General features: G+C 43.5%; 2 protein-coding genes, 1 long non-coding RNA gene and 1 other non-coding gene across 7 annotated transcripts; 2 read left to right on the forward strand and 2 right to left on the reverse strand.

Annotated features, from left to right (window-relative positions):
* Window positions 1–345: 345 nt before the first annotated feature.
* On the reverse strand, window positions 346–31411 carry LOC119858496 (eukaryotic translation initiation factor 4E-binding protein 2). Of its 2 annotated transcripts, XR_006282517.1 has the most exons (5): window positions 31273–31411; window positions 16672–16848; window positions 15203–15805; window positions 5864–5942; window positions 346–1867 (listed from the first exon to the last, which is right to left on the reverse strand). XR_006282517.1 is itself a non-coding variant. In XM_038409211.2 (3 exons), the coding sequence occupies exons 1-3, from the start codon at window positions 31409–31411 to the stop codon at window positions 15774–15776; spliced, it is 348 nt and encodes a 115-aa protein (XP_038265139.1). In that variant the 3' UTR covers window positions 6944–15773. The 2 variants fall into 2 exon arrangements, 1 of the variants encoding a protein (XP_038265139.1); XM_038409211.2 differs by lacking the exons at window positions 346–1867; window positions 5864–5942 and having other exon boundaries at window positions 6944–15805.
* LRRC20 (leucine rich repeat containing 20) lies at window positions 31052–181989 on the forward strand. Of its 3 annotated transcripts, none has more exons than XM_038409204.2 (5): window positions 31052–31206; window positions 55258–55387; window positions 74450–74599; window positions 124872–125039; window positions 135187–136072. In XM_038409204.2, the coding sequence occupies exons 1-5, from the start codon at window positions 31144–31146 to the stop codon at window positions 135372–135374; spliced, it is 699 nt and encodes a 232-aa protein (XP_038265132.1). In that variant the 5' UTR covers window positions 31052–31143; the 3' UTR covers window positions 135375–136072. The 3 variants fall into 3 exon arrangements, with proteins under 3 accessions (XP_038265132.1, XP_038265138.1, XP_038265133.1); XM_038409205.2 differs by lacking the exon at window positions 135187–136072 and adding an exon at window positions 179986–181989 and having other exon boundaries at window positions 31072–31206; XM_038409210.2 differs by lacking the exons at window positions 74450–74599; window positions 135187–136072 and adding an exon at window positions 179986–181989.
* LOC119859574 lies at window positions 123705–123868 on the forward strand. Its single transcript, XR_005294245.1, has one exon. It is a non-coding gene; the product is annotated as a U1 spliceosomal RNA (small nuclear RNA).
* Window positions 181990–251326: 69337 nt separating the features above from the next.
* LOC122460928 lies at window positions 251327–258653 on the reverse strand. Its single transcript, XR_006282558.1, has 3 exons — window positions 258105–258653; window positions 257783–257894; window positions 251327–253567 (listed from the first exon to the last, which is right to left on the reverse strand). It is a non-coding gene; the product is annotated as an uncharacterized LOC122460928 (long non-coding RNA).
* Between the last annotated feature and the right edge of the window lie 1264 nt (window positions 258654–259917).

Genomic DNA, 259917 nt, shown 5'->3' on the forward strand with positions numbered 1-259917 from the left:
CGTTTTCTTTCCCTTCACATTCTGTGATGTCCATCTCACCTATATTGTTGGCTCCCACTCCAATGTAATATCCTAGCATTCACTGTGTTGGTGATTTTACAGCCACCATGGTACTTCAAATGTGGCATTTTGCATTTTTCTAAGTTCTTATTATTTTAGCACTCCAGGGGAGGATGATAAATAATAATGTGCAGAATTCCTTTTTAGGCTGACTAAATGGGTATTCAGCAGCAATTGATGAAATGGACGGAATTTTCATATTTTATTTGCAGTTCACCTTTAACATTCTGAAACATTTTTACAGGCTACATTAATTTATATTTTTGGTGGGGATACATTTAAAAAAAAAAAAAACAACTATTCTGTGAGCTTTGTAGTAACAACTGGATGGACTGTTCAAGTGTATACGAGTATCCTGCCCTCTAATGGTTGCAGTCCACACTGAACGTAAACTCTGATACCACTATGAAAGTGTGAAAGACTGGCAATTATCCTGTTGTGCAAATAAATTGCAAGCAAGAAAACTATTTTCAGGTTCTTGAGAGCATATTACAAATAATGAAGAAAGGAAAAATGAATATTAGTTTAAAACATCAGCTACATGACAATGTCCTGACTTAAATACACAGGAACTTTCTTATACAGTTAGATCTGAAAAGTCAGGCACTATGCAGGTTAAGAGTAAAGCTGGGTGGGAAATCAAATTTTAATTCCACAAAGGTCAGGTTTTGGAAATATTTTTCAGTATTTTGTCACGTTAACAGAGTCTGGTCAGTTTTATCATTGCTATTCAGTGGTAGGCAGTAGTAAAACTGACAGGATTTATGTCAGATTCAGCCTGCAGATGCCAGGGCTTCCAGGATCCCCAGGTCCAAGGCAGTCAGCCTGGTGGGATGCTGGGAACCCAAGGGACCCAAAGACTGTGGAAGACCAGGAAATTCTGGGTTCTCAATAGCACTCATGGCAGGATGAATTGGAGCTGGAAGGTTGGAAGCCTTGGGAGTTCTGACTATCTATGAGCTGTCAAGGAGCCAGGTGGGAGAGCGGGCAGGAAATCAGGCAGGATTTTGTCAGAATCAACCAGTTCAGAGAATTGGCAAATTCCAATAAAAAAAAATAGGTTCAGAATTTTTCTGACCAACTCTAGTTAACAGCTGATCTATTTCAGCCCATGTGCCAACTGCAGCTCTTGGATATATCCCAATTGAAGAAAATTAAATACAGCTTTTTAGCAAAAATAATGAATGCTGTGGTACATTATTAAATATAATTACTTACAACATGATTTTATTGATTTCAAAGTTTTTTCATTGCATTTTCAGTATTCATACATCCTTTTCTATTCAAAATGATATTGGTTATTCCTGGAATAGATATTTGACTGAACCTATTTGTATTACCTTGTTTACAAATAGTACCCAGTCTTTCAGTATTTGTGTTCAGTCTAATAGTGCTTCAGGAAAAAGCATGAACAACAAGTAGTGACATGGCAATTAATCTGATAATTCATGATTACTGCATTGTTTGTTAGGGAACATAAAAGTGATAATTGAATAGTAAGCATTCAAATGCTATATTTGGAAAAGCCTTCATGATTAATTTTTGTGGGAAGGATGGGTGTGAAAACACACTGCAGTTTGTTCTAGGAAGCTTTAGGACATGCAAATATAATTTTTCAAACAGTATATTTTGCAAAAAAAAATAATGTAGTTAAAATCTACAAAAGTTTAACACGGAGGCAGTGTTGACTAGTAGATAGAGAAAACTGGGACTCTGGAAAATTGGATTCTATTTTTCCTGTCTGCGACAGACTTGCTTTGTGATGCTTGACAGGTCAGTTCATTGCTGTATGCCTCAGATTCCCCATCTGTAAAATGAAAATACATTTGTAAAGTTCTTTGAGATCTTTAAATGAAAGCTGCTTTGTAAGTGCAAAATGTTATCACAGATATCATGAAGTGCAATTCTAGCGTGAACCAATTGCAATTCTAGTTGCAATCAAACATCTCAGAGCCTACCTACTCCCATCCTCTTTATGGCTTGTAAATCCAAGTGAAGAGGTTTTGGACCCATTATTGATCAGCATTGTTTGTTTCCATAGACAGAAAGAAAAGGAGTATCTGTGGCACTTCAGAGACTAACAAATTTATTTGAGCATAAGCTTCCGTGAGCTACAGCTCACTTCATCAGATGCATTCAGTGGAAAATACAGTGGGGAGATTTATATACACAGAGAACATGAAACAATGGGTGTTACCATACACACTGTAAGGAGAGTGATCACTTAAGATGAGCTATTACCAGCAGGAGAGCAGGGGGGTGGGGGCGAGGGGAAGAAAACCTTTTGTAGTGATAATCACAAAGCTCACGAAAGTTTATGCTCAAATAAATTTGTTAGTCTCTAAGGTGCCACAAGTACTTCTTTTCTTTTTGCGAATACAGACTAACACGGCTGCTACTCTGAAACCCGTCATTATGCAATTCCTTAGACAGGTCAAACTGCCAGCTATGTTTTTAAACAAGTAGTAGTTATATCCTGACTCAAGCACTAATATTTGGGCATGAACAAATTTGGAGATTATCCTTCTGCCTGAAGCCTTCCATTTTAGAGAATGATACTGAGAATGTGGTGAAGGTCCTACTCATAGCTATACTCTGATTCCACAGATTTCTCATCTCTTTCAGTCTGCTGTCTGTCCTGGAGCACAGCAAGAGACTGTACTGATAGTGATGCTTGAACTACTTCTAACCATGAACGTAGGCAAGGTGTCCATGAGGACTTTATTACACCTCTTACCAGCTTGATACTATTGGCAATAAATAACGTTGACTTGATTGTGAGGTCTGGTAGTGGTGGACTTAGTAGCACTTCTGCAGCTTTGTTCCTTTCTCTCAGAGAGCCTGTCAAATGACACTATTATCTGTTGCTTTGGCACCTTAGTGGCTGAATTTCAAGTTCTCCAAAAATTAGTCAGTCATTCTGCTGCCCACCCCTTGGATAACTGCTCACCCCTCTTCCCCCCTCCCACTACCTGGCCCCCCTTTTCTTATTACTTGATACCAAGCAGCTGGAGTCAGGGTGCTTTGTTCCTTTTCTTCTCCCCAAAAGGAAAAAAAATCCCCAAACACCACCACCTTTCATATGACATTTGGCTCCTTTTTTCTCTCCAGAGTTTGCTGAAATATTATCAGCCTGATCATGTCCATGCCTCCTGCTTCAGTCCACTGAGAATGAGTCCACTTAGCATGCTTTATTATGAAGAGGGATGGGTTACAGTAGGCCACCATGAGGACATGATTGTAGAAGAGTGTGGCTGCCACTGAGGAAACTGTAGAGCTCTGTGCAGGCTTCAGTTCTAGAGGTAGGGGCTGGAGCCCCCTTTGAATATTTGCAAAGTTAAGGACACAAGGGCTGTCTTGTTTGCGGTAGTCTACTGTAGCCCTCTGAAAAGTTACACAGCATTTTTGACAAGGGAAAAAGGAAATTCCCTACTAGTACGTGGAAAAGATGACAAGCTGTGCCAAACCCTAGTACTCCTTTCAGTTACCAAAACAACTCAAATCAAAGTACATACAAATATATCGTTACCTCTTGGTGTATCACCACAGCTATTGAAATCAGGTAGCTGAAATGCAAATTGCTGTGCCATCTGTGACTAGCTGTCTTGAGTTCAGGATGAATTACACTGGAAATGAACTGGTAAAACAAATGTTTGTCATACGGCTGCACAGGCAACTTGAGTGCGTTTCTTGTGCAGGAATATAATTGCAAATCTATCCAGTAAAGCTCTCTCTGGTCTTCAAATAAAGATGAGAAAAATGATGTTTAATCCTGCTTATTCTGAGCTCAGAGTCCAGGCTAGCAGTGAATTTTAGCACCTCAGTAGTAAGTACCTCACACCGAGTGACGTAACTTTTGATCTATGAGAGAGTTCTCAAACTCTTCTAAAGCATGGACCATGTCTTAAGTAAGATCATCTCAGGACACCACTCCTCCCACTTGTGCTCTCGCTGACCCATCTCATGCTTATCATCCCTGTACCTGGGTTGCTGGAGCTGGGGCACGACAGCCCCCCTTTCAAAGTAATAGCAATTGAGTGCTTTATGATTTTGTTCGGTGGCTTTCAGCACCCCTGCTATAAAAACTGCCCTCGTGCCCCCATCTCTATGGCAACCACTGCAATTGTTTAAAGGGGAAATAAGAGGAGAGTATTATATATTTTTCTCTTTAGTGCAAGGTATTCTTTTTTGAAAAATCATTTTCTTCTTCCCTTTCCATCTCTACTGTTTCTCTCTCACATTGCTCATGCATTTCTGCTACCTGATCCCTCCTCTCCTACAACATGATTCCGTTGCCTTGTCAGCCTGGGGGTCAGCATCCTGAGTGGGCAGAGCAGCACAGAGGCAGAGCTATGGGTCAGGCTCAGAAACATGGGAAATGCAGTGCCAATCATGCAGCCACCTGGGCTTCATACTACTTAGCCACTCTCAGAAAGTTAAGGATCCAGAAGATTGATTGTTTACACAGGGAAAGCAGCTCATTCAACCTTAGCAATTCCCCTCCTCTCATACGATGGGGAACGGATCCTATCCCAAAGACGTTGCAAAGAACAAAAAGGGGCAGCAGCACAAAAGACCCTTCCCTTCATCTTCTGCAGCTGACAACGACCAGAGAAGTGATTATTTATTATTCATTCCAAAGTATAAAAACAGTATTTCAAGTCACGTGTCTGGGTAGAGCCCCAAACCACTAGCAACCCTAGCTCAATACTTTACAATGGTGGTTCTCAACCAGAAGTCATGAACAGGTATCACAGGGTTGCAATCACTCTGCAATTTCCATAGAGCTAAATGGGAGGGAAATCCCAGGGCAGTCCTGGTATTGTAAAGTTCAAGAACTCTTATAAAACAGTCATACACTTTATTTTCTACCCTTATTCTACACAGAACTGTTTTGTTCTTCCTGGTGTATACATATTGTTCATATACGAGTTAAACAATGGCTTCATGGCTTAACTGGTACTTGGACTAGTAGGCACTGTTTTATAAATAGGAGACATCCTTGAAAACCAATAAAGAAATCATAAGTATTGTACATAAAATCAAATGTGCCTATTCATGCCATTTTCTTTGTTTGGATAAAATGTAGGCAAAGATTATTCAGAGAGTGAACAGGCAGAAAGTGAATTGTATTTACATAGTTGCCAGATTGTTTGTTTACCAAAGGTCATTAAGCCCTAGTTTTAAGAACTGAAGTCCTCTTTCAGAAGCTGTTCTGAGTTAGAGGGATGGCAAGTTTCTCCCACCAACACCTGCAGACCTCTAACCATTTCTGAGTTCATGATTAAGGTTAAGATTGTGTCATGGATATTTTTATCCAAATTCACGGGCAGGTCATGGGCAAAAAAGAAAAATTCACAGAAGCTGTGACCTGTCTGTGACTTACTAAAAATATACCTGACAAAATAGGGATCTGCGAATCCCCACACTGCCTGAAGTGAGGCAGCTGCACTGGGGGTACGAGCTGCCTGCAGCAGCTGGGGGGTACCTCTGCTGCTGGGGGAATTCCCCTGCCAGGGGCTGGGGGGTTCCCCGCTGCAGGCTGGGGCTCGGGGGTTCCTCCACCACCCATGGCAGCTGGGAACTGTGTGGTACCCACAGCCACCCACAGTCTCTTGGAGCTCCAGGGGCTGCCAGAGGCACTCCATTAGAGGCAGGCGACCCTCCAGCTACCAACCACCGCAGGCTGAAGTCACGGAGGTCACGGATTTTGTTACTTCCGCAACTAAATTGTAGCTTTATTCATGATCCCCCTCAAATACTTTTACTAGCTCACAGTATATCTCTGTCCCATCAAACTTACCTTGATCACTTGTCATGTCAGATCAGTATGGGAGTCATCTTTTCACCTGAGGTCCCTCAGCACCCAAGTTCTATGTGGACTGTGGGAATAAAAGTTAAAGGTCCAAACCAATTCTTTAAGAGTATGGATTTGTCCCAAGTCACTGGTCAAAATTTCCTTCACCCCAGAGGTGGCTGTTCATCAGGGGATTATGCATGTAAGTGTGAGGAGTTTGGGCCTGAAGAGGAACTATCATAAATGTACTACGCAACATTGTGTCACTGTACTTACTACAGAATGTAGTGGCGTGGATCATTGCTGCATTGACAACAGTGCAAATAAAAAAAGCATTAGTGGGCAGAGATGCCAGAAAGCTGCTAGTCTCCCTTCCAATCATTTACTGTGATATTAAAGGGAGGGAACTAGAACATATCCAATAGACTCGGGGGTACAATACCAAACCCAAGGAACAAATGAGTCTTTTCATCCAGAGGATGCATTAAGTGTGAACTATGAATACAAGGAAAGCCTCACTAAACTGCAACAAACTATACAAGTGCGCTTTTTAGGATTAATGCTGCAAGTCAGGAAATAAGATCCATCCAATGCTATAACTCTAACCTTCTGCAGGCTAAAGCCCAGAGTTATTTTGAGCACTTGGCTCTGCACCATTTACTGTGGGGTGTGAGTGACATGAATGATTGATTTATCATCAACTGCTTTTGTGATACGCAATGAAAAATCAGTGAGCCAGGGATGAAAAACCATAGCAAGTTAAATTGCTTCTTATGTTGTGAGCATCTAAGTTAAGTGTTGCCCAACAGCAGCAGCAGCATCCTACTGATTAGGGAGTCCCATCCAATAATCTTCAGCTAGAAACATGAGATCCATGAGGAAGAGCGGAAAATGGATAGGAAAATCTGGCCCCAAAATGCCCTTCACCTTTCATCTGGACTTTTAAAATGTTAACCACAAAATATTGGAAGAATCTTTAAAGAGAGCCATATGTAACTGCAAGCAAGGGGTCAATTTTTTAAAGACCCTGACTTCCTGTCACCGACTAGAAACTCATCATAAAGAAAATAAAACCCAACAACATAGTTTAATATAATCAAGATCTTTATTGATCTCATAAGAGCAACCATCGGTGAGAGTTTTTTTTTTTTTTTCCCCAAACACCTGTTTGTTTCAAGGACAGTAAAAACTGAATTGTACAGAAGTTGCCCAATGACTTTTCAGGCAGTCTCTGCTTTTCAGCCAAAAATCACATTTAAAATTGAAAGGGGATGGGGTAGGAAAGGGAGAAAAGAAGAAAGTGGCAATGGGACTTTTTAAAATTTATAAAGTCTTTAAGAACAGTGAGTTTATAAACATGTCAGACACCCATGAATTGTCATAAGATTGATACTGTCCTCTATGCTCTCAAGAGCCTTCACAACTCAGCTAAGCTGTTTCACAATGATGCAAACAGTTTTCCTATCTGAGGTGAAGAAAGGCACTGGGTCACCATCTTGCAGTGATGCAGATATGGACACGGGAAGCAGGATGGGGAAATCATTGTTTTATCCCAGTGTCAATAGGGACCAAGGTGCTCACTGCCCTTTTTTTCACTCCTGGTGTGATTAACAAACAGTTAAAGCACACTCTGCTGTATGTTCCTCTTGGCTCCTATTTTAGGTTAGTTAAATCCTTGGATGTTGGTTTTAGAGCAGTTTTGTAGGAAAAAATCACTCTGCTATAACTGAGGCTTCACACATCCACTGTTTGCCCTTCATACTTAGCAAAGTTAGTCTTCCCTGTGCTGCTCCATCTTTCAAAGAATCCAACACCACATCCTGCGATTTTAAGTAAAATATATTTAATTTTATATATTTGTGTGTGGATTATGAACATCCACCCACCCACACATTTATATTTGCATACATTCTGCTCCTGTCCCCCAGTGAAGATTTCTCACTTAATGAATAGCCAACCAATTTTGCCAGATAACTATCAAAGCATACTTCTCAACCTGCCAAACGTTCTGTGTGGGATTAAGTCACAATGATGGAGGCAAAGGACATGCATCTTAAAATAATGTTGTGTAATAAGTATTTCTTTCTATAATCTCAATTTAATTATTCAGAATTTCTTAGATTAATTTATAAGACAAAAGAAAACATATCCCCATGCTCTGTGGAATGAGGGGTGAATTTAGTTTGAAGGGCAATTTGAGAGGTGTGCTATCGAGCTTTACAGGAGTCCTCACATATACTACATCATTCCCTCCCTACCAAAAGGCATTACAAAAACCTCCAGCATGAGTTCAGAGGAAGGGGCTGTTTTCCCTAGATGGACAACTAGGGGAAAGAATAAATAGAAGGTGGTCACTGAAAACTAGATGCTGCAAAAATCTGAGTGAAACATTCATATAAAAATTCAGTTATCAAAAAAGAGGCAAGTCCTGCATCTTTGATGCCAATGAGTGCCACTACAAAACTATATTGAGTTTAGATCATGGGGAAAATACTGATTTTGTCATAAAGTGTATTTTTCAAATGTAGGTGGGGCAGTATTATTAACAAGAACAGGCACTAGGAATTGTGGAAGAGCAAGATTAGCTCTAAAAGGGAAGGTGCAATGGGAGGAGAATGGTGTGAACAGCAACCCCCAGACAAGACACCCCCAGGCTGATTTATATCAACAAGACCATCAAATTTTTGGGTGGGGAAGGGAAAGTTATCAGTTTAAAATTTACAAGGTAAATAGTTCGGCAATACAAGTGAAAATGAAATTAAAAACACACAGAATGACACTGTCCCTGCAAAAATGCAGTACTCCTTTCTTTAGCTAAGAACAGGGGTTAACTCTTTCCCAACCAGATGTTTGGATTTTGTTGTGTCTCTCAGTGACTGGATTCTAGATGTCAACAAACAGCCCATGTGTTCTGGGGTCATGTAGAGGTTTCCTAGATATGAATATAGAGACGGGGAAAAATTAAACAAGACAAAGACAATTATGAGGAATGTGTTTTCCTTAAGGACAGAGTCAATTCCAAGTGCAAGATGATAGCAGCCTAGGGAGGATCACAGTGCCCCTTGATGGCAAAACTGGTGACCTTAAAGTATTATACCACAAGGAACCCACATGCAAGAATTACATTTGTCTTTTCAACAGCATGGAAAGAAGCCCAGTGCTGCTGACTCTAAATGATGGACCCTGAATGCAAATGGTCAAGGTACCAAAAATTTGGGATTTTTTCAGTTGATAGACTGCTAGGAAGGGGAGAAGAAAAGATGAGCTATGCTCCATGCCACCTGGCACATTTTCTGTTCATGGTGGAAATGAGGATATGTTTAACAGCAAATAGACATGAGAGAGACAGAAGGCTGAGTGCAGGAAAGTAATGTGCAAGCTTCCTACACATCTGTTAATACACCTGATTTATAATAAGAATAGCACATACTGCCAGTCATATAGAGTGTAGAAGCCCAAAACAACCACCAGGCATGGGGTTGATACCAACAACTCATTTCATTTGAAAACTAAACCACATTTGACTCCTAATATCTAGAGATGAAAGGAGAATGCTCATTGCAAAATGGAAACCCACTAGGCAGGGTGTAACTGGAAGCTATTTTATCCTTCCCTCCTCTCCACAAGGTCAGTTTCAGAGGACTGGCACACAGGTCCAGAGGAGAATTACTATATACACAGACTGAACAATTAGATGATTAAGCAGAGTTAATTCAAAATGGAAGCATGCATTAGGACTGTCACAAAGGTGCTCAGTTGCCAATACCAAAGCTTAAAAAGGAAACCACCACTTTTTTAAAGCTTTGTACACCCTGGACACTTGTGACAAAGGCTTATTGGTAATTGTCTTGTAGATCTTGGCACTGTAAGTCAGCTGGCAAGTATTTTCAGAAGTGGACCTTTACTCAGACGCAGAGGGGAATGCTGCTTTCAGCGTAGTCAATTCAGCACACGAACCAGCATCAAAAGTAGCTGACATGGTACTATTTGCAAGAAGATTTAACAGATTGTTTTGGATTTAATGTCACTCCTTAACCTACCTCTAGAAAACAAAACCCCCATAGAGAAACCCTTCCCCATCCCATGCTGTAGATGGGCCCTCTTCTGCAATCAGTTCTGTTAACACAGACTCCAGCACCTGTGCAGAGCCCAACTGACTTCAGTGGAGTTTCACACCAGCACAGTGATCGGTGCTGTGCAGGATTAGAGCCTGGGCTTTCATTAACAGCATAAAACTCAAAAATCAGGAAAAATTGACAAAAATTGATGGAAAATCAAGGTGAGATGATGGTCATTGTCAGATGTGAAGGTTCACTGCAGGTTTCTTTCTATATAACATAAGTCACTATTATTCTACATCAATCAATAGAGGTAGTCTTACATAAGCTGTGATTCTTCTTTCAAAGCTCTGCACGCCTTCCTCAGAGTAAAGATGCAGGAGGGAGAAGCGGGGGGGAGGGAATTAATTTAAACCATATCAAGTCTAAACAAGCAACACTGCATCTTTGAGTTCCCTGTGTTATTGTTCAGTTTAATTCATTTTAAAAAGAAACCACAGTATTTAAACCCCTTCAAAATGAAAATCAGCATGGAGAAGGACCAAAGCAAAGCTAATGGGAAAATTGGTCATGCCAGCCAGGACAGTGGGTCATTTGAGAGGCAAGAGGGTTTGGTTTGGTTTGAAATGTGTGATTTTTCTCAAGGCAAGGAGTGTTTAGGGGCAGGGCTGGCTCTGGGCCTGGTGCTGCTGAGGAACAATGCCACAATGGAAAAGGCTAAGGCTAATGAAACCAAGGCAGGCAGACATCTTATAGCATTTTCTATCACCATCCACGTGTGCCAACAGCAGTACTGGAGGGAAGGATGTAGTAACAGTACATCCATCTCCATCTTGGTTTTAAAAAAGTCAGAATTTGATACTCATGGAAGGGAGACAAAGAGCCCTAGCTAGAGCCAGGCACAGAGTGAGACTGTTAGTTTGCCTTCAAGCAGCTCTGCTGATATCCCCCCCTTGGTAGTTTCATCCTGTCTCTTTCCTGAGCAGCAGCCGCCCATCATCCCAGTCTGGTCTGATCTATGCTGGGCAAGTTTTCCCAAAAAGCTTAACTGCTTTTAAAACTAGTTCAGCTAACTGATTTTGAAGCCAGTTGGAGCCACAAGGTAGACCAGGCCCCAGACAGTTTGAACTGTTTGTTCACTGAACTGGTTTAAAAAAAAAAAAAAAAGTGTTCTGCAGGTTGTGAAATGAATTCAGTAAAAATGGTTCAGGGCACCTGGAGCCTAGTCTACATGACAGCTCCAGCCAAACTGACAAGTGGTTGGAATTCCCTTGGTATAAACCAAGCTACTGGGTTGCGGTTTTATGAAGTGGAGTAGTAGGAATTAGGATGAATCTGCTAGATTCATTTTTACTTATGCTCAGAAACAGAATCCAAACCCAGGTCCCTGAAGGTGAATAGGTTCCTGCACTAACCCAGTGCATCATCCAGGCCCTGTGTTTTAATGGTTAAAAATAAGGATTAAAGCTGATCATATTAGGTAAGGGGTAGCTGTTCCCCAATCTCTGAGCCAGTCCCAAAGCACAAATTAGAGCAGTCTAAGGGATACTTTAACTTGTTTTAGCTATCAAGGGGCCCAATACAGGAACCAAGGGTTGCCTTAACTTCATCCCCTGTGCTGAATGCAAGGTGTGGGCGGAGTGTAGGAACTGCTATGATGGCTCTGCACTACCCAAGGACATCACTATGCATGGAGAATCCTGAAGCAGCCTAAAAATGGTTAAAAAGGGTACTGATGGAGTGATACAAAGCTGCCCTAATGCAGGGAAAGATCTGACCTGTAATTTCTGGGACACAAAAATTTAAGTGCAAAATTTAGGTTTAATAAAATAAAGAATTTACAAAACTGAACATTTTCATCATCACCTTACCTTCAGTTTGAACAAGCAGAGCATTTAGATTGGATTTAAAGTGTTACCCTGCAGTTGTGGTTGTGGTGCTTAAGAACCATAAAGTAACTGAATATTTTCATTGACCACTTTCACTGGAGAAAGTAAATACGGAAGTGTTATTTAATCCTTCTCATAACACAAGAACTAGGGGGTCACCAAATGAAATTAATAGGTTTAAAACAAACAGAAGTATTTCTTCATACAATGGACAGTCAGCCTGTGGAACTGCTTGCCAGAGGATATTGTGAAGGCCAAAACTATAACGGGGTTCAAAAAAGAACTAGATAAGTTCATGGAGGATAGGTCTATAAATGGCTATTAGCCAGGATGGCCAGCGATGGTATCCCTAGCCTTTGTTTGCCAGAAACTGGGAATGAGCAACAGGGGATGGATCACTTGATGATTATCTGTTCTGTTCATTCCCTCTGGGGCACCTGGCATTGGCCACTGTCGGAAGACAGGATATTTGAGCTAGATGGACCTTTGGTCTGGCCTAGAATGGCCGTTCTTATGTTCCAAAGCTAAGTGTAGTGAAAATAGTAAACAAGAATAATTAATGGATACAAATAAATTAATTATATTTTGTATTGGTTTTATTAACAAACAAGACTTGACATGTTTAAAATAAATTGTTTTTAACCTGATGGTGCCATTTTAAATGGCAAACAACTGAATTCAGATTTTGATTGTTCAACTAGGATGACACCAAGGTGGAAGGTACATTAGGTTCCACCCCACACTGCTGGAGTCACAGATGCAACTGATGGTCAAAGAGAGCAATCAGCAGCAAGAGGCACAGAAATGCAGATTTTAATCAAAATCTAAATTCAAACAAAGTGAGAGTGTGGGAGTGTGACTGTGTGGAATTGCTTCTTACAGGGCATTAAGGTTACAGGATACTGCACTGACCAAAATAGGTGAGAACTCTATTCAAACTGGACTAGCAAAGTGAGCAAGTTTGTTGAGTGCACTATTTTTATTCAGTCACCATTTTTCATGGCACCATGGCATGTCCAGGGGAGCTGGGTGGGGGGGAGAAGAGGTAAAGCACAAGACAATAGAGACCTGTCACTGCACAAATGCTGGTGCTTTTAACACGATCTCCACTTTCATGATATTCTCTTGTGCTTTTTTAAAAACATATATTTTATGCTTTCCTATAATCCCTATTTGCATTGTATCTGACAGTCTCTCAAATACTAATGAATTTATCCTTACAACACCCTTGTGACATGGGGAAGTGCCGTTATCCCTATTTTATAGATGGGAAACTAAAGCACAGAGAGACTAAGTAATTTGCCCAAGGTCACACAGGAATACCGTGGCAGTGCCAGAAACAAATCACAGATTTTCCTAATCCTACTCCAATGCCTCAACCACCAGACCATCTTTCCTCTCTGGATGCTTGTTTCTTACCTTGATTATTTAAAAAAATTTTTAAAAAATACATCTCAAGTTGACAGCAGTCAAAATGATTTCTCTGGCTGACAGCTAAGAGGATTGTTGCGTAACGGAAGCTCTTGCTGCACTGTACACTTAAGGATAAATTTTCAGTTTTGCAAGAGGATTTTAGCTGCACAATTCTTGTTATAAAAGTCAAATAGCTGAACCCCTGGGTAGTGCTTTGAAAAGCTGAGAAGTTACGAACAAAACAAAATGTATCACTATGATGAGAAAAGTGACTAACAATACCTTGTCACTGCCCATTTCTTCTTCCTGTTTCTCTCAAATCAACTCTGCTTAGTTCACTGACAAACCCAAGTTTTTACTATCATCAGCCCTACAGAGCAAATCTGGATTCTGTTCTGCCCCATCAACAAAACTGCCTGCTAAATTCCAGAAACTATTGTTAGTGATGATGCATGAAGCAGAATGGGGGGGGGGGGGGAGGTCAAACAGTGTTTCTTACATGAGGAGGAACTCGCAGTGCACTTTAGAAATATCTGAACTGAACAAACTGGATCTGGGACAGAAAGTAAAACTGAGCTTTCTATAGCGTCCTTCATACTAAACAGAGGTGGAATAATGTCAGAGAATAAACACAGGACATAGAGATGTAGTTTTAGTCTCTTCTCTGGCCATCATCAAGCTTTAAGGAAACCCTGCATTTCCCATATTCAGGAATAGACTCTTTAGTGTGAGATCAAACATTACAAAGGATTTTTGTTCCTGTGTTATTTACATGTTGAAGGGAAGAGGGAAAAATGAGAGTTTTTCAGGAAACCTTCCTTCCCCAAGAAGTATTTTACCAGAAAAGTGCCTCTTTTGCATACCAAAAGAGAAAACAGGATCTTTTCCAATTTATAACTGAACTGTGTAAATTTCTGACTCACATGTCAGATACACAGTCTCCTAGCTAGTGGGGCAATGGGAAACAAGTCCAGCTACAATTTGAACGATGCCCTCAGCAACTAAATCAAACCTGTCAAGAACTTTCAAGTGGCAAGGCCAGACAGGAACTGGCCAGAAGCACCACACTCGTGTCAAAATCCACACTAGTCCAGCTAAGCCCTTTGACAAGATATGGACAGGAGCAGCCCTGGACAGCGTGGAACCAAAAATGACTCACACAGGCGAATGTTCACTTTTACAAGTTAGCCAATATACACCCCAGCAGTGAACATAAAAGTTGCCAACAACTTGGAGGAAAAGTAATGGAGTCAATGAATGACAGGAGCACAGTGAACTATGAATGGAAGGATGGTGTAAGATGAAAAGCATTGACATTTGCTTTTTCCCTTCAGATGGGAGGTCTTAAAATTGAAACTATAAACATTTAATAAGTGTATTCATTAAAACTGTTAGTAGGGAAAAACACTCCTCCTAATGCAAGAGAGATGGGAGATGCTGGAAATTAATCATTACTGCAGTACCTTCAATACAACAGTCTATAGGGTGAACCAGCAAAGAAATCAGGAGATACTAACAAGGGCAAAAATGGAGGAAGTCCTGCGGATAATATAAAGATACCCCTCCCCTATATCCCAGAAAAAAAAAAAAGTTTTGATTTTGCATTGATGGACTCACTCAAAGTACTCAGGAAATAAAGGGTTAAGTTTCCGAAAGTGAGAAGTTCTGGGTGGCATTCCTTTGGGATAGAAAGAAAGGAATAGGAGGAATCAGCAATATAATGAACTGATAGCTTCCTCTAAATACACACAACATTAAGTAGTAGTATCAAAAAGAAGTTTGGCAGCGGGATAGAAACCAAGAAGGTACAGGAGCAAATGAATTAAGGTTATGCTTCTCCAGAAGAGAGAACGTTACATTGCAGGGCACACAGAGTCCTGAAGACAGGTCACAAGTGGGACTAGTACCCAAGTTCCCCCAGAGTTACTCAAGTGAGTACTCCGCCCACTGAGGAAGAGGAACTCAGACTGAGCAGAGACTCTTACCCGTCTCCCACTATTCCTTGCAGTTTCTAAAATGCGAGTGATCAAAAGTATCTGAGACACCATATTACAACTGGTTATTTGCTGTGCACACTTAAGCCCTTTGTGAGCTGGGATCAGGCTGAAGGGAGGGGAACAGGGAATATGCAATCTCCACTGAGCATAAATCCACCAGTCCCTGGCCCCTTTGCTGTTTGCAATAAATATCCAATTGGTGATGGAGGTACGTTCTCGCTTGTGTATGGTTTGACAGGGTGCCTCTAAAGTGCGAGATGCCAAGGTTCCACTAGGAGTGTTCCTCAGCTCTGTATAATTTTACAAGGGCATCCATTCAGTCACAGAGCAGAGAGATGGGAGTTAAAAAAAAAAAAAAAAAAAAAAAAAGGTGGGGGGAGAGCAGGGTTAGGGAGCTAGTCTTCTTATCCTTTGGCACTTGGAAGATGAGGTGGGGAGTCTGATGGAGACTGCTGCTACTGCTGCCTCTTCCACCTTTCAGTTACTGATCCTATTAGCAGAATCGAGTATGCACAGGTATCAGGAATTGCTGCCTCTCCATGGTTACGCTCTGGGGTAATCAGATGTCCATCTCAAACTGAGCATCATCCCCTGGCAACAGAAAAAGGAGAGCAGCATTAGAGGGAGATCTCAGAAAGCCCTCAAGAGAGTAAAGATAATCCCTACATACCTCCTAATCCTATTTCCTAATATAACTTCTGGTAAATATTATAATGGAAGATTTCATTCCCATAATTAACCTTGCACAGCTGATAGAGCAAATCAGATAATCCATTATGGAAGAACATGCTCTTCCTGGTAGATGCTGCAATCACTTACAGTGTGCATTAAGGACAGAGTGGACAGCGCTGTCTCAGTAATCATTAGTTTAAGTTGGCAGCCTCCCCCCAAAAAATCACCAAAATGTCACAAATTTTTGTCAATTTATTTTATGTTCTTTATTTGTAAAAGGCCCTATGAAGATCAGTAACAGCCTTGACTTCAATACAAATGTCCTAGTTATTGCTAAATATTAATTAATGCATGTACAGTCCTATGAACACGTAAAGAGCTATATTACTGCAAAAGACACTTTGTCCCCTTGAAGTTACAAGCATTGACTCTTGCTACCCACATCTCATTTAAAAAAAAAAAAAAAGATAGTTTGAAAGCCACCCAGTGGCCCATTGTCTATGGGGAGATATGATACAGCAAGAAACAGTTACCTGTTTAAATCACATAATCTTTTTTGCTGTCCCTGAGACTTAAACAATTACTGAACTACTACGGGGAAAAAAAAAAATCATTCTGAAAAAGGAAACCTAATGTACATATTAAATTTCAGGCTGCAGATATTTATATATAAATGAGCCCATCACTGTGATATCTGAACACATGATCTTCTAAAGTCACAAATAAGGGAGCTATAAAGAAGTTAACCAGAGTATCAACCACTACCATCACCCAGTCTCCCTTACCCATTGCAGTCTTCCTGTCATGATTGTTCAGATTGTTTATTTCCACTTTGGAATCCTCGACCATGGTACCAGGACTGGTAACTCCTGGAATATTTGGGAGATGGCATGGTGGGGTCTGAGCCATGGGGGAATTGCGGCGATCCAACAGAAACTTACGGTCGTAGATGATTCGGGTACCTAGCACACAGTCAGACAAAAGAAGAATAATCAGCATGTAAGAATACATACAGAATGTGAGTTGATAATGATGTGTCAACGTGAGCAGGCTTTAGACCAGGGGTGGGCAAACTTTTTGGCCTGAGGGCCACATCTGGGTATGGAAATTGTATGGTGTGCCATGAATGCTCACAAAATTGGGGGTTGGGGTGTGGGAGGGGGTGCAGGCTCTGGGGTGGGGCAAGAAATGATGAGTTCAGGGTGCAGGAGGATGCTCCGAGCTGGGACTGAGGGGTTCAGAGGGCAGGTGGGGGATCAGGGGTGCAGGGTCCGGGTGGCACTTACATCAAGAGGCTCCTGGAAGGTGTGGCATGTCCCCCACTCCGGCTCCTATGTAGAGGCATCGCCAGGCAGCTCTGTGCGCTGCCGTCTGCAGATGCCACCCCTGCAGTTCCCATTGGCCATGGTTCCTGGCCAATGGGAGCTGCAGGGGCAGTGTGAGGAGCCTCCTGGCTGCCCCTATACGTAGAAGCCGGAAAGAGACATGCCGCTGCCTCCGGGAGCCACGCTGAGTGGGGCAAGCCCAACCCCATTCCCCGGCTGGAGCGCTGGAGTGGGCCAAGCCCCTGACCCTGCTCCCCAGTAGGAGCTCGAGGGCTGGATTAAAACATCTGGAGGGCCGGATGCAGCCCCTGGGCTGTAGTTTGCCCACCCCTGGTTTAGACGAAAAAGCCACTTGAAGTCCCATTCCCCTAGGCTGGGGCAATGAAAAGAAATGAAAAGCAGCATTTGGGCTTGGGAGAGGATATGTCAACTCCAATCACTTCCTGCTGCTCTATTTACAGAATGGCACTGCCTTTTAACTCCATTCAAAGGCCAGTTTTCCCCCCACTCCTGCAATCCTAAAGAGGCACCGATTAAATGCATGTTACCAGACCATACAGGTAAGAAAGCCCCAACACCCTACACGCAGGTGCTCTCAAGTCAGAGCTATGTCCAGCACTGGAGAATCCACCCGTGAGCCAACTCATGGTGCCCTCAAAATGAGAGAATACAAAAAAGTCTTAGCTTGAAACCAGTCCTATTTAACAACAAATCTCTCTCCCCCACTCCACATTTCAGTCTTTTTCTGTTACCTAAGGAAGTAATAAAGGGGAGGAACTGCTGGGCAACTTCATTTCAAACTGTTCAGTGTTCTCTCAAACTGTACAACAAATATCAACATTCCCTATTTCCCCAAGCACCTTATAAACACCAAATAAACGTAAGTAGACTTGCTTCAGTTTAACATTATAGACGCAATAAAGTCCAAACCAGACTTATTGACCATCCTTAACTTTTACAACTTTTTTTGTTATTAATGCAGTGTTTGTGAAAGGAAACTGACAGCTCTGGACATTGAAGTCTTCTATTTATCCATAGTATAAGATGACATGGACAGGATAATGCAAGTATCCTCTCCAAAGTGCTTCCAGTGTATACTGGTGGGACTTCTAGGGGATGAGGGGAAAGGACAGTTGTATCAAGTTGTACAATGAGATACTAGTTGTCACCCTTGCTGGCCTCTGTATCCATGAGCGCTAATCACGGTGACAGTTTTGTGATGTGGACTGCTTCCCACTGGTACAATTACCTGTACTGAGCCCATTTAAAAAGGATCCAGTGAGCGAAAGGGAATGGGGATTAGCATTCTATGTCAAAAATAGATTTACCCGTTTCCAAGTCTCATTCACTCTCTCTTTCTCACACACACCCATGGTGCTTCAATAAGGCTAATTTCACAAAGCTGAAAATAATTATGAGCCAAATCAGCTGAGAGGAGTAATTTAATCAGAAAAATGTGAATGTAATTGGGAATCATTTAACACCACCTTACTTACTGCCCAATAAGCTACAATCCCACAACTGAGGAAGAATGCTGTGCTGGTTTAAAAACAACCTAGTTTAGAGATGAAGCATAGGTAGCTGTAAAAAATAATAACAAATGGAAAAAAGCGGAAGCTGATGGTAATTAATATAAATCAGAAGTTAGGAATTGTAGAAAATTGATAAGGGAAGCCACAGGACACAGAGAAATCTATGGCCAACAGATTTAAGGACAATAATGAGTTTAATACATACATTAGGAACAAAAAGAAGACTGACAATGTTACTGGCCCATTTCTAGATGGAAATGATATAAATATCAATAATAATGCAAAAAAGGCAGAAGTGTTGAAGAAATATTTCTCAAAATATGGTGATAACACTCATTCCATTCTACTAGTATCTCTGGATAATGTTAAGCAGAAGCTAAACAGTTTTAAGTCAGCAGGTCCAGATAACCTGTGTCCAAGAGTTTTGAAAGAGCTGGCTGAGGAGCTCGCTGAACTGTTAATGTTGATTTTCAAGAAGTCTTGGAGCAATGGACAAGTTCCAGTAGACTGGAAGAAAGTTAATGTAGTGCCAATTTTTAATAAGGTTAAATGGGATGATCCAGGTAATTATAGAACTGTCAACATGACATTGGTCCCGGCCAAGATATGGAACCTGATTAATAAAGAACTAAAAGGAGGTAATGTAATTAATAACCCTCGGCATGGGTTTATGGAAAAGAGATCCTGTAAAACTAGCTTGATATCTTTTTTTGATGAGATTGTAAGTCTGGTTGATAATGGTGGTAGTACTCATGTCATATACTTGGGACTTTTGTAAGCATCACTTGGGACATTTGTAAGTATACTTGGGACTTTTGACCCATCATTCTCACACATCTTGGGAAACAGGCCAGTCCTTGCTTACAGACAGCCCCCCAATCTGAAGCAAATACTCACCAGCAACCACACACCACACAACAGAACCACTAACCCAGGAACCTATCCTTGCAACAAAGCCCGTTGCCAACTCTGTCCACATATCTATTCAGGGGACACCATCATAGGGCCTAATCACATCAGCCACACTACCAGAGGCTCGTTCACCTGCGCATCTACCAATGTGATATATGCCATCATGTGCCAGCAATGCCCCTCTGCCATGTACATTGGTCAAACTGGACAGTCTCTACATAAAAGAATAAATGGACACAAATGAGACGTCAAGAATTATAACATTCAAAAACCAGTCGGAGAACACTTCAATCTCTCCGGTCACTCGATTACAGACCTGAGAGTGGCTATTCTTCAACAAAAAAAAACTTCAAAAACAGACTCCAACGAGAGACTGCTGAATTGGAATTAATTTGCAAGCTGGATACAATTAACTTAGGCTTGAATAGAGACTGGGAGTGGATGGGTCATTACACAAAGTAAAACTATTTCCCCATGTTATTTCTCCCCCCCGCCTTCCCCCCCACCGTTCCTCAGACGTTGCGGGAAATGGCCCACCTTGATCATCACCACAAAAGGTTTTCCTCCTTCCCCTCCCCGCCCTCCTGCTGGTAATAGCTCATATTAAGTGATCACTCTCCTTATGTGTGTATGATAAAACCCATTGTTTCATGTTCTGTGTGTGTGTGTGTGTGTGTGTGTGTGTAAATCTCCCCACTGTATTTTCCACTGAATGCATCCGATGAAGTGAGCTGTAGCTCAAGAAAGCTTATGCTCAAATAAATTTGTTAGTCTCTAAGGTGCCACAAGTACTCCTTTTCTTTTGACATATTACTGTGGCTCTTTGGCAATGTACGTTGGTATATTCCGGCTCCTCCTTAGGCTCAGGTTGGCCACCCCTGCTATACAACATCTTTATCAATGACCTGGAAGAAAACATGAAGTTACCACTGATAAAGTTGGCAGATGACACAAAAATTGGGGCGGGGGTGGTAAATAATGAAGAGAACAGGTTACTGATTGAGCGATCCAATTCACTCAGTGAACTGGACACAAGCAAACAATATGCATTTAATATGGCTAAATGAAAGTATCTTCATCTGGGAAAAAAGGAGAAGGCCATACTTACAGGACTGGGGAGACTATCCTGGGAAGCAGTGACTGAAAAAGATTTGGAGGTCGAGGTGGATAATCAACTGAACCAGTGTGATGCTGTGGTCAAAAGAGCTAATGCAGTTCTGGGATGCATAAACACAGGAATCTCAAGTAGGAGTAGAAATGGTCGTTTTACCCCTGTATTTGGTATTGGTGCGACCACTGCTGGAATACTGTTTCCACTTCTGGTGCCCATAATTCAAGAAGGATGCTGATAAATTGGAAAGGGTTCAGAGAAGAACCCTGAGAATAAATAAAGGATTAGAAAAACATGCCTTATAGTGATAGATTCAAGCTCAATCTATTTAGTTTACAAAGAGAAGGTTAAGGAATGACTTGACAGTCTATAAGTATCTACATGGGGAAAAATATTTAATAATGGGCTCTTCAATCTATCAGAGGAAGGTAGAACATTATCCAAAGGCTGAAGCTAGACAAATTATGAAGGAAAAGACGACAAATTTTTAACAGTGAGAGTAACTAACCACTGGAACAATGTACCAAGGTTTGTGGTTGATTCTCCATCAATGACAATTTTTAAAATCAAGATTGGATGTTTTTTTAAAATATCTGCTCTAGGAGTTATTTTGGGGAAGTTCTATGGCCTGTGCTACATAGTAAATCAGACCAGGTGATCAGAATGGTCCCTTCTGGCCTTAGAAACTATGCATAAGATTACCAAGGCATAGTAAAGGTCAGAGCTGTAGGGAAAGGAAGAAAACAATAGGTTTTGGAAATAGTGCATCCTTGTACGTTAGGATAAATGGGGATGTGTGTCAAGGATGACAACAAGTTTGGAAGCCAGGAAAACAGGCAGTGTGGAGTTAGGCTTGGTTTTTGTAAGAGTGTTGTACACAAAGGTAGATGAAAAGGAGAATGAGAGACTGAATAAGAATGAGCAAGAGTGGAGAGATGATTGAGGGGGATAAGGTCAAGGGGTTAGAAGTGAGGAGTCTGAAGGCCACACTATTACAGTTCATTGCATGTGATATCACCTAGCAGCCCAAGTCATAGACAGGATCCCATAATGCTAGGTGCTGTACAAATACAGAACAAAAAAATAATCCCTGCCTCTAAGAGCTCAGTGCTGGATCCCAGGATTAAGGGTAAGAGTGGAGGGGATGGAACAAGAATTCATGGCAGATGGTGTCAATTTTTCTTTTTGAAAACAATTGTTAAAAACTTGGCTGAAAAGCAGGTACAATAGGTGAGTGGGTTTGAAGAGAGTCAAGGGTGAAGCAGTCATGAGAGCTGTGGGTACAGGAGTCCATCAGGAAAGAAGAAAAGCTGTTTGGCATATTAAGTCATAGAGCTAATGGCAAGGAGGATCTAACTCATCTCTGGATTTTCTCCAGAGGCACTCAGCAGCATGGGGACAGGAACAGAGGAAGTGGGGGAGGTACAATGCTGGAAACTGATGAGTTGGACGGAGCGTCCAGGAAAGGGAACAAAGACCCTGGTGTAAAGAAGAGAGAGGCCTTGAAAATGGAGACCCTGGAGTTAAAGGAAAGTAGTATCTGTCAAGGAGAGGGGACAGCAGAGAAATGGAAGGAGATAGGAATAGCCGTGATGGACTGGGATGAGAGAAGTAAAAGGAAGAGAGGAGATGGTCAGAGATAACAGACTAAACATCTTTGATTGCTTTTCTATGAAAAATGAACATATTATAGTTCAAACACCTACTGAGCTGCTGATGGTTCAAGGAAAGAAAGCAACACTGCCCGAAAGTTCAATAATTAACTGGAACCTAGGTACATAGAAGCATCAGCACTGGGGAAAGCTGTTTAAATATCCCACACCAGGATATACTGGCATTTCCTGGGGCCCAAGGAAGAGTCCAACCCTCCTCCATGCCTCTCCAAGATTTCTCTCGCCTTTCTACCCCAAGTATCAAACATATTACTCACATACTTCAGGACTTGTTGTCTAAACAGACTTCCTGCTCTAGAAAGATCCTAGAACCAATAGCAGGGCCTCACTTAGAGGTAAGAGTTTCAGACAGTTACAGGTTGTATCCTGTGGATGCCTATTTCATAAAATATCAGGGTTGGAAGGGACCTCTGGAGGTCATCTAGTCCAACCCCCTACGCAAACCAGGACCAATCCCAAACTAAATCATCCCAGCCAGGACTTTGTCAAGCCTGACCTTAAAAACCTCAAAGGAAGGAGATTCCACCACTTCCCTCAGTAATGCATTCCAGTGCTTCACCACCCTCCTAGTGAAAAAGTTTTTCCTAATATCCAACCTAAACCTCCCCCGCTGCAACTTGAGACCATTACTCCTTGTTCTGTCATCTGCTACCACTGGGAACAGTCTAGATCCATCCTCCTTGGAACCACCCTTTCAGGTAGCTGAAAGCAGCTATCAAATCCCCCCTCATTCTTCTCTTCCACAGACTAAACAAAAAGAAAAGGAGTACTTGTGGCACCTTAGAAACTAACAAATTTATTTGAGCATAAGCTTTCGTGAGCTACAGCTCACTTCATCGGATGCATTCCACTGAGTGCATCCGATGAAGTGAGCTGTAGCTCACGAAAGCTTATGCTCAAATAAATTTGTGAGTCGCTAAAGTGCCACAAGTACTCCTTTTCTTTTTGCGAATACAGACTAACACGGCTGCTACTCTGAAACAGACTAAACAATCCCAGTTCCCTCAGCCTCTCCTCATAAGTAATGTGTTCCAGTCCCCTAATCATTTTTGTTGCCCTCCGCTGGATGCTTTCCAATTTTTTCACATCCTTCTTGTAGCATGGGGCCCAAAACTGAACACAGTACTCCAGATAAGGCCTCACCAATGTCGAATAGAAGGGAACGATCACATCCCTGGATCTGCTGGTAATGCCCTACTTATACAGCCCAAAATGCCATTGGCCTTCTTGGCAACAAGGGCACACTGTTGACTCATATCCAGCTTCTTGTCCATTATAACCCCTAGGTCCTTTTCTGCAGAACTGGTGCCTAGCCATTCGGTCCCTAGTCTGTAGCGATGCATGGGATTCTTCCATCCTAAGCGCAGGACTCTGCACTTGTCCTTGTTGAATCTCATCAGAGTTCTTTTGGCTCAATACTCTAATTTGTCTAGGTCCTATCCCTGTATCCTATCCCTGCCCTCCAGCGTATCTACCTCTCCTCCCAGTTTAGCGTCATCTGCAAACTTGCTGAGGGTGCAGTCCACACCATCCTCCAGATCACTAATGAAGATATTGAACAAAACTGGCCACAGGACCGACCCTTGGGGCACTCCGCTTGGTACCGGCTGCCAACTAGACACGGGGCCATTGATCATTACCCGTTAAGCCCAACGATCTAGCCAGCTTTCTATCCACCTTATAGTCCATTCATCCAGCCCATACTTCTTTAACTTGCTGGCAAGAATACTGTGGGAGACCGTGGCAAAAGCTTTGCTAGAGTCAAGGAATAACACGTCCACTGCTTTCCCTTCATCCACAGAGCCAGTTATCTCGTCATAGAAGGCAATTAGATTCATCAGGCATGACTTGCCCTCGGTGAATCCATGCTGACTGTTCCTGATCACTTTCCTCTCCTCTAAGTGCTTCAGAATTGATTCCTTGAGGACCTGCTCCGTGATTTTTCCAGGGACTGAGGTGAGGCTGACTGGCTTGTAGTTCCCCGGATCCTCCTCCTTCCCTTTTTTAAGGATGGGCACTACATTAGCCTTTTTCCAGTCATCCGGGACCTCCCGCGATCGCCACGAGTTTTCAAAGATAATGGCCAATGGCTCTGCAATCACATCCGCCAACTCCTTTAGCACCCTCGGATGCAGCGCATCCGGCCCCATGGACTTGTGCTCGTCCAGCTTTTCTAAATAGTCCCAAACCACTTCTTTCTCCACCGAGGGCTGGTCACCTCCTCCCCATGCTGTGCTGCCCAGTGCAGTAGTCTGGGAGTTGACCTTATATAAGGAGGCAGAACACTCATTTAAGAGCAGAAACTACATTGTCAGGATTCGCAAAAAGAAAAGGAGTACTTGTGGCACCTTAGAGACTAACAAATTTATTTAAGCATAAGCGATGAAGTGAGCTGTAGCTCACGAAAGCTTATGCTCTAATAAATTTGTTAGTCTCTAAGGTGCCACAAGTACTCCTTTTCTTTTTGCGAATACAGACTAACACGGCTGCTACTCTGAAAATTGTCAGGATTGAAGATGTAAAATGCAAGGATTTCACTCCAAGATTAGAACTGCAGAAAGACAGAGAACACTATTTTTAATCTGAAGTGAAGCTACGTTCAGAAAAGTCATCGTCATGTCCCACTTTTAGTCTTTATCAGTTGCTTCTATGATCAGATCTTTTCAGTTTCAAGTCAAAACAAGATTTTTCCAACTGCCAGTGGTGCAAGATCATCCTGATGTACAAAAAACCCAAGCTGTGGTCCCATATCATCCCTCACAACAGGTTCTGGAGAGAACTAGACAGCCTGTTGGTGGAGGGAAAGGAAGAAAATAAGGCACTTCTCTTCTGCAGTGCCACAACTGTATTCCAGAGTTGACAGGAATAAACTCGGTTTTGACAGTACACGGAGATGACTAAAAGACACATGAGGAGCATGAACACAACAGAACCATTTTGTAGTCTCTTTTCTGACTACTAAACAGTACAGAACAGACACAAAAGTAAACTAAGAAAAGACATTTAAAATTACATGCATGAAGCTGTGAATCAGAGCAACAACTTGCAGCTCTGAATGAATCAAGTCTGTTCCTTAGAAAAGTAAATGTTTAAATGGATCAAACAACCTGTGCGTTGCTAGTTTAAAGCTAATCAGAGTTGTATGTTTGAGAGTTGCACTCAGAATTTTTCTAGGCAATGCGCCTCTCAGTCATTCCACAGCTCAGGGGGGCATCAGACATCTTACTCAGGGGCAGCTGTTTTGCAACAAGATATTTTGTATCCTGTCCAAAGCTCTTTGTGTTTGAATTGCAGAGCAACACCTGAAGTCTTATTTTATTCCTCCCCCGTGCCCCTTGCACAGCAACTAGAAGGAACAAGGGTCCTGATCCTGATTAGGGCTTCTGGGAGATATTATTTAATATTTCATGTAGTACTAATAGGGTACCAGCTGAAATATTCTTCAGAAATTTTGCTACTTAGATTCAGGGGGTATCAGGAGTCCACAAAATATTTTCCTACCTCCATTCAAGAGGGGAAAGAAAAAAGAAGAAAAACAACCACCCAGGGCCTTAGTAGTTCTCAAACTGTGGATGTTGCGAGATTACTCCAGTGATAAGATGAAATAAAAAGCACACTTAGCAGGAAAGGAGCCTCCTGAGAAACATGAAATAGTAATTGCCACTAACAGAATGATGAAAAGATAGTCAAGGGCACCCTCCCAGAAACAGGATGGTTCGCAGGAACCGCCAGTCCTGTTTTCTGAACTGGTAATTTTTAAGGGGACCCTTCACCAGGAGGACTGCACATGTAAAGGCACCTCTGAAGGTAAGAATTAAACACTGGATCAATTCAAAACATTCCCAGAAACCGTCTACAGAAGGAAGTTATTAAAGGCAGGACCCCCTCTTTCTTATAATAATTTATGTCAACGTGGGAAAACAGCCAATGTCCATGACAGGTGATAAGGTATAGTTGGTGGCTTTCAAATTAAAGCACTACCATGAACTCAAAAGGACAGGCAACTGTTTTCAGAAAACAGAATGGACTCTGTACAAATGGGACAATCTATCCTAGCTATAGCCTCTGCATCGTCATTCAGAATTCCGTGTTGCCTGTCCTTAGCTTCTACCGGCTCTTGCTCTCCCTAAGCACTGAACTAGGATTCTCTTTTTGTACATTCCCTGTCCCCTACAGTTGTCCTCAGCCACACTCACAAATGCTAGTCTTCAATACTCTGTTCTCGAGGGCTCTGCACTAGCTCTTAATTTTCTGATAACTGGGATAAACTCTTACCTGTGTCATTTATGAAAAGGATACCATTATATGAAGTTAACTTAAAAAAATACAAATTTAACAGCTACCAATATTAGGCATTTTACAATCACGTTTTTCTTTTAATATAAAAAAAATATGGGTCTTGCACAACAGTGAGGAAAGAGCAACGGGGAAACAGTTAAATAGACTGGAGAGAAAGTGCTGTCAGAATGTACAAAGTAAATAAACTAAAAATATAGATTTCCTTCAACCGCTAATCTCTGTTATAGTGATTTTAGGCATTACTTACAACAACAATCAATAAAAAATTCAGACAAACATAGACCCTTTATTTTGGGAGCATCTTTCTAGAAGGCAACAATTCTAAGGAGCAGGAAACTGGAAGTTGTTGGTTCTATACCTGACTCTGCCACTTATCTCTTTTAAACTGGGCAAGTCACTTAGCCTCATAAGAAAACTGAGGCCCAATCTGTAAAATAGAGATAAATAATACAGTACTATTTCCCATCTTTGTAATGTACTTTGAGATCCTTGGATGAAAGGTGTTTTAAGTGCAGAGTGATGGCACCAGTGATATTTTTGACATTACAATTTGGTACTTGAGTAGACGCTGCCAACTGTAAGACCTAGAAGAGAGATATCAGAGACAAAGCAGATCTGGATTAACTGGCAGTGTGTGGGAGGAAGAAGTTTGCAGACTGTATGCTTGTAGTGCAATGGGCTCAAGCTAGTGCCATATGTCCTTCATTTCCATGTGTGATACATTTAAAAGCACCCAGATATAGCTACCAATGATTTATTCATAACCTTTATATTCAAATACTGCATTAAAATAAACCCATCAAGAACACGCTGAATGGAGGGAAAGAAAATCTGAACTGTATGAAAAATAACTTAGCTTCAGTTCTGTCCAGTGTCCATGGATTTGACCCTGTAACCTTTTAATGAAGTCCTCAATATTAACTCTTACTATAAAAGAATATTCAGCAAATGAACTCACACTTAACATTATTTCTTCTTTTAGCTTCCCAGTTTGGATCAACAACTCATTCAGAAACACTTACTAAACTGTCACACCTACGACTGAACCAAGGGCAGCATTCCATGTGGCTTGTTGCAGAAACCATATGAGGTGGAAGGATTTTTCTATTCCTTTTTTAATTCAAATGTTTTAGGGTAGGGGAGTTCATTTTTGAGGTCTATCTTTGTTTCCCCCTCATTCCCACTTTGATTTAATTAAAAATTTCTCTCTTCCCACCCTTTATATTCATCATTCCCTTTCACATTTCTCACGAAAGCTTATGCTCAAATAAATTTGTTAGTCTCTAAGATGCCACAGGTACTCCTTTTCTTTTTGCGAATACAGACTAACACGGCTGCTACTCTGAAACATTTTTCTGTGCATCTCTCCTCATATTTATTTAACTATGCGTCTTCCTTGTTGTGGGATTCTGGGATCGCCCAAAGACAACATTCTAAATGTTACTTCTTCCCTGAATATGCCAGGCTGAGAAGATGGAACTTAGATCCCTCTATAATCCCATCAAGGCACAAGCAATGACAGCAAAGTGAAATTAACAATTCCAGTCAACTGCACTCTGCTGATCCTGCTGGGAAAGTGCAGTGCTGGTAGGAGAAGGGATGTGTGCAGGGAAGACAATGCAAACTCGCTCAGCTCTCCTCTGCACCCCAAATTCTACAGTATCCAACACCCTTTGTACCTCTCTTACTCCTGTTTATAATTCTGCAGCAGGAGCAGCAAACAGATTCTGGTCAGTTTCATTCTGGTGCTTCTGGGCAGCAGCAGTATAGATGTGAAGCTCTCATGGGGTATTCTCGCCCCAGAATAATTTCTAAAATGTAGGCTAATTAAGGAAAAATAGGAACAGAAAGTCCTGCAACCCTATTCTTAACACACAGAACCCCATTGTAGACTAATATAAACCTGTGAGGTCAGGTACTCCAGTCATTTACCTTCTCAAAAATTGTATCATTTTGTGAAATTTTTAAAATCATCATCATCTGTGAATATTTTAAAGATTTGACACCACCAGCATGATACATTCTACAACGTCACACCAATTAGGGATTTCACAACCCATAGTAGATTCAGAACAAGTATTTGGGTAACATGCATTTATTAATATTTTGTCCCTTTTATCCAGCTTCTTTATCACATTCTGCATATACTTCTAATGATCTAGTTATTTTTTCTTTCATTTACAGATGACCTTCAATGGCAATCCACCTCCTGCCAACACAAAATACCATAACAAAAGCAAGACTCCACTTAATACCTTAATAGACAGAAAAAGTTTTAAAATACTTAATATGGAGGAAGAAAAAGTACAATGATGGAAGTCCATTACACAGGAGGATGCAGCAATATTACAGATGGCCTGTAAAATACACACATCACTAGAACTGTATTTGCTGCTTTCTGGAAGCCACACAAAAGTCACACTAGTGTTTACATTTTTATAGCTATCTGCAAAGCGAGCAAGTGAAGTAGTCAGAAGACAGTGGAGGATAAGCCTGCTTCTCTAGCAAATATCAACATACACATATACAAACCTGCTCCTGCCCAGCAGAGAAAAGTTAGGGACACAAGAAAAATAGGACAGAGCAATGATGTGGAATTCACATGTTCACATAATCTGCATAATTTGTAACAATGAAAGGGCAAACAACATCCACTTTAAGAGGAATAGAAGCAATCTTGAGCCTTAAATGAAGTGGAAATAAGAGGCTTGGGCTTTGGGAAAACTATACTGCAAAAAAACTGCAGGTTCTCAACCCTGAATATTTTTGTTTTATAGTTCTGTTTGACCATAATGAAAATTACAATAGAGTTCCACTAATAATTTCTTTCCACATATTTTACCACTGATCTAAGCCAGGAACCAGGGCACTATTTTTAAAGTGACTCTGAAAACTATTGTGAAATGACCGTTTGGCTATTTAATAACAAAACAGCTTTGCCGACTGAAATATCTGTGAGTGCTTCCCCAAGAGGTCCCCCTCAGGGGAACAGAGTCAATATTTAGCTCAGGAATCCTGTCTGCATGTACTCTACCATCCACACAATGTTTAGGCTAGATAACACATCATGGGATTTACTGTTAATTGATGTTTATTTGGGGTGGTGGGGAGGAATGATTTCATGAGTCAGCCTTGTCTTGGAGGAGATGACAAGGTTGAGCTTTAGTTTTTAAATACAAATAGGATTTTAAAACTCTGGTGCTCCTATGCCTTGACTGCTATTTAGCTCTTTTACTAATAGAATCAACAAGAGCAGCAGGGATATCAATAGGTTTATAAAAAGAAAAGGAGTACTTGTGGCACCTGAGAGACTAACAAATTTATTAGAGCATAAGCTTTTGAGAGCTACAGCTCACTTCACGAAAGCTTATGCTCTAATAAATTTGTTAGTCTCTAAGGTGCCACCAGTACTCCTTTTCTTTTTGCGAATACAGACTAACACGGCTGCTACTCTGAAACCTGTCAATAGGTTTATACAGGCCTTGTTGTCCATGAACAGGCCTAAACGGAGGTTGCTGCACAGTCTACATCCGTGTTAGTCTGTAGTGCAGAGTTAGCACTTCCTTAAACTGAGCCCTCCACTGGCTGATGCATTTCTTTAGTCAGAGCTTAAAAGAATCCCAAGCCCCCTTGATAACGGCCAGAGGCTGGTTCCACTCTGAGGGGCGTCCCATGTTCTCGGTGGAGTTCATGTTTCTCTCCCTCCTGCAGCTGCTGGAGAATTTCCCCCCTACTTCTCCTCTCCTATTATGCAACAGACACGGGCTTGTCCTAGACTTCTAGGCCTTGTTTACAAATATCTAACAGCTAGCCGCACACCAAGAAGGGAGAAGGAGCTTGGAGCCCAGTGCAACTAGGCTCCAGATCCAGCACAATCTCCTTCCCTCCCCTCCATCCTTCCTTCCGAATAAAACCCCAAACATTACAAATACATACGGGGGGGGGGGGGAAAGAGGACCCTTTTAGTGCTAGAGGCTCTCCCCCCCCCCCCGGCTTTGTACAGCGATCTCTGGTGCACCTATTTCTCTTTGCTCCCCACCAAAGCCTCCGGTCCTTTGCAACACTATCCTATACCCCTTTGCTTTGGGATCCCGGGGAAGACGACAGAAAAGAGGTAACCCTATAGACGAGGTCCCCACCGCACAAGGAGTAATAAACCTCAGTGCTTCAGAGAAAGTGGAGGTCGCGCCTCGTCCGTTTATCACTATCTGCACTTCCCCGCACGTTCTCCCCTTCAATTGCACCCGCTGTAGCATTAATTGCACGTCCTTCTCTGCGAACCCCCCTCCCCCATTTAATTGCATGCGCTTTCCACGCTCCCCCGCCCTCCATTAAAACTGTCAGCTGGGTAACGCTAATTGCATGCACTTTGCTGCTTCTCTATTCGCTCCCTCCCGTTAATTGCATGCACATTGCCCCGCAGCTGGCTGCGCGGAGCACCGCGGGGTTGCCTGCGGCCAGGAGACTGGTGCGTGCACTGATGGAGGCCTGGGCCTGGGCCTGGCCAGCAGGGGTAACCGGGGGTGCTCTTTACCTCCAGGAGTGGTAGAAAACAGGGTCCCCCCGGGCGTGGTGCAATAGTCGTGAGGTAGCTGCGCGGTGTCGCTGATGGGCACCGTCCTGGTGGGGATGGCCCGGCTCTGGCTGTGCTGGTGGCCGCCGGAGGAAGACATCTCCCTGCTCCGTTGTCCCGGCTGCTGGGGGAGGTAGGTGGCGGGGAGGGGGGAGCAGAGACGCGGAAGGAGGAGGCAGCGGCGCTGGACTCACGGCGGGGGCGGGGGCAGCGGCCGCCTCTCCTCTCCGGTGCCTTGGCGCTTTGTCTCCGTCCACCGCCTCCGCCGCCACCTTCTCCCTCGGCCTCCGCCAGGAGCACGCAACCCGACGGCCGAGAAGGGCAGGGCGGGGCGGGGCGGAGCGGGCGGGGGGGGGAACGGCCTGCGGCGGCTGCCGCTACGCGGGGCTGGTGCGCCCCTCCCGCAGCGCTTTGTGCCACCCGCTCCTCGGGCCCAGCCGGGCGCCGCTCGCCCCCTTGGCCACAGGCCGCGCCAACGGGGACTCCGGCCCGGCTCGCGAGCTGCTCGGGCCTCCTGGGCCGAGCCCGCCGCGGAGCCGCCCGGAGGGCTGGCAACGCGCTTGGGACACACGTGCGCGCTCAGCTCGCCATGAGCCTGCTGGGTGCGCCGCTCTGCGCGCAGGGTCGGGTTGCTGTGCCCCCGCCTGAGGTGCAGCAATGCCTCGCAGAGCTGGCTTGTATTTCATTTATACCGCTTACTAACGGTGCCTAATGAGGCACTTCACAGACACAGTCCCTGCGCTGGGGGGTTTACCATCTAGATTTGGGGCGCTGCGAGGAGGGAGCGTGATGGGGGGAGGACCAGGGATGCAAACAATAAGGCCAAGGACATCTAATAAGTAGTAAAAAGAAAAGGAGTACTTGTGGCACCTTAGAGACTAACAAATTTATTAGCATAAGCTTTTTGCATCCGATGAAGTGAGCTGTAGCTCACGAAAGCTTATGCTCTAATAAATTTGTTAGTCTCTAAGGTGCCACAAGTACTCCTTTTCTATGAAGTGAGCTGTAGCTCACGAAAGCTTATGCTCTAATAAATTTGTTAGTCTCGAAGGTGCCACAAGTCCTCCTTTTCTTTTTGCGAATACAGACTAACACGGCTGCTACTCTGAAACCTAATAAGTAGTGTACCATACATAGCAATAGCGCGCTGTGCCTATTTTTTTGTAATATGGGATTAAATAATAAGGAACTGGAGCTCCTCTAAAGAAAATGCGTGTTGCTCCTAAGCAGTGGTTGCTCTTAGGAGGTGTTGCTGTGAACGACCATCTACTTCCTGTGGGGAGGTTAGATAATGGCACCCACGTACATAACTTAAACACAGCAGCCTGGAGATACCTGTAGAGCATAAATGACCAATATTTGGATTTTTTTTTTTTTTTTAGTTTAAAGTTTCTATCAAATCATGCTGTTGTCTCTAAAAGCAACTTGGATTTTTTGTCCTTGCTTTATCTTTTCTCTCTGAAATCTCAATTCCTTTTCTGGTTGTTTTTTGGACTTTCATTTTAAGTATTGTCTCTTCCTCTTTCTTACATTTTCATCCACAAAATGACATTGATTGTGCTAGTGCTATTTTGTAACCTAAAGTACCATGAAACCAACTTTCTTGCAATATTTTGCTGTAGTGCTATTATTTTTTATTAACTGTGTCAGGGTAATTAGGGCAACTTTATTATCATTACCATACTTGTATGCTGATTTGTTCAGTGAAATGCCTGAGGACAAGTTAATTGCTATCAAACTACACTGTGTATTTTGTAATTCTTGCAATCTATATCCGGTTTAATTCAGAACAACCAAGCTCTGGTGTTGGATGCCTCAGGAGATAAGAAGTTAAAACTTTCATCTCCTGCCCAGTGATTGAAGTAATGATGAAAGTAATGAATAGCAATTTGATGACCTGTGTGAAATGAGCAGGTGGTCTCAATCTATTTTCTAATGGACAGGTGTCCCCATCATAAAGGAATACATAGCTGTATCACTCATTGGAACCCTTAGTGGTGGTGGTAGGAGAGAAGCTAATGATTAACCAGGCATGGAAACTGAACTACCTTCACCTTAAAGGCCCAGTTACAATATGAAAATTTTGCCATGTCTTAACATAGCTGTCAACAGTAACGTTAGCTGAATCAGAGCTGAACACAGTTCAGTGGTTAGCCAGCAGGTCACTGAACACAATTTTTAGTATATTGATTCCCAAACTCTGTTCAGCCCTCATTCAGCTAACATGGCTACTGCCAACAGTGTTCAGAAACGGTACAATTTCAAAGTAAAGGAGTACTTGTGGCACCTTAGAAACTAACAAATTTATCTGAGCATAAGCTTTCGTGAGCTACAGCTCACTTCATTGGATGCAGATGAAGTGAGCTGTAGCTCACGAAAGCTTATGCTCAGATAAATTTGTTAGTTTCTAAGGTGCCACAAGTACTCCTTTTTCCTTTTGCGAATAGAGACTAACACGGCTGCTACTCTGAAACCTGTCAATTTCAAAGTGTAGACAAGGCTGTAGAGATGCAGGTGATCGTTAAAACACATTTATGGAGCAAGATTAAGAAGCTTGTACTGTCAGTGCCTATGCTGAATTTTCCTGGGGAAAATCGGTCTATCTTTCATGAGCAGTAACTTTACTTTATATTTAAAAAAAGGGGGGGGGCGGGAAGAAAAGACGACATAGTCCATTAGCTTGAACATTTTACCATTGTGTGTGCTACAAAGTATATTTTACCTTGCGGCTAGACATCCTGCCTCTGGTGTATTCCCATTTACTGCTAGCCAGAGACTGACAGACAGGACCTGGGAGATAAATTTGGATTTTCTGCATGGCACTCTTGTGTTGCTTCCTGGGGATACTCAGGGTTGTGAGGCACCTGGCTACACCCTGCTCTTAGTGTGAGGAAGCCATATCTGTGCATACTGTGGGTCAGTTCCTCAACACCACCAGCCTCTGGAAACACAAGTGCTGCCTTCCAGGCCGCTGCAGGCCTACTTTCTCTTTACAGGTTAATGAGAGGCACGCTCAACCCCCCGAGTCCTCTGAGCATCTCCCTGGAATGTCCAGCATCTGATTCCCAGGACAGTCATAGAACTCATATCTTCTGTGCCCAAGGGAATGGTACACCACAGCTTACCAGTTGCACCATAGAACACAGCTCTGCTTAACACGCACAAACTTATTTGTTTTCTCTATAAATAAATCTAACCAAGAACAGCAATTTCAAATGACAGCAAGTAAAAATATTAGAAACAAAGGGTTAAATATAAAATAAAATCATAATGCTCATACTAGAGCCTAAACTTAATGAACAAGACTTTGTCAGGTCCTACAGAGCAAAAGCTCACCCAAAATCTTTCCATCGCATTACAGCCAGGCTTACCTGTGATCTTCCTATCATGAAGCAAACTGTTGTTAGCTTACTTCCTAGGTGAAAGATGTAGGTACAGAGACTCAGCTTGCAGTTATAATCCCAAACATCCATTGTCTCCACTTGCAAACAGGCTAACCCCCACTTCTTGTTTTTTTCCTGTGTATAATCTCCCCCCCCCCCCCCGAGACTTAACAATCACTTGATTAGCGCTGTGCTCAGACTGCAAGTAAGCGTTCGTTGTGAAGTGTATAATATTCAATTTACATGTAGACAAACAAAAAATCCCTTTCTTAGTTGAGTCTAACCTTTTGGTGAGCAGCTCCAAGTCAAAGCCCTTAACATAATTTTCAGTTTATGTGCATAACTCCTGACATATTATGCATGCATACATTTTGCAATGATTATGAAGTCCAGTGTAACACAGGCTTGCCACAGAGACCTTACATGGCATTCTTTGGCAAACTAGGATGTAGATACATGCGCATTTAGATTAGATTGGCTTCATTTGTGGTGATGCAATGAATTGATATTTTTCTCTGGTAGCTGCATCTTGTTCCAAAAGAAGACAGCATGAAGCAGTAGCACTAAGTGAGGTAGAAACTGTCTTCATTGCCAATGAGTGTTGACTCTGAAGCCCCATGACCATTAAAATATTCTCATTTAAAAATATTTTGCTCATGCTCAAAGCATACAAAACAAGCAATGGATAACCATATTATGAAGATAGCACAATCTTCTCCGAAGTACTTTATTTTGGTATAATGAGTGGGTACATCTTGGGTTGTAGATAGACACTGAGAGAGTATCACCATTTTTTAAAACCAGTCTTATTTGTTTCAGAGTAGCAGCCGTGTTAGTCTGTATTCGCAAAAAGAAAAGGAGTACTGGTGGCACCTTAGAGACTAACACATTTATTAGAGCATAAGCTTTCGTGAGCTACAGCTCACTTCATCGGATGCATCCGATGAAGTGAGCTGTAGCTCACGAAAGCTTATGCTCTAATAAATTTGTTAGTCTCTAAGGTGCCACAAGTCTTATTTGTGATAGTGATAGGTAAAGAATGAATGATAAAAGTCAGTGTTGGAGTGCATTCTTGGTATTAGGACACAACCCACAAATTTTCCTGTATTTTATCACAATAGCATTCTTGATTTGTTGGATGTGGAGGTACAATATACACTTTATTATTGACTTTTAATAAGCAAATTATAGTAAAGAATTTAAAATATTGTGTGAATGAAGTGATGGGGAAATGTGGCCGTCTATTTTAGTTTCTCAGGAGACGTGGAGCCTCCAAGGTGAACTAATTACAGAAACATGAATGACCTCCCCTTCAGGGGAGAGGAGGGGACCACCAGGAATCAGAAGTCAATTAAAAAGGGGGGACAGATGAAAGGTGCGGAGATGGGATTAAGAGCAGACAGATAGTAATAGGACACTAAGTAGAGACATGTGGCAGGCTGACAGACTTGGAAGCTGATTTGCTGTTTTTAGCCCACAGAAGGGGTACTGCCCGAGCATTGTCAGAATAAGTTTTGCTCAGACTGTTCTGTCATAGTGTTTCACCTCCCTTGTTGCCAAGAGAAAAAAGGGGAGAGACCTCATGGTTAATCGCAAACCAGTCTCTCTCACTAAACAATCAAACTGATGGCAAGAAACATAAACCCCAATTACAGGACAGTCTCCCTAACCAGGCAGGCAAATAGAGGCAGAGATCTGTGAACCCCAATTACAGGGCAGTCTCGCCAGCTAACCTGTCAAAGGAATGAGTTTCACCGCGCCTCTGTGGGTCACAACTCGGAATACAAAATTCAGGACAAACTGCAGAGAAATAGAGCAGACACCCCCAAAACTGGTGGCTAGTCTCCCATATGATCTACCAAACCAGCAACAAAAGTAAACTTCTGTTTCACCACACTGTGAACAAGTCAGAAAAGCAGTCGCCTTAGGCATTCCAGTCCTTGTATCGCCACCAAAAACACTAGACTTGTTCTTTAAAACTAGTTTCATCAAAGAAAAGGGTTCTTCTGATCCCAAAGGGCCATCCATATACCTAGGTCAATATATAACTCAGATCTTACCCAATAATCATGCTGCTGCCAATCCTTTAGTATCTAAAATCTAAAGGTTTATTTATAGACAGAAAGGTGAGTTAAAATTGGTTAAAGGAATCAAATACATACAACAATTGCAAAGTTCTTGGATCAGGCTTGTAGCAGTAATGGAATGAACTGCTGGCTTGTTAAGTCTCTGGTTGCTTCCAAATCACTGGAAGATCCTCAGTCCTTTGATTAGAATGCTCCTGTTAGTATAAGTTCATAGTCCAGAGGGTTGAGTAGGAAAGAGGAAAATTGGAGATGTTTCCAGGGCCTTTTATACCTTCTACCAATTGATGGGAAACCCATTGTTCTCACTGTGGAAAATTACAGGTAACAAGATTGTGTTTGGAGTCGCATGGGCAAGTCACACGTCCATGCATGATTTCGCGTAGTCCTAGCAGAAACCATGAAGTGTAGATAGGCATCTCCCATGGTCCATTGTGATTTAAGTTTTTCTTGATGAGCCATTTAACTTGAATAGTCACTCCAAGATCTGGAGGCTAAATACCATGTGGGTGTTACCACAGGAGCAAACATTTGAAATACAGGTATATAGTTAATTTTCATAACATCAGATACAAAAATAATACATGCATGCAAATCACATAATATTCAGCAAATCTTAACCTTTCCGTGGACAACTTACTTCACATACTTTGTACAAGACTTGTTGCAATTATATAAACAATGGTAGCAACAATGATCTACATGGTCATATTTTAATCGGATAACATAACAGAGAGATCCCACAATATCACTGCTGCAGAGACGGTTAAACCCCAGTTACATGGTGATCTCCCTAATAAGGCAGGCAAATACAGGCAGAGATCTGTGAAAAAACTGTTACTCACCTATTGTGACTGTTGCTCTTCGAGATGTGTTGCTCAAATCCATTCCAATTAGCTGTGGCACGCTGCACGCACAGTCGTTGGAAAGCTTTTTCCCCTAGCAGCACTCGTCGGGTTGGTTGTGGAGCCCCCTGGAGTGGTGCCTTCATGGTGCTCAATATATGACCTTGCTGACCTGGCACCGCCTTAGTTCCTTTTTGCTGGCTATTCTGACGGAGGGGAAAGCGGGTGGGTTTGGAATGGACATGAGCAACACATCTCAAAGAACAAGTTACGATAGGTAAGAAACCATTTTTTCTTCTTAGAGTCATTGCTCATATCGATTCCAATTAGGTGACTCCCAAGCCTTACCTAGGTGGTGGGGTCGGAGTTAAGGAAATGCTGATTGTAGGACCGCTCTACCGAAAGCCGCTTCGTCTCTGGCATGCTGGACGATGGCATAGTGAGAGGTGATGGTATGCACCAAGGACCAAGTTGTTTCCCTGTGGATTTCCTGGATCAGGACCTGAGCCAGGAGTGCCGCTGATGAGGCCTGGGCCCTAGTAGAGTGTGCCGTGAGAGCTGGGTTCTGGCCAGCTCATAGCAAGTGCAGATGCAGGACATGATCCAGGAGGATATTCTTTGAGAAAAGACCGGGAGGCCTTTCATCCGGTCCGCCACCGCTACAAATAGCTGATTCAATTTTCTGAACATCTTAGTGTGCTCGATATAAAAAGCTAGGGCTCTTCAGACATCAAGGGAATGTAGTCACTGCTCCCAGGAACTAGCATGAGCCTTTGGGTAAAAGACGGGTAGGAAAATGTCCTGGCTGGTGTGGAAGTGTGACACAATCTTGGGGAGAAAGGCCGGGTGTGGTCTGAGTTGCACCTTATCCTTGGAACCGTGTAAGGCAGTTCTGAGGTGAGGACCTTTAGCTCAGAGATTCATGTCACAGATGTGATGGCGACCAGGAAAGCTGTCTTCCAGGACAGATACAGGAGGGAGTACGTGGTCAATGGTTCAAACAGGAGCCCCCATGAGCCTTGAAAGGACCAGGTTAAGGTCCCACGCAGGGACAGGCTGGCAGATCTGAGGATATAAATGGCCCAAGCCTTTGAGAAAGTGACCAACCATAGGGTTGGTAAATACTGAGCAGCCAGACGTACCTGATGGAAGGCTGAGATGGCAGCGAGGTGAACCCTTATGGAGGATGCTGTCAGGCCTTGCTGTTTCAGGTGCAGGAGGTACTCCAAGATGAGAGGTATCAGTGCCGGGGGTGTGTGGCGCTGGTCGCACCAACACGAAAATCTTTTCCACTTCGCCAGATACCTGGCTCTAGTGGAGGGCTTCCTGCTGCTTAGCAGGGCCTCTCTTACTTGTTCCAAGCACAGATGCTCTGTGAAGCTTCCAAGCCGTGAGGTGGAGGGACTGTAGGTCAGGATGACAGAGGCGACCGTGGTCCTGAGTGAGTAAGTCAGGGAGGAGAGGCAACGTTACCAGTACGTCCACTGACTGCTCCAGCAGCATGATGTACTAGTGCTGGCAAGGCCACACTGGAGCTATCAGAATTACCTTTGCCTTCTTCCTGCAGATCTTGAGCAGGACTTTGTGTGCAAGAGGGAACAGAGGGAAGGCGTAGAGCAGGTGACCTCTCCAGGATAGCAGGAATGCCTGCATGAGGGAGCCCGGGCTGCGACCCTGGAAGGAGCAGAATGCTGGGCACTTCCCGTTGCATTGGGTGGCAAAAAGGTCAACCTGGGGAAACCCCACCTTTGGAAGATGGGGTGTATGACATCCGGTCGGATAGACCACTCGTGAGTGTGGAAGGACTGCTGAGGCGGTCTGCCAGCATGTTCTGAATGTTCTGGAGCAGAATGTTTTCAGGTGAATGGAGTGGGCTATGCAGAACTCGCACAGCCCAAGGGTCTCCTGGCATAGGGGGGAGGAATGGGCTCCCCCTTGCTTGTCAATGTAAAACATGGCTGTGGTGTTGTCTGTTAGAATAGCTATGTTCCGCCCTTGCAGTGGGGGCTGGAAGGCCTGGCAAGCAAGGCGCGCTGCCATCAGCTCCCTAACGTTGATATGGAGGGAGAACTCATTCTGAGACCTGTGTCTGAAGGTCCCCCAGATGTGTCTCCCACCATATAGTCGACACTTCCATAACCAGGGACAAGGAAGGCTGGAGGCTGTGGAAGGGGACTTCTCTGCACACTGCTCGGGGGTCAAGCCATCAGCGAAGGGATGTGAGGACCTGTCCCGTGACCACTGAATTCAAGTTGTTGCACCCCGGGCGGTAGGTCTAGGTGAGGCACGCCTGCAACAGTCTGAGCCAGAGGCTGGCGTGCCAGGTCACATAAGTGCAAGATGCCATGTGGCCGAGGAGACTCATGCACCCTCTTGCTGTTGAGTCTGGGGATTGCTGAAGGCTTTGAATGATGTTCGTGATCGCTCAGAATTGGGATTCCGGTAGGAGGGCCCATGCCTGAACAGAGTCTAATACTGCCCCAATGAATTCTATTCTCTGGGTTGGTTCCAGGGTCAACTTCCCCACATTGAGGAGGAGACCCAGCCGTTTGAACATACACCTGACCAAGCAGAGTTGGGACTGCACCTGCCCTCTGGTGCAGCTCCTGAGCAGCCAATCATCGAGGTAGGGGTATACTTGCACCTGCTGCCAATGGAGGAAGGCAGCCACGACTGACATGCACTTGGTGAACACTCAAGGGGCTGTTGAGAGGCCAAGCGGAAAGGCTGTGAACTGATAATGTTTGTGGTTGACCACGAAGCACAGGAAGCACCTGTGCACATGATGAATCGCTATGTGGAAGTACACATCCTTCATGTTGAAGACAGCATACCAGTCTCCCGGATCCAAGGAGGGGATAATAGTGCCTATGGAGACCATGCGGAACTTCAACTTTATCCTGAACTTGTTGAGCCCACACAGGTCCCTTGCCCCTTACCTCCTGAGGAACCTCCTCCACTGCTCCCATGGCGAGAAGCACCTGCACCTCCTGGATGAGGAGTTGCTTGTGAGAGGGGTCCCTGAAGAGGGATGGGGAAAGGGGGTGGGAGGGCAGATAGGAGCAGAACTGGAGAGAGTATCCTGCTTCCACTGTGCGGAGGACCCAGCAGTCCAAGGTTATTTGGGACTATGCACGGTAGAAGTGGGACAAACTATTCAGAAAGGGTGGGGAAGGATCTGGGGGTAAGTCTGGTATGCCGTCCTTGGGCGTGCCTTCAAAAGGCCTGCTTGGAACCAGACGATGGTTTGGTTGGGCCCTGGTCTTGTCCAGATGGGGGGTTGGAAGGCTTCCTTCTGCCATTCTTTCCCCTCCACATGTAAAATCCTGCCTCAGCCAAGGAGGGTAGGAGCGCTGTTGAGGCTGCTCGGGCTTGAATTGCTTCCTTTGGGTTGTGGGAGTACTCATACCCAAGGACTTCATAGTTGCCCTTGAGTCCTTTAGGCTATTCGGCCTAGAATCAGTCTGTTCCGTGAACAGGCCTGTCCCATCAAAGGGAAGTCCTGCATTGTCTGTTGAACCTCAGACAGTAGGCCCGAGGCTTGTAACCAAGAGGTGAGTTTCATGGCAGTTCTGAGGACAAGGTACACCCTGCCGAGTCTGCAGCAGCCAGTGAGGCCTGTAAAGAGGTCCGTGCCACTGCCTTGCCCTCCTCCCAGACTCAGGTGGCACAAGCTCCTTGAACCTGAGCATCGAGTTCCAGGAGTTGAAGTTGTATTGACTCAGGATTGCCTGCTGGTTGGCAGTCCTGAGCTGGAGCTCCCCTGTGGAGTACACATTGCGGCCAAATAAGTTCCGTCGCTTGGCCTCTTTGGATTTGTGTGCTGGGGCGTGTTGTCCCTGCCTCTCTTTCTCATTCATGGCCACAACCACCAGAAAGCAGGGCTGTGGGTATGTGAAGAGGTATTTGTACCCCTTCGAGGACATGAAGTACTTCCTCTCCATACCTTTGGCTGTAGGGGGATAGAGGCCGGAGTCTGCCAGATAGTCTTATCATTGGCTTGAATAGTTTTGATGAGGTGCAGGGCAACCCTCGATGGACCTTCTGGGGCCAAAATGTCTACCACTGGTTCTCTGACGCCTGCAGTCCCATGTTGCACACCACCCTGCGGAGAAGGTCCTGATGGGCACGGCTGTCTATGGGAGGTGACTTGGAGACGGAAGTGCCTGCAACAGCCTCGTCTGAGGAGGAGGACAAAGAGGCCAAGGTGGGAACAGGGTCCTCCCTACCCTCCTGCTCAGCAGGAGCCTGATGACCTGCTTCGCTGTCCACCTCCGGCTCAGGAAGCGGAGTCGGAATGGGTTCCGAGAGGGAGCAGGGGCACGTTTCCTCCTCAGCACCCTTAAGGATGGGCTAACTGGCTGAGGCCTCTGGCACCCTGGGTTCAGAGGGGGCTGACCGGGAGCCTTTAGACTGGGCATCCTGGGCCTGGTGGTATGCCCACAGGGTCCAGAATGGCCACTAAGCTGGTCCCGGCCCCTGCGCCAACCATGGCTCTGCCCCCACTTCAGGGCATCCACGGCCTGACCAGTGCCGATCCTGCTGCGAATACCTAGACTCTGCTTCCAACCCCGAGGAATGGGATCAGGGCCACAAGGGCCAGGGTGGCCCTGAGCGGAGCAGAGCTGGCAATGCTGGGTCCAAGACCTGCTCCTTGAAGGCAACTGGTATGAGGATCGGCGTTGCAATTGGGAGCGCTGGCACAATCTGGAGCGGCACCACGAGTACGACTGGCGCCACGATTGGGAGCGGTGCTGGGACTCGACCAACCGTGCTGATGGCCTGGTCATCGCTGGTTTGCCTTGAGATGGTGCCATACGCTGTGGTACTGGAGGCTTGGAGTGGATCGTAGGCAACCGTCATGGCAATGAGTTCTTTATGGCCATAAAAGTATCCAGGGTGTATGGCAGCTGTACCTCCTCAATGCTGTGGGTTGGAGAGTCCAATGGCACTGGACAAGACGGGTCCCCCTGGCAGGGCCAAAGTTGACTGTGCCACTTCCATAGGCTTTGGACCTGGATGATCCTCTCTGGGACGTGCCCCATTGGCCAGCTCCAGGGCCGGTGGGTCTGTGGAGAGCCACTCCTCCCTTGCTTCCTGTGCTGATTCTGTGCCGGGATGTGGGAGCAGTGCCGGATTGATCTCAACGGTTTAGGCGCCGGGGAGCGGTGGTGCTGAGAATCTCTACCAGAGTACATCCACAGTGCTGCTTCCACCTCTTTCGCGGGGGTGCTGTGCACCGAAGAACTCGGGGCCAGGTCCTGCTGCGCCACACGAGGCTGAGGTCTAAAGTGCCGCCTCCATAAGGAGCAGCTTAAGGTGAAAGTCTTGCTCCTTTTGGTCTTAGGTGCAGGATTTGCAAGGGGTTTTGCCCTATTGGCTTGGTGAGACTCCCTCAGACACTTCAGAGAAGCATGGTCTTGGAGCAAGACTTGCAGGGCTTGAGCTCTTGGGACTTGGGCATGAAAGCCCCCGAAGAAAAAGTGGTCAGGATGGAAGGTGAACCCCCCAGCCCAGGAGCTACTAACTACTATGAAAATAAACTACAAGAGCTAGGGAAACTAAGAGAACTCGCTAAGCTAGATGCCACAGTTCCAACGACCGTTACAGGGTGGTCTCACTAATGAGGCAAATAGAGGCAGAGATCTGTAAACCCCAACAACAGGGCGATCTCGCCAGCTAACCTGTCAAAGGAGTGAGATCCCACACTGTCACCTCTGCAGAGACCTCTAAACCCCAGTTACAGGGCGATCTCACTAACTGGCAAATAGAGGCAGAGATCTTTGAACCCCAATTACAGGGCGATCTCTCCAGCTGCTTAATGATTGATATTCCAATGTATGTTTGAAGAGATCTTTAAATGCTACTTATAGAGGCATCTCCCCAACTACCCAAATATAGACAGAGATCTGTGAGCTGTAAATACATGGCTTTTTGTCCATCTAACTTTTCAGAGTAGTGGCATCCCTGAATTTCTTCTATTCACTGGTCTCTACCTCCATTTATAGGGCAGTCTGTCACACACGAGATAGTGACCATGCGTCCCATTTAGAGGGCAGGTCTCCAGCCTACTGTCAAATCAATATATTCCCAAATGTGTTGTATTCAGAGACCTCTGAACCCTACTTATAGGGTAGTGTCTATGACTGTCTGATCTAATCAGTAAGAAGCTGTAATAGTCCCTTTGTAGTGTGTCTCTCCCTAGCTAGCTTATATAATGAGTAAATATCCAAAATGTGAAAGGAGACATGTTGTATAACCTAGTTACACACCCTAGCCAGTGAAAAATATAGGGAGAGAATCCTTTTGAACCCAATTAGAGTTTCTCACTAGCTAACTTCTCAAATTAGTGAAATCCATCAGCATTGAATAAGCAAGTCCTCTAAAGCACAATTATATGGTTATCTGTTTGACTAGCTCATAACATCAGTGACAGCTCGAACAGCAAGAGGAAGAGAGACCTGCATATCCTAAAAAGAAAAGGAGTACTTGTGGCACCTTAGAGACTAACAAATTTATTAGAGCATAAGCTTTCGTGAGCTACAGCTCACTTCATCGGATGCATTCGTGAGCTGTAGCTCACGAAAGCTTATGCTCTAATAAATTTGTTAGTCTCTAAGGTGCCACAAGTACTCCTTTTCTTTTTGCGAATACAGACTAACACGGCTGCTACTCTGAAACCTGCATATCCTAATTACAGGACTTTTTTCTCTAAGTAGCATGTGAAATGTTTTTTGATCACTAATATTAAGGCAGTCTCTGATTAGCTGTAAATTTAGTTAGTGGAACTCCTCATTTCTAGCCCCACCCCAGAGTCCACACCCCCAGCTGGAGCCCTCACCCCCTCCCGCACCCCAACTCCCAATTTTGTGAGCATTCATGGCCCGCCATACAATTTTCATACCCAGATGTGGCCCTCAGGCCAAAAAGTTTGCCTACCCCTGCTCTAATCCGTGAAAGCAGAATAATACACAGAAAATAAAAGGGCAGAGAGATCTGAACTCTAATTTACAGGGAGGTCACTTTGCCATACGTTCCTTTCCTTCGCCTCCATTTCAGTGACTTATTTTTGTTCCTCCTATTTTCCTGTTTCTTGGATGCTTGCTTCTTGTCTGCTTTTCCTTGGAGGTGCTGGAAACAGAAAAAGTGTCTGTCAGAAAGCCTTAGACAGGGCTGAAATTCTTGCTACAAAAATCAGCGATATATTTTAATTACATAATGAATATAAAGGTTGTATGAAACAAAATGTATTCCACCAACACTAAGAAAAAGCTGTGGTGGCAGATTTATTCCAAATCTTTCAAAGGAATTTTTATTTTTTTAATTTATCTTGCATTGTTGCAGAATCTCTTGGTTTCAAGACCAAAGCAAGGCAGAATCCCAGAGGTTTGGCTTTAGAATTCCAGACTGGGTTTAAATGGAGTGTAATGGGCCACGATTCTGTCCCATTTCAAAGGAATAGTATAAATATTGACTTGGAAGACCTGCAGCCAAATTACACAGTGGTCACTCTGACCAGCTGATTATGTGACAATACCTCAGCCCTTTCCCACCAGCCACATCCCCCTGGTGTTACCGCCTCAGCACTTTCCTTCTAAACTCAAGCCCTTCCCGTCACTCATGCTACTGCAAAGTTTCCCACCTAATCTGAACTGGCACCAACTCACGGCTCCTCAACTTGCTCCTACCACCCTATCCTGCCATCTCAGCCATCCTTCTACTCCAGCCTCTTCCCCCACCCTGTTTTACTCCCTCAGTGCTTCCTACCTAAACTCAATCCCTTCCTACCATTCATGCCTCATCGAGGGTCTCAGCCACTGTGAGTGTCAGGGTTCCTTCCCCACTCTGAACTCTAGGGTACAGATGTGGGGACCCGCATGAAAGACTCCCCTAAGCTTATTCTTACCAGCTTAAGTTAAAAACTTCCCCAAGGTACAAACTTTGCCTTGTCCTTGAACAGTATGCTGCCACCACCAAGCATTTTAAACAAAGAACAGGGAAAGAGACCACTTGGAGACGTTTTTCCCTCGAAATATCCTCCCAAGCCCTTCACACCCCCTTTTCTGGGGAGGCTTGAGAATAATATCCTAACCAATTTGTTACAAAATCATCAAAGACCCAAACCCCTGGATCTTGGAACAATGGAAAAATTAGTCAGGTTCTTAAAAGAAGGGTTTTATTTAAAAAGAAAAAAAAGAAAGGTAAAAATCATCTCTGTAAAATCAGGATAGAAAATACTTTACAGTGTATTCAGATTCAAAACATAGAGGATTTCCCTCTGGGCAAAACCTTAAAGGTACAGAAAACAGGAATAAAGGTCCCTCTTAATACAGGGAAAATTCACATAAAACAAAAGATAAACTAATTCGCCTTGCCTGGCTTACCTATACTGGTTGCAATATTGGAGACTTGGATTAGGATGGGTTGGAGAAGATGGATTTATGTCTGGCCTCTCTCAGTCCCAAGAAAGAACAACCATGTAAACAAAGAGAACAAATGGAAACTTTCCCCCGCCCTCCCAAGTTTTGTAAGTATTTTGTCCCCTTATTGGTCCTTTGGGTCAGGTGCCAGCCAGGTTAGCTGAGCTTCTTAACCCTTTACAGGTAACAGGATGTTGCCTCTGTCCAGGAGGGATTTTATAGCACTGTATACAGAAAGGTGGTTACCCTTCCCTTTATATTTATGACAGTGAGCTAGCTGTAGTTCATGCCCTTCAGCTTGCTCTTGTCTCCCCAGCTCACTACCTCAGCCTTCCCCCTCTCTGTCACTTCCCTTCAGCCTCAGATCATGCACCCACTTTTACTGCCTCAGTGCTTCCTGCCTAAACTTGATCCTTTCACACCATTTGTGCCACCTCAGAGCTTCCCATCCAACCTAGTGTCTGGAGCTGCCTCCCTGATTAACTCTGCTGCTTCTTCCTGCTAGAAAATCAGGAACTCACTGTTTCCTGGGCACCAAGAGCCCTAGCTCATGCCATCTCCACAGCTTCTCCTGAGCATAAGCCCATCTCATGCCAATTAACTCTCACCCTGTCCCTGCTTGTGCTTCTGCAGCCTTAGCACCTCTCTGAGCTCCAGCCCCACCATTTCGGTGTCACCATCTCAGCTGAACCCGCTCTGCCATCAACTCAGTGCCTCCCTCTCACCCTAAACTCTTGTTCCTCCTTGTGCCACATCAGCCCTGCCCTCTAACCCCAAGTCCCATTCCCACTTGTGCCGCCTCAGCATCTCCCTCACACCTCCTTTATAAAGAACATAAATATTAATAGTCATTTGAATAAGGAACTAGATTTGAATGGCTGTGACAAAATTTTGACTGTCTGTGACTTCTTGCGTCACCCCCAAAATGACCCAACCATGCAAATGTTATATGTTGTGAAGTAGATGTGACATGCCTTTCTCTAAACCAAAGGTTTTATTTCTACATAGTATGCTGCTACATACCATGCATCCCTCCACACCTTCTATTTTTACAAATAGCACTTGAATGAGGAAATGGGGTTTTGAGTGGCTATACATGATAAAATACCTCTTGAGTCACGTCAAGTGGCATATCCTAAAAGTTAGGGTATGTTTACACTTGGAGCTGAGGGTGTGATTTCTTGCTTGCGTAAACATAGTTGTACTAGCTGTCATGGAGCTAGCCTTCTAAATATAGCAGTGTAGCTGGGGTAGCATAGGTGGCAGGAGCAACAGCAGCATAGGCTAGCCGTACCAAGTACAAACCCACCTGAACCCCCTGGGCATGTAGTCAGCATGCTTATCCCATGACTCTCACTACCCTGGCTACACTACTATTTTTTGTGCACTAGCTCAATGGGAGCTAGTGCAACTAAGGCCTGGTTCACAGTATGCGGTTATTTCGGGATTAGCCGAGTTACCTCGAAATAAAACTGGTTCCGTTCACACGACCAAACCAGTTTTTTCGATTTAAAGGGCTCTTTACTCCGATTTCTGTACTCTACCTTGGCAAGTGGAGTAGTGCTAAAATCGAGATCGCGGTTCCGGGTTACAGGTACTGTGGATGCAATTTGACGATATTGGCCTCAGGGAGCTATCCCAGAATGCTCCCTTGTGACCGCTCTGGACAACACACTCAACTCTGATGCACTAGCCAGGTAGGCAGTAAAAGCCCCGGGAACTTTTGAATTTCCTGTTTGGTCACAATCAGCACAGGCGACCATCAGCACAGTCCCGGATTCGCAGATGACCTCCAGCATGGTCCGAACGGGAGGTACTGGATCTCATCACATGTTGGGGAGACGAATTTGTTATGGCAGAACTACGTTCCAAAAAAAGGAACGCAAATACGTACGCTAAAGTCTCCAGGGTCATGAAGGAAAGAGGCTACTCCAGGGACACAGAGCAGTGTCGTACAAAAATCAAGGAGCTCAGGCAAGGGTACCAAAAAGCCAGGGAGGCGAACGGCCACTCTGGGTCATAGCCCCATACATGCTGCTTCTACCGTGAGCTACATGCAATTATGTTGGGTGGCAACACCACTACCCCATCACTGTCCGTGGACACCTGCAAGGGGGGAGTAGCACGGAGCGAGGAGGATGAGTTTTTTTTGGAGGACGAAGAGGAGGAGGAGGAGGAGGACAGTGCACAGGCGGCAAGTGGGGAATCTGTTTCCCCCCCCAGCCAGGAACTATTCTTAACGCTGGAGCCAATAGCCTCCCGGACCATGACCCTGGAGGAGGCACTTCTGGTGAGTGAGAGCTTAATCGGAGCCACGTGGTGGGGGGTAGGGCGAAACCCAGCCGCGCTGGGCTGTTCGTGCTTAGTTTAAAGGGCTCATCCCTGCTCAGAGCTCCATCAGAGCCCCGCGGTGGGTGGGTGGGTGGGTATGTGTGTGTGTCGTGGGAGGGAGTGTTGTGTGAAGCGATCATCCCAGAGAGCCCGCAGGCTGCCTGCAAGCTGAATTCTGTTGCCTGGCCGCATGTGATGGCTTACTCACACCAAAGTGGCAGGCACTTCAGTATAAGAGGCAAAATGAGACCTTGTACAGAAAGAATATGTGCTGTGTATTATGAGAAACAGTGTCCTCTTTGTTCTATAAAATGTATCTTTTAAAATACTACCGTGAACCAAACAGCACAGCTTCTGCTGCCACTCTGCTCTCCTACGTTTCACGCCCTTTTTCCAGGATTACCCGTGCAGGCGCCATAGCCATGGAGCCCAATCAGATCTCCGCTGCAGTTTTGACCATTGTAAATACCTCGCGCATTATCTAGCAGTATGTGCAGTACCTGCAAAACCGGGTGAGGAAGCGACGACAGCGCAATTACTATACTGATGAGGACGTGGACACAGACGGCACGGCATGTGGCGATTGGGAGATCACGGTGCTGTTGGGCCAGGTTCATGCTGTGGAACGCCGATTCTGGGCCCGGGAAACAAACACAATCTGGTGGGACCACATAGTGTTGCGGGTATGGGATGATTCCCAGTGGTTGAGAAACTTTCATATGCGTAGGGCCACTTTCATGGAACTTTGTGACTTGCTGTCCCCTGCCCTGAAGCGCAAAGACACCAAAATAAGAGCAGCCCTCACAGTTGACAAGCAAGTGGCCATAGCCCTGTGGAAGCTTGCAACGCCTGACAGCTACCGGTCAGTCGGGAATCAGTTTGGAGTGGGGAAATCTACTGTGGGGGCTGCTGTGCTGCAAGTAGCCAACGCAATCATTGACCAGTTGATATCAAGGGTAGTGACTTGGGGAAATGTGCAGACCATTGTGGATGGTTTTAATGCGCTGGGGTTCCCTAACTGCGGTGGGACAATAGATGGAACGTATTTCCCTATCTTGGAACCGGAACACTGGGGCGGCCAGTACATAACCACAAGGGGTACTTTTCCATGGTGCTGCAAGCACTGGTGGATCTCAAGGGACATTTCACCAACATCCGTGTGAGATAGCCGGGAAAGGTGCATGCCGCTCGTATCTTCAGGAACTCTGGTCTGTTTGAACATCTGCAGGAAGGAACTTACTTCCCAGACCAGAAAATTACTGTTGGGGATATTGAAATGCCTACAGTTATCCTCGGGGACCCAGCCTACCCCTTAATGCCATGGCTCATGAAGCTGTACACAGGTACCCTGGACAGTAGTAAGGAGCAGTTCAACTATAGGCTGAGCAAGTGCAGAATGGTGGTAGAATGTGCATTTGGACATTTGAAAGAGCGCTGGCACAGTTTACTGACTCAGTTAGATCTCAGCGCAACCAATATTCCAATTGTAATTGCTGCTTGTTGTGTGCTCCACAATATCTGTGAGAGTAAGGGGGAGACGTTTATGGCGGGGTGGGAGGTTGAGGCAACTCGCCTGATGGCCAGTTTTGCACAGCCAGACAACAGGGCGATTAGAAATGTGCAGCAGGGCGCACTGCACATCAGAGAAGCTTTGAAAGCCAGTTTCATGACTGGCCAGGGTACAGTGTGAGTTGTGTTTGTTTTTCTCTTAAAGTTACCTGCCCCCTATATATATAATATAGGAAATAGTCACAATTGTTTTAAAAACCGTTCTTTATTATTTGTTGCACAAAACATTGAGAGAAATCAGAAGCTAGATGGGGGAGGGGGAGTATTGGGTTGGGGGGTGGAGGACGAGGGAAGGACAAGTCCAGAAACCAAATAAAAATTTAGGATATGCTAGCTTTCTGCTGCTTGTGCAATTCTCTGGGGTTGACTGTGTGGGTCCCTATAGCCTCCCCCATTCCCCGCCATGTTCTTAGGAGTCTGGGTGAGGAGGCTATGGAACTTGGGGAGGAGGAAGGGCAGTTATTCAGGGGCTGCAGCAGCAGTCTGTGGTCTTGTTGCCTTTCCCGCATTAGATCCACCATACTGCGGATCATGTCAGTTTGCTCCCTCCTCTCTTTGTATTCATGTCACTAATTTGAGATGTTAGCTGGTGAGACAACTCTAATTGGGTTCAAAGGATTCTCTCCCTATATATTTCATGTAATGCTTTACGTGACTCCGCAATTGTTTGCCTCCACGCATTCAACTGGGCCCTATCAGGGAGGGAGGATTGCATGGGCTTGGCAAACATGTCATCCCGAGTTTGTTTTTTCTGCCTTCTAATCTGGACCAGCCTCTGGGACGGAGTAGATAGGGGCCGCATTGAAATATTTATGCCTGCTGCAGGAGGAGAAAAAGGGAACAACAGCTGAAAATGGTTGTTTTCTGTGGCTTTCACAGAGATGGGTGCCCAGGACAGACAACATGGAGAAGCTTGGAAGCGTGGCAATAGTGGGAGAGCAGAATTGGCGGCGGAAGGTGTGCTGTTCGGTTCACAGTAGCCGAGCAATGGTGGAAAATGGTTGTCTTCTGTGGCTTTCACAGAGGTGGGTACCCAGGACAGACAACATGGAGAAGCTCAGAAGCATGGCAACAGCGGTAGAGCAGAGTTGGCGGCGGAAGCTGTGTTGCTTGGTTCACGATGGCCAAGCAGAGTTGAGTTGGAGAGGTGGATTCATAGGAGGAGGAGAGCAGCGGTGCACTGTCTGCTGAAAGCAGTATGGCGTCTGCATGCCAAAAAGGTGCAAAACGATTGTCTGCCATAGCTTTCTGACGACACACACCCAGAAACACCGGTGAGAATGTTTTTGTCCCATCGTGCACTGGGAGCTTAACCCAGAATTCCAATGGGCAGCGGGGACTATGGGAAGTGTGGGATAGCAACCCACAGTGCACCGCTCCGACATTCGATGGCAGCCTTGGTACTGCGGACGCAATCCGCCAAATTCACGCGCTTTAGTGGGGACACGGAAGACCGAATGTATAAAATAGCTTCCGAAAATTCAAATAGAATAATTTCAAAATAATTTTGTACTGTAGATGTACCCTGAGTATTTCTAGTGAGTAGGGAATCATACCCTAGCTCCAAATGTACAGGGAGGTGAAGTGAGGGTGTGACCTGTGACAGCATATTGCACAGAAATAAAGTTAAAGCTTCAGGTCAGGAAGTGCAAAATCTTACTTATCTCAAAACAGTCTAACGATCACAGGGATGTGTCTGTGGGGGGTGACCTGAGATGCATTTTTGACTTATAACCAGTCAAAGCCCACATCCTTATTCTAATTATTAATAAATAATTCCTAATATAAATAGGTACAACAGCCAATCTTATTTATTTTGGTGACCTTTCTTAAAAAAAAAAAAATGGTAGCCTTACATGGATGAATTCCCTAAAACATGTTGACCTTGGAACAAGGACCCGACTTCTTCACCCTTGTGCCTAACCCGCTGCCAGAGCTCCTGCATTTCTTGGCTCTGGGTCTTTTGCAGCTCTCTGCCAGGTCCTCCTCGTTGGATTTCCCTCCCCCGCTTCCTGTCCCCTGCAGTTGGGCTATAGAGGCAGCTGTTGCTGTTCTTCACAGTGGTCTGTCCGGTGACAGACGGAGCTGGGAATTCAGGCTGAGCCACAGCAGCGTGGGTCTGGTGCTGGGTAAGAGATCGTCCTCCGCTTCCCTCATCTCGCACGGAGAAAAAGATTAGAAGAGCTTCCTCCTCCCCCTCACACACAATGGGGCCTGTGGATACCGCCCAACTCCCCGATGGAGTGGGGCTGCCAACGCAGCCCGAGAGTTTGCACTTCTCAGTGCAGACTGCTAACATGCACTCGTCGAGGGGTTGCGTCCATCCGGTCCAGGAAACAGTGAGCCTGAGAGCCCCGCAGCTGAAAGTGAAGGGAGGCTACTGTAATGCACGCCGCCTGCTTCCTGCTCTGTGCATTTCGGCAGCGCACTCCTGCTGCAAGGGAGCTGAGGGCAAGAGAGGGGGTGGCCCTAGAGTGGGAAAACAAATAACTTCTTATGCTGAACGTTTTGATGTTGAACATGAAAGTGTGGGGAGGGTGAAATTCCAACTTTGGGGGAGGGGGGCGGCGGATCGTCTCCCTGCCTCCTCATAGTTGGGTGGCATGTGAAGTAACTGTAGGATGTAAGCAGATATTGCTGTTAATCGTCCTTAGTTTTCCCCATAAGTGAAAAAGTAAGCTGTATTGGATCAATGCAGACTGTGACAGCATTTGGTTGTAATATCACTTAGGTTTGCTTAGGGAATATTGCAGCCCAACTCAGTTGCAGATTTGCATGGAAAGGTATCTTGGATCTGAAGTCTTGGATTTCTGTCACCAGTCCAGTATTTTAATTTTTACTGCTCAGTCAACTAAATATAGGACCACTACTGCTGAGTCACTGTCTAGGAGGGCTTAGGCATACTCCTTAGTAAAGATACCAAAAGCATCCAAAGGAGGCATGACATGGAGATGTGCTGCTTGACCAGCTACAGACTGGGGTTCTAGGCTACTGCTTTCTTGCATGATGTTACTAGATGCATCCACTGGTTTTCTTCTACTTTCTCATTTTGGTTCATCTGTTGTTCTTACAATTCTTTTTGAGCCAAAATTCTTTGTAGTTTGTCTCCCCAGTTTTCTGTTAATTCATGCCAACAGAAATGCCAGAGGTCCCCTTTGAAAACAAAATAGATTAATAGATTTTAAGGCCAGAAGGGACCATTATAATAATCTAGTCTGATGTGCATAAACAGGCTATAGAATTCCACCCAGTAATTTCTGCTTCAAGCCCATAACTTTCGAGTATTGTGGTCTCACAAAAAGGGCAATTTGATCCGTCACTGCACACTACTGTTATTGTGATAGGGCTGGTCTCTGCATCCTAAGACATTCAACCAATGACCTCAGCAATCACTATGAGTGATTTCTGCATACTTCCAGGTGAAGGTTAGAGTTGGCTGGGGGTAGGAGAGGTAGTTAGAAGCAGAGTGTTGCCTTTTACTCCGTAAGTGAACCCTAGTAAAGAGGTAGTGGGGAGGAACCCAGAGAAGGCCTGGTATTAGAGGCCTGCTGTCTTAATTGCTGAAAAGTTCAGGTTACTGAAAACACAAGTATTTTTGTAAGGACTAGTGAACTGAACAGTTCCTCTTCTGGATATACCTAGGTTTCACTTGCATGTATTGTCGCTCTGGTTTCTTTTTTTCCATGTTTATTTGTATGTTTTTTCTGAGCCTCAGTTTATGTGTGTAAATAACTCATGTTCCATTACTCACTATGAGGGTTGCTTCTAAGAATTTTTAAATGAGGCCATATAGCCTCATTTTGTCTACCTTTGAAACATTCTGTATGAAAGACACACTATAGGGAACCAAGTAGACATTCCACCCTGGGACAAAAATGGGACAACATATAATCAGGCGCAGATTAGCCACTAGGCCAACGGGGCCTATGCCCGGGTGTCCCGGCTCCGTCCATCTGCCCAGTGCTTCTGTCAGGGAGTGGGGCTTGCCCCACTCTGCATGCCCAGTGCTCCTGCTAGGGAGCCAGGTTAGGGCACGGCAGCTTGCCACACTCTGCCCGCCCAGCAAGCCCCCGTGCCCAGAACCGACTCCCTGGCAGGAGTGCTGGGCAGGTCTGGGAAAGCCCCCACGTCCCGATCACATTTCCCTGGCGGGAGCAGTAGAGGTAGGGGGACACACTGCAGACAGAAAGGGTGGGGAGGGGCCCCCACTTGTTCTGGGCAAGGGCCCCACAAACCCCTAATCTGCCTCTGCATATAATAAAGAAAATCCTCCAGAATTTAAGGAGAGTATCATAGGTTTTTCTTTTTCCTGTTGTACCCTTCCGCCACCTGTGCACAAGGGATAATCTAGTCCAACAGTTAAATATTCAGATAACTGTAGGGTCATGGGATTCCTTGTGATTTTAATATATAGTCAGGAGTTCTGACATCCTGAACAACTCAGATCTTCATATGGGGCTCAATTTGAGAGGTTTGGTGTTTTTGGTTTTGGGAAGGGGTGTTAACTTTTTTAATTTACATATTTATATTTGGTGTGAAAATTTCAGTATTTAATTATTGGAAAAAATAGGTTTAACAAAAGGTGGTCAATAATATTAAGAATCTACAAATGTCTTTTTTTTATTTTGATAGCTATGATTGACAATTTTGATTTATGAATATAACTTAAAGCAATTAATCATTTTAAAGATACATTTACTCATTTTGTAGTCTATTGGATGGTGCAACAATAACGACAGTAACGAGTAATTAAGGGAGATTTAAAATTGAAGTTCATGGAGTCTGTTCATTAATTAAAACAAAAATACAGAGTATTTTATGTAGTTACAGTGTAGTTACTTACATTAGTGGAAAGTACATGCAAATAACTGCTATTTCTTATTGCTTTGTACTATTGTAAATGACTACATAAAATGCAGGCAATGGAGTATCTTGACCCGTTGTAAAAATTCACTATTCACTGCAGAGTGGAGTAGAAAGGAACTGGGGGAAGAAGGATGTTCCATGGTTTGAGTGCCAGCCTAGGACTTGGGAGACCTGGGTGGAAGTCCTCCCTCTGCCACAGACTTCCTGTGGGACCTTGGGCAAATCACTTTAGTTTCTCTGTGCTACAGTTATCCTCATTTTACAGATGGGGAAGTAGTTGTGAGGCTAAATGCAGCAGATTCCGCTTAATAGCAGTCCTGATATTAACTTCTGATTGATAACTTTTTACCAGGAATAAATCCCGTCCCATTGACTGCTATTTTTACTTGTCCCTTTCATAATATGTTAGCACACTGGACCCTCACTGTTTTTGTTTCCTCATTCACAGTTTCCTCTGTGGAAGTGCTTCCCTGGTGGGACTGGGTGTGGTACCTGCATGGAGAAAAAGATGGGGGAAGCTGTAGCCAGAGTTGCCAGAAAGGTGAATGAAACAGTGGAGAATGGAGCAGACTCGCTAGGTGAGTTAATCATCTGGCTTTGCTCACAGTGTGAGTTGGTCCCATACAGAGGGACCCTTCAACCAGGGACACTAGGCCATTATTCTCGGACTCAGTCATTTAAAAGGGTGTTACCAAGACAGCTGGAGAATGGTTTTTAGTTTTCCTACCAATTTGTTCCATTTATATTATGAAAAATGTTGATTTCTCCATCTCCCAATCCATGTTTCCAAAGAGAGCAGAGGCCAACATGGCTTCTTTCACTTAATCTTGGCATGCGTGTGCTAGCATGGTTAATAATGTCATCGGGATGTGCATGGTCCAGAAAATAGTGTTAATAATTAACTGTTTGCAGCAGGATACTTTAATTATTTTCATAATACAAAAACTTTTTTTGTATTTATTTTGAATGAATTGTGCATTTTAAAAGTGTGCCAATTATTGCCAGGTTGGTTAGCTTTCTGGCAGAGGTCCCTGTGTCATCTGTTTGGAGTAGAGACTGCAGCCTGCTGTGCCCCCAACCTGGTATGTTGACTAGTTCCTTTGTAGGAGGATGGAAATAATGTTCTCTTTGAAAATGTCAATCTGTTTGTAAACAGAGGGCTAGATTTTTGCCTTCCTCAGTGTCCTATTTTATACTGCACTGGTGGTGTAAAGGGCCTGCAGAGGGAGTGGAAGCAGCCCTTACCGACTGTCACAGGAGGGGTTTCCCCCTGGAGCATAGAGCCAGCACAATTGTCCTGTGCCGGCCTTTATTGCATCACAAGATCTTGTGGTATGGTAGGGGAGAGAGGAGGCATAGTTGGACCACACTGCCCACTGACTGTTCTGTGCTGGTGGATGGCTCCATAAAGAGTCACTGTAGAACAACATCAGTTAGGGCAATTCCTGTGATTGCTCCAGTGTCTGCCAGGGACTGCTCTAGTCTCCAGTCATCTCCACAGTCTGAAAGGTAGAAAGGTGACACAGCCATCTGTGTTCCAGCCCTTTTCTGTGCTATGCTGAGCTCAGTTTGGCTGCTGCCCAAAATGAGAACCACAGTCTTTGTATTGTACATGGTCCTCCCCATTTGATTGTAGGAAGATGTACAGTCAGTACAGAAACCAGTCATTCTTTCAGTTCTGTCAACACTGTCATCTTCTGGTATGTCACAGGAGCATTCTTTAGTCAGAGTATAGAGTCCACCACTATAGATGACATAGACGGTTAGCACTGGGGACATGTACAATCCCAAATCTATTAAAAAGGCAAATTTTACAACAGTATCCTCGAAGTTAACTGTCAGCACCCCTTAATGAAATTGGAGAGGGCCATATAGTTGACTTAGCCCTATTTTATCTAGTAAATCATCTGTGCTTCATATTCAACACACATCAGTCATTAGTTTATGGTTTTCCACCCAGTAATGGGAATTGTCCATGTAGTTCAGGAATTAGGCCTACCAGGGAAGACCACAGGTTCTTAGAAGGTTTAACTGATTCCTAGTTATCATTTAATTAATTTCTCTTTATCCGCTATCAGTGTCCTTGGATGCTTTTTAAGTTGGCTCTTCGTGTAGAATTTGACATCCTATGTGCAGCCAGAAAGGTACATAAGCTCTGCAGGATATGGACTGTTTTTTGTTTTCTTTTCCCATCTGTATAACTTTTGACACAGTGGGACCTCAATCCTAAATGGAGCCCTTGGACGCTACCATAATAAAGTATTAAGAATAAAAAATTTGGGCTTGATTGAAATGAAAATACCTCAAGAACAGTTGAACATCTTCTACAGCTGTTCTTTTTGCTCCTTCATCTATCAGTCTTCATGCCTAGCAGGGGAAATAAGAGAGCCTCTATACTTTTTTCTAGATAAGGCGTGAGAGCCTCACTTCATTCTTTAGCACAGAACAGACAGATAGTGTGATTATGATACGATCAGTTCAACAGTTCACTGCATGGGCCGTGTATCTTTTAGGCTTAGATGATAAGGAGGACATGGGCAATTTTAACATACTGTCACCAATATGGCTGAGATACTGGCAAGTTACTGTCTGCCCTTCACTCTTCTCCCTCTGGCACCTTTTGGAAGTTCTATCTTGGTTGCCCTCTGCCCATCCAGCTAAGGGGCAGACGTACTTTGAAGTAGAGGAATAAATTTCGGCTCAAGGAGACATGCATGCTAAAAATAGAGTTTAGCTGTGGTGGCACAAGCAATGAGAGGGGCTTGGGGTGCGGGCTCAAGGACGGGGCAGAGGGTTGGGGTGCAAGGGGGTGCAGGCTCTGGGGTGGGGCCATGGATGAAGGCTTTGGGGTGCAGGCTGCCCCAGGGCTGTAGCAGAGAGATAGGACTTCTCCCAGCCCTCTCTTGCCTCAGCAGCTCAGGTCTGGGTGAAAGTTGCTTCTCCCCAGCCGCGGCAGCTCCAGCGGGGTGGGGCTGGGCCAGGCCAGGGGAGGGGCTCCTCTCCCCACCTGCGAGGCCCTTGATAGCCTGCTGCATGGCCATACAGCTTACAGGAAACTTGGGTCTCATGCTCAATCTCATCCAAAGGTAAATTTAAACAAAATAAACCTCTTTATTCGCCAAGTGTGTGTTTTTGTTTTGTTTCTCTAAGCAACAAGGTTGATATATTTATGGAAATTTTTACTAGCTACATAAAAGAGCATCCATCCTAGGCTCTGGGTGTTCTTGACAAACTCTTGATAATTCATACATAAGACTTTACAGTTGGACCACTAATACGACTGGTATACAGTATACATTTAACAATAAATCCTTACCAGCAAAACTACCTTTGAGTTTCAATCTCATCCTTCTATATATGTACCAATTTTGACAACTTTCACAATATTTTTTTTTTTCTTAAAGCTCCAGCTCTGAGAATCACACAATTCTTGGAATCACATCTTTAATGAAAATAAAGGTCAAGTTTCTAATTCCCTTAGTTTTGCACAGAAAACTTGAAAATGTGATTTGTGTGTACCCTAAAGCACAGAAACCAGAAAGCAAATAAAAAGCACCCCAAATTTTTTTTAACTAAAAATCTCATGATTTTTTGGGAGCCTGACTCTTGATTTATAAATGCTCTGGTTTGGCAATACTGGTGTATTTAGACAGACTTCTGCCTGAATAAGGGCTGAGTACAGACTATCAGATTTGGCCTAATGGGTATTGAAAATGTGTTTTACAAAGGTGGTGGACATGGAACTGACAAATTTAAATTCCACCTGAACAGGCCTTACTGACCACATTTCAGAGAAAATGTGTGCCTGTCTTATGTCAGTAGTTTAGGCTGATATGTATGTTATTTTTTTAAAAAAATAAAATGTCAAAGTTAAGGCTGAGTGGTTGATCAGAAGTTGCCTTGAAGTTATAGGAGATGGTCATTTATTACTTGGCAGTGGGGAATTGGTGAAATTTACTGTATTGTGGCATGAACTGGCTTAGTAATATGTCTCTAGACTTTATCACATTTAATTAAAAAAATATATTTGTATATTGTGTAAAGAAGCTCAATCTATTTCATTTATCCAAGAAAAAGTTAAGAGGTGACTTTACCTCCGGGGTAAAAGATTACCGATAGTAGGCGGGCTATTTAATTTAGCAGACAAAGGCATAACAAGATAAAATGTCTGGAAGCTCAAGCTTGATAAATTCAGGCTAGAAATAAGCAGTACATTTTTACCAGTGAGTAACTAGTCATTGGAATATCTCACCAAGGAATGTGGTTCATTCTCTGTCACTTGATGGGGAATTAGTCACTTTAAATCAAGACTGGTTATCCTAAATGATATGCTACAACTCAGACAGAAATTATGGGTTTAATGCAGGAATTGCTGGGTAAAATTCTGTCAGATTTGGATGGTTAAAGTGGTCATTTCTGGCCTTAAAATGTATAAATCTATAGGGAGATTTAAAAATATTTAGGTGCTAGCTGTATTAAATGTCAACACCCTATTACCCTTAACAGCCTTTTAACAAACCTCAAGATCTACCCTGCAAACACTTACTCTCATGCTTGATTTTTCTCATGTCCCAATGAGGTCTCTTTCTCCAAAATCTTAATTGGTCACTGCAGTTAAATAGGTTTGTTTGTTTTGTTTTAAACAAAAAACGAGTCAATACCTTCCCTTCTTAGATATTCAACTTTCACTTTCTTTCCTCTTGTGATATCACAATTTTACTAGTTCTCCAATCACTATAAACTGTTCTAGACTATACAGGACTTGACTTTACACTTTAATGAACAAAGCAGGGGAAAAAACCTCTCTCTTTCTTTAAAAAACAAACAAAAAAACAACAACCACCACCACCAACCAAAAATACCTTTCAGGCCTTCTTTATACATCAGAAAACGCAAAAAAGTATGCAGAATCCTTTTGTTTTTTGTTTTTCCTTTTTGCAGGTTACTGTTAATCTCAAATTTACCTTTACAAATGAATTCCCATGCAGGGAGATTGCAGGAAGAGAACCAAGGCATTGGCAATGATGTGACATTTGGCAATGCATTTCTTTCTTTGAGGGACCTGAGACCAACAGAGATGACTGGCTACTACTTGTGAATACTTAAATGTTAAAATAAATTAAAACAACGTAAAGACAAGTCAGAAATATTGGTGTTGTCAATCAAACCTGTAATTGACTTGATTCAGTTTGCATAGAAATCCAGTAGATGGCGCAGTTTCATTTCTGAACAATGGCTAAAACTAGGTTATTTGATGAATTCACCTCATTCTCAGATTTCTCCCCCAGACACACACACATACCCTGAGAGTGGAAAAATGAATGAGGATATTTTGAAACTGGATTCCAATGCAAGCTTATCACTTCTGATTATTGCAAGACCAAATCTTGCTGTTTATAATTAAAGACTTGCTGCTGTTTCTCTGTTTTGTTTTGTTTTTTAATTTCTGTCGAGTTTTACTTATACTAATATAGATTGCCTTGCAAGTAAGAATAAATCATTGGCTTTGATATTTCATCTTGATGACAAAAATTAATAGCAAAATAATGAACAGAATGGCTAATGACTATTTCTGACTGAAGGGAACCTGTTCCGATCCTCTTAGCAAATTTAGGACCCATAATTCACTGCTATAGGGTTAGACAGTGCAATGGTAAAATCATCTGAATTCTGTCTGTTCAGACAGCTTCTTACATGTGGGAAACTGCTGCAATGAGGAATGATAGCTACAAAGTATGCTGGTATAGATGCAATCTGTGCGCCTGATCTAAAGCCCACTGAAGTCAATGTAATTACATTGCTTTCAATGGGCTTTGAATCAGGCCCTATAAATTAGCAGATGAATATTGTTTCCAATGCCATTATTAGAGAATTTTAAACTTTGGTCACCGATTCCTGTCATGTCTAGCGCTCACCTAGCCTGTGTGGAAAATGTCCTATACAAAGAATGACACCAGTAGGGTTCTGTAGAAAATTACTGAAGGTTGTAATTTTCTATTAAATTCTGTAGAACTTGTCCAAAAGAGAGTTGTCCCCATGACCTTACTGTCTGCTGGCAAGAGTCTGGCAATGGCAGCATTTCCTGGGGGCAGTCTTTTACCCTATGGCTCTGACCAAGGGCTCCAGGTCAGTTACCACTTAAGCCCCTTCTCTCCCCCACCGCCCCAGGAATAAATGTACAACAGTGATTTATACCTAAAATAGCAAGTGGCCCTTTAAATAAAGAAAAAATATTAGAAAAATCAAGAGAAAACCATATTAAATCAAAACTAAGCCATAGAAAATAGCATCTCATCTAAACAGCACACCCAGCTAAGGTACACTCTTGTAGTCACAGATTTAAGATAACTCTAAGGTGTAAATAAGGATGCAGGTTTGTCCAAGTGCCCCAGTTCTATCCCCATCTTCACCCCCTAGATCCATTGTATGTCTGTCCCAGTGTTATTCTACACTGAGTGGAACTCTGTCTTTGCTTATTAAACAGTGTGTGTTCCCATCTGTCTCTTCATGTACTCTTTAAAAACTCTTACAATCTTGCTTATATGTTAGCTTTCCTCTGCATACACCTTTGTTAAATAAAGTCCATTTGCACGCTATCACGCTGTGTAGGTACTTTGGGAGTGTGTGCATCTCCTCTCACTGTAGTACCTGAGCAGCTAACAGATATTAATGAATTTATGCTCACTGCATCTCTGTGAGGTAGTAAGTAATATTATCAGATGAGGAAATTGAGACACGGAAATATTAAGATTTATGCAAGGAAGAGTGGCAGAGTTGGAAATTGAACACAGGTCTCCTAAATTCCAGTACCCTGCTGTAATCAGAAGACTATTTTCCCTCCTCGTTGTCTGTCTTTCCCTCAAGTATCAGCTAGGAAGGCATCTTTTTTTAGTTACAGTCATAGGTAATTATATATTTCTATAATTCCCTATTTCTTATTAATACTAATCTATAATAAATTTAATTTCTTGATGCGCAGTCTTTCCCATCACAGGAATACTGGATTGTTTAACTGAAGTGTCAGATGAAAGATACACATTGTTATTCATAAAAATAATTTGGACCTGTCCTATAAAATAATTGACTGTGATCACAATTTAGTGTAGTATTGATCTTCTTATTCTTAAGAACATGAAAGAATATGATGGGTGGAAAAATATATGCTTGAGAGCTAATTGGACACTCAGATTATTTGTGTGAAACTCTTTGAATATTTTATAGTGGAATTACACTGAGATCATATGAAGTGTGATAATTCATGGAAACCATGGACTCCATTGTAGACAAGAATATCTCAATTGTGCGGTCAAGATCCCAAAAGACACACAGAATGTTTAGGAGGTAGGATGGTAAAACTAGATGACTCAGTAAGAGTTGATAAGAATTAGGGTCAAAGGCTGGATCAGACTCCTATTGAAGTCAAGCAGTCTCTCTCTCTGTTGACTTTAGTGGGAACTGGATCAGCACCAAAGCAGATTTTCTATGATGTACTGATGCCTTTCTAACTCCCCACAGCTCATCTTATGTCAGCCAGGAAGCAAAATGAAATAAACAAGCATTATTTGCACACAAGGGGTAACATTCATCTCTTTGCAGAGGGCCAGCACAAAGCCTGTGCATCACTGAAGTCCCACTCTTAATTCCATGTAAGAACTGTTTTGAGGACATAAAGGTGCACAGACCTTCTCCATAGGAGTCAAGTTCACCCAAGATTCATTTTACTTTATTGTTTACGCTTGTTAGCAAGAGATTCCCAGCTCAGTTGAGGTTGCTGTCCAAACTAGGTGCTAGAAAGGGAAATTGACATCTGCCTCAGTTTCCTTTTGCACCTTGCCCACTAAAGAGTAAACTCCCTCAGCTCAGCTCTTTGGTGTTGCAACTCCCTACATATTGATCTAGGATCCTGAAGGAAAACTGAGGAGGATCCATGTGTGAAGATCTTATCGTAGAAGTGGCACAATCTTCATCACATGGAACCTAACAAAAAAGTGAAATGCCTCAAAATGGATAAAGGGGAGGCAAGGAATTTCTTAAAATGGCATAAAATATGAGGAAAGGCAGAAAGAGGATCTGGACATAAATACTAGAAGAGGGACAGATTGGCAGAGAAGCAAGTAGTTTGTCCATATTAAGTTACAATCATTTCATTTTCCACTTTCAGCCTTGGATATGGAGAGTTTTCTGATACTGTTTAAATATTATGACTAGAGAAGTAATTTTGAGACTGCACTGCACCTGGATTTATCAGGAGAATGCAGTAGATATGATAATATGGGCTCAAGTAAAGCATTTCTTACTGTGCCTCAAAATATCAGAATGAAAAAATTATTTCATTATCAGCACCGCCCCCAGCACAAACATATGGTGGAAGAAATATAAGCAGAACATACTCACCCAATTCTAATGATTAACTGGAAGCCAGTAACATTCACATCTGCTTAGGAGTTGCTGCCCGTTTGTATAAATTTATTATTCAAGTATTGCTAAATGTCACATGGTGACTGGCCCTCTAAGAGGAGATGAGGCCAGCCCTTCCTGTGACACATTTAGCTCACCTCACCATGTGCAGAAAATGAGCAAAGTCACATGGCAGACAGGTTAAGTGATTAAATTAGGCCTTCTGGGTTGGAGATGAAATAAACCCAGAGAGCCAGAATGGAGACTCCAAATAGGAAGTCCGAGTATTAGTGGTGAGTAGAGAGCAGAGAGAGACTCAAAGGAGTCCAGAGAGCCTATGGGGTGAAAGTGAAGCCCAGAGGATGGTCTGAAGAGGTTCTGAAGTTTGAGAGGGAAGTCATACAAATAGACCCTCAGGAAGGAGGGGCTCTGGTTAGCTTTAGACTATGCATGGAAGATTGTTTTGGACTTGGATACCCTAAAAGTGGTGGACTTTTTCTTTGTGACATAGCTGGAGGGTGAACTTACTGCAGCAACCAAACCAGACTCGCAGGTTAGAAGATTCAAGCTGAGTGAGGAGAAACTGAGGCAGAGGCCAGCTTGAAGCCAGATTGGGTAGGTGGTACTGCTACACTGAATAATTCATAGTCTGCAGATTAATTCCCAGCCATCCCAAATGAGACAGGAAGGAGATGGGGCTATAGCCAAGTCCCTTCCCCTCCCTTTGCACTGACAAATAGAGTTGGCTAGCAAGGGAGAGCTTGCTATTCTCTCCTAAGAGGAGTGATCCCTCAGCCTATGTGCCAGGGAGCTCAAGACACATGTGCTCCTGAGTGGTAAGCACTCCAGTGTGGGCCTAGCCATTTAGAGGACAGCTAAGGGGAGCATTTTTCACCTTCCTCTGCAGCATGGGGCACGGGTCACTTGCTGGAGGATTCTCTGCATCTTGAAGTCTTTAAACCAAGATTTGAGGACTTCAATAGCTCAGACATAGGTTAGGGGTTTGTTATAGGAGTGGGTGGGTGAGATTCTGTGGCCTGCATTGTGCAGGAGGTCAGACTAGACTATCATAATGGTCCCTTCTGACCTTAAAGTCTATGATTCATAGGAACAAATTTAAGGAGCCAAACATATGTTGTAAGTCAACACACTCCAGGGAGGGTGGGAAGGTAATAGTATTTAAAGGGTTTAATGTCTGGGAGGGGAAAAAATATTGCGTAGAGCAGTCCAAGGGAAAATGAGGAGTAATGGAATTAAATTAAAACAAGGATGATTTAAGCTGAACTTCAAGAACATCTGGATGGTAAGGCCAATTAGTCTGTGGAATGATCTCCCAAAGGAAATGGTGGAAGACTCGCTGCCTGAGTAGCTTAACACTAGCCCGGACAGAGTACTGAAAAATTTTATAGAATCATAGAAATGAAGGGCTGGAAGGGAGCTCGAGAAGTCAACAAGTCCAGCCACCCCTGCACTGAGACAGGACCAAGAAAACCTAGACCATCTCTTGCAGGTGTTTATCCAACCAGTTCTTGGAAACCTGCAGTGATGGGGATTCCACAGCCTCCCTTGGAAGCCTATCCCAGAATTTAACAACTCTTTTAGTTAGAAAGTTTTTCCTAATGTCTAATTTAAATCTCCCTTGCTGCACATTAAGCCCATTACTTCTCATCCTACTTTTAGTGGACATGGAGAACAACTGATTACCTCATCTTCATAACAGCCCTAAACATATTTGAAGCCTGTTATCAGGTCCCCCCTCAGTCTTCTTTTCTGAAGTCTAACATGCCTAGTTTTTTTTAACCTTTCCTCGGGTCAGGTTTTCTAAAACTTTTAACGTTTTTGTTGCTCTTCTCTGGACTTGCTCCAATTTGTCCACATCTTTCCTAAAGTGTATTGCCCAGAATTGGACACAGTACTCTGGCTGAGGCCTCATAGAATCATAGAATATGATTGGGACCTCAGGAGGTCATCTAGTCCAACTCCCTGCTCAAAGCAGGACCAATCCCCAACTAAATCATCCCTCACCAGTGCCAAGGAAAGGAGGACAGTTATCTCCCATGTCTTGCATAGGATACTCCTGTTAATACACCCCAGAATGATGTTAGCTTTTTTCCCAACTGTGTCACATTGTTGACCCATATTCAATTTGTGATCCAATATAACCCCCAGATCCTTTTCAGCTGAACTACCAACTAGCCAGTAATTCCCCATTTTGTAGTTGTGCATTTTTTGCTTCCTAAGTGAAGTACTTTGCACTTGTGTTTTATTAAATTTAATTTTGTTGATTTCAGAACAATTCTCCAATTTGTCAAGGTCATTTTGAATTCTAATCTTGTTCTCCAAAGTGCTTGCAACCTCCCCTTCCCCCAAGCCATGTGTCATCTGCAAATTTTATAAGCATCTTCTCCACTACGTTATCAAAGTCATTAATGAAAATATTGAATACTACTGGGCCCAGGACTTACCCCTGCGGGACCCCATTAGATACGCCTTCCCAATTTGTCAGCAAACCATTGACTACTGTTTGAATATGGTCTTTCAAACAGTTGTGCATCCACCTTATACACCTTATAGTAATTTCATCTATACCACATTTCCCTAGTTTGCTTATGAAAATTTCATGTGGGACTGTGTCAAAAGTCTTATTAAATCAAGATATATCACATCTACTGCTTCCCTCATCCATTAGGCCAGCAATTCTGTCAAAGAAGGAAATTAGGTTGGTTTGGCATGATTTGTTCTTGATAAATCCATGCTCTCTCTTCCTTATAACTGTATTATCCTCTAGGTTCTTACAAATTAATTGTTTAATAATTTGTTCCAGCATCTTTTGAAGTATCGAAGTTAGGCTAACCTGTCTATAATTCCCTGGGTCCTCTTTGTTCCCCTTCTTAAAGATAGTTACTATGGCTTGGTCAACGTAAGGCAACTTACATTGACCTAATTATGTCAGTGTACACGTTACAGCCTTGCTCCGACCGATGTAAGTGCCCTACTACAGTGACATTATAACTGCACCTCCAAAAGAGGCGTAGGCCTTATGTCAGTGTAATTAGGGTGATGTAGTGCCTGTGTAGACACTGTGTTTACTTATCCCAGGCTCCCAGTGGTGGGTAGTGGGAAGCCAAGAACCCAGACCGGGGGGCAGCCAGCTCCTGGTGGGGAGCCGAGAGCCTAGGCTTTCAGCCCCCTTCCCCCCACTGCCCATCTTAATTCGGTGGAAGGGCCCCTGGTGAGGACACACACCACCAACAGAAGGAGGGTAGTATGTACACGTACTACCACAGTAAGATTCTTGTTTAGACTTGCCCTGTGTTTGCCATTCTCCACACCTATGGGACCTTGCCTGCCCTCCAGGAGTTCTCAAAGGTAATTGCTAATGGTTTTGAGATTGCTTCAGCTAGTTCCTTAAGTACCTTAGGATGAATTTCATCAGGCCCTGCTGACTTGAATACAGTACATTTAACTTAGCTTAATATTCTTTTACCTGTCCTTTTCCTTTTGGCTTGTGTCCCTTCCTCCTTGTTGTTAATATTAAGAGCGTTGAGTATCCGGTTGCCATTAACTTTTTTTAGTGAAGCCTGAAGCAAAATAGGAATTAAGCACCTCAACCTTCTTGAAGTCGTCATTTTTTAGTTCTCCTTCCACAGTGAAGTAGAGGACCTGCACTTTTCTTTGTCTGTCTGTCGCTCCTAATGTATTTAAAGAACTTCTTGATGTCTTTTATGTCCCTTGCTAAGTATAACTCATTTTGTGCCTTTGCCATTCTGATTTTGTCCCTAAATGCGTGTGTTATTCTTTTTTACTCCACCTTAGTAATTTGTCCATGTTCCACTTTTGGTAGGATTACTATTTGATTTTCAAAAAAAGAAAAGGAGTAATTGTGGCACTTTAGAGACTAACAAATTTATTTAAGCATAAGCTTTCGTGAGCTACAGCTCACTTCATCGGATGCATTCAGTGGAAAATACAGTGGGGAGATTTATGTACACACACACAGAGAACATGAAACAATGGGTGTTATCATACACACTGTAAGGAGAGGTTTCAGAGTAGCAGCCGTGTTAGTCTGTATTCGCAAAAAGAAAAGGAGTACTTGTGGCACCTTAGAGACTAACAAATTTATTAGAGCATAAGCTTTTGTGAGCTACAGCTCACTTCATCGGATGCATTTGGTGGAAAAAACAGAGGGGAGATTTATATACACACACAGAGAACATGAAACAATGGGTTTATCATACACACTGTAAGGAGAGTGATCACTTAAGATAAGCCATCACCAGCAGCAGGGGGGGGAAAGGAGGAAAACCTTTCATGGTGACAAGCAAGGTAGGCTAATTCCAGCAGTTAACAAGAATATCAGAGGAACAGTGGGGGGTGGGGTGGGGGGGAGAAATACCATGGGGAAATAGTATTACTTTGTGTAATGACTCATCCATTCCCAGTCTCTATTCAAGCCTAAGTTAATTGTATCCAGTTTGCAAATTAATTCCAATTCCGCAGTCTCTCGTTGGAGTCTGTTTTTGAAGCTTTTTTTTTTGAAGGATAGCCACTCTTAGGTCTGTGATCGAGTGACCAGAGAGATTGAAGTGTTCTCCAACTGGTTTTTGAATGTTATAATTCTTGACGTCTGATTTGTGTCCATTCATTCTTTTACGTAGAGACTGTCCAGTTTGGCCAATGTACATGGCAGAGGGGCATTGCTGGCACATGATGGCATATATCACATTGGTAGATGCGCAGGTGAAGGAGCCTCTGATAGTGTGGCTGATGTGATTAGGCCCTATGATGGTATGCCCTGAATAGATATGTGGACAAAGTTGGCAACGGGCTTTGTTGCAAGGATAGGTTCCTGGGTTAGTGGTTCTGTTGTGTGGTGTGTGGTTGCTGGTGAGTATTTGCTTCAGATTGGGGGCTGTCTGTAAGCAAGGACTGTCCTGTCTCCTAAGATCTGTGAGAGTGATGGGTCGTCCTTCAGGATAGGTTGTAGATCCTTGATGATACATTGGAGAGGTTTTAGTTGGGGGCTGAAGGTGATGGCTAGTGGCGTTCTGTTATTTTCTTTGTTGGGCCTGTCCTGTAGTAGGTGACTTCTGGGTACTCTTCTGGCTCTGTCAATCTGTTTCTTCACTTCAGCAGGTGGGTATTGTAGTTGTAGGAATGCATGATAGAGATCTTGTAGGTGTTTGTCTCTTTCTGAGGGGTTGGAGCAAATGCGGTTATATCGTAGCGCTTGGCTGTAGACAATGGATCGAGTGGTATGATCTGGATGAAAGCTAGAGGCATGTAGGTAGGAATAGCGGTCAGTAGGTTTCCGATATAGGGTGGTGTTTATGTGACCATCGCTTATTAGCACTGTAGTGTCCAGGAAGTGGATCTCTTGTGTGGACTGGTCCAGGCTGAGGTTGATGGTGGGATGGAAATTGTTGAAATCATGGTGGAATTCCTCAAGAGCTTCTTTTCCATGGGTCCAGATGATGAAGATGTCATCAATGTAGCGCAAGTAGAGTAGGGGCATTAGGGGACGAGAGCTGAGGAAGCGTTGTTCTAAGTCAGCCGTAAAAATGTTGGCATACTGTGGGGCCATGCAGGTACCCATCGCAGTGCCGCTGATTTGAAGGTATACATTGTCCCCAAATGTGAAACAGTTATGGGTGAGGACAAAGTCACAAAGTTCAGCCACCAGGTTAGCCGTGACAGTATCAGGGATAGTGTTCCTGACGGCTTGTAGTCCATCTTTGTGTGGAATGTTGGTGTAGAGGGCTTCTACATCCATAGTGGCTAGGATGGTGTTTTTAGGAAGATCACCAATGGACTGTAGTTTCCTCAGGAAGTCAGTGGTGTCTCGAAGATAGCTGGGAGTGCTGGTAACGAAGGGCCTGAGGAGGGAGTCTACATAGCCAGACAATCCTGCTGTCAGGGTGCCAATGCCTGAGATGATGGGGCATCCAGGATTTCCAGGTTTATGGATCTTGGGTAGCAGATAGAATACCCCAGGTCGGGGTTCTAGGGGTGTGTCTGTGCGGATTTGTTCTTGTGCTTTTTCAGGGAGTTTCTTGAGCAAATGGTGTAGTTTCTTTTGGTAACTCTCAGTGGGATCAGAAGGTAATGGCTTGTAGAAAGTGGTGTTGGAGAGCTGCCTGGTAGCCTCTTGTTCATACTCTGACCTATTCATGATGACGACAGCACCTCCTTTGTCAGCCTTTTTGATTATGATGTCAGAGTTGTTTCTGAGGCTGTGGATGGCACTGTGTTCTGCATGGCTGAGGTTATGGGGTAAGCGATGCTGCTTTTCCACAATTTCAGCTCGTGCATGTCGGCGGAAGCACTCTATGTAGAAATCCAGGCTGCTGCTTCGACCTTCAGGAGGAGTCCACCCAGAATCCTTCTTTTTGTAGTGTTGGCAGGAAGGTCTCTGTGGGTTAATATGTTGGTCACAGGTGTGTTAGAAATATTCCTTGAGTCTGAGACGTCGAAAATAGGATTCTAGGTCACCATAGAACTGTATCATGTTCGTGGGGCTGGAGGGGCAAAAGGAGAGGCCCCGAGATAGGACAGATTCTTCTGCTGGGCTAAGAGTATAGTTGGATAGATTAACAATATTGTTGGGTGGGTTACGGGAACCATTGTTGTGGCCCCTTGTGGCATATAGTAGTTTAGATAGCTTAGTGTCCTTTTTCTTTTGTAGAGAAGCAAAGTGTGTGTTGTAAATGGCTTGTCTAGTTTTTGTAAAGTCCAGCCACGAGGAAGTTTGTGTGGAAGGTTGGTTCTTTATGAGAGTGTCCAGTTTTGAGAGCTCATTCTTAATCTTTCCCTGTTTGCTGTAGAGGATGTTGATCAGGTGGTTCCGCAGTTTCTTTGAGAGTTAGCCATCACCAGCAGGAGCGCAGGGGAGGAGGAAGAAAACCTTTTGCAAATTAACAAACTGGATACAATTAACTTAGGCTTGAATAGAGACTGGGAGTGGATGGGTCATTACACAAAGTAAAACTATTTCCCCATGTTATTTCCCCCCACCCCCCACGGTTCCTCAGACGTTCTTGTCAACTGCTGGAAATGGCCCCCCTTGATTATCACCACAAAAGGTTTTCTTCCTCCTCCCCCGCCCTCCTGCTGGTGATGGCTCATCTTAAGTGATCACTCTCCTTACAGTGTGTATGATAAAAAGCCATTGTTTCATGTTCTTTGTGTATATAAATCTCCCCACTGTATTTTCCACTGAATGCATCTGATGAAGTGAGCTGTAGCTCACGAAAGCTTATGCTCAAATAAATTTGTTAGTCTCTAAGGTGCCACAAGTACTCCTTTTCTTTTTGCGAATACAGACTAATATGGCTGCTACTCTGAAACCTATTTGATTTTCAGGTTATTAAAGAACTCCTGATGGAGCCATATTGCCCTCTTACTGTCCTTCCTGTCTTTCCTTTGCTTCTGGCTAGTTTGAAATTGTGCTTTTAATATTGTCCCTTTTGAGAAATAGCCAGCTCTCCTGAATTCCTTTATCCCTCAGATTTTCTTCCCAAGGGGAGCTTACCTGTCATTTCTCTGAGTTTGTTCAAGTCTTCTTTTTTTAAGTCCATTGTCCTTATTCAGCAGCTCTCACTCTTTACTTTTCTTAGAATCATAAAATCTGTAATTTGTTAATCACTTTCATCCAAATTGCCTTTCACCTTCAGATTTGCTACCATTCTGTTGGTCAGAATGAACTCTAAAATTGCTGTACTTCCTCTATTTTTCTGAAGCAAAAATTTGTCCCAGATACATTGCAAGAACTTATTGGAAATTTTGTGTTTTGCCATTAAGTTTCTCCAGGGGGCCGTGGGGCTCAGGCTTCCAGCTTCAGCCTTGGGGTGGTAGGTGGCAGGCTTCAGCCATAGGCTCTGACCATGGTGCTTTGGGCTCTGGATTTTGGCTGTGCAGCAGCTGGCTCCGTCCCCTGGCTGCAGGGCTCAGGGCTCGCCACACCACTCCTGGTCCCTGCTGTTTCCCCTCCCCCAGGCCCTCAGCCATCCATCCCATCACCCCTGGCCCGTGCTGCCTCCCTACCCACCTCCCCATGCAAGGCTTAATTTGTTCCCCGGCTTGACAGGGCTGAGTAAGTCTGCTTCTGTGAAAAGTGATGTTTGTATGTTTGTTAGTATCACTTTTCACTGCCTCCCAGCTAGCTAACAAGTCTGCTGCTATGAAAAGTGATACTAACATACAAATATCACTTTTCACAGAAGCAGACTTACTAGCTAGCAAGTCTAAAAATAAAAATGCAACCAAAAAAGCAAAAGAAACAACAACAAAAAAGCCAAGAACATGCAAAGCATCTTATTTGTTTCAGAGTAGCAGCCGTGTTAGTCTGTATTCGCAAAAAGAAAATTTATTTGTGTTTCTATTCTGTTTAGGTCCAGTAAAGAATAGAGACCATTGTACATTATTTTTATTACTGAGTCTGCAAAAGAACCCCTACATAAATAAATTGCTATGATTTGGACATGTATATGTGCATATTTATCTGTTTTTCTAAAGTTAATTAAGTATTTTAGGAAAAATTGACATAGTGGCCACCAGCAAAAGTTGGTGGCCACAGTCTGAGGCCACCAAAAAATTTGTTTTGAAAAGCCCCGCTCTAGCTCATGTATCATCAGTGATGAAGACTCTGCAGGTGAAAGCCTGTGATCAGTTGCACCTGTGCAAGCCTCTTACATCTTTACTTATCCCATGTAAGGCAACTGGAATGCAATTGAGTTCCACAGGTAGCTCTGCAGTTGGAATCTGGTTCTCAATTGTGTCCATGAAGCATGAGCTCACGGTTTCCTATCTGTGATGGCTCTGCAGGAAAAGCCATACATTGTTGTCACTAAAGTCAGCAAAGGTGATTCTGAATCTGTTTGAGGAATGGACCTGTTGCACTAAACAGGGGCTACTTATACATAGTTCCTGTTTCAAAACAGAATTGCCCTTTGAATCTGGCTTATGTAAAGCCTTCTGGCACAATTAAAGACTCATCATTTTGAACATAAGAATGGCCCTACTGGGTCAGACCAAAAGTCCATCTAGCCCAGTATCCTGTCTTCCGACAGTGGCCATTGCCAGGTACCTCAGAGGGAATGAATAGAACAGGTAATCATCAAGTGATTCATCCCCTGTCGTTCATTCCCAGCTTCTGGCAAACAGAGGCTAAGGACACCATGAGGAGGAGGAGAGCTTCTAGAACAAAGGATTTCCCATCTTCTGACACTTATACATTTTCCTTAGCATTTGTAAGATGGGAGGGATAAAGACAAAGACGAAAAGATGGATAAGTGTTTATCTGCATATTTAAAAATCAACATGAATTAGAAGTGTGGGATTATGATTGTAGAGACAACATGGAGTATGTGATGAATGGGGACTTAGGTCATTAACCACTGTGTGTTTACACTGTAAACTGAGGCAGATTGTTTTTCACTTGGGATTAACCTCGAAGTGATTATAAAAATACAAGTTTATCAAAACCAGCGGTGCTTCTTGCATACTATGCTTTGTTCTACTAAACATGCCTGTGTACAATAGTAGATTGAGTACTGTATATGTCTGTAATGCATATTTAGAGTGGAGATGTGAGTAGGGGCTTGAGGGAGCTAAGGAGAGAAATTCAGTGAACAGCAACATACTGGAGAGGCAGATTTTGATTGCTTGCCTTCTGAAGTGGGCAGTTTGTTAGCATCACAGAACAATTCCCCCTGCTCTCCTAAAAAGGAAACCAACTCTCTGTTCCACTAAGGCCCTCTAATCACTTCTCAGGAGGCAAAATCACATGAAATGCTTTTTGCTCAAGGAAGTTCTGAGATACTTGATATATTTTTATAGATGTTCTAGGGCTCTCACCACAATACATTAGGGAGGTGTAATCCATCTTTTCCCCCAGAGAGACAGAAGAACAACAGATGCTATACTTGACCTTCACCAAAAGGCCAAGGAGAAATTATTGATCCTTGCTAAGAATAGCAGGAGGGGCATGTTCCACTCTCGGTGAGGCACAATCCAAAACAACAAACTGACTGATAGCAAAGACCAGTGGCTAGCCAGATCAGTTTTAACAGCAGAAATATAAATCATCGCTTCTAGTTTACGTTTCTGCCAGTTTAAATGGATGGTACCAATGGGAGGCTACAGCTGTACTGTGGAGCAGCAACACTACCTGCAGGCAGCCAATACAAGCCCAAAAGTACGTGGTATTGGTCAGGGATGAGTATGGGCAGGATGGCTGAGGAATCTCTAATTCATTACATACCCATTGCGGCCTCTACTAGCAGGGTTTCTATAAACACTCTGGGTAAAAAATAACCTGCCCTGCCCAGGGGTGAATGCCTTCTCCTCTTGTGGTGCAGGCATCCTTGCTGGCACCTCCCTGTGCCAGTAGGAGTGAATCTTGCCCCTACATGTAAGGGGATTGGGCTCCTATCTCTCGCAGCCGCCACTCCCCTTGCTCCTATCTGCCTGACCACATGTAAGTTGTTAAATGGCTCATTGTAGGCTGCAGAGCTTTCAGACCAGCCACAAGTAATTTGTACCAGAAGCTCATTGTACAGCTTGTGCATGTGCTGCATGTACCTGTTCCATCTCACCACTCTGGCCTATGTCATGGCTCCCCTGGAGTCCCTTTGTGCTGGTGCCATGGAGCCACAAAGCAGTCACATATGCCCCCGGTGCAATACCTTGGTGCAGGAAGCCATCTATTTACAGGAGCCAGAGGGCTAGCTCTGTGCCAACCCTTGGAGGAGGCTCTATTCAGGAACTGAGGGGCGTTTCATGGGTAGGAGGGGGAATGGTTGGGGGTTCTTGCGTCCCAGCAATTTTAATCATTGTAATATCCCATGGGAGTCATTGCAGCAGGAGCACAAGCTAGGGTTTTGGGTGAGGAGAAAGGCCACAGACGAAATGTCACTCTCCTTGCTGTGAAAAAGTCGATGGGGTGGAGAAATTGCATCCACAAAGAAAAAACTAATATATTCTCATATCTCTAGGTAAACTTTAGCTGTAATAATCCCCTTGCACAGTCTTGAGCTCCTCTCAGTAAGGAAAGTCCCCTGTTAAATGCAAACTGATACTGCACCAGTAATGTTAGGAGCTTGACAATTTGTCTCTTCTTATGCTGTTCTCTAATTCTTATGGATAGAATAAAATGTATGAATGTGATAGTAACTTGAAGCATTCTGTGCACACTATCCTGCTCTGCATGTTTGTGTCCTTTTTTCTTTGTTTCACTACAGATTTGGCTGACTGCAAGTTGATGATGTTCCCTATTGGCATTTACAAAGTCATGAGGAATGTCACCGAAGGGATACATCTCATAACTCTGGCCAATAATGAACTCAAGTCTGTGACCAGCAAATTTATCACCACCTTCAGCCAGATGAGAGGTAGGAGTGAGTCTCCTGAAGTAACCACAAAAAAAGGAGAGACAGGGATAGACCTGTTTCTTGCCAGATGCCTGTAACACAATGTTTTTGACACATGGGTCTGCAGCTGTCTTTGTGATTGGTGCACTGAATAATGGTGATATAGATTCTGTTGCAGCTTGGGCAAAATGGAACACAATATTTCTAATTATTTCATTCTCCATATTGTATTACAATCTCCATATAGTATATTGGGATCTGTTCTTTCACAAAATAAATTTGGCTCCCAGCAATCCCTAATGTGAGACGTGATATTAAGGGCTGACTCCCTTAAATGAGTATTACAGTCGTATAACTCATTTACATAAATGATATAACTCCTGATCTGCACTTCTGTAAGGAAGATTAGAATCTGGTGATGTATCTTGACAAGGTACCTGTGCGTAAGATTACAGATGCTATCTATCAACAGTGAGGTGAATTGGCAGTGCTCTGTGGTGTCACTGGACTTGAATAGCAGGGGATATTGCAGGTCAAGACTGAGGTCCATTGGCAGAGCTATGTGGAAAGCTTATATGTTGCCAACCTGCACTTACCAGGCTTTTGTCAGACTACTCAAATTCAATTTTTGAGGTGACAAGTTACTTATATCTACTTAAAATCTAGGATGAGAAATTCACACAATGAACAACCAATGCCATAGCTAGAAATATTTTTCTTAACACGATTATCATACAATACATAACTATTTCAGCAACAAGACACTGTTCAAAAACTGCTTCCTTCTCTTGAAAGAATGGACATTTTGTCATCACTTTCTACCATTTATTTTTGGCAACTGAAGAAAAGCTTGGAGGCTTTGCCACTTTGTGTGAAATGAGAGCACAATCTCTCTTTTTTTTGAGATATGTAGGTGAAAACCCTTATCCAAAGCCTATATAATTCAATGGGGGAGTGCACTTTCATTTGGGTCCTAACAGGAGTCATCTCCTAGTTGCAAAGGATGAAAGTTCTTCTCTCCCCCTGCTGTCCCCCCTCCCCCCGTGCATGTCTGAGCCACTTCTCAGACACTGAGTTTCCCTATTGTACTTTTTGGGGGCAGCAGTTGCTTCCTTGCCACATGCCAAACTTATCATTTACTAATTTGATGTCTCAGTCACACCATAGTCTCTCATCTCTTTATATACCCAGTTTTTTTTTACATCCAGCCTTTTGGGTTCATCTGCACTATATCTTTTAAGCTTGTAACCAGGTCATATAGCATGATTAATTTTAAATATGGTTTATGTCTATATACAGCATTGTTACTTGCTGTGGAAGCTTAGTAGCATGGAAGCTAACCTTACCTTGTTACACCCCTGGATAACTAGCCATGAGTATGTACAGAAGCTGGGACTGAATGACAGGATGGATCACTCAATAATTGCCGTTCTGTTCATTTCCTCTGAAGCCTCTGGCACTGTCAGAAGACAGGTTTTGGGCTATGTGGACCATTAGTCTGAGCCAGTATGGCCATCTTTATGTTTTTATGTACAGGGAGGGTGATTAGGGTTCCTATATCTTTTTCTTCACATTCCTGTGTCCATATAACTCTGGAAGGAAGTCTTGTTTTATAATCTGATAATGTATCATTTTTCACAGATACATATTTTGATTTATTAATTACATAACTTTGGTCAGGTGACTATGAATGAAATGTCATTGCCAGCGCATCACTTCTCCCTTCCACCTACCATGATTTCAAGGTTTACTTTAAACCCTGGAAGTGCAGCTCTCATCCTTCCTGACCCTCTGTCTATATTACAGAAAGGGGCACTTACTCCCTCTTCCATGTTCCTTCTGTACATTTCACCTGTGTATCTGTGATTATGCTTCCTTACCAAAAGTATACCCTAACTGAAAAGACCAAGGCTCTATGCCAATAGTAAATGGTAGTATCCTAGCAGTGACTGGATAGCTGGGGTAATAATGGTTTGTAGTTACTGGAATGTAGTCTTGCTGACTGCAAGAAGCTTTTTTGCCAGTAACGTCTTGTGAACGTAGGCAGGTACAACTTAAAGGAGTGGGAGGGGAAGTGGGGGCGGGAAGCTACTTTACTGTTGACGGAGATGGCCTAATGTTGAACATCAAAACTTATCAGACATCATTTTTACACTCCTGGAAAAATGTGTTTGCTAGCTTATTTTGTTATAACCATTATGGCTGATTTTTTTTTAAAGTATTACTTTTATTTTTTAATGCAAGTAGCCAAAATAACCCAATACAAAAAGTGAGTGAGTCATGTGTAGACTCCTTATAAACAAGTGTGTGAAATAATATTTAGACTAGATTAAACAATTTAAAGAATTAGTGTTGACATGTCAGCTGTCTCTCTTTATTCAATGCTGAGGGAGATTAGTATTTAATTCTCCGTCTCCTCCATGTTGGACATGGAGGCCACAAAACAGTGGGGTATTCGGGATCTTCATGGCAATGGGAGAAATAACAGATCTTTGTTCTAAATCTGGGTTTAGGATTGCCATTCAGCAAGCACTCCCAGAATAATCTGCCTCCAGTGGCATACATGGCAGACTCCAGTCCAGAACTTCCTTTGAAGCTGAAATTTCACAGGATCTTTGAATGATTTTTAATTAAATGTCTGTTTCTTCATTGGCTTTGGGGTTTTCCTCTTCAAAACTGCTAAACTTAAAACAAAAAATTCTTCTGGCTCTGTGAGGAGGGTGAATGTCGCACTCTCTGAGAAGTGACAGATACCAAGCCCCAGGAATTCTGTTTCCAGGTAGTGAGGGGATAAAGTCCACCCCTTGGGATGGGTGAGCAGAATGCATGGAAACTCCCTTCACTGAGCCCCAGCCAGAATCAGTGGCATGAAAGTAAGGTAAGGTGATTTTTTTTCCTTTTCCTTAAGGCCCCCTGCCTCTCCCCTAAGCATGGGATAACATTCGCATAGCTGGCAGAATAAGCAGAAAAGTTTCACTGGAGCTTTCTGAATCTCAGGGGAAGCGGGAAAGCAAGGTCCCCTCCCATAGTAACCAGGAAAAAGAAATTCCTTGTCCCACCTAGCACATATATGTGAGCTATGCTGAGGTGGTTGAGACGGCCACAAAACATCCCCCTTTCCCACAAGCTGTTTCAGGTGCAAAGCCTCAGCTGCCATGAAAGATATGGGCTCCTGTGACCTTTTTGATACCAGTGTCTCATTTGTCCCCAGTGGTTCTGGCTCACTCCTCGTTCTGCGCAGTTGGCTCCACTCAGTCCATACCCAGCAGCAGGCAGCGTTGGTGAAGTGATTCAGATCCCCTTGTCTGGGAGATGGGCCTACTTCCTCTCTCCTTCCAAGGGTCCCATAGGGGTCCATTAAGTAGCTACTATTATTTTCAGGGAGATAATGCAGGTTACAAGTCTGCAGACTGTCCTTTCAATCTACCTGGAAATACACTGTTCTCCTCACAGGACCTCTCTCAATTGGCACTGTCAGGGGTTTGGCCCAGGGACTGGTGAATGCTATTGGTCACAGTCTGCACTTAAAAGGGCAGCAGAAAGTCTTAAAATCTCTCATGAAAGTCTCGCTTCTAGATCCTCTAAAGAGAAGGAGAAATAACTAAAGCTGGGGCTTTGAGCAGGATACCTCAGCTCCTCAGCCAAACTTCCAGCATTAAGCATGAATAAGGGTTTAATTTCATGGGTGCTTACGGTTTTTAGATCAGCTAGATTTGGAGTTCATCACAAGCCTTGTTGGAAACCTGTTGATTTAACCTCTCTGCATCCAACTTCAGTTGGAAAACTAAAAAAGTGTGAGGAAAAGACATTCAAAAGCAGAGGTCATGGTCCCCTTATCTCAAAAAAGGTCTAAAAGGTCTCCTTTATGCCTTTCCTCCCCTCAGCCACTAAGCTTAAAGATGGTTGTGAGGGAACAGGCCACAATGATTGTCACCTTTTCATTAAACTTCAGGTTTTGGTTCTTAGATCTAAATTAGATACAGTTAGAATCTCAGATTCCCAACATACACATAATAATGCAACCAATCCTGAACCAATATCCAGTGCTGCCTAACCATCAGCTAGGAAACTGAGAGAAAGTACAGTCACTTGTTCTAAGAAGGTGATAAACTTCTTCCTAGCATCTCAGAGGAAATCCACAAACGATGTCTATGTATTACTCAAGGTTTAGATGTCAGTGTTACTAGGAACACACAACATCAGTGAAAAGTCAGCTGAAACAAAAGGACATTCTAGTATTTTTACAAGATGGCCTGACCATGATGCTCAGGGCAAACAAAGATAAGTCAGTAGCTGAAACATATTGTCCTGCAAAAAATCCATGAGAAACTCACTGTTACACACCAGATTCCTGAGGACTACCACTCTTGCCAGTCCTGTGGCAACATGCAGATTCCTATCATGATCTTGTTCTGTACACTACAAATCCTGATAAAACCACCTTTCAGCTTCAAAGTTGCTAGTTCTCTTCCTCTTCTCACTGAAAGAGTCTTGCCTACTGGCAACCTCCTTGTCCAAGGGAGTTTTTGGAGCTTGGCATTCTCTCAATGAAATCTCAATTGCACGTTCTATCAATGTGGTAACCATGTTTCCATTCCTAAGGTCACCACATTCTTCTTCATAATTGGAAATGGTATTCTTGCCCTTGTGGTTGAATCCAAACACCCTCTGGAAGAAGAAAATTAGTGCATAAGTTAGATGTGAACAGAATCTATGAATGAATAAAAGTGTATATAGCAGAGGGATTTAAAACCTGAGATACATTTCCTCTCACTACTGTGCACGATGTGAAAAGAGCAGCAATTTTGTGAGCAGTGAGATCAACACATTATGAGATCTCTAAGACAGTAGCAGTACAGAGTCTTCAATTCACACTTTGTGTTTGACAATGGAGTTGACATCCTCACACCTGCTGATGCAGCATCTGGTGAAGGGTGTTATGGAATAGGTTGCTTTCATAACCTTAACATTCCTTTTCAGTACTACATGGACAAAATGAATCTTCCTCCTGCCATAGAGGTGATTAGGGCCCTACCAAATTCATGGCTATGAAAAACGCATCATGGACAGTGAAATCTGGTCTCCCCCGTGAAATCTGGTCTTTTGTGTACTTTTACCCTATACTATACTTTTTTATACTACAAGGGTAAAAGTTATATACAAGTATACAGCGTTTCTCAAACTGGGGGTCCCGACCCAAAAAGAGGGCCTCAAGTCTATTGTAGAGGGGTCACAGTATTGCCATCCTTACGTCTATGCTGCCTTCAGAGCTGGGTGGCCAGAGAGCAGCAGCTGCTGGCCGGAAACCCAGCTTTGAAGGCTATGCCTCTCCTGGTGGCAGCGCTGCCTTCAGAGCTCAGCACCCTTCCAGCAACTGCTGCACTCCAGCTACCCAGTTCTGAAGGCAGCACAGAATAAGGGTGGAATACCCTAAACCCCTCACAATAGCTTTCAACCCCTTGTTGGGTTGTGACCTCCAGTTTGAGAACACTAACTTAAGGGCTTTACATGTTTATATTTTGCCATTTTTCAATATATATTCATGCTCTGCTACAACTTGGTGAAATTTAAGATTTAAATATCTGAAATCATGACATTCAAGATTTTTAATATATGACCATGAAATTTATGAAAATGGATCATGAATTTGGTAGGGCCCTAGAGATGAACTACATCCCACTGTGAAGTCTATCTGACATGGAGGGAACTGAGAGAGGGGAAATTCTGTCTTATCGGTGAGTTTTCATTCTTAGACCCTCCACTATCTAGGAAGGAATACTGCAGAAAATGATCTGGTGATTACAGTGGATCACAAAGTAAATATGAGTGAACAGTGTAACGTTGCAAAAAAAGTGAACATAATTCTGTGATGTATTAGCAGGAGTGTTGTGAGCAAGACACAAGAAGTAATTCTTCCAGTCTACTCAGCATTGATAAGACCTCAGCTGGAGTACTGTGTCCAGTTCTGGAGAAGAGAAAACTGAGAGGAGACATCATAACAGTCTTCAAGTACATAAAAGGTTGTTATGAAGAGGAGGGTGATAAATTCTTGTCAGTGGATAAGGAGAGGACAAGACGCAATGGGCTTAATTTGCAACAAGGGTGATTTAGGTTAGACATTAGAAAAAACTTCCTAACTGTATAAGGGTAGTTAAGCATTGGAACAAATTATGTAGGGACAATGTGGAATTTCTGTGTCTGGAGGTTTTTAAGAGCAGGTTAGACAAACACCTGTCAGGTATGGTCTAGATAATATTTAGTCCTGCTTCAGTGCCGGGGACTAGACTAGATGACCTACCCAGGTCCCTTCCAGTCCTACATTTCTGTGATTCAATGTCAGACTGATCCTCCCTCGGAGGATTGCATTATGTGAAGGGCTTTTTTCTGGATATTTCTCACTTAAGTAGTTTGAAGGGGAAGAAAGTGTTCTTCTAGGAAATGTTTACACTTTATGTCAAGTCTCTGCTGCAGATAATTTGAGTTGAATAGTACTTCTAAACTTTTGTGTCGCTAGTATTTTTTTTTTTCTTTTCAAGTTTTGGAAGCTATTGTTATTGGAAAGCTCTTCCTGAGGGGCAATCCTAAACCCAGGCTCAGAAAAAAGATTTACTCTGCCTCTAGTTGCCATGGAGACAAGGAATACCACACAGTGAACTGTCTGACATGGTGCTAGAATGAAAATTCATAGGTAAAACAGAAATTTCCCTTGTGCAGGAGTTCAGAGGAGTGGGAAAGCACCCCTTTCCAACCAATTTGCACATAAGGCCAAGAGTACAACAAGATTCTGTCAAAGGGAGAGCTGGAGTTGTTTGTGTGCTGGCTCATTTGCTTGTTTAAGTGGCACAGGTGGTCTTTTGGGTCTAGTATGGATTGTTAATTGGCTGAAGGCTTGTGCTAGAGATAGACCTTGAGGAATAACCCTCGTCCAAACATGCTTGAACCATGAGAAAGTTCAGATCCAGGTACAAACATCTCTGTGCAATCTCTACATCATGGATTTTGCTGGTTGCCTCCTTCATCAATGCAGCCCCAGACAAACAAATAGGTCACAAGACAATGCTGGCACCTCATCTGTCTGCCCTTTCACTATGTAAATTCTTCACGTTATCACAGATCTAGAAGAATGAATCCAGGTCCCCTGTACTACCGTTAAACTTCTTAGTTCGGCCCCATGCTGCTGAAGAAATGTAGTTCAGCAAGCAGTTGCTTGCATCTTTATTTTAAATTATTTCTTTAATATTTAAGCTTATGAAATAGCTTTTCCTTCTCCTCTCCCCCACCCCCACCATCTTACAGGACACTGTTTGCCTGAAGACGCTTGGCAGAAGCAAAGAACAAATCCTTCGAAACAACAAACAGTTATCTCTGTGTGGCATACTTGGTTTTATTTTGTGGGGGATTTTTGTTTTTTGAAGGACAGGACAGAGCAGGGGAAAAACAGAAACAACAGTGGTATTATTCTTGATCTAGTGCCATAATGGATCTCCTAGGTTTATTCAGAGAGATGAGACTGAAGGCTGAGTGTGCCCAGCAACCCAAACGGGCAGATATGATGTAATTACATATCCTGGACAGTACTATGATACTGATTAAATGGCTGCCTTGAATGCTTTGGCTGAGTTCTGACCTGAGTGGATTTAGTCTCATAATTATACAGCTCAGACTTCTAGGACCAAGTGTACTGGTGTGAATCTAGATTTAACTCTGGTAGTTTACACTGGTTTAACTGAGAGATTACAGATGGACATCATACCAAAAGGACTGAAGGTAAAAAATCCATTACAATCTACGTACCACACAGACTATGCTGACAGACTGTGCTACACACTCTCAAAGAAACTGCAGAATCACCTGATCAACATCCCCTACAGCAAACAGGGAAAGATTAAGAATGAGCTCTCAAAACTGGACACTCTCATAAAAAAACAACCTTCCACACAAACTTCCTTGTGGCTGGACTTTACAAAAACTAGACAAGCCATTTACAACACACACTTTGCTTCTCTACAAAGGAAAAAGGACACTAAACTATCTAAACTACTACATGCCACAAGGGGCCACAACAGTGGTTCCCTTAACCCACCCAACAATATTGTTAATCTATCCAGCTATACTCTTAGCCCAGCAGAAGAATCTGTCCTATCTCGGAGCCTCTCCTTCTTTCCCTCCACCCCCATGAACATGATACAGTTCTGTGGTGACCTAGAATCCTACTTTCAACATCTCCGACTCAAGGAGTATTTCCAACTCACCTCTGAACAGCATACTAACCCACAGAGACCTTCCTACCAACACTACAAAAAGAAGGATTCTGGGTGGACTCCTCCTGAAGATCGAAACAACAGACTGGACTTCTGCATAGAGTGCTTCTGCCGACGTGCATGGGCTGAAATTGTGGAAAAGCAACATCACTTGCCCCATAACCTCAGCCATGCAGAACACAATGCCATCCACAGCCTCAGGAACAACTCTGACATCGTAATCAAAAAGGTTGACAAAGGAGGTGCTGTCATCATCATGAATATCATCATTCATCATCATGAATGAACAAGAGGCTGCTAGGCAGCTCTCCAACACCACTTTCTACAAGCCATTACCCTCTGATCCCACTGAGAGTTACCAAAAGAAACTACAACATCTGCTCAAGAAACTCCCTGAAAAAGCACAAGAACAAATCTGCAGAAACATCCCCTAGAAGCCCAACCAGGGGTATTCTATCTGCTACCCAAGATCCATAAACCTGGAAATCCTGGATGCCCCATCATCTCAGGCATTGGCACCCTGACAGCAGGATTGTCTGGGTGTGTAGACTCTCCTCAGGCCCTACGCTACCAGCACTCCTAGCTATCTTCAAGGCACCACTGACTTCCTGAGGAAACTACAATCCACTGGTGATCTTCCAGAAAACACCATCCTGGCCACTATGGCTGTAGAAGCCTTCTACACCAACTTTCCACTCAAAGATGGACTACAAGCTGTCAGGAACAGTATGCCCGATAATATCATGGCAAACCTGTTGGCTGAACTTTGACTTTGTCCTCACCCACAACTATTTCACATTTGGGGACAATGTATACCTTCAAGTCAGCGGAACTGCTATGGGTACCTGCATGGCCCCACAGTATGCCAACATTTTTATGGCTGACTTAGAAAAACGCTTCCTCAGCTCTCGTCCCCTAACACCCCTACTCTACTTTCGCTACATTGATGACATCATCATCATTTGGACCCATGGAAAAGAAGCTCTTGAGGAATTCCACCATGATTTCAACAATTTCCATCCCACCATCAACCTCAGCCTGGACCAGTCCACACAAGAGATCCACTCCCTGGACACTACAGTGCTAATAAGCAATGGTCACATAAACACCACCATATACCGGAAACCTACTGACTGCTATACTTACCTGCCTACTATACATGCCTCCAGCTTTCATCCAGAACACACCACACAATCCACTGTCTACAGCCAAGCTCTAAGATACAACCACACTTGCTCCAACCCCTCAGACAGAGACAAACACTTACAAGATCTCTATCAAGCATTCTTACAGCTACAGTACCCACCTGCTGAAGTGAAGAAACAGATTGACAGAACCAGAAGAGTACCCAGAAGTCACCTACTACCGGACAGGCTCAACAAAGAAAGTAACAGAACGCCATTAGCCATCACCTTCAGCCCCCAACTAAAACCTCTCCAGCGCATTATCAAGGATCTGCAACCTATCCTGAAAGATGATCCCTCACTCTCACAGATCTTGGGAGACAGGCCAGTCCTCGCTTACAGACAGCCCCCCAACCTGAAGCAAATACTCACCAACAACCACACAGCAAAAACACTAACCCAGGAACCTATCCTTGCAACAAAGCCCATTGCCAACTCTGTCCACATATCTATTCAAGGGACACCATCACAGGACCTAATCACATCAGCCACACTATCAGAGTCTCGCTCACCTGCACATCTACCAATGTGATATATGCCAGCAATGCCCCTCTGCCATGTACATTGGCCAAACTGTACAGTCTCTATGCAAAAGAATAAATGGACACAAATCGGACCTCAAGAATTATAACATTCACAAACCAGTTGGAGAACACTTCAACCTCCCTGGACACTCAATTACAGACCTAAAAGTCGCAATTATTCAACAAAAAACTTCAAAAACAGACTCTAACGAGAAACTGCAGAACTGGAATTAATTTACAAACTGGACACCATTAAATTAGGCTTGAATAAAGACTGGGAGTGGATGAGTCATTACACAAACTAAAAACTATTTCCTCATGCTAATTTTCCCCCTATGTTACTCACACCTTCTTGTCAACTGTTTGAAATGGGCCATCCTGATTATCACTACAAAAGGATTTTTTTCTCCTGCTGATAATAGCCCACCTTAATCAATTAGTCTCTTTAGAGTTGGTATGCCAACCCCCATTTTTTCATGTTCTCTGTATGTGTATATATATATACATATAATATATATATAACTTCCTACTGTATTTTCCACTATATGCATCTGATGAACTGGGGTTTAGCCCACGAAAGCTTATGCTCAAATAAATTTGTTAGTGTCTAAAGTGCCACAAGTACTCCTCGTTCTTTTTTGTTGATACAGACTAACACAGCTACCACTCTGATACTTTGCCCCTAGTTATTAGCTGATTAGATGGCCTCCTCAGCCACAAGCCGCTTAGTTATGTCAGATAAACCACAAATCCTCTTGCCTATGAAGGAGTCTGTTTCCTTTGATTCTTGAATAGAAATTGGCTTCATGAAGGGTGGGCAGGGGACCGTGGTACCAAATAACTTCCTATTTTAGGGTGAGGGAGTGTAATTATACATCCTACTTCTTCACCATGCTTGTGGAGGGATTGAAATACAAGTTTAAAAGAAGAGAAGGGAATCTGGACACAACTGAATATAGAAAGTGGAAAAAGAGGCAAGAGTTGATGTGATGTTTAGGGCCCAGAATGCATGGGCCCTTGAAATGGACTACTGGCTAATTAGCTTTAATATAAATTTAGCATTTATAGATAATAGTTCTTTACACTCTAAGCTCCTCACCAAAGCACTAATGTATTCCTCGTGTTGTTATTAATACGTAGGCATTCTATCTCCATAACATATTTATCTGTAACATTAATTCATCAGTCTCCTAGCAGCTGGAAGCGTTCACATGAGGGGGATGTTAGATCTGCTCCCCCTGTCCTCTGTACATTCCGCTTCGGCACATCTGACCATTTTGTGGAGACAATGTGCATGCAAAACTGTGAGGCATGAAGAGCATGCTTCGGAGGGAGGGATGCTGAAGTTTGCACTCACTGAATATGGAAAGTGACGGAAGTAAATTGCTCTGTTTACTTTCAAGGAAGAGTGCAACTAAGATATAGAGAATTATAAAAGGGTTCTTAGCTCCTGTTACCCCATTAGAATTCAGGTTTTCAGTTTAACTGCTTGTATCCAAATAAAAAAACAAGTTTGAAAGGTACAGGAAAGTAAAAGACTTCAAATATCAATTTGTTAAAATAAATTTCAATTGCATAAGCTTCTAAAGAGTTTAATACCATCTTTTAATGCTGCTGTGATAATGTCATGTTGAACCTTCTGGAACACTCATCTCTGCTTCATAAGTTTTCTCTTTATAAGAACAGATGAGTATTACAATAATAAAATGATTGGAAGTTGAAGCTAGACAAATTCAGATGGGAAATAAGGTATAAATTTTCAACAGTGAGGGTAATTAACCACTGGAATAATTTACCAAGAGTTATGGAGAATGCTCCATCACTGACAACTTTTAAATCAAGATTGGATGTTTCTTTAAAAGATATGCTCTAGGAATTATTTTGGGGAAGTTCTATGGCCTGTGTTACACAGGAGGTCAGACTAGATTATCACAATGGTCCCTTCTGACATTTCAAATTCCTAGATTCCTAGTATCCAAACAGTGAGAGGGCTCCGAGATATGACCCATAAGCATGGGCGAGACAGTGGAAGTACCCGGAGGTCACTTTAAGCTAATAACTGGTAAACTCTGTTTAAAATTGGCACTTCCCTCAATAGTTTAAAATCTCTTAAGGGGAAAACTTTGTTTCAGGGATATTTTGCTCACATAATGCACTGTGTGAATGTTAGATACAACAAGGCAACTCTTAAGAAGGAAGCTTCTAAAATGTGTTGTTGATTTGGTGCTGGCTCTGCTTGTGCTTTCTTTTTAATTTTAAGTTTTTTTACTTTTTAGTTGGGGGGAGAGGAGGGAGGACTGTCCCTGTCTCAGGATGAGCTTGGAAACAACAATTCCTTGCTCATTAAGGCTTTCCCATGGCTCTAAGTGTTATATTTATTTATCAAAGTGATTCAGGAAGTTTGACAAGTGAATGTTCTGAACCCTATGACCCAGTCTCCCTCATGTAAATTGGCTATATAGAATTTCATTTAAAACCACACTTCTGCAGGAATTTCTGTAATCTTTACAGTTCATAGCCCTATCAGCCAGTACAAGTGAGCATGCTTCCATTGTGTGCCAAGGATCATGGGAGTGTTGTGGAGAAAGTGAATAAGGAAGTGTTATATACTAATTCACATAATACAAGACCCCGGGGCCACCCAATGAAATTAATAGGGAACAGTTTAAAACAAACAAAAGGAAGTATTTCTTCACACAACACAGTCGACAGGTGGAATTTGTTGCCGGAGATATTGTGAAGGCCAAAATTATAACGGGATTCAGAAAAGAATTAGATAAGTTTATGGATAGGTCCATCAATGGCAATTAGCTGACATGGTCAGGGATGCAACCCTGTGCTTTGGGTGTCCCCAGCCTCTGACTGCCAGAAGCTGGGAGTGGACAACAGTGGGTCACTTGATGATTATCTGTTCTGTTCATTCCCTCTGAAGCATCTGGCATTGGTTGCTGTCAGAAGACAGGATACTGGGCTAGATGGACCATTTGTCTGACCCACTATGGCTGTTCTTACGAGGTATGGATCTTTCTGAAGCATCATTCCTCCCAGAGCTTCCATTGGGCAGTACACTGACATGTAAGGCTGTCCTTAATAGGTGCCACCTAAGTCAGAGTGGATAGACCAGTATAATGATACAGGTCCAGCTCTAACTACTCATATCTCAATGGAAGTGTGCCACCTTATGCTAGCTGATAACTCCTTCACATAATTTAACATGATGACCAAAAACCTGAGTTAATAAGTTAACTACTAGAACAACTTCTAGTGATAAAAAATAATTTGAAATGTTCTAAATTTACAAGTGTCCTGTTTAGGGTTACTAGATTTCAAGTTCCTAAATCGAGGATACTGCCGGGGGGGCGGGTACAGCAGCTTCCACTCTTCAGCTGCCCAGCTCCGTAGGCTGCACCCACCTCCAGCATCAGCACAGAAGTAAGGGTGGCAATACCACACCATGCCACCTTAACTTCTGTGCTGCTGCTGCTGCTGGTGGTGCTGCCTTCAGATGTTGGCCAGCAGCTGCTACTCTCCAGCTCTGAAAGCAGCACAGAAGTAAGGTGGAAATACCAAATCATGAACATTTATTCAGATTTCAAAAATCTGACCTAACGGAGATCAGAGGACCAAAAAAAGAGGTCATGTCCAAGTAAACCTAGATGTGTGGTAACCCTAGTCCTGTTCAAATAATACGTTTTTAACTTGTGAATTTTTATAGCAAAAGTGAGATGGTATTTAAATGCAATGGAGAATTAAAAACCAAAGTATAATCTCTGTCATTTTATGATAGACAGACAGTTCTATTTAACTGTGATGTCATCATATACCAGGGAAAGAGGATAAGAGCGAGCACCTGTCTCTTGTTTATTGCTTACCTAAAGTCCTGTGCATCTGAATAAGTTTCTACGTCAATGGAGATGCACACCTGTGATGATAATAAAATAGTGGAAGAGATGCAGAAGTACAACAGCCTGTTGAATTTTTCATTTTTATAACTTCTCCAGTTACAGGGAAATTTTTATATATATCTGATGGATTCTAAGTCATAGTGTAGTAAACTTCATTCTGTATTTATTTTCCCTTGGAAGGATTTGCTTTTGATGTAAGTTGAAAAGTGGCTGTGTTGGTTTGGGAATGATAGTAATTCTTCACATATAATAGTCTCAAATAATCTTTTAAAGCTCTGTAGTCTGTGAGCCATGTTGAATCCAGTTCAGGGTCATGTGGTGTCCTCTGCATGTAAGGGCAAGAACTGTTTTTTCTGTGCCTAGACTGGGTTGATGTGCTTTTTATGTTTATTTTCCTAGGATTGAAAGGGACAAGGTCAAATTTGCCCCACAATGTTAGTTCTCTATAAACAAGTTCTTCCAGAAGCGAAGACCAAGAGAAATGTTTCCTTGATCTTTAAAAATGTCAATGGAAAATTCCCTTTTAAAAAGTAAAGCAAATACCCCATCCTGCACTACTTACAATGCAAACACTGCAGTGCTTGAAACATCTAAGTAGAGAAAAATGTACAAAAAACCTTCCCCACCCCATTTTTTAAAATAATAAAATGTCAGTTACCTTTCTGAAATGTTCTGTCACTAGAAACAGACAAGGAAACGTGTTTTAAAATTAGGAGCCTAGATTGTCCTACTGGGATCCCAGAGATCCCTTGCCTACACAGAAGGGGACTCTGACGCAGGGATGAGAAAAGCACATTGTGTTTCTTGTACCATCTGCCTCTGCTGGGCTTAGAAATGATGATACAGTGTGAGACTGTAATTTTGGGGGTGGGTCTCCTGTGCTTTCCAGTAGGGGCCACATCCTTCTGGCTCAACAACATGTATGTGTGGCAGGGAGTGAAGGGGTGTCCTGTAAAACAGCTTCCTTTCAGAGATTTCCCCATCACTTCCAGGGAAGGAGATAATCTGGCCCTAACTTGATAGTGTTGTTTTAAGAGAGGTTGGGCAAGAGAAGCATGCTCAAACACACTTCTGCCTTCTCCCTTTTTCTCCTTCTCAGCTCAGACCCTCCATTAACTTTCACTGTATGTAACCTTGGTTTCGTCTATGGCTATAAACTTCCTGTTTCTCCCATACTCCTCTTGTCTGCAAATGTACCTACCACCACCTCTTTGGTATTGTGTTGACTCCACTTAGTCTAATTCACTCCCGATTCTAATATGTGCAGAATGCTACTGACTGCCTTCTTCTGGTACAATGGAATGTACCAGAACCACCCTATTCATGGTCAACTCCACTGGCTTCCATTCATTTCAGGATTCAGTTCCAAATTGCCTTCCTCTATGGGTATGTCTACATTGCAGTCCGAGGTGTGACAACAACCAGTGCAGACATGCCTGAGCTAATGTTAATCAAACTAGCTCTAACAACAGTAGCAGTAAAGCCACAACAGCCCAGGCTAGCTGCCTGAGCACATACTCAGGGTATGTCTATGCTGCAGTTACACACCCACGGCTAGCCCATGCCAGGTGACCTAGACTTGCTGGGCTTGGGCTGCAGGGCTCTTTAATTGTGATGTAGATGTTTGGTTCAGGCTGCAGCCCCAGCTCTGGGACGCTCCCTCCTCACAGAGTCCTAGACTCAGCCTGGACTCCAGCCTGAGCCCGGAAGTCTACAATGCAATTAAACAGCCACACAGCCCAAGCCCTGGAAGCCCGAGGCAGCTGGCACAGGCCAGCCGCAGGTTTTTCATTGCAGTGTAGACATACTCTTAGAGTCCCAGATGGGCTTGTACGTCCCGTGCTGCTACCACTACGCCACTGCTGTTAATCAAGCTAGGTAGATCAAAGCTAGCTCAATACATTTGCTTGTACTGCAATCATCCCTCTGACTGCAGTGTAGATGTACACCAGGGGTAGGCAACCTATGGCACCCATGCCAAAGACTGCACGCAAGCTGATTTTCAGTGGCACTCATATTGCCCGGGTCCTGGCCACCGGTCCAGGGAGCTCTGCATTTTAATTTAATTTTAAGTGAAGCATCTTAAATATTTTAAAAACCTTATTTACTTTACTTTACATACAACAATAGTTTAGTTATATATTATAGACTTATAGAAAGAGACCTTCTAAAAAGTTTAAAATGTATTACTGGCACGTGAAACCTTAAATTAGAGTGAATAAATGAAGATTCTGCACACCACTTCTGAAAGGTTGCCAACCCCTGATGTACACCATGGAGTAGGCTCCTGCAAATTCTTCTAGGGTATCTTCCCCTCTGTGTGTGAAGGGACAGAAAGGTGGATATTAATGAATGTGCTTGCCGCCACTTCTTTTGCAAAAGCCGCCTTCTTTGAAGCTCTTGCCCTCTGGAGTAGCCTTCCCTTATCTCTCTGCTTCACTGAGTCTCTCTCTTTCAAAATTCTCATAAACACACACTATTCCCTTTTCTCCTACAATTTATCACTAAACTCTGCAAACACTGAATTATGTCATCAGGGAATTGTGAATTTCATCAGTTCCTATCAGTCATCAAACAAAATACAATTGCATTTTATCCCAGTGCTTTGGAGGAATCTAGGTCCTTCCACCAGTGGCTCAGAAAAGAAAAAGAAAATAAACTTCTTTACTATATTGTTACTGTAGGAAATTAAGACAGATCTATTGTGTTTGTATGGGACTTACTGTAGAAAATTATATAATAGCATTTGAGTGGATGACAGATGCTGTAGTGAAACTGGACAGCCTTCCAATCCATTCATCAAAATGCTCATGAGTGATAGAAGGTGAAACATTTAATTAATACAGAATAAAGAAAATTAATCTGTCAGAAGAGCAAATACAGTTATGGAGAAAAGCAGTACATACGTTTTAGCTCTTGCCAACAGTGTTTGTCAGTTACAATGAAAAGAAGCTTTATTTATGCCACAAATGTGCATATTTATTGGCTTTATCAATGCTCTGGGGAGGAAGGGTTGGTAAGCAAAGAGGTTTTATTCCTTCAGAATAACTGTCCTAGAAGATGCATAAACTTCTGTTTATTTTTCCCCTTGTGCATCTGAACAAGAGCCAGTGCTACATCTCCTAGTGAATTCCCTGTATTACTGACCACCTGTCTTGTCCGGGATTCTTATCAAAGAGATGGCAAGCTCCTGGTTTCACACTGAGGCATACCTCCAGTAACTGAAAAAATTAATGAGGTAATGTGTAATGGCTATGTTTGGAGACACTTGGCAGTTCAGTCAAGGTGACAGAAGGACATACCCATACTTAAAGTGTGCTTCTGCTCTGAAAAATGACTGTGTAAAAATCACGTTCTGTGATTACTGATCCTGAATAATTTGTAAAGTGAGCACATTTGATCAACAATTGCAAAGGTTTTGTTGACCAACTGCCAGGCCGGTAATCTGAGCCTGGTCTCTGAGAATGAAGCTGGATTCTCTCTTCCATGCATCATTGCCACTAATAAAGATTCTGCAAATGGCGTCTGTGCAACCCATTGTCATCAAATTATGTCCTTGTTGGCACCTGCGCTATCCTTGTAGCCTTCACTATATTAGCACATGTGGAACTTAATGAAGCAAAATACAATATAATGGTTAGGCTTGGCTATTAAGAGGTCAGATGAGAAGGCTCAATCAGTATTTATTAATCAAAGATTATTAATCAAAGATTAATAAGCACAATACAAAATACAGAAAAAGACATACATTACCAGACCAATCTGGGAAAGTGGTCCTGCCGCTTGATTCATTTTCAACTAACTTTCAGAAATTCACCTGCTTATATATTATGCTTGAGACAAAGAAATGCCATTCCCCTAACTTTTTTACCCATGGGATTCTTTTCATGGTATCTCACCTTACATGTAACTCCCGATTAGCTAAAAAAAATAAATAAATCTCTCAGTAGGTCATCATCTCATCAATCGCAGAAGACAGCTTTAATAACAGCTATCCCTCATCAATTGCAGAAGACAGCTGCAATAGTAAGTCTCCCTAATCAATCACAAATGGTCACCTTCTGGACATCAGGACACATATCCTAAGGGACAGTGGATCAGAGTAAAGTACTATACACAAACAACCATTTGGTAACACACTAAAGTTCAACCTGAATTCAGGGCATTTAGAATAATAGATAATAATAGCACGTTTGGTTCATGTACAAAGGATTATGGGAATTTGGGCAAAGAGTTATGGCAGTTTGGTTCATATAGGTAACAACCAGAATTAATAGAATGCATCTCATTCTCGATTACCTGTATTTGTGTGGCCTCTGCATGGCTAATAGGAGTTAAAAGCAGTAACAACATAGATTTGTCACACAAGTAAGTGGGTAGGAGAACTGCATTATTATATGACAGAAGGAGAGTATGGCTAACAATTAGGCAATAACTCAAAAGATGATTTGATTTAATTTCTTCTTGTTTTGAAAGTGTTCTCTATTTCATAACTGTATGTAATGTAATTTTATAATAATACCTACTTTATAAGACTGTTGGGAGGCTAAATTAATGCTTGTAAAAATACCTGGCAATTTTCAGATAAAGTACAAAGAATTTCAGAATTCAGAATATCAGAAGGGCAAAATATTATTATTATTTATTATCATAACATAACAGTAACTGTTCTATTCATTGGCTTTTCCTGGAGCAATGCATGTAGCTGTGCATGGGGGAACAATATCATGGCTATGTCCTGTCCCTATCCCTTGATAAGAAAGTAAACTGAGGCAGTTTGTCAAACAACATTACCAGTTCGTGGGCATGGACAATGAGTAATTTCCTTCCAAGTACCAGGTGACCTGGTACAGAGTGCCATCCTGTGCACATGTCAGATTAAGGTGAAAAGATATTTGTTTTAACAGATATTTAGAAAGCAGAGGCCATTCCCCACCAGACTATAACAATTTTAAGATGGGTGTTGAAGATTGATCTTAAACAGCTCAACAGCATTTCTTAAAGTAGGGGGAAGAGCTGAGGAAATAGTGGTGTGATTTCAGATTGCAAATGGAACAAAGGAGCAGGAGAAGCCTCTGTCGTTTTAAATTTTTCACTTCTCAGGATTAAGCAAAAGTAGTAAAGGGCACTATACCTTTACTCATTATATTAATTTTGACATGTTTGACTGGTTTCCATGCCCCCTTTTTGCTTTATGTCTTGCCCTCCAGTGTCATTTTTGGATGTGTACACTTCTGGAATGGTGGCCGTTTTGAATTTTTTAATTTATTTTTTCATGGTGAGCATTAGGACTGCTCATATGTGTATTTTTTCCTCACATTTAGAACTATTTAAAGAGTTTTAAGGTTAGAAGAAAAAAAGATTCTTCTGAAGAAAATAGGCTTTTTACATATTTAGGGTCCTTTTAAATAAAGTTTAGTAAAGAGAGAAAAAGTGTTACGACATTAATATGTTAACGGGTCTTTTAGAAAAAATATGTTTTAAGCATTTTTTGAAATAAAATAATTAAATAATGGTAATGGAACACGTAGTTTTAGAGAAAATAAAGTTAAGAAGACACAAAGTGAGAGAGGCTATAGAACAGCCAAGAAAAGCAAGATCCTTTCTGTCTCTTACAGAAAGAGAGAGAAAATGAAGCGAGAGAGGCTGCAGAGAAAGTTTTAAAACAACGGGAAAGGAAGAAACCCCGTGTCAGTGACTGAGTGGCAGAGAGAAAAGAAAAGCACCTTACCTCTGTGGCTGCCACCTGTCAAATGCCAATAATTCCAGGATAGTAAGCATTGGACAAACCATGCCTCTTGGCTGAACCAACAGGAAGCAATTCTTTAGACACATCCTAGAATTGCATTTTTCTGAATTAATCATCATCTCCGAGAGGTGTGGCTGTTGATCATTGCCCTGTTTAAAAAATGCATCTCTTTAAACAAACGAATGAAAAGACAAACGCTGTACGTAACACAAGTTTGTGTAGATGTAGGACCTTTAAAAAAATAGTGCTAGTTGGTGTTTAAAGTTTTGTCTAAAGGAAAATGGCTTTAAAAACGTATTACTTGTAACCTGTAAAGAAAGCTTTAGATTCACAAACTTTATACAACTCACACAGAGGTTACCTTAAAAGAAAAACTACCTTCTGTAAAACAGTTGATTACACCTTTTACCAGAGATAAGAATGCTATTTCTCCCCCCACATCCTTTTTCTTTCCTAGCTTTAAAAAAAAACCCTAAATACTGTTAAACCAAGTAAAGCAGAAACAGCCCCAAATCCATCTTCTCCACCCTGCTCCTTTCCTGACTTTTTAAAATTTAAAACTGTCATCTTCTGTGTTATTTTGCTAAACATACTGTTTTCAATAATATGAGATAAAGTTTTTAAAAAAAATACTTTTAAAGGTTTAACATGTAAAACAGGACATGGGGACAAGAGAACTCTCCTGGATTTTAGGGGAATATTGATAACTGAAATCTTTTTTAGTGAAACAGTTTTGTAGTAGCCATTCTTTGTTAGTTGTCATGCTTTAGCATGGAAAAGCTTTTGGCCAAATGCATCTGATGAAGTGAGCTGTAGCTCGCAAAAGCTTATGCTCTAACAAATTTGTTAGTCTCTAAGGTGCCAGAAGTACTCCTTTTCTTTTTGCGAATACAGACTAACATGGCTACTACTCTGAAATTTGTCATATAGAAATTCTTCCCCACTTTATGGGGCATTATATCCCCCATACAATGGACTAGCAGAAATAAAAAATAAGTAAGATTAACAAAAACATTGGAGCATTACATGCTTGGAAATATTTTGTAGCAGTACATGCAAAGCAACAATTACACTTTATTTTGTGGTTTTGTTTCTTATTACATTCAGGGGGTCCTGGAGAATTTTTTTTTTTTTTTGCTTTTATGTAATACTTTACATTTGACTTTTATACACACTGTAACCATAGATGCATTACAGTGTCAGTAATACAAGCCAGTAGATGAGAGACCTGAGAAATTACTGAAAACAGAGGTTGTGATGGCCAAATCCCTAATGCAGAGAGACTGGCAAGAAATTAAAAGGCACATCTGAAGTGGAAGAGGGCATGATTTAAGAGGGGTTCTAAGCAACTTTGCAATGTCCCAGCTGCCCAGATGCCCTACTGCCTTTATTCCTCACACACAAGCACACAGGAGAAGAACAGGCCATCCGTATGCCTTTTGTTGTTGACAGACTGCAAACTAATAACAATAATACAAAACTAAGGGTGCAACCTACTTCCCTTTTGACAACAACCTGTCTCCCCCCAATTCTACTGTGTCACAGACAGAAGTTTCTCCTTACCCAGAGAAGGGAGGCCAATGGACTTCTGAAGCATTGGCCCTAAACTGTTGGTTAAGAAAGTATTGCATAACCATTGTATAAAAGAGGATGAACTGTTTGATGAGCCCTAGGGAAAGAGAAACTCACCTTCAGTAGCACTTTTTCCAGGAATAGGGCCATTGATTTCTGTGAGACTATTTTCAGATTAAGGTACTACCTAGGAGTGAGGGTATCAGAATCTGGCCTAAAGGCAATCAGGTTGTGCTATTTTCCATTTCCCTGTAACTGCAGAGAAGGAGATGACTTTTTTTGCGAGGAGTGAGAACATTTTTCATTTGGAAATAATTAAATGACTAGTAGTTCAGTCACACTGGAATTGTTTTAGAAGCAGAGATGGCCTGGGGGGAAAGTAGTAGGAACAATATCACCTCTACACACCAAATTTTAACATATATTAAGCATATGTCTGCACTGCAGCTGGTAGTGTGCTTTTCAGCATGAATAGACAGGTTAGCTCTGCTCAAGATAGTGCACTGAATGTAGCAGTGGGCCATAGAAGTACTGGCTAGCTACCCAAGTACATACAAGTCTGGCAGACTTGTACTCAAGCAGCTAGCCTGAGCCACCACCTGTGCTGCCATTGCCACACTCCTATTTTTACCACATTAGCTTGAGTGGAGTTAGTGCATGTCTGTGTACCCACACTGGGAAGCACCCTCTTAGATGTTTTGTGGACATACCCTAAAAGAGATACATGAGAAGCCTTCCACTGGGAACTTCTTGCATGGGTGCAGAATACTGTGTTTTGGGGAAAAATTCAAAATATAGCAATATCAGGGGTTTGTACCTGGCTTTGGGGAAAATTATGAATGATATCCTACCTTTTTAAAAGAGAACCAATTATCTAGAATTTTTAACGATGCAAAACAGAGGTTCTTAAAAGAATGAGAGGTCTGCTATTGACTTAAATCAGAATCCACATGGGTTTTAAAATTTCAGGTGCAGTATAATAACTGTTAATGAAACTACATGAACACAGGTAACTGTTTAAAAAGGTAACATATTCAAATCCCCATGGCAACAATATTGCACCATTTCTTTTTCCCAAAAAGTATAAATCTGAATGACAGCAAATGGGTGCACATAATGAGATGTAGAAATATGAAAGAAGGGACACTGTCAATCTGTTTAGGCCTAAAAGTGTATTTTCCTTGAAGGAAATTTTGTTCCATGGTACATCCTTGGGAGAGTTGTCAGTGTCAAATAGAGGGAAAGAAACAAACTTACAGACTTCAAAGGATTGCAATTACTAGGTACATTTTTCTAAACTATATATTTTTTTCTTAGGGTTTCATGGGACCCTAATATAACATCACTGGGGACCCAAACAATAATTTAAAGCCCTCTAAATCTCTTGTAATCCCCTGATTAGTTGGTACTTATTTATATGGATCTGATAACTTAAATTCCCCCAAATTAATTACTATACAATTATTTTGTGCTGTATCCTGCCAGTAGGAGAGTCTCATAAAAACCAATGGCAGGATATTTAAAGTGCAGAAAAGGAAGCCAGATATTGCCACAAATTTCATTCACTTTAGGGTTTTCTCCAATCAGTCCTCCTTTCTTCCAAACTAAGTTTGGCAATTACTTGATTTACTTCCTGAGTCTGTGCACAGTCAAATCTCAGCAAGGGAATGATCATTAATGGAATGGCAAAAATGAACATTAATGAAACACTAATCATCCCTATTGAAATTGTTATTGTTAGCTCTGCAGGATACCAGTTGAGAGTGACAATATAATACAGGCACTATATGCTAGTAAAATATACATTAAAAGTATTTGGGATCCTTTCATATCATCAAGGGTCTCAAAATGCGTAAGGTTAAGAATATCTCTTACATAAGAATGGCCAGACCAAAGGTCTATCCAGCCCAGTATCCTATCTACCGACAGTGGCCAATGCCAGGTGCCCCAGAGGGAGTGAACCTAACAGGTAATGATTAAGTGATCTCTCTCCTGCCATCCATCTCCACCCTCTGACAAACAGAGGCTAGGGACATCATTCCTTACCCATCCTGGCTAATAGCCATTAATGGACTTAACCTCCATGAATTTATCCAGTTCTCTTTTAAACCCTGACCTCCTCAGGTTGATTGTGTGCTGAGTGAAGAAGAACTTCATAGAATCATAAAATATCAGGGTTGGAAGAGACCTCAGGAGATCATCTAGTCCACCCCCCTGCTCAAAGCAGGTCCAATCACCAATTTTTGCCCCAGATCCCTACATGGCCCCCTCAAGGATTGAGCTCACAGCCCAGGGTTTAGCAGGCCAATGCTCAAACCACTGAGCTATCCCTCCCCCCAAATAAAACTTCCTTTTATTTGTTTTAAACCTGCTACCTATTAATTTCATTTGGTGGCCCCTAGTTCTTATATTATGGGAACAAGTAAATAACTTTTCCTTATTCACTTTCTCCACACCACTCATGATTTTATATACCTCTATCATATCCCCCCTTAGCCTCCTCTTTTTCAAGCTGAAAAATCCTAACCTCTTTAATCTCTCCTCATAAAGGACCCATTCCAAACCCCTAATCGTTTTAGTTGCCCTTTTCTGAACCTTTTTCTACTGCCAGTATATCTTTTTTGAGATGAGGGGACCACATCTATGTGCAGTATTCAAGATGTAGGCATACCATGGGTTTATATAAGGGCAAGAAGATATTCTCCGTCTTATTCTCTATCCCTTTTTTAATTAATCCTAACATCCCGGTTGCTTTTTTGACTGCCATTGCACGCTGCGTGGACATCTTCAGAGAACTATCCACGATGACTCCAAGATCTTTCTCTTGATTAGATGTAGCTAAATTAGCCCCCATCGTATTGTATATATAGCTGCGGTTATTTTTTCCAATATGCATTACTTTACATTTATTCACATTAAATGTCATTTGCTATTTTGTTGCCCAATCACTTAGTTTTGAAGTTCTTCACAATCTGCTTTGGTCTTAACTATCTTGAGCAGCGTAGTATCATCTGCAAACTTTGCCACCTCACTGTTTACCCCTATCTCCAGATCATTTATGAATAAGTTGAATAGGATTGGTCCTAGGAGTGACCCTTGGGGAACACCACCAGTTACCCCTCTCCATTCTGAAAATTTACCATTTATTCCTACCCTTTGTTCCCTGGCTTTTAACCAGTTCTCAATCCATGAAAGGATCTTCCCTCTTATCCCATGACAACTTAATTTACATAAGAGCCTTTGGTAAGGGACCTTGTCAAAGGCTTTCTGTAAATCTAAGTACACTATGTCCACTTGATCCTGCTTGTCCACATGTTTGTTGACCCCCTCAAAGAAATCTAATAGATTAGTAAGACATGATCTCCCTTTACAGAAACCATGTTGACTTTTGCACAACAATTTATGTTCTTCTATGTGTCTGACAATTTTATTCTTTACGATTGTTTCAAATAATTTGCCCAGTACTGACGTTAGACTTACCGGTCTGTAATTGCCACGATCACCTCTAGAGCCCTTCTTAAATATTGGCGTTACATTAGCTATCGTCTAGTCATTGGGTACAGTAGCTTGCATCTCCCCAATGATTTCTTGGGTGAGAGATGCAATTTTTCATTACTTAATGTTGAATTATGACAGCAGTGTGTCTCCTGAGTACAGAAGGCAACTCCTGTGTTTATTACCTCCTGTATAGCTTTTTCTACTGAGAGCTTTCTTTCAGAATATTCTTCCATTGCCAGTTTAAAATCACAACTTCCTGCCACAATTACTTGCTTCAGTTCTTCCTGCTGTTTTTGCCTCTGTTCCTGTTCTAATGGACTCCTTGATGATTATTCCCTGTAGAGGCATTTGCCAGGTGGTGGGATATAGATGTTGTAAAGCCCATAAAGCACAGATATGCTTAGATCAAGTTTTCATCACTGCAAAGCACAGGTTATCCTTTAAAAGATGTAAAGATTATTGTAGACAAATGCTTATTTCCTTTGTTTTTCCAAAGGGCTCACAAAAGAGAGATCAAAGTAGGGAAAGGTCCATTTTGAAGTTTCAAACATTGTGACTAACTTTTCAGCACATCTCAGAGCTACAGTGGCTGGATAGAGCTCCTTCCCCATTGGAATGTACCACAACAGAAATGTGTCAGCTGCTAGCTGGTGCAAAATGGCCTCATGCCTCTTAGAAAATACCTTCATACAGAGGGCTTGGGACAGAGCCACTGCAGGAGTTTCCAATGTAGAAAGCACTCCTGGGAGTAGTAGTATGCCCTACCTACTGCAAGACCTACAGTTGTCCTTGAAGTCAGGGTGCAAATTAGAGCAGACTTCAGGATTGCCCTCATCTGCACTGGGGACCAATCTGGCAGCCCCACAATTGGAGGGATGCATGTCTCCCCTCCCCTCAGGGCATGTGCAGAGATTAACTCCTTCCTCTCTGATTGATCAGTTTGTGAGGTCCATAGAATGGTTGAGAGCACACAAAGCCCGATCCTGCAGGCACCGCCCCTGCAGCTTCCATTGGCCACAGTACCCAGACAATGGGAGCTGCAGAGTCGGTGCCTGGGGTTGGAGCAGCATGCAGAGCCCCCTGTCCCCTTCCCCATTCCCCCTCCAGGGGCCACAGGAACATGCTGGCTGCTTCTGGAAGTGGTGCGGGGCCAGGGCTGGCACGGAGCCTGCCGTAGCCCTGCTGCGCTGCCAGACTTTTAGCGGCCTAAAATCTCCTGGTTTGGCTTCAGTAGCCTCCAGAAGATAGAGCCTGATTCCCTGGAGACTACCAACATTAGAAAGAGGTTTGCTGGAGTGAGATTTGGTTGGCAGCCTTGAACATCTGATAATATAGGCCATGGATCCTGCAAAGAGTAACTTTAACTCAATCCCACTGAGTTCAATGGGTGTGTTTTCAAGCATAATCTTATTCACATGTGCAGCTTCTTTCAGTAGGAAGCCCTAATTGTCCATGGTCAATGACTGGGGGTTCTGTGGGACCAGACTTTTGGAATCAATTTGAAGATAAGTAAACAATGTAAACAGAATGTCCTTATGCAAATAAAAGCAAGTCATATGTGATGATTTGTTTTTGTTACTCTGTTTAAGCTTCAGAATAGTGAGCTGGTGCATGTGGAAATAGAAAAGTAGCATTAATTCATGGTGTATATTTAATTTATAGGACTAAAGCCACTTTCACAGACATAGAATGCTGATTAGCGCTACTGCTTGCAAAATAACTTGTTTCATTTTGAAGATGCATGAAAAGATTCACAGCAGAAATGTATAAACAAACCATAAAGAGATAGGCAAGATAGTCATTTATAAAAGTGGAACTTGCATTAATAATAAATTAAATAAATTCATACATGTATTACATACAAATGAAAATAGCATCTGTATTCTACAGGGAAGCCTATTGATGGGTACAATGTGCAACTTCACTGTCCCTGCTGCTTTTGCACTGTTTGACCTGAAGTGTCCTTTGCACTATGCTGCGGGCACAAAGGGAATGAACATAAAGCTGCCCTATTAGTCTAGTACTTAAGATTATTCACATCACTGCATATTCCTCTATGAAATATGTACCTCTTTCAGTAGAAACAACAGAATTCCATCATCTCGCAGTTAAATGGTTTACAGGTGTCAACGTGCTAAGTATAGACACAAATTAATCAAAACAACAGTTTCTAATATTAAACAAAACAGTAATTAAGCCTATAAAGCAATATGCACATACTCTCTCTTGTCACATAATCACTAATTTGTATAGGGGCTCCATGTTCTAGTGGTGCAAAAACAGGACAACTTCTAATGACTGGTTTCAGAGTAGCAGCCGTGTTAGTCTGTATTCGCAAAAAGAAAAGGAGTACTTGTGGCACCTTAGAGACTAACAAATTTATTAGAGCATAAGCTTTCGTGAGCTACAGCTCGAAGTGAGCTGTAGCTCATGAAAGCTTATGCTCTAATAAATTTGTTAGTCTCTAAGGTGCCACAAGTACTCCTTTTCTTTCTAATGACTGGAAATCAGCTTTAGGTAGTAAATAAACATCACAGCTCAGGCTAAAAGAATGGGGAGAACTGTCATCTGATCCTGATGAATAGTTTACTGTATACTGTATTGCATTTCATATATTCCCATGTGATAATTTTTACTTGGAAAGGGCCTTTCTGTTTACCAGTTGGAAGTGAATCTCTATACTTGGTCTTTCAAATTATAAATCCATCTTTCAGAACTCTGTAGCAGAGCATGTTCTGCTCCTGCCTTCTTTCACCACAGAAACTTGTTCAGATCCCACTGGTTGGATAGCTACACCATGCTGTTTATTTATATTTCCTCCACCAACACCTGTACGGTTTTGTGCAGCAATACCATTTACAAGATCCCTTGTATGCCCAGCCTTTTTCCCAGGGCCCAAGAACAGAGACTCCCTTTCCTGAAGCTCTTACTGACTTTAGCCTTAGCTAGCCCTACTCCTCCCCTTTGCACTTCTTTTCTGTGCCCTTTGCATCAGTTCTCCACTGATGAGCTAATTAATCCTTTATTTCACCCATCCTGCTCTCCTGATTAGCTAATTACATCCTCAATCAAACCTCTTTGTGGGAGCTAATTAACATCAGAGTTAAGGATCATGTGTTAACTCCCTACACTCTGTCACAGACTCCTACAGGGCAACCAGATGGGATGCTAGGTAACTAGGTTTATGGTATGTGCCTTCTCTCTTGCATTTATTGAGCTACATTGTGTTTTGTGCTGTTGTATTGGACTTGGGATTTAGGACTTTAGTGATAACTGAAGCATAACATTGTGAACTTTCTTCTCTTTCCACATGGATAACAATGGATATCTTTTTTGCATGGCATCCTTTGTAGTTGGCTAGGGGCTGCACAGTGATTGCAAAAATGCATGTATCTGGTTCCAATGTCTTTGAAGTCCTATCTTCTAATGGGCCAGTTCCTGAGAAGTGCTGAGCACCTGTAACTTCCTCTGATGTCTAGGAGTAGCAGATGCTCTGCACCTCTCTGGGTTAGTCAGTGTTACTGTTGCAGCTCTCCAGAGTCAATACAGTAGCAGAATAGCAAAGATGTATTGGATTCTGCTTTGAGCATCCTCATCCCAATTTATTTGAGCATAAGCTTTTGTGAGCTACAGCTCACTTCATCGGATGCCTCTGATGAGGAGAAGAACCAGCTAGTGATAAAGAAATACAGGAGCTGTATGTGAGCAGAATTCATTTTGCATGAAATCGTCTTCAAAACTTTTTATGAGCCAGCAGTTCCTGTATAAAGGAGGGTGTGGGTTAGTGATTTACTGAGAGCTCCTTAAAAGCTGCACAACTGCTCTAATGCCAATGCAAAGTTCAGCCTGCATGCTTAAAAAAATATTCCAGAGGCTATAAGCAATCTTGACATAGATGTGAATGACTTAAACAAAAATACCCATTTGGCTATAGTCTTGCCACTTCCCATTTGCTGCCAGTCCCTTGTTTCTACTGTAGAGGTGGATTCATATAAGAAAATTTGGGTGAGGAGATTAGAGCCTCTGGTTTGGGGATTTATATTTGTTTATTGTTTTTGTTTTCTGTGGCTTTTTTTTGTTTGTTTTGGTGCTGTGGAGAGGAAGGGATAGGCTGTCCCATAGTGGGGGGAAAAAAGAGCTGTGTGATGGGAGTAAGGGGATGAAGATCCCTATTTGAGGCCATTGCTACATTATCTAGTCCAATGGTTCTCAAACTTTTGTACTGGTGACACCTTTCACATAGGAAGCCTCTGAGTGTGACCCCCCCTTATAAATTAAAAACACTTTTTTATATATTTAACACCATTATAAATGCTGGAGGCAAAGTGGGATTTGGGGTGGAGGCTGACAGTTTGCAATCCCCCATGTAATAACCTCACGACCCACTGAGGAGTCCCAACCCCCAGTTTGAGAACGCCTGATCTAGTCCTTTCTTTAAGTCACCGAAAGGGGCCCACCTCTTGAAAATGCAGAATTGGACTGGTAAGAACTGGCATGTCCCAATGGCAGAAATCAGTCCTTTGCCAACTTTTGAAGCAAAATGGATCATCAGATAGTCCAGATACTGTCTTGTACAATGATAACTTAAGGAGTTCCTTGAGTATGGTTCTTATCAAACTTCATTAATCTATTGATTTTTCATTTATTTTTACATGAATCCACACGAACATATGCTTTGTTCAGTAGGCTTCTCTCTTCTTCTAAGTTGAATGTTTCTGATAATTTACTAATAACCTCTTCAGCTTATTTCAAAGCAAGCACTATAAGGGTCTAGTTCAAAGGCAGATTTTTAATGCATGAAACAAAATACCAATATTTTCCAGGTGATCATGGGAAATGAGCAGAAAGCAAACTTGTATGTCTCTTGTTTACCTAACAGTGGCAGAATGACACAAGATTCAGGCTGTCTAAAAGAAATAGACTAAGGAATTGTTGCTGCTTGTTTATAGAAAAATTGTTTGTGAGATTTTTTACTATGAAAGGCAGAAAATCAATACAGTGAATTAGATATCAACCTGCCTCCCATCATTCCCGGAGTCCTGGAAGGTATAAACACCATCATGTAAGTTCTGAGTGTCCTGAGGCATACAAATTAACCTCAACATGACCAAAGGAAAGAAAAGTTGCTTAGTCAAAGTGCCATGTTTGCAATTTCTTTTTTGTAGGCAAGGAGTTGGATGAGGGAGAGTGGTGGGGGTAGCTCTGTTGCCTGACACAGGATTCTGAGATATGTGTAAGGCCACCACCTGCTTGGGCCAAAATTCATTAATGGTCTATTGTGCCTTCAGTGCACAGTCCCACAGAGGAGCAGTGCAAAGCTATCGCCCATGGGGGAACACCAGGAGGAATTCTGCTCAGGGAAAACCCACCCACAGCATACTCTTTTGTGATGGGGATTCATGGCTCCATTTCTGAATGGCTTTCTTTGGACACACAGAGGTCATAGCCCATGTGCACCAAGCTGTCAATGGACTGCAATTGTGCCTAGTATCTGTGCAGGAGTACAGGGAGGGAGAGCTACTTGACCTCTTTATCCCCACAGTATAGCAGGGCAGAATCTGGCTCTACATTAGAGTCAAAGGTTAGAAGTAATCATTTATCAATGCAATAATACAAATACAGGATGCGCTGGTTACCATGCTGCACATACACATTTCTTTGGTGCTAAAGCTTTCAGGTGCAGTGCATCACAGTGCTCATCTGGTATATACACACACAACACCATAAATAGGCACTTCTTTTGCTTATTACTACATGCATATAAATATACATATGTATGAGTGAGTTGTGGCATGTACATACGTGTGTGTGTATATATTCACTTCCACATATGGTAGATATAATCAGTTTTCTGCACTAAAATTCCCACCAAAATGCAAGGGTGAATTTGTTTCTTTTGAAAGAGAGGAACTGCTAACACTAACTTGAGTCAGGCACATGCATACAAGCACAATGCAACCGTTCCTGAATGGACCTGTTATTTTTCCCTGTTCATAAAAAATTAACTCAAAACTATACCCAGTGTGTATGTCCCTTTGGCATACAAGAGCAAGAACACCAATGAATATGGAAAATGGGTCATTGAGTGAAGCTGGACATAAATGCTCAGTGTGAAATGGTCACTGATTACTCTCCATGTCTGTCATAGCTGATAGTGTCCTTTTCTGGAGTGTGCACCACCTGTCTATAAAGGCAGTTTAATGGTAAATCCATGACAGTTAGAGCAAAGACTCTGGAATAGCAACAGAAAAGCAGCCTCAGCAAAGAAAGACGCTTAGAACAAAAAACTGGTTTGCATTTCAAAGGCAAGATCTAATGCTTCTAAGGGTATGTCTACACTATGAAATTAGGTTGATTTTATAGAGTGTCAGGTTTCAGAGTAGCAGCCGTGTTAGTCTGTATTCGCAAAAAGAAAAGGAGTACTTGTGGCACCTTAGAGACTAACAAATTTATTAGAGCATAAGCTTTTTGCATCCGATGAAGTGAGCTGTAGCTCACGAAAGCTTATGCTCTAATAAATTTGTTAGTCTCTAAGGTGCCACAAGTACTCCTTTTCTTTTTATAGAGTGTGTCCTCAATACCATGGCTAGCATCGACTTACAGAGCAGTGCACTGTGGGTAGCTATCCCACAGTTCCCGCAGTCTCCACTGCCCATTGAAATTCTGGGTTAAGCTCCCAATGCCTGATGGGGCAAAAACATTGTCGAGGGTAATTTCTTTTCTCTGTGAGACTACAGAGCACGTTAGCTTTGTAGTTCTCTATCTCCCAAGAGTGGATAATGTGACAGACTTGATTAGCCAGTCGTTTGTGCTGCACGGTGTTGGTATAGCTAAGAAAATATGGATTTTCAACACAAGACAAGTTACATTGATCGGTGGCTGTACCCAACTTTCTCCACTTGGAGAGATAAGCAGGCCTGACTTCTTCAGCAGTCTCCAGAATTAAACCAGTGTCACTGAAACTGAAAGGTGGTTTGAGAAGGAAATACATTTGTAGGAAAGGGAGTAGAAGAGCTATCCAACCTTCTGCAGAAAAATCTTAAATGGTCTCCTGCTTAGTGTTTGGGGACAGGGGTTGACCCAACACCTAAAAGCCATGCTGAAAAACATCTCCCAAAGCCATGCTCCTCCCCAAGCGACATCTATACAATTTAAAGGAATACAGTCATTGTTCCCACAAATCCCACCTCATTCTGCTCATAACCTACTGTGATGAGGAGCTGGGAATGGTGGGGAGGGACTCTCTCCTTATTTATACAAAGCCTGCAGGAAAGCCTGACACACTCATTTGCTCCTCCAAGTCTCACCTCAGGCTGGAGTTATCATTGACCTCCCTATTGCATTACAGGGAGCCTGAGTCTAGATCTGGACCTCTACCTCCTGTGCTCTTGCTGCATTTAGCAGCTTCTGGCTCTAGCTGATAGACACTCCCACTCTTCTTGCAGAGGTGGTTGTAACCTGGGACTAGATCTGCCAAACATAAGGTTCAAGTGATACCTTCTCTGCTCCATAGCATATTGTTTTGTGAGACATGGGGATGAGGCTTTGTCTGGCTCCAGCAACAGTTCAATGAATCAGGTCAGAATCAGTGTGCTACAGGTGAAGGCTGCTGTGCTATCCTGCAGCAGGTGCAGTACTGGCCCTACGGCCTGTTACCTTGCTCATTCACCCACCCAAAAATCGCCACTTAGTCTGAGTTAGTGAGTTTTGAAGGCCTGTTTGAAGAATCGGCTGTTTTTCAACTCTCTCCCAGGCCAATGAACCCAGTTGTACAAAAAACTCCATGAAATTCACTAGGGGCTTTGCTGTTACTATTGATTTTACATGGAAGATGCTCAGATACTAGTTGTTTTTCCCCTACCCTGGGGAAACCCTCCCTGGGAAACTAGTTTATGCCCATAGTCCTGGGGTTCAAAAATTGTGTTTCCTGACCCACTCCTTTTCAGTGAGAGATGAACAGCAACTCTGCTTTTCAGTCTCACATCTTGGCTAATTGCAGCATTTGTCACTCCTTCCCTCTCAGAGCTCATAAGGGTTGTGAGCTAAGACTTAGAAAACAGCTGATGGAAAGGCCAGGAGACCCCAGACATACCTGGGCTGGGGAGCCTCAATCATCATGTATATCAGCCTCGACCGTCATGCAGCAACTCTCCAAACACAAGCTTAGGAATCAAAGTTAAGATTCCTAAGCCCAAGAAGAAGGCTTCTCATGAGTGTAAGGACAACTCTCACAAGCATAGAGACAAATCTTCCAAACCTGCTCCAAAGAAAATAAATCTCTCCCTGACTCCTTCAAAGTTGGAAGAATCCTCGCACACAGGTTCTAAAGTTTCAGGCCTGAGTAAACCTCCTCAGCAGGAATAAATGGCACAAAGGAGCACAGTGGTACCAGTTGTGATGTGCAAATCAAAAGACTGACATCTACCACTGTGCCCTTTAACATCCAGATCATACCCATAGTGCTGATACCACCACAGCCCCCGAGAGATCCATCTTCCACTGTGACCAGGGAAGCACCAGATCCAACAGCTCCACCAAATGACTCAATCTGTATCTGGGGTGGTCTGAGACCTATATCTCTTGAGATCACATTTGTGCTGTCCCCCATCCTCACATCTGTCTTTAGTCAGAGACGTAGTTACTACAGAGGAGGAAGCTATTCCGAGGACACAGAGCCACTGTCCTTCCCACCCATGATCCTGAGTTCCCAACCATCAGTACCATTGGTTCTGCTGAATCAAGCTTTTTCATCTGATGAGTTGGAAGTTCCAGAAGAGCCTCTACATACAGAAACTGGCCCAAACAAAAGACCTAAGAGATCAGGATTTCATCCTCCAACCAGATTTGACTTTCCAAGGGACAGATGGTACCCAATGCCAGGAGGTCCTCCTCAGACTGATGATCCTTCAGACTGACATTATTGGGGCCTGAGGTATCCCTACTCTAAGCACCTGGGATCAGTACACGAGTCTTGTTTGCTATCTCCTAGCCAACAACAACCAGCCTCATTGGAGCATACTGAAGACAAAGTAGAAGCAGATCTTACAGTTCCAATAGTGATTTCATTGTCTTCCCCAGGTAAGAGAGTTATCCCATCTTCACCATCTCCACCTGACGACTATAGGCAATATCAGGAGCTCCTACAATGGGTGGCATCTGAGCTCCAGATACAGCTTGAAGAGGTTCAGGAGCTCCAATATAAATTACTGGATGTCTTTCAACCCTTGGTTCCCAGTGAAGTGGCTCTTCCAATCAACCAGGCCATCATGAATCCAGCTGGAGCAGAGTGGCACAATCCCTCTTTTTGCACTCCTACCCCAAAGAGGCATGAGAAGAGCTACTTGATTCCATCTCAGGGAACAGAGTTCCTATTCTCTCACCCACTGCCCAACTCTCCGGTAGTACAAGCAGCCACCAAAAGATCCAGGCTGCAACATCCCAAAACTACCCCCTTGGACCAGGGTGCCAAATGACTAGACCTGCTAGTGAGAAAAAAGTCTTCTCTTCTGCCCTCTCTCCAATTTAGAATTTCAAATGATCAGGCCCTTATAGCTAAATACAGCTTCACTAATTATGCAAATTTGTTGGGTTTTAAGGACAAGCTTCCTCAGGAACATAGAGATAATTTTCAGTCCTTAATTGATGAAGGCAAATTAGCGGCCAAAACCTCTCTCCTGCTGTGGACACTGCATCCAGAAGGATAGCTATGCCATTATCATGGGGAGAGATTCCTGGTTATAATCCTCAAGTTTCCCTAAAGAGATGCAAAGTAACTTTCAAGATCTGCCCTTTGATACAGTTAACTAAAAGATAGATGAATCTCTCTAGTCTCTCAAGGACTCAAGGACAATGCTTCGTTCTTTGGGTATCTATACCCCTAAGAAGCATCACAAGCAAGGGTACAGAGCAAGACCATCTCCTCAACTACTTCACATCAATGCTCCCAAGAACCACCACACAAACAACAGAGGGTATAGAGGCCCAGATACACAGCTCCTGTGACATCCACTGCTACACATCACTCTAACCCACTGTCAAATAATTTCTTTTGACAGGACCATTGAGACCTACATCCCTTTATTGATGCCATATCATCATGCATCTTAGTTTTTTGAAGGCCATCTTACACAACTTGTCCACAATTAGAGGGCTTTAACAACAAACAAATAGCCATGGTTAATGATTTCCAGAACCTATCTGATCAAGTTTCTGTCAATCCCTATTCACAAAACCCCTTTCTAGTTCCTTTACAGGGACAAATCTCATGACTCAATTCTACATCAAGAAGTGGACTCCCTTCTTTACCAGGGAGCCATAGAAAGAGATCCACTTAACATTAAGGGAAAGGATTTTACTCCCCTTACTTCTTAAGCCTCAAAAGAATGGGGGATGGAGATCAATTCTCAACCTAAATGATCTAAGTATATTCATCCAAAAATTAAAATACCACATGCTCACACTGGCATCAACAATTCCCTCTCTGGAAGAGAGCAGATGGTTCTCATCTCTCAACATGAAAGATGCATATTTTCATATAGACATTCACCCAATCCACAGAAGGTTCCTCAGGTTCCTCTTTGGTCAAGACCATTACCAGTTCAGGTTTCAGAGTAGCAGCCGTGTTAGTCTGTATTCGCAAAAAGAAAAGGAGTACTTGTGGCACCTTAGAGACTAACAAATTTATTTGAGCGTAAGCTTTTGTGAGCTACAGCTCACTTCATCAGATGCATTCATTGGAAAATATAGTGGGGAGATTTATATACACACACAGAGAACATGAAACAATGGGTTTTATCATACACACTGTAAGGAGAGTGATCACTTAAGATGAGCTATTACCAGCAGGTGTGGGGGGGGGGGGGGAAGAAAACCTTTTGTGGTGATAATCAAGGTGGGCCATTTCTAGCAGTTGATAAGAACATCTGAGCAACAGTGGGGGGGTGGGGTGATGGGAATAACATGGGGAAATAGCTTTACTTTGTGTAATGACCCATCCACTCCCAATCTCTATTCAAACCTAAGTTAATTGTATCCAGATTGCAAATTAATTCCAATTCAGCAGTCTCTCACTGGAGTCTGTTTTTGAAGTTTTTTTTATTGAAGAATAGCCACTCTCAGGTCTGTAATTGAGTGACTAGAGAGATTGAAGTGTTCTCCGACTGGTTTTTGAACGTTATAATTCTTGACTTCTGATTTGTGTCATTTTATTCTTTTACGTAGAGACTGTCCAGTTTGGCCAATGTACATGGCAGAGGCATTGCTGGCAAATGATGGCATATATCACATTGGTAGATGCACAGGTGAACGAGCCTCTGATAGTGTGGCTGATGTGATTAGGCCCTATGATGGTATCCCCTGAATAGATATGTGGACAGGGTTGGCAACGGGCTTTGTTGCAAGGATAGGTTCCTGGGTTAGTGGTTCTGTTGTGTGGTGTGTGGTTGCTGGTGAGTATTTGTTTCAGGTTGGGGGGCTGTCTGTAAGCAAGGACTGGCCTGTCTCCCAAGATCTGTGAGAGTGATGGGTCGTCCTTCAGGATAGGTTGTAGATCCTTGATGATGCATTGGAGAGGTTTTAGTTGGGGGCTGAAGGTGATGGCTGGTGGCGTTCTGTTATTTTCTTTGTTGGGCCTGTTCTGTAGTAGGTGACTTCTGGGTACTCTTCTGGTTCTGTCAATCTGTTTCTTCACTTCAGCAGGTGGGTATTGTAATTGTAAGAATGCATGATAGAGATCTTGTAGGTGTTTGTCTCTGTCTGAGGGGTTGGAGCAAAAGCGGTTGTATCGTAGAGCTTGGCTGTAGACAATGGATCATGTGGTGTGATCTGGGTGAAAGCTGGAGGCATGTAGGTAGAAATAGCAGTCAGTAGGTTTCCGATATAAGGTGGTGTTTATGTTACTATTGCTTATTAGCACCGTAGTGTCCAGGAAGTGGATCTCTTGTGTGGACTGGTCCAGGCTGAGGTTGATGGTGGGATGGAAATTGTTGAAATCATGGTGGAATTCCTCAAGGGCTTCTTTTCCATGTGTCCAGATGATGAAGATGTCATCAATATAGCACAAGTAGAGTAGGGGCATTGGGGACAAGAGCTGAGGAAGCGTTCTTCTAAGTCAGCCATAAAAATGTTGACATACTGTGGGGCCATGCGGGTACCCATCGCAATGCCGCTGATTTGAAGATATACATTGTCCCCAAATGTGAAATAGTTATGGGAGAGGACAAAGTCACAAAGTTCAGGCACTAGGTTAGCCGTGACATTATCGGGGATACTATTCCTGATGGCTTGTAGTCCATCTTTGTGTGGAATGTTGATGTAGAGGGCTTCTACATCCATAATGGCTTGGATGGTGTTTTCAGGAAGATCACCGATGGATTGTAGTTTCCTCAGGAAGTCAGTGGTGTCTCGAAGATAGCTGGGAGTGCTGGTAGCATAGGGCCTGAGGAGGGAGTCTACATAGCCAGACAATCCTGCTGTCAGGGTGCCAATGCCTGAGATGATGGGGCGTCCAGGATTTCCAGGTTTATGGATCTTGGGTAGCAGATAGAATACCCCAGGTCGGGGTTCCAGGGGTGTGTCTGTACGGATTTGTTCTTGTGCTTTTTCAGGGAGTTTCTTGAGCAAATGGTGTAGTTTCTTTTGGTAACCCTCAGTGGGATCAGAGGGTAATGGCTTGTAGAAAGTGGTGTTGGAGAGCTGCCTAATAGCCTCTTGTTCATATTCCGACCTATTCATGATGACGACAGCACCTCCTTTGTCAGCCTTTTTGATTATGATGTCAGAGTTGTTTCTGAGGCTGTGGATGGCATTGAATTGGAATTAATTTGCAAACTGGATACAGTTAACTTAGGCAGGAAGTGGATGGGTCATTACACAAAATAAAACTATTTCCCCATGTTATTTCCCCCCCACCCCCACCCCGCACTGTTCCTCGGCAGTTCTTATCAACTGCTGGAAATGGCCCACCTTGATTATCACCACAAAAGGTTTTCTTCCTCCCCCCCCCCACCTGCTGGTAATAGCTCATCTTAAGTGATCACTCTCCTTACAGTGTGTATGATAAAACCCATTGTTTCATGTTCTCTGTGTGTGTGTATATAAATCTCCCCACTGTATTTTCCACTGAACGCATTCGATGAAGTGAGCTGTAGCTCACGACAGCTTATGCTCAAATAAATTTGTTAGTCTCTAAGGTGCCACAAGTACTCCTTTTCTTATTACCAATTCAAACTCTTTCCATTTGGGCTAGCTATGGCAACCAGGGTCTTTACAAAGTGTCTTTTCCGGGGTGGTAGCTTGGATGAGAAGAAATGGGTTTACTGTCTTCCCACACCTTGATAATTGGCTTCTGACAGGCAGATCATACAAGGAAGTCCAGTTGGTAATGCGAATCCTCCTCCATCTACTGTCTTCCCTGGAAATTTGTGTCAACCACAAAAAGTCCACTTTGACTCTCCTCGTCCCTCACGAGGTCCATAAACTTCATAGGAGTGACCTTGGACCCTACTACAGCAAAAGCCTCTCTACTTATCACAAAATTTCATGCCATGAAACAGGTCACCCCTCAGACTCAGATTTCAGTCAGAACTTGCCTTTCTTGCCTCAGCCACATGGCCTCATGCATGTGACGCTATTTGCCTAGCTCCAACTTTGTTGCCTGCAAACCTGGCTTCAGTCCATGTACACACCTGAAAAATTAAACATCAGTGCCAGAGTAAGAAATCCATCCAAGGTGCTGGCCGCTCTCATCTGGTCGACAAAGCCAGAGAAAGTTCAAGTGAGGACTCCTTTCCTCACACCTACTCCTGAGGCAACTGTCATTACCAATGCCTCCCCCTTAGACTGGGGAGCTCATACGTATGTTCATACTGCACAAGGCATCTGGGCCCTGCAGTAGTCCAGGATTCATATACATTTACTGGAAAGAAGAGCAGTCTGTCGGGCCTGCAACGCTTTCCTCTCATTCATCCATCAGCTACCTGGAGCTCCTTACACACCTTCACAAGACATTACGATTTGGTCCAGTCTTCTACTACAGACACAGCTGTGTGGACAGCTGTATTATAGTCACCCATAACTTCTGCGTCCTCGCACCCCCTCCTGTTTGAGTACTGCTTGCTAATCTCCCACATGTGGAACATACATAGGGTCAATCACTCAAAGAAGAAATAGAGGTTACTTAACTGTGACGGGAGGTTCTTCAAGATGTGTGGTCCCTGTCTGTATTACACTACCTGCCCTCTTTCCCTTCTATGGGTCCATTATACCCTCAGTTCAGACCATGAGGAGAACAACTCCCAACAGATACTGCTTACTAAAAATCCCCAGATTCCAACGCATGGTGAGCATGCATACCGTCATGTGGAATACAGATATGGACCACATATCTCAAAGAACCTTCAGTTACCAGATAAGTAACCTCCAGTTTTATTATTCCTATACTACAACCCAGAATCTCTATGTACGATACCCTCTGCACTCCTATTAAAGGCCAAGACAGCCTGCAGGATTCCCAGTTTCTTCTGCAAGAGTGACTCCATGAAAGTGTTTAGAAATTTCTAACTGAAGTGAGCATTTATTTTCCCCCATTTGCAATGACTTTTTATGAATGAACTACAGCATTTGGAGTGAAGGAGATTGTTGTATTGTGACTCCTTTTTCCTCCTACCCCACTCTTCAACCTACTGCATGACCAGCTCTGCTGTGTTGGATATAAGTAGTCTGCTTTACAGGGACACTGAACATATGGGGTGAAATCCTGTTCTTAATGAAGTCAGTAGCAAAACTCCCTTTGACTTCAACAGAGTCAGAATTTCATCTATAGGGAGCAAGTGTAATGTTCCGATATCTGCTTCAAGACAAGCCTTGTCACTTTTATTTAGTTAGTTTTACACTATTTCTAAAAGCAGTGTCTAATAATGAATTCCTGAAGCATCACATCAGAGAGAGCAGTTCTTCACAATATATTAGCTTTTTGAGATTTCAGAGGGCTTCTCATTAGTTGGAGTATTAAATGAAAATCCAGGTCTCTCTGTGAGTTACGTATTAAAAGGCCAAGGTTTTGCTCTAGAAGTGAGGTTTTTAGAAATTAAAAACAATAATGAGGGTCCCCTAGCTGAGCCCCTAATAACTATCTATAAGGCATTAATTGCTTTTTTCTATCCATTCCGTTAGTGCCCAAAAAAATGGTAATTTAATGAAGAGAAAATGTAAGTTCCATGTAGGTGATACCAATTTTTTCAAAATTCTTCTGGCATCACCCAAGTAACTCACCTTGCTCATGGTTTATTCAGTGCTCCTGAGGTTCAAACAAGTAAGACACATTAAAATATCAGTATTCAAGTAGGAGACAGGGGCTGCCTTTGGATGCTATTGGGCAGAGGAAATGATATTTTTGCCCCTCCCCAGCAAGAGGCCGGAAGAGATTCTGCATACTATGAGCCAGATCCTGAAGTCTGGTCTTTGTGTAACCAGTGCAGCTCAGGAGTGGGCTGTACTAATGTACTTTAAAATCACATTTGTGGTCCCCTGATCCTGGGGCCCTTGAACACTGGTCCCCCGCCCCTTCCCAACTTATGCCAAATTCCAAGAGCCCCAGGCATCTAGGAATCACTGAGGTACAGGCACATCTCAGCCATGTCTTTTGCCCCTGGTCATGCCCAGCATTGGAAGGCAGCAAATGATAGGCTGGGGAAACTGGCAGAGAACTCTTTAAGCAGGTTTAAGCAGCTTTAAAAGGTTAAATAAACAATATGGATGGGTGGTATGCCCTATACCCAACCCATACGCTTCAGTCTGTTCAACTCAACGTAGCTTTGCTGTACAAATATAGGAACCTGAGTAATGAGATTGGAGTTGAACTGAGTTCTTGGGGAACTGAGTGAAAGAGATATCGGGGAAACCCCAACACAGAGAGGCAAAGAACCTTGTTCCGTATGAGAGAGTTTGTATATGTGTCTTTCACAGAAATGGTCGTGGGTTCTCACGGACCGGTTGTCCTGGTTCGCTGGCAAGATTGAAAATACGGTGAGGAAGGATTCAATCACCTTCTGTATTTGGGCCTTCTGCTCTGGTTGAAGCTCTTCTCCCATTGGTACAGCTCGGGATACTGGGGTCACTGGTACTTGCAGGCCTAATTCAGGTGGATAGGGTGTTATTAGGAGTCCTTCCTGGTCTCTCCAGGCTTTCAAATGGTTAGTGGTTTATACTTGCATTTCCTCCTTCTTCCCAGGCTGTCAGACTTTATAGTCAGTAAATCCCACTTTTCTTACCACCTCAAATGGTCCCTGCTGCTAGGTCAGTAATTTTGACTCTGAACATTGCACAAATAGTAGTATCTGGCCTCTGGTCTACATTCTTGTAGACCTGTCCCTTTGTTATAGGCCTTTTCTTGGTTTTGTTGGGCTTTCAATATGTTGTTGTTGTTGTTGTTGTTTTTTGCAAGGTCCTCTTAAGCCTTTCTCGTAATTGGAGTATGTATTGCACCATATTTATTGTCTCTGGTCCTTCTTCCGCCCATGCTTCTTGGAGGAAGTCTCAAATCTCCTGAGGCTGTCTCCCATGTAACAGTTTGAATAAAGAGAATTCTGTGGATGCCTGCAGAACCTCTCTGACACCAAAGCTGGATATGAGTCAACACTGTGCCCTTGTTGCCAAGAAGGCTAACGGCATTTTGGGCTGTATAAGTAGGAGCATTGCTAGCAGATTGAGGGACGTGATCATTCCCCTCTATTCGGCATTGGTGAGGCCTTATCTGGAGTACTGTGTTCAGTTTTGGGCCCCTGTCAAGGTTCCTTCCCCACTCTGAACTCTAGGGTACAGATGTGGGGACCTGCATTATTCTTACCAGCTTAGGTTAAAAACTTCCCCAAGGTATAAAGTTTGCCTTGTCCTTGAACAGTATGCTGCCACCACAAAGCGTTTTAAACAAATAACAGGGAAAGAGACCACTTGGAGACATCTTCCCCCAAAATATCCCCCCCAAGCCCTACACCCCCTTTTCTGAGGAAGGCTTGATAAGAATCCTCACCAACTGGTACAAGTGAACACAGACCCAAACCCTTGGATCTTAAGAACAATGAAAAATCAATCAGGTTTTTAAAAGAAGAATTTTAATTAAAGAAAAGGTAAAAGAACCACCTCTGTAAAATCAGGATGGTAAATACCTTACAGGGTAATCAGATTCAAAACATAGAGAATCCCTCTAGGCAAAACCTTAAGTTACAAAAAGACACAAAAGCAGGAATATACATTCCATTCAGCACAGCTTATTTTACCAGCCATTAAATAAAAAAAAAAATCTAATGCATTTTCTAGCTAGATTACTTACTAACTTAACAGGAGTTGGAAGGCTTGCATTTCTGATCTGCTCCCGGCAAAAGCATCGCACAGACAGACAGAACCCTTTGTAACGCCTCCCTCTCCAGATTTGAAAGTATCTTGTCCCCTCATTGGTCATTTTGGGTCAGGTGCCAGCAAGGTAACCTTAGCTTCTTAATGCTTTACAGGTGAAAGGGTTTTGCCTCTGGCCAGGAGGGATTTTATAGCACTGTATTCAGAAAGGTGGTTACCCTTCCCTTTATATTTATGACAGCCCCACACTACAAGAAGGATGTGGAAAAATAGGAAAGTCCAGCAGAGGGCAACAAAAATGATTAGCGGGCTGGAGCACATGATTTGAGGATAGGCTGAGGGCACTGGGATTATTTAGTCTGCAGAAGAGTAGAATGAGGGGGCATTTGATAGTTGCTTTCAACTACCTGAAAGGGGGTTCCAAAGAGGATGGATCTAGACTGTTCTTAGTGGTGGCAGATGACAGAACAAGGAACAATGGTCTCAAGTTGCAGTGGGGGAGGTTTAGGTTGGATATTAGGAAACAAAAGTTTCACTAGGATGGTGGTGAAGCACTGGAATGAGTTACCTAGGAAGGTGGTGGAATCTCCTTCCTTAGAGGTTTTTAAGGTCAGGCTTGACAAAGCCCTGGCTGGGATGATTTAGTTTGGGATTGGTCCTGCTTTGAGCAGGGGGTTGGACTAGATGATCTCCTGAGGTCCCTTCTAACCCTGATATTCTATGATTCTATGAAATAGCAGTGAGCAACTGGTCCCAGTGACAAGGATCAGATTATACAAATTTCTTCATAATCTCTTTCAGCATCCGATTCAACCATTCAACTCCTCCATCCATCTGGGGGAGGAGGGGAAAACAGATGTTCTTAGAGTCTTAACCTTTAACAGAGCACACAGCTCTTTCATCAAACACGACACAAAATTGGTTCCCTTATTGGTAAGGATCTCTTTCAGTATCCCAGTCAGGTCAATAGCTTCATAAATTGGTCCATGATGCCTGCTACATTCATAGAGAGGAGGGGAATGGCTTTGGGCTATTGAGTTGTGTAGTCCAGGACGACCTGGATATGCTGATACCCTGTTCTGTTTTTCTCCAGCAGCCCCACTAGGTCCATCACTATTCTTTCAAAAGGTACCCCCACTATAGGAAGCAGGCTGAGGGGAGTTTTTGGGGTCCTCTTGGGTCCTGCCAATTGACACTTGGGGTATGACATTCAGTAGTCCTTGACCTTTATGTGCACTCCTGGCCAATAGAACCTATTAATAACCCCAAGTGCCCCCTGCATGGGATTAAGTGGGTGAGCCATAATACTTCTCTTAGATATCTTCTTGGTACAAGGAACTGTATTTTTGTCTCTTTAGTTCAGTGGTCCCTCTCCAGGCAATATAACTGTTCCCTGCTAAGTTGAAAGTGGAGCCATTGCTTTAGCAGTTGAGGGTCCACTATACCATTGACTACTGCCACTTGATAATAAGCTTGTCTTAGTGTCTGGTCATCTCTCTGTTCCCTTATGAAATCTTCCTCTCTGATTAGGAGCTCTCCATCCAATGGGTGTGGGTTCTCATTAGTATTTGGGGAAGGGGTAGGGCCTCTCACCTGGTGGGAGGTCCCTTTCCTGGGGTCCTCTGTTTCATCCAATCACACCAGTTCCTTTGGCCTCACGAGTTCTTGGGCCTCCAGGAGCAGGGTGGCCCCCCACATGTAGGTGATTGCTCCACTCTTTTAGAATTTGGGTAAGTATTTCCAGTCCCTGCTCAGGATTACTGGATATCCAAGGGTAGAAACTAGTCTCACAAAGAGGTTTCCTGTATGTTTCCTTACCAAAAGTCAGACTTGGTGGGGTGGGGTCATACATCTCCATGTACGCACCATCTCCATGTATGGAGAAAGACAATTTGTCCAGGGGAGCCCTCCTTGCTTACCAGCTGCTCTCTGATCAAAGTCTGGCTGAATCCTAAGTCAACTAGCCCAGGCTTCTCTACGCCCTTGACCTTCATTGGGACCATTATTTTAGTTGGGCCCCATTTTTAGACCTTAGTATCAGCTGTCTAGGATTGTCCATAGTCATAAGTTCCATAAAGGAACAGTCGCAGCAGAAGTGACCTTGTTGCCCACATGGAAAAATGGCTTTCCCCAGTGGTGGTAATGGTTGGTTCATCACCGGGGGGAGTTTGGTCTTCAGAGTTGACCCCTTCTGTGTGTTTAGATATTCTCCAGGTTTCCATTCCTGGTTGAGCCATGGTCCTGTGGCCTTGCTGTACTCTCTGGCCATTGGTAACACTATGTCCAAGCTACAGATCCAGTCAGGTCTGCCTCCTTATCTAGTCCATGCCTTGGGGTGGGCTGGTACCCTAATCCCAGCATAACTACTCCTCAATGTCTAAGAAGGGGATCTGGTTGCAACTATTTAATTGTCTGTTAAATGTATGACTTTGGCCAAAGTCTCAGATCAATGCTTCAACCCTGAGTCATTCCCCCCAGCTGGGAGGATCTGGGTAAACTGTTCTATTGACATCCACACACTTCCAGGGAGTGGAAGATGGGAGGGATCAGCAAGGAAAGATACCTAATTGAGGTCAGAACATGTAGGAATAAAGTGAGACAGGCTAAAAGTCGAGTCGGACCTTGCAAAGGGAATTAAAACCATAGATACATAGATACTAAGGTCAGAAGGGACCATTCTGATAATCTAGTCCGACCTCCTGCACAGCGCAGGCCACAGAATCTCACCCACCCACTCCTCTGAAAAACCTCACCCATATCTGAGCTATTGAAGTCCTTAAATCATGGTTTAAAGACTTCAAGGAGCAGAGAAGCCTCCCTCAAGTCAACCATGCCCCATGCTACAGAGGAAGGCGAAAAACCTCCAGGGCCTCTCCAATCTGCCCTGGAGGAAAATTCCTTCCAGACCCCAAATATGGCAATCAGCTAAACCCTGAGCATATGGGCAAGATTCACCAGCCAGATACTACAGAAAATTCTTTCCTGGGTAACTCAGATCCCATCCATCTAATATCCCATCTCAGGGGATTTGGCCTATTTACCCTGAATATTTAAAGATCAATTACTTACTAAAATCCCATTATCCCATCATACCATCTCCTCCATAAACTTATCAAGTAGAATCTTAAAACCAGATAAATCTTTTGCCCCCACTGCTTCCCTTGGAAGGCTATTCCAAAACTTCACTCCTCTGATGGTTAAAAACCTTCGTCTGATTTCAAGTCTAAACTTCCTGGTGGCCAGTTTATACCCATTTGTTCTTGTGTCCACATTGGTGCTGAGCTGAAATAATTCCTCTCCCTCTCCTGTATTTATCCCTCTGATATATTTATAGAGAGCAATCATATCTCCCCTCAACCTTCTTTTAGTTAGGCTAAACAAGCCAAGCTCCTTAAGTCTCCTTTCATAAGACAAGTTTTCCATTCCTCGGATCATCCTAGTAGCCCTTCTCTGTACCTGCTCCATTTTGAATTCATCCTTTTTAAACATGGGAGACCAGAACTGCACACAGTATTCTAGGTGAGGTCTCACCAGTGCCTTGTATAATGGTACTAAAACCTCCTTATCCCTACTGGAAATGCATCTCCTGATGCATCCCAAAACCGCATTAGCTTTTTTCACAGCCATATCACATTGGCAGCTCATAGTCATCCTATGATCAACCAATACTCCAAGGTCCTTCTCCTCTTCCGTTACTTCTAATTGATGCGTCCCCAACTTATAACTAAAATTCTTGTTATTAATCCCTAAATGCATAACCTTACACTTCTCACTATTAAATTTCATCCTATTACTATTACTCCAGTTTACAAGGTCATCCAGATCCTCCTGTATAATATCCCGATCCTTCTCCGAATTGGCAATACCTCCCAGCTTTGTATCATCTGCAAACTTTATTAGCACACTCCCACTTTTTGTGCCAAGGTCAGTAATAAAAAGATTAAATAAGATTGGTCCCAAAACCGATCCATGAGGAATTTAATAGTGAGAAGTGTAAGGTTATGCATTTAGGGATTAACAACAAGAATTTTAGTTATAAGTTGGGGACGCATCAATTAGAAGTAACGGAAGAGGAGAAGGACCTTGGAGTATTGGTTGATCATAGGATGACTATGAGCTGCCAATGTGATATGGCTATGAAAAAAGCTAATGCGGTTTTGGGATGCACCAGGGGAGGCATTTCCAGTAGGGATAAGGAGGTTTTAGTACCATTATACAAGGCACTGGTGAGACCTCACCTAGAATACTGTGTGCAGTTCTGGTCTCCCATGTTTAAAAAGGATGAATTCAAACTGGAGCAGATATAGAGAAGGGCTACCAGGATGATCCGAGGAATGGAAAACTTGTCTTATGAAAGGAGACTTAAGGAGCTTGGCTTGTTTAGCCTAACTAAAAGAAGGTTGAGGGGAGATATGATTGCTCTCTATAAATATATCAGAGGGATAAATACAGGAGAGGGAGAGGAATTATTTCAGCTCAGCACCAATGTGGACACAAGAACAAATGGGTATAAACTGGCCACCAGGAAGTTTAGACTTGAAATTAGATGAAGGTTTCTAACCATCAAAGGAGTGAAGTTTTGGAATAGCCTTCCAAGGGAAGCAGTGGGGGCAAAAGATCTATCTGGCTTAAAGATTCTACTCGATAAGTTTATGGAGGAGATGGTATGATGGGATAATGGGATTTTGGTAGGTAATTAATCTTTAAATATTCAGGGTAAATAGGCCAAATCCCCTGAGATGGGATATTAGATGGATGGGATCTGAATTACCCAGGAAAGAATTTTCTGTAGTATCTGGCTGGTGAATCTTGCCCATATGCTCAGGGTTTAGCTGATTGCCATATTTGGGGTCTGGAAGGAATTTTCCTCCAGGGCAGATTGGAGAGGCCCTGGAGGTTTTTCGCCTTCCTCTGTAGCATGGGGCATGGTTGACTTGAGGGAGGCTTCTCTGCTCCTTGAAGTCTTTAAACCATGATTTGAAGACTTCAATAGCTCAGACATAGGTGAGGTTTTTCGTAGGAGTGGGTGGGTGAGATTCTGTGGCCTGCGCTGTGCAGGAGGTCAGACTAGATGATCAGAATGGTCCCTTCTGACCTTAGTATCTGTGAATCACACCTGTATCTCAGCTCGTGTCTCAGATTGGAGTGAGCAACAGAAGTGTTCCTTGAGTTTTTAGGCTACTACCTGCAGCCGGTCCCCTGGTGAATATTTCTCTCAGTGGGAATGACTACGTGTAATGGGGTTCACTCACCACTGTGGTGCCTCCTGTTGGCTGTCTTGGGAATTAGCTCTACGTGTTAGTGTGCCCTTTTCAGGTGGTCCCTCACTGCCATCACTCCTGCTCTAGAACCAACATCTCTCCAAGCGTCATCTTCAGCAACACAGCCCTCCATCCGTGACACAAACTGTGCTCCCCACTTCCGGGGGACCTGCAGTCCGCTGTTCAGCCATTTCCCTTAGTGGCTACTGCAGCGAGTTTTCTGCCGCTTCCTTGTGGCCCCAGCATCCTCTTTGCCCTTGCCTCAGGTTCTCAGCCTGAAATCCCTAGCAGCCAGCCAGGAGCTGTCTCCTGCTCCCCTGGTTCCTGCTAGCAGCACTGCTCTCGCCAATCTGTTGGCAGTTCTCTCATCCCTCCAGAGACACAGTCCTTCCTCCGTAGGCTCCCAGCAGAGAACTGCCTTCCTCTGTCCTGCAGATCCCTTTTTGTATGGAGCTACTTGGCCTTGATTGGCTGCTCCCTTCAGCCTTTCTCTAATTAGCTGCCTCTGGCGCAGCCTCCCTAGGGCTGCTTTTAACCCCTTTTCTGCCAGTGCGGGGCAGCTGCCGCATCACACTACAACACATTTCAGATGTAAAGTCCAGATAATCCAAAATGGTGACTTTGAATGTGAGCATAGTCTTGCACATTGGCTAGGTCTAGTCCCCTACATGCAGGCTGGGATGTCCCTGTCAAGTATAAGGCCAGCAGAATGGCCCAGTGTTCCGGCAGCCAGTGGGCTGCTCTTGCCACTTGTTCAAACATAACCAAAAATGCCACAGGATCATCTTCCAGTTCCATCTTTGTAAGCTTTACCAACATCATAGTAGTTGGGACTGGATTAGGTGCTCCTGCAGAAGGATCTGCCGCTCCCTTTTGGCTCTATGAGCATCAGCACCTGCTGAAGAAGATGCTACTGCTGTTCTTGTTGTTGTGCTACCAGCTCTTGAACGAGCTGCTGCTTTTGCTGTTGTTGTATTGCTTGTTGCTGCTGCTGGACGCTCATCTGCAGCAACAGTTGGTGTTGCTGCTATAACCTGTTGCTGCAGGTTATCAGTTACCCACTTTAACAATGTCTCCATTTCCGTCTTTGTGTTTCCTCTGTCTGACTGAGGAGGAAAGCTTTTTTGTTTTGTTTTTTTTCTCTCCCTCCCTTTAACAGAGCTGGGATGAGCCTGCCCATGTTCTCCACCAGTCGTAAACAGGAACGCTCAGCATCAGTGCTGTCTAGTGGTCAGGCAAGGGTGTAGCAGGTTGTCCCCCTTTTCAGTTACAGTTCTGTCTTGTGGGGTATGTCCCTTCTTTTGTGGCTCAGCCCCACTGGCTGGGTTACATATCCAGTCCATCCTTGTTTGGGATATCCCAAAAGAAAGTCCAATCACAGAGAATTCTTTCAGCACCCACAGGGCTTCAGGGCTTTCACCGGAGTTCAGGAACTTTGGGTCTGGCCCTTGAACAGTCAGGGTCTTCCCTAGCTGGATTCTCCACCCAGGTAAAGGCTCCTATTGTTGTCACATCTTGTGGAGTTTGTAGGGGAGCCTGAGCCCATTCTTCCCACCAGGCTCTGATCCAGAGCCTAATGGTAGGCAGCTAAGTTCTGTACCTTGGGGTGCTAAGCAGCTGCCTCCAAGGATCACTTCCTACCTAAGTCCCCTTTTCCCCCACAGGGTATATTAAAGAATCACAAATAAACCTTCATAATCAATCACCAGTCTTTCCTTTGCAGGCTTTATCAGGTCTGTGTTGCAGGTTTCAGGCAATGAGAGCTCCTGGGCTGTATTTCCCCAGAGCTCAGAGCAGAGGGTCTGTTCCCTTCCACTGCATTCCTCCTTACCTGGCAGGGGAGATACCATGATCACGAAGGTGGTTTTCCCAGGGTGCGGCTCATCCATTGCACTGCGGGTGTGCTGACGCCTGTGATTTCCCCAAATGCGGGAAACTCGATTGCATAATTTGTGGAAGTGGGGGACTGTGTTTGCGCTCTCAGCAGCTCTGCTTCCCATTTTAATCTCCATCTCCAGCTAGCACAGGCTTTGCAGATGTGGCAGGGCAGGGCAATCTGGGCCCAGAAGACAGGTTTCAGAGTAGCAGCCGTGTTAGTCTGTATTCACAAAAAGAAAAGGAACACTTGTGGCACCTTAGAGACTAACAAATTTATTTGAGCATATGCTGTTCCGTGGTGAAATTCTTATGCAGCTATAGAAAGATTTCTAGTTTGGAATCCGTTAGGGACTGATTCTGTTCCCTTTATTTGCAATGAATATGTCTGACTCCACAAGTAACCCCACTGAAATCTGTGGCACTGCACATGAAATAAGGTACTGCTCATTGTGATACGGGGGTGGCAGAACTGGCCCCTTAATGAGAAGCCTAGTTGTCGTTGCTGACAAAATTTCAAAGGGCTAGACTGTGCCCAGCACCTACATAGACACAAAGTGGTGAAGTCAGAAATAAGAGAACTCTCCTTTGCACAGTCCAGTCACCCACCGAGAAGAAGGGCTGCTCCCCTCTAGGAACTGTTGTTCCAAGAGTGTGGGAGAAATGTGGTGCTGATGTCAGAGTCATAGATAGCTCCGCTGGCTGGCTGTGCTGAGGAGAGTATGCTGCATGCCTCAGAAGGGGAGTCTCAGATTATTTCCCCCATGCAAGAGGAGCACTCAGTGACGCAACCTGCCTCTTTGAGCCATAATGCTCCCTTGTGCTTACCCTGGGGCAGTGCAGCTCTGTACCTTTCACAATGTAAGGCTGTGGTTGGCTAAAAGCCACAATTTAGCCCAAAAGAATTTACTCCTACCATGGATTAGGCCACATATATAATAGGCTAATAAAGGATGGATGTGGTTGCTTCTCATACAAAAATCTTGTTTTTTCTTCTCCCTTGTCACTAAGAAATTGCAGAAGCAACAGCAATGTGGGTTTTGGGATTGTGCGTTTTTTTGTTTTCATGATGTCACTTTGTCTCTCCCCTGCCCCCATTCCCACCCAAACTGTAGAACTCAACCTGGAAGGGAATTGTCTGCATCGCCTGCCTGAAGAGATGAGAACCCTGTTACATCTGAAGGTGATCAACCTGTCCAGGAACAAGTTTCGACACTTTCCTGAGCAGTTGACTACCTTGAAGGCTCTTGAAACCATCAGCCTTGAAGAGAATGAGATTACAGGTAATCTAACAGGGGAGAGTGTGAGAATCAAGTGCCTTAATGTTAGATAACAATAGCCCAGATGACATCTCAAGGACAGCATTTTGTTTGTAGTAGTTTTCCTCATGTTTTCTATTAAGGGAGTTTGAATCAGAACAGGATTTTGTTTCTTAATTAATTATCTGCTACCTATTCCAGCAGTTTGTCTATCATCAAGTCACGGGTCTCATTTTGTTTCATCATAATCATCTCCAAAGCAACCAAATGTCATGCCACACACAGAGGATTATAGGCCAAATACAGACACATAAAAGCACATGCATCTCTTGAAATTAGAAATGGAGAAGCTGTCCCGGCTTATGTTATGTTTGAGCTAGTTAAGGTCACTGACTCTATGCGTAAGCAACAGAAGCAGATGAACGCTTAACAACAAAGATCTGATTTACTGGCAGAGAACTTTGTGATAAATGACAAAGGTATCACTGCAACTCACAGCAACTCTTTTTAAAGCTGGACAGTTCAACTGACTGGAATGGCATAACTGACAGTTACCAGTTTAATACTATTCTGTTTCATATTTGTTGTGTGTACCAGCACTTCTCAGTCTAAAGGCTTTCAGCATTAAAGAGTCTGTAGGAGGCCAAAATTTGACCTACCGTTTTTGTGTTCTTTGAAGCATTGGTTCTCAACATTTTCCCTACTGCATGATCCCATGCTAAAACAGAAAAAACCGTTGGGACCCCTTCTCCAGCTACAGGAAAAAGGAGGGTGTAGAAGGTAATGGAAACTAATGACGTTCAAGTTGTTTAAGAAAGATCATGGTTTTTTAAGTGTTAACGTAAGGGTGGTTGAGCAAGCTGTTAAATTTATTAAAATAAATCAACATTATGGAATGTACCTTACAACAGCTTTCACAGTCTGATTTTCAGTGCCATCAAATGGCAGAGTAATTTTTTTCCTTAAACTGGCTATCCTGCTGGGAAATATTTCATGGCAGTCCTCGCATAACTCTTGTACGTACATAATTCAGCCTAGAACATTTCTTTTTTCACTTAACAACCTTTTCCTTTTTTGCCAAAGCCTTCTTGTTTCACCTGCATTTCTCACCTCCTTCCACAAGTGGCTCCACTGAGATTTTTAGGTTTAGATTTTCAAAGCCACTTAAGGGGCGAGGATAGCCAATTCCTAATTGGTATCCAAATCCCCAGGAAGCTTTGAAAAACTTCATCTTAATGTCTTTCCTCCCTTTTGCTTTTGCAACAGTGTTCTGAAGATTTCCCTATTTTCTGTCAGCCCTGGAATGGGGAGATAGGATTTTCTCCCTCACTGTCCCTTTTGACAAGGAGTGACTTTGATGAATTCTGGAGCAAGCCACTGCCAGCCCCGTCTGTTGGAGTGAAAGTTGCTATAACTTGAGGTCTTTAAAGTAGAATACAATAGGGGAACCAATGGCTCTATGAGCCCTCCAGAGAATGACTGGATTCCCTCTACAAAGTGTCTGCTGATGCTCTGCATTAAAGGACATTATGTAAGAGCAGATTCTGTTATATACTGTCTCTCTTACTCATCACGGCACATTAAACTTATATAGTAATAAATACTGAGCCATGATGGAGAAATAAAGAAATTAATTAACCAAGTAAACAAGGTGGGTGAGGTAATATCTTCTATTGGACCAATTTGTGCTGGTGAGAGAGACAAGCTTTCAAGCTTACGGAGAGCTCTTCTTCAGGTCAAATTAACTAGGTGGCATTTGTAACTGATTAAAACTCTTGTAGCCCTCACAAGTGGTCCTGCACTCCACACTTCACCTATCCGAGAGCTATAACTTCAAGGATCTTCTGCTGAAGTAAATTACCCAAGTCACATGCTGTTAAATTAATCTGTGCCCTTTAAACATGCCAGACTTCATTTTCACATATGCGCGTTCTCCCAGCTTCAGTGCCTTTTTGGCTCAGTTGTGCTAAATGTTCTCCAATTACAATCTCTGCAGCCAAATAAGGAGATGCATTGAGAAGCTCCAATTGTCCTATCATCTCTGCTGGAAGAACAGTACCCAGTGGGCTGAAAATCAGGGGTACCCTATGGGTCTAATAAGGATGTTGAGTCTTTGGGAAGAGGAACAGGGAGCAACTCAGTTTACTGACCTCTCCGCAGTGCATCTAATCACATGATGTGCAGTTTCTTAAAGCTTGTCTTTCTTTCTGGCAAGCCCTAGCATCCTGTGATAACTCACTATATGAGATGAACATCTGAACCGGCCAGGGAGCCAGTAAGTTCAGTTGTTTTCAGGCAATCAGCTTTTTCTGCCTTGAAAACTTCACAAGTAGACAGCCTAGGGTACCTTACATTAAGTGCAAGGGATGCTAGAAACCTGCCATTTCACTGATCCTGTCTGTAACAGAATTAATCAGTAGGTTTCTGTTAGTACGTGTGCTCCATGCAAGGCAACTAAGATGGATAGCAAAAATTACAGTTTATGCTTTGTTTCCCCCCATGTTTTGCACGGGGTTTATTGCATGGTTTATTTTAATTGGATTTTAGCTTTGACCCAATAAAATCCTTTTCTGGTCTCTCTGGTAAGATAGCACAGAGCAAGACAGACTGGGTAACAGATAATACCCTTTTCATTTGATCACAATAGACAAAACCTCTCTGTGAAGGAAGGATCAATTGTATAAGGCACTGATAATTGGCCCAGTTAGAGTATTTAGGCTGCTGGCCAGATAGTAAGCCAATTAAAAGCTTGCCCTGATACACAAATAACTGCTAAAGAGAAGCATGTTTTGAATGGGGATGGTGGGAGACAATGTCTGAAATTGCTTATAAGAAAGGACGGCAAGAGAATAACTCCTTCCTCCTCCTCCTAATTATAGAAAGGAAAAAGATCATTGCAGAGGTTTTTTTCCTTGTTGCTTGTTTGACTCAGATTCAGAGTGTGATAATGGTGCTAAGTTCTGAATCCCTTCAGTTATTTTCCATACTTCTCACATCAGAAATTCATTTTTATGTGAGCTTTCTTATATTCACTTACTCTGCTGCAGTAATACAAGAAGAAATAGCAGAAGTCTATTTTTTTAAAAGAAAATGGTATATGGTTTGAGTAATGTTTTTGGCAGTACAAGATTAAAGTGCAAAAAAGAGAACCCTGTTGTGTGAAAACACAATTTAAAATAAGGTTGGAAACCTCCTGTACTTTAACTAAGAGTTCTGGTTTTTTTCACTGTGTTTTAAGTTAGCTGGCACACCAGAAAACTAAGGGTTTGCATACAGGGGAAGGTATTTTTTTTAATTATCTGGTGACTGACTGTGAATTGGATAGTCTGCTATGAAAGCAGACTAAATCCATTTTGAGCTGAGTTAGTCTAGAAAAAAGCTTTGTGTGGATGTGTTTGAATTTCAGATTAACTTTTTCATTTCTGGCAGTCCTCTGACTGCTATCCCACACCCCATTGTCTCACAGCTGGATTGATCTGTCTGTTTACCTTTATGCCTTTTATTGCTCTGGGGCCCTATTGACTGGATATTATCTCCCTATTTAAATGCTGGGCATGTAACTTGGTATCCCGCATTTGTGAGTACATACTCCTGGAGTCAGGTATCCTTCTCTGCATTATAACAACCATGTCTCATGTTTCATGGAGCCATGCAGAGATCATGAATCTCCTTGAGATCTGGGAAGAGGAGACAGTCCAAACCTGCCTTAAAAACACCCACTAGTATGCCAACATATAACAGGGTATATCAAAGCTGCTGACAGAGAGGAGTCACTCCTGGGACAAGTTGCAGTGGTGCAGCAAAGGAAAGAAGCTCTAGCAGAAGTATTAAAAAAAACAGGACAGCAACAAGATCATTGGCAATACCATGAGTTCCTGCCCCTACTATCGTGAGCTGGACTGGATTACGGCCAAGGAGGCTACTACCAAACCCAAGTATTTCCTAGAGAACACCGATGGCACCCAAGAGGCCCTGAGCCCCATCAGGATTCCAGAATGGAGGAGATTACCAAGAAAGTCAGGATGTCTTCCCTATGCAAGAGCCTGAGGGGGAGAGAATGTTGGGGGTGGCTCCCAGAACCCAGGCAAACACCCAGCATGAGAATGCTGGGGAGAAAACCTCTTCTGCCAGTATTACATGCTGTGCTACAGTACAACTGCATAGGAGAATAGAAACAATTTTTGTTCTGGGAACCCCAAAATCACTGTCGACTTGGACAGATGTGAGCTGGGAGCCTTTCTGAACCTGCTTGGCTTTTATTTCTCCATGCCCACCCTGCCACATGCTCAAAATGGTTCCCACTGCAGAGAATTTAATCTTCACAGATGTTATTTCTCTGAAATATCAAATCCCATAGGCATCAGCCAAACTGTCACCTCCCCAAATCCCATTTCCTGTGCTGCTTAGCATTCTTTCTCTCTCTGCCTCCCCTCTGGATGACCAATGCTCCTCACTCCCCCCACCCCCGTCCTATCCTCACTCAATCTGGCAGCACCATAGGGGTTACAAATCAAATACATTGTAATGCAGGCATGTTTATTGAAACAGCAGGTACAGAGAGAAAAAAGGCAATACAAATATTTTGCTTCACAGTTTGAGCAATTTCCCGAGCTGTTGGCTACCTTAGCATTTGGGAAATACATTTCCTAAAGTGAGACATTTCAAAATGCATCGTGATTATAAAGCGTTTGTGGCTATTTTCAGTCAAACTCTCAGGGCTTGTCTACACTTGAAACACTACAGCAGCACAGCTGTTTCAATATGGATTTCAATATAGATGGTCACTACAGGAATATGAGGGATTCTCCCATCGACTTAGTTAGATCGATGGAAGAATTCTTCCACAGGCCTAGAGCAGTCTACGCTGGGGGTTAGGGCGACTTAACTGCATTACTCAGTGGTGTGGATTTTTCACACCCTTTAGCCACATAGCTGGGTCGATCTCACTTTTCAGTGTTGACCTGGCCTCAGCATTGTTTTCCTCTTGGGTTCACAACAATTCCTTCAGAAATCTATTTATTTTGCAGTGCACTTTGTGCTGAACTACAGATGTCATAAAAAAAATTAAGGTAAAGATATTGCTGCATTTTGGCACAAACGTTGCAAGGCAGTGTAGCCTTCTTGGGGCCATGTGTATAAAGAGGGTAGTCCTTCCACTCCTACAGACTGATCTGGGGGGACCATTCTGGTGAATAGCAACACTGCATATCTTGCTGGTCTGCCCATTGGCTTTTTGAACAAAACCTTTCTCTGCCTTTTAGCAACATGCCTCGGGGTAATCTCCTCCAAAGTACAGATGGTCTTCAGAGGTGCATGTGCAATTATGAACCTGACCCCTGCCTCACCTGCTGACCTTATCCACCCACTCTTCCCTGGGTCCCAGCCCACCACTGGCTTGCACAGGTGCACATGCCATTACTAACCAACCCCCTGCTTCTCTCACCCCCCATAACCTTCCTAGTCCACAACAAACCCTGGATTGGTACAAGGGTTCTATACAAAGTGGAAGGAAGGTGAAAAACATCTTATCTCCAAGCTTGGGGACCTCATGTCTGCAGTCCAGAAGAGGCATAAGAAGACCAATGGAGGGAAGGTCTCCTTAATGAAAGAGAAGAACAGAGAATTGACAAGGAAGAGCATGGAAAAGGATAGGGTATGTAGAAACAGATGCTGGAGTTGACGAAGAATAATCATAGTTGATGCATCGGGTACCATTGGCTGGGAACCGGTCTAACACTGGGAGAAAGTGTTTTTTACCCAGAAAAAGTAAAGGCATGCATGAGACCCAATATCTGAAGAGGGGCAGTCAGAGAGGCTAGAAGAGGGGACAGAGGTGCAGCTAGTGCAGCAATTGTGACACCTTCCTCTGCCCTCCCAGCTACCCTCTTTCCCCAATTGCTTATTACACTCGTGTTGCATTTTGTTTCAAACTAGATTATAAACTCTTCAGGGCATGGATTTGTGTCTTCCTGTGTTTTGCACAGTGCCTAGCAAAATGGGAACCCCATACTGTTCAGGGCCTTAGGGTATGAATGCACCACAAACAGTTGACAGTTAATTGTTTGTACAGCACTTAAAACATGTAAAATATAATATGTTATTTTGTGATCTGGGCAAACATCCACCAGGGAATGGGTTGAAAGCTTGGACTTTGTTTCAGTGTAAACCTAAAATATATATAAATACAGATCATACCAAACTGAAAGGTTTCAGAGTAGCAGCCGTGTTAGTCTGTATTCGCAAAAAGAAAAGGAGTACTTGTGGCACCTTAGAGACTAACAAATTTATTAGAGCATAAGCTGAGCTGTAGCTCACAAACTGAAAGGGTTACACATTACCCTGCAGCAGCTGTTGCCCAGACTCTTTTAAAAAATTATAATGTGTCTTCCTGTCCAAATGTCATTACATTTCAGACTTAAGACTAATCCATAGTAGAAAGAGTTTGCATATAGCTATAATGGCAAACAATCCTAGTGGAGATGCAGCTTATGCCAGCAAACAAGTTCCCTGAACAAAATAAGCTGTAGCAGCAAAAGGATTTTTCTGACATTAGGGCCTTTGCTGCTATAGCTATGTTGGCTGGATGTGTGTTTTTTTCATACTCTGAACCGACATAGCTATGCTGGCAAAACTTTAAAGTGTAGACCAGATCTGAGCAAAAAAATTATACCAGCAAAATCACTTTTATACCAGTTTAACTTAAAAGCCTGGTAGGGCTTTTGCTGGTGTATAAACATCATAACAAAATCAGACCCTGACCAACATTGCTATACCAGCAAAAGTTTGTAGTGTTAACCTGGGGCTCCACTGTCTGGATGAGATGGGGTACTCAGCAATGGGGGTGAAATCTTTATAGGTTCAATGAAGGAGTGAGTCTACCACTTTTCTCAGTGTAGAATATGGACCTATTTGTGTTTCCAGTTAAATTTAATTAGTGATGCACCCTAAGAATATTTGAGTCCCTTCTGCCGCTGCAAAGAATTACCGCTGACAGCAGCATAGTCATGGAACACGTGAAACATAGATCAAAGGACACAAGAACTCTTAGCTTTTCATTCCTCACTTTGTTGGTTTGGTATTTTTTTTCAAACACCTGGAAGGGTATTCTGTGATTAGCTAATCCATACAAATGCAGAAGGCGGGAGAGATGTAAAACTGCCTTTGATTCATGGAGTTGAGTGAAGCAGCTGCCTATATAATGCATGGTTAAACCCTACAGTGATTTGCAGAAGTGCATCAAGCTAAAGCTTCATCACTTGACAGGTCTTGCTTTCTCTGGGGTCTTAGCATTCTTTTAATCTGAAAGAAATTTCAGGAACACAAGGAATGTTTCTTAGATAAAATGTTTTGCTTCTTTTAATTTCATACAGTGTTCCTTTTCCAGTTGCACTGGATTCTGATTTAAAATAGAATTGGAAACATGCTTTAGTGTTAGTAAAAAACACATTGCTTATTATCCAGTGATACTTGCATAGATTAAGTTTACATGGTTCAAAAAAAGTGTAGTTAAACTGGTGTCATTTTGGTGTAGGTGAGAGGAATCAAACCAGTGCTGGCAAAATGACAGATCTGTATGAAATAGTATAATTGTTTGGTGTTACTTGAATGATCACTTAACATTGCTACTTGCCTTGTGTACATTCTGATCCCCAGATGGGATAAATACTGTGCATCCAGCTTATACTTATTGTGAATGACAAAATTCAATTGCATTTGAATATTTTTGCTTGTCATACAACAAATGTTGGACTTGAGAAAATGAAAGGAGAAAGAATAGGATCATACTAGTATGTGGAGTGACAAAGTCATGCTGGACGGCTGCAAGAGGGTGGTCCTGTTGGGTTCTGGGAAGAGGCTTGTGCCTCGCCTGCCCACTTCCTGGATCCCAATAAGACTAAAGGCTCCTCCCCCAGCCTAAGGGGAGGAGCTACTGAGCCTGGGACTCAAATAAGTATGAGAGACAACAAAAGAGAAAACAAGGACAGGTGTGAAGGTCACAGGGTCAAAAGTAGGGAACCTGAAGTGGACACTGAGCAGAGAACCCCAGACAGCACCCACTGCTCCTCAAATGGTGTGTTAGCCCTAGAATGGTAAAGGCCCTTTTTCCTACAAGTTGAGAAGGGTTTGCCTTAGGTCAATTGGGGACACCTGAGTGCAATTAAGAACTGCCTGAGACCTTGTAAAACCCCTCCTCTGGTGGGAGGGAGGAGAAACAAGCTGCTGCAAGGCTAGTGGAAGTAGGGAGATAGGCTTCTCCAGGATGAGAGGCTGCTCCCTCTCCTCATGGGGGGAAAACAACTAAAATTGAATGCTTGTTTAGAGGAAGGACTAATAGCCAGGGCCAACAGCAGGACACCCCCTGCTCAGTGCGGGGGCAGGGAAAGGTATCCCTCCCCCTTTGTTTTTGTGTTTGTAAATTTGTTTCCTTTCTTCTTAGGCCTGAACCGAGGCCTACCTTGAAAATACTGATAAGTAAACACAGAGGGGAAAGAGAAACGCTGTCTAGAAGGGGGCTGATTTACCCCAGGCCTCTCTACCACCAGAGGGGGAAGTGTTAAATCCAGTGAGATGGAGGAGGTGCATTACCATGCATAGATACAAGCTTAACACATTGCAATTTAATGAGAGAGGGCAGCCAGCAGATGCAAACAGACAAAGGGAGGGAGAGGAAAGGAGGAGGGCAGTGGACTCAAGGAAATTGTTCTAATGCTAAATAGTTATGAAAGGAGAATCAGAGCCATGTTTTTTTAAGAGTCTTTAGAATATGGTCCTGATTCAGCAAAGCACTTAAGCGTGTGCTTAACTTTAAGTCAGTGAAACTAATCATATGCCGAACCAGTATTTTTTATCCTCACCCACCTTCTCTCTAAATGAATTGTGAAAGGATCAGTCATCAGAAATAACGCCAACATTTATTGCCCTTGGGGTTTAGAGGCATATTCATTTGCTATCTGAAGACTTACTGTACTTTGAAGATGATGAAACTGCCTCATTAATATGAACAGTTATGATACTAGTTGGCCATGAGGTGTAGGCTAGCTTTGCTTCACCCCTCCTGCCTTAGATTCTATTTGGCATATGGTGTGGTATGGAGTACTACTGCATACTTCTACTGTCATTCCTCCATGATGTGTGTTAACATTATGTTAAGTAACCTCTGAAGAAGTGACAGTGATATTTTAGTCTCTTTGGTGTGCCTCTGTAAAAACCGTGAATATTCTATTTGGTAAACATGGACAAATACAATCATTAGACTTGTAAAATCTTTCAAACAAAACTGAAAAGGGGCAGGGGGAAGAGACCACATGTCTTCACTGACATACCAGATCTAGTAAAACAAATATTTAATGTTACAAAGTGAAGCATTAGGAATCATAACAAACTGAACAAAAGTGACAGCCATCAAATTAGATGCAGATAAGAGGGCAATTATTTTTCAGAGTGAATTTTTAAAGAATTAAGTCTGACATATCACAGAAGACATGATTCACATGAGGAGGTGAATATCAGGAGCAGTCAACATTTTTAGGTGTCTATCTGGGATCAACTGATAAGAGAACCTTATTTTCAAAGCTGTCTGTTAGGATCCATATTTGATTAGAAGTGTCAGGTATGTACCATACTCGTCTGTAAAAGTCTGACACATTAGATAAAGCTGTCCTTTTAGTTAGTAAAGCCGGGGAAGATTTTCTCTCTTCCAGATTTCCCCCCTGCCCCCTGTATTTTGGCATTCTGGAGGAGCAGCACAGATGGGGAATGTAGTAGTACCACATAGAAAAGCTGCTTCAAGTGGGGAATCTTGAAAACTTACTCCTGAGCTCTGACTTTCAAGGCTTACCTGTCACTTTGATGAACTGCTTTGAATATTAATAACTTCGTGCAGTGGAGCTTCATTCAGTAAGTACCTATTAAAAGATCAAACCTAGTTCATCCTGCCCCCTTGGTATTATACTTTTTTTTTTCCAGTGTCCAGTTAAAGAAACAAAGACAGCAGGGAAAGAGGGAAGTATGTTCTCCACATGAGGGAATTTGTGTGTGTAAATATATTGATGGGGAAGCATTGACTATTGTTATTGAAAGCAGCAAGTCAAATATCCATCTTCTTTTTAAAAATGCTAGAACATTAGATTGCTCAGTGGAAAATGTCTTTCTATTTTGTTTCTTCTTTCAGGACTTACTGCATCCTATTGCATTAATATGCAGTCCGGGAAGGTGGTAGTAGCTGATTCAATCATTTCACTGAAAGGCAAAAAGTCTGTATTTAGACATGGACATGGAACTCCAATTGTTATACCTAAGAACTGTCTGTGTGTTTACTGTGGAGATGATTATAGGAGTAAACTACTCTGTGATTGCTGATCTTCCATTGCATTTGCTGTACTGCTTGTTCTATTAAGAAACAGTGGAAAACTGGGGTGCACTAAGTATGTTGATCTGCATGTCTAATAGTACCTAATATCTGGGCACACGTGGAATGTTCAGCAGCAGTCAGGTAGTTAAAGAAAGGTCTAGTGCAGTTCAGTAGCATCTAATCTCCTCTAGGCCAGTCTCATTTCTAAAACGAACTGTTCCTCAGTCCTCATTTGTTCTATTGTATCAACCTGTGCTCTCCACCCAAATTAATAATATGTCTAGGGCTTAATCCATGTCCATTTAAGTGATTGAAAACCTGTTGATTGGATCTGCTGGATCAGGCCCATAGTAGGAGAAGGTTGAAAAGGGAGCTGTTAGGATGGAACTTGTATTGAACAAAGGGAATGAGATGGAAAGTAAAAAAAATGTAAGTGTCATAAACTTACAGCTAAGGGAGCATAAAATCCCTCCTTTACCTGTAAAGGGTTAAAAAGCTTAGATAACCTGGTTGGCAAAAGGACCAATAAGGGGAGAAGATACTTTCAAATCTGTGGGGGAAGGTTTTTGTTTTGTTTTTCTGTGTTCTCTCTCCGGGTCAGTGAGGAACCAGGGCAGGGAAAATACATCTCCTAAAGCCATACCTATACTAAGCATCTAAGGTTACAAATTGTAAGTAATAGAAAGGAAATGCGTTAGATTATCTTTTGTTTTAGCTTGTGAATTTTCCCTGTGCTAAGAGGAAGGTTTATCCCTGTTTTTTGTAACTTTGAAGTTTTGCCTAGAGGGGAATCCTCTATGTTTTAAATCTTATTACCGTGTAAAATTACCTTCCATCCTGATTTTACAGAGGTGCTTCTTTTACTTTTTTTTCTTTATAATAAAGTTCTGTTTTTTAAGAATCTGATTGGTTTTTAGTGTCCTAAAAACTCAAGGGTCTGGTCTGTGATCACCTTGTTTACCTATCTGGTTGGTAGATTATTTTCAAGCCTCCCCAGGAAAGGGGGTGAAGGGGCTTCAGGGTATATTTTGGGGAAACAGGAACTTCAAGTGGATCTTTTCCTGAATCTTTGTCTAACTCACTTGGTGGTGGCAGCAGTACTCATCCAAGGACAGGGAAGGATTTGTGCCTTGGGGAAGTTTTTAACCTAAACTGGTAGAAATAAGCTTAGGGAGTCTTTCATGTGGCTTCCCACATCTGTACCCCACAGTTCATAGTGGGGAGGGAACCCTGACAGTAAGTAAGGGCAAAAACCTTAGAAGTGAGAATCTGAAATTCTCAGAAGCTAGGGGAATAGCAGGCGACCTGGTGACATTTTAATGCCACTGCGGTTCCTTAACACAAACATCACTCTGACCTATGAAATGCCCCCACACTGAGCCCATCATAAGAAACACTAGTAGATTATTGGTGAGGATAAGATTTTTGTCACTGGTTCTGTGACTTTTTGAGACCTCTGTGACATTTTCCACTTCAGCCCTGGGGTGAGGGCCCCACAGCTGGCGGTCTCCCTGTGGTGGTCAGCTCCTCTTCCTTCTCTTCTTCCCCCCCTCGCCATTTTTTTTTTTTTTTTAGTAAAAGTCACAGGCTTCCATGAAAGTTTTATTTGCCCATGACCTGTTCATGACTTTTATTAAAAATAACAATGACAAATTCTTAACCTTATTTATTGGAGTTTCCCTGGAAGTTAGATTGGTCCAAAAATGTGTAGTCTACAGGAGAAAGTGGTCACCTCAGCAGGTCGGCCGTGAAAAAAATGCCAGAAAGACAGTTGGAAATGCACGACCAACAGAAAGAGGGAGATTGGGGTGGATGGATATATGCAATAGCGAAACAGACCTTTCGCAAGGTTTCATTGGTCATTTTTGCCTCAGTGGCAGAGAAACGCTTGGTGGTTTGAGCTACATGAATAATTTACCAGACTGTCACAGGTGTTTTAGCTTCAGTACAAACACCCTCACGATGTGAACATACTGACCTCACAGGACATTGGGAGAGATGGGTAAAAGGTAAACTCAGTTCTGAAACTCTCTGAGAATTAACAGGAGTGCAGTTTTAATGAGGGTATTTGTGTAGTCATCTGTCTGCCAGGAAGGTAGAGCTGGACTGAAATCACCACGTAGGCTGATGTATGACTACTGACCTCCATTGTGCATAATAGAAGATGCACGCAGTCTGCTGGCTCTTCCCCCTACACCTCTGCAGCCTGCTTAAATCAATAGGAAGCAGTTTTTAAAAAACAATATTAAAATATTGTGTTTACTGAATTATAGTGTAATTCATATGGAAATGAATAAGATTTCCACAGAAATATTACCTGGGGTTTATACTGTGTTCTTGCTATAAAGACCTAAGCATCTATTTATTTGACCAGCTGGCTACCATGTGCAAGGCACAGTGATGATAAATGTCCTATTTTATCATGTGAGAGCTGTGTATGGAGTATCCATAAATGACTGCCACTCATTGAGCAGGTGGGATCAGAGTCAGTGTGTGGTGACACACTGTTACCTCCATATTGGTGCACATAACAAAATTCATGTGGTGGGCATGGGGCTGAAGGGTTTGGAGTGTGGGAGGGTGCTCAGGGTTGGGGCAGAGGGTTAGGGTGTTGGGGTGAGGACTCAGGGTGGGGCTGAGGATGAGGGGCTTGGGCAGAGGGTTGAGATGAGGGCTCTGGCTGGGGCTGTGGGGTGGGCTAGAGGTGAAGGATTTGGGGTGTAGGCTGCCCCAGGGCTACAGTGGGGAGAGAGGACTCCCCTTCCCCAGCTTGCTCTCCCTGCAGCAGCTCTGGGGCTGGAGCCACGGGACAGGCACTTCTCCCCCACCTGTGGCAGGACTGGAACTGGGCTGGGCTGGGTTGGGGCTGGGGGAAGGGGTGCCTCTCCTCCCGGCAGGGGCTGGGTTGGGGAAGGGGTGCTTCTCCATGTGGCAGGGGCTGGGTTGGGGCTGGGGGAAAGGGTGCCTCTCCCCACCACAGTTCTGAGCTCCTGTGCGGCGCTTAATAGGCTGCTACACGGCCGCGCAGCTTAGAGGGAACTTAAGCGTTGATCAGACTAAATCTTAAGTGTGTTCTGAGATCATGTAGGTATGATGTTTTTTCAGCACTCCACCTGTTCCTCACTGTGGAGAATATAGCAGTAGATGAGGTACAAGTGGACCTTTCCTGTGGTTAAAAAAACAACACGTAGCACAAGGAAGCCCTTGATGTGGTGTTTTACATGTACTGAAAGTGCATTACAGCTAATTCTAGCTCTGCAAAAGGCTTTGTAGTTTTGTGCTGCTCATCTTTCCCGCTAACAAGTCACTTATTAGCACTTCCTAATTAAAGGCCTTAGTTGCAGTCCCATTCAGCTAAATGGATATTAAGCAATGCAAGGCTGTAATTTTCTCTAATTCTTCCCATAATTGCTTTGGCATAGTAGCTCTTAAACTACACATGAATACTGTACATGAAACATAGTGTCAGTGTAGGGAGGTCTGGACCTATAGTTCAAAAGGAGTCTACGGCATACAGGGGCAGAAAAGCAAGTGCAAGCTATGCAGAAAAACCTCTTACTGGTAATAACTTTAAAATTAATCCTATCCTGAGGCACATGGTGGAGTTAGGAGACCAGAAGGTTTTTCAGATCACTACAAAAGACAATGAATAGCAAAAGCCAAGAAATTAATTCACAATGAGGCACAGTCAATAACTCTGCAAGGCAACATTGTCTCCCTCTGAGAGCTGTTACTGGTCATCATGATCCTGAAGCGATGAACTGAATCTACACTGAGCTTACAACTGACATGTAACAAAAGGTGAAAAGAATCCCTGCCCTTCTCCCAGCCCTACACTGTGGAAAAACAAAGGAATTGTTGAGCCTAATGGCTGTGAAAGCTACACAGCTCCTCCAAAATACATATGAATAATACTTAACATTTCTGTAGCACCTTACAATTGAATACTTCAGTTTGTTTTAGGCATATTAATTAATGTACCCTCCCACTAGTCTGGGAGATAGAGAATTATTTACAAGGAGAACACTGAAGCATGGAGAAAATAAGTGACTTACTCAAGCTCATAGAGTAGCAGAGCTGAAAATAGAATCTAAGGGCCAGACTCTAGCCCCTTCTGTGTCCCCTATGTATTGTTCTACTGCTGTATAGGACCATAAAGGGGACGGAGTAGTCCCCAGGGGAATTCCCCTATTACAGGGATAGTGCAGAACTTGCATATGCAGCCCTACTCTGCCCTCATTACACTGTCAACTCCTAGCTTAGGGACTTGCTAAGGGTGGGAGAGAGAATGGTTGGTCTGCTCAACATCCCTGTAGTTCTTGCAGTAGTGGGAAGGCTGTCATAAATTAGAACAGCTCTAGCAGATGATGTGATCTACTGTGAGGGCCACACTGGATATGTCTACTCTGCAACGTAAGCCCAGGGTCAGTGGGACTCGAGCCCACAGGCTCAGTACTTGTAAGTCTGCTTCAGCGTCCACCCTGAATATTTAAACCTAGGTTTCGAATATCTGGACTTGGGTCTCATATTCACACTCGGGCATCTAAACTGCACTACGCAGACCATAGTCAAATCTGCCTATCTGAGGTTTCCTAGCACCTGTAGCCACTCAGGACCCATGTTTGTGGAGCACTATGGGAACACTTGATTGTCCATCTTGCTGCACTTTACAGGAAGTAGTCACAGCCTGCCAAGCTATCTTTTGGGTCAGCATGCTCCAGGCAACTGGAGCCAGCAACATGGAGGAGTGACTATTTGAAGTACTCGTCCTGCTTGGCCTTTCACTCCTATTTCACGGAACAGGCAGAGCATCTATGAGGCGCCAGTGGACATTTCAGTGGCATTTTCTGATCCACCAAAGGCACCTGATGGAGAAGGAGGAGAACCATGATACAGACATGGCAAACTTACACTGGCTGATGCTGTTCACGACTGTCAATTTAGCTGTTGTAGGTCGGCACTTATGTAGCAGGGCCACAAGCACAGACTGGTGGGATCACATCATCATGCAGACCTGGGATGCCCAGCAGTGGCTCCAGAACTTTCTCATGAAAAATGACCAGGATTGCCCTGAAGTTTTTTATAAATAGGTACAATATTTGCTACTTGCCACTTCTCTGTATAAGATAGATCTTAATAACAGTAAGCTGCCAACAAATAAATACAACTACTTAATTCTCCTTGCTGTAACTGGGTAAGCCCAATAGCTCTGGTCTGATATAATGGAGTGACTGAGACTTCAGATCCCCGTTTTGTACATAGACACAATTCGAAAAGAAGTTCTGCCTACGTACATAGTGAGCTTTTTAATAAACTGTCTGAAGGCATATTTGCATGTGTCTATTGGTGTGTACCTACTGTACATACTTCTTCTTTACTCCTGCAGTAACTGGTCACAATAGGGAAAGGAGGAGTTAAGGACAAGGATTGCATGTCAGCTTTAGTTTTAATTCTAAATGTCTTTTAATTTTGTGCGTCAAATCCTAGTAGGATTTGATCCTTTCAGGAGTTAGAATGAGATTGCTCAGTGCGTATTGCAGTGGGAGATCCTGCAAGATCTTGGAGCTTGGCTGCCTGGAGACTGCTGCTCTTTTTTAGTAACACTGTGTATGATATGTATTTCTGAATAATGTGCTCTTGTAAAAATGGCTGAAAATTCTGCTTTGGTAGTCAAAGGCCTTGGTTTTCCTGTAACTCATTGCAGCACACAATGTGCATACGACAAATGCAGAGAATCAAATTCCCAGGGTGTGCGGAGCACTGGGTGCATCATAAGGGAGTGTAACTCTGAAGTGAATGGAATTGCACTGGCTTGAATGAGGGCAGAATTTGAATCTTTATTTTTCTGATCCTATTTAATATTTGTTCATCATATTCATGCTTTCATAGAGCCTTTATACCACAAATATTGAAAATGGAAACATCTTGGTGTCAAATATTTATTTATTTATTTCCTCAAGTTAAATTAGCCGAATTCAGAAAGAGATTCCTCCTTCTCAAGGGGAACAAGAAGGTCACCTCCTTGTGGAAGGAGTGAGTGGAGTTTCCCTCATTCCTCTCTGATGAAAGCAGATGTCTCAAGGAGGAGGTTCCTGGGTGTTTCATGGGAGAAAGGTTCCCCCCGCCCAAAGAAGGTGGAAGTGAACTGAATGCAGATCTCTCCATGGAGAGCAGGGTGTAGAGAGTACTGGGTGAATCATAAGGGTGTGAGAATCTCTGCTTGTATGAGAGATGGGTGATTCTAGCAAGGGAGGATAGACCATAGTGGACAAAACACAGAGGGGAGGTGTTTGGAGGGGAAAGGTCAGCCCACCATCTTGCTACCTTCAGGGGGGTTTAAGTCGAGGGTGGCCCACATCAGTGTTATTCCACTCCTGCCTCCAGGAGAAAGGGGGGTGGGAAGACACAGGAAAACCAGCACCTTCTTTCCTTTGTGATCCTCCTGTCTCCAGAATGGAAGAGCAGTCTTCAATGCCCTCCTTCCTATTCTGAAAGTCTTTGTCCAATTATATGGAAAATCCACAGAATCTTTTGCTGTTTTGTTGGTAGACCTTTAGAGGGAATGGAGTGTTTCACCACTGTGGTGGCCTTCCCCATTTTTCTCAACCCTGCAGAAGTCCTTTTCTAGGAGTGCAATCCAGACCAGTCACGGACTGCATCACAGCCTGCCCCGCAACCTTGGGTGCCTCACAATGCTTTGCTGTTGTAGCTGCCAACCAGGGCTGCTCACAAACAGTCTAACAGCATGCAGGTAACACCCGGCGTGTCTGGGTATAGCTAGAGCCCTGGTCCAGCCACTCTGACCCCAGCAGCCTGTCAGTAACATGCTAGCTACACTCTTGCTTCCAGCAGCCTTGGTTACTACTTGCAAGGTGACCCCCAACACACTCCCATTCCCAAATTTTCCTCAAAATGTATTCTGCAGTGTCCAGCCCTTTCTTGGACAGCTGAGATATTAAAGGTCCATTGCCCCTGTAAAGGGTCAATATTCAACCGTTTGCTACTTTAACTGGAGTTACGAAACAATTCAGTTTAAACACAGCACTGGATTTGTTTAGATTAAAAATAAAACAAGTTTATTTAACTACAAGGAAATAGGTTTTAAGTGAGTACAAGTATAAGGTATTAACATCAGAAATGGTCACAAGAAAAATAAAAATAAAACATTTTCTAGTAACTAAAACTTAACAAGCTAGATTTGGTTCAAGGTAAAAACCTTATTATAAGTTACCAACAACTTGGCTGACTAAATTCTCTGTCAGAATCCTCCCCACTCCCCAACCCCAAAAGGCTTTTTCCTTTGTCTTCTTACATGGAAGAGAGAAAGAGAGAGAACCTTCGGTGGTTTTGCCCCTCTCTTGTATAGTCTGGTCACCCACTGAAATACATTTTCCTGAGGGTTACCCCTACATAAAGTTCATTCCAGAGTGAGGAAGGAGACAAGGAATCTAGGCGTGAAAGAGGTGTTATGTTGTTGTTTGCTAAAATGCAGATCGATCTGTTCCTGCCCCTCTTTATTGCCAAAGAAAGGCTATTTAACTGGTGATTGCCAATGAGTTTTGATGACACCTGGCTAAAGGCATCAGCTTGTCCTTTGTCTTTGAGAAACAGATTTACTCCCTCCCAAGACCTGTCTTGTAATCACATTGTAGTCATAATTTCAGTTTATGTTCATACCTCTTAATACACTTTGTACACATATTACACAAGAATATTGTTGATCTGTATGTTACTAGTTTTTAAATGATACCGCACAAGTCATAATTTGCACAAATATGATTATAGTAGTGTGTAGGGTTTGAATATAGGGGTGCTATCACAGAGATAGGGACCCACAGAGCTAGAGCAGAGACACAAGATTTGTATCTGATTTTGATTTTCTTAGCCTCTGAAAATCCCCAGGGATTTTCAGACGCTAAGATCTGAACCTGTGCCTCCCTGCTCCCTCCTATGACAGAAGAGAACTTAGGAAACTCTACTCTTGACTGGGAGAATGGAACACTAAATTATTTACTCTTAATATTTTCATTCTCTAAATTAGAGCCGAGGGATTGGAGGCTTTCAGAGGAAGGAGCGTGTGAGGATAAAAAAAATCCTCTTTTTATGCATATATCCCGTGTGCTAAAGAACTAGGGAAGGAAAATAAAAAAACATATAGAATCTCTATGCTTAAATAGTTTATAATTTGAACATTTCTCAAAGTTCTCCATGGCTTATCTGTAGCATTCAATAATTAATTTAAAAAAGAGCTTTTTAGAGTGCTAGAGAAAAACTAATAGAAAATTCAGTAAATACTGCAGCTGTGCACTCTCTCACCACCATCATGGCAGACAGGAACAAATCTAGCCCTGAAGGAGATTTAAAATGTCATAAAGAGAGAGTGAAAATAGATTTTTTTTAACCTGAATGTGGTTTGGTTGATGAATACAAATTAAGCCCTAACACTGAAGTGCCGTACCAGAGGTGGGAAGAGAATGCTATTATTCCAATGAGATGTTAAACCAAAGTCTCTTCTGCCTGTCTCCGGTGGTCCCTGTCCAGGTTGGCTAGTTGGTTTGTTAGTTCTTATGCTGTTGCTTGGACAGCGTAGAGGCTACTCAACACCTTATGCACCTCCATGGTGTTCTGTCCTCAGAGTGTTATGAGGTAGGATGGCTGTCAAGGATATGCATCTGTTCATGCCATCCAGTCATCATGTTTCAGATCTTCTAGGATGTCTTTTCCATTCTGCTTTCAATGGGCTGAAGATGATTCCTGCAGGAAATTGGTAGGCATTCAGAGCAGATGACCATACCACATCAGAGTGCACTGGGTGACCATTTGAGAGCAGGACTGATTTAGTTAGAAAGTGTGTCTCTTCATTCAATTTGAATTCAGATCATTTGATGTTTTTGATCATTCAGAGATGCTGCATCTGAAGGGTGCCAACCTTCTTTTCAATCTTGACAGTGAGGGGCCATTTTTCAGTGCTGTAGCTCAGAATATAGCCCACTGAAACACTATATATCCTCAGCTTTGTCTCTGTTAAAATTCATGTGGCACTCTTTTGGAAAGAGGAGGGGAGAGTCCTGCTGTCTGGGACAACATTCCTTCTTCACTATAATGGGCTCACTGGCCACACTATATTTCCGATTATCAAGTGTGATTCCCATGATGCACCATGTCAATTCAATTAGAGGGGAGACCACAGTGCATCTTGGGTGATGTAGTACAGCCAGGTAGTGTAGCCCATTGGAGAGAATTGCAGCAGCCATACTATAGCTCCCTTGAGGCACCATGGCATATCACGTGAACGCAGATTAATGTCAAACTGACCTGAAATTAAACATTTTTTTTCAGTTTGACAAACCAAAATGTTTAGTTTGACTCTGCCCATCTCAGAATTAAATATTTTGTTTTAATTTTCCTCATAGAAAATCTAAAAATTTCTGCAGAATAGAAACTTTCCAACAGAAAATTTCAGTGTTGCAGAAACTGTATTTTCCATGTATTTAAAAAAAAAACAAACTTTAATGGAAAGTCTCAACAAACTCTAATGCTGGGGGAGGAAGGTGGCCTGCCCAAGTTGTTCCTATACGTTGACTATTGTGTGAGTGCTGTGATGCCCATTAAAACCATGATAGCCAGAGCTCAAATTAGCCCAGCTCTCAGGACTGCCTTAACCCTGAGCCTTAACCCTGAGCCCATTGAGAGCTGGCTGTATTTCAAGGAATCCCTGTTGAGATTACAGGGACAAACCATCCCGATGAGTCGAAAGAATAGTAAATATGGCAGGCGACCAGCTTGGCTTAATGGTGAAATCCTAGCGGATCTTAAACATAAAAAAGAAGCTTACAAGAAGTGGAAGCTTGGACATATGACCAGGGAAGAGTATAAAAATATTGCTCGGGCATGTAGGAAAGATATCAGGAGGGCCAAATCGCACCTGGAGCTGCAGCTAGCAAGAGATGTCAAGAGTAACAAGAAGGGTTTCTTCAGGTATGTTGGCAACAAGAAGAAAGCCAAGGAAAGTGTGGGCCCCTTACTGAATGAGGGAGGCAAGCTAGTGACAGAGGATGTGGAAAAAGCTAATGTACTCAATGCTTTTTTTGCCTCTGTTTTCACTAACAAGGTCAGCTCCCAGACTGCTGTGCTGGGCAACACAAAATGGGGAAGAGATGGCCAGCCCTCTGTAGAGATAGAGGTGGTTAGGGACTATTTAGAAAAGCTGGACGTGCACAAGTCCATGGGGCCGGACGAATTGCATCCGAGAGTGCTGAAGGAATTGGCGGCTGTGATTGCAGAGCCCTTGGCCATTATCTTTGAAAACTCGTGGCGAACGGGGGAAGTCCCGGATGACTGGAAAAAGGCTAATGTAGTGCCCATCTTTAAAAAAGGGAAGAAGGAGGATCCTGGGAACTACAGGCCGGTCAGCCTCACCTCAGTCCCTGGAAAAATCATGGAGCAGGTCCTCAAAGAATCAATCCTGAAGCACTTAGAGGAGAGGAAAGTGATCAGGAACAGTCAGCATGGATTCACCAAGGGAAGGTCATGCCTGACTAATCTAATCGCCTTTTATGATGAGATTACTGGTTCTGTGGATGAAGGGAAAGCAGTGGATGTATTGTTTCTTGACTTTAGCAAAGCTTTTGACACGGTCTCCCACAGCATTCTTGTCAGCAAGTTAAGGAAGTATGGGCTGGATGAATGCACTATAAGGTGGGTAGAAAGCTGGCTAGATTGTCGGGCTCAACGGGTAGTGATCAATGGCTCCATGTCTAGTTGGCAGCCGGTGTCAAGTGGAGTGCCCCAGGGGTCGGTCCTGGGGCCCGTTTTGTTCAATATCTTCATAAATGATCTGGAGGATGGTGTGGATTGCACTCTCAGCAAATTTGCGGATGATACTAAACTGGGAGGAGTGGTAGATACGCTGGAGGGGAGGGATAGGATACAGAAGGACCTAGACAAATTGGAGGATTGGGCCAAAAGAAATCTAATGAGGTTCAATAAGGATAAATGCAGGGTCCTGCACTTAGGATGGAAGAATCCAATGCACCGCTACAGACTAGGGACCGAATGGCTCGGCAGCAGTTCTGCGGAAAAGGACCTAGGGGTGACAGTGGACGAGAAGCTGGATATGAGTCAGCAGTGTGCCCTTGTTGCCAAGAAGGCCAATGGCATTTTGGGTTGTATAAGTAGGGGCATAGCGAGCAGATCGAGGGACGTGATCGTTCCCCTCTATTCGACACTGGTGAGGCCTCATCTGGAGTACTGTGTCCAGTTTTGGGCCCCACACTACAGGAAGGATGTGGATAAATTGGAAAGAGTACAACGAAGGGCAACGAAAATGATTAGGGGTCTAGAGCACATGACTTATGAGGAGAGGCTGAGGGAGCTGGGATTGTTTAGTCTGCAGAAGAGAAGAATGAGGGGGGATTTGATAGCTGCTTTCAACTACCTGAAAGGGGGTTTCAAAGAGGATGGCTCTAGACTGTTCTCAATGGTAGCAGATGACAGAACGAGGAGTAATGGTCTCAAGTTGCAATGGGGGAGGTTTAGATTGGATATTAGGAAAAACTTTTTCACTAAGAGGGTGGTGAAACACTGGAATGCGTTACCTAGGGAGGTGGTAGAATCTCCTTCCTTAGAGGTTTTTAAGGTCAGGCTTGACAAAGCCCTAGCTGGGATGATTTAACTGGGACTTGGTCCTGCTTTGAGCAGGGGGTTGGACTAGATGACCTTCTGGGGTCCCTTCCAACCCTGATATTCTATGATTCTATGATAACCAGCACTCAGAGTAGCAGCCGTGTTAGTCTGTATTCACAAAAAGAAAAGGAGTACTTGTGGCACCTTAGAGACTAACAAATTTATTTGAGCATAAGCTTTCGTGAACTACAGCTCACTTCATTGGATGCATTCGGTGGAAAATACAGTGGGGAGATTTATATAGACACACAGAGAACATGAAACAATGAGTTTTATCATACACACTGTAAGGAGAGTGATCACTTAAGATGAGCCATCACCAGCAGGAGGGCGGGGGGAAGGAGAAAAACCTTTCATGGTGATAATCAAGGTGGGTCATTTCCAGCAGTTAACAAGAACATCTGAAGAACAGTGGGGGGTGGGGTGGGGGGGAGAAATAACATGGGGAAATAGTTTTACTTTGTGTAATGACCCATCCACTCCCAGTCTCTATTCAAGCCTAAGTTAATTATATCCAGATTGCAAATTAATTCCAATTCAGCAGTCTCTCGTTGGAGTCTGTTTTTGAAGTCTTTTTGTTGAAGGATAGCCACTCTCAGGTCTGTAATCGAGTGACCGGAGAGATTAAAGTGTTCACCGACTGGTTTTTGAATGTTATAATTCTTGACGTCTGATTTGTGTCCATTTATTCTTTTACGTAGAGACTGTCCAGTTTGACCAATGTACATGGCAGAGGGGCATTGCTGGCACATGATGGCATATATCACATTGGTAGATGCACAGGTGAACGAGCTTCTGATAGTGTGGCTGATGTGATTAGGCCCTAGGATGGTGTCTCCTGAATAGATATGTGGCAGAGTTGGCAACGGGCTTTGTTGCAAAGATAGGTTCCTGGGTTAGTGGTTCTGTTGTGTGGTGTGTGGTTGCTGGTGAGTATTTGCTTCAGGTTGGGGGGCTGTCTGTAAGCAAGGACTGACCTGTCTCCCAAGATCTGTGAGAGTGATGGGTTGTCCTTCAGGATAGGTTGTAGATCCTTGATGATGCGTTGGAGAGGTTTTAGTTGGGGGTTGAAGGTGATGGCTAGTGGCGTTCTGTTATTTTCTTTGTTGGGCCTGTCCTGTAGTAGGTGACTTCTGGGTACTCTTCTGGCTCTGTCAGTCTGTTTCTTCACTTCAGCAGGTGGGTATTGTAGTTGTAGGAATGCATGATAGAGATCTTGTAGGTGTTTGTCTCTGTCTGAGGGGTTGGAGCAAATGCGGTTATATCGTAGAGCTTGGCTGTAGACAATGGATCGTGTAGTATGATCCGGATGAAAGCTAGAGGCATGTAGGTAGGAATAGCGGTCAGTAGGTTTCCAATATAGGGTGGTGTTTATGTGACCATCACTTATTAGCACCGTAGTGTCCAGGAAGTGGATCTCTTGTGTGGACTGGTCCAGGCTGAGGTTGATGGTTGAATGGAAATTGTTGAAATCGTGATGGAATTCCTCAAGGGCTTCTTTTCCATGGGTCCAGATAATGAAGATGTCATCAATGTAGTGCAAGTAAAGTAGAGGCATTTGGGGTCGAGAGCTGAGGAAGCATTGTTCTAAGTCAGCCATAAAAATGTTGGCATGCTGTGGGGCCATGTGGGTACCCATCTGACTGAAAACTGAAGAACCCAGACTTGCAATGGTCAGACTTAGATGAGCCAGAATGTGATGAAAGCTCTGATTAAGCCAAGTGAAAGCCTAACAGCCTTTTCCTTTTAAGACAGTTTAGTCTTGTGCTTGATAGCTAAGGAGGGCAGAGACTGTTACAGAAGAGAGACATAGTTGGAAGCAGCTTTTTTCTCTGCACACACAGCATCAATTCCCAGTACTGCTGGTGTGGCAGAGGCTTCACTACATTATCTGTGAATGCTACAGGACTGAATTTTACTTATCTGGGAAGGAGCCCTTGCTCTCAGGCTCCTTGAGGAATTTAGAGGCAGCAAGATAATCAAGCTCCCTGTACCCTTTGGTTTGAGAACACCCCTGCTGGCAGCTGAACACAACAAGGAGCCTCCAAGGCTGTCCTTAAGCCCAAACAACTGCTGGGGGCTGAGTCAGTACAGGGCTGGGATGTTTACATGGCACCACATTCACAGATCCCTAAACACATTGAATTAAATAGAAAGAGACTCAGGAGGCAGGGGTCCTGATCCTCCTCTTGCTCATCCCAGAGAACACGGAGAGTAGCTCAACTGAAGTAAGTGGAGTTCCATTGGTATGAGACTAGTGAGAGGAGAATCAGGCACAAGGATTCTCACTACACTTTGTTTTAAAAGGAAGCCACCTGTGGTCACCTCTTCTAATGCAGAATTTTTGTGCAATGTAATAGAAGCTTAGTTTATACCTCTTTACTCAGTTGGGGTCTTAAGTGATCAGTTTTGTTCCATATTGTAAACATATTTATTGGTTTCAGTGTGTTCAACATGCCTCTTATTAGCCAGGTCACTCTTTAAAAGCACATTATTACAAAAAATGCCATGTTGACGCAGTGTCAGCTCTGAGCAATGCAAGCCATTAAATCTGATGCCCATACAGATCCTGGAGAACTACTCCACCCAGGTCTCACAAAGCAGCCCTGCTGAAGCTCTTTTTGAGAGCTTGCAGCCCTTTACTTGTTTTTTTTCCCCTTTCCTTTTCCCCATATCTTAGTAGACAGCCCCAGGTGTGGCACTCACCCCCTCATCTCCCATCACTAATGCAATGTCCCACACACCTTCACAAGCCACCACTAGGGCATCCCACCTTCCTAGTGGTGGTCCCCTAAGCTTTCTTGCAACCTTGCAATGGTTGTTGCAATAAATTTGTGCATGGTAGGTGTGTCTTTTCCCATGCTTTGTTCTGCATTAGCATTACATATAATAAAAACATAATGTGAAATAATAATTCCTGTTGTCCCATCAGGAATAAATGCTTTCTTCTCAGTAGCCATTCAGTAATAGGCTACGTGGTGAAAGACTTTCTGACTGGGACAACTGGTGTACACAGTGGCACCATGCTAAAATGCAGAAGCACTTTGCACAGGGAGGTGGCCAGGGTAGAATCATAGAATAGGGTTGAAAGAGACCTCAGGAGGTCATCTAGTCCAACCCCCTGCTCAAAGCAGGACCAACACCAACTAAATCATCCCAGCCAGGGCTTTGTCAAGCTGGGCATTAACAACCTTTAAGGATGGAGATTCCACCACCTCCCTAGGTAACCCATTCCAGTGCTTCACCACTCTCCTAGTGAAATAGTGTTTCCTAATATCCAATCTAGACCTCCCCTCCTGCAACTTGAAACCGTTGCTCCTTGTTCTGTCATTTGCCACCACTGAAAACAGCCGAGCTCCATCCTCTTTGGAACCTCTCTTCAGGTAGTTGAAGGCTGCTATCAAATGCTCCCTCACTCTTCTCTTCTGCAGACTAAACAAGCCCAGTTCCCTCAGCCTCTCCTTGTAAATCATGTGCCCCAGCCCCCCTGATAATTTTTGTTGCCCTCTGCTGGACTCTCTCCAATTTGTCCACATCCTTTGTGTAGTGGGGGGCCAAAAACTGGATGCATTACAACAGATGTGGCCTCACCAGTGTCGAGATGTTTTGTTGCCCACGGTGGAAAACCTCACCTAACTTGACATCCCTGGAAGTATGTGCCTTGGGCAACAGCTCTGATTGCCTGCCCCTAACAGAGGCCTGCCCCTGGAGCTGTTCACAGAGGTAAAGACTCAGATCCTCAAATCATTCATTCTACTTTTGTCCGCTGCAGAGGGATGATGGCATGAAACTCTTCTGATTGCAGCACTGTTGTTGGCAGGCATCAGAACAAAAGACACAGGTGTGGGAAAGAGATGGAAAGGGGAGGTGGGGAGAGAACAGACTGTGGACCAGATTCACATGGGTTTCATCTGTGTAACGGGGGCTGCAGGCTCTCCCATATAGCAAGTCTGCATTGAGGTGTGGGGCCTAGATCTGGTCAGCATGGCTCCAAATATGGGCAAGGCAGGATCAGGCTGGTCAGAGGATGAATTGAATCAGCACATCTCACAGGTGGAACCCTTGTTGGAAACACTGGGGGAAGAGGCTGCAGTAAAACAGCCTGCCCTTTTCCCTTCTCAGGGGTGATTGCTTCCTCCATAGCAAAGCATTAGGAACAAGCAGGGGGCTGAAGGGATTGATTTTTGAGGAAAGATTAAAAGAGCTAAAGAGCTATAGCTCCCCTCAGCTAAAGAATGATTGTGGGTGGACGTGATTGACTGCAGACACCTGAAGTGAGTAAATACCAAAGAGGGGGAGGAATAATTTAGTCTGATATGTGAAATAATGGGTAAAATTAAGAACAATTTAGAGTAACTAATGGGTTTAACTCGCATTGAAGTTAATGGGACTTTTTGAAATTGCTTCCGTGCGTGATATGTCAGGCTCTGATACTGTGGCAAAATCTCCCAATGGAGGCTATGGAAACTTTAATTTATACCATCTAAAAGACTGCCATTACTGGGGAATAGACTGTCAGGAACAATTCTGCACTGGCTGAGGTAGGAGGGACCAGATGATCTAATGGGTCTTTTATCTCTAGATTCTCTGATTCTGTGGGTGAGGTAGAGACAGAGAGAAGGATGTTAAGGGAAGACAAATCCAGGGAAGGGAAGGGGCAGGTGGGAACAAACCTAGAGAATTCTATTGCTGCCCTCACTGGGGGACAGAAACATGTTAGCAATACCCAGGCCCAAACTGTGCTTGCCAATCATTTCACAACACAGTGGTAACTAGCATGCTTCTAGCACAGGGGTAACTAGCACTCTTCCTCTCCAAAAAGTTTGTTATATTTAGCACCTGGATAACTGCCTGCAGAAATCCTGCTATAGATCCCCCTGCCCCAGCTGCTCTATAGTAAGAATTCTCAACATCTTTTGGCAGGGCCGCCCAGAGTGGGGGGCAAGTGGGGCAATTTTCCCCGGACCCCACAGGGGCCCCCACAAGAGTTTTCGGTGGCACTTCGGCGGCAAGGGGTCCTTTGGGTCCATGTCTTCGGCGAAGTGCCCCAAAGACCCGGAGCAGAAGGACCCCTGCCACCGAAGACCCCAGGCACCCTGAGTCCTCTGGGCAGCTCTGCCTCTTGGCATATGGTTTGAAATAGTGCTCTGTGGGAACTCAAATCCTTCTTATAACTGTGCTTGGCTGTAGCTGTGCTTGGAAACTGTTTCAAATGCAGTTGCATCCCCAGTGGTGATGGGTTCTAAAACAGTGCCTGATGGCCAACTCCCCATCTGCCTAATGGTCTCTTCATCCATGGCTGCAAACACACAACATTACTCGTGGTCTCCCAGTGTGCAGTAGCAAGTACTTCAACCAGGCTCCAACAACTCCAGCCTTCAATGGCAGGCTCCCCACCCACCCAGGACCCTCGCCATCTTGGTGGCCTCAGTGACTCATCATTCCACCTGGTCATGGTGATGCCATAAGGAGAAATTAATCATATGGCTATTGCATGGTTTCACTATAGGGCATTGATACAGATGTTGGGTGCCTTTACTGTGTGCATTTCTTACCTTAGCATATTTGAATTTCTTTTAAGTATAAGCCTTAACTGTATTTCTTGCTTTTGTAATGCTTGATTTGGGGATAAATAGGACATCCCTGTAATGCTGGGGTGGGGGTTGGGGTTTATCCTCCAAGTACCAACCCACTTTCACCTCCCCTCCATTTGAATATAATTTTTGCCTGGGAATAAATGCAGCTATGGAGTTACCTGCAAAGGGGTTGCACAGGAGTTATTAAATGGAATTTAGTAAACAATTCTGTTGATGATGTGCACGATGGAATAGAATGTGGCTCACTGACTCTGCAGGACTAACTGGAGTAAGAGCCAGTAAAACACAAAGGTAGCCCATACCTCTAAAATATACATGGGAGGGGGAAGACCTGCTGAGAAAGATGGTGCTATTTTTACATAGTAATTTTTCAGATTAGATCCCCACTTTTCTGTAGACAGAAAATCTATGGGTCTGTTATGGCTCATTGTCTATTTCCTTTTACAGTTCTTAAAATCCATCCCAACCACTTAGAGCTGAAGGATTTGGTTTTCTAATTAATTATAGCCATGTTCTGATCTGAGAAAATTACTATTTGGTTTAATTATGAAACAGTATTATTTCTTTTTGTTTAACTGACAAAAAACATTGAAAAGTTGTGCTGCTAATTAAGTCCTGAATGTGTGCATTGGATGACTAATCAGAATTTGTCAAGTAGCTTCCCTTTTGAAAAGGTCTAACTATTTTAATTTCCATATGAGATGTGTGTCGGTCATTTGGGGGATGGAATAGTAATAAATAATAGATGCTTATCTCATAATGTTAATCCTTTCCCAAGACAAAACAAAAGAAGTGTAATGGTGTGGTGTTGTAGAGGCAAGATTAAAACAGGAATCTTCATCCATTTGCAGTAGAAAACACAGTAGTGTTAACATAACATAGAATCATAGAATCATAGAATATCAGGGTTGGAAGGGACCCCAGAAGGTCATCTAGTCCAACCCCCTGCTCAAAGCAGGACCAAGTCCCAGTTAAATCATCCCAGCCAGGGCTTTGTCAAGCCTGACCTTAAAAACCTCTAAGGAAGGAGATTCTACCACCTCCCTAGGTAACGCATTCCAGTGTTTCACCACCCTCTTAGTGAAAAAGTTTTTCCTAATATCCAATCTAAACCTCCCCCATTGCAACTTGAGACCATTACTCCTCGTTCTGTCATCTGCTACCATTGAGAACAGTCTAGAGCCATCCTCTTTGAAACCCCCTTTCAGGTAGTTGAAAGCAGCTATCAAATCCCCCCTCATTCTTCTCTTCTGCAGACTAAACAATCCCAGCTCCCTCAGCCTCTCCTCATAAGTCATGTGCTCTAGACCCCTAATCATTTTTGTTGCCCTTCGCTGTACTCTTTCCAATTTATCCACATCCTTCCTGTAGTGTGGGGCCCAAAACTGGACACAGTACTCCAGATGAGGCCTCACCAGTGTCGAATAGAGGGGAACGATCACGTCCCTCGATCTGCTCGCTATGCCCCTACTTATACATCCCAAAATGCCATTGGCCTTCTTGGCAACAAGGGCACACTGCTGACTCATATCCAGCTTCTCGTCCACTGTCACCCCTAGGTCCTTTTCCGCAGAACTGCTGCCGAGCCATTCGGTCCCTAGTCTGTAGCGGTGCATTGGATTCTTCCATCCTAAGTGCAGGACCCTGCACTTATCCTTATTGAACCTCATTAGATTTCTTTTGGCCCAATCCTCCAATTTGTCTAGGTCCTTCTGTATCCTATCCCTCCCCTCCAGCGTATCTACCACTCCTCCCAGTTTAGTATCATCCGCAAATTTGCTGAGAGTGCAATCCACACCATCCTCCAGATCATTTATGAAGATATTGAACAAAACGGGCCCCAGGACCGACCCCTGGGGCACTCCACTTGACACCGGCTGCCAACTAGACATGGAGCCATTGATCACTACCCGTTGAGCCCGACAATCTAGCCAGCTTTCTACCCACCTTATAGTGCATTCATCCAGCCCATACTTCCTTAACTTGCTGACAAGAATGCTGTGGGAGACCGTGTCAAAAGCTTTGCTAAAGTCAAGAAACAATACATCCACTGCTTTCCCTTCATCCACAGAACCAGTAATCTCATCATAAAAGGCGATTAGATTAGTCAGGCATGACCTTCCCTTGGTGAATCCATGCTGACTGTTCCTGATCACTTTCCTCTCCTCTAAGTGCTTCAGGATTGATTCTTTGAGGACCTGCTCCATGATTTTTCCAGGGACTGAGGTGAGGCTGACCGGCCTGTAGTTCCCAGGATCCTCCTTCTTCCCTTTTTTAAAGATGGGCACTACATTAGCCTTTTTCCAGTCATCCGGGACTTCCCCCGTTCGCCACGAGTTTTCAAAGATAATGGCCAAGGGCTCTGCAATCACAGCCGCCAATTCCTTCAGCACTCTCGGATGCAATTCGTCCGGCCCCATGGACTTGTGCACGTCCAGCTTTTCTAAATAGTCCCTAACCACCTCTATCTCTACAGAGGGCTGGCCATCTCTTCCCCGTTTTGTGTTGCCCAGCACAGCAGTCTGGGAGCTGACCTTGTTAGTGAAAACAGAGGCAAAAAAAGCATTGAGTACATTAGCTTTTTCCACATCCTCTGTCACTAGCTTGCCTCCCTCATTCAGTAAGGGGCCCACACTTTCCTTGGCTTTCTTCTTGTTGCCAACATACCTGAAGAAACCCTTCTTGTTACTCTTGACATCTCTTGCTAGCTGCAGCTCCAGGTGCGATTTGGCCCTCCTGATACCTTTCCTACATGCCCGAGCAATATTTTTATACTCTTCCCTGGTCATATGTCCAACCTTCCACTTCTTGTAAGCTTCTTTTTTATGTTTAAGATCCGCTAGGATTTCACCATTAAGCCAAGCTGGTCGCCTGCCATATTTACTATTCTTTCGACTCATCGGGATGGTTTGTCCCTGTAACCTCAACAGGGATTCCTTGAAATACAGCCAGCTCTCCTGGACTCCCTTCCCTTTCATGTTAGTCCCCCAGGGGATCCTGGCCATCTGTTCCCTGAGGGAGTCAAAGTCTGCTTTCCTGAAGTCCAGGGTCCGTATCCTGCTGCTTACCTTTCTTCCCTGCGTCAGGATCCTGAACTCAACCAACTCATGGTCACTGCCTCCCAGATTCCCATCCACTTTTGCTTCCCCCACTAATTCTACCCGGTTTGTGAGCAGCAGGTCAAGAAAAGCGCTCCCCCTAGTTGGCTCCCCTAGCACTTGCACCAGGAAATTGTCCCCTACGCTTTCCAAAAACTTCCTGGATTGTCTATGCACCGCTGTATTGCTCTCCCAGCAGATATCAGGAAAATTAAAGTCACCCATGAGAATCAGGGCATGCGATCTAGTAGCTTCCGTGAGTTGCCGGAAGAAAGCCTCATCCACCTCATCCCCCTGGTCCGGTGGTCTATAGCAGACTCCCACCATGACATCACTCTTGTTGCACACACTTCTAAACTTAATCCAGAGACACTCAGGTTTTTCCACAGTTTCGTACCGGAGCTCTGAGCAGTCATACTGCTCCCTTACATACAGTGCTACTCCCCCACCTTTTCTGCCCTGCCTGTCCTTCCTGAACAGTTTATAACCATCCATGACTGTACTCCAGTCATGTGAGTTATCCCACCAAGTCTCTGTTATTCCAATCACGTCATAATTCCTTGACATCACCAGGACCTCCAGTTCTCCCTGCTTGTTTCCAAGGCTTTGTGCATTTGTATATAAGCACTTGAGATAACCTGTTGATCGCCCCTCATTCCCAGTATGAGGCAGGAGCCCTCCCCTCACAGACCTTCCTGCCTGTGCTTCCTCCCGGTATCCCGCTTTCCCACTTACCTCAGGGCTTTGGTCTCCTTCCCCCGGTGAACCTAGTTTAAAGCCCTCCTCACTAGGTTAGCCAGCCTGCTGGCAAAGATATTCTTCCCTCTCTTCGTAAGATGGAGCCCGTCTCTGCCCAGCACTCCTCCTTCATGGAACACCATCCCATGGTCAAAGAATCCAAAGCCTTCTCTCCGACACCACCTGCGTAGCCATTCGTTGACCTCCACGATTCGACGGTCCCTACCCAGGCCTTTTCCTTCCACGGGGAGGATGGACGAGAACACCACTTGCGCCTCCAACTCCTTTATCCTTCTTCCCAGAGCCACGTAGTCCGCAGTGATCCGCTCAAGGTCATTCTTGGCAGTATCATTGGTGCCCACGTGGAGAAGCAGGAAGGGGTAGCGATCCGAGGGCTTGATGAGTCTCGGCAGTCTCTCCGTCACATCACGAATCTTAGCCCCTGGCAAGCAGCAGACTTCTCGGTTTTCCCGGTCAGGGCGGCAGATAGATGACTCAGTCCCCCGGAGGAGAGAGTCCCCGACCACCACCACCCGCCTTCTCCTCTTGGGAGTGGTGGTCGTGGAACCCCCAACCTCAGGACATCGCATCTCATGCCTCCCAACCAGCGGAGTCTCCTTCTGCTTTCTCCCCCCAGACATATCATCTGGTCCACTCTCCGCATTGGTACCTGTGGAGAGAACATGAAAGCGGTTAGTTACCTGTGTCTGTGTTACTGGAACCCGGACATTCCGCTTACCTCTTCTGGAGGTCACATGTTGCCAAGCTTCTTCACTGGCCTCTTGGCTCCTCTGTGCAACCTGCTCTACATCTTTAGAGCTTTGTGCCCCTAGAAGGCTATCCTGAGTTTGGTCCAGAAAATCCTCAGTCTCTCGTATACAACGCAGGGTCGTTACCTGTTGCTCCAGACCTTCAATCTTCTCTTCCAATATGGAGACCAGCTTGCACTTTGTACAGACAAAGTCGCTTCTGTCCTGTGGAAGAAAGACAAACATGGCACATCCAGTGCAGGTCACAACAGCTGAACCCCCCCCTTCCATATCACCTACCTACTATGAGCTTCCTCAGAGACGTTGGCAAGATGTAAGCCTCACTGGGCTCACTCCAGGCGAACTCCCAGGCAAACTCCTGCTGTGAGCTGCTCTGCTGTCCCCGCTGCTCCGCTGCCGCTCAGCTGGTTCGCGAGGCTCTGGCTATTTTTAAACAGCCAGGCTTCCCTGACGCAAACACACAGACACCCTAATGCCCGCCCCCTGCAGGCTAGCAGCCAATCAGACACTCACTCAGGCTCTCTCCCTGCCCTCCCAGCAAACACACGCTCGGATACTTCCTCAGCAAGCAAACACACACACTCGGATACTTACCAGTCCCAGGCAAACTCCTGCTGTGAGCTGCTCTGCTGTCCCCGCTGCTCCGCTGGTTCGCTGCCGCTTGAAAAACATCTTGAAAAAGGAATCATAACGTTATGGCTGTAAAGCTGAGTTCACTTCAATAGGTGAAGACTGAAATTAATGTTCAGGGAAAATCTCCGATGGAGACACAAGAGTAAAGAAAGGTGAAGGGAAAGTGGGGGTGAAAGAAGTGTCTAAATACCCCTCTCCTCCCTGCAAAAGTATTGTCTGTGTGATAGAAATCTCCAAGGAGTGCCTTTCAACTGTTCATTTTTGCTGCATATAACCCAGTAAATCTGAGTATGGTTTTGATTGTAAAGCCAGAAGATGAAGTTTAGGTTTACCTGTACAATTAAACCTAATTTAGCCAAGGACAAAAGAAACCAGCAAAAATTTGTTGCTTAACAGATGTGGTTTTCTAATGAGGTGAAGCAGAATTGTACTCCATATTCGTGTTGCCAGCTTTCGTGATTTTCATTGCAAGTCTTACAAAATTTTGGTGTGTTCTTTAAGACCCCAGTGTCCGGACTCTGTGATTACATAAAAATCTTGGATTTCATTTTTTTTAAAAGTAAGTTTCTAGCCTTTGAGATTGCAGAGAAGCTTCAAATCACAACCCCAAAGGGTCCAAAACCAGAAGGCAACTAAAAAGAACTCCACATTTATTATTTTAATATTTTGTTTTTTTTAAATTAACCTAATTATCTGGGGGGCCCTGACATTTGAGCCCCGGAGTAGTCAGTACTGCAATATGTCAACTTTTCCTGAGACTTTTGCCTTTCTCCACTTGACAAATATATTTCTTCCTATTGTTTATAGATCATAAGCCAACTTGGCTGTGATGTCAGCAGAACTATGGGAATAAGCTTTTCTAATTTGAGCTTTCTCTCCATAAACAGCACAAAACACTATAGACCATGCAGACAGAGTGACTACTAGATTTTTTTTTTAATTTCATGCCAAGCAGTAGACTTTAATAATAACCGAATCTAGAGGTAGAGAACAACCCCACACCACGCACCAAACACATCTGCAAATACAAATAGGCACACAAACATATACTCAGACATTAGTTATAATTTATTTTCTCAACTGAAAAACATGAGTTGCTTAGCCTGAGAACAGTTATTTGCTAGCTCCCTGCCCAAAGACAAGCAGCTCTGCACATATGACCAGACATTAGTTGTTTGTTATTAACAATTCCAGCATGGGTAGACCTTGTTTTCTGTGATTTTTTTTTTTAATTTTGCCTCTCTCAAAATAAAGAAAGCAAGCTAAATGTAGCTTTAAGGTTTGTTTGTTTCAATTCCAAACTTCTCAATTCCAGATGTAGGCCATGATCCTATAATCAAATCCATGGGCTAAGCAGTTTTCATTTCCCCTTGTTCTCCTGTTCTTTCTCCATCAATCATCCTCACCCTGTCTTTGAAATACTATACATTGACTGTCAACCAGACTTTAAACAGGCCCAAGATGGAGGACTGTGACAGGTCAAAAAGAAAAGGAGTACTTGTGGCACCTTAGAGACTAACAAATTTATTAGAGCATAAGCTTTCGTGAGCTACAGCTCACTTCATCGGATGCATTTGGTGGAAAAAACAGAGGAGAGAGAGGTCATTACACAAAGTAAAACTATTTCCCCATGGTATTTCTCCCCCCCACCCCACCCCCCACTGTTCCTCTGATATTCTTGTTAACTGCTGGAATTAGCCTACCTGCTTGTCACCATGGAAGGTTTTCCTCCTTTCCCCCCCCTGCTGTGGGTGATGGCTTATCTTAAGTGATCACTCTCCTTACAGTGTGTATGATAAACCCATTGTTTCATGTTCTCTGTGTGTGTGTATATAAATCTCTCCTCTGTTTTTTCCACCAAATGCATCCGATGAAGTGAGCTGTAGCTCACGAAAGCTTATGCTCTAATAAATTTGTTAGTCTCTAAGGTGCCACAAGTACTCCTTTTTCTTTTTGCGAATACAGACTAACACGGCTGCTACTCTGAAACCTGTCAAAATGTGACAGGTCAGTAGCCACTAATTCCAGTGGCTGCAGTTCAGTCATTGTTCAGCTGCTTGTTCTAAGTAGCACACAAGCAGGGGAAGCTGGGTTGCAATAACTTACAACCCTTACTGTCCTCCAAAAAGAGCTAGCAGAGGCCTATTAGTTCTAGCTAATGCTCTTGCTCACGCTGAATCCTCTAGCTGGGTTTTTGAACCAATTAGTTAATTACATTGCAGTAATTATGGAGACATTTGGTTGCAACTTTGTAGTTAAGGATAGGTTGAGATTAAATAAGGGGTGTGTCCTGCACACAGATACACTGAGTTTGCATAAGGGAGTTCCATAAACAGGCAGTTCTGTTTAAGGAAACACAGAAGCGATAGAATTTAAAGAGAGCCTGCTTTCAAATTCATCTGGGAACAACAGGAGTTAGAGTGTCACAGAGTAAGGTGCATGGACATAGAAGAAGAACTGTGTATAGTATGGAACAGTCTTCCACCTTGAGAAACAGTTTTATTCCTATAAAATCATAATCTTTCAAAGACCCTTCAGCATTATAGAGGATATTTGATTGTATTCCCACTTTTAGGACAATGTACAAACATTAGCAGGGTAGGTAACCAGTTAGATCAGAGGCTGGGAGAGCAACTGTTTCAGTTTAATATCTAAATGAAAATCTTTACAGCATTGCTCAGACAATCAGTCTGCCTAATAATAGGAGCTTCTCTCGCTGTCCCCAGCTGCCATTCTGCAACTGCATAGAGTGAGCATATAAATATACTGGAATTCCACTACATTCAATAGCTGAGTCACTGCCTATTAACTCTTTCATCTAGGATTAGAGACACATACACCTTGCCAAATTTACCAATGGTGTGTAAATCAGTTAACACAAATAGATTTGAAACCATAGGCATTGTCTCATTCCTCTAACACTTGTTATACTGCACAGTTTTATTTCTTCAGCTATATTAAGAAAACTGAAAATAAGAAAACCAGAAGAAGATAATGTCACAAATTTGGTCATTGAAAATCTATGACTTAGTGACCAAACTATGAATCTTCAACTCAAATGTCATTTCCATCTTAATATATAGATATGAAAGCTGGGAAGCCACCAAATTATAAACATTTAAATGTTTTTGGAAGTAAATGTCTTAGGAAAATACTAGGTATTAACTGGAAAGAATTAATAAGTGCCAATATTTGTCAGAGTTCAACAATTTCTTATCTTATCTTATAGAAAAGATGTAAATATATGTGTTCACCAATTCATCAATCACCTTCACCTCTTTGAAATACCACATGGGAAGGATTCAGCTTCAAATGCTAGTAGAGACAGAATCAACTAAAAACAAAATGGAGGAACTAGAGCTACTGATGCAGGAAATGAAACCAGATATTATAGGGATAACAGAAACATGGTGGAATAGTAGTCATTACTGGAGTACAGGTATTGAAGGGTATGTGCTGTTTAGGAAAGACAGAAATAAAGGCAAAGGTGGTGGAGTAGCATTGTATATCAATGATGAGGTAGACTGTAAAGAAATAAGAAGGGATGGAATGGATAAGACTGAGTCTGTCTCGGCAAAAATCACATTGGGGAAGAAAGCTACTAGAGCCTCCCCTGGGATAGTGCTTGGGGTGTGCTATAGACTGCCGGGATCCAATTTGGACATGGATAGAGACATCTTTAATGTTTTTAATGAAGTAAATACTAATGGGAATTGTGTGATCATGGGAGACTTTAACTTCCCAGATATAGATTGGAGGACAAGTGCTAGTAATAATAATAGGGCTAAGATTTTCCTGGATACGGTAGCTGATGGATTCCTTCACCAAGTAGTTGCTGAAGCAACAAGAGGGGATGCCATTTCAGATTTGGTTTTGGTGAGTACTGAGGACCTCATAGAAGAAATGGTTGTAGGGGACAACCGTAGTTCAAGCAATCATGAGCTAATTCAGTTCAAACTAAATGGAAGGATAAACAAAAATAGATCTGTGACTAGGGTTGTTGATTTCAAAAGGGCTAACTTTAAAAAATTAAGGAAATTAGTTAGGGAAGTGGATTGGACTGAAGAACTCATGGGTCTAAAGGTGGAGGAGGCCTGGAATTACTTCAAGTCAAAGTTGCAGCAACTATCAGAAGCCTGCATCCCAAGAAAGGGGAAAAAATTCATAGACAGGAGTTGTAAACCAAGATGGATGAGCAAGCATCTCAGAGAGATAATTAAGAAAAAGCAGAAAGCCTATAAGGAGCAGAAGATGGGAGGGATAGCTACCTTATTGAGGTCAGAACATGTAGGGATAAAGTGAGAAAGGCCAAAAGCCATGTAGAGTTGGACTTTGCAAAGGGAATTAAAACCAATAGTAAAAAAGTTCTATAGCCATATAAATAAGAAGAAAACAAAGAAATAAGAAGTGGGACCGCTAAACACTGAGGATGGAGTGGAGATTAAGGATAATCTAGGCATTGCCGAATATCTAAACAAATACTTTGCCTCAGTCTTTAATGAGGCTAATGAGGAGTTTAGGGATAATGGTAGCATCCTAATGACAAATGGGAATGGGGATATGGAGATAGATATTGCCACATCCGAGGTAGACGCCACTCAAACAGTTTAATGAGACTAAATCGGGGGGCCCAGATAATCTTCATCCAAGAACATTAAAGGAACTGGCACATGAAATTGCAAGCCCATTCGCAAGAATTTTTAATCAATCTGTAAACTCAGGGGTTGTACTGTATGACTGGAGAATTGCTAACATAGTTCCTATTTTTAAGAAAGGGAAAAAAGTGATCTGGGTAACTACAGGCTTGTTAGTTTGACATATGTAGTATGCAAGGTCTTGGAAAAACTTTTGAAGGAGGAAGTCATTAAGGACATTGAGGTCAATGGTAATTGGGACAAAATACAACATGGTTTTACAAAAGGTAGATCGTGCCAAACCAACCTGATATTCTTTGAGATGGTAACAGATATTTTTAGACAAAGGAAACACAGTGGATCTAATTTACCTCAATTTCAGTAAGGCATTTGATACGGTTCCACATGGGGAATTATTAGCTAAATTGGAAAAGATGGGGATCAATATGAAAATTGAAAGGTGGATAAGGAACTGGTTAAAGGGGAGACTACAATGTGTCATACTTAAAGGTGAACTGTCAGACTGGAAGGAGGTTATTAGTGGATTTCCTCAGGGATCACTTTGGGGACCAATCTTATTTAATCTTTTTACTACTGACCTTGACACAAAAAGTGGAAATGTGCTAATAAAGTTTGCAGATGACACAAAGCTGGGAGGTATTGCCAATACAGAGAAGGACCGGGATATCATACAGGAAGATCTGGATGACCTTGTAAACTGGAGTAATAGTAACAGGATTACATTTAATAGTGAAAAGTGCAAGGTCATGCATTTAGGGATTAATAACAAGAATTTTTGTTATAAGCTGGGGATGCATCACTTGGAAGTTACAGAGGAGGAGAAGGACCTCGGAGTATTGGTTGATCACAGGATGACTATGAGCTGGCAATGTGATATGGCCGTGAAAAAAGCTAATGCAGTCTTGGGATGCATTAGGCAGGGTATTTCCAGTAGAGATAAAGAGGTGTACCATTATACAAGGCACCGGTGAGACCTCATCTGGAATACTGTGTGCAGTTCTGGTCTCCCATTTTTAGGAAGGATGAATTCAAACTAGAACAGGTACAGAGAAGGGCTACTAGGATGATCTGAGGAATGGAAAACCTGAAAAACTCCTTATGAAAGGAGACTCAAAGAGCTTGGCTTGTTTAGCCTAACCAAAAGAAGGCTGAGGGGCGATATGATTGCTCTCTATAAATATATCAGAAGGATAAATACCAGGGAGGGAGAGGAATTATTTAAGCTCAGTACCATTGTGGACACAAGAACAAATGGATATAAACTGGCCATCAGGAAGTTTAAACTTGAAATTAGACGAAGTTTGCTAACCATCAGAGGAGTGAAGTTCTGGAACAACCTTCCAAGGGAAGCAGTGGGGGCAAAAGACATATCTGGCTTCAAAACTAAGCTTGATAAGTTTATGGAGGAGAAGGTATGATGGGATAGCCTAATTTTAGCAAGTAATTGATCTTTGACTATTAGCGGTAAATATGCCTAATGGCCTGTGATGGGATATTAGATGGGGTGGGATGTGAGTTACTACAGAGAATTCTTTCCTGGGTGTCTGGCTGGTGAGTCTTGCCCACATGCTCAGGGTTTAGCTGATCACCATATTTGGGGTCAGGAAGGAATTTTCCTCCAGGGCAGATTGGCAGAGGCCCTGGGGGTTTTTTGCCTTCCTCTGCAGCATGGGGCATGGGTCACTTGCTGAAGGATTCTTTGCACCTTGAAGTCTTTAAGATTTGAGGACATCGATAGTTCAGACATAGGTTAGGGGTTTATTACAGGAGTGGGTGGGTGAGATTCTGTGGCCTGCATTGTGCAGCAGGTCAGACTAGACGATCATAATGGTCCCTTCTGACCTTAAAGTCTATGAGAAAAAAAAATCTCACTGGTAAAATCAGTGGGGAAAGAATAACCAGACAGTCAGTGATTATATTGTTACTTGTGTAAACCTGAGCTGTTGAATCCCACATTTATTACCCCACTTTGCAGGTTCTTTTCCTGCCATTTTGTCCTTTCTCATGTGGTAAACCTTGATAATTATTTTTTCCCTTACTCAGCCCTCACATCAGTGTTTTTCTTATGTGGGGGGGCAGTGCCTGTTCATATTACATCTTTTTTTTTCTCAGATGTAACTGATATATTTAACAAAAGATAGTTATCAGCCAGTTGTAATTAGCAGCTGGGATTCAGTAGTCCTGTCAGGGTAGGAGGGAGAAGGAAAGTCTTCTTTTATCTTCTAAGCTAGCAAAAATAGTGCTGTGAGTCTGATAGAAAGATTTCCATTAACTGCAGTGGGATAGAAAGATTCCCATTAACTGCAGTGGGCATTAGATTGGACCCAAAGTGGATCTGGACTTTTAGAACATAACAAAGTGATAGAATTTTGGGTGTCATAAAGGAGTTTTGCAGGTGTGCTGATGTTTTTTGCAGGCCTTCCCAGCCCTGATTTTTTTCCCCATAGTTTTTCAGAACAATTAATAAGCTAAAAGGCTGGGAGACAATCCCTTTGCTCAATGAGCTAGTGGCTTCTCCTAAAAGGGAAGGGAGCTGGCATTTTCCTAGTCTTTGACTATGTGTACACTGTTCAGTCCTCCTGTTTGGAGGACTACATTAACACGAACTAGCAACTTTTTAGTTCATGCCCACATCATCCACATGGGGCAGTTACAGCACAGCACTTTGTGCATACTGCTCTCCACATTCCTACAGTCCGAACTACAGGGCAGTGTAAATGCCCTTTCCTAAAACAAGGACCTGATATTTCCAATGTTTAAAAAACAAATAAAAATAACTGCAGAAAAATGGTTATTCTGAGTGTAATGCCGGGAATCAGTCAGGTCAAAGGGTAGTCCCAATCAGTGGTCAGAGTTCATACAAGAGGTCTAATCACTGGGAGAGCCAATCCAAGGGGAAGGTATAGGACGATGGTTGGCAGGGTAGTAAGGCAGGATTGGTTGGGTGGGTTCAAGTAGCAACTTGCAGGCAATAGCTTGTTGCTCAGACAAGGACAGAAGGAAAGCAGGAAGTTTATATATAGTCACCAGCCAATCAGGGCCAGGACAATGTGGCCAATCAGAAAGCAAGCTGCAGCACCCTGGAAGCTGGCCCACCTAGCTCAAATAAGCCCATGCAACGGCCAACACTGCTTCTCAAAAGGGCAAAAAAGAAAAGGGTTGTTTTTGCAAGGCAGTTCATCTTTGATCACATAATAACTACAAAACTGGACTAAGGGAGCACGTTAACATATGACAACATGTACTGAAGATTTCAGAGTAAATGTTGAATAAAAATAATTAAATTAATACATTTTAAGTCCTCATTAGAGTAGGTTGGATTGATGGATATGATAAAATTCTAAGAGAAGAAATGATCAGTCCAGGAAAAAATAAATCCTTTCTCCCTCTCCCAATTCTTTGAAATTGGAATCTTTCCCCTCGGGCATAATTCTTTGGCTCTAAATTGTGGACAGGGACTTCCCATTACTGGCTTGGAGCCAAATCCTTCCCCCACTCCTGCTCCCCTGCCCCCGGTATGAGGGAGAACCTTGCCTCTCTATGTGATTTAAAGGTTGAATCCAGTGTGTTATACAATTTCCTTCAGACACAAAAAAGAACATAATTCCCCTTCAACAAAGATTCCCAGTGCTTCCTGAATTGGTTTCGTTTTTTGTGGTATCTTATATTGTTCCCTCCAGATTTTTACAGTTTATAGGAGTGGTTAATAGCTGTTAGTGGACATGGCAATGTAAGGAAAAGAGCAATATTAAAGTTAAGCATTAAAGACATTGACTATGGGCCTGGCTCAAGCTGGAGCTGCCTAAGACGAAGCTACAAAATTATGTAGAGCACAACAATATGAGAGCAGAAGGGAAAAAAAATCTCCCTTGCAGAAAGCACAATTCTGTTTAGATCATTGAAAATGCTAACTGTATAAACACAAGGTGAAAGTCCTGGCCTCGGTGCTTAATTTGTAATGAAAGAGATGCTATGGGCTCAAGTAAGTTTTTCCTTTCATAACTGAACATGGCAAGTCCAGAGGTGCTGGGACTATTAACTGCCAAGCCTAGAAGTTATTAAGCACTACCTGGCCTCCTGTTAGCATTTCACTAAGGTTACATCTGGACTGGCAAAGAAACAACAAAAGCAGAAAAATGTGGTGGGTGTGCCTTGTTTTGTTGTCAAGTTGAGGCCACCTTTAGATCACTGGAGATGAGCAATCAAGGGCAAGCCCAAACTTCTTTTGTCTTTTGCTTTATAGTTCACCTTTAAGTAGTGTATTGCAGCAAAAAAGTCATTCTGGCAAGATAGGGAGTACTTGTGGCACCTTAGAGACTAACAAATTTATTAGAGCATAAGCTTTCGGTGCATCCGATGAAGTGAGCTGTAGCTCACGAAAGCTTATGCTCTAATAAATTTGTTAGTCTCTAAGGTGCCACAAGTACTCCTTTTCTTTTTGCGAATACAGACTAACACGGCTGCTACTCTGAAATCTGGCAAGATAGGTAGGGTAGAGATAAATCACATGACCCCAGAGCAATCTGTCTGCCTCCACTTTGATGAAAGGAGGGAAAACCCATCAGTGAGGATTGATGTATATGATGATATGCAGAGGAAAGAGATTATCAGGTAAGGACCAATTTTCCATAGGACAAAACAGGTTGACTATAATAGTTGCCATAAGAGAAAGTAACATTGAAACAGTGAAGTGTCAATCACTTGTATAAACGTATACTAGGAACCAGGATGAGACCCATCAAGCTAATTTCATTTGTGACTTAAGCCAGGCTTTCAGCATAATGTCACCAGAATTGAAAGACTATTTACCTTCAAGTGCCATTGAATCCCTTTCATAAAATGACCAGCAGAGTTTCAGTATGGGAATAAGACAGGTTTATTTTTTACTCCCTAAGTTGTGAATTTTGTGAACATCAGTGGAGCGCACTAAATAAAGAGACCTGTCAAAAATAATGCCTTCTCTGTAGCAAACTAAAAACCTAGACAGAAATAGGAGGTCCCACCCCAGTAGACAAATACTCTGCAAAAGAATACAGTTGTGAAAATCCATCAGAAAATATACCTCATAGAAGATCAGTTCTCTTATTAAATACTTGTTTCTCCAACTAAAGTATATTTTAGCAAGTATCAGCACTCTCTGAAACCAAGTCCCGTTACAGGAACACAGCTCTAAAATTAAAATATTTTTGTATATTTTCCAGCACAAAATAATAATTGTAGTTGTTTAAATGTCCCTAATCATACAGTTATTCCAATGCATGTGGGTTAAGTACAATATCCCATAACCTTGCTCTCATCTTAAACCCCCAACAATCCTTGCCGCCTCAATTCTCCTTCTCTGTCAACTACCCCACAGAAAGAAGAGGGAGGAAAAACGTATAAAAAGTAATATTAGTGCAGCAAGATTATCTTTTAATTAGGTCTCTGGTTTCCTCTACCTGGACAGGGTGTGTATGTATGTAGGTGTCTGTAATTCTGAATGTGTTTTCTGTGTTTATGTATTCGCCGTTTTGCTCTCAAAATTCCCAGAAGGCAGAGTTTAAAACATTAAGAAAAAAAGCAAGCCTTCTATACATAAATAATATAGCAGAAGGATGAACTCGAGCTCCTCTTACAGAAGGATGCTAGATGTTTTTGTTTCCCATCCTGCCTGAGTGAACAATTTTGTAGTCCAAAGTATGGAATGAAAAGAAGTATACGTTATGTCCAGTTTCCTTTTTCCAGCCATTGCTCTAGCTCTTTACCTTGTGAGACATGACATATGGGGATCGTTGAACTGTGAAATCAAAAAGAAATGGGGTGGGGGGGAACGTATTAAAGCTGGAAGCTAAGTGTGAAAACCAGAGGGCAGGCAGTGACTTCGGGACAGATCCATGTACAAGCCTCTGCTTCAATAAGCTGTTGATGTAGTTGTGTTTTTTAAATCATTATTTCTTGGTGACTGTGTTTCCCTAAAAGCAGGGAATTCCCCTGTCTATTTTCAGGGCTGACCCAATGTCCCATAACTGTTTACAGATCAATGTTTTATCCCTCTTTCTTATAAATGCGTGGCAACTTGGGCAACATGAAGGGGCCTCCAACCATTTGAGGGATGATACTGATAGCACGCTGGCTGAGGATGAACTCATATTCATAGATTCATAGATACTAAGGTCAGAAGGGACCATTCTGATCATCTAGTCCAACCTCCTGCACAGCGCAAGCCACAGAATCTCACCCACCCACTTCTACGAAAAACCTCACCTATGTCTGAGCTATTGAAGTCCTTAAATCATGGTTTAAAGACTTCAAGGAGCAGAGAAGCCTCCCTCAAGTCACCCATGCCCCATGCTACAGAGGAAGGCGAAAAACCTCCAGGGCCTCTCCAATCTGCCCTGAAGGAAAATTCCTTCACGACCCCAAATATGGCAATCAGCTAAACCCTGAGCATATGGGCAAGATTCACCAGCCAGATACTACAGAAAATTCTTTCCTCGGTAACTCAGATCCCATCCATCTAATATCCCATCTCAGGGGATTAGTCCTATTTACCCTGAATATTTAAAGATCAATTACTTACCAAAATCCCATTATCCCATCATACCATCTCCTCCATAAACTTATCGAGTAGAATCTTAAAACCAGATAGATCTTTTGCCCCCACTGCTTCCCTTGGAAGGTTATTCCAAAACTTCACTCCTCTGATGGTTAGAAACCTTCGTCTAATTTCAAGTCTAAACTTCCTGGTGGCCAGTTTATACCCATTTGTTCTTGTGTCCACATTGGTGCTGAGCTTAAATAATTCCTCTCCCTCTCCTGTATTTATCCCTCTGATATATTTATAGAGAGCAATCATATCTCCCCTCAACCTTCTTTTAGTTAGGCTAAACAAGCCAAGCTCCTTAAGTCTCCTTTCATAAGACAAGTTTTCCATTCCTCGGATCATCCTAGTAGCCCTTCTCTGTACCTGCTCCAGTTTGAATTCATCCTTTTAAATTATTACCTCGCTCTTCTTCATCCAGTGAGTGGTGTTTCCATATTCCACCAAAAATATGGCCTTTCTTGGGTTGTGGGAATTATCTCAGACTCTTGGCTGGGTTTACAAAAAATAGTTTTTCATGCCAAAAATATGCTCAGTGTATTTATCATTATTACTCATTTACTTTTGGCCAAATCCAGCATTCTTTGTGCATCCCAAGCTCTTATTGGCCTCAGTTGTGGACAAGGAATGCTGGATTGCACCCTTAAATATTTTGCTGATGCTCATGGGGTTGGGGAGAATTTTCCATTGGGGTCACTGATGTTATTGTGGAAACACTAAGGCTTCCTCCCATTTTTTCTACTTGCATGGGACCCTGCATGGGGTATAGTAGGCGGGTTATGATGCAAGAACTCCAGGAATGGACTGTGGTAACACAGGACATGGACATTATTGAAGTGCATCAATGTCCTCATCATTAAAGTATGTTGACACTTTATTGAGAGTAATAATTTTTGAATGTCTATACAATTATATGTATTTGCTTGTTTCCTACCCTCACCCTTCATTTGTTATGTGTCATTTTAGACCACGAGTTCTTCAGGGGGATGGGCCATGACATAGGAACATATGACTAGAAGGGACCTTCTTGGTCCAATCCCCTGCTATCACAGGCAACCCCGTCATATAATCCTGTTCATAAACATATCAAGCTCCATCTTAAAACTAGATAGGTTGTTAGCTCCCATTGCTCCTAAATGGGAGGCTGTTCCAGACCCTTACTCCACTGTGGATTAGAAATCTTCTAATTTCCAGTCTACTTCATGGCCTTCTTGTGCTAACATTGTCCTTTAACTGAACTAGCTCTTCTCCCTCCCTGATGTCTCTATAGAGAGCAAGCATATCCTCTCTCAGCCTTCATTTTGCTGAGCTAAATAAACCAAGTTCTTTTAGTCTTCTGTCCTAAGATAGGCCTTTATCTTTCTTGAACATGGTTGACCAGAACTGTACACAGCATTCCAGATGAGATCTTACTAGAACCTTGTCCAGTGGTATTAATACTTCCCTATCTCTACTGGAAATACCTTGTCTGGTATGTCCAAGAATCACATTTGCCTTTTTCACAATCACATCACATTGATGGCTCATAGTCATTTATGATTGATTAAAACACCCATGTCTTTCTCTTCCTCTGTCATCCCAACCGATGAGCCCTCGACTTCTAACATAAATTTTTATTAGTCCAGAAGTTCATGACCTTGCACTTTGTACTATTAAATTTCATTCCATTTCTATTATTCTAGTCCTCAAAGTCATCCAATTCTTCCTGTATAATATTCTTATCCTCTTCTGTGTTGACAGTGCCTCCCAAGTGGGTGTCATCAGCAGATTTCATTAGTACATTCCTACTTTTTGTGCCAAAGTCATTAATGAAAATATTTAATAAGTTCGGTCATAGGCACTGACTCCGTGGGTGCTCCGGGGCTGGAGCACCCACAAAGAAAAACTAGTGGGTGCTCTGCACCCACTGGCAGCCAATCTCCCCAACATGCCTCACATCCTCCTCCACCTCCTCTCCTGAGTGCGCTGTGCCCCGGCTCCTCCGCCTTCCTCCCAGTGCTTGCTGCCTCCGAAGAGCTGTAGCAAGCTCCGGGAGGGAGGGGGGAGGAGCGGGAACATGGAGCACACAGGGGAGGAGGCGGGGCCGGGGTGGGGATTTGGGGAAGGTGTTGGAATAGGGGCAGGGAGGGGGCGGAGTTGGGATGAGGACTTTGGAGAAGGGGTTGGAATGCGGGCGGGGCAGGATTGGAGTCAGGGCGGGGCTGGAGGCGGGGGGGGGGTCGAGCACCCCCCAGTGCCAGTAGAAGTCGCTGCCTATGAGGTCGGTCCCAAAGTTTATCCATGAGGAACTCCACTAGTAAACTCCCTCAGCCCGATAGTTCTCCTTTCAGCTCAACCTGTTGTCATCTCCCCTTTAGCCAGTTCCTGACCCACCTTACTATATTGCACTAACCCCTAATGTTTTTGCATGTGTTTGCACAGCACATGGCACAATGGGGCTCTAATCCAGATCAAAGTCTCTGGGTGCTATTTCAGTATATAAATATTTAACACTATTCACCTGAATATTCTTTTAAAAGGACAGCTGTCTCTCATCCTCTCCCCTTTTGTCCCCACTTTCTCCTCCCCTCATCCTATCTTTCATGGTATATTGTCCTTGGGGACTAAGCTTAAGCTTTTGTCCAAATTTACAAACAGAGCAACTTTTTGCCTTGTTTCTCACCCTTCCACACTCACTCACTTTCTCTGTATATCTTTCCCATTAGCGAGGTGCCATTCCAGCACTTTACTTCCAGCCAGCATTGCCGTTTGAGGACAATTTTCATACTTTTTTTACTTGGGCCTTATCTACACTTCAGAATTGCATCATTTTAGAGTAAGTGTAAATTGACACAATATTAACCACTCAGTGAGGACAAGCACTTGTTATATTTTACATCCAGCAGAAATTATATTAGACACAGCATAACCTTGTCTGCACATTTAACATTGTGTTAGTTAAGGTGTTCCAATACGCTCAGATTTTCTAATCTAGTCAGGACAATGAAGATACCCTGCCTTACAACTGCACAACATGTCCGGGGTCAAAGTAGCTCCATCTCTTGACTGGAGATGCTGCTACTGCCAAATCACTAACTGTGTGCAAAGTGTCTGGTGTGACCTTCAGCAAATACAATCGTTTTTTCTCCAGAGCCTCTAGCTATTGTGTGTCACAGTCTTTGAACAGATTAGATCAGAGACTCATAGGGATTTTGATATTTTACTGTTTTCAATCCATGTACTTGTCTTCCTGCAGGAAAACAAATTCAATCAGATGTCCATCTGCAGAAGACTTTTGTGAAACTAAAGCATCACATTTAAATTACACGAGCAATTCCAGCAGAACAAAGAAAGGCATATAGGGAAAGACATGAGAAGACAAAAGTAAACATCAATAAAGTACAGAAGCTAGGAATTCTAAAACATGCATGGCATATTCTTTGTCGGACACATTAACCAGAAGAACCATATAACAAAGCTTACCCATTACTACAGCCCAATACTGCATGACTGCAAGATGTTCCCACCCATCTTACATCAAGTTAGTTTAACCGTGTTTTTAATATATAAAATTGAAACTGGCCTGGTGGTGGAGTTGTTTCCTGTCCAGTATTTGTTACTTAAGTCTAGTGAAGAAATTCCACACACATACACACCCAAAGTACAAAAGCCAGTATTTTTCTACTCTCCCACCCCCTCACCACCTCACTATAAATACATTCAATACATAAAATGCAGAGAGAGCCTCGCAGAATTTGATGCTTACTCATGAGAATTATCCCATTGAAATCAGTAGGACGAAATACTCTTGTGAGAAAGACAAGCAGTATTTAGCCCATAAATCTTGACAGGCCTTGTTGCAGCTACTGAGATTTTAGATCCTTATCCCTGCTACCCCCATCTGAATCAAAGAATCTGAGAACTAGAAAAATGTTCTTTTCCTGAAGGCTGTTTTTGAATTGGTTCCTATGAGTTGTCTACACCTTGATCCACATAACTATGGTGAAACAAACTATTCAGCTTTAGCTATGCTGGTCAATTTCCCTGTGTAGACAAGCCCTCAGACAAGAAAATGCAGAAGGATGCCTGCTTTTAGGGCAGGGTTGTGTGACAGATATGGGAATTTCCTGGACAAAGTTTATTGAATTAAGTTTCAATATTTTGGGAGTTCAGTGACTACAAATGCAAATGTCTTGTATTATTGTGGGATTGTATGTAATGTCTCTAGAGAGAAGATGTGGCTAATGTAAACCCTGGGAAGTGGTGTGAGTTCCAAAGGACTCCTTGAAACGCTGTGCTAGATACAAGTTAAGTGGGATTCCAAGGAAATACTTGGGAGGAGGGAAAGGCAATGTCTCACCTCCAGACCCAACCTTTTGAAGCTGGAACCCATTGTCTGCTGATCACCTGTTACATGAGGACCAGAGCAGAGGCCCAAACTGGATAAAAGAGCGAGTCACAGATTCACGGGTGTTCCTATTCTGAGCTAACAGCTGTTAGGACTTTGTGACCACAGAAAAGCCCCTTAGTGAAGTCTGAAGATCTGTTTACCTGCCAGAGCCCTTGGGGGATCTCTGATAAGCTTATTAGCATGTGTGTAGGTTATTTTATTGTTTTAAAAATGTTTTGTCTGAAATACTTTTACCTGAAAAATAAATGTACTTGTTTAGGAATAGCTGTGTGGTAACTCTTACCAGTGGAGAATTATGCTGTTTATTGCCTCTGAGGAGATGGCAAAGCAGACCTGCCTAGGCAGTCTCTCTTGCTGTGGAATTCACAGTGCCCTCTTTTCCCCAACCCTTGTTCACATGCAGAGTCAGGCACAATCTGCCCCAGGCATAGGGTTCGCAATACATTAGTGCTTTAGATAACAAACCAGAGGTGGAAAATGTCACAGCACCTGTTAGTACAAATATGTTGATTGATTCATGTGCTGCTGCTCCTAGTTGTTGTCTAGTTGTAGAATGATTATGCTGTAAGAATGGTTTATAGCCCTCCCATGTGATACCCTGTGTATAATTTCAAAGTTGAGGGTACAGTCTGTGTTTCATTCCCTCCATCCTGCTGCTTCCAGTTTAACTGAGCTCTCTAGAAAAGTGCCCACTCATTGCTTAATCTGAACTGCTTCAACAAATGACTGTCAAATCTTCAGCGATATGATCTGAGGGATGAATTGCAGATCTCTGGAAGTTGCTGGCAGAAATTGCATTTTGGCAGCCTATCACTTCACATCAGTGGAAAAACTGCTCAGGTTCCTTCCAGAGAGCTAGATGTCTGTAGAGATGAAAAAGTATATTTAGAAGTACAACTTGCAACCAGCATACTGTGTAATTAAAGCTTTTGGTTATCGTTGTGAAGATAAGCACTAACATATGGTTAACAAACAGAAAAGACAGGAAAAAACTTATAGCTGCATCTTCTCATTTCAAATCTTGCATCACTCCATCTCAACTACACACACCACTTACGCTCCTTCTCCGTAACTCCTTTCACCCATAACAAAGTGTAATAAATGGGAGTGCTTGTAAGAGATTAATCTTTATCTCAGGGGGAGGGATAGCTCAGTGGTTTGAGCATTGGCCTGCTAAACCTAGGATTGTGAGCTCAATCCTTAAGGGGGCCATTTAGGGATCTGGGGCAAAAATTGGGGATTGGTCCTGCTTTGAGCAGGGGGTTGGACTAGATGACCTCCTGAGGTCCCTTCTAACCCTGATATTCTATGATTTTATTTTCTGGCTCCAATCATCTGATATAGGTCAGGGTTACAGAAGGTTAATATCCCTGTCACATGACAGGGGACAATAGCAATTAATCCAGTAGCTCCTGGATCCAGTACTACCGTCACCTAAGGCACTAGAGTTTAAATAGAGGCTCAGAAATAAAGCATCATATAAACAATAAGTGCATACTGTAAAAAAAACAACGTGAACAATTTCAAAATGTTTTCAAGTCAAAAATTTTGTTGAAAAATTCCTGACCAGTTCTACATGGGAATCAATTTGCTGTCGGCAATACACAGGATTTTACTTGTGCGTTTCTCCCAGGCACTGTTCCTATTACCATAACTGGGAAATGAAATTCATTGATAAAGAAATTTCAGATGGGGGGTTAACTAGGGAACATAAAACAGCAATAATACTTTCACGTGACTTCTTTTAGACCAGGTACTTTGTTAGAGAAACATCTGGGAGGCTCATACCAGAGTGCGCTGAATCTGCAGCTTGCATTTCCATCCTTCTGGAGCTTTTAAAAAACCTCATTCTTTTTCCATAGCTGTTTGCTTGAGAGTTAGAGGTTGTGTCAGATGTGTGTATTTTGTTTTGATTTAGATGGACTACATGAGCTAAAGATGTTAACATAAGCCAATTACTGTCCAACATTAAACAATGTTAAACAAGGACCAGGGTTTGGTATACAGAGACTTCAGCCTGCTTAGTACCATGGCAAACACACCATTAAAAATCCTTTTAACCTTTTATTAAAGATAAAGAAAAGAAGGAAAAACAATTAAAGCATTTGAAATGTAATGTATTAAGCCTTCCATTTGAACAACAGCCATTGTTCCCTTTACCTGGAGAGACATTTTAGAAGGAAAAGAGTCATGTTTGATAGCTGGTCTTAGCTGGTATCAAAGACTGTAATAACTGTCCTTTTGGGGAAAAGAGAAGTTAGTTGAGATGGGATGGAGCTGTTGTTGCTGTTGTTTTTAAAGTCCATTCCCATTTTGTCAAAGATGGTGTTTGGGATACACTTGGTAATGGTGGGAATGTCATCTGGATACCTCATGCTGGTCTGAGCTGGTCAGGACATGTTTCTGAATCAGGATGATCAAAGCCCCAGATCCCAGGAGTTGGTGGGGGTGGCAGCCATGACATTGAAGCTTGCTTCAATAGCTAATTTTTTCTCCCCAAAATTTCTTTCTTTAAGGACCCGTAAAGGGAATGGTGGGCTGAATAGCCCATTTCCTCATTATTTTGTCCACCAGTTAGGCCTAGTATCTGACACACCAATTTTGGTTTATTGATTTCTGGTTCCATACTTTTCTTGTTTACCAAGCATGATCTTCACACAGTCCTTGAGTTGTATAGGCAGACCTTGTTGTTTGGACTGAGTCTTTTTTATCTTCCTTTCATACCTTTTGCCATCAGCATTTGTTGTTAGAGGTTATTGTGACATCTTATGAACTTCCACACAATTTTTGCAGTTGAGTTCACAATTAGGGTAAACTTGTAAGCACAATTATTACAACCATGTCGATATGTAAGTTAAGGGGAGCTATGGAAGGAGACTATCTCTGTTCCCCCATAACATTCAGAAACTCTTAAAACAAAATATATATCATCTTGATGTAATATTGCAATGTTACAACCTTTTATCCACCCAAAGAGGAGACCTATCACAGCTGACATGATGAAACCAGTTAAATTGTACGGAACACAGCTGCTTAGGGCAAAAGACTGGCCAAGGCTGATGTGTGGGAGAGGGTTTGTATACATGTGTATAGTGTGAGTGTACTTTTTGTGAGCCTGATCCTGCAGCTAGGTGGTCGTTTAACATGTGGGCGAGCAACAGAACTGGATCCTCTGCCAAGTCTGTGGTAATGTGCCATGCGTATGGCTTTAAAGACTAATTTTTTGTGAGATTGAACGTGTCTGCAAGAGTATTTGTGTGGGCGCGCCTGTGGGTTCAGTTTGATGTATATTTTTAGGGTGTGGTTTGGAGAGCTTGTCCCTGAAGCAGAGGTGAAAGTAAGCCGGTACGGTACGGTACGGCATACCGGCAAGAGCCGGTACACGGCTGACCTTACCGGTAGGGGGCAGCTTCCCCAGGCCGGCAATTTAAAAGGGCGTTGGGCTCCCGGCAGTGGCCGGAGCCCCTGACCCTTTAAATCACCGCCAGATCCCTGGGGCTCCCGGCCACAGCTACAGTTACCATGGGGCTACAGCGGTGATTTAAAGGGCCCAGAGCTCCTGGCTGCCGCTACCGCAGCCAGAGCCCTGGGCCCTTTAAATCGCTGCTGGAGCCCCGGGGTAGTGGTGGCGATTTAAAGGACCTGGGGATGCAAAGGCCCCTACGCTTCCTCCTCAGGCCCCACCCCTTCTGCCCAAGCACGCCCACCTTCTGCCCCCCACTGCTCAGGACCCCGGGCCTGTGTACCAGTAAGTTCCTTAAGTTACTTTCACCCCTGTCCTGAAGGTTTGTGAACATAACATTTTAGTGGACAGTGTGTGCATAAGAACACTGTTGAATAAAATGCTTTTTGGAATAACTACAAATTTCCAGTCAATGTAAAACAAATAAATTGGATCCTCAGAGCTAATTATTTTTTCTTTTCCAAAAAAATAGCCCCCATCCCAGTTGATTATTCTATCTAGAGGAGGGAAGCTGACCCATTTATAATTAATAGAAAAATTCAGCTGTTACATCTGTGCACATGTCTGTGACTTCCATGCCTGCTTCTCTCAGCTTATTGATAAATAATGCTCTGGTTGCACTCAGTGCTTTACAGGGATGGTGGTTTCCAGCTGCCTTTTAATCAGCTCTGTAGACCAGTTTAATCAATTACAATGTGCAGTTTTGGAGTGGGTCTGTCTGTAGCAAAAGAAAATTTTTTGTTTTAATAAACATTTTTCTAAATAAATCAGTGAATGGAGTGCTGTTAAAAGGTACTCAGCCAATAGCCTTGGAAACTGAAATTCTCTCTACTTTATCCCACAACAGGGGAAGCAGCAGTGCAGGTTTCCACACAACAATGGCCAACAAGGGACTACTTACAAAGTACTTCAATCATTGGCCTCTCTGATGTGACTGCCAAATTGTTCACACTTGGCACTATCTGTCAATTGGGACCTGAACAGAGATCACCATCTTACACAGTTATAATCAGTCTCCTCTGGTGTGTTCTCCCAAAATCCCACAGCTGCCATTGGCTGCCTTCTATGGGGTCGCCAGTACGACTGCTGGGATATAGTTGGTGCCTATATTTCCACCCTCCAGCTCCAATACAATTACACTGATGCTGTCAGTCATGGTTCTGGGATGTGGCATAGGAGAAAGGACTGATTTATCATTAATGATTTTTGTAAGGACCAAAGAAAATAGACATAAATAATCCAAAGAGAGATAAGAAGACCTATGAGCTTTGGGAAGAAGAATGTTGAGGTATTCACATCTGCAGTTGCAGTTCAGAGCTTCTTGCATAAATATGAGGGCACAGGGTACAGTGATTACTGCCACTGTTCTAATCTCACTTCAGGCCTGAATTCTTATCTGGAGTCTCTCTGATCTGAACAAGAGTTACATTGTCATGTTACTGAAGAAGGTTGGGAAGTCTTGGTAAAACAGAATATACAAGCCCCTATTAATATTAAATACCAGGCATGTGAATTTGAGTGACATGACCATTATTTTACATTTCCCCCAGTCTTCACGTGGCAGGGAAGTGTGATGCAAGTTGTCTAAGGGTTTGAACAGGAAGGAAATATTTTGTTTCATTCCACTGATTTTTGCCGCGAGCTTTGAAGACTAGAGAGGTGTATTCATACTCTTTCACACATCTGTATTTGGAATCATGAACTGGACCCCTTTCTAGCTTTCTTACAAGTGAGGAAATTATTACCATATTTTTTCAAAAGACCTGTTGTGGGGGAACAGTACATAGCAGGAGCTCTCTGGCAACTAAGATAAAAAAATCTTCTCAGTGTGATGCAGAATTTCAGTTCTTTTTCTCTGTACAGGTATGGGAATATCTCAAGAAGCCTTTTGGACAAGAATGTCTGAAAAGTGGTCTTAAAACCATGCCACAAAACAAGGCAATGCTCTTCATGACGGCGATTCTTCTTTACAATGTCTTTCACCATAGCCAGTGCAATGGGTCCCAGATCTGGAATGGGACCCCTGGGCATTAGGGTAATGCAAATAATAAAATCAATAATTCTGTGAGCGTCAATGAAGTACTCCCAAGTATTTTCTGTAAGGCTGGGTAAATAGAGCAGTTGCACATCAGTTTATATTGTGGTAACTGTATCTTTGCAAAAGAAATGACAGAAACATAATTTCTTTATTGTTTAATTAAAGCTTACAATATGCAGAATGCACCCAAATTCTAGAGAGTTTTCAGAATGGTAAGATCCGCGGTTCCCCACCCAGACAACAGTTTTCTCCTGTTCTGAATGTTAATGAGTTTTTCTCTAAGGGAAAGAGGAGAGGGGTTTGATCTGTGCATTTCAACGGCACAGAATCCCTTCAGATAGATTGTCCTTGATAGTTTTCCCCAACAATGTCTGAGTTCCTGGTGAGTAGCAGAGCTGCTAAATTGTGTTGGATGTTTGCAGTATCCAATAACTCAAATGGCTTTTCCTCAAACTTTCCAGAAATAATTCACCTCTGGGCTGAGACCAGGCATGGACAATTCAGCCTAAAGGAAATATTTTTCAGAACCTGATGAGTGTGTGAAAACAAGATCTTATAATAAAGTCACATTCATGCCTTCAATGATAGCTTTATCTCCAAAATCAGTCGGCAACACTGGCAACCATCTAAAGCAAGGCCATTCATTGTATGCCCAGCTTTCCGGTTCCATTCTCTGAGGGTGTAATTTATATACCTTTCCTGCAGTTAAACCCTCTTCTTATGAATAAATAATAGAAATTGGAACATTACCAGAGCTTCAAAACCCTGAGCTCTTGGGCTTCAACTACTCACAGAAAGCAGCTGCTGCCATCACTCACCAACTCACATTGAATTCATTTCATTTCACAGACTGATTGCACCTAGAGATGTGAGTGACAATGATCTTAAATTCCAAAGGATCTGACCAGCTTATGTGTGTCTCTCTCGTAATCCAGGTGGTTGTTTATTTTGTGCATGTTCTTCTTGTTCCAGATGTCCCTGTTGAGAAACTTTCTTCAATGGAGTCGCTGCAGATTGTAAACCTGAAGTCAAATCCCCTGAATGAGGAGGTCCGGGTGATTGCCAGGCCGCTGATAAAATTTGACCTCCTGGTGTCTCCAAAGAGAGCACATGCTGCTCCTCTGCAAGCCTGAAACACTGACTTTGGTTGCATGGACTTGGTGTGACTTCATTTGAGAATGGTTTACAGGGAAAGCTAGGGGATCCAGTTGCAGGGCATGCTGATCTAGAATGGCTCCACCAGCTTTTGCAAGCTGTATCACTCCTGCGTGTGTGAGGTTTTGTAGATTTGAGGAGTGGGATGGGGAGGATTGTGCAAGGGCGGGGGGGGGAGGTGTTTCAGAATCGGTATTTCATTGCCAGAGAGTGGATCTGCTTATTGTTATTTCTTTGCAGCTGTCTAAAATACACAGAACATAAAAATGCACTGAGGCCCTAGTAAATTGCTATTTGATAAAGGAATAAATCTGTGAAAAGATTAAACTTCCAGGGAAACAGAAGGGAAAGTGCAATGCAGAAATAGATCAGGTAAGAGACTCAGTCTCCTGAGTGTATTTTCTGTGCACCAAACAAAACGAGAAATAGTCTCACAGCAGAGCCTTCTGCAATGAGTCTGACAAGGAGGAGACCTATTAGAAGAATAAGACTTTGCTTCAGCGGAGATCAATGTAATAGCCTACTCCATTCATGTATCACTCAAAGCCCTATTATTCAGAGTGAAGCATGGTATGGAGCTGAAGAGTGGTGGAGAGAGGCTCTGTCCCATGAATAATGGGAAAGCTCTTGTTTACAGACCCTTGCTGGTCCAGGATTGACTGAAAATACTCTGTGGATGGACTTTTCTTTTCAACTAGTTAGAGCTTGGTGGCTTACTCCTAGGATCTAAGCCAGCTGTTATATGGAGCATATTAACTGGGTACCACTATGAGCATCAAAACAAGACACTAAAACTTGTCTTACAGTACAGAGGTCCTCTTGGAAAAAATATCCTATCAACAGACAACTCCTTTTCTTCTTCTCGTTCTACATTCAGCATTTGATTGACAAGGTGTAACGATCATCCCTTCTTCCATTCCCCCCCCCCCGCCTTTTTTTTTTGGACAGATTTGTTGATTTTGTCCAAGATAAATAATTTCTGTTCAGCCTCCTAGGGCTTGTCTTCACTGCAAAGTTAATTCAATTTATAATTTGAATGTTGCCTTAGCTTAAAATCCCATCCACACACACACACAAACTCTTTACTGAAGTGTGGTGGTACTTTCAAGTCAAGTTGGCTGGCCCGAGAGGGAAGGTATAGGCCAAAACTCAAGTGAGCACAATTAATCGGTTGCTAACATAGGCTAGCTCCACTCGAGTGCCAACAGTCCTCTAATGGCTTCCCACAATTCCTTTCCTGTGCCCAGAAAGGACAGAAAAGTTATCTCAGAATTTAGTGGAAAATAATTCATAGAATGGCTTATTTTACTACATCACTTAGAACCATGGATTGTGTGTGTCCCCAGCCATCTTAGTGCCACACACTAATGAGTGCAGCTCCAGAGTGGCTACAACAGCTCAACTGTTATACCGCAGTGAGCTAGGCTTGCTTGAGAGGAATAACTCAAGTATAGATAATCTGATATACTCCTAATGTAATACTGTTGACTGGCAGTTCATTGACATTAACAAGAGCAGGGGTGAAGGAATGTTCAAACGTGTTTGAAAACCTGTGGTTTCTGCATGTCACTCCAGTATATGTTAGTTCTGGTTTTAGTGATCTCTCTGAGTGTGTCCTGTCATGAGCTGCTCACTGCTTGTCCCTTGTTCACATGGTAGATATATTTTGCTTGAATAGATTTTAACCTAGTTTCCTGTTGCTGGGGATCAAGAGAGAATTGGGTTGATGGAGGAACCAGAAAATTTAACTTGCTGGTGAGAAATGATCTCTAGTGGTTGGTTTAAAACAAAAAGGCAATAAATAAAACTATTTGTTTCATCCTCTTGAATAGTGTTTTCCACAGAATATAGACATATGCTGGATGTGCCTAATACATACGTGTGAATAATATTGTTTCCCCTTTCTAACCCAAGAAGTTAGTCAAAATTTAGGGCCCCAGGGATATCCCAGCTGGAAGTAGAGTTGGTATTTTCTTTGATGCAATCTAGTTTATTTACAAGAAATGTAGAAAGTCCTGCTTGTCCGAATGCAGGGGGAACTAAGATCAAAAGGAGCAGTTTCTTATCTGACAACGCCATGCCTCTATAGCCAACATTAGACCCAAAACACTAGACCAGGATGGGCAAACTACAGCCTGCGGGCTGAATCCAGCCCATCAGGGCTTTGGATCTGGCCTGCGGGATTGCCACCCTGGTGGCGCTGCAGGCCCCACACCACTCCCGGAAGTGGCCGGCACCACGTTCCTGCGACCCCTGTGGGAGGTGGGACAGAGGGCTCTGCGCACTGCCCTCGCCTGCAGGCACCATCCCTGCACCCCGCAGCTCCCATTGGCCGGGAACAGGGTGCCGCAGCCAATGGGAGTTTTGAGGGAGGTACCCGCAGGCAAGGTCCTCAGGGACATGGTGCTGGCCAATTCTGGAGCGGCGCGGGGCCAGGGCAGGCAGGGATCCTGTCTTAGCCCCGCTGCATGCCACTGCCACCCCGGAGCCACTCCAGGTAGGTGGCACCGGGCCGGAGCCTGCACCCCGAACCCCTCCCACACCCCAACCCCCTGCCACACCCCTCCTGCACCCCAACCCCCTGCCCTGAGCCCCAAATCCCTTGCCCTGAGCCCCCTGCTGAACCCCTCCACCCTAACCCCCTGCCCCGAGCCCCAAATCCCCTGCCCTGAACCCCCTGCTGTACCCTGCACTCTTCTTGCACCCCAACCCCCTGCCCTGAGCCACCAACCCCCTCCCTTGAGCCCCCTGCTGCACTCTGCACTCCTCCTGCACCCCAACCCCCTCCCTGAGTCCCCTGCTACACCCCGCACCCTCATGCACCCCAGCTCCCTGCCCTGAGCCCCCAACCCCCTGCTCTCAGCCCCCTCCCACACTCCGCACCTCCCCTGCATCCAAACCCCCTGCCCTGAGCCCCTGATACACCCCGCACCAAACTCCCTGCCCCAGCCCTACAGTCATGGCCCTGCATACAATTTCCCCAACCAGATGTGGCCCTCCAGCCAAAAAGTTTGTCCCCAGACTAGACCCACTAGACTCACTTTCTAGCTTTTTCCAAGGTCAGCTGTGCTTACAGGCTGCTGCTTGGCCTCTCAGTCTGCTGGCTGTTTCCAGCTTGTCTTTTTTATTAACACACACACATACACCCAGTCAAACACTCCACCCACAGGGTGCTAGTTTCTGGACAGATGCTGTTGGGCCTTGTTTTTGGTGTGGCCCCTTATGTGTATTCACACGTATGTATTACACCACACAGTTTGTGCAGCGTGAGTTCACACATCAGTTTGAACAAGGTTTTAATTCAGCCCCGAATAAGATTTCACCCAGCTCATTTCATAGGGGGTACATTTACATCCTTACTGCTCACTTCATCTCTAAAAGGTTGGCTGCTTTCAAATATTGGTACTCGGGGCAAGTTGGGTACAAGGTTTTGTTATTCTAGACCCACCTTATTCACAATGAAACTTTACTTTGAAATAAAATAGAGGGTTGGTTTAGTAACATCTGCTGATTAGTAGAAGCAGTGATATGGATTCCTAAAGCTCTCCTGCCAAAAAGTAATTTTCATTTAATCAGCATGTGAAATGTCAAGTGTCAAAATAAATATACCCTTGTGCTACATCTCTTGTATGCTCACCTTCTAGAGAGCAGTTTTGTTCTTCCCATCTGGCCTTCCTTGATTATAAAACTGATTCCTTTAAGCAGCTGTTACATCCTGTGAACTGGACGTTCTTTTTTGCTCTGGCTTTGAAATCCATACTGCCTGTGCTTTCTTTTTTAAAATCATAATCTTGATTCCAAGTTCCTGACTTAAGAAGTGGTGTGTGCATGTTTGAATATAATGCTGTATATTAATTCAGGATTTTTTCATGATGGCACACTGATGTCAGAGAAACCCGGCCGGCTCTAGAATTTTTGCCGCTGCAAGCAAAAAAAATTTTGGCCACCCCTGCTTTTTTTTGTGCCCCCCCGCCTCAACTCCACCCCTTCCCCAAATCCCCAGCCCCGCCTCCTCCCCCAGGCATGCCGCATTCTCCCCCCCATTGCTTCCTGCAGCTCCCCCCGCAATCCCCCACCCTAGCTCACCTCCGCTCCGCTTCTTCCCCCTCCCTCTCAGGCGAGGGAGAGGCAGCACGTTCAGGGGAGCAGGCAGAGCGGAGGGGAGCAAGGGTTCGGGGGGAGCGCAGGAAGTAACGGAGGGGGTAAAGGAACCACTCCCCACCCCAGCTCGCCTACGCTCCACCCCTGCCGCCTCCCCCAAGCGCACCGCCACTTGGCTTCTCCTCCCTCCCTCCCTCCCTCCCAGGCTTGCCGCACCAAACAGCTGTTTGGCGCGCGGCAAGCCTGAGTGGGCAGGGGGAGAAGCGGAGCAGCGGCAGTGTGCTCAGGGGAACAGGCGGAGATCAGAGCGGAGGCAAGCTGGGACGGCGTGGCCGGTGTCGGAATGCCACCCCTAGAAATGTGCCGCCCCAAGCACCTGCTTGTTTTGCTGGTGCCTAGAGCCGGCCCTGCAGAGAAATCAACATTGTATTACTTCAGTTACAGAGATGATTGGAATATGGTAGCATGTTATTTCAGATTCCATGACATAGTACATCCATAAAAAAAGAGCATAGAAGAATATGACAGGTTCACAAGATATTTGCAGGGTCTGATCATTTAAAACTCATTGCAAATCTCAAACCATTCATCTAATTAGTAAACAAAAAACAGACTACTCATGTGTTTGAGGTTTAAACATACTACAGAATATGCACCAGGGAGTTCCCTAATGGTGACTGATACCTTATCTAGGAGCCCTATTGATCATCTAGATTCTTCAAAGACTGAAAGACACAGAAGCACACATGAGTGCCATATTGAGTGGCCTGCCAACCTCACTACAGAAATCAGAATTGATTAAAATAGTCGCTAGTGATGATACACAACTGCAAATGGTATCAGATGTTACTTAGCAGAAGTCCCAGATCCAACCCTTGCCTTCTGTCCATAGTGAGGAGAACTCTATGAAGATCTGATGATCTATGCTGATTGTACAGAAGCCCACAATCATTGCAGGATCACATGAAGGAAGAGATCCAGGAGGGACACCAATGCTTCAGAAAGCACTGGTATGTGAGTGGCCACCCACTTAGGGGTGGACCTAAAACTCAAAGTAGAATCATGCAAATCTTGCACCAGAAAAACTCAACTCAAAGAATCTTTTCCACCTGGAAGAAAAGGGCCCATGGGTACCTGCTAGCCTTTAGCTATTTCTCTAGGTTTATAGAAATTCTACTTTTCACTAGACACACAAGTCAACAAATCACAGAATAGTTAAAATGCACTTTTTATTATTTTGGCACGTGGAAGAAAGTCACTGGCCATGGACCACAGTTTGCTAGTTCTAAATTCCAAGCTTTTGGGCTACAGTGTGATGTTAAACATATTAATTCTTCCAACAAGGGAATGAACTGGCAGAAGGAACAAAACAGATTGTTGAGAGCATTCTACACCAAAAAGATCCCATATTAGATTTCTGTGCTGTAGGCCAACTCCCACCATATTGGCACAACAATTACCAGCGTAAACCGAGCTCATCATCTTATGGGTTGACAGATTAGATCAATGCTGCCAGTCTATATGGCATATCTTTAGCCTTAATGGCTCTTCTTAAAGATGTGAAGCTGAGACATACCAAATCTGTGAGATCTCATGCTTTCTTTGTTAAATGTTAGAATGCAGCCCAAAACTTAAACCAGGAGACCTAGTCCTGATAAAACTGAATGAGAAAAATATTGGCCAACAGCTGTTGTCACTGGACACAGCTGTGCCCCAAGATCCCACATGGATAAGACAGATCAAGACATTTAGTGTGGAAGAAACAGGTGGAATATTCAGTAGGTAGCAAACCCAGTTTGGGTCTGTTATGGGCTTGATGCTGAAATCACTGGGTGGAATTCTATGGCCTGCATTATTCAGGACATCAGACCAGATGATCATAATGGTCCCTTCTAGCCTTCAACTCTCTGAATTAGTTGAATTACTGTGTGACTCCACTAACAATGGTATTCACACCACCAGCTGTGTGAAGGTTGAGCAAAGTCCTTCATAATCCAAGAGAATAAACTGGACAAAACCCTACTCAAGGCCAGCGAATGATCAGATTTGGATGAGCTGTGAAGCAACTGACTCAAACTGATCTACAATTTTATTTTTAAAGATTTATACAGAAAAAAGAGGGACAAGATATGAAGATGAGTGAGTGTCTGATTGGCTGCTAGCCTGCAGGGGGCGGGCATTAGGGTGTCTGTGTGTTTGCGTCAGGGAAGCCTGGCTGTTTGAAAATAGCCAGAGCCTCGCGAACCAGCTGAGCGGCAGCGAACCAGCGGAGCAGCGGGGACAGCAGAGCAGCTCACAGCAGGAGTTTGCCTGGGACTGGTAAGTATCCGAGTGTGTGTGTTTGCTTGCTGAGGAAGTATCCGAGCGTGTGTTTGCTGGGAGGGCAGGGAGAGAGCCTGAGTGAGTGTCTGATTGGCTGCTAGCCTGCAGGGGGCGGGCATTAGGGTGTCTGTGTGTTTGCGTCAGGGAAGCCTGGCTGTTTAAAAATAGCCAGAGCCTCGCGAACCAGCTGAGCGGCAGCGGAGCAGCGGGGACAGCAGAGCAGCTCACAGCAGGAGTTTGCCTGGGAGTTCGCCTGGAGTGAGCCCAGTGAGGCTTACATCTTGCCAACGTCTCTGAGGAAGCTCATAGTAGGTAGGTGATATGGAAGGGGGGGGTTCAGCTATTGTGACCTGCACTGGATGTGCCATGTTTGTCTTTCTTCCACAGGACAGAAGCGACTTTGTCTGTACAAAGTGCAAGCTGGTCTCCATATTGGAAGAGAAGATTGAAGGTCTGGAGCAACAGGTAACGACCCTGCGTTGTATACGAGAGACTGAGGATTTTCTGGACCAAACTCAGGATAGCCTTCTAGGGGCACAAAGCTCTAAAGATATAGAGCAGGTTGCACAGAGGAGCCAAGAGGCCAGTGAAGAAGCTTGGCAACATGTGACCTCCAGAAGAGGTAAGCGGAATGTCCGGGTTCCAGTAACACAGACACAGGTAACTAACCGCTTTCATGTTCTCTCCACAGGTACCAATGCGGAGAGTGGACCAGATGATATGTCTGGGGGGAGAAAGCAGAAGGAGACCCCGCTGGTTGGGAGGCATGAGATGCGATGTCCTGAGGTTGGGGGTTCCACGACCACCACTCCCAAGAGGAGAAGGCGGGTGGTGGTGGTCGGGGACTCTCTCCTCCGGGGGACTGAGTCATCTATCTGCCGCCCTGACCGGGAAAACAGAGAAGTCTGCTGCTTGCCAGGGGCTAAGATTCGTGATGTGACGGAGAGACTGCCGAGACTCATCAAGCCCTCGGATCGCTACCCCTTCCTGCTTCTCCACGTGGGCACCAATGACACTGCCAAGAATGACCTTGAGCGGATCACTGCGGACTACGTGGCTCTGGGAAGAAGGATAAAGGAGTTGGAGGCGCAAGTGGTGTTCTCGTCCATCCTTCCCGTGGAAGGAAAAGGCCTGGGTAGGGACCGTCGAATCGTGGAGGTCAACGAATGGCTACGCAGGTGGTGTCGGAGAGAAGGCTTTGGATTCTTTGACCATGGGATGGTGTTCCATGAAGGAGGAGTGCTGGGCAGAGACGGGCTCCATCTTACGAAGAGAGGGAAGAACATCTTTGCCAGCAGGCTGGCTAACCTAGTGAGGAGGGCTTTAAACTAGGTTCACCGGGGGAAGGAGACCAAAGCCCTGAGGTAAGTGGGAAAGCGGGATACCGGGAGGAAGCACAGGCAGGAATGTCTGAGAGGGGAGGGCTCCTGCCTCATACTGGGAATGAGGGGCGATCAACAGGTTATCTCAAGTGCTTATATACAAATGCACAAAGCCTTGGAAACAAGCAGGGAGAACTGGAGGTCCTGGTGATGTCAAGGAATTATGACGTGATTGGAATAACAGAGACTTGGTGGGATAACTCACATGACTGGAGTACAGTCATGGATGGTTATAAACTGTTCAGGAAGGACAGGCAGGGCAGAAAAGGTGGGGGAGTAGCACTGTATGTAAGGGAGCAGTATGACTGCTCAGAGCTCCGGTACAAAACTGTGGAAAAACCTGAGTGTCTCTGGATTAAGTTTAGAAGTGTGTGCAACAAGAGTGATGTCATGGTGGGAGTCTGCTATAGACCACCGGACCAGGGGGATGAGGTGGATGAGGCTTTCTTCCGGCAACTCACGGAAGCTACTAGATCGCATGCCCTGATTCTCATGGGTGACTTTAATTTTCCTGATATCTGCTGGGAGAGCAATACAGCGGTGCATAGACAATCCAGGAAGTTTTTGGAAAGCGTAGGGGACAATTTCCTGGTGCAAGTGCTAGGGGAGCCAACTAGGGGGAGCGCTTTTCTTGACCTGCTGCTCACAAACCGGGTAGAATTAGTGGGGGAAGCAAAAGTGGATGGGAATCTGGGAGGCAGTGACCATGAGTTGGTTGAGTTCAGGATCCTGACGCAGGGAAGAAAGGTAAGCAGCAGGATACGGACCCTGGACTTCAGGAAAGCAGACTTTGACTCCCTCAGGGAACAGATGGCCAGGATCCCCTGGGGGACTAACATGAAAGGGAAGGGAGTCCAGGAGTGCTGGCTGTATTTCAAGGAATCCCTGTTGAGGTTACAGGGACAAACCATCCCGATGAGTCGAAAGAATAGTAAATATGGCAGGCGACCAGCTTGGCTTAATGGTGAAATCCTAGCGGATCTTAAACATAAAAAAGAAGCTTACAAGAAGTGGAAGGTTGGACATATGACCAGGGAAGAGTATAAAAATATTGCTCGGGCATGTAGGAAAGATATCAGGAGGGCCAAATCGCACCTGGAGCTGCAGCTAGCAAGAGATGTCAAGAGTAACAAGAAGGGTTTCTTCAGGTATGTTGGCAACAAGAAGAAAGCCAAGGAAAGTGTGGGCCCCTTACTGAATGAGGGAGGCAAGCTAGTGACAGAGGATGTGGAAAAAGCTAATGTACTCAATGCTTTTTTTGCCTCTGTTTTCACTAACAAGGTCAGCTCCCAGACTGCTGTGCTGGGCAACACAAAATGGGGAAGAGATGGCCAGCCCTCTGTAGAGATAGAGGTGGTTAGGGACTATTTAGAAAAGCTGGACGTGCACAAGTCCATGGGGCCGGACGAATTGCATCCGAGAGTGCTGAAGGAATTGGCGGCTGTGATTGCAGAGCCCTTGGCCATTATCTTTGAAAACTCGTGGCGAACGGGGGAAGTCCCGGATGACTGGAAAAAGGCTAATGTAGTGCCCATCTTTAAAAAAGGGAAGAAGGAGGATCCTGGGAACTACAGGCCGGTCAGCCTCACCTCAGTCCCTGGAAAAATCATGGAGCAGGTCCTCAAAGAATCAATCCTGAAGCACTTAGAGGAGAGGAAAGTGATCAGGAACAGTCAGCATGGATTCACCAAGGGAAGGTCATGCCTGACTAATCTAATCGCCTTTTATGATGAGATTACTGGTTCTGTGGATGAAGGGAAAGCAGTGGATGTATTGTTTCTTGACTTTAGCAAAGCTTTTGACACGGTCTCCCACAGCATTCTTGTCAGCAAGTTAAGGAAGTATGGGCTGGATGAATGCACTATAAGGTGGGTAGAAAGCTGGCTAGATTGTCGGGCTCAACGGGTAGTGATCAATGGCTCCATGTCTAGTTGGCAGCCGGTGTCAAGTGGAGTGCCCCAGGGGTCGGTCCTGGGGCCCGTTTTGTTCAATATCTTCATAAATGATCTGGAGGATGGTGTGGATTGCACTCTCAGCAAATTTGCGGATGATACTAAACTGGGAGGAGTGGTAGATACGCTGGAGGGGAGGGATAGGATACAGAAGGACCTAGACAAATTGGAGGATTGGGCCAAAAGAAATCTAATGAGGTTCAATAAGGATAAGTGCAGGGTCCTGCACTTAGGATGGAAGAATCCAATGCACCGCTACAGACTAGGGACCGAATGGCTCGGCAGCAGTTCTGCGGAAAAGGACCTAGGGGTGACAGTGGACGAGAAGCTGGATATGAGTCAGCAGTGTGCCCTTGTTGCCAAGAAGGCCAATGGCATTTTGGGATGTATAAGTAGGGGCATAGCGAGCAGATCGAGGGACGTGATCGTTCCCCTCTATTCGACACTGGTGAGGCCTCATCTGGAGTACTGTGTCCAGTTTTGGGCCCCACACTACAGGAAGGATGTGGATAAATTGGAAAGAGTACAACGAAGGGCAACGAAAATGATTAGGGGTCTAGAGCACATGACTTATGAGGAGAGGCTGAGGGAGCTGGGATTGTTTAGTCTGCAGAAGAGAAGAATGAGAGGGGATTTGATAGCTGCTTTCAACTACCTGAAAGGGGGTTTCAAAGAGGATGGCTCTAGACTGTTCTCAATGGTAGCAGATGACAGAACGAGGAGTAATGGTCTCAAGTTGCAATGGGGGAGGTTTAGATTGGATATTAGGAAAAACTTTTTCACTAAGAGGGTGGTGAAACACTGGAATGCGTTACCTAGGGAGGTGGTAGAATCTCCTTCCTTAGAGGTTTTTAAGGTCAGGCTTGACAAAGCCCTGGCTGGGATGATTTAACTGGGACTTGGTCCTGCTTTGAGCAGGGGGTTGGACTAGATGACCTTCTGGGGTCCCTTCCAACCCTGATATTCTATGATTCTATGATTCTATGTCTGCATGGTTTGTTTAAAATTCTAGCAGGAACCCAGGCAGAAGGAGGCTAGGTGAGGGCTCTAGAGAGGAGCACTACAATAACAGAAGCAGATTAGATTTAGGGATGATATCATTTTCCTTCCTCAAATAGTTTCTTATTCAGTATGAAAAGAAAGTGACTTTTAGTGATTCTTTACTGTTACCACAAGACAGAATCATCAGTGCCATCAAAACTTAGGTAATAAAATGTGAAAAGCATCTTGGGTTTTTTTGCTTTCTCCTCTTTTTTTAATCTTTCAAAGAAAGTAAGTCTCAGAACTGAAAGATGCCTAGTCTAATGGGGGCAGGACATGGGAGCCCTTCAAGAAAATTGTGGATTCAACCTCAGTCTAGAGGCTTGGCAGCTTTTCTGAACAGGTACACATTTACAAAGCACCAGAAATTAAAGTAAAAGATTGCTGCTGACCTGCTGGGCCACTGGGGCAACAAAAGTCATCATTGGCCTATCCTATTCTTTTGTCTACTGTGCATTCAATAGCTGGTAAATCTTGAACGCTGCCTCAGCTGCCTGATATACACTGGAAAGTAGAACAAGGAAAGAATTTCCCAATCCCAAGGAGCACTTTCATTTTTATCTAAACTGATAAATGATGTATTTTCTCTGTGGATAAACAAACATATCTGCATGGAGGCATCATGGGGAATGGTTTTACAAAAGGGCCGGGCAGGACAGCTCTGTTTGAGTGAAATTGTGAGCTTTAATCCTAATTGGGTAAAGGCCTTATTTGTTTTCTGTACATGCATGCTTTACAGTGACTTTCCCTTTATCTTTGCTTTTTGAGGCTGAACTGTTTGTTTGCTCTGTGGATCAGAGCTAAAGAACACTTTGGCCATTTCAGAGGTGATGCAGGATGCACTAAGTCACCCAACTACAAGGGAAAATACCATTTCCAACTGAAGCACCTCTAGTGCACTCCCCCTTACGGTCCCAATGAGAGATGCTGCTCCTTTGTTTGGTCCAGGATTCCTAACTGTGGAATTCTTTACTACTTCAGACTCTAATGTCCCATTAAAAGTAACTTCTGTTTGCTGAATTTCTTTCTTTTGGACAGCCCTAGTGGTAGCACATTGGGTTTGATTTCTCATCTCTGCCTAACCTGGTGGATGGCAGCAGCTGTGCAATATTGTATGAGCAGCACTTTCTTGTCCTTGGGATGGCAACTCATGTCATTCAACAGCAATTCCTTCAGTCAGTCGACTTAGACTGAGATGAGTTGCTTCAAAAGAGGTCTGCTCTTCCTTGGCTGAAAGGACAGTAACCACAACATAGAGTCGCAAAGGAAAGGAGTCTGAAGAAGGGGAAAGTGAAGGAGAACCTTGTAGTGAAAGGATGTAATGTAGGTTCAGTAATTGGTTACAATTGGTTTTTCCCATCTGTCTTATGTGATGTTATGAGAATCTCTGTGACCCGGGGTGCCCGGGGTAGCCCTCACTGCCAAGTTCAGAGCAGGCTGCAAAAGGGGGAGCAGATATTCCCAAGACTGATGGGTAACACTGAGGTTAAACCAGTGACCCCAACCAGTCACAGACTGTGCTTCTGATCCCCCACACTGCTTATTAAGAAGCAAAAAGAGAAATCACACAGCCCCCTTTATTGCATTCCAGTTCTCTGGCTCCCAGTCAGCCCATAGGTCCAGTACAGTGAGAAGTTATTTAAAAAACTCTGCTCACATATACAAAGTGTTCTTCTCACCCCAAAGGGTCAGCCACGTTACCAGATCTGTATAGGTTTGGATCTTACCCAAAATACCATGCTGCCAGCCAATCCTTTAGTGTCTAAAACTAAAGGTTTACTATAAAGAAAAAAGAAAGAACAAGAAGAGAGATGTTCAATGGTAAAAGAGTCACATACATACAAAGATTTCAAAGTCCATCAGGTTCCTAGCAGTATTGATGAACTTGCTGGATTGAAAATCTCCCTGGAACACATCCACAGTTTGGATGGGTCATTCAGTCCTTTGTTCAGAACTTCATTTGTAGAAAGGTTACTCCAGAGGTAAGAAGCAGGAATGAAGACAAGAAGCAGTACCAAAAAACAAAATGGAGAAGATGCAGCTGCCATTTAAATGCCTTTTGCCATGCAGCTTGTATTTCCTTTTTTCCAAACACAAGCTGCCCAGCACATTGCCTGGAAACCTTAGAGTTCTGTCCATAGGCATGCCCCTTCATGTCTTGCTGAATAATAAGGTATAGCCCTTTACCCCTTCAATTGGTTCATTGTACATTTGATGTTCCTTGATGAGCCACCAAGCAGGCTAAGCAGTGCTGATGCCAAACTGTATGGGGGTGTCACCCAAAAGCATAGCACAAGTTTGAAACATGGACATATGTACATATCTATAACTCATAATGCAAAGGTGATACAAACATATAAACAAGATTGGTTTCAGAGTAGCAGCCGTGTTAGTCTGTATTCGCAAAAAGAACAGGAGTACTTGTGGCACCTTAGAGACTAACAGATTTATTTGAGCATAAGCTTTCGTGAGCTACAGCTCACTTCATCGGATGCATTCAGTGGAAAATATAGTGGGAAGATTTATATACACACACAGAGAACATGAAACAATGGGTTTTATCATACATTATCATACTTGGCAAATGAGAACATTTTTGCAGATGCCTTACAAGGCGTATCTGGCACAACTCATTGCAAATTTTACAATATTGGTGTTCATAATACTCTAAAGCGTCCCCCAAATTCCATACAGAGTTACAACCTCCTCCCTGGTTTCAGAGTAGCAGCCGTGTTAGTCTGTATTCGCAAAAAGAAAAAGGAGTACTTGTGGCACCTTAGAGACTAACAAATTTATTAGAGCATAAGCTTTCGTGAGCTACAGCTCACTTCATCGGATATGCTCTAATAAATTTGTTAGTCTGTAAGGTGCCACAAGTACTCCTTTTCTTTTTGCGAACCTCCTCCCTGTGTCTACTTATGGAAATGTGCAGACTGTGCTGTGGTGGGAGGTGCTGTAGTTTCATCTGAAATTCAGTACCACGGAAGTGATGGGCCTGGACATTGGGGCAGCACTGGAGCTGTGTTTTGTGCTTTGTACCAAAGACGTGACGCAGCAGCTAAGCAACTTGTTCTGGCTCTCCGAAGACAGTTTGTAGCTAGTTTATGCGCTCTTAGCGAGCTAGTTCTGTAGTGGCAAAGCACAGCTTTTTGTAGGCTGAACAAAGCCAGTAGCTCTTACAGAGATTTTATTTGGTGACAAAGAAATGATGGGTTGTTTTTTTAAAATAAAACCTTAGAATCCAGTTGACATTCTCCTTCAAGTTTGGGAGAGAGGAAGGACTCTAAAGACATAGATCAAATTTTGGATCTCAACTACTTGACTATTATTTGTGCATCACAGTTTTATTTCCTGCTAGAAACTTGTTTAAAAACAAACAAACCAGCACTAAATGATGTCGGTGCTCTTTGAACCGCAGGCAAAATATTGATGATTCTAAATCCATTCCAAGACCAATAAATATTATTTTAAACTCCAATAGGATTTGTTTGTTTTTTAACACTCTAGGACAGAGAGGGGAAAAATTTAATTTGGCCATGAGGAAAATGTTAGTTGACTTTTAGTTTTGTGGTTTTATCATTTAAGTCATTTGCTGACACATTATAAAGTCCTTTCATTCTGTGGTTTTAGAAGATGAGTAGGAGTGAGAGAAGCAGCCTGAAGAAGTAGCCAAGATTGCATCCTGTGTAATTATAGGACAAAAAGAGCAGAGTCCTGGAACCGTTGATCCTTATTAATGATTTTTTTCCTCCTGCAAAGTCAATTTTCTAAAGCGAATACCCGTCTAGGGATTGTTGTATAATAGTCTTTGTTGGATACTGGCAACTCTTAGCCTTCAGCCTAGGGCTGTCAATTAATTGCAGTTAAAGCAAGCAATTAATGCAAAACAAATTAATGCATTTTTAACGAGAGTTAATCGCACACCTCTCTTTTGATCTTCACTTACTGTACTTCATTGTTTGGCAGACATTGGCACAGTTCTACTGTGTTCTCATGATCTAGAGTGATTAAATATCAGAAAAAGTTAATGGAGCAAAGCAGCAAAAGTTTAGGTCTTCTGAAAGGGAAGTTTATTTTTAAAAAACTTCCGGATGGTTCTCTGGATAAAAAGACTGTTATCAGTAGCTATTGCAAGGCTGAGTTCCAATCCCATCCAAGTACTTCAAGTCTGCAGTACCACCTCCCGCTAAACATGCTTTTGCCTCCCGTTCTTGTGCTACAGATAACCCACTGACAGCAAATGAATCCCACCAGTTGTGACAAACTTACAAAGTTTGAGGATCTCTATAAGTAGGGTGACCAGATAGCAAGTGTAAAAAATCGGGATGGGGGATAGGGGGTAATAGGTGCCTATATAAGAAAAAGCCCCAAAATTGGGACTATCCCTATAAAATCGTGACATCTGGTCACCCTATCTATAACCCCATGGATCAAACAAAGTATAACAGCATAACCAATGCTATTGGAAAGTGATTAGCTATGGACTGCAGACCACTTAAAATTGTAAACGATGGAGGGCTAAGAGATATTATTCAAATTGCATCTTCCAATCAGTCATAAACCTTGCCTTCCCGAGGAACCATTGCATAACAAATACATGACTGATATCACAGGGAGAAAACTACAGATTTGGAGCTTCTGAGAAATGCACTAGCTCTTGCTTTGACTGGTGATCACAGAACATCCTTGAGCAATCGCAGTTATCTTGGAGTCACGGCACACCTGATTGATGCTGCATGGGCACTGCAGTCGTTTGATTTAACAGTAACATATACAGAAGCGAGACATTATCCTGAAACATATGCGGAGCATTTCTTGGAAGTTGCAAAAGAATGAAATATTCAAAAAAGGTGACAACAATTAGTACTGACAGACCACGTAATGTGATAGCAGCAGCCAGTCATTGGCCTTTTGAACATAACATTTATCACTCACAGTCTGCAGCGATCCATTACAGTAGCACTTGCCGCTCAGTGCTGGCAGTTTTGAAAACATGCTGACAAAATGTAGAAAACTTGTGGGCCATTTCAAACTCAGTCCACCTAACAATACAGAGCTAGCAATGCAACAAGCCACACATGGACAGAAACAAGAACCTCTTTTACAAGATATTTCAACTAGATGAAACTCCACTTTGGCTGTGGTTCAGCACCTGCTTAGAAATAAAGCCACTATCACAGCCATGTTAGCGCTTCAAAAGCACAATCTATCAGTGCTGACAGGTAGTGATATTGAAGTATGAAGGGGCATCTGAATGTTTTAGCATATCTGGCACATAAATACCTTGCAATATTGTCTACAACAGTGCCATGCGAACACCTGTTCTCACTTTCAGGTGACATTGTAAATAAGAAGCGGGCAGCATTATCTCCCAGAAATGTAAATAAACATGTTTGTCTTAGCGATTGGCTGAACAAGAAGTAGGACTGAGTGGACATGTAGGCTCTAACAATTTACAGTGCTTTGTTTTTGAATGCAGTTATATAAAAAAATCTACATTTGTAAGTTATACTTTCAAGATAAAGAGATTGCACTACAGTACTTGTATGAGGTGAACTGAAAATACTATTTCTTTTGTTTATCTTTTTTACATTGCAAATATTTGTAATCAAAAATAATAGAAAGTGAGCACTGTACACTCAATGTACACTGTACGCTCGGTGTTACTGAAATCAATATATTTGAAAATGTAGAAAAACATCCAAAATATTTATAATAAATTTAAATTGGTATTCTGCTTAACAATGTGATTAAAACTGCTATTAATCGTGGCTATTATTTTTAATCTTGCAATTAATATGTGATTTATTTTTTTTAATCATTTGGCAGCCCTACTTCAGCTTTGGGCCTTCTTCTGCTCCCACAGCATCTGGTTATCTCACAACAACAGCATGGCCCTGTAATGTGCTGTTCACATTTAAGCTGTTATAAGAAGTGATAGCTGCTGCTGTCCTCAATGCATTTCCCAGTCAGCAAGTGCTCTCAGATTGTGGGCCATACAGAGTGCTCCACTCTCTCTGAAAGGGAGGAGCCATCTGTCCATGTCAAGGTTCCTTCCCCACTCTGAACTCTAGGGTGCAGATGTGGGGACCTGCATGAAAAACCCCCTAAGCTTATTTTTACTAGCTTAGGTTAAAACTTCCCCAAGGTACAAACTATTTTACCTTTTGCCCTTGGACTTTATTGCTGCCATCATCAAGCATCTAACAAATATATAACAGGGAAAGAGCCCGCTTGGAAACGTGTTTTCCCCCAAAATCCTCCCAAACCCTACACGCCCTTTCCTGGGGAAGGCTTGATAAAAATCCTCACCAATTTGCATCAGTGAACACAGACCCAAACCCTTGGATCTTAAGAACAATGAAAAAGCAATCAGGTTCTTAAAAGAAGAATTTTAATTGAAGAAAAAGTAAAAGAATCACCTCTGTAAAATCAGTATGGTAAATACCTTACAGGGTAATCAGATTCAAAACATAGAGAATCCCTCTAGGCAAAACCTTAAGTTACAAAAAGACACAAAAACAGGAATATACATTCCATTCAGCACAACTTATTTTATCAGCCATTTAAACAAAACAGAATCTAACGCATATCTAGCTAGATTACTTACTAAGTTCTAAGACTCCCTTCCTTTTCTGTTCCTGGCAAAAGCATTACACAGACAGAGAGAACCTTTGTTTCTCCGCCTCCCCCCCCCAGCTTTGAAAGTATCTTGTCTCCTCATTGGTCATTTTGGTCAGGTGCCAGTGAGGTTATCCTAGCTTCTTAACTCTTTACAGGTGAAAGGGTTTTTCCTCTGGCCAGGAGGAATTTTAAAGGTGTTTACCCTTCCCTTTATATTTATGACATCAGCGTAACCCCATTACTGTCAATGGAGCTATGTTGATTTACATCAGCAGAGGGTCTGACCCCTTATGTTTTCACAGATAAAAGAATGAGCTCATTTTTTGGCATCAATATGTCAGAGTTACTATAGCAAGGGGAAAACTGAGTTAGTCCAATTATAATTTAGTTAAGGGGGGAAATTTCATGTCTCCTGCATTTTGAAAATTGCTGTATAATAGATTGATATGGTCCCTAGATTCTGGTCATCATATAGAGATGTGTACTGCTTCCAATGGCTAGCTGGAAAGTTGTCAGTGCAATTAATGAGTTCCTTTCCACCTTCGGGTACCTTGATAGGATTAGAGGCTGTAAAGGTAAGCTGTGCACGGTGCAATGTGGAAGAACTGGCGAAGAACAGTAAGGGGAAGTTTGTGTGGACTTGGTCATGATGATGGATATCATTTCCCATGCTCTGGCCCCAGGTACAGGTTCAGTAATTACAGGTCACTGAAAGATTTATAGCCAGGAAGAATGGACTGGGCTCTCTTGCTGTGATTAATGCACACTTGCTCTGAGAGGTAGGGCAACAATCAAACTTGGAAGCCACCATGGGAAACGCCCACATATTAATGCTCCAGCCTGCTGAAAATTGAACTGTGCTGTGAAAACTAAAGGGATGGAGGATGGGAGCTGTGAACTGAAGGAAGGGTGCTCAGGAGGTGGGAGAGTTCACGGGGGTTGAGGGTTAGAATCTGAGAGCAGGAGACAAACAATGGCATGTGCTTTACGAGGCTGTAAGTACCTAGGAGAGCAAGACCGTTTGGCAGATCACTGGGTTTTTGCACAAGGTTTAGAATGCAAATTGCAGTGAGATCTGGCATTAGTACCAGGGTGCCCTCTGAGAAGATCGCGCAGTTGAGATTGGGAGCCCTGCATTTCTGATTGTCCTATTCCTTACTGCTCCTCCTGCGTGGAACAGAGTCTGTTCTCAGCCAGTCTTCAGGCTCAAACATCTCAGTCTGTACTCCCAGCTGGTTAGCAGGTTTGATTCCTGTCACAAGCTGCCCAGGCTCGTGAGAGAGCACTGCAGAGGCAATATGCTTTGCTATTAATAGGGAAAGGAGGCTTTATGCTGATCCAGATTGACCCCTCTTGCTGATGAAACAGTAATACTGACAAGCTCCAAAGTGGGTTCTGGCTGCTTCCTGAATCCAGTGGTGGTTGATAGAACAGGAGTTAGAAAATAGGGGGTCTTCAGGTCTTCAGTGGGGACATGAAAGACTCATTAGGGGAAAGAATCTATGGTCTAGTTCCACTTTGCAGCACCAGAAGCTCTAAAGATGGCTCCAGGTCCAAAGGTACCTTACAATATAGCTGCTTAGAGTCAAAACTCTTAAGTGGGTAGAAAAAAATCCTGATCAAAAAGCAAGGGCTGTAGTTTATATCGTTTAGTTCATGGCCTAAGAATGCATTATGGATTCTAGGTCAAAGTCCTGCACTTCAGGATTTTGGCTAATACCCTACTACTAATACACTATATAGTGCAAGACTAGGACAGATGTTGGCTTATGAGAGGCAGCATGGTCTAGTTGACCGGGCACTAGAGTGGGGGTTCAGAAACCTGGGTTCAATTCCCAGTTCTGCCACTGATCTGCTACATGACCTTGGGCAAGTCATTTCAGCTCCTTGTGCCTGTTTCACCTCCTGCCTTTTGAGTGTCTTGTGTAACTAAATTCTGAACTCTTCTGTGCAGGGATTGTAAGATGTGTTTATACAAAATGGGCCCCCAATCTCTGCTGGACTCTGTGAGTGGGTGTATCAAATATTTGGTAACAGAAGCCCTGCTGCCTTGGTGCACCCTGCAAGAAAATGACTTGCTGGAAGTGAAGAGCAGCAAGTTCAGACTTCCATGGGATGCTGAGAGAGATCTTCCATGATAAGCTGCAGGCAGAACCAACAAGAGTTGGTTCTCTGGCACCTAGAAGGGCTGGGGACAGGCAGAGGTCAATCAGGGCCCTGCAGGCCAGATAAAAAGGGCTGGCTGCTTCACCTAAGTGCCAGCTGTGGGTGAAGCCAGGACAGGGTAGGCTAGCTCTCCCTACCCTAATCCAAGTAACTTGGCCCGGTCAGGGGCTTTAACCTTAACCCTGGATCTCCATGAAGGACTAGTTTTATGTTATGGATTTTAATGCCCAGGTGGCTATTTTGAGTTGAGGTTCAACTTATTTTCCACCAAATGCATCCGATGAAGTGAGCTGTAGCTCACGAAAGCTTATGCTCAAATAAATATGTTAGTCTCTAAGGTGCCACAAGTACTCCTTTTCTTTTTGCAAATACAGACTAACATGGCTGCTACTCTGAAACTTATTTTCTGTTATCCTCAGAAGGGGTCGGGGCTGAGAGCTGACCTGGCTGGAGAGATGGGCAGTGAAGGGCTAAAATCCATATGCTGTTTATGTAACAACCTGATATATAGACCATGTCAGCTCTTTTTACAGGCCCAAAGTCCAAAGTTTGGTCAAGAGGCCAGAGGCCTAGCAAATAGTGAACAATATTAGCTAAGAGAGCAGAACATACAAAAGACAACCTTGCCTATTGCTGAGATAAGCTTGGTCAGCAAGATGCCAGGTGGGGATTTATAATTAGTGGCTTTATCTAAAAGTTGCAAACAGACCTAGGAATGAAAGTGGCCCTGTTTCTTCTGTAGGAAGAGGTACCTTCCCACACACCAACCTTGAGTTTATAGAAGAGGTTCAAACATGTCAGTATGAGATATGACATCCTCCCTCTCACAGAGGTGCACCTCTCCTCCAAGCCACTACCAGCGCCTGCCTTAGAAACACAAATGAGCAACTGAAAAACAATCTTTATTGCCATGTACTTTTCATTTGTCTCTTTGCTTTAATTCCTAGGTATGTACCTGCGGACAATCAGAGGAGCTACCTCATTCCTATGGATCCCAAACCAGAATTCAACACATATATTTTATACTAATAAAGTTTATACATTGTTTAAAGGAAAACACCTGTGTACTAATTGTATGTTACTTGTTAACCTGAAACCATGGGCGGAGACCTTATGTAATTTTTGACTATTGGATACTATGCTTATCTTGTCTTGCTGCTAGACCTATCCAGGGGTTTGGGATTGCCTACCCCGTCATTTCCCTCCGTCCATGGAAAATCCATATAATCCACTGTAATCAATTGTTTGGCAGTGTCTCTGAGCCTAATAAGCACGGTGACACTCTGCCAGCGCTGTGCGTAATAAACCCACGTGCATGCTTGATTCTACACGGTGTCCATTTTGATCTTTCAGGCAGTGGCAGAGTGTTGTGGAACCAGGACATAAGGGGGTGCTAGAGGGGAAGAGTCCCTGCAATGCCATGTCCTCAACACAAGGGGATGCTCTGGTGGTGAGTAGACACTAACAGGGGCACTAAACACTACCTTAATATAAATAATATGAGAGATGCCTCCTTTTGGATTAGAGATTCAACTTCAATCTTTTCTCATCCTCCTTGATGGCTGTTCAGGCAGAAATTATATTTACCCTAGAAGGCTTTTGCTGGCATAGATATTTCTTTAGGGGGGTAATATTTTTACTGACATACTGGCACAAGCCTCTCATGTAGACACTGTGACCAAGGAACCTCTTGATGCCAATTGGCAGAGGGGACAGGGCACACAGAGTTTTTGCAGGGATCCCCTCTGTCACTTATATGCATAATAATTCACTAAAGGCTGGCTTGGGAGGTCTCTACTGAGAACTAACAACACACTGGTCGTCTAACCATTGCAAAATATATGGAAGGATAATTTTCAAGGAGTTATGTATTTGTACTGGAAATGATATTTTTAAAGTCTGTGAATTAAAGCAGGTCACCAGGAAGTGACAAATATGTCCTTTCAGACAGGCAGGAAACACTTATCTATCTAATTATGTGCAAACTGAGAATTGCATACTTCACAATGGATACCTACCTGCATTCTAAACCACCAGCTGATCAAGATTAAAAAGTTAACAAGAGATTGCAAAATCTACAGGAGGAACGCATAGCAGGAAGGTGTCTGGTTCATGAATGAAGATCCAAGCACTGTTTTTATATTTCTTAGGTTGCAAAGGGACACCCTGGTATGTTTTACCCAGGAAGTAAACTGATGGTGGGCTTGCTTAATGAACGGAAGATTACAGCCAAGCTGTAGTACGCTGGAAGGATTTTGAGTGAACTTTTGCTTTTATGACATAATGATGTCCAGTTAGTTAAATTTATGTTCTAGAATATGTTATGATTTTATTTTAAAGGTAACCCTTTGTTTCCAGAATTGCTGCTTGCTATTCTTTCATCTCTTCTTTATTAAATAAACTTAGACTTGGTTTCTCTATAAACAAATTAAGTGCTGTATGTTCAGCAGAGCTGTTCTGCGGTATAGCTGGTAAGCTGCGATGTACTGTTCCTTTGGGAACAGAGGATTTGGAATTCTGTAACTGTTCTGTGGGTCGGGGCAGAGGGCATTCCAGGAACGTTCTCGGAGTACTCTGGGGTTGGAGTGTGCCTGTTGCTACCCTGCAGAGGAATAGCCGAACCTGCATGGGCTCAGATGGAAACTGCTTGCCAGGGGTCAGCTCCCTGACAAGTCTTCCTCACTCTAACAACAGGTGGGAGCCAGGTACCCCACAACTGTGCATACCCCCAGGAAGTGTCACACCCAGTTATACAAACAAAATTGTGCTCTTGCCAGTGTGACAGTTTGGGAAATTTGTCTGTGTAAAACGTATAAATGCTGATTGATTTTATGATATTGCTGTATCACTGAATCCCTCAGGATATGTGGAATCAACCATTTGCTACTAGGGCTGGTGTCATGTATCTCCCAGATCAGCAACAGTTGAGCATCATTAACTTGAATAGCCTCCCATTCATACGGGAGCACCTTAAAACAATGGGATGCCGGAAGCCTAGGAAAAACTGGATCTATCCAGATGATCTGCAGGAAGGGGGACTGGACCCATGCAAATTCCTCACAGAAGTGAAGGAAGGAAGAAATAAGTTGTTAGAACTGTTTTTTTAAAACACACATACAATCTGGGAAGTTCAGGAAACACAAAGGGGCATGCCTACTGAGCAGGAGTACATTTTGACCACCAGACTGAACAAGCTGAGGGGGGCTTCCTGCAGGAATTAGAGGAGCCTACATAAACAGAAAGAGAAGACTGATCTGTGGGAATAGAGTCAAGGAGAGGGGACCTGAGACTTCTGATGGCACCAACCTGTACCCCCAAAATGCTCAAGAGTGTTGAGGACTGAGAGAGGGAATTGGGAGCAGGTGTTTATTATTTTGCATACATCTGTGTCACTCATTATTTGTCTATGAGTGAAGTGTGACTGGCTTAGAAATTCCTCTGAAAAGTCTGTGCATGTTACTTGCTTCAACTTTCACATGTCCCTGGAGGCTTAAACTATAAACCAGAGTACCCATAAGGGTGGAGCTCTGGGGAGGGTGTACTTAAGTCCTGGGAGGACTTTGGGGGTTAACATTGGTTTGGGGGTTTTGGGCAACTGGACCTCAGAGTCCAGTTCCCTAGAAGTGGTTCCAGTCAGAGTCACTGCCTGGGAAGCATGCCCAAGAAGCCAGAGACTGTCTGCGAGGGAGCATATAAGCATACAGATCCAGCGCGCGAGTCCAAACACAGTTGCCTTGTGAGTATCCAGAGTGGTGTTCAGCCAGGAAAATGACAGCTGGTATAGCTTATGTCACTGGAAGCTGGAGTAAGCTCTACCAGCAAAAGCAGGTTTGCTGGTATAGCTGTGTCCCTACTAGGAATACTTTGCCAGTATAACTATACTGGTTGAGCTATAACAGCACAGCCTGCTGGTGTTGACATATTTATATTCTTTTAGGTCATGGGTGGTCAACCTGAGCCTGAGAAGGAGCCAGAATTTACCAATGCACATTGCCAAAGAGCCACAGTAATACATCAGCAGCCCCACATCAGATCGCACCCCTCCTCGCTCCCAGCACCTCCTGCCCACCGGCAGCACCACTGATCAGCACCTCTCCCTCCCACCCCGTACCTCCCGATCAGCTGTTTCATGGTGTGCAGGAGGCCCTGGGAGGGGGAGGGAGGAGCGAGGGCATGGCAGGCTCAGAGGAGGGGGCAGGAAGGGGTGGAGTGGGGGTAAGTCCTGTGTCAGAACCAGGGGTTGAGCAGTGAGCACCCCACAGCACGTTGGAAAGTTGGCACCTGTAGCTCCAGCCGCAGAGTCAGTGCCTATACAAAGAGACGCATATTAACTTCTGAAAAGCCATGTGGCTCTGGAGCCATAGGTTGGCCACCCCTGGTTTAAGGTAAGAGAGGAGATTGGTGTCCTGGCCAGTATGCAGTTAAGCATGTTCACTTAGCCATGCTGTGCATGAGCTCCTGCTTGATGTGTAATGTTTGCTGCCTTTGCCTACGCAGTGTCTGACCTCACAATAAGAAAAGGAGGACTTGTGGCATCTTAGAGACTAACATCCGATGAAGTGAGCTGTAGCTCACGAAAGCTTATGCTCAAATAAATTTGTTAGTCTCTAAGGTGCCACAAGTACTCCTGTTCTTTTTGCGAATACAGACTAACACAGCTGCTACTCTGAAACCTGACCTCACAATGTCTGACTCATTTTGTAAAGCTCTTTGGGATTCCTTCTTAAGTATGAAAATTACAAGTTCTGTTCTGTTGTGTAGTCATGACACAGAATATTCATCATAAGCACAGCCAGGCACGAGGGAAGAGAGTGAGCAAAAATCACTATACAGTGAATCAGGTAGGCAGAGGATGTGAAGGAATTATCATTCACTTACATTCTCCTGTTTATTTAAGATGCATTCACTTGAGATTATACTCTGCGTAAGGGAGATCATGTTAGCAGTGGCAGCTGCAAATGAACCAACTGCAAGGTGGAATGGGCCTGTCAGGACTTCATGGTTTGATCTGGGTAGTTACATCAGCGGAAAGGCTTTGCCTGTCTTATTAGAGTCTTGAGCCAGCCTCATCAGCTATGCACCCCACGGCATGTCTCAGAAATGACAAGAAAAGAAGAGCATCAAATTCTGTGCTATTTGTGAATGCTAAGGGAAGGCAGAGCCACCTGCTCTCCAACACTGTGAGAGGGGTTTATACCAAAGTCCTGTCCTATCTAGCTTTTAATACCACCCCCCCCTGTTAGTGTGGTACCTAAGTACCTATCTACTCACTTCTCATTTGAACATTGCTTCTGCGGGAAAACAAGTGTAACCTGATCTAAAGGGAAGTTTCAAGTAACTCATGAAGAGTTTCACTGATAAAGACAGAGGATAGGAATGGAAGTGAGGGTCTTATGGTTAAGGCACAGGAATGAGGGACTAGAAGTCAAGAAATTAGGGTTCTATTCTCAGATCTGCTACATTCTTCCAGTGTGACTTTATGCAAGCCTTTTTACTTGTTTTCTCACCTGAACAGTGGAGATAATATCTCCATTGCAGGGATGTTGTGAATCTGCACTCACTCTCTGTAAAGCACTTTGTGAGTTTTTTAGGGAGTGGGGTGGAAGGAATTATATAAATGCAAAGTAGTAGTTTATATTTTTTATTCCATCTGAAACACTTTTATGTAAAAGATCCATCTCATTAGGCTGGGAATGTTATGCCCACTAAATTGGACTGTCACTCTTCTGATCTAGCCAGCAGACTGTCTTGAGGCATTAACAAGCAGCGATGGTCCCAGTCCTCTGACGGTGATTGTGGAGGGAAATGACAACTCTAAATAACTCCCTTCTAGTCATCTTCAAAAAGTTGGGCTGGTAGTTGGGCATTGGCTTATTTTAAGATGAGTATCTTCAGGGGCAACCAGAGACCTCAGCTCCTCATCGTCACAAAGCTTGTCACTGCTACCCCCTGGACCTCAGTGTGATGGGTTCTTTCCCCATAACTGAGTGTCAACAGAAAGCTAGGTTTCAGAGTAGCAGCCGTGTTAGTCTGTATTCGCAAAAAGAAAAGGAGTACTTGTGGCACCTTAGAGACCAACAAATTTATTAGAGCATAAGCTTTCGTGAGCTACAGCTCACTTCATCGGATGCATAAAGTTTTTTTTCCACCAAATGCATCCGATGAAGTGAGCTGTAGCTCACGAAAGCTTATGCTCCAATAAATTTGTTAGTCTCTAAGGTGCCACAAGTACTCCTTTTCTTTTAACAGAAAGCTAGTCTGTCAGTACATCAGAGGAAATGAGCAGGAGGTGCTGGCTCTTTCCGTGTTGGAAATCAATTATTTGATCCACTGCATTTGTTTTAGATGATTTTTTTCCCTAAAAATCTCCAGATTACAACAGCTGACGAAAGTTGAAGCATTTGGAAATTTAAAAGCTGAAACACAGCAGGAGCAAGTGACACCTGGCAATGGAGCAGAAGTGATTGAGCCTGTTTAGCCTTGAAATGTTAGAGTGTATTCAAAATTATGAAGGTTATAGTGAAAATCAATCAGTCTCCTCCTTACCCTCACCCAGAATATGAGAACAAGGGCCACTAGGTTCCATTTAAATGGCAGTCACTTTCAGTCACATCAAGGGAATGTTTTTTTTTTTGCAGCATATCGTCAGCCTGGGAGGTTCTCTGCCATGGGAAGCTGTTGAGTGAAATACCGGGGTGGGAATCTAAAAAGGGCTGGTTTAATCTAATGAGTATTACCATTTGTCCACTTCTACCACATGGAAAATAATCTATTAAAAGTAGGTGGATCTCATACTTTGTGGCATAAATTAATTACCTGTGCAGAGAGGGGAGATTTCCCTTCCCCTGACCCCTATGTACAGCTGTGATTGACCAGATGCATTGGGCAGATTCTCCAACCTTCTGCTTGATATTGCTGAACCAGATGCATTAAAACTGCAGTTAAACAAAGCACTTAAGTGGGTACTTAAATCCCATTGAAGTGAATGGGACTTAAGCACATGCTTGAAATTAAGCCTGTTGTAAGTGCTTTCTGAATAAGGATGCAATGAAGCATGTGGTTGAAGTTAAGTCTATGTTTAAGTGCTTTGCTAAATCAGGGTGTAATAGCCTTAGGGTGACCAGATGTCCCGATTTTATAGGGACAGTCCCGATATTTGGGGCTTTGTCGTATATAGGCGCCTATTACCTTCCACCCCTGTCCCGATTTTTCACACTTGCTATTTGGTCACCCTAAATAGCCTGCTCTGGTATGACAAATCATGACTTCATGGTTTTGGAGGGGGATTCTAAGAGCCCATCTACTTCATAAATGTAAGCTAGTTAGGGGACATAGTTGTCACGTGGTGAGGTCACATGGCTAAAACTCATAGTGTAGAAGGGACCTGTGTCCAGTAACCAGACTAAAGCCTGCAACATGTCTGAGGAGTGGAGGGGGTTTGAGCATCATAGAATAAGAGAAATGCAGGTCTGGAAAGGACCTTCAGAGGTCATCTAGTCCATTTGCTCACATTGAGGCAGGACTAAGTATTCCCAGACCATCCCTAACAGATCCCTAACAGTTTCTCTAATTTGTTATTAAAGCCTCCAAAGATGGGGATTCCCCAACCACATAGTTTAGCATGATTCATAATGTGTTCAAGAGAAGCCCAGGGCTGAAGTACCAGATCCTTCATGGTATGAAGAATGGCTTTATATCAGTGGAAAAGTTTGCATGATTGACAGTCCACTATCAAGAATCAGACAGACACTGTCGTCCAGTCATTGCCCATTAAAGCCCAGGCAAATGAAGGGAAATGAGTGGCAATGAGAGCAAACTACACCAGTTTAAAAGTAAAATGATTTGGAAAGTCAGAAAATGATTATTTATTTGTACTATGGTTGCACTTCAAAACTCCAACTGAATCAAGGCCCCATTGTGACATTGTACCTACACACAGTAAAAGACAGCTCCTGCTCCAAAGAGTTTACACTCTAAATAGACAAAGGAAGTATTATCCCCATTTTACAACTGGGGAACAGAGAGATCAAGTGACTTGCCCAAGGCCAGACAGGGAGGCTATGGCAAAGCCAGGAACTGACCCCATGCTCCGGGAGTTGCAGTCTAGTGCCTTAACGTCAAGACAATCTTTCTTCTTGGTATTAAGCCACCAAGGTAATGGTGCAGTATGTGGGTATTGCTTTCCCTATAAGTAGCTGCTCACTTGACTGCAGCTCTTTTTCTCTGCCACAGCAAGCAATACTGCGTATCTCTTAAATATTTCTGTGTTCCCTGTGTTTGCAGTGAACAGTAATTATCAGACATTCAGAAGAAAATGGTGCTGTTATCCAGTGCTGGGTTCTCACTTTGTTTGGGATTGTGATGAAATAAATAACTGCATAGAGCTCATTAAATAATCATTTGTAAGTGCAGTTTCTCAAAAAGAAAATGTTCAAAGGGCACTCACCACCAGTCTGGTTAGAAAAGAACTGATGTTGTTTACGAGGAAGCACATTAGCTGAAGCTTGGACCAGCCTCCTGCCGTCTGGCTGTGGTGAGATCTGATCCAAGTGATGCCACACATTGTAATGAGAGAGGGAGAGATGAAAGTAGGAAAAATGGGGAAAATGGTGGTGACAGAAAGCCATTTTTCTTAAGTATAATTAAGGGCAGGAAGGCCTAGACTATAGAACTGTCATGTAACATTCTCTATTGTAACTTTCCCTTCTCTCATGCCTGGCTTTTTTTTTCACTTTCTCTCTCACCCCTTCATATATTCTATCGTCCCCTGTCTCACCGTTCCCCACAGCCAAGTCCTTTCTCTTCACTTTTCTATTTTCTTATCTTTCCTCTTCTTCCCACCTATGTATTTTGCTTATCCTCTGCCGGCTCTGTCTCTCTCATCCTTTTCCCTACTTATCAGTTGCTTATCCAGTCTATAGACTGTGTGCAAAAGCAGCATCATAGGACTGCTTTGCAATTTATAGCTCACCCTCTGCATAGTTGGAGCTGTCCAAAGCAGAGTTCTGGTAAATATTTTCAAATCCACAGGAGCCCCAGCATGTCCCACAGAGCTGAAGCCCCGAGCGCCAGTGCGCCCTATGGGGCTAAAACCTCGAGCCCCGGTGCCTCCCACAGGGCTAAAGCCCTGAGTCCTGGCACGCCCTGCGGGGCTGAAGCCTCAAACCCCAGGGCTCTGGGAAATATTCAATGAGATTTAAGCCCTGGTCCATGGGGGAGAGGATGCAATCATTAGATATGCAGCCAGGTTATGCATGACTCCAATGACCAGACACTAGCTCTGGGTTAAAACAAACTTTGGATAGCATCAGGAAACGGGATTCTTGCATCTCAGGCCAGTCTAGAGGAATAGCTGATTTCACCGTAGGTACGGAACATGTGCTATGACACTGCTCCCTCTCTTAAAAAGGCTCTTATTCTCAGCCTGTTTTGGTGAAATGCCGCCCTGAAAAAGCCAACGTCCCACCGAAACTGGTCAGTGTGAAACCTCCTGTGTTTTGTTCTCCTTTGGAGTAGCAGTTCAATGGCAAACATACATTTTATTTCCTAATTTCCAGTGCACCACTTTTCACAAGATATTTTAAAGGGAAAGTTCTCCTGCACTTCAAGAAGAGGAATTCATGCTGTGGCACAGCCAATGTCAAGTTTAACATTCACTGTGGGCCTTCTCACAGTAAATCAGGTTTCTCAATTCATTGAGGCACTTTAAGGCTATAACAGTATTTGTAAGATGCTGCCATGAGCAGGACATTGTTAATAAGACTCAGAGGTCCATGGCAATAATATTGAAATTTTGCTCTGTGCCACTAGTCCAAACCTCATCAGGAATTTAACTGACTTTGTGCCTGATCTTGATCTTTGGGTCATGTTGGGTTGTGAAGGTTTGCTCTTGGTGATGAAAGAAGTTGCCCTCAAAGGAGGCAGGTAGAAGGCAAAATGGATTTGGTGTCATCCCAGCACCACTGAGAAGGAACATACCCTGATTCCTGAGTACTGGTTTTAGGGAAGCCTGAGTGCTAGGCCAAACCTGTTACTCCCAGCAGGTAGCTGTGGGCCCCCCAAGGAGGCACTTCAGGGCTGAGGGTGAGAATTATTAGCAGAAATGTAGGCCATAATATTTCCCCAAAAGCCTAGTGTTACCTTAACATTATTTCCAAATCCCTGCTAATTTGGAGAAGGGGAATTGAGTTCAAGCCTCCTGTCAGGATTGTTCTTGTTCCTAGTGTGCTGCATCTTTTCCCTCTAGAAAAGAGTTCTTCATAGACCAGCCACTGTATTCTGTGTATTAGAATCTGATATTCAAATAGCATATGTGGGGAGAACTGGAGTGCAGCAGCATTACATTGGGCTATAAGCCCAGAATGCTGGAGTTGAAGCTGATCATTTCATTTGAATCCAACCCAGGACTGCATTAATTCCCACCTCCTCTACCTCTGTCTTCTCCCCTCCCCCTCACACGTCTCCAGGTTCTCTGCTAGATAGAGAAGGAATTGTTATGGTGCCCTTTGTGGTATTCATTTCAGTACTCCGAATGAGAGTGCATGCAGGTCCAAGTGCCTGCCAGTCTTAAAGTGTTATTGATTTCTTTTAATGAACATGAAGTTACGTTCAGGCAAACATGAGATGAGAGAGAAAGAGACCCAGGTTAGATAGGAAAATTTTTCTTGAACAAAAACATAATGGCAGACAGCAAGAGGAATTTTCTCTTTAATAGGTGCCCCTTACTGTCCTCCCACTTTGCCTTTGCTTATCTGAAATAAAAATCAATGATGTTCATATTCTGCTACAGCAAGTTTCTCTGTTAAAAAGCTAAATTATCAGCAGCAGCAAGCAGTTATCCCAGAGTAATACTATGGGGATTTTCCTGATATACGTGTCCATCATCAGATACTAGTCAAGAGTCTAACAACTCCTAGGAGTAATATAAAGAAAATGGTGAACCAAAATTAGTGATCTGACATGGATGTGTTTTACAGCAGTAGGCAATGGCTATATAGGACAGGGTATTTATAATATAAAGGAAATGCAGAAAAAGACTGAGACCTCCTTGATCCCTTTGAATGCTTTAATCTCTGCCATTGAGATCCAAACTTCTTCTTGTCTTTGCATACACATTTGCATAGAGATTATTGTAAAGCAGAGAGTAGGCAAAATGCGCTCACCATACCTTAATCTAGACCTCTCCATGTCTAAACATAGACATAACTGTTACTAGTTTGTGGCCCTAGAAACTGAAGTTCCACTGGACAGGTAGAGCAATAATCAGGGCTTAAATTCTCATAGAGTGTTTCTTGGAGCCCCCTCCCCCCCCATGCTCTCCATCCCCATCCCCCCAGAATGCTATAAAAACTCCAGGGGGGTGAAAATATTTACTGGAGTTCCACTCCAGACAGCTCCAGCGGAATATAAGCCCTGGCAATAACCATGGCAACACAAGAGTCTCCACCATGCCCTGTCACGGTGCCTCAGCCCTGACCTATAGCCAGATGCATTTGGGAAATTCCATCAGACCACCTCATGGAGTTTCCAGCCGATAATAATGGAAGGAACAGAGTTTGTCTTTGTCTTCCTGTGAAACAAATGGCCCCCAAGCCCTACTGATTACAAGGGGCCCCCCAGAGGCCAGGCCATCCCTGTGGATGGCCTGTGTCTCAGCACTGCCTCCTGGATTCCCCTCACCACATGGCTTTTATGTATCCCTACTGACAGACCTTCATGTGCCAGCAAGTGTCCACAGAAATCCCTTTTAAAAGGGGGTGTGACACTACACTCCATATTCTTCATAGAAATATGCAAGATGGGTTATGTGAGATATCATTGGAAAGGTTAAGATTTACTGAATATGATTATCCAATTTGTATGCATTTATCATGTCTGTATCTGAAGTTAGGAATATTGACTATGTAACAATTACAACTGGGTTTTCACCTGGGGAACATCCACCAGACAATATGCAAACAGCCTGGATGGATCATTAGGAGTAACAATAGGTCTTTGAAGAGGCTAATCTCCCTCCGCCCTGAGAAGTTTCCTGGAATGCTACTTTGACACTTCAGGATCAGGTGATCATGTCACCTGGTACTGGACACCATCTTGGACTTCTAATATTTTTCCATTAAGAGGGGGTGGGGTGGAGGTTGTCAAACTGGGAAACAAAAGATTCCTGCTATATACAAATCCTATTTAAAGCTGGGGAGTGAGTTAATCTGGGTTCATTCTTCACTGAATCCCCACCCAGGATGACTGCTGGCAACATATGAGAAACAAAGACAAAGGGAAAGGGGGAGGAAGTACTGAACCCAGGCTGGGAATGGTGTATGGCCCGTGAAGGATATACCTGGAGTTTTGAGCTGCAAACAAGAGCTGTCTGTCCACAAAGAAATTCTGCAACCTCCTTACAACAACATTTAGGCTGAGAAATTATTATTTGTAGCCAGGATTCTTTAGTGTATTAAGCCTAGTTTGCATGTTGTTTTATTTGCTCAGTAATCTGTTTGCTATCCCTTATAATCACTTAAAATCTACCTTTTGTGGATAATAAACTTGTTTTTTGTTTATTCTAAAACCAGTTTGTGCAGTTCATAACTGGGGGAGGGCAAAAAGCTGTGCATATCTTCCTCCACATTGAGGAAGGTGGTGGATTTCATGATCTTACACTGTATAGATCTCCATACAGCACAAGACAATATGTTTTTGGATTTGCATCCCAAAGAAGGCGTGCACTTGAGTGCTGGGCAATCCCCAAGCTGAGTCTTCCCACACAGAGCTGATCTCAGTGTTTGTGTATCATTTTGCAGCTGAGTGTGTCCTTACCTATGTGCGTGTGCTGGAGAAGGCTTGAGGGCCTGACACAGCAGGACAGGGTGAGGGAGCCCAGGCTGGTGAAATGGGCGAGCTCAATGGGACCCCAGTATATCTGGTGGCACCCCGGAAAGGGGGGGCAACCTGTCATAGGAGGTTCCTCAGCAAGAAAAGGGATGCATAAAAGTCCATACAACCCCAGACTGATCCTGCCTTCCCACCCTCTATTGCTTTCTCTGGCTGCCCATGACAGCCCTTCTCCCCTCCCGACTCTGAACATATCTTCATTCCCAAAGAAGGCTCTTCACAGAACCCAAGGGCGTGTGATATCATGGAGGCAGCCCTGCCCCTCCCTTGTTGGCAGGCAGGAGCTGATCCACATGCAGAGGGCCACATTCACATACAGATCTCAGGCTGCTGTAATTAAGACTGTGCATTGAGTTTGTTCATAGTGGGATCTGCTCTTCAGCACTCTTACATCTGTGACAGACAGCCATCCCTTCTCCTACAGAAAGATATAGCACTTGAAAGCTGATTGGCTGTGTTTCATAGTACTATCTGAGATTCAACTAATCAGCAAATAGAATCTGCCCTTGATTAATATGCCCCTGTGGCAGGGCAGGGGTAAAACCCCCTTTTGAGGCCTGCCAAAATGCTGGCTGCAGAAGGCTCTCTGGTCAAAAGGCCAGGTAGCGAGACATAGGTATGCAGCAGGGAGCCCAGCTGTAAGCCCTAATAAGGGCTATCTCAGAGCAACAAGCTGGGCCGAGTGGGAGCAGCTGGGCTAAAGACTGGGAGGGCTATAAAAGCCCGGGAAAACCTCAGTGAGGGGGTAGTTGGGGAGGAGATAGGGGGGCTGTTTCTGTTGTCTTCTTATCTACTAAAAGGAACCTCAAGGGCCGGAAGACCCTGGGAGGGGTCTGTGGTCTGATTACTGTTGGGGGAATTGGGACTGCACAAGAACACTGTAAATAAAGACACGAAGGTGGTGGGACTCTTTATTATACCAGCCTAAACACAGAGTGCAGGCACAAAAGAGGGAGTGCCGGCATAGACCCTGTGACAGCCCCACACGTTCCTTTATTTCAGCTTTGTAACTTTAACAGATATCCTATTCTATTACAAATCCATTGAGCAATCCAGTTCACCTTGCACTAAATTCAAAGCTGGCTACCTTACCTTAAATTCTCTGGAGACAGTCCCCAAATGTACATTTTATCAATGCAGAAAGAAATCCTTGTAAACAGTTTAGTCTTTAATTTATCTGTTTTTTGCCTCCTGGAGTCTTGGCTGAGAGTTTTTTGTAAAGATAAATCTCCCTTCTTCACAAGCAGAAATCAAGATCTTGATGTGTGACATATTCATTTTGTTGTGACCATTCTGAAGTGAAACACTAGTTGTTTGTTTCAATTGAATTTATTTACTCGGTCATTTTAAACTAAGGAATAACAATCCAAGAAACCAAAGATTATGCAGCATGGAAGGTCAATTACCTCAAGATATGAGGTTCATTTGGCTGTCTTAGTTTAGTTTGAGTTTGTATTTGTTTTATGTTTGGTTTGTTTGTGTTCTGATGGTTAATTTGGGTAGTTTGGGATTAACACTGAAAACTATGAATCAGTGACTATAAAGTAGAGCTGGAAATGAGAGATGCAAAATACTGTGTAAAACTCAGAAAGGAAATAGATGCTTTCTTTGCTAGTGCCTGAAATACAAGGGAGCCTGAGGAAGGTATTTCCGTAAGTGACTGGACATAAAAAGCCTTTACATCAAAAAGAAATGAGAAATAATCCTGCCTGAAGCTGTAAGTGCGAGAGAGCAGAGATGACTTCATGCTATGTACCAACTGTCACTGGAACGGACAATAATGACAAATGTCAGTCAATCCTGTGACAAGGCCCCAGATAGTTTCCTCAACTCCCATGTAGTCACTGAGAGTTGAGATCATTCAGCACCTTGAAAGACTGGCCTCGTGGTATTAGAGTATGCAGTCCCAGTCTGAGTGCCATCATTTGGGGAGAACACAATTGTTAACAAATGTTTGTGTTTGTGTTTGTTTTCTAATTTAATGGGCCAAGCTACCACAGCGATAGTTGATATATAAACTAATTAAATAAATTACATAAAGAGTGAGTCTGTATCAAAGCCCGTCTGCAGGCTTCAGCAACTACCAATTATTTATTCAAATTATTTTTTTATAATTTGGGGGATTCAGTAGGGTAGTTTTACTTTTCAGAGCTTTCCTCTAACATTCTATCAAGTTTGGCTACTGAGAGCCTAAACAGGACTAGGGCTTGGGATGTGTTGTGTAACTCTGTCTTTCCAGGTTTCAGAGTAGCAGCCGTGTTAGTCTGTATTCGCAAAAAAAAAAAGGAGTACTTGTGGCACCTTAGAGACTAACAAATTTATTAGAGCATAAGCTTTCGTGAGCTACAGCTCACTTCATCGGATGCATTTGGTGGAAAAAAACCTTTCTTTCCAATGTCTCTGATACATTATGCTTTCTTTCTATGCGTCCTTTGAATGTAGAAACATTAGTAAAATATATCAGTCCATTGAGATAGAAAGGGAATATATGGACTCACCTGTAATTTCCTGTGAGCATCTCCTCATGGCCATTTGTGATTTTTAACTCTTTGGAAGGTACACAAATACTACAGTATATGCTGGTATCTCTTACTCTACCCTCCTCTGGTCCAGTCCAGAATGGAGAATGGGGATGCTGTTTTATACTGTTGACTAACATATGCTGGCTAGCATATAAATATATATCATTTTAGCAATATGAATTAGCTGCATCATTTATTGTCATTGACTATTCCTCGATAAGAAGCTGATGTCTGCAAGGGGGAAAAGTCATTGATGAGACTTGAGATGGCTGAGAAGTCTAATCCGTGATGTACAGGTTTTTCCCCATATGTGACAGGTGGTTGCTTGGAGAGAGCACAACTGCTGGCTGGGATGCTTTCTCCTGAGCAAGGCGATTCTCTTCAAAACAGGCTGAGGCTTGATATATGATGCGACACCATTGCCGTCTATTGCCAGCCAGCTGTTCCCAGTTCATAGGGTCAATGCCTCCCTTCTTAAGATATACATTCAGGGTGTCCTTATAGTGTTTCCTTTGTCCCCCATGAGTCCTCTTACCATGACTAAGTTGAGAAAAGAGGACTTGGATCGGAAGATGAGTATCAGCCACTCACACACAATGGTCAGCCCAAGGAAGTTGATGTTTCATAATCTTCACCTCAACACTGGTGATGATAACTGCAGAGAGAACACTGGTATTGGTGCAATCTGATACAGAGAATCTTCCTAGGGCAGCGTTTGAGATGGCTGTGGTATGTCACCCATGTCTTGCACCCATGAAGAAGACTGGGGATGACTACTGCAAGATAATGCACCATGTATATATTAATGTGGATTAAGCATCAATAACATTAAACACAAATATTGTAACAGTGATATAACTTAAATTGGCCTATACCATAATCCTGTTCACTTATGCTAAGTATCCCATAACACCTTGCATTTGCTGAAGAAAGCATTTGGCAGGATGGGAAACATGTCACAATCAAGATACGTTCATTCTATGTCTTAGTACAACCTAGGGAAGTACCTTCATGGATCAGTACCTGAAATGCTAGTATCTAAAACAAAGATAAGGAGGGAACAGAACAACAAGTTAGCAAAATGGAACAAACTGATGGGTTGGATTTTAGTGACATGTAAAGAAGTGTGTAACTTGTAAATAATACTATCAGAAATGTGTGGCTTGGGGAACCCACCTTTTTTGTAAGGTGAATGTAACATCGCTTTGCGGGATTGCTCTGCAAAAACTGGAATTGTAGAGAACCTTTTTCTTGTACCATATTAATAAACTGGACTCACATTGGTTATTTAGTCTCTTGAGGGTATATAACGAAATGATGAACCAAGATGTAGTTGAGCAACTGACTATCAAATTTGTCAACCATGCCACAGACATGAGCATAGAGAGCTCCCTGTCTGGCATGGGTGACAGGACTCTGATGTTCTGCCTTTTATAGTAAAGGCAGAGAAAAGTCCTGTGTACAAAACAAATGGAATTGATCTGGAGTTCTTGGTTTTCTTGGCTTGTATTTGTAGATTCCATTTTCAGCTACAATATTATAGTAGTGACTAGGCATTGTGTCATCTATACTCTGAGAATAAAACTACACCTGATACTACCATTACCATGAACCCAGTCTTAGACATGTTTTCTGCTCCAGTCCCACCATTTTGATATAAGTCTTGAAATTCTACTGTAAACCCCTTTCATAGGGAGGCTGGTCCCTGTAAATAAAGTAGGTCCAGCACTTCTGTGCCAGAACAGGTGTTCACATTTGGTCAGTTAATATGGCAGGGCAGCGCCTGAAGGCTATAAAAGATGTGAGTGAGTCAGGGCCCCCTGAGAGGAGGGGGTGAGAGTTGCAGCCTGCTAGAGACAGAGGGTGCTTTTTGGAGAAAGGCTGGACACAAGAAGAGTAGCAAGAGGGGTTTGCTGACTGATTTTCCCAAGCTAGAGAACTAAAGCTGAGGTCTGCTGAAGGCAGGAGAGCACTGGAAGGGCTTAACTATTGATGTCTGCATACCCAGAGCTGGATCCAGAGGAATGGTGAAAGGACTTAGGGATATTCCCTGGGTGATCTTACAGCAGAGAGGCTATTGTACTAGGAAAACTGATATAAGATTAGAATCCAGACTCCCTTTTTTAAACACTTGCTGTCTGCCCCAGCTCCCTCCCATACACAGCCTTCAGTAAACTGCATTTGGTTTACTATAAACAGAAAAAGATGTGGGGCCTGATTCTCATTGACAGTAAGTCCCTTTATGATGCTCAGGTACTTTGTGTAAAAGGGCCTTAAAGTGAGGACCAACCATTGCACATTTCAGCATTGAGTCCCTGCTGAAGAAAAGCCCAGGACTGAAATAGCATGGATGCTGCAAGTCAGGAGCTGGTGTGTGAGGAGACCAGGAATAGAGCAGAAGGAGCTCTAAAGGTCCGGTCTGGAAATCCATTGGCAGAGTTGTGTAGGGATAACTTGTACAGAAATAGCCTGCAATGTCTCTGGACCCTAGGTAATTAGTCTTCCTCCTTCATAAATGCACCCACAAAATTCCAACAGTGAAATAAACAAAGTACTTAACAATGGACCCTGGGCTGAGTATTATGGACTGAGTACTGCCATTACCTCCTTCCCATTGTATTTTCTTCTCCCTTTCTGGTTCTCTACACCTGTGGCTTCTTGGCAACATGTTTAGCAGGAATAAATTATTCACTGCACTGTTTTCATTATGTACCATTTACCAAGAGTTTTAAAGAGGCTTGCAAGGGTGACTGTTCTTCTAGACGACTGTCAGTAAAAGCAAAGCTAATTAAGCCCATTTGTTAGGGGAAAATAGACTAAGATTTGGTTCTTGCAGACCCAGTCAGCCAGATACTGTTTTTACCTTGTTTTTCCCCCAATTAAAATATAATAAGGCTTTTCATGGGGAAATTCATCTTTTTTTATTTGCATCATTAAATAAATGAATTTGATGGCTCTCTCCAAAATGTTCCTACATCAAATGATTCTGTCTTGAGTCTTTAAAACAGAATTCTCAGCACAGTATATGAAAAATCAGTAACTTTATCTGGATGTGGGAACCTTTCTTTCCTACAATGACTATGTCTTATGCTCCCGTCTCTGAAAGGAGGCTTAGTAATTTCTGCTCTATGGCCTACTAACTGTTCCACTGTGGATAAATACTTAAATAGTTAAAGAGAGAGTGGTCCATAGTCCAGTGGTTAGGGAACCCCCTGGAGAGGTGAAAGACCCTAGGTCTGGTCCAGTCCCCCTGCTCTAATCACTTTTTCATTATCTATCCACAGTGGATCAATTTCAATAGGGGAAACTGGGGGATTTTCCCACTTCAGAATATCCCACAGCTCAACGGTTAGAGCACTCTCCTGAGAGGTAGGTGACTACTGTTCAAATCTTTTCCCCTCCTCTGGCAAAGAGGAGGGAATTGAATTTGGGTCTCCAATATCCCAGGCAAATGCTGTAACCACTGGGCTCAAAGATATAAGGTGGCAGCAGCACTTCCTCCTGCTGTCATTTTGTGTGGAGCAAGACAGGCATTTAATTCATTCTGGCAAGAAGTGCCTTGAAAGACTAATCTGTCTGACTCCAGGAGAGGGGTTCCCATTTGTGGATCACTAGGCAAAGATGCGCTCCTGCAGCCCAGACTTGGGCTTAGCACACACCCCTCTCATCAGTGTCTCTTGGTGGCTAGCTCAGGCAGCTCCCAGCCTATCATGCTGGTTTTTGTGGATCATGTTCTGAGGCACCTACCTCTCCCCATTCAGCCTTGTGGACAGCAGTGTTGATCCTGTGCTTTTTTTTTTCTAGGTGCTGCAACACTCATCATTGCAACACCTAAGTCCCTTTTGTGGATCCCACCCCTGGTGATTACACAAACAAATATGCCGACAGTCATATACTAAGCAACACCACACAGATAAATGTTTGATGGGGTAGGGAGTGTTGGCCAGGGCCCTGAGATGTTACCCCGTTACGCTTTGGGATCTTTAGCTTCCATGTAAATAGACAACAGAGGGGTTGGAGGGTGCAGGGTTCAATGTCCCATTGAGAGGATTGCAGCTGTCGTATGGAACTTTTTCAGAATGTAGAAGCCTAAAACTTGAAAGTCAGATTTCTCGGAAGCACTCTGTATGGCTTGTGGGCCATGGTGGGTGTGGACAGGAGAAGAGAGGTATTCCCAAACTTCCACCACCTTTGTGTTCCTTAGTTTTACAGCAATGCTCCCAATGTAATGTACTGAAATGCATCTTCACCTCTCCTCCCTTCCTCTGGGGAGCACTCAGGAGACCAGTGCAGCTGAAAACCCGGGTGATACTGGCCAGGAATAGGGCCTCTCCCTGATAGCCTCTACCTGTGGGGCTCTTTTGAAGCCGCAGCTGTAAACCAACACTGCCATGGAAGAAAGTCCCGAGGGAGGACAGTGACAGCAACACCACTGCTCTCCTCTGGGATGAATGCTCCCAGAAGGGCTGCAGGAGGCCAGGATGGCGCAACAAGATATAGTCCACAATACTTCCCAGTAGCAGCTTCCTTGAATCTGGCTCTCAGAAGGCTATTGGGGCCTGATTCTCCATTGCCTGACTGCAGTCAGGAAGGAGGGTATTGTATTTAGAGCAGTGGACTGGGCTCAGGAGATCAGTTTTAATTCCTCAGTTCACTATCTGTAAAACAGGGATTGATAATATTTCCTTTGTCAGTCCTGGCTAGTTAGTCTTTACAGATTACACCACTGACTTCAGGGGGAGCAGGGTTATGCCAGTGCTCTCAACGCTACTGAAAATTCCATACAAAGTTCTTCATGGCAGCAACTGTCTCTCACTGTGCATTTGTACAACACACAACACAACAGGACCCCAATCTTGGTTAAGGCTTCTAGGCACTTCTTAATACATATGCTAAATAATTAGCAATTATCATTGGTTTAATAATACCAAGGCCAATTCTCTATTCACACAGAGGAGCAGGGGTGCTGGAACAATCTGTATATTGGGGGTGCTGAAAGCCATTGAACCAAACTGTAAACCCTGTATCTGATGGAAACCACTACCAGCCAGGGGGTGCGGCAGCACCCCAAGTTCCAACACCCATGCACCTCTAGTTCCAGCAGCTATGCAGGGTAGTGCTTTGCGCAGGACTAGATACTATACAAAGTATATAGCAATAGAGAATCAGACCTTCTGGCTGCAATGCTTGTATTGTGTAGCGCTAACATGCAGCATTTGCAGTAGAGGGGCTGAGGAATCACTTGGAACCATTCTGTTCTAAGTAAAATCTTAGTTGGCCTTTGCCATCAAGGAAACTCCCAAAACCTGAAAAGGACCATTTTAAAGACTGGCAGTGAAGGGATTTGACCCTTCTGCAGACTTTCTTCTGCCACATCTTACTGGAAGTAAATGAAGTCCAGGGAGCCACATAGCCAGCAGTGGGTCCAGCTTCTAGGTGGGGGGGCCCACAGGGCTCTGCACGCTGCCCTCGCCCCAAGCACTGGTTCCACACTCCTATTAGTTGGCAACCGGCCAATGGGAACTGGGTGTGGGTGCCTGCAGGCGAGAGTCACGCAGAGCCACTTGCATGCCTCTGCCTAGGGGCCGGACCCGCTGCTGGCTGCTTCCAGGGCGCAGTGTGGTACGCAGTGCACCCCAGCTGTGCCGCTGACCGGGAGCCACTGGAGGTGAGTCCGTGCCCCAACACTGCGCCCCAATCCCCTGCCCCAGCCCTGAGCACGCCCTAATCTGCAGAAAGCCCTTCCTGCACCCAAACCCCTCATCCCCGGCTGCAGACCACAGCCTGCACCCCCAGCCCAGAGCCATGACCCCATCCCACACCTCAACCCCCTGCCCCAGCCCTGAGCCCCACCCCAACCTCTGAACCCTCCTGCACCGCAACCCCCTGCCCCAGCCCTGAGCCCCCCTCCAAACCCAGAACCCTTTCCTGCACCCCAAACCCCCTCATCCCTGTCCCCACCCCAGAGCCTACACCCCCCTGTCCAGAGCCCTGACCCCCTCCTGCACCCCAACCCCCTCTCCTAGCCCTGAGCCCCCTCCCATACCCCAAACCCCTTATCCCCAGCTCCGTTGGGTCATGGGTATCAACAATTTTCTTCAACTGGGTCCCCAGAAAAAAAGTTTGAAAACCACTGATCTAGGGTGTGTTGCAAAGCAGGAGACTGAACTGAGCATTACTAAGCCCTGATGGGATGGTTTGTTCCATGAGTGCTACATGATTCTCTGTTTCTGTTGTCACATAAACTGTGTTATGGTTCATAGTGGGCATCTTATATTGTTGAGGAAAGTTTTAGAACTGGGGTTTTAACTGCGTGGGAATCAAACCTGAAAAAATGCTTCTATTACCTGGGCAGGGTAGAGAAGTTTCTTGTTCTGCAGAGTTAACCTGCTGGAAGTAATCAAGGGCAATAACATGATGAAAAGTGGCTGGAGTACCTATTACAGTCGCTGCTTCCTCTCCTTTCTGTATCATTTCCCCTCTGCTCACCTGCCCCTTGGTTTGCTGTATTATTTCTGAAAATAATTTTATTAGCCTTGCAGTATAATACAGTTAAAATGGAGATGGTGAAGTATTGGTATCAAATACGGACAAACATCAAGAATCAATGAAATTAAATAACTTTTTGCTCTACTGAGAAGCAACTATCTACAGTCTTGTCAGCTAACCTAACAAATATGAACTCAATTAGGCAGTGGTGAAAAGAGGAATATTCAGAGAATAGAAACAAATAGGCAAGAGGCATTTGTAATAGAAGTTATTAGTTATCAGAGTTATCCATTAATATGCCCAGACTGCAGTATAAATTCTGAAAGATGCTTTGCTGGCCCCACAACAATCTATGAATATAACAATAGTTTACAAGTGGCACATCTGGATGAGTTGCCAGGGAGATGAATGAGCTGCTCATTGGTAATGAAAATCATCACTGTCTCAGCCTGCAATTTTCTATAGCAGCTTTCTGGCTGGCTGCCAAGAGGCTGTGTCTGAGAGATCCAATAGGTGGTCTAATTTTTTTTAATCAGCCATGTCTGGATGAAACATAAAAATAATAGAGGAGTAAATATGCCTCCTTCCTAATAGAATTACCCCGATGTGCATCTACAGTCTACCACTACCACTGTTCCAGGATTTTTGACCAATGTTTTTTTGTCAGAAAAATGTCAACTCATCAAAACCAAAACTTTTTGTAGAAACCTATCCATTTCGATTAAGCTTTTGTCAGAAAGGTTTCTCAGCGCCAGGATGGAATGTCTGGTCAGCGAGAGAGACTCCCACCCCAAAACAGCCAATACCCTGCCACTCACCTGATCTGCAGCACTGACTTGAATGTGGGTCTCCCACCTCCCAGATGAGCAACCTAATCAGTGGGCTACAGAGTCAGGCTCTCACTTTCTCTCTTTGGCACAATGGATATTTAATTATTTAACTACAGTGTCCAACAGTTTCAACAGGAGAGAAGTTCCCCTGCCCAGAGTTGCTAAAATTCAAGTCCTAGCTCTAATCAGGCAGATTCAGTGGGTTATTGGGGCGGGAGAAGGTGAAAGGGGGAGATGTCTCTTCCCTTCACTGCCTTGTTTTTTCACACAAAAATTCCAACAGTCTCAATTCCTAATGCAGAATGAAACCTCAAAAATTTTCACAAAATAGAATTCTTGTTTTCTGGACAGCTCTAAATCTGCCTATCTGATCATCATCCTCAGAAATCTAACCTGTTATATGAGCAATTAGAAATTTCCCACACTGAAAATATTGTTATTATAGATTTGTATAGTGCCCTTTACATGCATTGGATTATTCTGCACAATGCTAAATGACATACAGTTTAGTGATTGATTCACCTACCACTGAAACGGAGCCACATCTAGGGTGAAATATGGCAGCTGGTTTAGAATGCCATCCACACTATGCAATGTTTTAGGAAACAGAAGTGAATAATGTCACAGTCAATTAAATATGAACTCAGAGTTTTTGCTAAAAGTTAAAATTGAATTTGTAAGATCCTAAAGGAGATGGCTGTTTCAGACTGACAGTAGTGCTACATTATTACTAAATTGTCTCTGTAAGAGCCTGAGAAATCTGAACTTCCTATTTTCTCTGCCAGAGTGAGTGATATTAAAAGTACCATGAACAAAACTGATGGGGAAAAGGGCCTTAGGTGCAGGTCCCACTCATGTAACATGCTGAGTGTCCTGTGCCACTGAAGTCAGTGGAAGCTGAATGTGCTCAGGGTGTTGTAGCATTTGGCCCTTAAATAGAGTGATTCTGTAGCTCACGAAAGCTTATGCTCAAATAAATTTGTTAGTCTCTAAGGTGCCACAAGTACTCCTTTTCTTTTTGCAAATACAGACTAACATGGCTGCTACTCTGAAACTTTTCAAACCATTGTTTAAGGCATTTGAGCCTCACACTGTGAGGAAAGCAGGAAGTCAGTGTTGTGTTTACAGTAGATCTGTGATTATCCTTTGTCTTTCTGCATATTGCAACTTTAAATCATTAAGGACTCTACTGTCTGCAGAGACTGGTAGCCATTTTATGTTCAGTTTTGTGAAGACAGTTACAGAGGATAGCACTGTGTTAGCTCAGGGAGACAGGACTTTAGTTCTTTATAGTTACTTTTATTTTTGATTAAATGATCTGGTTATCTTGGTCTATGGCAGTAGTTCCCAGATTGAGGACCATGTATACAAGGTGTTGTTCAGAACACTAGCAGGTCATGTGGCAATAACTCCTCCTCTGGGCTATGTCTACACTACGAAATTAGGTTGAATGTATAGAAGTCGATTTTTTAGAAAGTGATTTTATACAGTCGATTGTGTGTGTCCCCACTAAGCCCATTAAGTCAGTGGAGTGCATCCATAGTACAGAGGCTGGCGTCGACTTTCGGAGTGTTGCACTGTGGGTAGCTATCCCACAGTTCCTGCAGTCTCCTGGAGTTCTGGGTTAAGCTCCCAATGCCTGATGGGGCAAAAACATTGTCATAGGTGGTTTTGGGTACATGTCATCAGTCGCCCCTCCCTCCGTGAAAGCAACTGTATTAAGCTGTTTATACACCAATGCGAGGACCTTAGGTAACAAAATGGAGGAACTAGAGCTACTGGTGCAGGAAGTGAAACCAGATATTATAGGGATAACAGAAACATGGTGGAATAGTAGTCATGACTGGACTACAGGTATTGAAGGGTATGTGCTGTTTAGGAAAGACAGAAATAAAGGTAAAGGTGGTGGAGTAGCATTGTATATCAATGATGAGGTAGAATGTAAAGAAATAAGAAGGGATGCAATGGATAAGACAGAGTCCGTCTGGGCAAAACTTACATTGGGGAAGAAAACTAGTAAAGCCTCTCCTACGATAGTGCTTGGGGTGTGCTATAGACCTCCGGGATCTAATTTGGATATGGATAGAGCCCTTTTTAATTTCTTTAATAAAGTAAATACTAATGGAAACTGCGTGATCATGGGAGACTTTAACTTCCCATATATAGACTGGAGGACCAGTGCTAGTAATAATAATAGGGCTCAGATTTTCCTAGATGCGATAGCTGATGGATTCCTTCATCAAGTAGTTGCTGAACCGACTAGAGGGGATGCCATTTTAGATTTAATTTTGGTGAGTAGCGAGGACCTCATAGAAGAAATGGTTGTAGGGGACAATCTTGGCTCAAGTGATCATGAGCTAATTCAGTTCAAACTAAATGGAAGGATTAACAAAAATAAATCTGCAACTAGGGTTTTTGATTTCAAAAGGGCTGACTTTCAAAAATTAAGGAAATTAGTTAGGGAAGTGGATTGGACTGAAGAACTTATGGTTCTAAAGGTAGAGGAGGCCTGGGATTACTTTAAATCAAAGCTGCAGAAGCTATCGGAAGCCTGTATCCCAAGAAAGGGGAAAAAATTCATAGGAAGGAGTTGTAGACCAAGCTGGATGAGCAAGCATCTGAGAGAGGTGATTAAGAAGAAGCAGAAAGCATACAGGGAGTGGAAGATGGGAGGGATCAGCAAGGAAAGCTACCTAATTGAGGTCAGAACATGTAGGGATAAAGTGAGACAGGCTAAAAGTCGAGTAGAGTTGGACCTTGCAAAGGGAATTAAAACCAACAGTAAAACGTTCTATAGCCATATAAATAAGAAGAAAACTAAGAAAGAAGAAGTGGGGCCACTTAACACTGAGGATGGAGTGGAGGTTAAAGATAATCTGAGCATGGCCCAATATCTAAACAAATACTTTGCCTCAGTCTTTAATAAGGCTAAAGAGGATCTTAGGGATAATGGTAGCATGACAAATGGGAATGAGGATATGGAGGTAGATATTACCATATCTGAGGTAGAAGCGAAACTGAAACAGCTTAATGGGACTAAATCAGGGGGCCCAGATAATCTTCATCCAAAAATATTAAAGGAATTGGCACCTGAAATTGCAAGCCCATTAGCAAGAATTTTTAATGAATCTGTAAACTCAGGAGTAGTACCGAATGATTGGAGAATTGCTAACATAGTTCCTATTTTTAAGAAAGGAAAAAAAAGTGATCCAGGTAACTACAGGCCAGTTAGTTTGACATCTGTAGTATGCAAGGTCCTGGAAAAAATTTTGAAGGAGAAATTAGTTAAGGACATTGAAGTCAATGGTAAATGGGACAAAATACAACATGGTTTTACAAAAGGTAGATCATGCCAAACCAACCTAATCTCCTTTTTTGAAAAGGTAACAGATTTTTTAGATAAAGGAAATGCAGTGGATCTAATTTACCTAGATTTCAGTAAGGCATTTGATACCGTGCCACATGGGGAATTATTAGTTAAATTGGAGAAGATGGGGATCAATATGAACATCAAAAGGTGGATAAGGAATTGGTTAAAGGGGAGACTGCAACGGGTCCTACTGAAAGGCGAACTGTCAGGCTGGAGGGAGGTTAACAGTGGAGTTCCTCAGGGATCGGTTTTGGGACCAATCTTATTTAATCTTTTTATTACTGACCTTGGCAAAAAAGTGGGAGTGTGCTAATAAAGTTTGCAGATGATACAAAGCTAGGAGGTATTGCCAATTCGGAGAAGGATCGGGATATTATACAGGAGGATCTGGATGACCTTGTAAACTGGAGTAATAGTAATAGGATGAAATTTAATAGTGAGAAGTGTAAGGTTATGCATTTAGGGATTAATAACAAGAATTTTAATTATAAGTTGGGGACGCATCAATTAGAAGTAACGGAAGAGGAGAAGGACCTTGGAGTATTGGTTGATCATAGGATGACTATGAGCTGCCAATGTGATATGGCTGTGAAAAAAGCTAATGCAGTTTTGGGATGCATCAGGAGAGGCATTTCCAGTAGGGATAAGGAGGTTTTAGTACCGTTATACAAGGCACTGGTGAGACCTCACCTAGAATACTGTGTGCAGTTCTGGTCTCCCATGTTTAAAAAGGATGAATTCAAACTGGAGCAGGTACAGAGAAGGGCTACTAGGATGATCCGAGGAATGGAAAACTTGTCTTATGAAAGGAGACTCAAGGAGCTTGGCTTGTTTAGCCTAACTAAAAGAAGGTTGAGGGGAGATATGATTGCTCTCTATAAATATATCAGAGGGATAAATACAGGAGAGGGAGAGGAATTATTTAAGCTCAGCACCCATGTGGACACAAGAACAAATGGGTATAAACTGGCCACCAGGAAGTTTAGACTTGAAATCAGACAAAGGTTTTTAACCATCAGAGGAGTGAAGTTTTGGAATAGCCTTCCAAGGGAAGCAGTGGGGGCAAAAGATCTATCTGGTTTTAAGATTCTACTCGATAAGTTTATGGAGGAGATGGTATGATGGGATAATGGGATTTTGGTAAGTAATTGATCTTTAAATATTCAGGGTAAATAGGCCAAATCCCCTGAGATGGGATATTAGATGAATGGGATCTGAGTTACCCAGGAAAGAATTTTCTGTAGTATCTGGCTGGTGAATCTTGCCCATATGCTCAGGGTTTAGCTGATTGCCATATTTGGGGTCGGGAAGGAATTTTCCTCCAGGGCAGATTGGAGAGGCCCTGGAGGTTTTTCGCCTTCCTCTGTAGCATGGGGCATGGTTGACTTGAGGGAGGCTTCTCTGCTCCTTGAAGTCTTTAAACCATGATTTAAGGACTTCAATAGCTCAGACATGGGTGAGGTTTTTCATAGGAGTGGGTGAGTGAGATTCTGTGGCCTGCGCTGTGCAGGAGGTCGGACTAGATGATCAGAATGGTCCCTTCTGACCTTAGTATCTATGAATCTATGAACGGCAGATAATCGTTTCACGCCCTTTTTCTGTGCGGGCACCATACTGCTTTCAGCAGATGGTGCAGTAGGTCTGCAAACCGTCATCATCAAACGACCGCTTCCTCTGCCACTCTGCTCTCCTGCTCTCCTGATGCTATGAATCCACCTTGCAGGTCCTCTATATGACCGTAGTCATCCACCGCTCCCACTGGCACTCTTCTCTCCTGTTCTCCTGGTGGTCTCGCAGGGCCGTTTCCACTGCAACTCTGCTCGGCTGCTCTTGTCTCACCATACCACAACAAGCATGCAGCCCACTCAGCTGTTGTGCCCTGGCAGCAGATGGTGCAGTAGGTCTGCAAAACTGGTCATCCAACCACCGCTTCCCCTGCAACTCTGCTCTCGTGCTCTCTTACAGATGCCATGCCACGGTAAGCATGGAGCCCGCTCAGATCACCGCAGCAGTTATGAGCATTGTAAACACCTTGCACATTATCATGCAGTATATGTGGAACCTGAACCTGCAAAAGCAGGCGAGGAGGCCATGGACATGCGGTGACGAGAGTGATGAGGACATTGACACAGACTTCTCTCAAACACGGGCCCTGGCAATTTGGCCATCCTGGTGGCAATGGGACAGGATCATGCCATGGAATGCCGATTCTGGGTCCGTGAAACAAGCACAGACTGGTGGGACCGCATAGTGTTGCAGGGTTGAGATGATTCCCAGTGGCTGCGAAACTTTTGCATACACAAGGGCACTTTCACGGAACTTTGTGACTTGCTTTCCCCAGCCCTGAAGCACTAGAATACCAAGATGAGAGCAGCCCTCACAGTTCACAAGCAAGTGGCGATAGCCCTCTGGAAGCTTGCAATGCCAGACAGCTACCGGTCAGTCGGGAATCAATTTGGAGTGGGCAAATCTACTGTGGGGGCTGCTGTGATCCAAGTAGCCAACGCAATCACTGAGCTGCTGCTATCAAGGGTAGTGACTCTGGGAAATGTGCAGGTCATAGTGGATGGCTTTGCTGCAATGGGATTCCCTAATTGTGGTGGGGCGATAGATGGAACGCATATCCCTATCTTGGGACTGGATCACCAAGGCAGCCAATAAATAAACCGCAAGGGGTACTTTTCAGTGGTGCTGCACGCACTGGTGGATCACAAGGGACATTTCACCAACATCAACGTGGGATGGCCGGGAAAGGTAGAAGACGCTCGTATCTTCAGGAACTCTGGTCGGTATGAACAGCTGCAGCAATGGACTTACTTTCCAGACCAGAAGATAACCGTTGGGGATGTTGAAATGCCTATAGTTATCCTTGGGGACCCAGCCTACCCCTTAATGCCATGGCTCATGAAGCCATACACAGGCAGCTGGACAGTAGACAGGAGCTGTTCAACTATAGGTTGAGCAAGTGCAGAATGGGGGTAGAATGTGCATTTGGACATTTAAAAGCATGCTGGCGCAGTTTACTGACTTGGTTAGATCTCAGTGAAACCAATATTCCCACTGTTACTACTGCTTGCTGTGTGCGCCTCAATATCTGTGAGAGTAAGGGGGAGACGTTTATGGTGGGGTGGTAAGTTGAGGCAAATCACCAGGCCACTGATTACGTGCAGCCAGACACCAGGATGGTTAGAAGAGCACAGCAGGACGCGCTGCGCATCAGAGAAGCTTTGAAAACCAGTTTCATGGTTGACCAGGCTAGTGACAGTTCTGTTTTTCTCCTTGATGAAAACCTGCCCCCTTGGTTCACTCTACTTCCCTGTAAGCCAACCGCCCTCCCCTCCCCCCTTTGATCACTGCTTGCAGAGACAATAGTCAGTATTGTTTCAAATTCATGCATTCTTTATTAATTCGTCACACAAATAGGGGGATAACTACCAAGGTAGCCCGGGTGGGGGGGGAGGGAAGCACCAGGTGGGGTGGGGGAGGAGGGAAGGACAAGGCCACACTGCACTTCAAAACTTATTGAATGCCAGCCTTCTGTTGTTTGGGCAGTCCTCTGGGGTGGAGTGGTTGGGTGCCTGGAGGACCCCCCCCATGTTCTTGGGCATCTGGGTGAGGAGGCTATGGAACTTGTGGAGGAAGGCGGGCGGTTACACAGGGGCTGCAGTGGTGGTCTGTGCCTTTTCTGCACCTCAACCATACATTGGAGCATATCAGTTTGATCCTCCAGTAGCCTCAGCATTGCATCCTGCCTCCTTTCATCATGCTGCCACCACCTTTCCTCTTGATCCCGCCACCACTCCTGTTGCTCTCACCACTTGTCCTCTCGCGTGTCCCTCCTGTCCTCGCATTCATTTTGCTTTCCTGGACTCTGCCATTGTCTGCCTCCATGCATTCTGCTGGGCTCTTTCAGTTTGGGTGGACTCTTTGAGCTCAGAGAACATTTTATTGTGAGTGCGTTTTTTTCATGTTCTTATCTGCGCTAGCCTCTGGGACAGAGATGCTAGTCACAGCGTTGAAACATTTGCAGCTGCGGGAGGAAAAAAAGGGAAATTAAAATTAAAAAAGACACATTGGCCATTTAAAAGGAGGGGCTGATGTTTCCCAACTAAACCCCCCCCACCCAATTCTCTGGGATGATTGCTTCACTCCTCCCTACACCACGTGGTTACCAGCTGGGATTATTTCTTTTCAGCCACAGGCAAACAGCCCAGCAGGAACGGCCACCTCTGAATGTCCCCTTAATACAATTCCCCAATTTCAACTAGGTGACCATGAATGATATCATTCTCCTAAGGATAACACAGAGATAAAGAACGGATGTTGCTTGAATGCCAGCAAACACCGGGACTACACACTGCCATGCTTTCTTATGCAATGATTCCAGACTACGTGCCTGCCACAGGCCTGCCGTGGTAAAGTGTCCTACCATGGAGGATACAATAAGGCTGCCCTCCCCAGAAACCTTTTGCAAAGGCTTTGGGAGTACCTCCAGGACAGCTTCATTGAAATGTCCCTGGAGGATTTCCACTCCATCTCCAGACAAGTTAACAGACTTTTCCAGTAGCTGTAGTGGCAAAGCTGTAGTGTAGTCTTCAGGGCAAATTAATCATTAAACACGCTTGCTTTTAAACCATGTATTATATTTACAAAGGTACACTCACCAGAGGTGCCTTCTCCGCCTTCAAGGTCCAGGAGCCCGGGTTGGGAGGGTACTGTCTCCAGGGTGATAAATAATTCCTGGCTGTCACGGAGAACAGTTTCTTCGCTTGCCTGGTGTATGCTATCTTCAACTTCCCCCTTCTTATCATCTTCCTCATCCCCCAAATCCTCATCCCTGTTGCATGAGACTCCCTTGCAGGAGTCCACGTACAGGTGTGGAGTAGTTGTAGGGGCACCCCCTAGAATTGCATGCAGCTCATCATAGAAGTGGCATGTCTGTGGCTCTGACCCCGAGTAGGCGTTTGCCTCTTGGGGTTTTTGATAGGCTTGCCTGAGCTCCTTAAGTTTCACATGGCACTGCTGCAGGTCCCTGTTATAGTTTCTGTCCTTCATGCCCTTGGAGATTTTTTCAAATATTTTGGCATTTCGTCTTTTGGAACGGATTTCTGATAGCACGGATTCGTCTCCCCATACAGCGATCGGATCCAGTACCTCCCTTTCGGTCCATGCTGGAGCTCTTTTGCGATTCTGGGACTCCATGGTCACCTCTGCTGATGAGATCTGCACAGTCAACTGTGCTGATCAGCTTGCCATGCTGGCCAAACAGGAAATGAACTTCAAAAGTTCACGGGGCTTTTCCTGTATATCTGGCCAGTGCATCCGAGTTGAGAGTGCTGTCCAGAGCGGCCACAATGGAGCAGTGTGGGATAGCTCCCGAAGGCCAATACTGTTGAATTCCATCCACACCACCCCAAATTCGAATTGGCAATGTCAATTTCAGTGCTAATCCCCTCGTCGGGAAGGAGTACAGAAATCGATTTTAAGAGCCCATTAAGTCAACAAAAATGGCTTCGTTGTGTGGACGGGTGCCGGGTTAAATTGATCTAACGCTGCTAAATTCAACCTCATAGTGTAGACCAGGGCCATGTTCATTGCAAAGAACAGCCTGGAGGATTGTAAAAGCAGCTGAGAATAAGAAGGAGCCTACTGATTGTTAAGAGAATAAGAGAAAACAGGAGCTATCAGGGACCAGACCAGAGCCACAGAGCAGCCCTGAGCTGCCAAGCACCCATGGCAGAGGAAAGTACAGGGAGAAGGGAACCAGGCATCAGGAAATGATGTGCTGGGTACAGGAGGAGAAATGGGCCATGTGGCAAAGAAGCAGGGGCCAAAGAGCAGAACAGGAGATATGAGGGGATATGAAATGCAGAGCAAAGTGCACAGTGTTATTGACTGTTTTCCATAATGGACAAAACATATATGGCACCAAAGACAGTTAAAAATACTTATATATGTCTGTAACAGGACGTGCGGACTCGGGCGCTAACTCAGCATCTTGTCACTCAAATCCCCACCTGTTTACATTAATTCAGCTCTGATTGAAAGACAGGAGACCAATTAACTGAGTGCTGATGCAGTTGAGGGGCTAATTGGGTGAAAATACCCGCTAGGTATTTATGTTATAATTCTTGACTTCTGAAAATACCACCTAGGCCTATATAAGCAGACAGGAAGGAAGTATAGGAGGAAGAGTTGAGAGCCTGAAGGAAGGCAGAAGTAACTAGGACTGGTGGTGGCTGAGGCTATAGTACTAGGAGTAGTAATAATTAATAATAGTACCACCACCTGTTATATCATTAGCCTAGTAACCTTTTGGCTCTAATTTTACCTTGAAGTTTCATCTGAAACTACAAGTGAAACCTTGTAGTGCCACATCTTCAACTGGTTGGCACAGGCATGGTACACCCACATTTTTTTTTTATCTTTCCTCTGAGCTATCACTTTCCCTCTTCTTCTCCTCCTGGTCCTGGGAACAACCAATATATCCCCTGCACCATCCTCACTCTGCACTCTGTGAAAACATCTGGTTAAGGTAAGGTTTCAGAGTAGCAGCCGTGTTAGTCTGTATTCGCAAAAAGAAAAGCACCTTAGAGACTAACAAATTTATTTGAGCATAAGCTTTCGTGAACTACAGCTCATTTCATCGGATGCATTTGGTGGAAAATAGAGGGGAGATTTATATACACACACAGAGAACATGAAACAATGGGTTTATCATACACACTGTAAGGAGAGTGATCACTTAAGATGAGCCATCACCAGCAGCAGGGGGGGAGGGAGGAAAACCTTTCATGGTGACAAGCAAGGTAGGCTATTTCCAGCAGTTAACAAGAACATCTGAGGAACAGCGGGGGGTGGGGTGGGAGGGACAAATAACATGGGGAAATAGTTTTACTTTGTGTAATGACTCATCCATTCCCAGTCTCTATTCAAGCCTAAGTTAATTGTATCCAGTTTGCAAATTAATTCCAATTCCGCAGTCTCTCGTTGGAGTCTGTTTTTGAAGTTTTTTTTGTTGAAGAATAGCCACCCTCAGGTCTGTAATCGAGTGACCAGAGAGATTGAAGTGTTCTCCAATTGGTTTTTGAATGTTATAATTCTTGACGTCTGATTTGTGTCCATTTATTCTTTTACATAGAGACTGTTCAGTTTGACCAATGTACATGGCAGAGGGGCATTGCTGGCACATGTTGGCATATATCACATTGGTAGATGCGCAGGTGAACGAGCCTCTGATAGTGTGGCTGATGTGATTAGGCCCTATGATGGTGTCCCCTGAATAGATATGTGGGCAGAGCTGGCAACGGGCTTTGTTGCAAGGATAGGTTCCAGGGTTAGTGGTTCTGTTGTGTGGTGTGTGTGTGGTTGCTGGTGAGTATTTGCTTCAGATTGGGAGGCTGTCTGTAAGCAAGGACTGGCCTGTCTCCCAAGATCTGTGAGAGTGATGGGTCGTCCTTCAGGATGGGTTGTAGATCCTTGATGATGCGTTGGAGAGGTTTTAGTTGGGGGCTGAAGGTGATGGCTAGTGGCGTTCTGTTGTTTTCTTTGTTGGGCCTGTCCTGTAGTAGGTGACTTCTGGGTACTCTTCTGGCTCTGTCAATCTGTTTCTTCACTTCAGCAGGTGGGTATTGTAGTTGTAGGAATGCATGACAGAGATCTTGTAGGTGTTTGTCTCTGAGGGGTTGGAGCAAATGCGGTTATATCGTAGAGCTTGGCTGTAGACAATGGATCGTGTGGTATGATCCGGATGAAAGCTAGAGGCATGTAGGTAGGCATAGCGGTCAATAGGTTTCCGATACAGGGTGGTGTTTATGTGACCATCGCTTATTAGCACCATAGTGTCCAGGAAGTGGATCTCTTGTGTGGACTGGTCCAGGCTGAGGTTGATGGTGGGATGGAAATTGTTGAAATCATGGTGGAATTCCTCAAGGGCTTCTTTTCCATGTGTCCAGATGATGAAGATGTCATCAATGTAGCGCAAGTAGAGTAGGGGCATTAGGGGACGAGAGCTGAGGAAGCGTTGTTCTAAGTCAGCCATAAAAAAGCCAGAAAAAGGACACGAAGCTATCTAAACTGCTACATGCCACAAGGGGCCACAACAGTGGTTCCCGTAACCCACCCAGCAATATTGTTAATCTATCCAACTACACTCTTAACCCAGCAGAAGAATCTGTCCTATCTCAGGGCCTCTCCTTTTGCCCCTCCACCCCCACGAACATGATACAGTTCTGTGGTGACCTAGAATCCTATTTTCGACGTCTCCGACTCAAGGAATATTTCCAACACACTTCTGACCAACATATTAAGCCACAGAGACCTTCCTACCAACACTACAAAAAGAAGGATTCTGGGTGGACTCCTCCTGAAGGTCGAAACAACAGACTGGACTTCTACATAGAGTGCTTCCGCCGACGTGCACGAGCTGAAATTGTGGAAAAGCAGCATCACTTGCCCCATAACCTCAGCCATGCAGAACACAATGCCATCCACAGCCTCAGAAACAACTCTGACATCATAATCAAAAAGGCTGACAAAGGAGGTGCTGTGGTCATCATGAATAGGTTGGAGTATGAACAAGAGGCTACTAGGCAGCTCTCCAACACCACTTTGTACAAGCCATTACCCTCTGATCCCACTGAGAGTTACCAAAAGAAACTACAGCATTTGCTCAAGAAACTCCCTGAAAAAGCACAAGAACAAATCCGCACAGAACCCCGACCTGGGGTATTCTATCTGCTACCCAAGATCCATAAACCTGGAAATCCTGGACGCCCCATCATCTCAGGCATTGGCACCCTGACAGCAGGATTGTCTGGCTATGTAGACTCCCTCCTCAGGCCCTATGCTACCAGCACTCCCAGCTATCTTCGAGACACCACTGACTTCCTGAGGAAACTACAATCCATTGGTGATCTTCCTAAAAACACCATCCTAGCCACTCTGGATGTAGAAGCCCTCTACACCAACATTCCACACAAAGATGGACTACAAGCCGTCAGGAACAGTATCCCCGATACTGTCACGGCTAACCTGGTGGCTGAACTTTGTGACTTTGTCCTCACCCATAACTATTTCACATTTGGGGACAATGTATACCTTCAAATCAGCGGCACTGCGATGGGTACCCGCATGGCCCCACAGTATGCCAACATTTTTATGGCTGACTTAGAACAACGCTTCCTCAGCTCTCATCCCCTAATGCCCCTACTCTACTTGCGCTACATTGATGTCATCTTCATCATCTGGACACATGGAAAAGAAGCCCTTGAGGAATTCCACCATGATTTCAACAATTTCCATCCCACCATCAACCTCAGCCTGGACCAGTCCACACAAGAGATCCACTTCCTGGACACTATGGTGCTAATAAGCGATGGTCACATAAACACCACCCTGTATCGGAAACCTATTGACCGCTATGCCTACCTACATGCCTCTAGCTTTCATCCGGATCATACCACACGATCCATTGTCTACAGCCAAGCTCTACGATATAACCGCATTTGCTCCAACCCCTCAGACAGAGACAAACACCTACAAGATCTCTATCATGCATTCCTACAACTACAATACCCACCTGCTGAAGTGAAGAAACAGATTGACAGAGCCAGAAGAGTACCCAGAAGTCACCTACTACAGGACAGGCCCAACAAAGAAAATAACAGAACGCCACTAGCCATCACCTTCAGCCCCCAACTAAAACCTCTCCAACGCATCATCAAGGATCTACAACCCATCCTGAAGGACGACCCATCACTCTCACAGATCTTGGGAGACAGGCCAGTCCTTGCTTACAGACAGCCTCCCAATCTGAAGCAAATACTCACCAGCAACCACACACACACCACACAACAGAACCACTAACCCAGGAACCTATCCTTGCAACAAAGCCCGTTGCCAGCTCTGCCCACATATCTATTCAGGGGACACCATCATAGGGCCTAATCACATCAGCCACACTATCAGAGGCTCGTTCACCTGCGCATCTACCAATGTGATATATGCCATCATGTGCCAGCAATGCCCCTCTGCCATGTACATTGGTCAAACTGAACAGTCTCTATGTAAAAGAATAAATGGACACAAATCAGACGTCAAGAATTATAACATTCAAAAAAAGAAAAGGAGTACTTGTGGCACCTTAAAGACTAACAAATTTATTAGAGCATAAGCTTTCGTGAGCTACAGCTCACTTCATCGGATGCATCCGATGAAGTGAGCTGTAGCTCACGAAAGCTTATGCTCTAATAAATTTGTTAGTCTCTAAGGTGCCACAAATACTCCTTTTCTTTTTGCGAATACAGACTAACACGGCTGCTACTCTGAAACCTGTCATTTACATTCAAAAACCAATTGGAGAACACTTCAATCTCTCTGGTCACTCGATTACAGACCTGAGGGTGGCTATTCTTCAACAAAAAAAACTTCAAAAACAGACTCCAACGATAGACTGCTGAATTGGAATTAATTTGCAAACTGGATACAATTAACTTAGGCTTGAATAGAGACTGGGAATGGATGAGTCATTACACAAAGTAAAACTATTTCCCCATGTTATTTGTCCCCCCCACCTCACCCCCCACTGTTCCTCAGATGTTCTTGTTAACTGCTGGAAATAGCCTACCTTGCTTGTCACCATGAAAGGTTTTCCTCCCTCCCCCCCTGCTGCTGGTGATGGCTCATCTTAAGTGATCACTCTCCTTACAGTGTGTACGATAAAACCCATTGTTTCATGTTCTCTGTGTGTGTATAAAAATCTCCCCTCTGTATTTTCCACCAAATGCATCCGATGAAGTGAGCTGTAGTTCACGAAAGCTTATGCTCAAATAAATTTGTTAGTCTCTAAGGTGCCACAAGTACTCCTTTTCTTTTTGGTTAAGGTAAGGGTATCTTTCAGGCTACGGCATGGTCTGTAGTAGTGAGACATCTGCTGGTAGTAATCAGCTTAATAAGGCAACTTTACAGAAATAGTAAAAAGTGACTCAGTACAATTCCCCCCTAGCTAAAAAGCAATTGCATATTCAGTTCTGTCCAAATAAACCACCACAATTCCACCACTACCACTAAGGGCTGTGCATATTTACAGCACTATAAATTATTTATAACTTCATTTCCCTTTAATTGGAGGATCTGAGCCTCTTTGAATTGCAAAGCAGGCAAAGATTCACTTGCATCACTTTCTTACCTTTTAAAGGAGGGTGGGGGACTTGTTTTGCTTTAGAAGCATACGCATGTATTTTTTTTTCATGGGTGGACACTCGAATGGCTCAATGTTGTTCTGATTAGTGTTGGCCAAATAGCAAGCAGATTGACTATTGATTTCTGAAGTAAAGTTTTGTCCACCATTATTTCTGGAGTCATATTATTCATAAGTATTTGAACATCTGCCTTGCTGTGGTGAAAAATTTTGTTAATCTTGAAAACTTGACAAACTTTAGCACTAGTGATTATTTTGAAAGTTTCTGTGGAATGTGTGTTGTTCACTATTTACTAACAACAGATTGTTAGTTAGAAAAACATTGGTCAGGGTGGTCCAGGTGTACTTGGTCCTGCCTCAGCAGGAGAGGCTGGACTAGATGACCTCTTGAAGTCCCTTCCAGCCCTACATTTCTACAGTTCTATGATTAGTCTCCTGTTTTTAAAAGTTTCAGGTATCCAGTCAGAACTGACAAAGTAGACTGATCATCTAGCTCACAAACTATCTATTGAAGAAAATTATTTGATTCCCCACCCCCAATTAGTGTGGTATCTAAATGCCCACAATCTTTAATGAATTTATCCTCAGAACATTTCTGTGAGGTAGGGAAGTCCTATGATCCCCATTTTACAGATGGGGAACTGAGGCACAGAGAGGCTAAGAGCCTTTCTACACAGAGAAATTTACCGTCATCATTTATACTGGTAAATTGCCCTTGTAGACAAGCCCTAAGTGAACTACCCAAGATCACTCAGGGAGACTATAGCAAAGTAGGGCATTTAACATGTGTCTTCAAGCTAGCACCCTAACTACTGAGCCATCCTTCCCCTCACATCCCAGGAACAGACAAACTGAAGAGTTTAAAAACAGCCCCTAGGCTGAAATGTGTGTGTCCAAGCTATTTGGTGAAAACTTACAAATAGCAGATAATTGATTACCTTAATGTAAGTCACAGTGGATCTTGAACCCAGCCCTGTAAAGCTGTTAGACAGTAATCACCTCCACACTGCCACCCAGCAGCAGCTGTAACCAGCTTACACTCCATGACCTGCTGTGGACATGGACCATGGGCAGTCCCGTCTCAAGGGATCTGACAGGCAGCAGCCTCATGGCTCGTCACCCTATATAAGCCCAAGGAGCGGCTCAGGAAGCAAGCAGAGAACACTGTGGATCTCTTGTAGTTGCCATGGCCATTCCTGCTCTTGAACTCCTGGCTCTCACCTCAGCTTGATTTGGACTTTGCCTCCGGAAACATGACATGGACTCTGATGGTTGATATTAATCCCAGCCTGGAACTTGGCTATGAACTCCTCTACTACTCTCAGCCTTGGGTGTGATGCTGCTCTGATCCTTGGTCCTAACTGCCCTTGTCAGGATCCTGACACCTGTTCTCAACACAGAAAATCTGCTTCACTGGCCGTTCCTTCATCAGGACTGTACATTTTCTCTCATGTTCACCGATACAAAGGGAAGGAGTCACTCTGTGTCCAGTTGCTACCTGGACAAAAAGGTGAGATAGTACTCAATCCCTTCTGACTCGGGTTAACGGATTCAGCAGGGCACTGTGCCACTAAAAGACTGTTCCCTGAACAAGGTGCAATAGCTCACACTATAAGCATGCAAGACCAGAAGAGGCTGCTGGAGATGAGTCTGATTTTTCTTGTTATTCAGTGTAGTGACTAAACCCTTCCCTTTGCCCAGCTGATAAATGAGAGTGGCTGCAGATACTGTAATTAATTGACCAGCTGTTTGCCTGTACATCCAACAGATGTTCCAGTAAACATTACAATGTTACTGGAACATCCCCCCCCCCCACACACACACTTTGCTCCTAACTAATAGAATCAGCTTCTTTGATGCTGAGCAGTAAGAGGTGGTGTGTAGAGAGTCCAAGGAGCAGAAGCTGAAAGGAGACAGAAGTCATGCACAGACAATGCAAGAGGGCTGATGAGCTAACAATGTGTGCTTCATTCTCCAGCTGAACTGGAAACAGCTCCAAGAGCTCAGCTTGCAACTTTGATGGTGGGAAGAAATGTTTGTAGCTGTTTGAGTGAGAGGGCTGGAGCATTTTGAGATGTCTTAATCCCATAACAAAGACTGTATCAAAGGGACCGAGCGTTAGGAAGCATTTCAACAGGTGTCTTTGCAAAAGGATTCTGATTCTTCCCTCCCCAAAAAAAGCATTTTTGGAATAGCTGCAAATTCAGTATCCACAAAGTTTGTGGATTTAACCAGGTTTCCAGCCTGGACTCCAGTCATCCTTAACTAATAACCCCATTGCTTTAACATAGTTCTTGCACTTGACTGTCTTCTTGGACTTGGACAAAAATATTACCTCTCCATCTCCTTCCTTGGAACTGGAGTAGACTGCCCTGAGGATTGAGAACCCTTGAACTCTATGGGAATTTTCTGAGGGGAAAAAAGCTCCAATTCTGCAGGTATCTTTTGTGAGTTATCCTGAAGCTCTGAGAACCTGGGGTGAGTAGCTGAGTGTAGTGGATCAAGATAGCATTCATCACCACAGCAGAGTTGCTGCTCCCTCTCTGATAGCAGGAGGCTGCAGCTAGATAAAGAGAAACATTAAGGAGTGGCTCTGATCTGAAGACTCCAGTCTACCTGCAAACAATACAACACTCCAATATACTGAAGCAAGAATCAGGGTCAGGCTGTGTCATGGAAGGTGAGGACATCCAGTTTCTATCTCCTTGTCAAATATATATTGCAGATGTTCAATTCAGTTCTCTTAGGACCTGATCTAAAGTCAATAGGAATCTTTTCACTGACTTCAGTGGGCTTTGCTAAGTCTCTTATAGCGTAACTTATTATGGTATATTTGTCTTCTGTGAAATGTATGGGAAAGCTATTTAACACTGCAGAGAAGGAGAACGAGAGAAGGAGGAGAGGAAACATGCATTCTGTGGCTTCCACAACAACCATAACTCTGTGTGTGTGTGTGTGTGTGAGAGAGAGAGAGAGAGATTCTCTAGGCTGTTAATATTTAAGCCTTAATACCTAGTAGAAGTTAAATTTAGTCAAGTTAGTCAACTTTAGTCAAGTTGCAGTGGAAGCCATAACTTTGCATTTCCTGGCTCTTGTGGATTTAGAAATATCTAAAAATTGCAATAATGTAGTTTTTTGCATTTAATTTAATTGCCATTTTAATAAAAGTACAGAGTAAAGAAAGGAGCCTTTTTTCCACCAGCTATCAAGGCTTCATACATATGTGGAACCACACATTTGATAAGAATACTATAGCTGATCCTTCTTAAATTGAAGTCATTTTCTTCATAGAAAACTTTACCAGTTTGAAGCTTCATGCTAAAGCAAATTTCAATTTACACACTGAAATGCACTGATATAATCTGGGGTCACATCACAGGTGACTAAAGTGGATTCCTCTGGATAAGCACATAACAGCTCACGCCTGGATAATCACACAAGAAGCCTGATCCAAACCCCCATGAAATTCAAGGAAAGACTTTAATTGACTTCAGTGGGCTGTGAATCAGGTTTTCATACATCCTTACATCAGCAAGGGAAATAACATGCCCAGGACCCTATTTTCAATATTGCATTCCCCCACAGATGACTCCCTCAACCAATCAAAATATATGCTGGGAAAAGCATCCTTCCTGACTGAAGGCTACTTAAGTGCTCAACTCAAACCCTTCAACTAGTGACCCTTCTGCCTGTGTTCCAACCCCAGCCTCACCTTGTCCCCTTCTGCATCTATCCCTCCATTCCCCCAGCTTCTGTCCTCTCCCCATCTGTTATTCTCCCCTGGTTCCTGTCCGTGCCTGTATTCCTGCTTTTCCCCCTCACCACCACACACATTCCCATCTTTCAATGGCTCCTGCCCTTCCCCCATCCCTGTCTTATGCCCCTCTCCCATGCTTGTTCCTGTCTTCTCCAACCATTCTGACCTCTCTTGCTCCTGTCCCTTTTCTGTGACCCCATTCTTCTCCTCTCTGCATTAGAGTCAGGCAGTTCCTTCCCTTTTCCTCCATGCTACCTGGGCAGCAGCACGGGGAACCTGAGAGCACAGGAGAGTCTTCCTGTGCCTAACACCAATATGGCCCCCAGCAGCTGGAAGGAGCAATTGCAGAGAGATAGAGACTCTTCAGAGGATTTAGCTGCCAAATTCTAACAAGTCTCTACTGAGCATGGTGTGAACTAAGATTTTTTTCAGTGATTATAATTTACCTAAATATGGCAAAATCTTCCTTGGGTTGGCAAAAGATACTTCCTTGACACCAAGGTGACTCTCCTGCCATATTTCAAGTCCCTGTTGCAAAGCATAGATTAGCTAGAGCTTCTCAACAAAATATAGAGCAATTATTTATAGCAATTATTTTTAACAGGGGCAGAATAATGTATTTTTACCATAATCTTGTTCTCAAAAATGGCTCAATCATTTTAGCTGAAATTTTCCAAAAAAATGTCTGCCTTAAACAGACAACTGGCATGGGAAATTTTACTCAAACACTTAAAGTTTGGCCAAGGTCAAGGTCAAGCTTGCATCCTTGATCTTTTCCCAGCAGAGGTATCACACAGACAGACAAAAGCTCCAGATTTTGAAGTATCTTGTCCCCTCATTGGTCATTTTGGCTCAGGTGCCAGCCAGGTTACCTGAGCTTCTTAATCCTTTACAGGTAAAAGGACTTTGCCTCTGGCCAGGAGGGATTTTATAGCACTGGATACAGAAAGGTGATTACCCTTCCCTTTATATTTATGACACTGGGGCTTTAATGAAAGCATCAAATAGCACAAGACTTGGCAACAATGATCTACCTATATCTCTTTTGAGCAATTTGAAAACAGAAATCCCTTCCCACTTTCTACAGTTTGTGACATTACAGGGAATCATGCCAGTAATGCAGAAACTCTGCACAAATATCTATTTCCTCCACAAGAAGGCTGAGTTATACCAACTCTTAAAGAGACAAAACAGCAGGAACTTCTAGGGCAGATGTCAGTGGCAAATGTGGGCCTTCTCTCCAATATATTTTGTGGGGGGGGGGAGTGGAGGGGAGTGTCTGTATTTTTACTTCTTTATCTTTTATTTTGTAGCTGACCATTTCTGGATGAATTATATATTGCTAGCTTTCAGGAGATAATGGTAAACAAACAAATTATAACTCAGTGGGCACTCTGATGCTGTAAAGGTTTGCTGAAACCAGAATATCTTTGGCAAGAGGCAGCAGCAGCAGTGTGCAGTGGAATTTTAAATGCTGTGAAGGTCCAATAAGAGATCCAGTTTTTCTCTTTTGGATTTCCCCTTCTTCCCATCCTTACTCCAACACCTGTCAGCCACATCAAGAACATGCCAGTTTATTTCCTATTTCCAGTATCATTTGCAGATCACCTAACATAGGCTGCCTCAGAAACAATACCAGGAGGGTGATGATGGAGAGAACTCCCCCCATGTGGGCCAATAAAACACCATGTAGATTTCCTGAAATTGGGGGTTGAGATATTAGCAATTCAGATCCACTGCATGGCAGTCTGCCTGCCTTTAGCAGTATCTTATTTCTCATTTCTCAAAGATTGGAAAGGTTTTCTTGGCAATGTAAATGTGTGAAACTATATCAGAACTGAAAAAGTAGAGTGGAGCAGTTCCAGAAGTTGATGGTTTCAGTCCAGTTTGTGTGGGCAAGTAGCCACATGATAAAACAATAGCCATACTTGGCACCCGTTGGCACCCTTGTGGTAAGCTCAGCAGAGAGACCAAAGACTGACTAGGCCTGAAGAATGAACTCCCTTCTTTCCTCTAAAAAAATTTTCTCAAGATCAGAGAGGAGGCACATGGAGGGAAGCTAGTTGTCACTGTCACTGGTAGTTCTTGACCTGTTCTGTGAGTAAATACCAGACTGCAATCTCCATCTTTCACAGCTACTAAATTCACAAAAACCAAAGGGCAGGGAAATAGCTGCATTTAATTCAACAGAGAAGCCATCTTCCAGTGAATTGCATGAGATGGCACACTGTAATCATGAGCGCCGAGTGCCGTTAAAATACAAATACTCGACAACCTGATTGACAGAAAACATTTATTAGCACAGCAATTCAATTAATTCCTAACAGCTGATTTGCCTCCCTTTCCCTTTGATACTTTTTTTCTTTTGTGGGCTGTAGCCTTGAGTGTAGATTTGGCTGGCTGTGTTTCTCTGCAGCAAGTAGATTTCAGAAGAAAGCAGCAATTTGCTTTGCTTTTCTTCCATCATCACAAACATTTCTGAAAGGCAAAATATATGATAGGATGTCTGAAATAAGCATGACAGGAGGCTGTGGTGCTCTTATTCTCTCTTGTTACAACAACCCTCTTCCATTGGAGCTCTTGTCATGTACCATGGTGACTTGAAAAAAAGCTCATGAATTAATTAGAAGAATTTGTCAGTGTTGTTGTTTTTCATTTTGTGTGTTTCAAACTCAGTGCAACCAGCTGTTTTTTTTCCTCCATCTACTTAAATGTCATATATGATCCATGAAACTTTCATGCTAGAGTCACTGATTACTGTAAAAATAAAACCAGGCTCATCTAATTGCATTCTTCTAACTAGACATTCAGTAGCAAAAAGATCTGATCAAACTCACAAGTTAAATGCACTGGATTTATTAGGGATGATTTCATACAGGCTTAGGACACTCAACTGTAGGAGTGCAACATTGTTAGGGAAAGATAAATCAAACCAGGCTTGTTTGCCCTGGGCTCCCAATCAGAAGAGATGTTGGGAACCCTGCACATAGCAGCAATTTAAATGAATAAGGAAGCTGACCAAGTATGGGATTAGACCATTATCTTGGACAAGAAAGAGACAAAATAACATTAATATTCTCTACTTCTCCCAGGCCTCTTGCTGTTGCTTTTTTTGACCCGCTTACAACTTTTTGACATGGTTGGATCACCCTATTACTCAGGATCTCTCGTATGTCCCTCCCGGCTTTTGGAGGGCCCCTCCCCCCAACCCTCCTAGCAGCTCTCTGAATCCTCTGTGGCACTTATGACGGCTTCCTTATTCCTTTCTCTTTCATATAGTACCCTTTTGATACTCTTGTTCTATTTGTTGGTCCCCAGTACAAAAGGAAACTAGCATTACAGTGGTGTTTAAAATAGGAATGGGGAGAGTATAAACTAACTTTATTTTGGTTAGGAAAATGACTAGCATATGTAAAAAAATCACTTTTTTTTTTTACGCAGTCTGTTCTCTGTAAGTTTTCCAAGCACACAATATAGTCTCACTTATAATCAAGCAACATCTTTTACTCCTGTTAGCATGGCAGAACCAATTCAGCCACTGTATATTCTGCTTCATGTTTAGTATCATTAACACAATACTCAACTCAGCTCTCATTACAGAGGGTTAAAATGTGCCAGTGAGGTGATGCAGAACCATCCCTCCCCATAGGGAGGACTGCAGATACTCTGAGTCAAGGAATAAAATGCTTCTTGGAGCTCCCCATTGTGCAGAGAAGCATACAAAAAGGAGTTCAGGAGAGTTAGTAGTTTTTTAAAGAGACATTACTGATAGCAAAAGCAAACTACCCCAATGCACAGGAAAGACAGGAAGTATGATAAGAGGCCTCCATGGCTTAGATTGTCAATGACCTGAAACTCAAAAAAGAATCATACACGAAGTAGAAACTAGGTCAAATTACAAAGGATGAATACAAAAAACCAACACAAGCATATACAGACAAAATAAGAAAGGCCAAGGCACAAAATGAGGTTAAACTAACAGGGATATATAAAGGGTGACAAAATACAAGAGAAATTAAGAGGAAGACCAGAGACAGGATAGGCCCATTATTAGAAGAGATGGGAAAGATAATAACAGAAAATGCAGCAATGGAGGAAGTGTTAAATGCGTTTTTTGTTTCAGTTTTCACCAAAAAAGTTAGCAATGATTGGAGAACTAATATAATGAACGTCAGTGTAAATGGAGTAGGATCTGAGACTAAAACAGAGAGTTATTCTTAACTTGTTTAAGTTAAGAATAACTTTGACAAGATAGACGTCTTCAAGTTGTAGGGCCTGAAACACGAACTAGCATACTTAAAGAACTTGCTGAAGAGATCTCTGAGCCACTAGTGATGACCTCTGAGAACTCACAGAAGACAGTAATAGGGCATATAGTACATATCTATAAAAAGGGGAATAAGGACAACGCAGAGAATTATAGACCAATCAGCTTAACTTCAGTATCTGGAAACATAATGGAGCAAATAATCAAACAAGTAACGGTCAACATAGTTTTGTCAAGAACAAATCATGTCAAACCAACCCACTATCCTTCTTTGACAGAGGAATAAACCTTGTGGATAAGGGGGAGAGCAGTAGATGTTGACTTTAATAAGGCTTTTGGTGCTGCCTCACATGATCTTCTCATAAATAAACTAGAGCAATATAGCCTAGACTAGCCTACTATAAGGTGAGTGCATAACAGCCTGGAAAATCATAAAAATCTTAGAGAGTAGTTGTCAATGGTTCACAATTGAGCTGGAAGGGCATATCAAGTGGGGTCCAGCAGAGATCTGTCCTGGGTCTGGTTCTATTCAATATCTTCATAAATGATTTGGATAACAGCACAGAGAATAAACTTAAAGTTTGCAGATGAAATCAAACTGGAAGGGGTTGAAAGCATTTTGGATGGCAGGATTAGAGTTCAAAGTGATCTTGACAAACTGGAGGAACAGTCTGAATTAAATAGGATGAAATTCAATACGGACATATACTTAGAAAATACAAAATAGGAAATTACTTCCTGGGAAGGAGTACTACAGAAAAGAATCTGGGGGTTATAGTAGAAAACAAACTAAATATGAGTCAACAATGTAATACTGTTGCAATAAAAGAGAACTTCGTTGTGGTATGTATTAGCATAAGTATTGTAAGCAAAACACAAGAAGTAATTCTCTACTCAGCACTGATAAGGCCTCAACAGGAGTACTGTGTCCAGTTCTGGCACCATGCTTCAGTCAAGTCTGGATAAACTGATCAAAGTCCAGAGGAGAGCAACAAAAATAATGAAAGGTCTAGAACACATGACCTACATGGAAAAATTGGGTTTATTTAGTCTGGAGAAGAGAAGATTGAGAGGGGAAATAACGGTCTTAAAGTACGTCAAAAGTTGTTGTTATAAAGAAGATGATGATAAATTGTTCTCTTTAACCACTGAAGACTGAACAAGAAGCAATGGGTTTAAATTGCAGCATGGGAGATTTAGGTTACACATTAGGAAAAGCTTCTTAACTCTAAGGGTAGTTAAGAACTGGAACAACTGGAGGTTGTGGACTCTCCATCATTGAATGTTTTTAAGAGAAAGTTAGACAAACACCTGTCAGGGCTGGTCTAGAAAATACTTAGTCCTGCCATAAGTGCAGAGGACTGGACTAGATGACCTGTCAAGATCCCTCCCAGTCCTATGATTCTGTGAAACTGCTACCTCCTTCAAGGGATTCAACCTATTCTTCTCAGCATAATGGGGTGGAGCCTTGGCTCCATCTTCTCTTCTCCAGTCCCTGTGCTTTAGAAAGCAATTATCCTCTGAGATCAGGATCTGAAATTCTGCTTAACCCTTATGCAAGCTACAGAAGTGGAGAAGGCTCCCTACTCTTTCCTGCTACTGCTCACCTGCATAAGTGCTAGCCAGGTCTAGTGCAGAATCTGTATTTTTGGTGACAGTATGAGAAGCAGAAAGAAGCCAGCTTTCAGGTCCCAGGTAAATTTTCACTGCTGTCAATGAGAAGAACCATCTGGGTCTCATATCATTTTAACAGTACCACTTTTCAGAGTATACCTGAACCTAAATACTGGAATCTTTGTCTGGGAAAGGCATCAAGTAGTTTTTTCCTGACATCCTGTACACTATATAATTTCCTCTATGTCATATGGTATGTTGTGTATCTCAGCTTGTTCTGCCATCCTCTCCACCTCCCTACTGGCTGAATGTTAATAGGAGAGAAAACTTGTAGTGAAATAGTTTAACTATCGGATATGCTAGACACTACAATTTAATAATTAACATAAGCACATTTAATACCCTGCTGCAATTCCAGTTTGAAACCACAGTAAAAAAAATTTTTTTTCAATAGGAGTTTATATTTAGTGTTAGATTTTCTATCTCCCTTGTGGCTTAGTAATTAGTTCTCTGAACTGTCAGGTGGGAAACCTGGGCCCAATTCCCAGTTTCTAGCCCTGTAAGCAAATAGAGATGCTCAGTCTTTAATGTCATGGCTAGTGTGTACATGTACCACTGCCCCCTCTTGGACGGAATGCCAAACTTTGTCAAATGTGTTAGATAACATCACCCTCTACTACCTACAGAATACAAAGATATAAACCCTGTAATACTTATATAGTGGTTATTCATTTACTGAAGAGGTAGCTTGCACTATATAACAGACAATACCATGATGCAGTAAGCCATAGTGGATAGTTTATGGAAAGGAAGGAAGCTACAGAATTGCTCAACAGACTATGATCCCTCTGACCAGACTCTGAAGAGAACCCTGTCTAGTTTTAGGATGCCAGACACAAAGATGGTGGCTGCAGTTCAGACTGTGAGAGCCAGATTTAAAACAGAGAAAAAGCTGATGCACTCATCTGGGCTTTTTAATAATGCTGGGCAGCTTTTTTGGTGGGGGAAGGACATTAAAATTCCCCCCATCTCTTCTGGGTCACTCTGTATTAGATATTGAGTTTTCTTCTTTATTCTCTGTATTACCGTAACACTTAGGAGCCCCAGGCATGGACCAGGACCTCATAGTGCTAGGCACTCTACAAACATTGAAAAAAGACAGTTCCTGCCCCAAAGAGCTTACAATCTAAATATAAGACAAGAGAGAACAGATGGACAGGGGAGTAGAAGGAAACCATGAGACAGTATTCGTCAGCATCAAAGGCAGTGGTACCAGTGGCCTACCCCTGTCAAGTTTTTTGTAGGCAGCACACCAAAGGAGAGTTTTAAGGAGCGATAATGATGTAGCTTTGTGGATTTAAGGGGAGCTCCTCTCAAGTGGGAAGGGCAGCATGAGGAAAAGCACAAAGTGCTTGTTTGAAAAATGTAACTAGTGGGCAATGAAGGCTGGCATCATTGGCCAATCAGAGGCAGGAATTTACCTCTCAATAGCAAAGGGGAGATAGGAATAGATTGTGAAGGACATGAAAAGTGAAGGCCAGCAGCTTATGTTTGATGTGATGGAGAAGGGGAGCCAGTGGAGAGATGCAAAGAGAGACATGACATGAAAAGTTGACAGGTTAGGAAAATAATCTTTGCAGCAGCTTTCTGAATGGATATGAGAGGCGCACAATTGCACTTGTCAAGCCTAAAGAAAAAGCTGTTGCAGTAATTTAGATGCAAAATGATGAGATCCTGGACAAGAGTTTCATCTGTGTGGACGGATAGGAAAGATTGTATTTTAGAGATGTTATGCAGATAGAGTCAGGAAAAATTTAGACATAGCTGTGATGTGAGGACCTAGAGAGATGTCCAAGTCAAAGATGATGTCCATGCTAGGGGCCTGAGTGGGAGATAGGATTGATGTTATCCACAGTGATTGAGAAAGGAAGTAGAAGGGAGAGTTTGCGGGACAGGGGGAGCTTAAGAGCTCTGTTTTAGTCATATTGAGCTTGAACTGGTGGCTAAACATCCATGAGGAGATGTCAGAGAGACAGGCTGAGATTTTAGTTTGGACAGAAAGAGACAGGTCTGGAGCAGAAAGGTTGATCTGTGAGTCATCAGCATAGAGCTATTAGTTGAATTTTTGTTTGTGGATGCAATTATCCAGAGATAAGATGAAGAAGAGAAAGGGACCAACGACAGAGCCCTGTGGAACCCCCACAGAAAGGTGGGGGTGGGGCAGATTCCCCAATGGATATACTGAAAGAATGATTAGGAAGAGAACCAGGAGAGGACAGATTCATGGATACCAAGGGAGGACAAGGTTCCAAGAAAAAGAGCATGCTTAACTGTATCAAAGGCAGGTGACAGGTCAAGGAGGATGAGGATGCTCTGAGGCTTGGCTAGGAAGAGATCATTAGAGACTTTGTCACGAACAGTTTGAGTCGAGTGCAAGGGACAGAAACTAGATAGGAGAAGATCTAGGATAGAATTGGAGGAGAGGAACTCCAGACAGCAATTGTACACTGCACAGTCAATGAATTTAGAGATGGAAGGGAGATATGGATTATCGGGTTTTAGGATAACCTGATTTTGTTTATCAGTTTAGATGTCCCTATGAATTGTAGATCAGGGTGTGGTGGGTTACAACATGGAGGAAAATATGCACAGCTTTTTGGTCCTCTTCTCTCCCACCCCCCATGAATTCCACCAACTTGTTTTAGAGAAAACAAAAACAAGTTTATTAACTACATAAGATAGGTTTTAAGTGATTATAAGATATAGCCAACAGATCAAAGCAGATTACCCAGCAAATAAAACAAAAACACAATATAAGCTTAAGATACTAAAGCAACTGGTTACAAATAGTAATTTCCCACCATAAATCTTGTTTTAGACAGATTTCAGAGGTTCTTGAAGGCAAGCTGCTCTTGCTTGCAGCAGGTTGGATTTGATTTAGATCAAATTGATTTAAATCATGATTTAAATCACTAGACAGGCAGACTCAATTTAATCATGGATTTCTATATAAAAGTGCATTCTTGATGGTTGTTATAACCTTAATACATATTCTTCACAACTCAGAGATAAATGTAGGTTTCATTTTTAGAAGGTATACACTATACATTTTAAGTGATTTATTTTGAAAACTTTTCCGATTAGTTTTATAGCTATATCAGAAAATGAATGATTGTTTGGTTATTTCATTTACCAAAGGTAATTGAAGCAGATATTTATGAAGTCACTGGGAGGTGAACTATCTCCAATTCAACAGGTTAATCAATATTTGGAGGATTTTCTTGCCACGCTGTATTAGGAGAAGAACATCACCAAACAGACATTTAAATTGTTTTATTTAACTAAAACAACAATGTTATGTATTCTGGATTTTTTTTCTTCAACAGCAAATGTATAATAATTTAACCAAACAAGCATATGAATTTTTGAATTTAGTTAAACATTCAAGTTTTTTAAAATCAGGGTTGTTTTTGTTAAAATTGTTTTTAACTAGAATAGTTAAATGAAATATTTTTTTTAAAAAAAAAACAAAAATTAAATTGACTATGTCAGCCAGGTCAACATGAGAAACGTAAAATATTGGCTTCTGCAACTAACTCAGTCGTCTTCACCTTGTTTGTTCATAATCAGGAAAAGAAAAACAAGTTTTCCTGCTTTTTCAGATCCCAAACGATTTCTCAATTTGAAATGAATTAGTCCAAAGGAAGAAAATATTCTTTCTACACCAGTAGAAGAAGCTACTGCTGATAAAAGTGAGATTATCATTTCAACAGTCTCTGAATCCAAGTGCATAAGTGACTTCCACCAGTTCACTGGTGTGACTTTCTTTAAAACATCATCAGCAAACATATATTTCTTGAATGATTCTTATTCCCAAACTGAGTCTCTCTTATGGCCTGCTGCCATGATAGGTTTTTCCTTCTAGTGAGAGAATGGTATGGTAGATCTCAAATCAATGAACGCTACACTCAGAAAGATCTCAAGACTTCTGGAATATGCAGCTCAAACAGTTTCACTTTTGTTTCTACGGCCTGTCCCTCTCTTCTCACATTTATCTCCAGATCTATTCCGCTCCCAACAATCTTCTCCTTGTCCAGATCTATTCCACTCCCAACAATCTTCTATTTGTTGAACTGTTCGAAACTTTGCACTTTTAGAGAGAGGTAAGGGATTGACTCTGTGTACACAAATTTGCAGAGGGACAATAGGGTTGAGGTCTGTTATTTCTCACCTCTATATTTTATTTATGTATTTATTTTAAAACATTTTTGCTGTTAACAAGCATATTATCTCTGGAGAAACAAATCCACAGTTTGAGAACTGCAAAACTATGCATCTCTGATGGTATCTTCTAGACTGAGCACTGAGTCCCAGTGGGTAGATAGAAAGATTAACCTAAATAATCTATACAGAAGCCCCTGGAACCCCATAAGATTGGGTCCCTAATCCATTAACTATTGGAACTCATTAACAAAACTTTTCTTAAACATTACATGAATATATTGTCTCATACTATAGAATTAGAATTTATAATCCCTATTCCATGATGAGATAGCTTTGAGCTATAATGTATCTTAATTAAAACTATCTTTAGATAGGATTTTTTTCCCTCAAAAAGCATTTTATCAAAAAAAACCCCGATTTTAAATAAAAAAAAATCTGATTTTTAAAATTGTTTTTAAAAAATCATTGATTTTTATCCACCCTGGCTTGCATCTTAAAACTCCAGGTAGTTCTTTCACAGGCCAGACACCTTCCCACCCTGGGCTCAATCCTTCTCCCCTACTTTGTCTTTGTTTCTTAGGCTTTGTCTACACAACACAGCTTTTAGAGACACAGCCGTGTCGCTAAAAGTCGGGCAGTATAAACGCTGTTTGTTGGCATTTTTGCCAACAAAGTACTTCCACCCCCTATAAGCGGGGGTTCACGTTGTCAACAGGAGAGCTGTCCTGCCAACAATGAGCCATTTACACTGCCACTTGCTGTGGCAAAACTTTTGTCTTTCGGGGGAGGGAGGGAGTTTTTTTAAGCACCTGTGAACAACAAAAGCTTTGTTGTTCAATTGGCACTGTAGACAAACCCTTATATGTTCACAGCAGTCATCCTGGACGAGGATTCAGTGAAGAACAAACCCTGATTAACTCACTCCCCTGACTTAAATAGGCTTTATATATGGCAGGAATCTTTTGTCTTTCAGTGTGATTCCCACCTACCCCTCTGTGGAAAAATACTGGTATTCTATCATGAAGTCCAGTACCAGGTGACTTGAACACATGACCCTGCAGTGTCAAAGCAGCCATGAGTCAGAGGCGGTTTATAGCATCTCAGGAAAGCTGCTCAGGAAGGCGGGAGATTAGCATCTTCAAAGACCTATTGTTCTCCCTAATGGTCCATTGACTTGTCCCCAGCTAGCCAGTCAGACTGATTGCATTCTGTCTGGTGCGCGTTCCCCAGGTGCAAACACTTTTGTAGTACAGATGTTTTCAATATTCCTAATTTTAGATACAAAAATGATACATGCATACAAATAGAATAATCATATTCAGTAAATCATAACTTTCCAATGATACCTCACATGATCTATCCTGCATAAAATACATTATGACTATGACACAATCCTATCATAATATTACTATGAAAAATATGGACAGCAGTGTCACACAGGCTGACTCAACAAAGAATGAGATTTTTGAAAGATCAGGACATTTTTTCTTGTTTTCTTATAAACTGTGGACTATAAAGAGCATCGCCCAAATGCATCCCTGGTATAACTTCACTGAATTTGGTCTCGTGTCTACATAAACCTCCTTTTTTCACTTTATTGTAGAAATATTATCTTTGTAATGCTTCATTTGCAGTGTGTGACATTTTAGATAAATAATAAGCTAAAACTTCTCTCCCCTCTTTCAACCTAAATTATCACAGTGGCTAGATTATTTTTCACAGTGTGAATGGAACAGAGCAATCACATTATTCATGGTAATTAGCAGGATTTGTTAAAGCCTACACATGATGCAACACACATAAATGGAGTACAATGTAACAGGTAATTGTTTCTTACTGCTTCTCTGCATCAAATATTTCCCACATCTCACTACACATAATTCAGTAATAATGCTCCTCTATTTCCAAATACACTGCAGAAGGGTCCTACCCCCTATGAAATGAAAATAGATTACAGCTGCTTATCAAGTAATTTGTTTGGTTCCATCTAACCCAACAATTAAGAGGATATGGGCAATAGAAAAGCTAGAATGTACAGCCTACCTATGATGTAACTGGAAATGCACTAGATGTTTTTCCACAAACGTCAGGTGCATTAATCAATATAACTCCCAGCAGAGCATATAATTATGGCAACAAGTCATTTAGTAGCATGTCAGAAATGCTTAGGTAAGCAATGACCTCACTTAGGCCCATTGGGATCGGGTTTGCATTATAATACAGAACTAGCTTTATGGTACTGAAATGCGGCAAACAGTGAAACAAGACTGTATAATTTATGCTAAGGCAATCTTGTTCCTCCCCAACTCTTTCCACAAGCTGATAGGTGCTATGTTGAAGATGGAAATTAACACTTTTTCTTCTGTTCATGAAAGTTTTGAGGGTGGCTTCTCATTTCGTTCTTTCCAGCCTGACTTCCGGAACAATTTCTAGTAAATTACTAAACACCAAACAATATTTGCTTAGAAATTGACTGTGAGATTTAGAGATTTGGAATGCACAGTGCAGTCAAAGCTGAGTTGGTTGCCAATTCTTTTACCTTTCTACAGACTGGAAATAATGCCTGCCCAGGACTTGTCTTCTGTGCTGTAGCCATGCAAACTGGGGTGCCATTAGGTATCAAAGTTGTTGGTAATCTGTAGAGAGAAAACTGAAGTATCCAAATTTAAATAGGCCACATTCATCAAAAGAATAATAAGCAGTCTTCTCGAGTTTCTCCCATAGGAATCCTTCACTTCATTGGTGTTCTGGGCCAAGGTGCTCGAAGCATCACAGGCCTGGCAGGAGTACTCTGAGAAAAATGAGGCTTACACACAGCTGTGAGTTACTGGCTTTACTGAAGGTTAGCGACCCACCCGCAACGGGGACTCCAAGCGTTGCAGTCACGGAGGCGGGGAACCCAGCACACCGGAGCTCTGCCTGGGACGGAGTCCAACGGAGGGGCAGACAGTCAGCGTTAATAAGCACTACACAAAAACAGCTCCTGAATATAGAATTAGGTACTTCCCAAAGGGGGGCTTTCTGCTACGTGGCCAAGGGCCATGCAAAGCAACTGTGTCCTTCAGTACCTATCTATGTCCTACAGTAACCTCTCAGCCCAAGAAAGCGGAAGTTCCCTAGCTAGGCCGTAACAAAGTCTTCCGCAGTCCCTTACACTTGGGGAGGGCCCCTAAAGGTCTCTATATTTCTCCCACTCTGTACCATCCTGCCTTGAATATTGGGTTTCCCACTCTTGGACAACTGGACTCCAGTCCTTATGGATCCCAACAGTGACAACTTTTCTAAAATTAGGAGGTGGGGTTCCGGCAGAGAAGATGCAAGATACTACCGTTCCCCTAGGCCTGAGGGAACTACCTCAGTACTACAGCAATCCCAGATCTTGTTTACCCAGGGAGTGAGAATCAGATTGGAAATTGAACCAACTCTTTGCCACAGAAAGTGAAATAAAAACAAATATACTAGTGCAAGGTGAAGGTAACAGGGAATGCCAAAGCTAAGGTTCTTATAGGAATATTATCTTATTTATATATTCAACATATAACATATTTTGATTACTGTTTAGGCTGTTACATATAAGGCCAAATTCCATGCTGGTGTAAACAAATGCAATTCCATTAAGTCAAGATCATAGTATGATCCAGTTTCTTCAATGTGGATCAGTTAATGTTAATATGAGAACCTTAAAGTATGTTCTTCTTCGACATGTATTTCCTCATGTCGATTCCATTTTAGGTGTGCGCACGCCCATCTGCACAGTTGTCGGAGATTTCTGCCCTAGTAGTATCCGGAGGGCCAGCTGTGGCACCCCCCTGGAGTGGCACTCCCATGTGGCAGTATATCAGGTGTCACCAGCTCTGCATCCTCTCAGTTCCTTCTTACTGCCCATGACAGTTGATTGAAGCACCTTGTCTTGCTTCGCAAGAACAGTAGCAGTTTATGCATGACTTGTTAGTTGTGGTTGTACATAGTTTCATAGTTAGTTAGTTGATAGTCTTAGCTGGGGCATGGCTATACTTGCAGATGTAGAGCACTGGGAGTTAAACCAGCCCTCGGAAGCACAGTAGGGAAAACGCTGCAGTGTGTCCACAACATCAGATTCAAACACACTGGCGTGGCCACATTAGCAGCTCTTGTAATGCCACAGAGAGCAGTGCATTGTAGTAGCTATCCCAGCATGCAAGTGGCTGCAATGTGCTTTTCAAATGTGGGGGCTGGGGGGTTGGAGTGCGACAGGGAGTGTGTTGTGTGTATGTGGGGGAAGAGAGAGTGGGGTTTTGGGGAACTGAGAGCGTGTCAGCATGCTGTCTTGAAAATTCAGACAGCAGCAGATCCCGCTTCCCCTCACCTCTCTCTCTCACTCATAGCAAGCAGCATTCCACACTAATGGTTGCTTTGTCCCGGGGCAGATAAGCAGCCGGCTGTCAGAAACAGAGCTTTGAAAGGGCATATCCACATTCCTATAGCCGAGTTCAAAACAATGACAAGAGTGGCCACTTGACTTAAGGGGATTATGGGACGTTTCCGGAGGCCGATCACAGCACAGTAATGCAACACCTGGTTCACGCTGACGCTGGGGCATTTCAGCTGAGGCACAATAAGCGTTATGCTTCTCGTGGAGGTGGATTACCAAGAGCGCTCCAGCTGCAGAGTCCAGACGCTCTAAGAGGTGCCTTGCCAGTGTGGATGGGTCGTGAGTTAGGGCGCCTGGGGATGCTTTAATGCGCTTTAACTTGCAAGTGTAGCCAAGCCCTTGATCAAGAGTGTCCCCCATTGGGACTTTGCCCCAAGCGGGTCATGCCCTGCTCCCCCGGCTTTAAGCCATGTGTCATGCATCAGGCCGATGCCAATCAGTGATCTGCACGATAGCTGCCTTAAGCTTCTGGGAGAAGGCCATTGCAAGGACAGATGGCAGATCTGTAAGAACTTTTTGCCTGCGGACTCAGAAAGAGCAGGATATCCATTTGAGGGAGTTATTGATGGAGGCTGCTCTTCACTAGGTGTCAGAACCCTACACTGCAGCACCTAAGCCCAGCACTTTGGCCTCGGCACAAGGCGCACCGCTGGCACCGGACTTGGCCCAGCACTGCTCCGTCTCACCAATGCCAAAGAAGAAGCTCAAGAAACGAAGCCCCTCAGCACTGAAGGACAGAGGCTCATCAGGCAAAGGACCTCTGTCAGGCCATGCACCCGCTACGGGGAGTCACAGGGGTACTGCAGAGGTTGAACCCACCAGCCCCACCAAGGATCCACTCCACACCCCAGACAGTGGCAAGGGTTCCCAGCCTACAATGAGGCCTGCAGTGCCCAAAACGGTCTCGGTGGCCAAGGAGCAAGGCCGACTGACTCCGCAGGTGTCATACCAGGTGACCAACACAGCTCCGCTTGTGGCACCAAAGGGGAAGGCCACCAGGGTGCTGCAGCATAGACTGGCAGAACACCCCAGTTCGCCGGATCGCAGACCTCGGGACCCAGTACCGCATCCTAGCTTGCCAGCCGGACAGCCAAGATCTCCATTGAGATCCCTTCCTACCAGGCAGGGGACTCCGGACTCATGGCGCCGCCCCTGGTACCAATGACTGTCTGGCCATAGGTTGCCTAGACACCAGACACCCTCTCCCAGAAGGTCTCCTCATCATCGGTCCCCATCCTGGAGGGCTCGCTCGTGGTCTCAATGTCGGTCACACTTCCCCCAGTACTGCTCCTCCAGCAGGCGGCACTACTCCCTGTCACCCCGCCATTCACCTACCAGAGTCAGTAGGCAGACTCAGTTCTTGATGGCCCCGCCGTGGTCACCGGAGGGGCAGTGGTCAGGTTCGGTGGTGGCCTGCAGAGTCCTCCAAATGGCCTGGGATGTGACAGACTTGGCTGTCAGGGTGGTCGTGTCAGCGGTAGCCATGTGACGCAGCTCCTGGTTGCAGGCTTCTTGGCTGTCTCAGGAGATGCAGACCACAATACAGGACCTGCCATTTGAAGGTTCAGGGCTCTTTTCTGAGCTAACTGACTCTAGGCTCCATGGGCTCAAGGACTCCTGAGCCACCCTCCATTCCCTGGGTCTGCACACCCTGCAGCAGTCCAGGAAGCCATTCCTCCACCTCCCACACAGTCTAAGTCCTGGGGGGCTCCCAGGTCTGGCCCCTACAGGAGGAAGGACAAGGACAAAGGGCCTAAGAGATGCTACCAGTCCTCTTCCTGTCTGGCTGCTCAACCTGACCCTCCCAGAAGTCAGGGAGGCCAGAAGCAGTCACTTTGAGGGTGCGCTCGAGGATGGCGCCCCAGCTAATGTACTGGATTCAACCCTCCCTTTCCTCAACCACTTCCATCCTTTCCTGTCAGCCTGGTCCTGTGTAACCTCGGACTGCTGGGTGCTAGATACCATTTCTTCAGGCTACACCCTGCAGTTTACAATCAACCACCCCTCCCACCCCTTTCCCCGTCCCTCTTCAGGGACCCTTTTCACAAGCAACTCCTCATTCAGGAGGTCAAAAACCTCCTTTGCCTGGGGGCAGTGGAAAAGATTCCTCAGAACATGGAAGGCAGAGGATTCTACTCCTGCTACTTCCTAATTTCAAAGGCAAAAGGGGACCTCAGACCCATCCTAGACCTGAGTCGCCTCAGCGAGTCACTCCAGAAGCTGAAGTTCCACGTGATCATCCTGGCCTCCATCGTCACTTCCCTGGATCTGGGAGACTGGTATGCTGCCCTCATTTTAAAGGATGCTTACTTCCATATGTCCATCTTCCCAGGGCACCAGCGTTTCCTCTGCTTCATGTTGGGAGGGTGCCATTTCCAGTTTATGGCAATGCCCTTTGATCTTTCATCAGCCCTGAGGGTGTTCACAAAATGTATAGTGCCAGTGGCTGCTTACCTGAGATATTGAGGATCCAAATATACCCGTACTTCGATGACTGGCTGATAAGGGACGGTCTCCGGGTCAGCTGCAGAGACATCTCGACTTGGTCTGTTCCACTTGTCGTGACCTAATAATAAACAAGACAAAGTCAACCGTAACCCTGATACAATGCTTAGAGTTCATCGGAGTGTTCCACAACTCCACTCGGGTCAGGGCCTTCCTCCCCAAGACTCGATTCCAGGCCATGACAAACCTCATCGCGGGCTTGCAGGCCCACCCACTCACCTTCAACCACACATGCCTGAGGCTGCTGGGCCAAATGGCAGCATGTACTTACATGTCCGGCACGCACAACTCCGCCTCAGACCTCTTCAGGCATGGCTGGCATCGGTCTATGTACCCAACCAGCCCAGCATGGACCAAGTGGTCAGGATTTCAGACAGCGTCCTGGCGTCCCTCGTATGGTGTCAGTATCCCACATCGGTGTTGGCAGGTGTTCCCTTCACGTCCCTATCCTCGTCATTCTCATCACTCAAGGTCATTGGTCCAGTCAGGTGGTCAGCTCCATCTTCCACAGGTAGGGAACTCCCCAGGTGGACCTGTTCACGTCCTGGCAGAACAGGAAATGCCACGTCTTCTATTCAATTGGAGGGCATGGAGAGAGGATCCCTGTCCGATGCTTTTCTGTTCCCTTGGTCAGGGGCTCTGATGTATGCCTTCCCTCCGCTGCCATTGCTGCCCAAGGTCCTCGCAAAGATAAAACAGGACAAGACAAGGATCATCCTCGTAGCACCAGCGTGGCCATGCCAGCACTGGTTCAGCACCCTGCTGGACTTCTTGGTAGCTACCTGTCAGGTCAGACCTGTTGTTCCAGAACCACGGCAGTCTTCTGCACCCCAACCTGGCAGTGCTACATCTGACAGCCTGGCTGCTGAGTGGCTAAACTCACAGGAGCAGCAGTGCTCGGCTGAGGTTCAGCGTGTCCTGTTGGGAAGTAGGAAGCCCTGCACCAGAGCGACTTACCTGGCAAAGTGGAAATGGTTCATCTGCTGGATCGTGGGCAAAGGTGTCAGTCCCAAATGGGCTTCTCTGGAGCTTAAGGCTTAATCTCAAGCTCCAGGACTTGTCCCTTTCATCCATCAAGGTCCATCTAGCGGCCATCTCAGCCTTCCATCCACACTTTGAGAGCAGGTAGTTTTTTGCTCAGGACATCATAGCCAGATTCCTTAAGGGCCTAGATCACGTCTACCCAAAAGTCAGGGATCCCGTCCCGCCATGGGATTTGAATCTGGTGCTGACGCAGCTCATGGGTCTCCCCTTTGAGTTTCTGGCTTCTTGCTCCCTCCTTCTCTTTTCCTGGAAGGTCGTGTTCCTAGTTGCAGTGACGTCGGCCTGCCGAGCATCTGAGATTCAGGCACTCATCTTGGAGCCGCCATACACGGTCTTCTACAAGGACAAGATCCAGCTCAAACCAGGCCCAGCATTTCTTCCCAAAGTCATCTCTCAATTTCATTTGAGTCAGGACATTTACTTACTAGTCTTCTTTCCAAGGCTGCATAAATTGGAGGAGGAGCATAGGCTACATGCCTTGGACGTCCGGAGGGCTCTGGCCTTCTACATTGACAGAATCAGGCTGTTCCATAAATTGACACAATTATTCATCACCGGGGCCAACAGGATGAAAGGTTGCCCTGTATCCACTCAAAGAATTTCTTCTTGGATCACGGCCTGCATTCACTTCTGCTATGACCAAGCGAAAGTGCCACTTCTGGCGATCATCACCTCCCACTGTAGCAGGGTGCAGGCCTCCTCGGCAGCTTTTCTGGCCCAGGTGTCTATTCAGGACATCTGCAGAGCATCCACCTGGTCATCTGTCCATACCTTTATGTCCCACTATGCGCTGACCCAGCAGGCCTGGGACAATGCTGGCTTCGGTAGGGCAGTACTGCAAGCTGTGAACTCCAAGCCTACCTAGAATGGAATTGACATGAGCAAGGACTCAAAGAAGAAAAAAAGGTTATCTACCTTTCGTAACTGTTGTTCTTCGAGATGTGTTGCTCATGTCCATTCCATTTTCCGCCCTCCTACCCCTCGCTGGAGTTACCAGCAAGAAGGAACTGAGAGGGTGCAGGGTCGGCAGCGCCTGATAT

This window comes from Dermochelys coriacea, chromosome 7, assembly GCF_009764565.3.
Source record: "Dermochelys coriacea isolate rDerCor1 chromosome 7, rDerCor1.pri.v4, whole genome shotgun sequence".
NCBI classification, from domain to species: Eukaryota; Metazoa; Chordata; order Testudines; family Dermochelyidae; genus Dermochelys; species Dermochelys coriacea.

Excerpts from the sequence above, each read along its gene's own strand:
- LRRC20 (XM_038409204.2), top strand. The coding sequence starts at position 31,144 with ATGCACATTGCCCCGCAGCTGGCTGCGCGGAGCACCGCGGGGTTGCCT. Across the intron at positions 55,388-74,449 it reads GAATGGAGCAGACTCGCTAG|ATTTGGCTGACTGCAAGTTG; the intron begins GTGAGTTAATCA and ends GTTTCACTACAG. Across the intron at positions 74,600-124,871 it reads CACCTTCAGCCAGATGAGAG|AACTCAACCTGGAAGGGAAT; the intron begins GTAGGAGTGAGT and ends CCCAAACTGTAG.
- LOC119858496 (XM_038409211.2), bottom strand. The coding sequence starts at position 31,411 with ATGTCTTCCTCCGGCGGCCACCAGCACAGCCAGAGCCGGGCCATCCCC. Across the intron at positions 16,849-31,272 it reads GTTTTCTACCACTCCTGGAG|GTACCCGAATCATCTACGAC; the intron begins GTAAAGAGCACC and ends ACTGTGTGCTAG. Across the intron at positions 15,806-16,671 it reads TGACAGGAAGACTGCAATGG|GGGATGATGCTCAGTTTGAG; the intron begins GTAAGGGAGACT and ends TTCTGTTGCCAG.